This window comes from Thermobia domestica, chromosome 14, assembly GCF_964235325.1.
Source record: "Thermobia domestica chromosome 14, izTheDome1.hap1.1, whole genome shotgun sequence".
NCBI classification, from domain to species: Eukaryota; Metazoa; Arthropoda; class Insecta; order Zygentoma; family Lepismatidae; genus Thermobia; species Thermobia domestica.
The window spans coordinates 128,756,295-129,044,652 of NC_137467.1; the positions used below are offsets into that span (position 1 = coordinate 128,756,295).

The 288,358-nt window shown below is 36.5% G+C and overlaps 2 protein-coding genes across 8 annotated transcripts; one reads left to right on the forward strand and one right to left on the reverse strand.

The window, feature by feature from the left end:
• Positions 1 to 4,507: 4,507 nt before the first annotated feature.
• On the reverse strand, positions 4,508 to 85,557 carry LOC145670313 (uncharacterized). Of its 2 annotated transcripts, XM_081738801.1 has the most exons (9): positions 85,418 to 85,557; positions 73,238 to 73,366; positions 67,845 to 68,088; positions 57,758 to 57,883; positions 45,980 to 46,136; positions 40,041 to 40,203; positions 31,381 to 31,606; positions 26,097 to 26,225; positions 4,509 to 6,592 (listed from the first exon to the last, which is right to left on the reverse strand). In XM_081738801.1, the coding sequence occupies exons 1-9, from the start codon at positions 85,439 to 85,441 to the stop codon at positions 6,375 to 6,377; spliced, it is 1,416 nt and encodes a 471-aa protein (XP_081594927.1). In that variant the 5' UTR covers positions 85,442 to 85,557; the 3' UTR covers positions 4,509 to 6,374. The 2 variants fall into 2 exon arrangements, with proteins under 2 accessions (XP_081594928.1, XP_081594927.1); XM_081738802.1 differs by lacking the exon at positions 26,097 to 26,225 and having other exon boundaries at positions 4,508 to 6,592.
• Positions 85,558 to 89,729: 4,172 nt separating this feature from the next.
• LOC145670315 (putative divalent cation/proton antiporter TMEM165) lies at positions 89,730 to 240,827 on the forward strand. Of its 6 annotated transcripts, none has more exons than XM_081738805.1 (8): positions 89,730 to 89,932; positions 97,361 to 97,586; positions 178,634 to 178,847; positions 210,952 to 211,127; positions 216,041 to 216,127; positions 223,692 to 223,877; positions 229,746 to 229,851; positions 232,144 to 240,566. In XM_081738805.1, exons 2-8 carry the CDS (start codon positions 97,437 to 97,439, stop codon positions 232,215 to 232,217), a joined length of 993 nt encoding a protein of 330 aa, XP_081594931.1. In that variant the 5' UTR covers positions 89,730 to 89,932; positions 97,361 to 97,436; the 3' UTR covers positions 232,218 to 240,566. The 6 variants fall into 6 exon arrangements, 3 of the variants coding, with proteins under 3 accessions (XP_081594931.1, XP_081594929.1, XP_081594932.1); XR_014128256.1 differs by lacking the exons at positions 89,730 to 89,932; positions 97,361 to 97,586 and adding exons at positions 148,411 to 148,731; positions 240,590 to 240,827 and having other exon boundaries at positions 232,144 to 232,378; XR_014128257.1 differs by lacking the exons at positions 89,730 to 89,932; positions 97,361 to 97,586 and adding exons at positions 148,411 to 148,731; positions 240,593 to 240,827 and having other exon boundaries at positions 232,144 to 232,378.
• The last annotated feature ends 47,531 nt before the right edge of the window (positions 240,828 to 288,358 follow it).

The window sequence follows — 288,358 nt, forward strand, 5'->3', positions numbered from 1 at the left end:
GAATGGAAAGCTTCATCCTTCAGGAAAAGATTGATACCAAAATTATTTTCCTAGATTAAATAAGAGCTGAGCTATTGAGGTTTAAATGGAGTCACGTTGAGGGGAGTCCAGAATGTGACCATTTCACACCGCCAGGTAGCTCAATGGCTGTAGCTATGTAAAGATACATTACCCGACATATGGTCATATAAACTTTTTACTTGTCTACCAATAAGGAATCCATCCCTGAAATTTTGCCGTATCTTCACTTCCTGAATCATTTAAATATTTTTTAATGGTATAATAGCACTTTACAGCAAGTAGATTAAATAACGTCTTACCACGAATGGAAAAATTGGTCATAATCTTCAAGTACCTAGGAAGCTTTTATACAATCTGACGCAATTCATATACACGGTTTTACTTATATTAGCATATTTTTGATGCATCAGAAATATGTCACTACCTTGTCTTGTATTATGGCTATGAAATTTTTGTTGTTGAAGATAAAAAGACGCCTATTTTCCACAGTAAAAAGAATAGATTTATGAATGTATAAGCTGGTAAGTGTTAAAATTTTTGCTTCTATGAAAATCTTTTTACATGTCGATTTTGTGGGTAATCAAAAAAAAAAAAAAAAAAAAAAAAAAAAAATGTATTTGCTTTCTTTTTCAATCGGAAAGTGCTTCAACTATTTTCAGCAGTTCCCCAGTATATTATGCCGAAGCTAATTAGTGAATTAAACTTTATCTTAGTAAAAGCTAAGAAGTGATTCTCTAGACACAGTACTTTGAAGTTTGTATAAGGCAAAACACACGCTACTTAGCTTCTTGTTTAAAGTGGAGATATGAGCGGACAATGAAAGATCGTCATTTATGGTTACACCTAAAAACTTTGTCGTACAAGAATATTGGAGTAAGTTAGAATATATTTTTATTGTAGGTGATATACGCGATTTTCCTGGAAAATGAAAATGTAAGTGAATCGATTTATCATGATTTATAATTAATCTATTTGCTGTTAACCATTTTACTAATTTGTCCGTAAAAATGTCAGATTTCCTCCCAACTTGTATTGATTTTCCTCATATACTGATGTCATAGCATATAGAATACATTTTGCTGGATACATATATTCTAACAAGTATATCAGGAAGAGAATAGGACCCAAAATGAAACCTTGGGGAACATCTCTCTTTCCTATAAAGACGAACAAGTTGTTTGAACCCTATCTGTAGCTAATTTTGTTATTTGTACCGCTTGTTGTCTACTGGATAAATGAGAGAGAGACAGTTGTTAGCTGCTACTCTAACACCATAAGCATACAATTTGCTTAAAGGAATAGCATGATCAATTGTATCAAAAGCCTTGGATAGGCCAACAACATACTTACTGTTTTTAATTCAAGAGCTATATTGGACATATAATCAAACAAGGCTGTTTCAGTACTTTTCTTATTTTGGAAGGCATGTTGTGATGGTTATAGTAAGCTACATGACTTCAAAAAATTTCAGAGTCGTGACTTCATCACTTATTCAAAAATTTTTGATAACGCGGAAAGAATGGAGACTGGGTGATAATTTCTTATATTATTCATACTGTCCTTTTCATGGAGAAGAATTACTTTTGCCATTTTTAATACTGATGGAAAATGTCTTTCTCAAGAGAGAGGTTTACTAAATAACAGAGATAATTTACAATGAAAGGGAAACAAAATTTAATAACAGTAACTGGAACTTCATCAAAACCTGAAGATCTGGAATTAAACATCCTGCTCAATATTTTCCATAACTCCTCTACTATTGCTGGAATTTTCATCGAGTCGTCATAATTTGCTTGTATGGGGTTAAGTAATGGTACACTATCTAGAAAATAATTATTGAAGACATCTGCAATCTGTTTAGGGTTTTTAATAATCTCGTGCCCAACTTTAACACACTCAAAATCGCTCTTTTTGTTGGTTGTTCCACGATGTAAAATTTTCCACATAGTTTTAGCTTTATTATAGAATTAAGTATAGTGAAGCTTTTTGATAGTAATTTAGCTGTTTTAATTAATCTTCAAAATGTTATCCTGTACTTAAAAATATAATTGCGAATCCTGCTAGGAAGGGATGTATTATTTTGAGTAATCTATTATATCTAAATAGGTTACTTTTAGAAATTTTAATATCTTTAGTTAACCACGGATTTTACGAGTAACTTTTGGAAAAGCCACAGCGAAATTGTGTACGAAAGTTTCGAAGAAGTATTTAAACTTACATTCAGTGTTAGACATGTTATATATGCCGTTCCAAGACTCGTAAGAAAGCAAGAAATTAAAATATCTCATATACTGATTGGAGAAAATTCTCTTTTTAACTATATATACTTTAGACGTAAGAACAGTGGTATTGTTTAAACTGATTTTTAAAACAATCGCATCATGATCAGAGAACCCGGGATCAAATACTTCGCAAGGTTATAGACATTTTTTTTTTTTCTAATGATGATGAACTGATCTAGAGCACTTTTAATATGACGCGTCGATACATCCACTAGCGCTTGGAGATTGTACACATTCAATATATCGCGTATATCGGATTGTTTTTTTGTTTCCATTAACCAATTTACATTAATATCACCATAGATGATCATTTCTTCAAAGCATTTTCTTATGAAATCCAAAAGACTTTCGAGTTTCTTAAAGAAAATAGTAAATATGCCAGATGCGACCTATGCTCACCCATTGAATACCATTGAATCATCAAGATGAGCCTTAGTCCCATTTCTTCATTTAACTCCAAGAAAATATTATTTTATCCTTCTTAATGCATTTTTTTTTCTTACAGTTACTGTTTAGTTTTCAGTCAACAAGAATACTTGTAGAAGGTAATTGTTCCTATCTTTTTTTTTTTTTTTTTTTTGTTACAGAGCCCTCGTACAGATCTCCAACAAGTACTGAACAACTCTGTCTGCTGAAGTAACATTTAATTAATTTTACAGTAACGATAAGGTAGAGTGAAAAATTGATTTGGGTTTATGTATTTGTACAAACTTTCTTAGCTCTACTTAGTAAGTTGCAAGATTTGACTCTAACCAACAAACATAAAAATGTAACCTATTCAAAGTATTGTAAATATACTCTTCAGGCCAGTGCGGCTTATACGCACAATTATTTTTTTCCTGGGATTTCGGAGATTCAATCTCCGACTTCAACATTATTAAATATCCCTGCTGTTGAGTTAATTCAGTAATTCGTGCCGTTCATTTTCAAGAAAGAAAAAAAAAAAAAAAAAAAAAAGAGATGATCATGATGGCAGTGCTGTGAAATATACCAAATTCTGGCTATGTTATCAGTAATGTGTAGCACTATTTGTAGTTTTGCTGGAGCTAACCATTTTTTTTTATTTTTTATTTTTTTTTTTTATTGTAAGGATCTGAAGTATGGAGTGTCAAGTTGAAAGGAGGATTATGTTCGAAATGTATTCCTGAATACGAGTTCAACAAAGGTTCTACTGCTGCAGAGGCAACCAGACAAATCTGTGCAGTTTATGAAGAAGATGCTATTGCTAAAAGGACCACTCGGAAATTGACAGGTTCTAAAGTAAAAATTTTGACCTGAACGATGCCCTACGTTCTGTTCCACTTTGTACGGCTTGATCCACTGTGATCGACGTCGAAGCACCCGAGAATTGGCCACGGAGATGGGCAGTGGACTGGCAACTGTTGTGCGACACCTTCAACATATGGAAAAGGTTCAAAAACAGGTTCGTGGGCGCTTCAGTCACGAGTCCAGATAAGAACCAGTGTGTTGCTGTATGTGGTTCTTTTGCTTATCCATCATCGTGAATCCTGATGCCAATATGTCTTTTCTCTCATCGCCTGTAGTAAACTTTATGGAGAGGAGGGAGTAGGAATAGGAACAGAGGGGCAACACCACGTCCCAAACAGGATTTGCATCCTAAAAAGGCAATGTCTGGTGGAACATAGAAGGAATTATGCACCGTGAACTCCTACCCGGTAATCGTACCATCACTGCTGCTGTATACTGTGATCAACTCCAACGTGTTTATGCAGCAGTTTAAGAAAAAAAAGTCTGAATAATCGACACTGTAAAATCCAAATGGACAACGCTAGAACACACGTGGCTACATGAGAAGCGTTGCCATTCAGGAAATCTTTCTCATCCTGCGTATTCCCCACATGTGGCTCATACAGATTACCATATGTTCCGGTCCCTGTCGAATGTACAGCATGGGACACTTTTCAATCATTTATGACTTCTACGGATCCAAATCTCAGAGATTTTGCCGTAAATACATCTAAGAACTGCCTGAAAGTCGGGAACAGACTGAACAATGCGGGAGAAAACATCTAGTGTCTGATTAGTTCAACCATCACGCAAGAAATGTATTCATTGATTCCAAATGGTACGAATTAATAAATCGATCCAATTATTTTAGATAAGTGAGTCGGGACAATTTCTCCCTCCATCATTGCTAACGCAACTGAGCAGAAAATTACATTTAGAATGAGTGTCTAAAGCAAGTTACAAACTATGCTATAAAATAATTTTTATTTTGTTCAATTTATACACAAAATTAGGAACAACAAACGAAACAAAATTATATTTTGAATATAAAGACTATATAGTCATAATACATATAAAACTTCCAAAGGGATAATGAATATCTTTGGCATATTATGCTCCAAATATGTTAAACATTGATCATTACAGAGTTACAAGGTTTTGTAATATATTTTTATGGTTGCAATTTAAAAAAAAAATAATAAAAACTTATATTCCATCTCTCAAATGCATAGTATGACATACTGGAAGAAAGAGTAAGATTATTCAAAATGACGAAACTCGAACGCGAAGCTTGAAACAAATACTAAGGTGATCATATCTAAAATATTAACTAGCATTACCACCTCATTCTAGCTTTCACATTCTTGTATTTCACGAACATTCTCTACTTAATAACCACATACATAACAGGCTATAGATGAAGTTCACTAACTCAATGTTTCCTAATCTGAGACCTTTTGATCCTTGAGAATCAATGAAAACGTTTTCCGTAAAACTAAATAGTAAAAGGATACGTAATTATTAAATTGAGGTTCCATTTTGATTCTCCAGCTTTCCTACTTTGTTATTACTCATTGTACCAAGGAATGTTATTCTGTTGATGGATAACCACATTCAAATTATGGGTTTTAGAGTGAATTCCAAACTCTAAATCGCAATAAATACAATATTTGATAAAGGAATATATTTTCACTTTCAATACTAGATTTGGGAAATAGCAAAGAAAAGAAAAAAAAACTTTCTATTTTTCCGTTTATTTGTGATTATTTGATTTCACATGTTAATGGAATTTATTACTTCGAAAATGAAGGGGAATGGAAGCTCAATCTTTACGTTCCTTTTCCCTTGCGCAGTTTTTGTCTATGCTAGGGATGGCCAAAATTTTCCGGATTTCTGAAAAATTCCTGAATTCAGAAAAAATCCGTCATTTTTCCGAAATCGGAATTTTTTAAATTCCAGATTTTTTCCGAAATCGGATTTTTTTCGATTTTACTTTCCGAATAACCGAAAGTAAAATATCCGGAATCGGCTAGCCCTAGTCTATACCCAAAATAAACTACGAAAAAATATTACTAGGTCAAGGAAAAAGTAGAAGATATGTCATAAGTTCGTCTTTATAACTACGACATCTTGGAATGTTGTCATAAATGTATCACAAACAATAGCGCAAACAAATGAAGGCTATCAAACGCTGCTTCACAATCTTATTTCGTCCATTCTCAATTGAAATCCATATTCTTAGAGAATATCATAGAGTGACTCATATCTATGGCTTGCAGTAAAGATCTAAAAAGTTCGGGAAACATTTTACTAATGGATAAACTGGTACATTGTTGTCTGTGGTTTCACCATCTTATCAGATACATTTTTAAATATCAGAAAAAGTAACACCTACTAACAGCACAAAAAAATGTCGTAAGTAGGGTATTTTAAATATCAGAAAAGTAACACATCGTTAACAGCATAGAAGAATGTTGTAAGTAGATTATCTTCTTTGTACATTTATCGAAAATTCTTGTATAATTTTATAACACTGGGCTAGCACAATTTAGTAGCTTACTATAAGCTATCAATAGCAAAAACAACTGGCAGATCAGTAAACATTACTGACAATATAAGTTACATGTCTGTAAATCCTATTGCTGGAAGTACAAATATAACATATACGTATGTATTATATAAATACTTACACACCAGCATTTTCTCGTAAAGGTATAAAAATATCCCTTTATAATACACTTGTTAAAAAACAAACAAGAAATATAACAGTCTCCAAACACGTTTTGACATATGACCATCACAGATGTATTTTCTTGACTATTTCTACGAATTCGTTCCATTAGAAAGTATGTTAGGTGGATATAAGGAGATGAGAAATATCTCACTTCTTGTGGCTGCTACTAACGTGGGCCCATGTTCACTTTCTGTAACATCCAGGCTAATTATTGAAGAAGATGCTAAGCTATGATGCCACAAATAGTTCTTCAAATCCAATTTACTCAAATCATCCAATGTCTCCAAGTAGAATATGTAGATGGCACCTAGAAGAGTAAATTAACAAGAACTTTAGAAATAATCCAAAGACGTATCAAAGGATTGCGATCTTGGCCAATAATTAGTTTTTGGACCAGGGGCCACAAAATTTTTGAACGGTTCTAAATCGAGTTTTCGTATTTTCTACACCACATATCATCTGGAATAAGCACATCATATTGAGTTAAGTGATGGTTTGGGTTAGGCTACACTATATGTCGTTCTCTAGATATAAGGCCTACAAGAACATTTTTGTTGAAATACATTGGATCTTTTGATCCAAGGATCAAGAGCCACAAAATTTTTGAACGGCCTCTAATCGAGTTTTCGTATTTTTTACGGAATAAACACATCACGCTGAGTTAACTGATAGTTTGGGTTTGGCAACACTATATGCAGTTCTCTAAATATAAGGCCTACAAGAAAATTTTTGATTGAAATGTATTGGATCTTTATCAGGGACCACCAAATTTTTGAACGGCCCCTAGTCGAGTTTTCGTTTTTTTCTTTTGAAATAAGCACATCATACTGAGTTAACTGACAGTTTGGGTTTAGCAACACTATATGTAGTTCTCTAGATATAAGGCCTACAAGAAAATTTTTGTTGAAATATATGAAATATATTGGATCTTTTGAACCAATTGGATCAAGGGCCACAAAATTTTTGAACGGCCCCTAATCGAGTTTTCATATTTTTTACGGAATAAGCACATCATACCGAGTTAACTGATAGTTTGGGTTTGGCAACACTATATGCTGTTCTCTAGATATAAGGCGTACAAGAAAATTTTTGGTGAAATATATTGGATCTTGGATCAGGAGTCACAAAATTTTTAAACGGTACCTAAATTGAGTTTTCGTATTTTATACAGAATAAGCACATCATACTGAGCGAAGCAATAGTTTGGGTTTCGCTACACTGTATGTAGTTCTCCAGATATAAGGCGTACAAGAAAATTTTTGATTGAAATACTGGATCTTTTAATCCAAATCGAGAAAACATTCAAAATAAATAATTAGTAACACTTTACAAATTTATCCGTTCAAGTTTACAAATAGTATATGAGTCATTCTAGGAGTACGTGTGTGGCACCACTAGTGCTCGGAAATTTCGGATAAACGGGTACCCGGCCATCCGCTCATTACCCGATGCGATCAGTTTTACCCGATCGAATGCGAGCTCAGAATCGTTTGACCAATAGTGGGCCCAGACATATGGGTAACACTATCTACAATAAATTACCAAATGAAATGGAACTTGAAAACAATTACAAGTTGTTTAAGAAAAAGCTAAAAAATTACTTAATACAAAACGCGTACTATTCCATAAATGAGTTTCTGCAAGATTAAAAAATGTCAGAAACTGACAAATTAGTTTTTACTTGGCAAATCCTGGTAAATTATGTAAATTTTTAATCTTCTATTAGTTTTTATTTTGTTTTTCCTTCACTTAATACTATTTTTGTTAATGTAAACTTTTAAATATATATATATATTTTTCTTTGTAATCTAAAAGTTTTGATGGTTTTCTTCACATTAAGTATTATGTTTTATGTATGTATTCCTTTTTATAAGTATCATCTTGTGTACTGTACTGAACCCTCCAAATACCAAGTACTATGGTTTCATGGAGTGACTAAATCAAATCAAATCAAATCAAATCAAATTTGACCCGTTTGGACTGTATGACCCGTTAAAATTGATATACCTTTTGGACCCGTTACGAGAGAGACCTGTTAAAACTCCTATACCCAATAGACTTATTATGAATCCTCACATTATTATTATTATTATTATTATTATTATTATTATTATTATTATTATTATTAAGTAGTCTGTCTGTTGGCAGGTTCTGAGACTAGTGTTTTTTTTTTTTTTTTTAAAGCTTTGGCCTGGAAATGTTCCTTCCACGTTTCTCGATCTTCAGCTTACTCTTTTAATTCCCAATATTTTTTTCTATTTTTCAAATCATCGATCACTTGTGCTCTTCGTATTCCTCGCTTTTCTTCCTTCTTTCTTTCAATGACGATATGAAAAAGAAAATTTCTTCGCACGATGTGTTCAATTCAATTGACCTTCCTACGAAGAATGCTGGCTAGAAGCGTCCTCTTCTCTCCTATCCGTTTCAAAACATCCTCATCTGTCACTCTCTGTCTATCCATTTTATCTTCTCCATCTTCCTCCAGCACCACATTTTGAAGCTCTGTAAATATTTCTTCTATAACTTCCTCCTTCTCTAATCTTCACATAATTTTGTGTTATAACAATCACTTGAAACAACATTTCTTTAGATTAATGACAAAACATGTTTTCATACAAACTTCTAATATACTGTAGGATTTAATGAGAAAAGCAAAAAGACTAATACTCACCGCAAAAGATATATAGCAGAATTTTCTTCTACATGCAACAAGTAGCACTTTCGGAAGTCTCCTCCTCCTCCTTCGGCATGTTTATAATCCAAAAAGGATCCAAAACATGAAGAATTTATTTTTTAAATTTTTTAACAGAGGATTTGTTTTCGTATTTTTTAACTTCCAAATTCTCCTTCATGTTTTGGATCCTTTGAATTTTAAACAAGCCAAAGAAGGAAGACGATACTTCCGAAAGCGCTACTTGTTGCATGTAGAAGAGAACTCTACTATGTATCTTTTGCGATGAGTATTAGCTTTTTTGCTTTACTCATTAAATATCATCAACGTTCGCAATACTGTGATATACTGTAGGATTATTTCTGCACTAAAAAGAATGGAAAAAGGATGTAGAACATAACTAACTAACTAACGCTATGGCCTATGGAACCCGGAGGTTCAGTACCGCGTTCACAAAAGCTCTCCACTGACTTCTATCCTTAGCCAATTGGATCCAGTTTCTACTTTGTATTCCTATTTCTGCGAGATCCATCTTAATATTGTCCTTCCATCTGCGTCTAGGTCTTCCTAATGGTAGTTTTCCGATTGGTCTTCAGTCAAGACTTTGAAAGCGTTTCTACTTTCTTCCATTCTAGCTACATGACCTGCTCACCTAAGCCTCCTAGACTTGACGACCCTAACAATGTTGGGTAAACCGTATAAATTGCATAAAAAGATTCAAAATAAAAATTACACACCTTATTTCTCGGCAAATTTAAGCGACTTTTTAACAAATAGCGTTCCGAAGTAGAAGTGTACCTTTGTTACTAAGTAGTACATCATGTAGAAGTCATCCTGGATTTAATTTCAACTGGAGCATAAAATTTCGAATAAAGTTCCTGAATATACTTTCCCAACATACTGAATATACTTTCCTGAATATGTTTCCAACGAAACAAGAATTTAGGCCGTCTTTTTTTTACGGTGTCGTGAAACTGATGTCTTGCCTCCGAAAATGAATTTGTTTCTATTCAAAGACTTCTATTTCATCAAAAAATTCTGACTCATCTCGCCTCGCGGGCAACCCTATTCCGAAGTATTATTTTGTATACTTTAAGCAGAAGGTTCTGTCTCATACAGTCTCGGTGCTAAAAAGGAACTTTAAACCCAAAATAATCAATTTTCGAAGCATCAGGACCAGGAGTGGACTGGCCCGCCGTACACTAGGCTGAGCGACTTTTCTTTTACAGGACCTCTCTTCACACAAAATAACGAAAATAGCATGAATAAATTTCCCTGAAATAATTACATTGGAGGGGGGGGGGATAATACATAAAATAATTCGTCTACATTGTGAATCTGTTGGCACGAGGGGTGATCAGAAAGTAAGGTTACAAAGGCTGCAGTGAAACGTGTATATATTATTTCATACAACCAATACAGCCAACAGATAGTATATACACATCAGGTTATTTTTCGACAGTCTCCATATTGGTTGAGGCACTTGTCTCATTGTGGGATGAATTTGAAGATTTCCTCTTGGTAAAAATCCTATCCTTGTGTATTCAGTCACTTTGTCACAAAGTGTTTCACCTTCTTGTCTGAAGCGAAGCGACGGCTTCCTAGGTGCTTCTTCAAGTACAGGAATAGGTGAAAGTCGCTTGGAGTGAGGTCCAAGCTGTAGGGAGGGTGGTCAATGATGCCCCCGTAAAACTGCTTCAACTAGCACTGTAGGTGGCGGGTGGCTGAAACTCTGCACAGCTACCAATTTCATGTATTAAAATTACCATACTCTCCTCATTCCTCTATAACAGATGAAGCTCCAGAAATATCGGCCTTGTAACCTTAGTTTCTGATCTTCCCTCGTACAACTTTTCAAGGCGGGTGAAAGATTTGGTAACATTATATTGCCAGGTCGCCAGGACGGTCTTCTATAATCAACAAATATTAAACTACAACAGCACCTTGATGTTTTCCTAAGTTACTGTTGCGGGTGTTACGTTACGATTTCATCTGTTGGTGTTAATGTATTTAGTAGATAGATGGTTTCATGGATAGAATAATCTCAAGAAGGTAAGTTGTTTTTGATACACCTCCCTCTCTGACCAATTGGTATGGCGCCCTGTCAACATCTGTACCACTGCCCTTTAATTGGAGTTGGTCTACCACGATCCACCTCCTTATTTTCCTATATAAAATGTACAGTAAGCTCCAATTTACTATTCAAACCCCATTTTTTTTTCTTAATCGAGTGTATCATTGACGTCAAAATGGCAAACAAAAAGTATACTGAAAACTTAATTAGCATAGGTAAACAATACACGTACACTTTTATCAATAGCCTGTCCAACTGTTTTACGCTGGTTCACCCTCTGATAGCTCTTCATTTTCCGCGTATGTGCTAACTTCCAATACACTTTCCGCCCAGACTCAGATCTACTCTCAACAAAGTCAGTTTCTTTTGAGATTGAGAGACTATAGTACGCTTCTACAATATACACTTTCCTTTCACACTGATCGCCATTAAGAATGCTACACCAAGGAGACACGATAACGGAGCCGAAGTCGGCAGGCAAAGACTTATGCTACAGCTAACAAATGATAAAACATACTGCTCTGTGCGACGAGTGATAAAGGACGGTGGAGTATGCAGCGTAAAGCACCGACCAAACGTGTTCAAGAGGAGAGAGAACGGGGGAACGCACCGCCAAGAGAAGAGGAGGAAAATCGGGTTCAGCCTCGAAGTGTAGGGCAGTATGTGCAGCGTGAGGGCACGCGTTACACTAGTGAAATGTAGTCTCAGGCAGGACCTACACTACGAGGGGTGACTGAGAAGTTTTGAGCCTAAGACAGAAAATGAGAATCTAGACTAGAATATTACAATCTTTGATATTAATGTGTATCAAGCTCTTAGTTCTAAGTAATTTCTTTTGTCTTTTACAGGGTCTTGAAGTGAATGAGATGGCGGAAATTGGGAAAATGGAAAAAATAGAGTACAGGTCAGTCATCAAGTATCTGCAATTAAAAGAAATGTCGGCGTCTGAGATCCACCAGAATATGGTCAATAGGGTGAATCTGCCCCTTCATATGCCACCATCAAAAAATGGGTGCAGAAATTCAAGCGTGGTAGGCAGTGTGTTCAAGATAAGATGAGATTTGGGAGACAATCAAGTGCTACCACCACGGAAAACATTGGCCTGGTACTTGATATGATCATGGAAAAATCGCCGATTGTCAATTCGACAGATAGCAGACAGGTTGGGCATACTACAGGAGCAAGCAGATCATATTCTGAAGAATGAGTTTGGTTTATCAAAAGTTTCTGCTCGATGGGTCCTACGTCTCCTGACTCGAACAAAACAGCACTCGATACCTCCTATCCGTGGACAATTTGAAACTGTTAGAACGTGATGTGGACGATTTTCTCTTTCGAGTCATCACTATGGACGAGTGTTAGATACACCATTGCCAGCCAGAAACAAAACAACAATCCAAACAATGGAAGCTCCCCTTCTCCAAAGAAGGCAAAGGTGATCCCCTCCGCTGGCAAACTGATGGCCTCCGTTTTTTGGGATTCCCAAGGTGTGATATTCATGGATTACCTGCAAAGGGATCATACCATCACAGGGCAATACTATAGTGACCTTTTGAAAAATATCTTCGAGTGCAAATTCAAGAAAAAAGGCCACAAATAATGTCCAGAGGTCTTCTCTACCATCATGACAATGCTCCTGGTCACACATCAGCAGTTGCCATGGCTACTATTCACAAATGTGGCTTTGAACTCGTTCCTCATCCATTCTATTCTCCAGATGTGGCCTCCTCAGACTTCCACTTGTTCCCTAATCTACGAAATGCTCTAGCAGGACGAAGTTTAGCAAGCGATAATGACGTCATGACAGCCATGGAGGAGTTTCTGAGGTCACAACCTAAGGATTTTTTCCTACTGGGATAAGAGCACTACAGCACCATTGGAGCAATTGTGTAGCTGTCCAAGGGGATTATGTTGAAAAATAAAGGTATCACCAAATTTGTACTTCTTATAGCAGGTGTTTTCAAAATAGAAATGTTTCTTTCGATTCTGAAACACTAGGGAGCTGGAAGACATGTTCTTGTTCATTTCTTGAGCCATTTATTCACTAGAGTAGGGCTAGAAGTACGTACGTACGCAGGAATTTACTACGGAGAAGGATCCAAAGCATTTCGCGGCGTCCAAATTCAATATTACTATAAAATTATATTAAAATTTGTAAAATAGCTTCTAAACTTTTATTAAATTTACAGGAAAGTTGGGATTTCGGATAGAGGACCCAAACAACTCACCCTCTGCGTACGTTTCTCACTATAATTACAGGAAGCATCGAACAAACAAACAGTTACGAAGAGAACACACAGATTTTTGGGTAGTGTGTCAAATTAGGATCACAGCCAACTGTCCTGAATCAACAGTTAAATTTATTAAGAATACAATTATCCTCTTTTTTGTTTGTTTGTGTTTGTTTGAAGTATTCACTAAGTTTATACGTTCTATTCTGTCTATCAGATCTATCGGGTCGAACGATCTAAACGGATGTAATCAGTCATACTATCCTATCGGGACAATCCGTTTCATAGGATAAAAATGCAATACGGATCCAACAGGTAGGCGGGCGAGCGTGCGGTCCAGAATGTATTAAATTTTTCGAGTATTGGTCTCGACTAGAAGACAAACGACCACAGACACAATAACACTTAAGTTTTATTTACTTTACATACTAGCTGAAATGTCCGTTCTTCATACGGGGTGAATGCTGAATTTGAATTTTGCTTTTCTTTTAACCATTTTGACTCACGCGCTGACATGAATATATACTCCCATGAAGTTTTCAAGGCCGAAGGTCTACTCTTCTTTGTACCGTGTAACGAACCGTTACAGATTTGTTCATTTTATTTCAGTGTTAATGTTTCAATTGTTGGTTTATGTTTATTCATTTTATCTATATGCCGACGTTATGTCTATCTGCGCTGTTGGATTTATGTTTATTACTTGTTAATTACCTCATGTTTATGTTGTAAAATTGTCTCTCTGACATATAAATAATCTTTGATTTTTTTTTTTTTTTTTTTGTAATTAAGTTTGAAAAACAAGAAAGTGTGTACTATATAGTGTATTGTCTTAAAACAGAACTACTAAATAATTTTGAAAAATAATTTTGTGTATTTTAAACTACAAAATAATCACCTAAAGATATAAACTACAATTATTTATTCTTCTGCTTTCTATATTTTGTGAAAGAGATTTGTTGGATGGAAGTTCAAAAGAAAAAATGATGTATATGTAAACCAATCTTCCGGATTCTCCGGAATCTTACAGGTAACATTAGCTGTACAAAAATACATTGGATGTAAGATTCATTCACGTCTAAATATCCAAGTTTTCTTTCATTGGTATTTAGGTCAGTGTAAACTATGTCCACAACATTCATCAACTTTATTAGCTACATCCAATTAGGCATTTTCTTCCGAGGGCACACTGTCTTAGTTACGAACCTGTAATCTAGATCCTTCGGCCTTAGTCTACATGTTGAACAGAAGGGAGTAGCACAACCGAGAATGTTAAAAATCGGTCGAAGAATTTTTGAATGATACTGCTGAATACGAATTTTAACCCTGATCAATATCGTCTCTCTTTTGTATCTCGCACCGAAATCAATATTTACAATATTTGAATTCCCCCTCCCAAACACACATATATATTACTTTTCGTCATCCGTTTACCGCGCCAAAATCAATAGACGTAAATTCGGGTGAAAACAGTCCTAGAAGCCAATGTAATAACAATGCGAAACCTTTTGTATGACTTGTGCGGGTGAATCAGCAGACTGACCAAAATCAAAATGCAATCCAAATATATAATAGTTCTAGATGGAATATGCGAAGTAATCCCTAGTCTTACGGTAGAAATTATGTTAGAGTCCCAGATGGATCAGGGAATTGGTATGGGAGAAGACCCTTTATACGGAATCGACGAAACCAAAGAACTGCTGAGACACAAACAGATACTGCTAGCTTAGTGGTTACTCGAGAAGTTAACTTGGGTCTTTTACCTAATGAAAATATAGTGGGAAACGGATCACGCAATTCAATCTACAAAGGAAAGAGAGTTACGATGTTACAGGATTTTGCCCTTCTTTGGAAACAGAACCTAAATCATTAAACTTTGTAATCCAGGAAAATGAGATTATTTCAGCAGACAAAATTCTTGAACATTAGAAGCAAGACAGTTATTGTAAGAAATTAATTGATTTACTAGAAAATAATCGAAATTTTAATATTACTGTAGTTGAAGACTTGATTTTTGTAGGAGTTGGATCAAGAATCTCTTATTACTAAACATGAATATTGTTATCCTTCCCCTTCTATTCCTTGCACTTTAGGAACATTAAACCTTACTGCTATTATTGATTCTGGAGAGGAATTAAATTTAATCAGTGATTGAATTTGGAAGCAGGTTCAACAAAAGTTCCCATCTGCGAAACTAAAGTCATATGGACAAATCACATTGGGAGCATTTGCAGGAAAAGAAAACTTTCCAGTTAAGGGAAGACAATTATTAACTTTCAATATTAATAACTATTTATTTGAAGTTCCCGTCTTTGTAGTTAAATCGATGCGTCCAGACTTATTATTTGGTAGTCCATTTCTACGGAAATTTCATGGCGTGTTAAATATAGAGGAGCAGCATTTAAGTCTGACTGATAGCAAAGGAAATTCGATTATTCTGACGTTAAATAAATCAGCTTGTGTCTGCCTCTCTGTGATAACTGATACTAATACTATGGATAAGTTCGAAAGAAGTGAAACCATTGATAATTTATATAAAGACGTTACACCAGACAAATGGGTGACACATGGATCGTCTCATCGAAATTCCGTTCATTGTGTTCGAAAGGCGAATGGAGGAGTACGATCAGTGTTGGACTTGAGAGGATTAAATTTGAAAGTAATTTCTTTTAAAGTTTAGGTTGAACCCATTAACGATCTATTATCTCGTTTATCCGGAGCGAATTATTTTACCTCGTTTGATTGTACCTCCGGCTACTATAGTATTCGATTGCATCCCTCTTCATGTCTTTGTATCAGCTTTGTTTATTTAGGGTGACAATACTGCATGCTCGCACTTTCTATGGCTTTACGATCTGCACCGGCTGTTTCAGGAAACAATGAATCGATTCTTCGATATGTCAAAAAGAACCTATGTGATTGTGTACCTACATGATGTTTTGTGTTTTTCATCATTCTTGGGCGACCATTTTCTGCATTTAGAGGCAGTATTCAAAATATTTGAAGCAGCAAATTTCTCATTAAATTATCAAAAGTGTAAATTTTTGTTGAAAGAGGTCAATTTCTTAGGACATATAGTCAATGGGAATGAGATAAAAGTTAACCCTAAATCTAATGAACCGATTCGATGTTTTCCGATCCCTAAGACTAAGAAACATTTAAGATCCTTCCTTGGGCTCGTCGGATGGTGTCAAAAGCATATCAGATTTTTCGAAATTATCTGCTCCTCTCTTTGATTACAGAAAAACAAACCTTTTGTTATGGATGAAATAGCAATGAATGCTTTTATAAAACTATGAGTTCTCGCAAGTGATCCTTCAGCATTAGGACAGCCGGATTTTTCATTACCATTCCATCTTTTTAGTGATGCCAGTTTTGAATATTTGGCAGAATACTTGGCTCAATATAAAGAACCATCAAATGAATTAAGTCATCAGCTATGCTAGTCGCAGATTGAAATTGCACGAATTATCATTATCAGTGTTTCAATTAGAACTGTCAGCTATCTTTGTGAACATTTTGCAAGTTATCTTTTAGGACGAAGGACTATTGTTGATTGTGATAACGCTGCGGCAACCCATGCATTTACGTTGAAGCACCTAGAACCTAGAACTACCAGACTGATTTTAAAGTTACAAAGATTCGATTTAGTGTTCGAACACATTGCTGGAAAATTAATGTCATAGTGGATGTTTTGAGCCGTTACTCTCCAGAATATAATAATGAACAACCTGAGCAGTATTATATAAATCTGTGTATGTAAAAAATTGGGTTCCTGTCACCACGGCATGGCGCGTCCTCAGGTTGCGGATCGAGGAGAAGGCCTCTAGATATAGAGGTTAGCTGCGAATATACTGAATAAGCAGTCGCGGACAGCCGACTAGGAATGGTCCTCCAGCTTGGGGGTTTGGGTAGGGCTAACAACCTCATCCTGTAAAAAAAAAGCACTTGTTCAGAAATATTCACAAAAGCCTCGGACAAGGACTGATAACTTGGCACGACCTCAGCAAAAGAAAATGGACATGAGATTTGGAACATGGAATATTAGAAGTCTTTATAGGGCAGGCGCGTTAAAATCCGTAACGAGTGAATTAGAGAAATACAGAATGGACGTGGAGTTCAGGAAGTTAGGTGGGAAGGAAATGGATCTGAGAATTCCGGAAATTTTACGTTCTTTTACGGGGAAGGAAATAAAAATCACCAGTTAGGAACAGGGTGTTTCGTTCATAAACATATATTACCAGCAATTAAACGGGTTGAATTTGTCACTGGCAGACTTTCTTTTATTACTCTTAAGGGACGGAGGTGTGATATTATTGTTTTAAATGTACATGCCCCAACTGAAGATAAGGATGACGATATAAAATACAGTTTTTACGAAGAAGTGGAACGGATATTTGACCAACTCCCGCGATACCATATGAAAATTCTACTAGGGGATTTCAATGCGAAGGTAGGACGAGAGGATATTTTCAAACCGATTATAGGGAACGAAAGTCTGCATAAGGAAAGTAATGACAACGGTGTTAGACTTGTGAATTTTGCAACATCTAAAAACTTAATCGTGAAGAGTACAAAATTCCCACATCGCGACATTCATAAATACACTTAGACATCACCAGACGGGAAAACACATAATCAAATTGATCACGTTTTAGTAGATAGAAGAAGGCAATCTAGCATAATTGATGTCCGGTCGTTTAGAGGGGCTGATTGTGACACTGACCACTACCTGGTAGCAGCGATAATACGAGAGAGGTTATCGTTGAATAAAGGTAATATTCATTGTCCGAAAACGGAGAGATTCAATTTAAAGAAATTAGAAGAGAGCCAGGTAAGAGAGAAATACTAGATTGAAGTCTCGAATAGATTCTCGGCCTTAGAAGATTCGGAGTCCACTAGTGTTGAGGATACCTGGATTGAAATTAGAGATAGCATTAAAATTTCAGCAAAAGAAAAATTGGGACACGCGGAAATACGTAGGAACAAACCATGGTTCGACCAGGAATGCATAAAACTAGCAGAGAATAGAAAACAGGCAAAATTACGCTGGTTACAAAATCCGAATGAAATAACTACACAAAATTTCGCAGATATCAGGCGGGAAACTTCCAAAACTTTTAGAACAAAGAAACGCGATTTTCTGAAAGCTAAAATTAAGGAACTTGAAGATAATAGTAAAAATAAAAACATCCGGGACATGTATAAGGGAATCAACGAATTTAAGAAAGGCTATCAACCTCGTGCTTATATATTAAAGAAATCTGACGGTACAGTTCTCTATGACACGGATAGCATCTTAAATAGATGGAAAGATTTCTTTGAGGATGTGCTTAACACGCAACCGAAAACTAGTGTGGGTGGAGAAAAGGAGATACACACCGCAGAACCGTATATTCCAGAACCCAACCGAATAGAAGTAGAAACTGCTATAAAGAAATTAAAGAAACACAAATCTCCGGGTGTAGATGAAATTCCGGCTGAGTTAATTTTAGCTGGAGGCGAAAAATTGTGGAACAAGATACACAAACTCATTCTCCTTATCTGGAACAAGGAAGAATTGTCGCAAGAGTGGAAAGAATCAATCATTGTTCCAATTCACAAGAAAGGCGACAAAACTGACTGTAATAATTATCGAGGCATTTCTCTTCTGTCAACATCCTATAAAATCCTTTCAAATATTCTATTAGCAAGACTGACCCCATACGCAGATGAAATTATTGGAGATTATCAATGCGGATTTAGACGAAATCGATCAACTATCGACCAAATATTTACCATTCGCCAAATACTCGAAAAAAGCTAGGAATACAATACCCCGGTACATCAACTATTTATTGATTTTAGAAAGGCGTACGACTCGGTTAGGAGAGAAACATTATACAACGTTCTTACAGAACTTGGAATACCGAGAAAGCTAATTAGATTAATTAAAATATGTTTAAATGAATCCCAAAGTAAAGTCCGGGTAGGAACATTTTTGTCGACGAACTTTCACGTCGAAAATGGCCTGAAACAAGGAGATGCGTTGTTGCCATTATTATTTAACTTCGTTCTGGAATACGCTATAAGGAAAATCAAAGATAGCAACCAGGGCCTAGAGTTGAACGGTATTCACCAGGTTATAGCATATGCTGATGATGTAAATTTAATAGGGGATGATAGGAGAACAATAGAAAGAAATGCAGAGATCTTATTAAACGCTTGCAGGGACATGGGCTTAGAAGTAAATGCAGATAAGACTAAATACATGGAAGTGCGTCGGGACAGGCATACAGCAAATTATGGATGCGTTAAAAAATTAAATAATACTTTTGATAAAGTGGATAGTTTCAAATATCTAGGATCAATATTAACAGAGGAAAATCATATGCACGAAGAAATTAAATGTCGACTAAAAGCAGGGAATTCGTGCTACTATTCGGTTCAAAATCTCTTGTCGTCGCGAATTCTGTCGAGGAATTCGAAGCTTAAAATATACAAAACGGTAATCATGCCTGTTGTTTTGTATGGCTGCGAAACATTGACACTTACTCTGAGGGAAGAGCATAGACTGAAAGTATTTGAGAACAAGATCCTGAGACGAATATTCGGACCCAAGAGGAACGGGAATGGGGAATGGCGGAAACTTCATAACGAGGAACTACATAATTTATATGGTTTACCCAACATTGTCAGGGTCGTGAAGTCTAGGAGGCTTAGGTGGGCGGGTCATGCAGCTAGAATGGAAAAAAGTAGAAACGCTTTCAAAGTCTTGACTGGAAGACCAATCGGAAAACGACCATTAGGAAGACCTAGGCGCAGATGGGAGGACAATACTAAGATGGATCTCGCAGAGATAGGAATACAAAGTAGAAACTGGATGCAGTTAGCTAAGGATAGAAGTCAGTGGAGAACTTTTGTGAACGCGGCATTGAACCTCCGGGTTCCATAGGCCGTAGAGTTAGTTAGTTAGTTAGTTAGTGTATGTAAAAAATTGTATTTTCTTATTGTCCACTACAATTTTTTTCTGAAGCCCGTCACAACCTGTTACAGGTTTGTTCATTTTATTTCAGTGTTAATGTTTCAATGTTTGGTTTATGTTTATTCATTTTATCTATATGTCAACGTTATGTCTATCTGCGCTGTTGGGTTTATGTTTATTACTTGTTAATTACCTCATGTTTATGTTGTAAAATTCTCTCTCTGACATATAAATAATTTTTTATTTTTTTTTGTAATTAAGTTTGAAAAAGAAGAAAGTGTGTAATATATGGGTATTGTCTTAAAAGAAAACTACTAAATACTTTTGAAAAGTAATTTTGTGTATTTTAAACTACAAAATAATCACCTAAAGATATAAACTACAATTATTTATTCTTCTGCTTTCTATATTTTGTGAAAGAGATTTGTTGGATGGAAGTTCAAAAGAAAAAATGATGTATGTGTAAACCAACGTTCTCCGGAATCTTACAGGTAACATTAGCTGTACGAAAATACATTGGATGTAAGATTCATTCACGTCTGAATATCCAAATTTTCTTTCATTGGTATTTAGATCAATGTAAACTATGTCCACGATAATCATCAAATTTATTAGCTACATCCAATTAGGCACTTTCTTCCGAGGGCACACTGTCTTAGTTACGAACTTGTCATCTAGATCCTTCGGCCTTCGTCTACATGTTGAACAGAAGGGAGTAGCACAACCGAGAATGTTAAAAATCGGTCGAACAATTTTTGAATGATACTGCTGAATAATAATTTTAACCCTGATCAATAGCGTGTCTCCTTTGTATCTCGCACCGAAATCAATATTTACAATATTTGAATTCTCCCTCCCAAACACACATATATATTACTCTTCGTCATCCGTTTCCCGCGCCAAAATCAATATACTTAAATTTTCTGTTGTTGAAGGACTAACTTGGGGACAAAAGTGCTCTAAGTTAGACCGGTTTTGCGTAATGGTAGCTATAAGTTGGAATTTCAGGCTCTCTTCATTACTTGTTCCCATTTGTTCACCACAACAAAAATAAAGACATACAAAGGAACATTCTGAGGTGTAGCTCTGTGTCAAGATTAGTATATTTCAGTTTAACGTTCCACAATCATGCCCTTTAGGCTAAGGGAGTCGATAATTAAGGCAAGTGAACGATGATGGAAGAATTGGTGGAATAAAAAAAGTGGGAGGAAACAGGAGTACCTCGAGAAAGATCACGGATACAATGTTGTCCATCACAAACTTAACTGACCGGGGATCGAACCAGAGACCCCACGCATCAGAGGTAAGTGCCCTATCACTGAGCCACTGTGCTCCCCTCGCTATGATCTCAAAATTTTATTATCTCCTGTTTCTTTACAGATTTTTTAAATGTAAATCCATCCACTAATCTGTTCTTTAGATATCTTAAAATAAGGTGAGATTATTTCATCCATTTAATCTTAGAATATTTTAGTATTATTCAATGTTGACCCAGCATACCGTGTAATTGAAAAATGTCCCAAATTCGCCATATAAAAGTCCAAAATCTCGTTTTAAAAAAGATAATGTGATATAGCTTGGTTGTACCAATAATATTAGAATACAAAGTTCAAAGACGTAGGTAAGTTTTAATGTTCTTTTTCCTTTTGGGTCTTAACCGAAAAAAAAAAGAAAAAAAAAAGAAAAAAAAACTGAAGTTTCTCAGGTTGGGCAAAACACTTGGGTAAATCCTGCTACCGTATAGCCTGTGCTGTAAATAGACGCTGAGTTCGAATCAAGTTAGATTTCTTGGTTTCTAGCATTAAGCCAACATTCATGTTAAAATCTCATGTAGTATAATTTAAAATATGGTTTCATTTAGAGATGGTTGACAGTGGCAAGAAACAATAACTTTTTTTTTTACTTAAACTAATAGTCTATGACTCACTTTGTTAACGAGAGATCAGTTTTGAAACTTTTCAGTATTGATGAAAATTCTACATCTTTTAAGACTTAAAAGTCTGTTATGTATATGAAATTATGTTTGTTACTTGTTTCAGTAAAAAATTATATCTATGCTTAAAGTTAATATATCAGGCGTTCCCGGTAGTAAGGGCGAATCATTAAAGTTATGTGCTATCTCAACGCTCGGAAATTACAATTGAGGTGTTCTCGTGCCTGTATGTATAGTGTGTAGAACTTATTCCTCTTTCAGTGATAAAGTTTAAAAACAGATGAATAATTATTTTGACCGTTAAGAGTGTAGAAAATATGCCTTTGTTGAGTTCGTCCTTAGTAGCCGAAACGCTTCATATTTTGTTAATATACAGAGTGAGTCAAAAAGAACTTTACAACTTTGAAAGCATATAAAAATGTATTGAAATAATTTAGAGAATCAACATAGGTGTCAATTTGTTGTAGAACACTTCAAGTTTGACTCGCATAGTGCCGTAGTACCACATTCCGTCACCGTGAGCGCCACCGTAGTGCATTCTTAAAATGGCGACTTTGACTGGTGCGGAGCGTGCTCGGTATGTGTTGTTATTTCATGAAACAAACTCCACAGGGTAAGAAAACAAACAGGCATACAATTTACAGTTGGCACAAAAACTTTGTTAAGACTGATTGTTCTGTTCGTCATATGGAATCACCAGATCGCCCCCGTTGCTGCTAATGTTGTCGAACAGGTTAGGGATAGCTTTGCCCATAGTCCCAAGAAATTAACACAGCGTGCATCTTGCTAGACAGGTGTTCCACAGAAGACAAGTTTGGCGAGTGCTACGTAAACTTTACACTTTAAACCATACGGATTTACGATGGTACAACAATTTACTGACGTAAATAAAGTTTCTTGTGGAGAATTCTGTGTGCAAAAGTTGGATCGGATAGAGGAAGACGAGACATTCCTTAACACAGAGGCGAGAGTACATTTCATATCAGTGGCATGGTGAACACACACAACTGTAGAGTCTGGGGCAGCGAAAACTCACGTCAAATCATTGAAAACGCCCGTGACAGTGCAAAGGTAAATGGGTTTTGTGCCTTTAGCAAATTTAAAGTGTACAGTCCTTTTTTTCTTAATGGAGAATCTGTCACTGGTATCGAGTATTTTGATATGTTAGATTTTTTATAATTTCTCAGATAGATGAAGACGAATAATACCAAGACGTGACCTATTACTACCAGCAAGATGGCAAACCATTTCCTTTCCTGAAGGAAGTTTCTAATTTCCTTGATATTCGCTTCCCATGTCGGTGGATTGGCCGTGCAGATGAAATTGCATGGCTACCTTGCTCTCCAGACTAGACACCTATGGAATTCTTCCTGTGAGGTTTTGTTAAAGATGGAGTGTATATTCCGCCTACACCAGACAATCTTGCAGACCTGAGAAATCGAATCTATGCTGCCATTGCAGAAGTTACGCCCGATCACCTGGAACGACGTGTGGGAAGAAATTGAGTTCCGGTGGGATGTTTATCGCATCACTAACGGCAGTCACATCGAACCAAAATGAGACTTTGATTTTAAACTTTTTTTTTTTTACTAAATTGACATCTTTCTCGTTCCCGTAAGTAATCTCAATTAATTTCTATATGCTTTCAAATGTTGTAAAGTCCTTTTTGACTCATCCTGTACATACAAGAATATATATTGCAAGAATGCAGTTTAAACTCTGATTGTACGAAAGTGTTACTTGCAGCCTGTACATAGTTAAGATATGCACTACCATATGCTCCTGTGCAGTAACTCTAACATTTCACGCGTATCTGAACAACATATTTTCACATAAAAAACAGGTACGCAACAAGGTTTATCAACTATGTTGTACTTCTGGATAAATATTCGATTTTATTACATTGCTTGGCAATTGACACGAACGAACATATTGATCAATAACTTCCAGAATCATAATCCAGACACATCAAGTGACCGATATATGAGTTCAAACATCAATTCAGCTTTATTGTCAAAAGATATCTGTGATTTCCCGCCACAAAAAAGGGCATGAAATGGAAACTGCCATGGGTGTAGATAGTTTTGCACAGATCCTGCACTCTGATCTTATGGTCGACGCAAGTGTTCACAAGAGTATAGAGTGTTCTGAGTGGTGGCCTCCTGTGTACAATTCGTTTTCTGATATCCTAGGCATGCTCGATGGAATTAAGGTCTGGGGAATATGCTTGCAATTTATGCAGTTGTTTTCCTCACTCTCCAGTGTCTGTAACTTGAACAGTTCTACATGGGCGTGCGTTGTTATCGATGTAAAAAAAAGACAGGAACCACTCTGCCATGGGAAAGACGAACTTACCCTTTTAGGATCCAGCAGAATACAATTTCTTCCAGCAGAATACAGTAACGGATCTTGCTCAGAAGATGTGCCGCGATGTTTTTTCCCATTTTCATTATATCCACCCATACCGTTTCTCCAGAACCCCCTTATCTGTCAAACCCCATGGCTAAACGGTTAGCGTACGCGCCTTTGGCATGGGACACCCGGGTTCGATTCCCGGCGGGAACTCATGTGGTTCAGATTTCACGTCAATCAGTAGGTCCCGTCTCATATACCCTCGCTGCTGAAAGGGACGCTAAAATCAAAATTAACTTAACCCCATAACTGTCATATTTACGGATGTATCAGATATCGTGTTCTCGTTCTCTCCACATCATGTGTTCTTCAGAGTCAATTGTTGCACAGAAACAGGTTTAATCTCCCTTGGCTCTAGTTATGATGTTCCCTACAGCACTGTTATCTGGAACGACAGTGGGCGGGGGATAATGGAACACACTTCACTGACTTCCGTGCACACAATACAACATTATTCGTGAAATGATTTCCCGGAACAAATGAACACCAAAAACACCTGAAAAAGTGACCAATTTGGGATTGAGTGGTGAGTGGAAAATCGATTGTTTTTTGCCAACTGACCAATGTACAAATATTGTCAAACTGTTGTACACCTCCCACGATCTCCACTATAACACGCACAGCTCCTCTTATACCAGCGCGGCTTTCTAAAGTCGAGAAATTACACTCTTTTTTTGTATGCCCATCACGTGTAACAGCCTCTTTGACACTTCGATCTGCCTCAAGCCGACCAACAGCTGTCATGATCATAATCATTTCGATGATTTCCAACAAACTATTCACTTTGCACAGCAGTGCTGTACTGATTATGGCCTTTACATATTTGAATGTATCTCGTGACTACTACATGCTCGCTGAGTTTCGTAGTCTTTTCCTGATAACAACGTTTAGCATCACGTTTTTCACTACTGATGGGCGTAACAACTCACTATTATATTTATACAATATATTTATACAATCAATATATTTATACAATACACTGACATGGAATCATGTGAATAGAAAGACCAGAAATAAGATTTTTTTGGGGGTTTTTTCGGTATCTAAGGCCATTTTAGCTCGTCATGTATGAGGGATGACGTCTCTCAGAGAATTGGGGAAGAAAGGAAGCGGGCTGGGGCCATAATGTTAGGTACCATCCCGGCATTTGCCTGGAGTGAATGAGAAAAACCAAGGAAAAAAACACTCAAGATGGCTAGCTTTTTATGCCTTTTCGACGGAGTGCCTCCGCCGAAAATCGAAACCAGGACTGCTACCACCAAAAGCGAGAGCGTTAGTGACTACGCTACGCGGGGCCACCCTATGTGAATAGAAGTTATACGTTAATGTGTGTAGCCTAACAATTGTCAAGCAGCGTACATTCAGTTTGTATTTGCAGCTTTTTTTCCCCCTTCTTACAGCCTATTTTTTGGTTGGTTTTAATGTGCAAGCTATGTTTCGATATGATACATGGATCACAAATAATTTCGTTGTGGATATTTTAAAAATTAATGTAGTTAAAAAAAAACTGAAAAATAATTATTTCTTACCAGAATACATTCCCAAAATAAGTAAACTTGCGTACAGCAATACTGATGCTGGATGGGATTTAAGTACAGGAAAAGTATTGTACTCTGTATATTTTTCACCACCAACGGAAATGTAAAGCTTCTGTCTGTCTGTAAATATAAAGAATACAAAAATATAACAACTATTTCTGCTAGATATTTTAAAACTATCAATAACAAACAGAGCAAACATGCATGGGTCTGTAATAGTTTTATATGTGGGTAGCAGGCAGTGATGTTTCCAGAGGTGGTCAGAGATAAATCCATTCAAATAAAAAAAATCTCCGGGGGTATATATCTGATCTTATAGAATCTGATTTACCACTATTTTCCCAATACTATCTTCACCCCTTCCGTATTGAAAGTCACCCCTCCGGAATAGGGGTGAATCTTCTGAAATTACCACCGATTAGGCGTGAAAAGAATCGTCATCAGTGGATATTTACAGAAGACATTTCAACGAAATGGAAAAATCTTTAAGTTCTACGTCCCACGCATATGCCGGCTAGGCAAAGGAGACGGTGATGATGCGAAATGAATGGAATGGTGGATTGAAGGAAGTAGAAGGAAACAAAGAGAACTCCGAGAAAACCCACGCACACGATGTTTGTCCATCACAAAGTTCACTTGGCGCGAGCTGGGATCGAACCAGGGACCCCTTGCACCAGAGGTGAACGCTCTACCACTGAGCAACCGTGGTCTCATTCAACCAAATGGAACAGTGGTCTAAAATGAATTGCAAAACTAGAGAAAAAATCAAACGAGTATCAGCTTAACGGATCATAAACTTCAGTATCATTAGATCACACATAGATGCTGAAAAATTTAATATCTTTTACCTGACAATTTAAGATAGATACTATTTGTAAATATAATACAATTTTAGGTTGGTGCGAATGAAGTGTCCACTTTAAATGTGTCATTTCCAACAGCAAAAATGAAAACTACAATACCAAGTTCGTCAATGCCTGCAATGCAAGAAAGTCATCAACCGCACGTTGCACCGCCGACCATCAGGGAAAGTCTAACCTCCAAATAAGTTATCGAGATGCTGAACGAGATCGTAGACGGTGGGAAAGACGCAGGGAAGATTTATATACTGCAACTCATCGAGGGTTTGCAAGTCCTTTGAGTGACATTTTCGTGAGCATTGTCATGCAACAACCGGACTCCACGTGTTTTCACTAATTCTGGATGTTTGCGAGCTAAGCTGCAGAGCATTTCATACAAAAGGTATTTTCCTATATGCCTTGAACACTCCCCCGAAGTTCGATGGACATCCTCCCACAGAAATTCGCTCCACATACCCCTAATTTGAAACTGTAATCATTAGCATACTCAGAAGATTATGTCAAGCTTCTTTGCTTCTTCGAAAGACTACAGATTCGTACCAGCTATACGTTTAACAAAAGACCTGTTTTCTTCATTACAACTTTTTTTTTTCTTTTTTTTTAAAAAAAAGATTTGACATCTGCTACACCCATCATCTGGATTTTTTCTTCGTTCAGTTTATCTCCGAAGTGACAGACAGCTAAAGATAGAAAAATATGTGTCTTACTGATTCCTGGAAACAAACAGAAGGTAATCAATCACTGCAATGTTGAACAAGACAACCTGTAACCCCGCCAGCCGTGGTTTCTCCTCTTTTCAACGAGGGAGAAAATATAAACTATTCCACTCTAACATTTTAACTTTGGTTAACAGAGAGTCAATATACAGTACTTCCGAATGCGATTGTTTATGACTGTTTGCCGTAGTTTTCGGGATTATGAAGAGAGCACGAAATACTCTCTATCATCCTAATATCATCATACTAATATTAATGTTTAAATCTAATTAGGTAGGTAGGGTAGGATTTAGATTTCTGGGCTTCCGGCATTTAAGGCCATTTAGCCCGCCACGTTTTGAGGGATGACGTCTCTCGGCGAATACACTATCCGGGGAAAGGGGAGGAAGGAAGCGGCCTGGGACCTATAAGTTAGATACCACCCCGGCATTTGCCTGGCGTGTATGAGGAAAACCCAGGAAAAATCATTCTGGGTGGCTGGCCTGAAAAAGCGTTTTACACTTTTTCGACCGAGTGCCCCCACGGGAATCAAACCCGGGACCGCTTGTACCGAAGGCGACAGCGTTAGCGACTACGCTACGCGGGGCCACTAAATTTAATTAGGGTTACGGCCTCTGTCTTATTTTGAAATCATTACATTGAAACAATGCAGTTTTTGTTTTACAATTAAATCGTCACAATACTTTTAAATTGGCAAATCGCCTGCATGTTGAACAAAGGCGTGTCTACTAAAAATCTGCACTGTGTTTGACGTAACGTTAAGTACGCAAGGATTATGATATATCGGAAAGCAAAGGCATGTCCGCTGACAGCGTTCCAAGTAGTATACTCACACTAGGCGTGGAAATAATCGAAGTGACGAGTCAAAATGACATAAAAAAAAAAAAAAAAAAAGTACAGTTGAGAAATATGGTATAAAAACTTTATGGAGAGATCATCAAATGTGGCAAATTATTTACTATGCGACATTTTATGGACGAAAAAGTGCCTAAAGAGACTATCTACAACAGTGGTTCTCAAACTATTTGATAAGCGGACCCCCTGTTAACCTGCACTCGAAAAGTAACCTGCGGACCCTCTATGTGCAATGCCATCTGAAATTTCACATAGTATTTAAAAATATACTAATTAGAATTACCACTGACAAGTAATTTATTCTAAATATACATGAGTGTTTCCTAGCGAACGAAATTTCAATTGAAAATACAATAACTTTTAAGACTGAAGATAATTTTTTTTAAAAGGAAATTCACTTGGTAAACAGTTTTTTCAAAGGTGGGCCACTAATGAAAGGAATGAAATTCTTTGTTTTTCCATACTTGCATGAAATCTGGAATAAGTTGTGTCATTATCAATTTTAGGTCCAATTCCACATTAAGGCGATTTCGCTTTAAGGTTTTAATAGTGCAAAGAGCAGAAAAGATCTGCTCACGTAAGTAAGTGAAAGGAAAAGGCATCAAATGTTGCAATGCCCTTTTAGATAACTCTTCATACTCACAGGGCAGAAATTTAGTAAAGTAGGAAATCATTTAAATTTACACACGTGGGTATAATTTCTAATTGCTTTCTTTTTAGTAACTTAAAAAAATAATAAAAACTCCTCTTGCATAACAACTGTGTGTTCCATTTTATTACATTTCAATTTTTAGACGTCGCAGACCCCGGGTTAGGTCCCGCGGGCCCAACTTTGAGAATTACTGATCTACAACATTCTTCGATGTTTTGAGAACAATGTGTCAGCCGAACGAAGAGTGGATTCAGAAAGAAAACTGGTCAAATTAAACCAGCGACGTTTGAGTGCATTGGAAGTGCAATTTGAGAACCATTGCTTCAATTTTCATACGTCTGGCGGCCAAGAAGTTTGATATATCCAAAAGTCGATTCATGGGAAGACAAATCTAAAATTTTGGAAAAAAAAAAAAATCCAAAAAGTATACAACAGCAGATCGTTGCTGCAAAAATTAAATCTGGCCATCTTTACACGAAATTCTCGAACTATGTGTTTATGCTGGATGATAAATCTTATTTTACTTTCAGCAATAGCATAACTCCAAGCCATAAAGCATTTCAAACCAAAGTGAAGTTTGAAACAAAGGTATTGGCTTCGGTTAGTATTAGTCCAAAAGGGACACCCAGTGCATTAATTCGGAACTCTGGATTTGCTATCGATGCTTACACATACTTAAGGACTATATTCAGGCTAGATTAATTCCTTATACACAAAAAGCACTATTTGAATGACAATTATGTATTTTGATCGGATTTGGCTAGTTCATATTATGCAAAGATCGTGACTGAACATTTGTATCATCAAAAAAATCAACTTCGTAGAGAAGACAGACAATCCTGCTAATGCACTTGAAGCCGATCAAAGATTTTCGGGCTGTTTTAAAACAAGGAGTCTACGCTAATAACTGGGAAGCACATAGAACAGACCAACCCATCTCACGTATCAAGTGCTTACTCAAGTTCAACTTGATGATGTATAGCGCTTAGCAGCAAACACTATAAGCCAATGCAATAGTATTCGCTCCAAGGGTTTATTAAGTCTGTGTATGTTGTACCTTTCTTTACATATTAGGTGCTCATATTAGGGCTGTCTATTAAAATTGCAAAATGAAATTTCGTGACCTTTTTTTTTGCACCAAACCATAAAATTTCATAGCATTCAAAGACTAATAACAGTATCTATATTCTTTAGCATTTATCCTTATTTTACCTCTACTTTCAAAGGCTCTTCCCTAGAGCGATAAAAACTTGGTGTCTTCTCACAGTTGAATAAACTGGTTAGAAGAGTAGGTGGTTTCGGCAATGCGATGCGATTTGCATCGCCTCTCTCAATGATACCAGCTGAAGGATCATCTCAAGAGCGAATTTGGGTGCGAATTTTCAGGCATGCGACAGAAGCGGAAGCGTCTAAAGCCAACCATAGACATTTTTGGCGGTGAATTTTGACGTTCTATAGAACAAATTTTTCCAGTCTCTACTTATATCTGTACAGATTGAAAAAAAAAAACAACCTAAATTTCGTGACTTTTTCGTGACCGATAGACATCTTGAACGTTTCGTTCTCGATTTTTGTTTTGTAACATTTAATAAACAGATTTTTGTCAAATTTAAAATGTAGTGCTAATTTTAATTGGAGACGCCTTACATTTATTGATGTCTGGTAGAGAAGCAGCACAGCTAGCGATAACTATTTAGTGTGACCGTTAACTATTAGAAATTCTTGTGCCACACCGAAATGTTAATTCTTTTATAATAAAGGTGTAGAAGGATAAACAAATGGAATTAACTCTCATACAACTGTACGTACTTGCGATTAGGAATGGCCAAAATTTTCCGGATTCCGGAGGAATCGGAAATTTCACTTTTCGGCTTTCGGAATAATTCCGGAATTTTTCCGATTTTACTTTTCGGATTCCGGAATTGGCCATCCCTACTCGAGATCCATGCACGCACGCACGCACATGCACACACACACACACACACACACACACACAAACACAAACACACAAACCCCCCCCCCACACACACACTCACTCACTCACACTCTCTCTCTCTCTCTCTCTCACACACACACACACACACACACTCACTCACTCACTCACTCTGTGCCTTACCATAAATACCTTTTAAAATGATTATAGGAAAAACATAAGCATATACAATGTAATTCTCATACATAACTTTACATACCTGAAGTCAATGCACATACTGTGCCTTGAAATATATACGCTTTAACAATGGCTAAAGGTGGAGATGGATAAGCACATGGAATGTAACTATCAGACATCATCAACAACTCCTCAGTATCGATGTAATCTTCATACTCATATGTTATTGCTGGTTTGTCAACCAACACGTCAAATTCTTTTTCTTCATTGATTTGAAGAAGGCCAGCGCTTTTCGTTAATCCAATAACCTACAAACACATATAAAAAGATAACTTAAGAATGTATAAAATGCTAACATATGGTACATGCATATTTAAAAGTTTTTTTTTTTTCTTTCTTCTCATAATACTTCTTCTACCAGGAATTTCTGAATGAACTAACTAATAGGTTAGCTGGTTCGCTAAACTAACGTTTAGCGTCCCTTTTAGCACCGAAGCTATATGAAACGTGGGAATACAGTTTAACGTGGGATCCAAACACATGAGATACCAGGAAATTGAACGCGGGTCTCCCGCACCACTAGCAAATAGGTGTAAAAAGAAATACTTTATATACAGAGTTCAGTTTTGCCAATTAATTCACTTATACAATCTTAACATTCCCTGAGGGCCAATCTCAAGACCGAATTTGGGTGCGAATTAGGCCGAATTTTCATGCATGCGACAGAAGTGTGCTTTGCTTGCAATTTGGTAGTGTCTAAAGCCGACTATAGACATTTTCGGCGGTGAATTTTGACGTTTCATAGAACAAAATGTTCCAGTTTCTACTTATATTTGTACAGATAAAAACAAAATCTTGACCCAAAAGCTATATTTCGTGACTTTTCTTGACATTTATGACCGTTCTCTGATTTCATGACCGGAATTTTTCCAAATTCCGATTCATATGAACCTTTTTACTTAGAATTACCCATACTATCATTTCCCAAAATATTGCCCTTCCTCCTGGGACACCCTGTATAATTAGCTCACTTCATCTCTAATTCACAAGAAACATATTGTACAGAATAAAAGTTTACCTTGCTTGTTGCGTAGGCTGAAAGGAGGAAGCTGTGGCTGCAAAAACAATGATTAGTCTTTTGAAGAAGGGAATTGACTAGATTTATTACTTTTCCTAATTTATTTCGCCCACCTTTTGCTGTGGGCATCGTCATTGGAACGAAATTCCTTTGGACAAAGCTTTAGTTTCTACTATTTCACATGCTACTTTTTTAAAATTTAATTTTCTGAGCAGGATACTACGTAAGAATATATTGTAATTAAACCAAAGAACTAGTCTATCTTTGCTGAACCATTAATGTCAACAAACACAGTGATATCTTGATAAAATGTTTTACTACACTTGATGTCAGGTATCCATCAACAAATGTTGGTAACTGGTAACATTGGAATCAACAGATATTAAATTGTAAGCATATTACCAAGTTGTTCGTAGTGCCGATTTAGTATATATATATATATAATGTTTTAACAACAAATTTATATTCTACACAATTTCAAGTTCAATATAAAGAAAAAATGTATAAAACAGTTTAAAAAGACTCAGCATACAAGAGGAGTAGAAATTCAAATTTTATTCGTTCCTGGAATGATGCCCATAGCACAAAAGGTGAGAGAAATATGTTGGGAAAAGAAAACAACTACGCAACAACAAAGGTAAAGTTTTATTTAATTAGTCACACATATTTGCGGAAAAATGAAATCTGTGATAGAAATTTATTCGCAAATTATTGTGGATAAAACTTACTTGAGGAAATTCACTTTTGAACGAATTGATTTTGAGTTTAACGTCCCGTTCAGCATCGAGGCTATATGAGACGTGGACCTACTAACGTGGAATCCGAACCACATGAGCTCCCGCTGGGTGTCGAACCCCGGTCTCCCATTCCAAAGGTGCGTATGCTAACCGCTTAGCTACGAAGGAGCTCTCACTTTTGAACGAGACTATATGCAAGTTTTAATGAGCACAACAAGAATTATAAACAAACTTACCTAACGATTTTATTCATTACAATACCTTCAACAAATACAAAACATGATAAAACAAAATCTATATCTGTTTTAAGAATTTTAGTGAATGAAATTTAGAAAGTGAGCCAGATAACAACCACAAAATGATATACTTCTTATAGGTTAGAAGTTAGCAGTTTCAGAGATTTGTTAATAGATGAAAATGGTTTCAAGAACCCTTTTCCCCCTTTGATGGTTTGAATTTCGGAAAACCCCGTGTTATGTAAAGCCTAAGAGTGATGCTATTGATGCTAATGATGCTATTTGTACAAAATTTTATTTTGAAAAAAATTAAATCTTTCAGTTTTACGTCCAACGATTATGCTCTTTAACCTAAGTGAGACGAGTAATTAAGACAAGTGAATGATGATAGGAAGAAATTTAGGAGGATTTAGGAGTTAGATTTCTGGGCTTTCAGCATCTATGGCCATGGGGAAAAGGGGGAATGAAAATGCAGGAGGAAACGGAAGTATCCCGAGAAAACTCACAGCCACGATGCCGTCTGCCACAAACTTACTTGACCAGGAATCGAACCAGGGACCCTACACACTAGAGGTAAACGCTGCACCGTTGAACCACCATCCAATTTTCTCAAAATCTACACTTGAGCACTTGAGAAGTTACTTGTTCACCTGGATGTGTTCTATCAACTCATGTCTTATATTTGGACAATATTTTAGTTAAAGAGAAATTAAAATTTAAGAATTAACGATTATTTTATACTGTATGTCGTTAATCATAATATGAATTGTTGTCTTGCTAGTATCCCACTGAAGAGCTTAACGAGGGTATATTTGAGTATGTTTCATATCAATAAGTAGTATGCTTCGCGAACAGTATCAACTTTTATATTTATACACATTTTATCTCCATTTTCTCAAAAACTACGCATGAGATTTTATACTGGTACACATCATTTTATTCAGATTAATAAGATTTATCGATTGATATACGTCCCATCATTGGACATTTTTTCGTTACACGCTAATACAAGATAGCCAAAAATTTCTTGCCGTTCTAGAGAAATGATAAACAAAAAGCAATACAGTGGCTGGTATGTATCTTTAGGTTTAGAATCCATCTCTATCAGCATCCAACCAGTTTTTCCAATGTTCCTGCAGCTGGACAATACCTTGGTGGAAAAACTCGGCGGTCAAGGATGCAAAGAACTCTGTGAGTTAAGCATGTCTTTACGAAGGATCTCCCACGAAGGTGGCTGTCACGGGAATGAAACACGTGGTAACCTGCTGACACAAGGTTCGGTAAATATGGTACATGGCACGATGTCCAACTAACTTGCTGAAAGGTCTCCCGGGTCCTCTCTGCCACATGTGGCTTAGCATTGTCGTGCAGGAACAGCACATCCATTTAAACTGCTGAGAGTACAGGTCAGCAATAATGGTTTGTCCATGTGTAAGGACCTCATAATGCCGACAATTCCACCATACAGAGAACATAACCTTTCGTGGGTGCAGAGGTGGTCTTGAAGTGTGAGGAAGCAGGGTTACGTGGCGACAACCAATGTCCGGTACGCTTGGGAGTGTCATACAGGACCTACTTTCCGTCGCGATCAAACGAGTGTGTTCAGGTGCCGAGTGAGCAAGGACAAACAGGCTGTCACGTCGTTGTTTCTTGTCAGCTGCCGACAATGTGTTGGGTACCCACTTGTTTAACTTGCATGACTTCCCTATCCCATGTAGGAGCAGTCTTGACTGTTTCAGCAGAAACATGGAACCTTTCTGCAAGTTCATCACGTTAGACCATTGTCCTCATTGATGGCTGCTTTCAGGGCTTCGTCATCAAACACATGTGGTCATTCACTGCGAGGTTCATCCAAAAGGCTCCCGAACGGAACTTCTGGAACCAATGCCTGGCGGTGCGTTCGTTCAGGGCATTCTCCCCAAATGCCTGACATATGCGGCAGCTGAGAAGTCCACTTTAAATTCATGCAATAAACACACGCGAACAAGCTCTTTTCATAACTCTATTTCTCTTCGACACTGGACGAGCTATGACTGATGTATATGTGCAATGTGCCTCTATTACTGAAGATCGATGGTGAAACTAACTCCCGATCGCTTTGCAACCACATGCGTCATTTCGTTCTCTCTCCGTGAGCGCATGATTAATGAGACGTCATAAACGGTAAAAAGATTTTTGGTTACCTTATAATTGGTATAGTGGAATCTTTTGTGAGTAATTTCCCTCGCCGCCTGTCCGAATTTGAACTATACTGCTTTGGAAGTGGCAATCTGATAAACGTAATATTCAAAACACAACTGCGATTCGTAATTTTTACCATAATCTTCTATTTCACGTGTAAATTCTCTCATTATAGATATATTTATTAATTCTACAAAGTTATTAGATAATAATAATAATAATGTCACGGACGCTCATCGATATGATCGTTAAGCTTCGGCCGTGATTGTACCCTTTAGTTCAATGTTCTTCAAAGGACATTCAACGAACAGCGAAAGGAAATGATAGATATTTCAAAACTAAATTGTGATTAATTAATGAATTCTTTATCTGTAAAACTGTTATGTAATTCCGTCTTTGAAATCGTTGCCAAGCACTAAAGTCAGCTAGCTTTCACAATTCAACATGTAAGATCCATGCATTGACAAATATGATGACAAAAGTGAATTTCAGAGGTTTACGTCTTTACGTATTCCACCAAGAGTACAGGAAGTTCCATAACCTCGTCTCGAGTCGAGTAACAAAACTATTGGGCTTTTCCAAAGTCAGGCAGTAGTAGCTTCGAAGACCTATCAGGAGGAACACCTTGTTACTAGTGTGGATCATATTGTTCATCTAGACGACATCAATAAGAAAAGGTATGTACCTGTTTCATATTTGTCAATGCCTAGTCATGAGTCAGTGCTTGGGAAGTTTCAAATAGACACTACTGATCAAAATTACATACATTAAAAACATTCCCCATAGATCCTATTCTTTTATTTCAACCAAAATGATTAATGACGAATTTATTGATGTACAAACTTATAGATGTCTAGATTATTAAGAAAGTTTTGGTTATTGCTATGACACCTCTTGCATACGTCCCGTTCTATGTAGATCATAGATAACTCATAGCATAACCGCAATAATAATAATAATAATAATAATAATAATAATAATAATAATAATAATAATAATAATAATAATAATAATAATAATAATAATAATAATAATAATAAAAGTATACGGATACGACATATACCAATCAATAGATGTAATTAGGCTAAACAGGATAATATTGCTGAACGCACTCCTGGAGGAAACAGAGAAAAACTAATATCGTAGCAAACTAAGCAAGTAGTAGTAGTGCCATATGTGAACCACGTTGAAACCGGAAGTGGTAGTATATTTCTAGCACTTCCGGTTTTAGTAAAGTTAAGAATTAGGATGAAATGTATTTTGGGAACACTTAATTGATTCCAGAAAACTGCTTTATGCTATACGTTATCGTTTTTACTCTAAAACGATGAACGTTCAAACCAGAAGTGGCTGACTTCTGTCACTTCCGGTTTTAGTAAAGAGATTGGAGTGGAGACGGAATATACTCTTCGGAAGCTTAACTGATAACAGAAAACCGCTTCTCCCTATCTATTATGGCTTTTATTCTATGGCGATCAACGTGAACACTGGGTGGTTGACTTGTGACTTGCTGGTTGAATAGGAAGATAAGAAAAGATAGTACTTATTCTTAAAATGAATCGATTCCAGAACACCACTTCTCGCTACTTCTTATCGTTTTCGTGTTATCTAGAACAATACTGAAACCGGAAGTTGTAGTGGATTTCCATCATTCCCGGGTTTAGCACAGAGTTAAGGATGGATATGAAATATGTTTTTGAAACGCTTAATCGATCACAGAAAACAATTTCTTGCTATCTATTACCTTTTTCTGTTGTGGTCAACGTAAAAAAACGGAAATGATTGATTTCTACCACTTCCGGTTCGAAATCGCCTCCATCAACGAACTCTATTTTTAACTTTAGACCCTCTAACCAAATTTGATGATGATCCATCGAGTAGTTTTGAGATTCTTTTGTCTCCTCGACGGTCAGAGTAAATATATAAAAGAGTTTGGTTTACCATAAACCCGATGCCACTCCGCAAACACGCCATCTATAAAGATGAAACTGATACAGAAGTATACATGTACTCTTATCATGCTTCATGTGATGACACTATCAAGACGACAGAGCACAGTATAGTTACTGAGATACAGCCTAAAATACAGAGTAACTCTACGACTTTTATTTATTTATTTTTTGTTAACTATAATATTGTTGGGGACACCGTAGTCTAATGGTTTGAGCGTTGGACTCACGCCCACGTGGTCCCTGGTTTGATTCCCGGCCGGTGCTTCCCAATTTTCAGCGTCCACCCAGCGTCGTGAGGCAGACTGGGGACTCACGTGAATGAAAGACTGACCTGACGGCCATTAGGTCTAGAAAGCTCCCGATATGCCGATTAGTGACAGGACGACACAGCGCGCTGACCACGTGTTCGCCGCTAAGCTGGACGTAGTTCAGCCGGTCGCTGACAGATGGCGTTGGAGCGCCTCAGGTCATCAAATGGTCTGTTACGCCAAGTGGTATAATATTGTTTTACAATGAGATATGTACTCGTATATCAGCCGATAAATAATACTGAGATGAATAAAATGACAGGCTTGGGAGTATAGGCGCCAACTTTTAAGTTTGTCAATGGGTGCTCAAAGCTTCGGCACTAATGTCTCACTATATATATATATATATATATATATATATATATATATATATAATATATATAAGTAGCGTATTTAAGGGGAGCTTCAGGGCATAAGCCGCCTCTCCCGAAAAGTAAATTAAATACCTTCCAGAATTTTCACATTTCCAGGAATAAAGTTAGCAAATACCCCCCTCTCCGAAACAAAATCGTAAATACACCACTATATATATATATATACAGTTGGACTCTTTTTAATTCGAAGTCCAAGGGGACACGAAAAAACTTCGAATTATCCAAAATTCGAATTATCCAACAACATTCATTTTCACATATATTACAACGAACAAACCAAAGTACTGAGCATCAATAGCATACTCATATGGTGTAGACTTTACCTTTTAAGCACCTTACTATTTGCGTGATCGAATACCGCAAACTAACAAACGACATTGACTCCACATAATTAAAACTAATTGTACAATGGAAAATATGTTTGCGTACAACACTACAACATACATTGAATAGCCCAAACAATTAAACACCAGTAATAATTTGAATATTCTGTTCTCACTTTTAAGAAGTAAATCTCATTTGCTTTAATTTGATTGTTTTGTACGGTCAATAAATCTTGAATTTCATGTATTGCGTGGAATACGGATAAAATTCATCTTAAATTTTCAGCCAATTCTGAAACAAGATGAGATTGGCACACGTTCTCTATGTTTACTTCTTCCCCAACTCACCTTCATCTTTATAATTACATAGATTTTCTATTTATCTTTTGTTTTACTCTTCCCTATGGCTGCATCTGGATAACTGAAAACACGTTAAAACTGTATTTCTCTGTTTACATCTGTCCAACATTAAAAATTTTGAACTGTATTTACTTCGAATTATCCAAAACATAGGTTCAAAAGTTCGATTTATCCATGATTTTTTACTATTGTTTTCAATACAGTTTTTAAGGGGAATGGACTTCTGTTCGAATTATCCAATATTTCGAATTATCCAAGTTCGAATTAACGAGACTCCACTGTATATATATAGTATATTAAATAGACCAAATGGTTTCCAAATTCTTCCTGAGAGACGAGAAAGACTATCAAGATCTGCTGAAATAAAATGAACCGTGAAATTATTTTTACATTGCAAAGGCATTTTTTTTTTTTTTTTTTTTTTTTTTAGCACGATTTCCTAAACTTTATATTGAACCAAATTCCTAAACATTAAGATTTTGTCTATGAATTTCAAACGTCATTTGAGGATAATTTGAGTGAAAACAGAAAACGATTTAACTGTCTTGTAACTTACATAAAGCATTTTACATTTAAAAAGATATAAATTAACAACATCAAACACGAAATTCTTTAATGAAATAATTATACAAAATTACATCCATGGATTATTATTATTGTTGTAATGTTATATTGTTTGTTCCTCGATATGCTGTAAACCTGAAGACTTTAAAATACTGTAGGTATTGATAAATTATTATTCTACACATATGCATCCCTATCTAAAATTTAACCTAGGATCACATGCACTTAGTTTCTTGATCCCCGGAGCACACGCGTTGTCTGTGTCTAAGCTTGACGCTGAATTCTCTTTGACGGAACTTTGAATTCTGACGGAACTTTGTGAGAAAATCGAGATTAAACACACTTTTATGGAGCTAAAAGGTACATTGTTCATTGCCAGTAACATGTAACTGAGTTTTTATTCTGCTGACACATATTGTTTAGTTATTTATGTTCCGTATATGTAAAATAATACACTATTAACTACCACATTGAAAATGTGATTGTGTTCTTCTAACAATTATTTGGTAGTATTTGTATTCCTAACAGCAACGCCTATACTACTTAAAGTTAAGTTTAGGTTTCATTCAATCCAAATCTGCCCATTTTATTTGGATACACACTGTACATATTAGCTTCTATTATTGTACCTTTGTCTTCCAAATTCCCACAGACACCAAAATATCGGGGTACTGTCGCGTACGGACCAGTTCTGTCACAGTGCATTTATCAAATTGCAGTTCTGGTGGTGAAACATGCCAAATGCTAATTCTCTCATCGTGTGAAAGAGCTACAAAGAAATTTTCATATACCCTGTAATAAGAACAAATTTTCAGACAATTGCAACGGAACACATGTTTAAAGTTAAAAAATAAAATTATAATTTCATGGAACAAGGAACAGCTGCTCCTAATATATCAACTGATTACTCTACATTTAATTTTCAAGTATACAAGGGCAAAGGAAGTACATTGAAACGATGTAAGTAATTATTTTAATATCATTCCACCGTAGCGCAGAACTAAAACAGAAATTTGTATGATGGCAAAAGTTAAAAAAATACCTGTTCATGGTTGTAAAAAAATCAAACTGAGACATTTTTACGTAATGCTTTAGAACACTAACATACTAAAATATTGAATTGAATAAAATAACTTTTATCTTACATATTAAATGAATTTAAATATTCATTAGTATCGACATTTTCAATAGGAACTTCATTAGTGGTTTATATATTAATCACGTCACATGGCTTCCGTTATATAATGAGAAAGTTTTGCCGGTATGGTTAAGCTTGTCGGTAACATTCAGAAAACAAATTATTGAAACCATATCTTGGATGTCTTCATCGATAGTTTGCAAACAAATTCAAATGCTTCAAATGCACTTATGTTCCTGCTCTAATCATGTATGGCGTCAATTAATTATTTTAACGTGTGTTACAAATTGCTGTTCAGTTTAGCTTAAAGCAAAGAACTTCTCAACACTGGGCCAGAGTGTAACTTATAAGAAAACTATATCACAGCTAAAGATGACAACTTGAGTGTTGTCATCAGATAATTTCTAGGAATTAGAAACGAAATAGATTTTAGACTTATTTGAGATGCGTTTGACATCATATTACAGCCTGATAGGATCCGAATAACTCTGTCTTTTAAGGTCTGCTTGACAGTAAGGGCACAAGGTCTTAACTATTATATTTATCCTAATATTGTAAATTTAATGTAATACCCACTAGACGAATCTGCTGCAATAAATCTCTAGTTGTCTCACCTTCCCACCGCTGAGCTAATCCTTGGTATCCTCCAAGATCCCTCGTTTTCTGGGATCTATGAACTTCTTAGTTGCAACATAGAGCTTAGGACAGACCATCTTATGAAACTTCTTACTATGTACTTACTTATATGAATATATCCTCTATCTGTGGCGTGATGTCTACGTTACCTCGTTTATTTCCTTAAACAACTAAGTTGTTTACAGTTTCCGTTCCATACAATTCTCACAATAAATATACGAAATTATTGGATTTTGGGTGCTTTACAATACCGTCTTATTGTGAAATTTTTTTTACCGGTATAGTTATGCTTCTCCGTAATATGCATTAGTGTATTTGAACCTATTACATTGAACCGTAGTCAATGAGGCTACATAAATTATGTATGTATTGAAACTGAATTATTTGAAGTGTAGAACAAATTAAATATTACCATATCCTCTAATTATATTCACTAAATTCCAACATAAATATTTAACGAAAAAAAAAAAAATGTATTGAACAATGGAAACCAAGCAAACCATTATTGTGTAATGTTTGCTAATATGGTTCAAAACTGAGCATACAACGTAATTATTCGTTTATTATTCTTCAATCTGTTCAGAAAGGAAGATATCAATTGAAGTGAATAAATAATTTGTAAGCACATTCTTTTGTTATTGCATGTAATAAAAAAATGTACTATTAACAATAGCAAATAAAAGGTAACTCTTCAAACTTACCGCTATAAATCACAAAATAACATTTTCAAGGGACATATCTCTCATCCTAAGCGGACTTGAGTTTGAAAAATGTAAAAAAAGAGAAAATGAAAGGAGAAATGGTTATTTGGAGTCAACAAATCACTTCATGTCCAGATATAATGACCTGCGTGAAACACTATGAAGATACTTTTATCCTTAATCTGAACCACATGCCTTTAAATTTCAAGGCTCCCCAACTAGGAATCGAACTCGAGACCCCGTGCACCAGAGGTGCGACGCCAGCCACCAGACCAGCGGGGAAGGCTCCACTATTTGTGTTCCTGACATTACGCACCAAACACTAATTTTCTGGTAGCAAGAAACGTGCCTCTTCATGAACCAAGTGAGGATTTTTAAAATACTAGTGCATTCCTATTAACCGGGCAGGTGAAGCTACCCTTCGATCACCATAAAGTGACCAAAATTTCTCCTGTAACTACATCAGCTACCATATTTAGTACTGTACGCATTGTATCTTTGACGGGCTCTTTCAGTTGTTGAACACATGTAATAAGGCACAATCTCTGGTGCAGAAATTTCAGACTACTTCGTTCATGATATTCAAGTTGATTTATGGGAGCTGGCTCTATCAGCTGCTTAGTGTTGTGGATTTTTTCAGGTGCAAAACCTCTGCTTCTTGAGATTGGTAACAGAGCTGGTTTCACGTCATTTTACAACAGTACATTGTATATTAGTAATTTTGGGGCATAAGTTATTCTAAATATGTACTAGGCTGGCTGATTTTACGATCAGAAGAAGAAAAAGAAATGTTTTAAAAAATAATATGATTATCGATAATGTTAGATGTTCCAATATGTTTTAAATAATAAGGTTTTGGAGACGTCGTTGTCAAGACAACAGATAGAAAGATATAAATAAATGGAAGGGACTGCATAGAAGTTGTCGTCATTTTTAATGGCTTAAGTTAATAATTAAAAGGAACCAGTTATCGTTGTAATTTCATACCACACACTGCATACACTATTTAATTGGCAGACTTGTTTCTGGTTATTTATCAATGAAGGGTTCCTGCCCTTCCTTAATCAATGCGCTTCGCATGTAACTTTCCATGATCAACATTCGTTGTACAGAGAACACTATCATTCTAATATGGATTGTAGATATAGGCTAAATGATTAAGTATACTTCTATCACTTCATGTAATGTGAAACACTAATGTAGGTTCTCAGCGAACAAAACAACCCTATCTGATAATAATAACAAGGAAATGTGTATAATACGAGCGCAACAATGAGTATAAAACAATTTACTAGGAGCCCAACAACCAAGTTTGTATTTACGCATAGCCGCAGAAATGCCGGCACAGGATGACATATCAAAAAATCGAGATTGAAGCAGAAACGAGAGTCTGTGCACAAGAAAGAATTTTAAGGAAGGTTATACTGAAAACAATGTTGGTACCAGAGCGCAATCTAATTTTGTATTTGCCTGTATTTGAAACCGTTGGTTCCACCCTACATACCCTTGTCACTAAAATAAGATGGCGTCAACTTACAATAGAACGTATGTAGTTCGTGTTGCACAGGACCACTTTTTCCTCCGGTGACAAATATTTTATTTTCCACACAGATCGTTTCTACATGTTTCAAGATGCTAAAAAAAACAATTCTATGGCCTATAAAACCCGGTAGCTCAATGCCGCATTCACAAAAGCTCTCCATTGACTTCTGTTCTTAGCCAACTGGATTCAGTCTATATTTTGTACTTTTATTTCTGCGAGATCTATCTTAATATTGTCCTCCCATCTGCGCCTAGGTTTTCCTAATGCTCGTTTTTCGACTGCATTTTGAGTTAAAATTTTGAAAGCGTTCCTACTTTCTTTCATTCTAGTTACATGACCTCCTCACCTGAGCCTCCTAGGTTTAATGTTTGGTAAACGGTACAAATTATGTAGTTCCTCACTATGAAGTTTCCGCCATTCTCCATTCTCGTTCCTCTTGGGTTCGAATATTCGCCTCAGGATTCTATTCCCAAATACTTTCAGTCTGCGTTCTTATTCAGAGTAAGCAGATCATGTTTCGCAAACATACAAATACAACAAGCATGATTATTGTTCTATATATTATAAGCTTCAAATTCTTCCACAGAATTCGCGAAGACAAAAGATTTTGAACTGAATAACAACCCGAATTCCTTTCTTTCACTCGACATTTAACTTCTTCATGGACATAATTTTGGTGTGTTAATATTGACCTAGATATTTGAAAGTATCCATTTTGTCGAAAGTATTACTTGATATTTTGACGTATTCATAATTTGCAGTACTACGATCCCAGTGAATTTCCATGTATTTAGTTTGTTCTGCATTTAGTTCTAAACCGATGCCCCTGAAAGCATTTAATGGAATCTCTGCAATTCTTCCTATTGTTCTCCTATCATTCCCTATCAGATTTAAATCACCAGCACACGCCATAATTTGGTGAATACCATTCAGCCCCAGGCCCTGGTTTTTATCTTTGACTTTCCTTATAACGTACTCCGGAACGAAGTTGAATAATAATGGCACCAACGCATCTTTTTGTTTCTGGCCATTATCGACGTGAAAGCTCGTGGACAAGTATTTTCCTATTCGGACTTTACTTCGGGATTCATTTAAACACATTTTAATTAATCTAACTAGCTTTTCTGGTATTCCAAATTATGTAAGAATGTTGTACAGTTCGCGGCATAGAAAATGTTACAAAAACTTTAAGTCCAAATTACTAACAAACACTTGCGCCGTGTGCTTATGCATTCAGAAACACACGTCTCGATCGACTGACTGCCCCCTGGTATTCAACTCATCCTCCTCTCCTTGTCTAAAGCACTCTGTGTGACGTAATATACTCTTTCCATTCAGACGGAAAAAGCAGGAATCATGTTTGCAAGCTTTATAGCTCTAAAACTGTCTTCCACTCTTTTGTTCTAAATGCCTTTGTAGAATCTGAATATATACAAAAAAAAAAAAAAAAGGCTCAAAATGTTCCTATAGCTTCATAAACACCTTTATTTGCATTCTTTCCGTTCTTCAAAGACTATATATCACATAAAGCTAGGAAGATTCTCTTTGTGAAATCTATGGAAATGGTAAATCTCACCAGTAGGTCTTGTGCTTCCCAAACTCCGTAATGTGGGAGCAAAGCTCTACATTATTTATTTGTGAACGAAAAACTCTGTTCCTAGTTTATGTATTTCCTTCCCCGTGAAAGAACGTACAATTTTCGAATTGCACTGCTTCCTTGTCTTTCCATCTAACTTCCTGAACTCTTACCAAATCCATCCTATATTTCTCTAACTCACTCGTTACGGATTTGTCCTATAAAACGCACCTGTTCTATAAAGACTTCTTATAATCCATGTTCCAAATCTCATGTCCGTTTTACGTTGCTGAAGTCGTGCCAAGTTATCTATCAGTCGTGGTCTGAGGCTTCTGCGATTGTTTCTGAACTTTTTTTTTTTTTTTTTTTTTTTTTTTACAGGATAAGGTTGTTAAGCTCACATCAAATCTCCATGCTGGAGAACCATCGATTGTTGTCTGCCTGCGACTGCTTATTCAATATATTCGCAGCAAACCCCTATATCTAGAGGCCTTCTCGATCCACAACCTGAGGACGCGCCATGCCGTGGTGACAGGAAAACACGTTACATGGCGTTTCAAGATGCAAATATAATTAATACAAGGTATCGTACGGTTTCTTGGGACTTCATTGAAGCTCCTTCCTCTTCTTCTTTGGTATGGAACAGGGCTTTGCTGAAACTGATTTTACAGTGAAATGAAGGTAAGAACATTATTTTGAGTTAGGTAAAATTTTTCCAATTTCTCTGAATAAATTTTGGTTCAATAAAGGTCAGAACTCAACTTACGGAACGATACCGTGTCTTCCAATAGGCTAATCGACGAGACTGTTATTAACTGTTAGATCTTACGTTTAGTACTAAAAGTGTGGCCAAATAGAATTTCGTCTCGGAAGAAAAGAGAGAGAGAGAGAGAAATATAAAGAAAACGACTGCTTGGGTTCGTATTAATCAAACAAAAAATGTCAAAATTTGATAAAGAAAATTTTGCACTCACCTCAGCATAGCAATTCCCTCCATATGTCGTAGTACCACGTTCTTACTTTTGTTCATCATGTCTTTAGGTACAAGCGGGTTAACCTGAATGGTATGGTCATTAGAAGCAGATATGACATAATCATGTTTAATAGACCATATTGGGTGCCCTTCTGGTCCTAAAAGCGTGGAAAAGGCATATTGTTAAACCGTACTTATAATATATATATATATATATATATATATTGTAATGATTTTATAGGTAGAGGCTAAATGACGGTCCGGGCTAGTCTTTTCCCCTTCACCAATTTATTATAAAAATTGTTAATTACAAATGTCTTTGATTACAAAGAGTGAAATAGTTTCTATCTTGTTATTGACCAGATGACAGGAAATAGGTGTTTTGCACGGTGCCCCTTCTCTCAAGGCAGTCTGCAAGGCATCTACTGGTTCTGGTGAGTCTTGAAGGAAAGCCCCCTCAGCCCAAGGCAGTTTCGCGAGACTTGGTTGTAGTAAGGATCCCTAGTCCAATGCGACCTCGGATAAGGATAGGTGTGCCCCTAGTCCAATGCGACCTCAGGGCAGGTGTTGGTTAGTTAATCAGTTGGTCGACTGATGCCAGGTCCCTCGGTGGTTGGGCTTTTATTTGTCCTCTTCGGGTACTTTCGTGAGGTCCGACTTCTTTCGGCTTCCCTCGGTGTCTTCCGTGTCGGCTTCTCGTCTGCTCCACTGTTTACAATCAATAACACGTGTTGTATTGACATGTGCTTCTGTCGTGATGTGGGAATCCTTACAATATATTAGAGATGCAAGGGCTCGAAAAAAAACCGGCTTTTTTGAAAAAAAAAACTAGGATTTTCTGCTTCGCTTTTTTGCTTGGGAAATTTTGGGTTTTCAAAATTTTGCTTTAAACTGATAAAGCAGACTTTGTTTCGCTTCTCTACAACAAAAAACTCATTTGATTAGTAGTTGATGCAGACAATAATATGAAACCTCGAAAATAAACCATGAATTTCAAAAAGATTTTTAAATTTCTTAACATATTCACATTATGAATTCCAAAGGATTAACCAACCTGTGTAATAATATTTTAACCTCTTATATACATTAAGTACTTTTAAAAAATGATACACAATAACTGGCAAAATTGTATGTAGTATTTTTACTTCAAAATATCACACACCCTCTTTTTGAAGCAAAATAAAGAAAACATGAGAGAAATCTCCACAAGAGCTTCGTTTCGGGTGGTTCTGTACAGTCTTGAAATTTTTAACTTTCATATACATTGTATGAATATTTCAAACAAATTTTTTACTGATTGATCACATACGTAATAATCTGTTACCACCTATCAGGTGCTTCGAATCTGCAAAATCGGTAAAGCTCCAAATTCTCTAATGCACTGACTGTTCCTTAAGCTTGTTCAGAATCGGGAAAGTATCGAATTTTCTGTTCATGGATCATATACGTAATAGACGGTTCATCTGAGCGTATGGTTTCCTAGGCTGTAGAATATATAACCACCATCACGGTTTACCCACTCCTGAAGGTCTCTGACTATTTAACAAAAAATTCAACATATCGCTACGATTTTTTTTTTTTTTTTTTTTTACAAAAAAGAAAAACTATGGAATACATTTAAAAAGAGTGGAAGAATCAATCACTGTTCCAATTCACAAGAAAGACGACAAAATTGATTGTAATAATTATCGAGGCATTTCCCAACATTCTATTAATAAGATTGACCCCATACACAGATGAAATTATTGGAGATTATCAGTGTGGATTTAGTCGAAATCTACCAGATATTTACCATTCGATAAATACTCGAAAAGAAATGGGAATATATTACCCAGTACATCAAGTGTTTATTGATTTTAGAAATGCTTACAACTCGGTTAGGAGGGAAACATTGTAGAATTTGGATACCGAAAAAAGCTAGATTTATTAAGAGTTTAAATGAATTCCAGAGTAAAGTCCGAGTAGAAAATGCGAGCTTCTACGTCGAGATTGGCCTGAAACAAGGATATGCGTTATCGCCGTTATTATTCAGCTTTGTTCCGGAGTACGCTATAAGAAAAATCAAAGATAGGAACCAGAGCCTAGAGTTGAATGGTATTCACCAGGTTATGGTGTATGCTGATGATGTAAATATGATAGGAGAACAATCGAAAGAAATGCAGAGGCCTTATTAAACGCTTGCAGGGACATGAGTACCTGTAAATGCAGAGAAATCTAAATACAAGGAAGTTTACAAGGATCGTAATACGGCAAATTATGAATGCGTTAAAATATCAATTAATACTTTCGACACAGTGGATATTTTCAAATATCTTGGATCAGTATTACCAGACCAAAATCTATCCACAAAGAAATTAAATGTCGACTGAAATCAGGAAATTCTTGTTATTATTCATTTCAAAATATTTTGTCGTCGCGAATTCTGTCAAGGAATTTAAAGCTTAAAATATATAAAATGATAACCATGCGTATTATGCTTTATGGTTGTGAAACCTGGTCGCTTACGCTGAGAGAAGAACGCAGACTGAAATTATTTGAGAATAAAATTCTGAGACGAATATTTGTATCCAAGAGGAACGGGAATGGGGAATGGCGGAAACATCATAAGGAGAAACTACATAATTTATACGGTTCGAGTCAGAGTCATCGTTAGAGTCATCAAGTCTAGGAGGCTCAAGTGGGCAGGTCAAGTAGCCAGAATGGAAGAAAGTAGGAACGCTTTCAAAGTTTTAACTGGAAATCCAATCGGGAAACGTCCATTAGGAAATCCTAGGCCCAGATGGGAGGACAGTATTAACATGGATCTAGCAGAAATAGGATACAGAGTAGAAACTGGATTGAATTTGATAAGGACAGAAGTCAATGGAGAGCTTTTGTGGCCATAGAGAAAGAGAGAGAGAGAATACATTTAAGTTAAGCACAACTGCACAACAAACATGACTGAGTGGTTATCTTTCGCGCTTCTATCGTGAAGTCCGGGATTCAACTCCGCATTCGACCATTTTGACAAAAGTTTTATATTAATTTCATCTGTGAATGTAGAGGTAGTGAGTGTACTGTGAGTCCTGGCCGACTTCCTTTCTAATCGTTTTTAAATCTTTGTTATTACTAATTACCAGCAGTGATGGATTTGCGAAGAGGGTTAGGGTGTTAATGTCTCGGATTGAAGTCTCTACCCCGAAATTACGGAATTTCTAAAGCAAACTAAATATTAGTGTTGCCTTTACTCATAAACTTCAAGCTGTCTCCAAATAAAAAATTAGGAATTTTTAGAAAAACTAAACATTAATAAGAAAAGCCCCTCTCAAAATACTTTTCTAAATCCGCCACTGATTATCAGTATAAAATGGTCTTCACGGTTGTATCTGGAAGATTATAGCTGAATATACAAACGAAACGAAATATTTGTTATGCCTGTACTCATAAACTTAAGCTCCTCTTAAATAAAAGTAAGGAATTTTTAGAAAAACCAAGCATTATTCAGAAAACCCCTCACAAATATTTTTCTAAATCCGATACTGATTATTTCTATCAAATGGTATTCAAGGTTGTGTCCGGAAGATTATTGTTAAATAATTGCACAGCTACAGTATAACGTAAATGTGGAAGTACGCTCTGACAGATATATTGAAAAACGTACGCTCTGATGGATATATTAAAAAACATAAGTTTAATTATGTGCTAGAAGCTAGAGTACTAAGCTCTAAGAAGTGAAACACGGATGACTAAAAAGAAATGATCTACAGAAGAAAAAAATGTCGATAATTCAGAAGTTAAAATAAAGTTAAATAGCTTCTAAAATTTCCCTCAAATACTACGTACTTTATGTTTATTTTAATTCATAAAACATGTGCTCCATCTATTATGATGGTGAATTCCAGAGCGAAATATGGCATTCAGGTCATGGAATCTTATTTAACTTTAGAGTATACTATAAGAAAGCTATTTAAACAGAAAAATCATGAAAATGAAAAAAGCTAAAATTTCCAAAATTCTCGTTTTTTTCCCCCCAAAAGCCGGCTTTTTATATGCAAAAAACCATCGATTCAAAAAAGCCGGCTTTTTTGCATCTCTACAATATATATATATATATATATATATATATATATATATGTGTGTGTGTGTGTGTGTGTGGTCCAAAACAAAAACAAAAAATCAACTCGTTCAAAATAATCCTCCACAAGGATTATTTTTTTCCCCCTCGAGTCATAAGCAACTTAGCTACAAAACTTCAGCCCTATTGCTCAATATTTACAGGTCGCTCCATTTTAAACCTTTTTGTTCTTGCAGTATTACCAATGATCTAATGCTAGAATTTTTGGGAGATATACACTGGATTGTTTTGAAAATATAGCGTATGCCTACCTCCGTATATACTCATCCATTCGTAAATTTAAAGTAAATAATATATGCTGCACTATAAAAATATTAAGTGGGTAATGGGTATACGCCCCATTTCATTCCTGTATACTACATTATAGGTGTCAAGACTACAATGTAATTTAACACAGTAACTGTGCTAATAACTGGATAGATATAAGTTCGTAGCTTTCATTGTGATCACTAGATGGCGAGATAATTTTTTTTTTTTTCGAGAAGTTTGTGAATTATTAAAATAATTCGCTGTGATGATGATGTAGCTGAAAGAGGTATAAGTCTCATCCAAAAGTATAATGAAGCCTTGACAAAACACGAGGAACAAAAGCAGTTTAGTCTTCGATTGGTTGAAATCCATCATAAAAATGTTCCCGTTCCACTGAAGAAAGTGTTTTTTTATAATTGAGAATACAAATACTGACATTTTGTTTTGAAAGGTTTGACAACAACTACCAAGAATGGCAAAATGGAGCGACCTGTAAATATGACTTAATTGTACTGAAACCTGAAATTTCGTTAGTTATTTCTACACATCAGAAGGAATAAAATAAGCCTTGTGGACACCCAACCACTGTTAGTTTCGTTTTGTGCACCACCCTAATATAAATTTGTCAAGTTTTACGTCCCACTTAAGAAGATGATGGTGATGAGAAATGAACGGAATGGTGGAATGAAGAACGTGGGAGGAAACGGGAGAACCCCGAAGAAACCCATGCACACGGTGTTTGTCCACCACAAAGTTCTCTTGAGCGACCTGGGATCGAACCAAGGACCCCATACACCAGAGATGAACGCTCTACCACTGAGCCAGTGTGGCCCCGTCTAGATTTGTCCATTTTTAGGTTGAAGAAAATCGGGTGAGTGGAAGTGGATAAACACTGATTGCAAAATTATTTTCTAGATTTGTCTAGTTTTGGGTTACAGAACATCGAGTCAGAAATTAAGCAAAAATATTGATTGTAAAACTATTTTCCACATTGGTCTATTTTGAGGATGAAGTGAACTGTGTAAGTGGAATTGTGCAAAAATTGACTGTAAAATTTATTTTCTAGATTTGTATAGTTTTGATTAAAGAAAATCAGGCCAATAAAATTTGCAAAAAAATTGATTGTAAAATATCTTTATTAGATTGCCTATTTCTAGGTTAAACAGATTGCCTATTTCTAGGTTAAACATATCGAGTTGGTGAAAAAGAACAAAAATTGATTATGTATTTTTTTTCTAAATTTATCATTTTGGTTGAAAAAAAAATTCCTAGATTCGTCTATTTTGGAGTTGAAGTAAACTGTATGATGGTGAAATTCCTTTTCTAGATTTCTCTATTTTTAGATTATAAAAATCGGTTCGGTGGAAGTGGGAAAACATTGATCGTAGCTTATTTTTCTAGATTTGTCTTTTTGATTAAAGAAATTCGAGTTGGTGGGAGTGGATAAACATTGACTGCAAAATTTCTCTACATTTCCTATTTTTGGTTAAAGAAAATCTGGTTGGTGGAAGTGGACAAATATTGATTGCAATTTTTTTTCTAGATTTGTCTTTTTGATTTTTTTTTTTTTTTTTTTAAATGCGCCAATCGAATTGTGCAAATTTGATTGCCAAATTTCTTTCTATATTTGTCAACTTTTAGGTTAAAGAAAATCGGGTCGAAGAAAGTTGAAAGACATTTATTGGACTGCAATTTTTTTTCCATATTTGTCTCTTTTGGTCAAAGATAATCGTGTCGGTGTGGAACGGTACACGTAAGATTCCTATCTGAATATATTCTATAAACTTTTTTTCATAAATCCTTGAGCTCAAAACGCTTGTCCTTTTTCCAGTATTTTTGGTCATCGACCTTTCTACTCCACTGTCCTGCTATTATACTGTTTTCATAAATGCTAATAAATAGTTTAGTTCATATACTTGCTAAAAAAAACTGTAAAACCTATGAAAAGTTCCTTCCCAACTATCCTCAATCTTCAAAAAGTCTTCAGTAGCATCGCTTTCTGTTAGTCTAGCAATACCCTGTTTCTCTCTAAAACCCGCAAAATTCTAGTTATCAATCAAAATTTTCGAGAACAGCAATAGATTTTGGAATGAACCAGTCAACTTTACAAAACCTATAGAAAACAAGAAGTTTTTTTCCCCCTGAACTTTGGCTTGGGAAACAGAATAAACTTCAAAAGTGGACTGATTGGATTGATTGCGACAAGATCGTGTTTGATTAGAGAGAGCAAAACAGTTGGACAAGTCTTAAAATATGGAAATGTGTGCGGATATATCAATATACATGGCAAACAGGAGTTCAAATTACTCTACTAGTCCATAATCTTAGAACTAATGTAGTGAAATAATGATATTGGGCAAACAGCTCAGATTGAATAATCCAGTGATTATTTGTGTAAATAACTAGACGATGCAATCTCTCAACTAGGAAAAGAAGACGCGAAGCTAGAAGCAAGCAGGGTTGATATGTTTAAAACAAAATGTTTAAAACAAGTGTTTAAAACATGTTTAAAACGAGGGCTGTTGTTTTATTCAGTTTGTTTTAAACAAATTGTTTTAAACGTGTTTTTTTTTCGATGCTGGTTGGACATGTTTAAAACAACTAAAATATCAGATTGAAGAAGCTAATTTAATTTTCTAACAAACAACCCATCTTCCGCAGGATTTGTGCATGGAGTAAATTACAAGCAGAGTTATATTCTTATTATAACAGCAATTACTGAACGAAATTCTGCACATCAGTGTGCGTATAACTAAACCAACAGAAATTCAAGTGAAGTATTTCAACATTTCTTAATTTCCAAGAATAACGGAGGTTAAACACGCTATACACTATTCTAAGATCCAAATTCACAAATTCAAAACTTGGGTATTTTTTGATCACTATCATTTCCATAATAATGACAGTTCTCACGTCATAAGCTAGAAGAAATGCTCTGACAAATACAATACAACTCATAGAAAAGAGCAGTGACTAGCCTACAAGGAGCAAATGACATTTTAACTAAACAGTTTTCAAGATACATCTCTGTTTGCAACATGGTAGCTAATAACGATTAGTGTCTACGGCATAACAACACAATTAACTCTAGACACCCGCCAGGGATTTTAACAAAATGGTAGACTCTCACGTTCGGGGCTCTGGTGACCCCCCTAATTATCACAGAGTCATGAGTTATACACCATTGGAAAGCTTATAGACCTCAAATTCCAACGAGGTAACATTCGTGAAATTCCCGCCGTATTCGTAGAAAAAGAACAGACATAAAATTCATTAAAAATATGAAAATATTGACTTTGCGGGGCCCTGGCAACCCTTGCAGCCACCCTACGCTGACAAAATGATGCTAATGTGTAGGCGACATACTTGTGACAATAATATAAGAAATGGTAGCCATTGTTGCCATTGCGTAATGCATTCGTTTTGTGTAGGAAATATTAAAAAAAAATATATGCGCAGAAAAACATTCATTGAATTAGACATTCTCTCCCCTCCCCCACTATAGTACCATGTCCATATGCAAATCTTTTTTTTTTCTGTTGCGCACATCATGTATAGAAATGCTTCTAGACCACTTCAGTAAAATATATCTTGTGTTATATGGGACCGTCCCGGAAAATGTAAAGTAACCAAATTTGACCCCCTCTTTCTCTATAAACAACAAGTACACATACAGGTTACTGTCATGTAGGGTACTACTTCATTGCTTCACATACCAATTTTTATGGATGTACCACAAAGGGGAGAGGAATACGTGCCAAAACCTGATGAAAAAAAACAACTTCATCCTCCCTCTTTCGGCCGTACATACGTACCCCCTATATACATAACATGCAACTGATGGAAAGCTTTATCCCTCAAAAATACTTTGGTACCAAATCATCTTTCTAGCTTAATTAAGGACTGAGCTATTGATGTTTGTTGTAAAAATAAATGTAATTTACGTCAAAAAACTTAAACTCCAAAAATTGGCTAACTTTGCCCCCTCCCTGCTCCCCCATATAAGCAAGAAGTACAAATGCACGATATTACCATGTAGTAACCTACTTCATTGCTTCACGTAACAATTTTTATGGATCTATTCCCCAAGAGGGGGGAATGGCCCCCAAAACTGTTGAAAAAACAAAACAAAAAACACTATATTTACCCTCCTCCCACATACACAAAATGCACACCAGCAAAGCTGCATCTTTCAGGAATAAATTGGTACCAAAACCATCTTCCAGCCTTAATTTGAGGTTTAAAGCCCTGACACAGCAGTTGCGTCAATGGGAGTTTAAAGATTAAGAATGCAGTCGGCCAGTAGAACGTAACACAAAGAAACTAAACTACATATTCTGTGAACGGAGATCGGGAAAATCCAGATTTCTTTCTCCAGAATGGAACATTTAGGCGGATCGAGATTAGGGAAGTTCCCGAAATTTGATCTAGCGGTTGAATATAGATGGCAAGCAGTACCTAAGAGTGTAAAAATGTAATATATATGCCTATTTAGATTATTGTTTTAAACAAAATAAACATTTTAAACATGTTTTTTTTTGTTTAAAACAAAGTACTTTGTTTTAAACGTTAAAAACGTTTTAAACAACAAAAAAAACATGTTTTAAACATAAAAAACGTTTTTTTAACGTTTTTTTTAACCCTGGAAGCAAGTAAATAGATACAAGACATAAAATGAAAACTATGAGACAACTCAAGGTAATAACGAAACATCAACATTATACATCCTAACTTTTTAAGGGAACCAAAGATGCTTTATTTATTCAAATATATTACCCCCAAAGAGCATGTGGAATGAAACTAGTGAAAAACAAACGATAGAAATTTCCTCAACATAAGATTGCTAGGTTCAATTACATATTGTCAATTTTATTATGTTCTATTTGGTTTTCTATTTTAAGTTAAGGAATTTCAAACCTGTTCCACCCCAACTTCTCATCTCAGGTGGAAGTGAACAAACACTGACTGTAAAATTTATTTTCTAAACTTGCCTATTGTTGGGTTAATGAACACTGTGTCAATGGAATTGTGCGAAAGTTGATTGTAAAATTTCTCTTCTAAACTTGCCTATTTTTGAGTTAAAGAAAATCAGGTCGGTGGGAAAGGACAAATATTGATTGTAAAAGATCTTTTTTAGTTTTGTCTATTTTTGGTTAAAGAAAATCGGGTCAATGGAAATGAGCAAACATTAATTTTCATATTTTACCCAAAAGAAGCGATAAAGTTGAGTAAATATTTATCAATACAATTTCTTGATGTCAAAAAGTAACAGCTATATTATCATTCTCCTTGTACATGGAAATACAGTCAAACAAGCCTATATTTGCCACTACAACTGAAAAGTTGCCAACTTACTAAAATAAATGTATTCTGAAGCAAAAACTATTACACACTGTAATATAACCAAGTTTTCAAGCAGCGACGAATTACACATCCCCTCCCCTCCCCCCCCACACAAAATAAAAGTTCTGTGTATCCGACCCCAGGGTATGGATTCAATCTATTTTGTTATGGCAGAATCCAAATTTCGAAACCCCAAAACAATCGACCGTCAATTTTTTTTTTATGGGCGACAAACTTTAGCGATTTTCCATAAGGAGAATACACGTAAGACAGAATATATATCTGTGCAGTAGACCCCAAGGTATGGATTGGGTCTATTTTGGTACAAAAAATTCAAATTTCGAAACCCCAAGACGATTGACCGTGTTAATTTTTTTATGGGCGAAAAACGTATGATCTGTCTTACGTACCAAAATTCGTTGGATTTTTTTTTCTTTTTGTATGGCTATGGCACGTGTATTCTCCCTATCTAAGATCGCTTAAGTTTTTTCGCCCATTAAAAAAAAAAGACACGATCGATCGTCCTAGGTTTTCGAAATTTGGATTCTGTGTAACATAATACATCGAATCCATACCCTGGGGTCCGGTGCACAGAACTTCTATTTTTTTTGTGTGTGGCTGTATTATTATCTACGTATGTATTAAATTGTATTTTTGGAATATAAAATTACTGCATATAAGAAGTATTTATTTTGTAGTCGCACACTAAGATTTAAGTGCTGTAATTCCAAATGCTAATTCTCTACAAAGTGCTACGGCACATTCTTTATTCTTAGAGAGGTGGTCAAGTTAACAGGTTTTACTGGGGACCACTGTGGGTCAGTGATAGAGTACTCACCTCAGGTACGTGAGGTTCGTGGTTCTTAAATGGCGCCAACTGGACTTTGTGGTAGACAAACACCATGTGCGTGCGTTTTCTCTGGGTTATCCCGTTTCGTCCCATTTTCTTCATTCCACCATTATATGCATTTTCATCATTACCGTTTTCTTTAGCTTCGGTATATAATCGAGGGACGTTAAACTGGAGAAATAGGTTTTACTGTAACAACTACTTGATTTGCAAAGGATAGATATTCAATATTCAATTAAAAAGTACTTATCACAAAAGCACTCAAGATTATCTAATTGCAAATGTTCCGGCAAATGTTATTGCTTTCTTGAACATAAATATCTTTCAAGAAAACTAACATGGAACTACATTCCGTTGATTGTCTTCTTCCAAATAGTATTACTTTCTCACTTCCAATAGTTCTTCAATAGTCCTCCTTGAGAATATCTTTATTAATATCTGGTAAATCTAATTAAATACCATCATTCTTAAGTTAATTACGTTTTAAAATTACTCACATGTTATGATAAAATATGCCGAATGTTCAGCAGACACACTGTAGGTTTGGCAAAGTTTCACTTATTACATTGACATCTTAGTACAAGCGTGGAAGCTCCATAGATGTCATCAACATAATCTTGAAAGAAATATTATAAATTGAGTGAGAAAGAAATTTCAATTCTCAACTTATATTTTTTCCCATCTTTCTTTTTTTAATTAGATTTCTAATACTAAGGAACATACTGATTAAAAGGGAACTATATCTTAAATTTTAATTTTTGAGGAATGTTGATTCGATTCAAAAAAAATGTAGTGTAACATTTTACTTTGACCAATTACGATATTAGCGGAGTGAAATAAAATGTAAGTGAAAAAATTGACAATGAAAAGCAATGTTTCTTTAATTAAGCTACATAAGATAGCTCATGAAAAGGAGTATTTAGGAACGAAGGAAATTTTATGAAGGACTAGTGGGACTTAGAAAAGTAATGTTACTCGAAAGAAAATAACGAACGGGATGTAATTCCAGAGACAACGTTAATTTTCTGAAAAGTTACGTGCTGAGAAAGGCAATACTTTTTATCAAAACGTCCAAAATTTACAGTGTTATTGAGTTTAAGTACTTTTTAATGAATACAGCTTTTACTGCAATTCAGTGGAACAAAAATTCCGTCATAAATCTACTAAATCACGTTAATAATAATAAAAGAGGAAATTTTCGTCCCGATCTACAAAATACTTACCTAAGAAACTCAACAGACCGATATCCGTAATTTCTCTATCGTGTACGGCAACAGTCGCGAGCAACTGGCAAAGGTTATTCCAAACTCGAACTCCACCAAAGGAATGTCCTGATATAACGCAACTACCTGAGAAAAAATTAAAAGAATCAAGAGAACTCTTTCATTTAAATGATCTCATTGTTTCTCTCCCTATTCCAAGCATGATTGCTATTAAAAAAATGTAAATAGTTCCTTTCCTTGGTAAAACAAAGTATAACTCAATACTTACAATTTTGATCCCCTACATTTTTGTAATATTTTATTTCTTGATAAGACATCTTCACATGCATTTTTATCGCTCCTTTCAAAAACTTTTCATTATCTTCTAGTTTTACCAATAGTTTTAAGTTAAACACACACCACTAAATAATATTTAAGGGCTCGTTATGAGGACAGATCATTTCACCAATTTCAATAACTGATCACAATGTATCACTTATTTTACTTATATACCTGTTAACCAAACAAATATTAAGATGTTTTGGGAGATTGATAGAAATGAAACTTAAATCTTTTATGTTCTCAATAATGAGAGGCGGCGGGCATGATGGATTAATCTAAGGCGCAAGGTTGGCAATCGCAAAACCTAGCTGTTTCGGGTTTGAATCCAGACCAGGGCACAGGTGGCATAAACTGTACTTTCTTGAAGGACGTGGTGGCTCCGAGGTAGCGCTCACTTCATTGCGTGGAGTCACTGGTTCGATTTCAGCTCGCCCCGAGCTTTATGGTAGACAAACACCTCGTGCGTGGATTTTCTCGGAGTTCTCCCGTTTCCTCCAACTTTCCTCATTTCACCATTTCATTCTTTATCATCATCACCATAGCCAATTGAACATAAGTGTAAAACATAAAACTGAATGATTTCATTTAATTTCATTTTATCTTCTGCTCTTTCTTCAGTTACTTCAATATCACTGTTCTCCTTTAATCTTACGAAGGACGATGATATCATAGAAACTTTGCCATACTGACACTAGCTAACCTCTGTTTTGATGTAACGATTTTCTGTTTTCATACCTTTCATCAACTGGAGCCTCTGTCGCCACTTCTCCGTTTTTTCTTCTTCGTACCTTCTATCATGTCCCTCTATCATGTCTCTCTCACCCGTTCTCTTTCTAATTACATCCAATATTGTTCTTTTCCCCTCTATTATTCCCAACACTTCACCATCAGATTTCCGTTGAACCCAGCTAATTTTATCCATTCTTCTCGTTGTCCGCATTTCGAAAGTCCAGTCTTTTTTAGTCGTTGTTGCATAATGTCCACGCTTCTATTCTATGAGGTTCAGTACGCCACACAAAACATTTTACGAGTCGTCGCCTTCACTAATGGAAGACCAAAAAAATGTAATTTTATTCTAACTAAATTTCTTCTTTCCTCAATCCTATTTGTGCCTCTATTTCACATTTGCACTTAATGTCTTCACAAATACTATTACCTACGTACCGAAAACTGTAATCAACTGTTCTATTTTTCTCCCCTTCTAATAGATTAGTGCGAAGGGACACCACTTCGACATCTACTTGCCTGAATAACACCATACACGGATGGACTAAAGTAACACACATTATATATATACAGCAAACAAGCTAAGGTGCCTAGTCAGGAGAGAATTTGTTGAACACATAACTGCGGGTGATTTTTCTATATGAATTCAAACTGTGACGTTCAGCACAGCAAGCTATAAAGGACATCAACTGTGCATTTGGACCAGGCATGGCGAATAAACGTACCATTCACTGTTTGCTTACCAAATTTCGCTCCATTGCAAACGTGACGTTGCTCGATCGGCACCGAGCAACATCATGTTCGGTTAAGCTCCTCAGAAACACTGTGGGAACGGAACTTAGGAAAAGTGTTCGCGCCATTGCAGGCGATTTGGACATACATCATACCACTGTCCCTCGACAGCTCCGTGCATTATTAAGGTTGAAAATGTTGGACTCATGGGTTCCACACGGGTGAACACTACCCAAAAGGAATCTCCATTTAGAGGCGTGCAGTTCTCTGAGTGTGAGCAATAACCGAGAAAGTTTCCTACATTGGATTTTTCACTTTTAATGGAACATGGATCTGATATGATATTCGTAATCAGTCTTGATCAAATTCCAGGACGGTTTCAAAAACCCTTAGATGATGTTGCTTTGAGGTGATCTATGGTGGGATTCATCCATCACCTCTTTCTTCATCGAGGCAGAACTATCAATGCAGGTCGTTACAATGTTGAACTCGAAAATGCACCTCAAATTTACTGGCAAGCATTCAGAAATGTTCAAAAGACACGGTGTTCTTATATTGTATGACAATGTACACGCAAATGTCGTTCAAAGGACGTTACAGAATGTCTATGAGTTGCAGTATGAGTCCAAAACTTGTGATACAGCCTTTGTGACATCGTCGCGTTTTCGGAACTGCTGTTTCCGCAGGTGGTTATCCATGGTCAAAAACAGGTAATAGTCCGATTGAGAGACGTTCGAGGAATAGGGTGAATGAGGCAGAACTTTCCAGCCCAATGTTTGGATCACATCTTTAGTTGCATTTGCCGAATGAGGTTTGGCAATATCATGGAGAAGGAGAACTCCTCTTCTGGAGCAGTGCAGCTAAAACTCTTTGCAACTGTGACGAATAGACCTCGACTGCTATGGTTTTTCGCTTTCTAGATATTCATAATGGACTATGCTAACGCTGGTCCACCAAACACATAGCATTACCTTCTTTTGTTGAATGTCCGGTTTAGCAGCCAACGAGACCGAACCAGAAGTTGTCCAACAATCTTTCCTCTTTCAGTTATCATACATGATCAATTTTTCGTTATATGTTAAGATTTGGTCCAGGAACGAGGCTTTATTATGGCGCGACAGCAACGACAAGCAGATGTTTAACCGTTGAGCATGTTTCCCTCGGACAGGACATGAAGAACTTTTTTGCTTAGCTTTCATGCCAAGGTTATGAAGATATGATCGAAAGGTTTCGTCAGATACTCCAATCCTGTGTTCCAACTCCTGTAAAGTTTGATGAGGATTCTGCTGATTTCCTCCTCCAGCTGGACTTTGTAGAGGGTGGATGGACGACCAACACGATGCTTGTCTTCAAGGCTCTCGTCTCGGAAGAAAAACAGAGCTCCTTCGTGCCTAAGCGAATAGCGTACGCACCTTTGGCGTGGGAGACCGGGTTCAATTTCCGGCGGGAGTTCATTAGGGTCGGATCCACGTTAATCAGTAGGTCGCGTCTCACGTGGCCTCGCTGCTAAAAGAGACGTTAAACTCAAAATCATCTCAACTCGGAAGAAAAGCAGATGAACCACTTTTAAGCAATCCGTTTACTCACTGAAGTACCTCTAAACTCGAAGGATATTCTGCTAGCGGCCTTTGCATCTTTGTTTCCTAATTCGTGCTCGTAAAGCAAAATGGGCTCCAAAATTTCCCTTCACAGGGACACGATCTTTCGAAGATTTCGCTTCCTACAAAACCGATGGTGAAACGTGCATTGCACTGAACAATTCTATTAAATAAGGTTTGAAATGAATGTAAACATACAGTATAACGCTAAATTCGTTGTACAAAAGCAGAGGGGTGATTCCTGAGAGCAAAACAAACAAAAAGTTCCAATAAACATAGGGCGAAAAACGAGTCGTTCGCGTGTTATGAGCTGCCGAAAGCGTGGGAAAACAAATTTTAGGTTAAATATTGCACAAATTATTGATCATAGACTTGATGCGGCATGATATTGTCAAAGGATCCTAACCTGCTCTATCCAAATTGGCAGTTTTTAGATTTGTGCAATGGTGTCGAAAGGAATTTTCCAAAGAACGTTAGGGATTCCCGAACATTTTATGATGTAAATTGAGTGGATAACAGCATGTAAAGGACGTCTCACTGCCTGGAAATAATACTACTTGGCAGGTCAATACTCATACATGCAGATAAAAGATGGCGGATGAGGCAATAATTACTGTTCGTGGTTGCATACCTCCTCAAAAAGTACTAGTAAAGACGTACAAGAATTTACTGGAAACGTCACGTCTCTAGAATGTAAAAATAAGTACAACACAAGCCGATAGATAACAGAAAATAAACTCCGATTGCTGACCTCCACAAATTAATGACATCCGAATGCTATTAATGTCGATCTGTTACTACTGCTACTGTCGTTTAGTTTATTTGTATTTCGTAATGTACATACTGGTCTGTCATTGTCTTCAGTACTTTTTCAAGAAACAACGAAACTATGACAACTTGATATTTATTTGATTCTCTTGCTATCCCCTTTTATTTGTTTGTTGCACTATGCGTGCGCTGGAGTCATTACATATGAGTGAATGAGCTGGTTTGTTCGTCACTTGCGAAAGACCAGAGATCGACACTACGGACAGTTAAATAATTTTTTCTTTGATGGCTAGTTCTGCTCGTGTGTTTCTCATCAACCGTTTTATAAGGAAAAACTACGTATACCATTTCTGTTAAAGCCTGCGTTCGTTTATTTGGGTTCGTTAGAGTGCATTGCAAATCTAATTTAGATGTATTGTGTTGCGTGTGTTTCTTTAATCAGCAGAACCTCGTTTGTGACATTAAAGTGTGCCTTAGAGGAGGGCGATATGATATTTGTTAATGTGTTCGAGAAAATATGAAGGTACTACACTTGTCGTATGTACAAGTGGTGTGTGCACCTTTTTGTCTTCGGGTGTGGTATCTTCTCCGTCACGATATAGGTCTTGTACATTTGCTAATCGGTACACACAAACATCACTCTGACAGAACAGTTGCACTAAGTTGCAATCTCGCTATCTTCGATTCTGGACAGTAAACACAATGGTGAGGGAGAATCTACCATTTCCGACTTTAATTTCGCTTTATTTCATCGTCATACGGTGTGCATGTGTGATTACAGAGGTAATGGAGGAGTATACATGTGAGGAATGAGCAAACATTCATCTGGCATACGGGAAAGCGGATGGTAATGGGCATGTGGTTCAACGGCTATACAGACACCAGTTTCCTAATCTTAGAATTCCACACCACGCAACTTTTCTCCAGTGTAGATCGAAGATTACAAGAAACAGGATTGCTGGAAGCACACAGACCCAATGCTGGACGAAACCCGTCCAAGAGCACACGGCTAGTAGCTGCTGAACTTAACGCCCATCATCGGCAAGTGTGGAACATGATTCACGAAAATCAGATTTACTCTTTCCATTCCAAAAGGTGCATGCATTACATGCCGCTGTTTATCCATGTAAGCGGTAGTTTGTCCTGTGGCTACGCGAATAGCATGCTAATACACCCCGCTTCATGTCTCGTATTCTCTTCACAGATAAAGCTACGTTTTCCCGTGATGGAGTATTCAACACTCACACTCAACATTTGTGGTCTGAGGCTAATCCATATGGAATGTTAACTCGTGTCCATCAGGAACGGTTGTGTGGGCAGGAATTGTTGATAATCCTCATCAGACCGTATTTACTACCACAATGCCTGACCGGGTGGGAGTATCGGATATTTTTGGGAGAGGTTCTGCCTGAACTACTAGAGACTGTTACTTCTGGCTATTCATCGAAACATGTAGTTTATGCACGACGGTGCTCCAACACATTTCGCTGCGGAGATGCGAAATTGTCTCAACGCATACTTTTCCGAACAAATGGATCGGCAGAGAAGGACCGGTATCTTGGCCACCTCGCTTATCTGACCATAACCCCTTAGATTTCTTTTTCTGGCGCCATATGAAACAACTAATCTACGCGACGCCTGTGCAATTAGAGGAGGGGGTGTCTTCCTGTGTAAGTTGTTATGGTGAATTATGAGGGCCGAGCTACAAAGGTGAGGTAGCAAATGAATGCGTAAACCCTCTATGCCGGCCACAACCATAATGCACAGATTTTAGCACCGAATATAGAATGAAACGAAATAGCGAACCACAGAGGTAAACCCGTAAAAATATATCCCTTAAATTTATGTGGCGTATATTTAGTTTGCTGTGTTTATTGATTTTCATTGTTTTGCCTTGTGTGGTCATTGTGTCAATGTCCGCAATATTGAGAATGTTGATGAATACGCAGAGTTAAGAAATTCTTGAAAGCTGAACGAGATGTAAACAATGTTGGATAGAATGTTCGACTCTGAAAACACTGAGGAAAAAAGCGTACTGTAGTCGCATTTGTGTGATGTACTGATCGAAATGAGTGTGCTAAAACAGCTATGTGTATTATATTATTATTATTATTATTATTACGCGTTCTTTATTTGTCTTTTAATAGTAGTAGTTCTTCAATTACTGTAGGTGTAAAGATAGAGGCGTTCATCATTAATAGAGCAACCCACATTATGCTTTATTGTTAATTTCAATCATTGATTTACATTAATCGTGTATAATGTATAATATATTTACTATACATTAAATATTCTATATCTTGATCTATTTATCTAGAGAGATATGCTTTATTCGAGTCAGTTTTTTCTATCACTTGTATGCGCCTTAGAGGTGCATATATACACAAAGGGAAAGTAAAAGATGCCACCAAAATGTACAGAAAGTGCTAAAGTTCAAGAGGTACACATAACAATATAGTTTGGAGTTCTTGTGTACTATTCATTGTTGGCGGAAAGTTTTCTTCTTCTTTTCCTTTTTCTTTTCACTATATCAAAAGATTACACCGAAACGTGTACAGAAATAAAAATAGGCTTTTCATTGTTGCATTGTTATGTTCTCAATGATTTTGCATTGTAAATATTGGTTTTAAAAATTATTAATACAGTATGTTAAACTTACAGTAAAACAGAATTTTCCAAGGATTGTGTTATATATTTTAAATTATGCTTTATGCTTTATTTTCTAAAATTATGCTTTATTATGCTTTTAAAATTAGTTTTTTCTGGACCTTTAGACGAGCACAACCATGTTTAAGGTACCAACCACATGCGTAAATTGCTAATATACTTTTTATGCTTTTGGGTTGCTCTAATTATTAATATGAGCAAATCAACAATTGGAATTTCTTTATTTTCTGTTACCTATCGCCTTATGTTTTACGTATTTTTACATTCTAGCGACGTGACGTTTCCAGTAAATTCTTGTACAACGACTTGACTAGTACTTTTTGAGGAGGTATGTAACCACGAACAGCAATTTTTATCTCAACCGCCATCTTTTATCTGCGTGTATGAGTATTGATCTGCCACGTAGTATTATTTCCAGGCAGTGAGATGTCCTTTACATGCTGTTGTCCACTCAATTTACGTCATAAAATGTCAGAAAATCCCTAACACTCTTTGGGGAATCCGCTGCGCCACCATTACACAAATCTGAAAACTGTAAATTTGGACTGAGCAGGTTAGAATCCTTTGACGATATCATCCTGCATCACGTCTACGATCAGCAGTTTGTGCAATATTTAATTTTAAAGTTTATTTCTCCACACTTTCGGCAGCCTACAGCACTTAACCGACAGGCTTTTCGCCCTATGTTTACTGGAACTTTTTGGTTTGTTTTGCTCTCAGGAATCACCCCTCTGCTTTTGTACAACGAATTTAGCGCCATACTGTATAGCGTCATCAGAATCATTTTGACCACACTAACGCACTTTATCCCAAAAACAGCAAGAATTTTCTTGGTTACCTGATAATATAGCACCACGATATATTCTACATACAAGGCGTAAAGCATGCCCTTCCTCCCCAATCATTTCAAGACGAGTTTAATGTTTCATTCTAAACGTAGCTTCTCCTGGAACAGCATCCACATTTCAAGTAACTGCTCCCCCCTCCCCTTCCAGGGTATATCTCCTAAATTCCCCTATGCCGTAAAGTTGTCTTCCAACTGATATTAAGAGTTTATTCCAATTTCCAAAGCACCAGTAGAAGTACTCACACAGTACGAACCTTCAATTGCTTCAGTAATATCGAAATAATTTTAATCTGAACAAAGTTATAAAATACAGAAAAACATAACATTCAGCCTTATTATAATGTCTGGGTGGATGGTTCTTAATAATGCAAATTGCATTTCCGTTGATTTTGAATATTGAACTGAAACCGAACAAAACAGTCCTCAAAAAGGGCCCAACAATTCTTAAACTGAACAGAACCATTCTACAAATCGAAACTAACATTTTACAAACCGAACCGCACCTTTCTCAAACCGTACCGAACCGAACCGTTCCCAAACCGTACCGAAACCGGTTAACTTGTTTTTGGAACACCCCCACCTCATGATACAGTTCCTTCTGACCCAATATCTCAACCAGTTCATCTTCTTAACAATATTTAAGTGTTCTTTTCTCTCCCACTATTTCTAACACATTCTCACTCGTTTTCCGCTCGACCCAGTTAATTCTCTCCATTCTTCTCCACGCCCACATTTCGAAAACATCCAGTGGTTTTTCATCGTTTTTGTGTAACTGTCCATGTTTCTGACCCATACAGCACAATATTCCACAGGAAGCACATTATGAGTATTTTTCTCAACTCTGTTCAAGGTCTCATAAAATAGTATTTTCTTCCTCCTAAAGGCTTCTTTCACCATTCCTATTATTTCACGTTCACATTTCATATCGTTACTAATAATTCTACCCAGGTATAAAAAATTAGTCACCTGTTCTATTTTCTCCCCTCCTACTTTTATATTTGACACCGACGCCTTTCTTCCAATCACCATGGCTTTAGTCCTTCTAACATTTGTTTTCATCCCATATTCTTTCCTCAAGTTTTCTAACATCTTGATTTTCTCTTCGGATTCTGCAACAAGCTGTATCATCTGCAAAACGTATAAAACTTAATCATTCTACCTCCTACTGAAATGCCGTCCTCATTTCGTAGGCTCTTTTTCATTATGTCTTCTAGATAAATATTTAAAAATGTAGGCGAGAGAACTGTCACATGCCTGTCGAACCCCCCTTCCAATTGCACTCTGCTTTGTCATTTTCTCTCTTATTTTAACACTTACTTGTTGGTTCACTTACTCATATAGTTTCTTCTGAGTCTTCGATCTTTCCATTCCAACCCAATCTTCTTTATAACTTCTAACAATTTCCAAGTCACGCGGTCAAAATTTATTTTATCTATTTTGTTGTTAAGCATTCTGGTGGTAACACATTGAAATCGAACACGGGTCTTCGGCGCGTATGTTAACTATTTAGGTTGGATAAAAAATAGTGACAACATTTTTATGCGAAAGAGATGTATCTCAACATTACAACAGTTCCGTAGCTGATAAGAGAATGTGAGTCGATGAAGTGTGGCACGTGGTTACTACTGTGTGTTATTCAGTTAAAAGTACCAGTGCCGTAAAGTAGAGAAGGAAAGTGGAAGTGCCATCATAACAGTATGTTCCAGAAAGACGAACGACGTGAGCTCAGTGCACAACAATGTTTTCACAGACTTCGTGACGACGTCTTCGCCAAACTAAAGGAATCACTTCGCGGGAAGCAATATGACATAATAGAAGCTCATCTGCGTCATACGGCGGCCTCTGCGGGACATCGATGAAGATTGACGCGCTGACGAAATACGACGCCTTCCGCACGTGTGTCAGAAGGTAATTGAGATAGGAGGTGATTACATTGAAGGAATGTAGCAGATATTTTTCTGTGTATAAAGCCACGTACGAACTGTAACAATGTTGCCGTTACCTTTTATACAAGCCTTGTATATTGTCATGAAGGAGCTGAATAGTCAAAGAATTTCAATCAAAATTGCTACATGTAATTTCAATCAAAATTGTATTTAATTGCTACATGTAATTCAACAATACAATGAGATAGTTTAACTCTGTAATTTAGATGGTTTAGAGTGAACAATATGTTATATTGTGCTTCATTTCAGCCTCTGTGTTCAAGTGCTACTTTTATAAACAGTAAGAAACTTGAGTCAATGAATACATAAGAACCTTTATGTAGGAAACCTTTTAACTTTTCTTTATCTTTCCCTTTTCAACATTTTTTCTCTTTTAAAACGAACGGGGAGGAAGTGCCTAGATGTGAATCCTTGCCCTCCCGCCTAAACTAGTCTACCATTAGTCTAGTACATATCGGTTAAAGATTAAAAAACAGACATACCTGAAATTGTAACATTGGTAACAAATTCAGCACTAGATGGCGCTTTGTAGATGGACCTTGTTTGGTATGGCCAATCTTTAATACCTCTCCACTGCTTGTAACATTTAAACACTGCCAGCCAATCAATTCTGTCGTTGTGAGAATCTATTTTCTCTTGGCGAAATGGATACAATTTGCTGCATATTTCTGTAACCACAGCATCTGGTATCTCATGAAAGCAACAATGTTTCCATACATCTGTGCGCTATGAAAATAATAAATAAATAATAACGATAAAAAACTAAACGAACTGAGCACCGTTATATAGCTAGGCATATAACTAAAGCTATAAACGAACTCGTATTAGATGTATGTGTTTTACCATAAATGATATTTCTATTTATTTATTTATTGTACGTTAATCTGCTTTTGCTCGTTCTACTCTTCGGTTTAATCAGCCTCTTTAAAAGCGTTATCTGAGGCAGACTGAGTAAGCAAAAGAGGTCGGACGTGATTCCGAAGTCAAGAAAATGTGGAGTCTATATTTCACACACAGGTTTTGGGTATTCAGGGCCCGTCCAAAAATTGAGCGACATGTACTTTTGTTAAAAAATAAATAAATAATAAATCGAATTCGAAGAAGGTTGGAAAAAAAGGATGGAGATGGCTTACAGGATTTTTTTTTATAAACTCACGTAGTGCATAATACCGACTACACCACCGCAAATGCTAGCGACAGTTGCAAGTAGTGTTTCTTCCAGACATGTTTCCGGGAGAGCACTGCCGCCCCGGAGCCGGAGAGTGCCCCTAGAGAAAACCAAGATAACACGTCTCTAATATAATACTAATAAATAGAACAGTACCGTGTGAAAATAATACGTGCCCCTTCGTCGAATGCTAAGTGCCCTCCCCCCCCCCCCGAACATTTTTTCTGAAAGAAACACTCATTGCAAGAAAGATGGCTGCCTTCGCTGGAAGCGAGCCTTATATACTTCGGTTAGAAGAATCGACGTATGAGGGAATTGTGCAATGGAATTTTCGTACCGAGTATGGCAACTTTCCTTTCAGTAGGACTATTAAACTGTTACTCTTTTAAAAATCAGTTAAGGTAAACTCTTGCTTTAATCAATCTTACAATATCAATGCCTTTTATTAATATCTTGTGAACTTCTTTACAACTTATAACATTTCTGTTCACTACTCCTATTCAAAAACATCGTACTTTTCAGGATAGTCTTATTACACACTTCAATATTAACATCCACTTTCTCTGACTTTACTCTGTCTAAAACCATATAACATTATTCTGACTCAAAATCTAAACTAACTACAATCAACTTGAATCCCTCCAAACCACATAAACAACTTACTTGATATATTCCAAATTATATAGCAACCATTCTCACTTCTTCTTTTATCTCTCTCTTTTTTCAGTACAGTACAAACACTAAAATACTTTCCGCCCTAAAGCCTATCCTCATTTTATCTCATTTTATCTTATACCCCTAACATCCTCCCCAGGTATCATAAAAAAAGAACCGATCCTCATACATATAACTTTCTTTTCAGCACTTGCTGAAATTCTAGCCCTTGTCTTTGCCTAATCGTTGTTCCTTGTTCTTATGTCTATAATTTTGTTCTAAGTCTGCTAGTATGTGATACCACTGAAGAACCTTTTGTTGCCAAATCAATAGATGTTCTAAAAGGAACTCCTGTATCTCATGCTTCAACGACTCAATATATTCACTAACATCTATCTTATTATCTTTCAGAGTCCGACATCGCTTGTAGATTTTCCTTGACTTTCGTGACCTTTGATGCTTGTCCTCGCACTCGTCTGTTTTAGCCTTTTTAGATAAACTGTACTTCACTTGACTCGCAATTGTAATATTTTCTTCTTCAGACTCCGTCAGTAAACGGTAACTCTCAGAATCCGTTGGTATTGTTACAGATGCTTTTTTAGTTGTAGATTTCCTCTTAGTAAACTTTTTATTTCGCTTCCCTATATCCTGAAATTTAGTAACATCTGTTAAACGACTACTAACATGATCTTGCGCCTTGGACGAGGAACCTGGTAGTGATTCTGTTGATGATTGATAAAAGATAGTGTCCATTGTTAACATTTGGTACAAATCTTGGACTTGTTCTTTAACTAAAATTGAAGAACTTTTAACATTTTGATGCTGTAGTTGTTCTAGTTCTTGCTTCTTCTCCGAAACTTGGTCATTTATGTTTAACTCTTTAATATCTCCATCTAAATCCTGTAGTACACAAGCATACGCAAAATGATGTAATCCTGTACATTTGAAGCAACGTTTTCCGAAGGCAGGACACTTATTTCTTGCATGCAAACGATGACAACTTTTGCATCGTGTAACTTGTCTATCACTTCCACTTGAATAACCTGACGGTACAGAACCTGCCGATGTTTGCTTTGAACTTCTGGGTGAGGAACTAATACTAGAGGAATAATCCGACCGAGTGCCTTCCTTCATCTTTGCTCTATTAGTTTGCATGAAATAGACCGGATGTTGATTGCGCTCAGTTGTAGTACTGAATACGGATAGTTGTTGTTCAGTATTTTCAACAGCTGTTGCTATATCCATAACTTGCTGGAAATTAAGAGACTGTGAAGTTAAGATCTGTCTACGAGCAATATTATTTCTCATACCAAATACAAATTGGTCACGTAATGAATGATCCAAACAGCTTCCAAAATTACAATAGGCAGCTTGATTTTTCAAAGTCATAACAAATTGTGCCACTGTTTGATGTTCCAACTGTGTTAATTGATGGAATTTGAATCTTTCTGCCATTTCATTTGTCTTGACTCCATAGTGAAGTAACATGAGTTTCTTTAATTCGTCATGCTTTTTTTCTGCAGGCTTACTTGGAGTACACAAATTCCGTAACTCTTCGTATGCCGGAGTACCCATTACTGCTAAAAATGTAGCAACCTTTCGATCTTCGGGTAATGCGGCTGATAAAGCCACCTGTTCAAAACGTTCTATGTAGATCTGGATTCTTCCTGTTTCTACATCAAAGGGCTCGAAATTGCCAAAAGAAGCCATCTTGATTCAAAAGCGTAACTTCAAATCCTTTTCGACTGCGCCAATTGTTACTCTTTTAAATATCAGTTAAGGTAAACTCTTGCTTTAATCAATCTTACAATATCAATGCCTTTTATTAATATCTTGTGAACTTCTTTACAACTTACAACATTTCTGTTCACTACTCCTATTCAAAAACATCGTACTTTTCAGGATAGTCTTATTACACACTTCAATATTAACATCCACTTTCTCTGACTTTACTCTGTCTAAAACCATACAACATTATTCTGACTCAAAATCTAAACTAACTACAGTCAACTTGAATCCCTCCAAACCTCATAAACAACTTACTTGATATATTCCAAATTATATAGCAACCATTCTCACTTCTTCTTTTATCTCTCTCTTTTTTCGGTACAGTACAAACACTAAAATACTTTCCGCCCTAAAGCCTATCCTCATTCCGTACCCTAAGCCTCATTTTATCTCATTTTATCTTATACCCCTAACATCAACATGAATGACATAAGTGTTATGTTGAAACTGGATGTTGAGTAAGTCTTGACATGCTGCTGCGGGTTTGGCAGCAAATCGACATGCATATCCGTAAAATCAGTAATGGAAGTCATGCTGAATCTAAAGTTAAAAATCTTGATCTATTTTGCTACAAAATAACACCAAAATCACCTCTGCAAGTAGCCTGAATAAATTGATATTAGCTTACAAAGTTGCAAAGTTCTTTTGGAGCACTCTGTATATCACTGAGACAGTATGCTGTTGTGGTTCTCTAGTTCAGGATGCAAGATAGAATCTTTTTACTATTATTTTATTCTAACAAACGTTTTTAAATTAGGAATCTTTAGTTTTCACGATTGGGGAGACAAGTTAGTCAAAAACATTATCAGCACACTGGCTAGAAATATGTCGTTCAGTGTTCGATATGATATGGTTGATGGTTAATTTGCAGGGTGCTTCAAAAAAGGACTTTACAAGTTTGTAAATTTATATAAATTAATTCAAACTACTTAATTATAAGTTGATTTTGGTGTCATTTTGTAGCAAAATAAATTGAGGTTGGCTCATGTAGTGCATTGTATCAAATAGTGTCATCCCAAGCGATAGCGATAGCGGATGTTGATTGCGCTCAGTTGTAGTACTGAATACGGATAGTTGTTGTTCAGTATTTTCAGTATATCGAATAGCACTATCGCAAACGTTATGGGTAAATGGACAGAATAAGGTGGGCACTTCGCATGCAACTACATGATCATCAGGCATGGCCAGTTCGTTTACCGAATTTGATGCCTCTCGATTTTTATTTCTGAGGATTCACCAAAGAAAAAGTTTATAATCTCCTTTACTGGTTTCTCTTGCGAGAGCAAGAATCTGCGCCGCAGTTGAAGTTGATTTGGTGAAGATGACATGGTGCTGTGAATCTGGCAGGAAATCAACTTCAGATGGGATGTCTGCAAAATCACCAATGTACATCACATTGAAGCCCTCAGGTAAAAAACTTGAGCTGATTAATCTGTTTTCCTACCCACCAAAATTAGCTCTGTAATGAATAAATTTATATGAATTTACAAATAGTAAAGCCCTGTGCCCTGTATAATCATCATTGTAGGAGCAATGGGATAGATATGTGGCTTGTTATCTTAATATTTTACCTGTTTCTCAATACTACATTACAATTAATAAATCCGAATATTCTGACGAGAGGAGTGTACTGCAATAAATAAATAAATTTTAAAAAAAAAGTACTTATGTAGGAAGCAATTGGATAATGTGTTTCGCGGAGTAGGCCATATTACAGTGACAGTATCATTAATCCAGACTTATAGGTGGACGGGTGTTTACAAAAGAATATGACTGTTACCTTTCGTAAGTCATAAAGTGAAAACTCTTCTGACTTGATTTAGCGACTGCCCATTGTAAGCCAGGAGAGTTAGAGTGGTTTCAAGCCGACAACAATAATTTCGTACCCAAAACAGCCCACCTTCGTAATATATCGCAGCTCAGATTCAATGAAATATATCGGGCTCTAGTGAAACGTTTTCTGACGAAGAGTGGAAAGACTGAAGTGAAGTTGACTAACTAAATTTTACAAAATATTATGGTGCACGTGAAGCAGAAAGTTCAAGAATTCCTACAAGCAAAAACTAAAAGAAAAATCCAAATGCATTCATAATTTCTTTTGTTTCCATATTGTGTCGAATTCATTAATACAATAATTTTAGATAACTCGAAAATAACGGTTCGATGAAACACATGAAACACTGTGCATAACTTTTCTCTCTAGTCTTAAAACTCTTAAAAGTGCTGTAAACTCCTTACGAGATAGAAATCAGCTTAGACACTTACTTTGGATAGTCCTGAAATGATGTTTCTCCAAGCCTTACACACTCGTTGACTTCTCGCCAAAGAACATCCATCCAGATACCGTAAAATTCTTTCTAGGACTTCTGGGGGCAAGTCAGAAATGCACACAAGCTGAAAAATACATGAATAAAATAGCATATTATTTCGGCCCGTTCGAGCTTAAAAAACTCAATCTACGAATTTTATTAAGTGTGTTGAGATCATCACAACGATCACACACTCGTACGCTGAAAGCCATCTTAGTGAGATGAGATTCCTCGCATTGAGAAACTGTATTACAATATATTAAAGCAATCTTGACAGAAGACAACTGGGAAACCTCGATTTATTCTCACACAATGCGATATGAAATGGTTAAAAAGCACGTGGAAAAAACACTGAAAATCACGTACACACTAATTGCTGAGCAAAACCATATATTTTCATTAAAAAATAAATATGTGTTACAGTTTCACCAACTAACTGTTTGGCTTTGGGTATACGTATATATACACAACACCTGAAACCTTATATATATATATATAAGATTGTACGGTTATGCTATATCTCATAGTGTCTGATAAAGATAAAGAGTTAGTTGGTGAAACTGTAACACGTATTTATTTTATTTATTTAACAATCACCAGATACAGCTCCGGGGCCATTTTACACTGGATATCTAACAACAACAATAACAATGGAAAGGATTTGGGAAGGTATCGGCCAGGGCCTGTTTAGTAGGTACCATCCCGGCATTTGCCTGGTAGGACTGAGGAAAACCCTGGAAAACCTCAGTCAGGATGGGCGGCAGCGGGAATCGAACCCGCGACCTCTTGAATGCGAAGCCAACGCTCTACCACTTGAGCTACTTCGCTCGGTTAATATTTAATTTTTAACGAAAATATATGGTTTTGCTCAGCAAACAATTAGTGTGTATGTAATTATATATAAAGCAAAGCTTCTACTTATGGAAAATATCACTGAAAATCAGCATATGCATCTCATCAATACATATCGGAATTCATATACTAAATACTCAAGGTTCATCAATACTCATGTGCTCAAACTTAATGTATACACAACCTAGAATATAAATACACAATGATTTCGTACGTAGAACGTAATTTCATTTATTATAACAAATACCGTCGCAGTAATCTTATCATCTTTATTTACACCACTTTTTCTTTTATTTAATTTTCAATCACAGTCAAAGATTAATAGCATGTTAGCTGAACCTGCGCTCTCTACACTGCCCATCATTCACATATGAGCATGAATCTCCTTGTCATTCCTCACAACATCTGTACATGTCCCTTTACAGACACAAGTGAAAGACGCCTTGATAAAAGTCGGCAAGGGGTACCATAAAAGGGTACCATTTTCGATTATTTTTTTCAATATCTTGCCCCGTTTGCAAGATTTGAGCCTCCTTCCGGTTGGGGTTTCTAATTCATGTATGATCAGTGTTTCTTCTTGCATGTATTTATGTAATAAGCGAATATATTACATATACAATTAATTAAAATGTCAGTGATATATGGTGTTCATTGGGCAAAACACTCCAAACAAAAAAAGATACATCTTAGCCTGGAGAAAAATGGTTACCCTTCGTTTTTCATTTTTATTTGGCCATGAAACAATTGCCTGAGAGACATAAATCCCTGTATACAACTATGTTTTGTTGGAATGTATAACTCATAGGATATGATGCTTTATTTTTTTAAAATTTCAACACTTCCAGAGTCATCCTAAAAATGTAATAAAGAAATAACGGTCACGTTTTTTTTAAAAAAAATATTCAATTAGAACTGGACAATCTACACAAAATTTGACATCGACCAGCGAAAACGGCACGTTTCTAGCACTTGTGGTTTTCAAGATCTCACGGTCGAAAGGATTGGAGACAAACATATAAACACAGCATTTTAATACAGATACATTAACAGACGTAATCGCAGAATCCTTAAGTAAATATATACATTAAGTAGAAGAGTATTCATCGCTAGCTTAGTGTAGTTAGATTTCAGTTAAGCTTACACATACATCATGCAATTATGAATAACCAGATCTGCACACACCATATACGTCTTGAAGAAAGAATGATCTATTTGCAATTTTAGCTCATTCCAGCAGAAATCACAGAGGAAAAACGACTTAAGCGATTTTTTTTACAGATATATATATGATGACACTTGTCATTTTACACAACACTTACAAATTCATGTTTCGATCTATCAAAATTTTCTATATCGATTTTCAATAGTCGTTAGAAGAAAAAACTAAATCCATGGATGATAATAATATAAGGAAGAAATTTACAGGATATGGAAAAAATCATCATTTAGCCGTTTTTGAAATCTAAATTCATCAAAAACGAGTGAATTAATAAAAATACAAATTAAACGAAATAACCTGAAAAGAACGAAAACTTGTAACAATGAAATGTAGGCCGTTACACGGGGACCTAAAATATTGTATTCTTTCGTACATATTTTAATTTACTATGATGGAAGTGAACGATGATAGAAGAATGAGCAAGTGGGAGGAAACGGGAGTATCCAGGAAAACCCATGGACACGATGTTGTCCACCACAAATTTATTTGACTGGGGATCGAATCAGGGACATCACGTATCAATACGAGCTCTACCACTGAGCCACCGCGCCCCCTACAATCACAAAGAATGCGTTCTATAAATCGTTGAAAATATGTTCCAGGGATGCAAATAAGCAACAAAAGTTTACTAGCCCACATCCCATATTCCAATCATGATTTTTATAGTCTTTACTGTTTAAAAATTCGCTAGCACCGATGAACCACTCGTCCCGGGTGAGTGGTTATTTGTACTCCTGTGTTAAACCATGGATGGATTTTATTTTCCACGCCAGAGCGTTATAAAACTCGGTCCATTTATATGCGATAATTCTAGATTATAAGCGATATGGTCTAGAAATATAGGTATGAATAACACATATTTCTAAAAATGAAATTCAGCAATCAATAAAGCATTTAAAATTCAGCAGAACTAGTGGTCCAGATGAACTTCACACATATTTGTTTAAAGGCTATGCTGAACCTTTCTTAGTTTCATTATATTTGATATTCAATTTAATTTTGAAAACTCAATTCTTTCCGGATAAATGGAAGCTAAGTAAAATAACACCGATATTAAAAACAGGAAACTCTAAGAATATTGAAAATTATAGACCTATTGCCCTAATTTCATTTCCTTCAAAAATTTTCGAACAAATTTTATTTAATAGAATTTTCTCGCATGTCAAATCCTATAGTTCATCTTTTCAGCATGGTTTTTATCCAGGACGCTCAACTGTGACGCTATAAATGATGGATATTACGTTGATGTAATTTATACGGATTTTCAAAAAAGCATACAGTTTGATAAGTTAAATCATACAGTTTTAATAAGCTTCTAGCTATGGGATTTTCAACCTTTTTGATAAATATCATGATCTCTTATTTACAAGGTAGAACATAGTTTGTCAATTATAATTTTGTAAAATCTTTTATTTACGTAGCTAATTTAGGTATACCACAAGGTTCAAGGACCCACTGCTATTTTCATTATTTATTAATGATTTACCAAGTGTTTTAAAATATAGTAATTGTTTATTATATGCCGATGACATGAAAATATTTAAAGCTGTAAAAGTGAATAATGATCTGCATGAACTACAAAGAAATATTAATAGTTGTCTGCAATGGTGTATCAGGAACAAATTATATTTTAACATAAAAAATGTAATGTTATAACATTTTCAAATAAAATTAATTGTCCATCTTTTGAGTATAAAATTAATAGTGAAAAATTAAAAGAAGTATATTCTGTTAATGACTTAGGTGTATTACTAAATCATAAGTTTACATTTAAATGTCACATAGGCCTAAATAAAATTATTGCAGAGTCGTACAGGGCCCTAGGATTTTTAGTAAGGAGTACAGGAGACCTACATAATATCCAAGCTTTAAAACACCTCTTTATAGCGATGATTCGGAGTAAGTTGGAATACTGTTGTGTTCTTTGGGATCCTATTCATAAATTACAAGCAAATAACATAGAACTAGTCCAATTGAAATTTTTGAAACATCTTTATTTCAAATTGTATCGTAATATCAGCAACTAAAAATAAGATCTCTTACTCTTCTCTTTTACTTAAATTTGATTTGCACTCTCTTCACAGTAGACGTTTCCTTATTCAACAAACATATTTGTACAAGACAGTAAACTCAGTGACAGATAATTGTGATTTACTCCAATATATTAATTTCAACATGCCAAAACGATCACTGCGTAAAAATTTAGTATTTAACAAAACGAGATCACATATTACAATTCACCAGGAGTTATTCATTGTTAGAGCTTGTAAGAATTTCAATCAGCTGGTTTCATCAGATTTGGATCTTGACTTATGTTATTCTATCTCTGTATATTTGCGTATTCTCAAAAATATTTTGAAAAGACATTATGTATGGAATAACAATAAGTAAGAAGTGTTATCCGTGTAACGTGGGTTCCTGTCACCACGGCATGGCGCGTCCTCAGGTTGCGGATCGAGGAGAAGGCCTCTAGATATAGAGGTTAGCTGCGAATATACTGAATAAGCAGTCGCGGACAGACGACTAGGAGTGGTCCTCCAGCTTGGGGGTTTGGGTAAGGCTAACACCCTCATCCTGTAAAAAAAGGTACTTGTTCAGAAACATTCACAAAAGCCTCGGACAAGGACTGATAACTTGGCACGACATCAGCAAAAGAAAATGGACATGAGATTTGGAACATGGAATATTAGAAGTCTCTATAGGGCAGGCGCGTTAAAATCTGTAACGAGTGAGTTAGAGAAATACAGGATGGACTTAGTAGGAGTTCAGGAAGTCAGGTGGGAAGGAAATGGATCTGAGAATTCCGGAAATTTTACGTTCTTTTACGGGGAAGGAAATAAAAATCACCAGTTAGGAACAGGGTTTTTCGTTCACAAACGAATATTACCAGCAATTAAACGGGTTGAATTTGTTACTGACAGACTTTCTTTTATTACTCTTAAGGGACGGTGGTGTGATATTATTGTTTTAAATGTACATGCTCCAGCTGAAGATAAGGGTGACGATATAAAAGATAGTTTTTACGAAGAAGTGGAACGGATATTTGACCAACTCCCGCGATACCATATGAAGATTCTATTAGGGGATTTCAATGCGAAGGTAGGACGAGAGGATATTTTCAAACCGATTATAGGGAACGAAAGTTTGCATAAGGAAAGTAATGACAACGGTGTTAGACTCGTGAACTTTGCAACATCCAAAAACCTAATCGTGAAGAGTACAAAATTCCCACATCGCGACGTTCATAAATACACTTGGACATCACCAGACGGAAAAACACATAATCAAATTGATCACGTTTTAGTAGATAGAAGAAGACAATCTAGCATAATTGACGTCCGGTCGTTTAGAGGGGCTGATTGTGACACTGATCACTACCTGGTAGTAGCGATAATACGGGAGAGGTTATCGTTGAATAAAGGTAATATTCAATGTCCGAAAACGGAGAGATTTAATTTAAAGAAATTAGAAGAGAGCCAGGTAAGAGAGGAATACCAGATTGAGGTTTCGAATAGATTCTCGGTCTTAGAAGACTCGGAGTGCACTAGTGTCGAGAATACTTGGATTGAAATTAGAGATAGCATTAAAAGTTCAGCAATAGAAAAAATTGGGACACGCGGAAATACGTAGGAACAAACCATGGTTCGACCAAGAATGCATTAAACTAGCAGAGAAGAGAAAACAGGCAAAATTACGGTGGCTACAAAATCCGAATGAAATAACTACACAAAATTTCGCAGATAGGCGGGAAACTTCCAAAACTTTTAGAACAAAGAAACGCGATTTTTTGAAAGCTAAAATTAAGGAACTTGAAGATAATAGTATAAATAAAAATATTCGGGACATGTATAAGGGGATCAGCGAATTTAAGAAAGGCTATCAACCTCGTGCTTATATATTAAAGAAATCTGACGGAACAGTTCTCACTGATACGGATAGCCTCTTAAATAGATGGAAAGATGTCTTTGACGATTTGCTGAACACGCAGCCAAAAACTAATGTGCGTGGAGAAAAGGAGATACACACCGCAGAACCGTATATTCCAGAACCTAATCGAATAGAAGTGGAAGCCGCTATAAAGAAATTAAAGAAACAAATCTCCGGGTGTAGATGAAATTCCGGCTGAGTTAATTTTAGCTGGAGGCGAAAAATTGTGGAACAAGATACACAAACTCATTCTCCTTATCTGGAACAAGGAAGAATTGCCACAAGAGTGGAAAGAGTCAATCATTGTTCCAATTCACAAGAAAGGCGACAAAACTGACTGTAATAATTATCGAGGCATTTCTCTTCTGTCAACATCCTATAAAATCCTTTCAAATATTCTGTTAGCAAGATTGACCCCATACGCAGATGAAATTATTGGAGATTATCAGTGCGGATTTAGACGAAATCGATCAACTATCGACCAAATATTTACCATTCGCCAAATACTCGAAAAGAAGTGGGAATACAATACCCCGGTACATCAACTATTTATTGATTTTAGAAAGGCTTACGACTCGGTTAGGAGAGAAACATTATACTACGTTCTTACAGAACTTGGAATACCGAGAAAGTTAATTAGATTAATTAAGATATGTTTAAGTGAATCCCAAAGTAAAGTCCGGGTAGGAAAATTTTTGTCCACGAGCTTCCACGTCGAAAATGGCCTGAAACAAGGAGATGCGTTGTCGCCATTATTATTTAACTTCGTGCTGGAATACGCCATAAGGAAAATCAAAGATAGCAACCAGGGCCTAGAGTTGAACGGCATTCACCAGGTTATGGCATATGCTGATGATGTAAATTTAATAGGGGATGATAGAAGAACAGTAGAAATAAATGCAGAGATCTTATTAAACGCTTGCAGGGACATGGGTTTAGAAGTAAATGCAGAGAAAACTAAATACATGGAAGTGCGTCGGGACCGTAATACGGCAAATTGTGGAGGCGTTAAAATATTAAAGAATTCTTTTGATAAAGTGGATACTTTCAAATATTTAGGATCAATATTAACAGACGAAAATCATATTCACGAAGAAATTAAATGTCGACTAAAAGCAGGGAACTCGTGTTACTACTCGGTTCAAAATCTCTTGTCGTCGCGAATTCTGTCGAGGAATTTGAAGCTTAAAATATATAAAACGATAATCATGCCTGTTGTTCTGTATGGTTGCGAAACATGGTCGCTTACTCTGAGGGAAGAACATAGACTGAAAGTATTTGAGAACAGGATCCTGAGAAGAATATTCGGACCCAAGAGGAACGAGAATGGGGAATGGCGGAAGCTTCATAACGAGGAACTACATAGTTTATACGGTTTACCCAACATTGTTAGGGTCGTCAAGTCTAGGAGGCTTAGGTGGGCAGGTCATGTAGCTAGAATGGAAGAAAGTAGAAACGCTTTCAAAGTCTTAACTGGTAGACCCATAGGAAAACGACCATTAGGAAGACCTAGGCGCAGATGGGAGGATAATATTAAGATGGATCTCGCAGAGATAGGAATACAAAGTAGAAACTGGATGCAATTAGCTAAGGATAGAAGTCAGTGGAGAGCTTTTGTGAACGCGGCACTGAACCTCCGGGTTCTATAGGCCATAGAGTTAGTTAGTTAGTTAGTTAAGAAGTGTTATCTCTATGAATGTTGAACCTATACTGGAGACTATTTTTCATTTTTTTTAAAAAATTATACTACTAATATTTTTAATTTTTTTTATTATTTAACTTATATTTTTCCTTGTTTACATGTATATATTTTTCTCTTTCAATATATGGATATATGTATTTCATAAGTAATTATGTGTGTATACCTATGTTCCTCTGTAAATGGAGTTTGGCTCTGTAGATTATTATTACAAATAAATAAATAAATACATGGAGTTAAAAATTGCTTATCTTTTCACTACAGAAACACATAAAGATCAATATTGTGTTAAACAATCTGGTAGTCAACAATGTATTTGGTACATATACAGTACAATTTCTACCAGCAAAATGAAACATGTCAACTATTATTGGCAATGAACTACACACTTTTTAGCGTCAGGAAAGTTATGTTTTTTCGATTTTCTCGAAAACTACACACGAGGATTTACTCTCAAGTGCTTGATCGTGTTCAGCTCGATCGATTCATAGATTAAGTCTTACGCTTGGGTAATATTTTAGTTAGACAGAAATTAAAATGTACACTCATGTCCAAAATTATTGTCACATGTCTCTAAATACGTTGTTCTAGGAATATAATTTGATAACGAATTCGCCCGGTATTTCTTATAATGTTAGTATGTGTATAATCGGCAAAGACATACATGTGGCAAATTTCATGTCAAAAGAGCAGTAAATAAGAATAAAACGAAAATAAAACTTTCTTGTTTATTTAGCAACATTTTGTTTTACTCATTCTAATTTTCGTATTTATAATTCTTTCCCTATGAAATTTACCACAAATATACATTTCCCGATTATACACATAGCTTCAGTGTTAAAAGTACCCTGCAAAATCATTATCAAATTATATTCTTACAAGAATACAGTTATAGATATGCGACAATAATTTTGGACACGAGTGTACAAGTTAATGAAATATTTGGTTTATATATATCATATTCCATTAACATTACCGATGTCACGTCAGAACCCGGGCAAAAAGATCAGAGTCAAAACGGTCCTAGAAAAAGAAAGGAAGAAAAAAAAAGCTGTGGTTAGAACAGCTCCGCATCAGAAGGGCGGTGTTCAAAATGGCTAGTGTGTATATAAAAATAAAATAACATAAAAAAAAAAAAACACAGAGATATAAACATGTATATTAGATGAAAAATATTTTGTGCACAAAACCAGATTTATTTGTGTTGAAAGAATACAGGTTACTCAAAAATATTGCAACAGTCAAGTAGGAATGATACGCGTGTAATGAAGAAAAACAAATACTGCAAGTATGTATTAATGCGAAAACTGCGCAGAATAAGGGTGTAAACCTCATGACAGATACCTTGGATTCTGCCATACTAGATATCACTATTTTTTTTTTTTTTAATGTGAAGGGGGATCTTTGACACACCAATTTAGGTTAGAATCTTCCCACAAACAAGAATGTGAACTCATTTGTTGATCTACCGTCATTCGTTTACGCGATAGGGTGTGGTAAGTTCGACACTTGTAGGTAGTAGACAAAATATAGGGAGAAGCCAGTAATAACGAGACGCGGTGACAGAGGATAACTAAATATTGAAAGTGGGCGTTCATTCAGAAACTGCATTGAAGGATGTGTGTGGACATACATCATGGCAGCCATCTTTGATTCAGCCACATTGGACATCATACAATATTATTTAAATGAAAAGGATATGTATAACACATTGATATTGGTTAGGGTAGAGTACTTGTAAAGTGAATATGCGGGGAGGAATTCTTAAGAAACACTTTCTAAAGTAATAACAATTAATTTCCTCATAAATGAAAAAAAAAAAAATATATATATATTTTTTCTGTCTCAAAATACTGGACCTACTCTGGCAAAAGGCCTTTAAATGAAGCATTTAACGGAGACAAAAAGAAAGACATTTTTATAATTGGTTTGAACTAATAGGCGAGCATGTACTACTAAAACAGGGAACATATTCCCATTGCTTTTTGTTCCAGGTTACAGTTGAACATTAAGGAAATTTGATAGTGTGTGTGAACAAAATTCGTTATGCACGATTCCCAAACATATTTTTCTCAATGGTATTCTATTCTGGATATCTCTTTGAGATCAAAATGGATATAGTATTCATGAAGCTGCATCAGTTCCCGAAGGAGCAGGACGTTCATACTTTTAGGGATTATTCATTGAGTATGTACGAACTTACAAAGGGGGTAACAAAGCGACTTTTATTTACTTATCGACTGATACGAAAATCTGTACTTTATCTATGACTATATGTGGGCAAGGTTCTAGATTACTGGTCCTCCCCCCCATTGAGCAGTAATAAAGACAGAAAATAATGTGCCCTGCAGGGCTCTAACCCGCCTTCACTCGCTAACGCTCGCTCGGCAATACTGTGAAAATTAAATGTATAAACTTCAGTACAGAAAGAAATCAACCCAGCTACTAACTTACACGGGGGACCAGTAATCTAGAACCTTCCCCTATATGTGTGTGTGGGGGGTGGGGGGGAATTTAACGCATATCGCATGTCTTGTGCACATGAATACTTCTTACTATTGCACTACGTAGAAAATTTATGGTATTTTATGTAGAAGTGGTAATAGGACACAGAAGAAACGCAGATCAGGGGGTTCTCATGTATACTATTACCATAAAAATATACGTAAAGCCAATTCTCAAACTAGGTGTGTATTAACAAAAACGATTGAAGTAATGTACATTGTTTAGCAGGAGTCCTACTATTTTTTCTAAAAGATATTACAACTTCGGTAGTTTCTGTTCATATTAGAATAGTATAGGTTAGTATATGTTAGTGTAGGGGTTCACCATAATTTTCGAGGAAAGAATAGAATTTCGCTGATTTCTATTATTATTATTAGGTTAGTTTAGGTTATGTTAGGTCTAAGAACTTACATCTTCCTTTCTCCTAGAAATTTTTCATTTTTTACGTATTTCTGGACTCTTCTGCTAAACATTTATCGACGAAATGGTAAGTCTTTACTTTGACTCCAACTGTGACTTCAATCGGTTCTTATAGGTTCAGTTACTTCCTGGAACTGTTTGTGCGTGAGTCACTTGTTAGAACTGTTCGTGTCTTTGGTGTGACGTCTTAGTTCATATTTTTCCCACTAGGTGTGTGTGTAGTCATATGGTAGTTGGTTAGTAGTCACATGTTCTGTGTGCATGTATGTGTGTGCTGCTGTTTGTGGAATGCGGGAGCGCGTAATTGAATTGGTTGAATTGAGTTAGAGAAAACCTATCATAGTTGTGGTCTAAACTGAAGATATTTTCGACGTATTCTAAAAGTGGACGTTTATTGGTTTCTTGTTTGTAATAATAGCAAGTGTGCTCGGTTTAATAAAACGACGTGTGTGCGGAAAGGAACATTTTTCAGGAATGTTCAGTATTGTGCATGTGTTCTTGGTATCTTATTTTTTCGTGTGTGGAATCAGCAGTTATGAGTTCATTATTCACGAGATTTCTCCTATGGCGAAATGGTGAGTGTTTTCTTTTTTTAATTCATATTATTTTTATTCTTGATTTGTTTTGCATTTGAGTATTAGGCAAAGTATTTGGTTTGCTGCTGCTTGTCCTATTGTCTTGTTGAGATGTAATTTTTTTTTCTTTGTCATGCACTGATTTATGATTAGAGACGAGTGTTTTTTTTTTTTTTTAATTTTTCCCTTCTTATCTTAGCTTTATAGTAGTGGTGTGATTATTTATTATTATTTTGGATGTTTTTATGGTACTTGAGCGGGAGGGTTGGGGGGCGGTAGCCCCCATTTAGATCTCAAAATTCATAGTCACCGCTTCACCTGAATTGATGTTTAGTAACATTGTGGCCCTTGTACTTATAGTATAATTCTTAGCTTCGTATAGTAACATTGTGGCCCTTGTACTTATAGTATAATTCTTAACATCGTATAGTAACATTGTGGCCCTTGTACTTATAGTATAATTCTTAACATCGTACATTACTTTCACTGTGTTAGTAATTGTAATCGATTCATGTGATCCGGTTGAAGTCACAGTTGGAGTCAAAGTAAAAATTTGCCGAAGAAATTACTTGTGATCGCATTAAGGTTAACATTTTAATCCAAGTTTTGCAGTATAATTTAGGAGAGGGTGGAGCTGGGAAAAAATCCAACTCTGATTGAAATGCTACATGAAAAACAAATAAATAAAAAAAACAAGTAATATCCAACATCTTTTCACTAATCTATTTCTCCTGTGAATTTTTCAACCTCTGAGTAATTACACCTGGCTCACATCTGCAGAACAAAACCCAGGATGAAATTCATATTTTTAGTGCAAGTACACAGAACTAATGTACGAAAACTGAGAATCGTAGAGTTTATTTCAATATGTACAACACATATAAGCAGTAACCACTTATGAAATATTAAATTTATATTTTAAAATATTCATAAATTTACCTCTTCATTACTATTATCTGGCATTGCAAACAACAAATAAACTTCTCAACTTCTTTTAAATACCAAATAAAATAATATATATAAAAGGATAATAGCGTTTTGCCGGGTTTCGATTAACGTATTTCATTTGTTTACGCACAGCTACCAAATAAACCTTGAAATTTTGCTGTTGCGTATTCCCATTTCATCATAAATTTCCCTTTCGAAGGGATATTTAGCTCATTCGACTTGAGACCGTAAATCCTTTATCTATAACGGTATTCGTCAACATAACTCCAAATCAAATTTTAACTTGCTATAATAGTCATTACAATTGATTCTGGAACAGTAAGTATGTAGTAAGGAGGTAATTCCTTACCAGTCTTTACAAAATTCTGCGTACATCAACGGAATTCAATAAGTTCAAATAGTACTACGCCGAACATCACACACTAAATCGTACATTTTGCATTATTTTGACAGAAACCGTTACGGAATATACCTGTAATGCCCATCTTCACTGCATCCGATTCCGATCACGGTTCTCACTCAGTAGCTCAGCGTTTCTCAACCGGAGTGCCGCGGCACACTGGTGTGCTGCGAATGGACCGCCGGTGTGCCGCGAGGAAATCGAAACAAAATTATTAATTCTATAGCAACCAAATTGCGAGACATAGGAAAAAATGAATATTTTTGTATTTCACATTGCTATAAATTTCTACCATGGAAAAATTACTGTAATTGTAATATATTATTCTACATCTATTACTGTGTAGCAGACAGTATTTCAGCTCGTACACATTTCCACGGTTAGCTCCTATTTTACGCTTCATTGAGAGTCATACTAACACCGAGAAATGGAAGCACTTGTACGGTACGAGTCAAGTACGTAGAACACTTATTCGCACGTGAATGACAGAACAACACTTTGTTCAACAGCTGTGTTTTGACTTCGACGCACTGCAAGCTGTTGATTGCAATAATATGCACTGGTTTTGGTTAAAATAGCAAAATTAAAACTAGAAGACATTTGTTTGTTCGTTCGTTATTTAATGATCTTCGTTCTTAGTGAAAGGTTGGATACAGTTTTCGAAAAAGAAAATGTATTTTTAAAAAATCTGAGTCCTATATTTCATTGCAATTATTTTCTATTTTAAAATTAGAATAAAAAATAAGCATAGGGGGAAACCAGTAATCGAGGTTTCATCTCTGTGAGATGATCAGTAATCACAGAAAAAAAAAATACCATGGTATTTTATATTTGCAAATAATAATAATAATTAATAATAATAATAATAATAATAATAATAATAATAATAATAATAATAATAATAATAATAATAATAATAATAATAATAATATCTATGAGTGTGCCGCAAGAATTCAAGTTACACCTGTAGTGTGCCGCAAGTTGAAAAAGGTTGGGAAACGCTGCAGTAGCTGTTAGCAACGTAACTCAAAATTACTATTTTAGATTGCAATAATCAAGATAGAGGTTATAATTTCATATAGAATATTTTGCTTTGCGATCACCATACTTTGAAAAGGCTGTGATGAAACGAAGCTCCTAGATCAATATGAATCGACTGAGAAAACACAAATCTAAAGGCTAGGAATTGTTTTCTATTGTATGGTATTGTATTTATTTTTGTCCTTTTTTCATACATTTAGCACTTATTACAATGCATGTGAAGTGGACACGTCTTTTATATATAAAGACAAAAGTAAATATCAAACATATCTGAAGCATTAACTGATAATTTAAGAAGACTTTTAAATCATAATACAACAACATCTAAACGAATAATGCTACCGCCTCAAAAATAGTTTTATTCTGGCCACAAAGGTGAAGAAATTATCTTTGAAGTAGAACAAAAATGAAAACGTGTGATTCCTCAATGGTTAACGTACAAGCCATGATCAAAAGTTAAAAAAACATACACTACAACAAAAACATCCAGCTTCATTTTCTACTGAGTAACAATTACAGCTAGCAACTGGCAAATTTGTACTGTTGAGAAAAATAATACTATGGTTCGCGTCACCCGAATTGGCGTGTGGCGTCAGCAAAAAAGCTTTTCTACAGTTGACTGGTAGAAAACCTTCAGGGAGGAATCTAATCATTCATAGTTGTCTACACATACAAACAAAATCAATTATGAACGATTAGTTTCCTCCCTGAGTCAAACAATCAGCCTATGTATACATTACATTTTACATAGTGATAAAGGAAGTTAATTTACCAATAAGACAGTACAAAAATAAGAAAAAATGACGTACAACATACAACGACAAAGTATCCAGATGTTAAACCCAGTATCACAGGAAGATTTAATAAGACCTTGAAACATCGTATTAGGAAGTACGTACACTAACAAATAACAAAGTTCCGCTATATCGTATTGCCATGCCTGTAAAAATCATATAATGAAAGTCGACATTCCGGTATTAAATTGAAACCTACAAAGGCGTCTCAAAGCAATTTTCTCGAGGTGTACCATAACCAATACAAGAATCTTCAATGTTCAAAACATGGATTTATTAGTTACTGATACATTACATATTGGTGAAACAAAACGTATCTTTAACGGGGGCTACCGTGAGAACTCTAACTTGAATTTGAGCTTAGCCTCCCGCTCAGCAGCGAGACTATGTCAGCCGTGTATCTACAGCTTAAAGTGGAATCCTCACTACATAAAATTCCACCCGGAATCTGGTCTTCCACTTCCCGGGTGGAATCGAATTTGGTTTTCCAGTTCGGTCCAAAAGCGAGTAGGCTGCTACATAATCACCTGGGAGCTAACTTAGCCGTGTTGTTTAGACCTACTATAAGAAGAAAAAATAGGGAGAGAAAAAATTTTCTTACTCCTAGGGGCGTAAAGTACATAAATATGCCCCGACTGAATAACTGAAAACATTTTCTTCAAATGTATATTTTCTAACGCTCTCGTCTTTGATGCGAGCGGTACTGATTTCTATTCTGGTGAAAACAATAGGTCGAAAAAGCTTAAAAGCTTTTTCAGGTCAGCAATCCTGAATAAGGATTCCGTAGGCTTTCCTCATTTACACCAGGCAATACCTAGACACCTAATATAAATGGCCTCAGGTCGCTTCCTTCCTTCCTCATTCATCTCTTCATCCCAATTCCCCGGGTAGTGTGCTTACTTTGGACGCCATCCCTTATACTTGGCGGGCTAATATGGCCTTCGCGCCCTAAGGCCCAGCAGACACAGCTTATGAGGAGAAAAATGAAATGAAATCTTTGAGTTTTACGTCCCACGGACGGATATGCCGGTTAGGCTAAAGGAGACGGTGATGATGAGTAATGACTGAAATGGTGGAATGAAGAAAGTGGGAGGAAACGGGAGAACCCCGAGAAAACCCACGCACACGGTGTTTGTCCACCACAAAGTTCACTTGGCGGGGGCTGGGATCGAGCCCGGGACCCCAAGCACCATAGGTGAACGCTCTACCACTGAGCCACCGCGGCCCCAGCTTATGAGGAGAGACTTCACACCTGTAGGTAAAAGTTAAAGTTTTATCGTTTCAGACCAAGAGAAAATTATGTATTGTCTAGTATGCTAGTTTTTGTATACACAAATCATTACATTAGAGAAGTATTGTTATATTAGTTTGAAGCAAAAAAGCTGTATTTTTATCGGTGTGACTTCTCTTACGAGCCGCCTCTGAACCCAGAAAATTAATTTCTTATCCTTGAAGATGTACAAGTAATCTGGTTGTGAAATTTTATAGGGAGCCAGGAGGTAATTCCCCTACTTGATATTTTTGTAAAAATTAGTGGCAAATTAATAAAGTGACACTTTTATAATGAAAGGGAGCTACTAGATTTTTTAAAAAAAAATCAAATTTATAAAATAAAAATATCAGTAATTATTACCATATTAGGAAATTTGCAAACTGATTACAGTAACTTGTGTGTAAATTATCACTGTTTCATATGGGAATAATTCAATTAACGTGAGAACCTTTAGTTTGCATTGCCACTAGTTCACGTAGTTTAATGATTATAGATCTTCAATTGTGAACTCTATGGTCCCATTCCGTAATGATCTAGATCAATATCTCAAAATCTGTGTTTTAGTTTGTGCTGATAGGCATAGTTAAGTAGTTAAAATTTATTTCTGCAATTTTTTGCATTATTTTACTAATTCTGCGAAGGGTTGTACGGAATAAGGCCATTGTTTCTCCTCCACTTCGATTGATTTTGCGTCTTCGATTTTACTTCTTTGCAGCTGCTGCCAACAGGGCAAAAGGGAGTTTTTGTAAACCTGTGAGGGAAAAATCCTCTTACATGCAATCGATAGTAAGTTTCATTCGATATCGATAACCGCTAAAGTGACAGGTGATTAGACGTGGAAGAGTGTTTTCGTACTTATTTAGAGGTGTTTATTTTTGATACGTTTGGAATAGAGTGTACGCATTTTTATTGTGAAACATTGGTGTGAAGCACCTTATAGTAATTCATGAATTAGTGTGTTGTGAAGAATTTTACACATCGTCTCATGCTGGATGAAGGTGAGAAAAGACGTGTTATGTAGTTTAATTACTTCCTTATAAAAACAGTAATATTGTGTATTTTAATTCACATTTGGTACGTTTAAGTTGTTTCACACATACGGAAGAAGGCATCAATGATATGTTTGACGTTAGTACAAGGCCAGTTACGCAGTTGAAACCAAGAATAATAATAGCGTATGTGGAACCTCTGGTTTAGCTCTGTGATATAGTAGTAATATGTTTGAAATATCTGTTATTTGTGTCTGAGAGTCATGAATGAACCTGTTTTAGCGCTGTATTACTTTTTATTTATTGTTGTTTCCTTACCTAGAATTCTCCTTTCAGTTCCATCGAGGTTGGCGTACGCGTCTTTGAGATGCTGGTTCGATTTCCGATGGGAATTCGGAAGCCCATGGGGTTCGGACCGCACGTTAAACTGTAGGTCCACGTCTCATATAGTAGTCGGTGCTGAAAGGGACTTTAAACTTAAAATCGATTCCATCATTCTCTTTTAACTCTTAATAACAAATATTTCTTATTTTAAGCCTTTCTTTAGTCTTCACTAGCTACTTATTCATCTATATTATATTACTGCGCAAAATTAGTCCTGTGTGTTGCAAACTACGCACTACTCAAAAATAACGAATACAATGAATCCTTACATTCTCATGTTTCCAAGCACTATAACAACATCATGCTACGGTGTAACGTAAATAAACTGTTAGTGGGGGGATTGAAGGCGAAGCCCCCTATCAATTACATGTTCTTGTGACGTCAAAATTTATATCCATAAAATCTGCTAGCAGGAAATGTACTCTTACTGTCCTAGAATGTGCTTCTTAAGGGAGGAATCGCATTAATAAGTGCAGATTGATTTTAGGAGGGCTGCGTATAATTATTGCATGTGCACATGTAGCATAAAAACCGCAGTGTACAAAACACGAATTAAATTAAAATCAGAAACCAACTTGTGCTAGGTGGCCGAAAAAAAACACGAATGTTATCTAGCCGAGTCAGAGCGGGAGTGCAGCAGGGAATCCGTTCTTAAGGACAGGTGTACATATAAAAGATGCTAGTGGAAAATCATTTTATTTCATATAGCACAAAAACAGGTGCCTTGGGTTTGTTTGCTTTGTACAATGCTTTCACTTACAACCCCTGTAGCACTTCATTTCATGTCTTCCTTTAGGAGTATTATGTGGTAATGAGCACACTTTCCATTTCGAATTGCTACCTTATGCTGTACGAGGTAAGATCTCGATATGTTTTGTAGAATTCCATTGTGAAATCTGGGAACATACGGTATTTTAATTTTATACCCCCATAAAATGGGATAGCACCATTCCACCACATTTGAATTAGTTGCAACTCCCTTTTCATTAGTTTCCGCTCTACATTTATGTTTTCCACCCATTACTGCAGTATACACGTCCTAGGTTAGTTAATAAGACAGCAGATTCGAAATAATATTCGCTATTGCCTGTTTATTTAATATCGCTTCAATACGCGAACTGCTACAGTCTAGAATTTTAACTTTATTTTCCTCCCTAATTAATCACCATACATTGATAATCTTTATTACTTTTTGTTACTAATGCTGGCATTTCATCTGATTCTGTTCAATTCTTTAGTAGTAAATTTTGTATTTCGGAACCGCCATCTGCAGCAGTTAACCCGAATTCATGATTTATGTGCTGCATGCTCCTGATGCTCATAATGAATTTCGGTTTTATTACTTTCGGAAGTGTTTCTTAAGATATGAGTTGCATGACTGTGTGCACATTCACTTTACGAGAGCTTACTCGTTGTAGGTGTAAATGCAGTGTAGTGAGTTATGTCATAAAAACTACAGTGCAGAAGAACACTAAGTTGTGGTAGGTGGTCACTAAATAGCGAGAACTCTTTCAAACCGAATCAGGGCAAGAACATAGCAGGGGAACCTGCAAAGTAGCGCATCCGTAGGAAGCAGACACGTCAGCGATGGGTGGTATATGTATAGAAGAGACTAGTGAAAAACATTTCGCTTAAATTTTTTTCTCAATGATTTTCCGGCATTTCTACGTAGTTTGATGCTATAAATCGATCGGTACAGGAGCTGAGTTTTGGAGATGGTCGTATCAAAGTCTATTTGGTGTCATAGGTCAAAAAGCCCCATCATGATACGCATTTTGAGTTTCAAACTAGTCTAAATTGAGCGAGAGGCAGATCTAAAGATAAAGTAAGGGTCATCGTCCCCCTCCTCAGTAGCACAGGCACCAGTGCTGCAAAAGCTCGATGAAATAGAAGACTAACAATCTTTCCTATAACCCACCCCACTTCTAGTAGTTCGTCCTGGATTCGCTTCTGAACTGTACCGGTATTGTCAGTTGGTAGGGAATTTATCACAAAACAAGGAATTCTTGACTGAATTTTTTCCTTTAAAATAGGCTTATAACCGGATCCTCACATTTTAAACTCTACTATCTCTATCACATTTTTCACTCCTTCTCTCTCTGTCTCATTCACACATAAGAGTACTTGCTCATCTGTGTCCAGATGAAAGAAATTTGCATTCATCCAAACATGTGTCACAGGGGTTCATTACGTACTAGTCTTTGCAAAATTCTGCGCATGTAATGAATAAAGTGCTAAAAGTCATTGTAACTGCTATGGTAATTTTATGGTGCTTATTTTTCCAGTTTACAACGTTTAGATAATTTTTTTTTTTTTTGGTCATTTTTCCTAAGTTCCGGTAATTTTTTTCGTCATGTTTGTTATGTTTCGTTAATTTTTTTTGTTACTCGTCTCATTTTGTGTATGAAAACGATGCTTGTTGGAACTCTGTTTAAGGTCTGCTGAGTTCGGATATCTTTGTAAACATCTGTGACATAAGACATTACAGCTGAAGAACGTCTTTTTTTATGCTGATGTAGTGGAGTGGACTTTTTTTTTTTCTTTCTTCGCCGTCGCATCTTGATTGAACATGAGCCGTTTATAGTAGAATACAGTAGAGTGGCAGGGAAAATGTACAATGGGCTTTTAGGTATAAAGATGAAATTTTCTCAACAGATACGGATTCAGGTTTTGACTGAGAAGTTACTAGTTACGTTGTGCCTTTATTAAGTCTCTTGATGTAGCTGAGAATAAAGGCTATTTACATTTTGCAAAATATTCAGAACTGTAAATTCTTTAAGTAAATTGGGGCCAAAGAGTTTTAAAGTTTTATTTATGACTTCTGATAGTTGGGTTGTTTTTATTTGTTTCTGTAGAATATATATATATATATATATATATATATATATATATATATATATATATATATATATATATATATATATATATATATATATATATATATATAACAGTCGTTTTTAATATCAGATGTTTTTATTCATAACATGCATATAAATATGGATAAAAAACATTTAAAGACACTATTTTAAAGGGCTGGAACAGACCTATTCAATGATTGCCGAAACTTCAGTGCAATGTAAATGCAATTGAAGTCAGAAAACGTTGCCATAATTCCTTCAGTGTAAGTGCAGTTAGGAGTTCAAAAAAACAAATCACAGATTTTTCTTATAGAGGTTTGAGGTTTCTTTTCTTATTTAATTCATGCAGATGATTGTTAGAGTTTGTGAGTTAAGTTTCAGCATTATCTAAAAGTATTCTGAATTGTTTTATCTTGAACACATAAGGGTTTAGATAAAGTACATGGCAGTCGTAGTAGCCATGTCCTCTATTACAGTGAAAGTTGTATTAAACAGAGAATGGTGTTCACTGAATTAAAAACGTGACCATGCCGCAGCAGGACCAAAATGTCGCGGGTCAGTAACCCGAAATCACCTCGTATTAGGCAAAATGGTAGAAAAAGTGTGACGCCGAGGATATCCATGCACTAGAAAATTGAAGTTTAAAAAAAGCACAAAAACAACACTTGTATGAGACAAACACATACTACAAAACTGGAGCTCGAAACGGACGAACCAGCCCCGACGTCAGATTCGCCCGAACTCGACAAGGTGTTTCGTAAGAATAATCAAACAAGGTGTTGAGAGATTGTATGAAGAAATGAAAGGCATGTAACATGAATAGTGTGTATTTATGTTGATTTCGAAAATTAGCCAGAAGTGACTCAAGTTATTTATACATTGTATGTTGGATTGGAGCCATAAGTGTCTGAAGATATTGTTATGTAGATAGATGAGCTAAGAGTGGCAATTGATAATTGAGGTTTGTGGTAATTAGAAGGGAGACTGGCGAAAGTGCAAAACCTCGTAACTCATCAAAACCAAACTTTTCAGGAGATCAAAAAAACTGTTCTGCTTTTACATTATCTTATATGCGATACGAGGTTTTAAAAGTTAGTTTTTCACGTTTTTTATTGGGTTTTCGTTTACGAGCTTTTGCACACACGTAGATTCAGATATGGGGAATCGAATGCAATCAAAATCTAAAATTCTATAAAAAGTGGAGATAGGAGGTTTTGCACTTTCGCCATCTTATTGAAATAGTTTTAAGATACATGAAGGTTCCTATTAACTGGATGTCTAGAGTGGTAGGTGAATGAATTGATGTAGTAGTATAAGTCAATTAATGGTTGACAGTAAAAGAAATTGGTATCGTCATTTATTAGTAATTACTAGTAGATTTGAGAACTGAATTCAAGTAATACCTTTGCTCAAGTATACTTTGCCAAATATATCGTATGATGGAAATCTGTAAATTTCAAACTCAGGCCAGATTCCAGAAAACGGATTGTTTGTATGATCTTATTTTTCGAAATATAACAACAACTTGCCATATTAGACCCACATTATCAAAAGCAGAAGAATTTTATTTGTATACTACAACGGGACTTCTACTCACACCAAGGAAAATAGTAAGAATAGCTCACCAAAGAAATCATATAGTTGTCACAGATGAAGTGGATCACTCTCTAACTTATTTTTCCCGATATGAAGATTATGAATATATTAAAACAGAGACCCTCAGTTTATCTAGTAGACATACAGCTAACTTCACTGTAGAATATCGCACACTCCCTACCAACTATAACTTCAATTCTACTTTCAACCTACAAAACGTTCAACAAGCTGTGACACCTCTTCAAGCTTTACTTCAGCAAGAACGAAGCAATTTACCAAATCATTTTTCCGAATTACATTTACATCACTCTTTTCCATGGATTATTCTCATTATTTCTTGTATTGTATTTGTTCTTCTACATGCTATAGGAATAACTCGGCATTTCTTATATAAATGTTTGAGAAAACGCCAACACTAATAACATCTTTTGCTTTTCAGAAAAATGTTCCAGATCCTAATACCGATAATTTTCCTTTTGTTTGTTCTAATAACAACAATAATAATATATTTGTGCCTAATCTTTTATAAATCTCGTTACAAAAACAAAAACTTAACTAATCGACTACACATACCTTTACCATTAGGAAAACTCAATTCACCGGCGTCTACTACTGAAATCGAAATTCAAACAATACAGTCTACAAATCCTGTATGTGACGTCAATATAAATACCGATTTTAGTGACCAACATACTCGACCAATACCAACAATTAGTGAACTGGTATACATTTATTAATTACAGTGATGGCACTTCTACTCACTCTGAGAGAAATGATAGTGACTCCCTTGATCCTGCTTAGATGGGACGGAAACATAGTGTTATTACTACTACTTATATATCACAACAAGATTTTTTTCGTAGTGATTTTCCAGTGTATCATAGTGTTTATAGTGTCTATACAGTGTCTCCAAATGTATCAGTGTTGTGGTGCAAATAACTTTCATTAATAACAAACATGTATTTTTCTCAAAAATAATCTTGCAGATTATTTTTTCTCCAGTGTGGGGGGTGTAAGGATCCCCACATCATAACAGAAGCACATGTCAATACAACACGTGTTATTGATTACAAACAATGAAGCAGACGAGAAGTCATCACGGAAGACATCGGAGGAAGCCGAAAGGAGACGGACCTCACGAAAGGACCCGAAAAGGACACATAAAAGCGCAACCACGGTGGGACCTGGTATCAGTCGACCAACTGATCAACTAACCAACACCGGCTCCGAGGTCGCATTGGACTAGGGATCCTCACTACAACCAAGCCTCACGAAGCTGCCTTGGGCTGAGGGGGCTTTCCTTCAAGACTCGCCAGAACCTTGCAGGTGCCTTGGAGACTGCTTTGAGAGAAGGGGCACCGTGCAAAACACCAGTCTCCCTTCATCTGGTCAATAAGAAAATAGACACTACTCTTTGTAATCAAAGACATTTGTAATTAGAACTTTGTAATAAAATTGGTGAAGAGAAAAGACTCGCCCGGACCATCATTTAGTGTCTACCTATAAAATCATTGCGATATACACTAACTAATAATAATATAGAATTATTATGTTACTTGTCAAAATAAAAAGATATTATTGTGTGATATAAGCAATTGAAGTTAAGGTTTAAGTTTACCTACCATAATTACCACACGCCACCTCACTTTTATTTCTTCACATCTTCATCAGCCCGGTAATTCGAAAACTGAGAGCAGTATGTCTCGATATTAGTTCTATATTTACATTTATAATTTACATAATAAGCTGTAAATAGTCTAAATTTGTGTAACATCTCTGTAATTGTCACCTCTCATGTTATGCACAGATAATCTGTCATATCGTTGTCCATTATTAAGAGATTTTACCGTGAAAGGATTTTTGAAATGTATAGGAGTCATGTTAATTTTACGAGGGTGAGTCGGAAAATAAGTTTTGCCTCGTAGCTATGGACAGATGTGTTTATGCAGTACAAATACTATGCTGCGAAAATAAAGAACAAGGCTTATTTTGTTTTCCCACATAAGAATCAAGAACATTGATTCATTTGTCCTCCCGCCTTAACAGGTTTTAAAAGACCTTGAAGCAATGCATGGGTTGCATACTAACAAACTCCTTCACGGCTGTCTTCACTTCGTCATTGGTTCCAGAGAGCATTCTTCAGTGCCGGAAAGAGTTGAAAGTCGCTGGACGCGAGGTCATGGCTGTATAGTGGATGGACGAGACTCTTCCAATTGATGGTAGCAAGGTGAAATTTGCGTTGCGCCGCCGCTGAGTATGATTTCACATGGTTGTTCGAAAGGAGGAAGACCATGTCGCTTCCTGCGAACAGCACACTTCAGATTCGTGAGTGTCTGACAATACCATTGATTGTTCCAGTCTTCATGCTCGCCGAGCACAGAATGGACGTGTATCCGAACTTTGTGCTAGCACCGCGATAGCGCCGTAATCGTACGTAACCAAGTAATGTATAAGTGGGTCTCGCGTCAAACCGACGTTGTGTTTGCCCCATTCCTTTACGATTTCTCGGGAGAAAAAGCTATTTTTTAAACTTCGTTTCTTCTAGCAAGTGCTATAAACAGATGTAAGATAAATAACAACTTTTTTGTTTGTATTTCAGATTGTTTGACATCGAAAGGTACCTTCTCCACTGCTATAGGCAAACTAACACTCTCCGGTCTACTCATTATAAGAAGATGAAGATCAGTGAATTATTTCAAAGGACTTCAGAGAAACAACTATTAACGCATTATGTGCTGATGTCATTGCTGTTGTGTATAGTTTGTACATATAGTAATGCGGAAAAGGAACCTGTGGACGTTGACAGTATAGGGACGCCATCTATGGTAAGTTGTCTTTAAATTTTACGAATATAGGCAGTAGTATTCGCGTACAATTAGATTCAAAGAACATGCAATTGGGTGTTCTAGTGTGGTTGTTCTAATTAATGTTTTGAGTAGTTTTGCGTACGTAAGTCAAGCAGAAACTAAGATTGCTTACTGGGAGACGTATTCTAACAAACGGCAAGATTGTGGGACTGAGAGTTTATTTATCACTTAACGAAAATGTCTAAAACTTTGAGTTACAGGTGTTGCGTTCTCCTCTCTTTCCGTATTGAGGACACTTCCGTTATAAGGGCATATTTTCTCACATAGTATACAAGCACGAAGAATGAAACATACAGTGTGTTTCGGGAATAAAGGGACAAACTTCACTTACATGTTCAGGACCTCAATACAAGAATAAATAAAATTGTGTGCAACTTTGGTCGGAAACGCCTAATGACGGAGATGGGCCAATTTATGGTATTAATGAATTGGTCGTAGGGTGGCTACACTGAATAAAAGAACCGACGAACTTCGCATACGTGTTAAGAATTTCAATACAAGAAAAAGTTTATATGCCATTTCGGCCGGAAATATCTAATTGCGCAGATGAGGCCAAGTTACCCTAACTACCCTATGACCACTTCCACTAATTGAATTAAATTCTTGACCAAAGTTGCAGATAAACTGTTTTCTTGTATTGAAATTCTTAACACGTATGTAAAGTTTATCGATTTATTTCCGAATCACTCTGTATATTTTTGAATATAATTTAGAAACTAAATGTAACATTTTTTCTTTATTTTTTAACTTGTTCAATTGCTCGTCCTTCGTAAGGAAACAATAGGTTTATAAAAGAAATACAGTATTTGAAAAGTAGCTATATTTCAATACCTTCCTCATCATAGATGCGTATTTCAACCTAAATAAATTGATAAAAACCCGTTTCGACCCAATTACTTACTATGTTCAATAATTCATTTCAAACTGCAGCTATAATTATTTTTTTTATTTTATTTTATTTATATTTATTTATTTTTATTTATTAATTTTTTTGTTGCGAAAAGTGTACTTCCTCTCTTTAAGACGTGCATTTCAGTCAAAGCATGGTTCAACCCAAGTTCTAACAATGTTTGAAAAGACATTTTAAACTATTTAGCTCTTCCCTTACTTCCCCCATTTTATGAATACGATGTGACAAAATAATGTATAGAGATATATACCTTGGAAACCGAATTTTCAAAACAGACGGAACGAGTGACCCTTTGCACCAAAGATGAACATGTGCTGGTGATCCATTGTGTATTTGATGCTGACAATGCATAAACTAAATGTTAATGAAACTACATAATTAACATTAAAAGTAAGTATCGATTTTACAATTATACTCTTACGTGTATAACAAGTGAGTTGCGTTCCACAGTTGTGAAACTACGACAGACTTCCAAACTATGCGAATTCAGTATTGAAACAAATCTGTAACTTCGGGCTGTAATAGAAGGATAGATACGTAGAGAGAGAGAGAGAAACGTAGTAAATAGTAAATTTCTACCATTTCCAGCCCTAGTAGAGAGATACAGGAGTACATAGTATCCTCCCTTAAAACGTTGAGTCGATTCCAAAAAAGCATTTGTCGTTATCTATTACTGTTTTTTTCTATAGCGATCAACGTTGAAACCGGAAACGGTTGATTTTATTTCTTTCGGTTTGCTTAGGAAGTTAACGGAAGAGCTGGAACCCTTTCTTGGGATTCTGAATCGATTGCAAGAAACCGCTCTCGATATCTCTTACCGTTTTTGCCCTATGTAAATTAACATTGAAACCGGAAGTACTAAGAAATTTCAGCCACTTCCGGTTTTGGTAGTGTGTTATAAATGATTACTATGTTTTCTTGAGACGCTGAATCGATTTAAAAAAATCACTTGTCGTTCTTTGTTACCGTTTTTGATCTATAGCGATCAACGCTGAAACCAGAAACGGTAGATTTCTGTCTCTTCCGTTTTGATTAGAGAGTTAACGGATGGGATGGAACCCTTTCTTTGGGACGCTGAATTGATTACGAAAAAACAGCTTCTCGATGTCTCTTACCGTTTTTCCTCTATGTAAATTAACATGGAAACCGGAAGTACTAAGAGAGTTCAACCATTTTTAGTTTTAGTAGTGAGATACGAGTGGTTATGATGTGTTCTCTTGAAACGGTGAACCGATTAATTAATTAATTAAAAAAAAAAAAGCAGCTTGTCGCTCTCCGTTACCATTTTTCTTCTATGGCGATCAACTTAAAATTGGAAACTGTGATTAGCAGGTTAACAGAAGGAGATGGAACCTGTTGTTAGGACGCTGAATCGATTGCACAAAATGGCTTTTGATATATCATACCCTTTTTTACTCTAGTACCTGTCGAAACAGACGGACCGTCGGACATGAACACACTATAAGACTTCTGACACTTTCGCATAGCATAGTTGGAAAGTATAAAAGAATAATTAATTAATAAGGAAAGAAACTCACGTAGTTATTCCGTTGTGGTTACTAATTTTAGGTACAAAATATGTCTCTCGCAATCTTATATATATATATATATATCCATCATTTATTTAACAAGATGATTTATTTCCCACGTCTTATCTTTTGAAAAGTTTACTGTCGAGTTGTGATAAGACAGCTGTAGGTTTTCCTTTAAGTTGGAGATTATTACTCACGCAATTCTTTGTCGTGCCTGATAACTTTATCTGGAATCGCTAAGTATGCTATCACTTTCGTCAAGAATATCTGTGACCAAGCTGGTGTAGATGAACAGTTAATATTTTTGCATTGTAATTGGCAGGGCACGGGTTCGAATCTCGCATTTTCCATAGTTTTTTCGTAGTTTCACTACCTGGTTAATGGAATGGTTCCTTTAACATATAAACCTTAGCGGCTTTCTGTTAATACTTTCTCCGGTATCCGGTCAAAACAACGCAAGGACAAAAACCGCGCATGGACAAAAAACCGCACACAGAGAAAAATAGCATATGGAGAGATGTGGCGCAGACAAAACCAAAGAATGAACATAAAGAGCGCGTTCTTGATTAGTAACTTGATCTTAGGTATTTCTTAAATTATTTTCAAATGAACTTCGGCACAGGTCAATATATTTGATTGGGTTTGGTAGTGCCATCTTCCGCTGAAAACTTAAAAAATTAACTTCCTATTTATCTGTACATTATCTTACAATATTTTAACCAAACAAACTAACTTCGACACGGGTCGACGTACCTGACTAGTTGTTTCCTGGCCACTTATGGCTGTTTAGAGAAATGAACTATTTGTTTCATAAATAAGCTATTTTACACTCAGATGGATGTGCGTGGTTATTTTGACTAGACTTTATATCTAGTCTAGCCATAAATACTGTTACAAAGAAAAAACTAGACATCAATAATAAGAGAAAAGGGAATTTAATATGCATATAGTATGTCTAGCAACAGTTTGCACCAGTCATATTTCAAAGTGACCACCTTAGCACACACACAAGTTCGGAGTCTGGCGGGCCACTCGTGTATGACAGCACGCATTTTCTCCAATGGAATTGACGCCACTGCAGCCAGTAAAGAACGCTTTAAACTGGCAACTGTGGGATGGCGCTTCTTGGAGGCAATATACAGGTGTTGTGAAGCACTGTTCACAGTTCGTAATTCAGAGGATTAAGGTCAGGGCTGCTAGAAGGCCAGTCCTCAGTGGATATGAAGTCATGCACATTGTGCGGCAGCCACTTCTGGGTTGATTTTGCCTTGTGAGCAGGAACCTAGTCTTGCTGGAAAGTCGATGTGGGTGTTCGGAAGAGGGTGGTGATCAAATCCTTCAGGCACCAGGTCAGTGTTTTGGTACGCCAGGGCACTACTTTTCACTCCTTTCTCCCAAAAATGAAGACGTGTGGTGCCAGCATAATTCTCTCTCCACCACGCCATGACGGATGCGGGATGATGGGCTCTCTCGATTTTCGGAACTTCGTTGTTTCAGGCTTCCTGAGCTGATGACGCACACACCTTATCATTTTAGCGATTGAAGCACTCTTCGATAGTGAACAACATCCCACCGGTGAAAAAAATCTGTCTGTGCCGATTTGCGCGTACCGCTGAAGCAGGAGTTTACTTTACGTTTCCTTTACTCCATCAGACGCCGCGTCAGAAGGAGTCTCGTTGACTGTCGGTAGACTCGAATACCAAGATCGTCCCTGAGTGGCCTGGACATCGTTCAATTGGAGATGTTCATCTCACGGGCCATTACTGTCTGCTTCCATAAGGGATTTCTCCTCACACGCGCCGCCAGTGTTTCCACAGCTTCTGAAGTCCTTGCACTTCATACTCGGCCAGCTCTCGGGCGATCCTGAACAGACCCCAGTATTAAGGAATCGCTGGATGGTGTGGTACACAAACATGCGACTGATGTTAACCTTTTTTTGTGTGTGTGTTAAAAATTTCACTCGCTGGATTTCGAACTTAGTGTAGCGCTATCACTGCTACCCTATTTTCGTACTCACCTCATTCCTCGTGCGTATACGGGTTACGTGTATCCCTTTCTACAGCAGTACTCTCTAATTGGCACCATACGTAAGTCCCCCATTTACGTAAACTGATGCATTCAAGATATCATATTTATATATATTAACATTAAGCATTTTCCGACAGAGAACACACCCATTGTCTGTTTCGTGCAAAGGCCACAGCGGAACCGAACGGTTTGCACGTGGATCTATCACTTCCATACACTTTCTGTTTGCCAATAGCAGAATCAGTCCCCCCCCCCCCTAACCACACTTCTTATTTTGGCAACCGCACACAGAAAATTTAGTACTTTTGCTCTGAAGAAAGATTTCGATTGGCAAAAGAAGATTCATATTTGTTTGGTTTCATTTCGACTGTTAGTAGGGAGTAGCCAAGTCATTCTGAGGAAGACTACATTGAATTGTTAGTCTTAGATTTTAATATGTATTCTTCGTTTTTATACGATAATCCCTCTCCACCTGAAAAAAAAAAATGAAGAAACACTATTGTGATGCCATAATGTCTTGAGCCGTGGTAAAAATGCGAACTAAAGCTCACATCCTCACACACCCATGCGTTGAGCCAATAAGGGTTCAGCTCTTGCTAAACGAGAGAAAGCGAGTGGAATTCCTTCAGCCGATAACAGCGCTTACAACGGAAGACTAGGGATCAAGTCAGTGTGGTATATCTTTAGTATGGACTTGCTGCTCACGTTCTTGTATGTAAGTACAGGAATTACGAAAACCGAAAACACTATATGATGGGTTTCGAATAGAAAATTCTCATAATCCCAGTGCTTTCTCAAGGACCGGTACCTTCTCCCGCATGGAATAGTTGTGACACTACTAACACGTTAATCTGCATACAATTACGTATGGGCTAAAATCACGTCATATGACGCTTTCGTCCTTTCATTTTCCAGGATTTTGCTTATAGTGTTTCCTTAGAAAAGCAGCGAGCTTCCTACTTCTACCGTTTAACATATTTTATTAACGGTATTGAGTAGGCCTACTTTCCATTCTGATATTTCTTCTCCCTCCTCCTCCACCAAGTTGCTGGACAGAATTTAGATTTAAACGGCATCGGAAGTGTCACTGTTCATCTCAGGGACTCCGACAACTATGAATTGGACTCTGATATTGGTCATTTTTGACCATTTTATTTATCTCACCTCCCCCAAGTTACGGGACAGAATATGGATGTAAACGGGATCGGAAGTGACACTTCAACTCAGCGACCCCGGGAACTATGGATTCGACAGCAATATCGGTCATTTTCGATTATTTTTAAATATGTTCCCCCTACCCTAAGTTGCACCTTCAAAGTGAATAATAAAAGACACTCCCAGGCCCGAACTTCATCTATGTTGAAAATTTGACTGAGATCAGTCGGGTGGTTCAAGAGATATAAAGTCACATAGTCATTTTCAATTTTATGATATAGGCTTTAAAATTATATAAATATAACACTGAAGTAAGGGACATTGTATAGATTTGAAGAAGAAATTAGTCAAATTAAATCATTAAAATTTTAGTTCATTTCAAAGAAAACATAAAAATATGTAATGATACGAAATCTTTCAGTTTAATGTTCCACAGCTATGCTGCACAGGCTAAAGGAAAGGGTGATGATAGGAATAAATTAAATGGTAGAAGAAAGAAAGAGGAAACGGGAGAACCCTGAAAAAATCCACGCACACGGTGTTTGTCCACCACAAACAAAGCCCACCTGGCGCAAGCTGAGATCGAATCACGTATCCCGTGCACCAGAGATGAACGATCTACCACTGAGCCACGCACCCCCCATACCATGAAAATAATATCAGGTATAAACCAATAGCCTGAAAAGAAAAGTAAGTACATATTCAACATTGTTAGGTGGGTGTTGACAAAAGTTCATGACGAGGAATTTATTTTGCGTTTAGCTGAAACATGACTTCCCGTCATGCGTACATGAACACCCGAAAAAAAAAAAATGGAGAGAATGAATTAAAAGAAATACAATATAGGACTCGAGTTACATCGTTCCATTTTTTTTTTTTTTAAAGAAGACAGTGGCTAGTGATCGATATCTTTTTAAGTCTTTAAAAGTGTTTGCAAGCCGAAAGAACTTAGTTTCAGCTTATCCTTTCTTAATGTATTTATATATTTGGGTAAGTAAATAATTTGTGTGTATTTATTTTTTATTGTCATTTAATTTTTAATTTTCTACTCTTAGGACTCCCGTTTACTTGCAGATATATCGGGTGTTCTAATATATATATATATATATATATATATATATATATATGACCTTTCGAGTCATGGTCTGGAGACAAATTGCACTATGTGGCAACGTCGCAAATAAACTACCAATCTATCAAATAGTTATATCGATTCTTTCCAGGTGGCAATCAAAGTCGATATTGATTGACACTAGCATCACTTATTACTCTACCAATTGATTAAACTGCTTGTTGTAGGCGTATTCGTAGAGTAATGCTAATGGCTCCAAGTTAATCTGCGACGTTGCCACATTGTGAAATTTTGAATCGCCATAGCGGCTGAAGGGGACCCCGGAGGGCATACCATCATATGACATTTTCGCTTTATTTTGGCTTGCAGAATCGTCCTCTGTGGTCCGTGGCCGCCATTTTTAGAACACCCGATATAGTAGTGTACATTGCGTGAGAGAAAATTGGCGTAAAGCGAATTATACGCTTTTAGCTCGCAGTGTGCAAACATATGACAATCCAAAACTTAATACAAATTGAAGTTTAAATTCAATTAATAATTAGAGCTCTAAAATTGTCCGTGACATTTTTTTTTCAATTTTCTCATTTGGTTCAATTATTCTTTTTAGACATCATTGTATAAAAAGGAAGATAAGGTATGTTATTTTGTATTTAAGCACTAGTTTTAAACAAATATAATTATAACAAATTCGGCTTTTATGCCATGATCATTTTGCTAATCGCTGTCACGTTGTTTTTCGCACCTAATATTTGTTCTTATTAATGCTTGATTACTTTTTACTCACCTAATATTTGTTATTCTGGAGTAGAGAGAGACAAAGTCGGAAAAAGTAAAATTAGACGCTGTACCAAAATTGAATAAATGTACAGTGGAACTTCGGTTTACGAAACCCTCTTCTGACGAACAGATCAGTTCTCGAACAAATTTGGTTAACAACTTTTCCCTCGGCACGTGAACAATATTTGTGGGTATGAATGTGCACGCACTCCCATACTGTCAATTCTATGTACGTAAGGTCGAACCACCTCGTGTCTACCACTCTGAAAATCCTCTTATCGTAAAGCGCAAATATGTTAAAAGCTGAACTGCCTGTAATGTGGAGGACCAATAGCAAGGCATGGGTAACGCGGATTTTATTTATGAAGTGGCTGGCTGAAGTATTTGCCCAAAGTGTAAAGAAGTACCTTCAGTTATAAATACTATTTGGTCTAGGAATTAATTCGTGCGGTTTTACAAAAGATGGCGTAACTAGCTTATTGTCCCATAGTTTCGTTGATCCAAACATGCGTTGAAAACTACTGTCATTGAGCATCTTGTTTAGTATATGTCAGTTGCTTGAAGCGGAAACAACAACATTTTTTCTTCAACTGAAAATGGCGCATTTTGTGCCTGATAAAGTGTTTTTGCGGGGAGTTATTCTTCATTGCTTTAACATGAAGAAAAGTGCTACCGCAAGTCATCATACTTTAGTGGAAGTGTTTGGTGACCATGCTCTAGCTGAGCGAACGTGTCAGAAGTGGTTTGCACGGTTTAAAGGTGGTGATTTCAGCTTGGAAGACCAAAAGCAATTTGGACAGCCAAAAGAATTTGAAGATGAAGAATTGAGAGCATTGCTTGATCAGGATTCGTGTCAAACGCAGGACGAACTTGCAGAAGAATTTGGAGTTGAGCAAACAACAGTTTCCAAACGTCTCAAAGCCATAGGAATGATTCAAAAGATGTCTTATTGGGTTTCACATGAATTGAAAAGAAAGACGTTGAAAGAAGAAAAACCGTTTGCGAATTGCTGCTTCAAAGACAGAAAAGGAAGGGATTTTTGCATCGAATTGTAACTGGTGATGAGAAGTGGATTCATTACGAGAATCCTAAACGAAAAGAGGCCTGGGTGAAGCAAGGTGAACCAGGTCCTTCACAACCGAAACGAGATATTCATTGTGCAAAGGTTATGCTGTATATATGGTTGGATTTGAAACGTGTGGTGTACTATGAACTTCTGAAACTTGGTGAAACTATTAATGGACACCGCTATCGACTACAATTAATGCGTTTGAAGCAAGCTCTGGCCTGAAAACGACCAGAATGGAATAACAGGCATAATAAAATTATTTATCAAGATGATAACGCTCGACCACATGTCGCAAAACCGGTCAAAACCTATTTGGAAAATGTCGGATGGAAAGTGTTACTCCACCCGCCATATTCACCAGACACTGCTCCGTCTGACTACTACTTGATCGATTGCATGAATAACGATTTGATTGGACAGCGGTTCACTTCTTCAGAAAATATCGAAAAATGGATCTTTGATTAGATTGCGTCAAAAGATGAGGAATTCTTTCGACACGGAATCCGTAAATTGCCTGAAAGATGGGAGAAAGTAGTGGCTAGCGATGGACAATATTTTTGTTAACGTATTGATTTACTTTGTTTTTGAAATAAAGCTTCAATTTTTATTAAAAACCGCACGAATTAATTCCTAGACCAAATATGTTTATGTGGCAACAACGTGTTAATTGTATTTACAGTAATTTCAAAGGGAAAAATATCTTTTCGGTTCGCAAACAGCCTTACGAAATTGGTTAAATTCGTGACTCGAAGGTTCACTGTACATTTGAATCGTTTTACTTTATCTGTAGTACACTGGTGACAAAACAGCAAAAGGAAGTGATTACTTCTCGTGGCGGCTCGAGAGTAATAGTTTTTAATTAAAAAAAAAAAAAATCCTTCGTGTAATTTCAGAAAATTTCTTGACGATTTTCAGTATCTACGCATGTTCATTCTTAAAGTCCATTGATATATGGGACATTTTCTTCGATTTTCTTTGAAATTAACTGGAACTTTAATGGTGTGATTTTTCTGGTTTCTCCTTCGAGTCGAGTTATTCGTTTGTTTCTTTCTCAAGTGAATTTTCAGTATTACTTAAATTGAATACGGTTATAAAATATTAGCATTATATATTTAATAGTATTTAATTTCCACGAAGTCAGAGACATCTAAATAATTTGAAGAAGAAATCAGTAATGTCAAACTATAAAATTCTAGTTGAAACGAGGGCTGTCCAGAAAGTCCCAGAAGTTTTGAAATTAAAAAAAAAAGTAACAAAATGAACAAACCAAATTATACTATATACGTTTGAAAGGTACACCCTTAAGCTATTTTTCCACATAATCACCATGCAAATTAAGACATTTAACATACCATGGCAGTGTCAGTCTGCCGTCTACAATTTGAACTACTGGCTTACATCGGCACACACTTCGGCGTTAATATGAAAGCGTTGTGCAGTGAGCCATGTCTTCATCGCTGGAAAGATGTGATAATTGTTAGGGGGCCAAATCCGGACTGTGTGGTTCGGAACCCATCTAGCACAAAATTTGTGGTACCCAAGCTTTTTCACCAGAATTTCGTGCACTAAACTCCGTGAAATTTTGGGAAAATGTTCAGCAAGTTCCGCAATCGTGAAAAGACGATTTGCACGAATTTTGTCGTCGATTTGCCTCACCAGTTCATCAAACACAAGGCTATTGTGCTGCCAAAATGTCTTGAGCCGTGGCAAAAATTGCTAACTAAAGCTCACACCCTCACACACCCACGCGTTGAGCCAATAAGGGTTCAGCTGTTGCTAAGCGAGAGAAAGCGAGTGGAATTCCTTCAGCCGATATCAGCGCTTGCAACGGAAGACTAGGGATCAAGTCAATGTGGTATATCTTTAGGTCTCTCACTGCGGTCCTCTTCGAGAACATTGGAACGGCCATTTTTAAAATCAGTGCACCATTGCCCCACTCGGCCTTCACTCATTATTTTATGTCCGTACACTTCATAGAGTTGGCGATAGATTTCAATTGGCGTTGGCTTTTTGCAGACGAAAACCTAATCACAGAACACACGTCACGAGAGGCGGATTTTCTATTGCAGCACACATTGTAAGACGTCTCAGGAAGCACAGTAAGAGCATCACAGTTCTGATGCTACCACAGCTGGATGCGTACTGATCCACTGCTGCGATAGGCCAAAACGTCTGAGACTTTCTGGACAGCCTTCGTAATAATAATAATTCCGTATAAAAATCAGTATAATAATAATAATAAAAAAACAAAGATGGCCAAAGTATTCAATACCGTTAAGAATTTGTTCTTTAATTGGTCAAATAATTCCAGTGGTTCCGTATTGCTGTAAAAAGGAGTGAGTGTCGTTTATACGAGGCGTTACAGATAATAGAGGCGAACTCGGAATATCGACTTAGCATGTTGAAATTACCCACACTACTCGAAATGCTTCGTATAATTTGAATTCACCCTTATTATCCGAAACGCTTCATTTTATTGAGTTTACATTTTTTTTCTTAATTCCCAGTGCACAAAAAAAAAAAAAAAAAAAGACAGTTTCGAAAGGGTGAATTCAGGATAATATTTCCTACCCCACATACTGCATGTTTTCATTTCTACTTAGTAGTTTACTATAAGTTCTTAACATGTTGTACATTTTTACGTGCAATCTTTTCAAGTTCTGTGTTTGTAATCTTTCGATTAAACTACTGTTATTCACAGTTGCTTTTATTTATATATTAACTCAGTAGAGTTATAATAATAATAAAAAAACAACCAAACTTACACTGTAGGAACATTCGAAATATAATTTAAGAAAAAAATGAAAATGAAATGAAATCTTTTAAGTTTTACGACCCACTGTTATGCCGGTTAGGCTAAAGGAGACTGTGATGATGAGCGGTGGGAGGAAACGGGAGAACCCCGAGAAAACCCACGAGCACGATGTTTGTCCACCACAAAGTGCACACGGCGCGAGCTGAGATCGAACCAGTGACCCCAAGCACCGCAGGTGAACGCTCTACCACTGAGCCTCCGCGCCTCCCAAAATATAATTTGACACTACAGGTACATTCAATTTGAAGCGTGACGTTTTCGTTACATCCGTCTAGGATACAAAAGTTTGAGGTTTTTCATCATTAATAGATTAAAAAAAATAAAAAAAGAAAACTTTAATGTGTGTGACATTGTGTTTATATAGCTCATTTCAAAATTTACAAATTAAACCATTAAAATATTGCTATTTTTCTATGATAGCGTGTTGTTTGGCGGTTATATTTGTTAAATACATAGTGTGCCAAAAGAAATGCAACTCAAGCTTTGATCGAGTATATTTTTTGAAGACACAGACACGATTTTTGTGACAAATGTTAGCGTTGTCTAGGGAGATATTCTGAGAATAAAACCTAAGGCAAATCGTAACGTTGAATTTTAGTAATTGTTTAAATGACCAGAAGTGTAATTAAAAAAAAAAAAAATGCAAATTGCTTATAATCAATTGCGAGCAACAGAAAAGCAATTAATCGCCTTAATTCTTAATGTAAATGTTTAGTACGCATCAACGTTTATCGGATTGGACAAAAACTGCATGTTGTTTTGCACCGTTGACAGTTATCAAGCAGGCTATTGTTTACGTATTCAGAATATATATATATATATATATATATATATATATATATATATATATATATAAAGTAACACATTCTGGCATCAGTGTTCCAGCAAAAATAATATCACAGGTGTTGCAACCTCCTACATGTTGAGCAATGTGATTTATCAATAAAATAATAAATTGATTTTTTTACAATGAAAAATAATTACTCATCTGTATCTGGCGACCTCTACTGGCGGAGAGAGAAATACGTATTCCTTTATTCGCGGTAGAATTTGACTTCAGGTCAGGTACATATCGAATTTCATTGTTTATTTTGTTGTGTTGCGTTGATTATTGACATTGGTTTTGTTACAAGGCCGTGAGTACTCTAACTTATCCGTATAAAGCGGTTAGAGTATGATTTCAAGAAATCTCTCCCAACTGAATAGTTCCAGACAAAAGCAAATTATGGCGTATTGTGCGACGATTTCGTGAGACTGGTTCTGTTTGTGACAAGCCTCGCCCAGGAAGACTTACAGTACTAACTGCAGAGACCCTTCACAATGTAGAGGCACGAATGACAAATTCTCCATGGAAGTCTGTTCGAAAACTTGCAGCTCAATCTGGCTTACGTAAAACTACCGCTCACAGAGCCATGCACAAGTTAAATATGCACCCATACAGAATTCTAACTGTACAGGAAGTATAGGAGACTAATAATGAAGCATGTGTGAGGTACTGTTATTTGTTCAATTCCTTAATTAGAGATAATGGTGTAGATATATTGGATAAGGTCTTGGACAATGTTTAGCAGAAGGGGTCCAGCTATTTTTTTCTAAAAGATATTACAATTTCGGTCGTTTCTGTTCACATTAGGTTAGTTTAGGCTACTTCAGGTTAGGTTAGTTTCGATCAGGTTAGGTTAGTTTATATTAGATTATATTAGTGTAGGAGTCCAGGATAATTTTCGAAGAAAATGGTTGAATTTTGTTTATTTCTTTGTATTAATATTAAGTTAGTTCAGGATAGTTTAAGTTAGTTTAATTCAGTTTAATTTTGATTTGATTACGTTATGTTAGGTCTAAATACTTGCTTCTTCCATTTCTTCCGTAAATTTTGTATTTTTTACGTACTTCTGGACCCCTTCTGCTAAACATTTACTAAGGTCTTTACACCGACGAGGTTTGGTTTCATTTGAATGTTTACATACATAGTCAGAACCCTCGTTTTTGGTCCACCGAGAATCCACATGTGTTACATGAAGTTCCGCTTCATCCTCAGAAGATCGGTGTGTGGTGTGCGATAATGCAACGACGAGACGTATCCTAAGGTCATCTCTTTTCCAATACAACTGAGAATGGCGTTATCTATCGAGATTTAATTATGCAATTTATTTCCTTGTTAAAAGACGATGAGCGAGACTGTTGGTTCCAGCAAGATGAGGCCATGTGTCATACCTCTAATGAAACGTAATAAATGTTACAAAAGTTCTCTGGTGATCGCATAGGTTCCAAAAACTTGTGGCCTGCCCGCTCTCCAGACTTAACATCGCTTGATTTTTTTGTGAGGGTTTCTTGAAGGGAAAGATGTACGAAATCAACCCCAGAACGATAGGATAGTTGCAAAGAAACATTGAAACAGAAGTGGCAAAAATTACCAGATACCCTTCGGAAAGTTTCACGGAACATGATAGGACGTGTAAAATTGTCTCCAAGAACGTGGGAGCCACTTTGCACACTTAATGTAAAGTTCATTCTTCCTTTCTTCAAGCCAGTACGGGTTGCCAGCTGCAGGTAATTATTTTATCATATATAGGCCTATATATATATATTTGCAGAAAAACAGATTATCATTTTATTGAAAAATCACATTGCCGAACATGTGCGAGGAAATCTTACACCTATGGTAGTATTTTTGCTAGAACATTGTTGCCAGAATTTGCAGTTTTATTTTAAAAAGTTTTTTTTTTGAATGCGTAAAAAATAGCCTTTATAACTGTCAACGCTGCAAAACAACATGCGATTTTTGCCCCATCTGATAAATATTAATATATACTAAACATTTAAATTAAGAATTACCGCGATTAATTTTTTTCTGTTTCTCGCAATTGATTATATGTAATCTGTAAATTGGTTGATTACACGTCTGGTCGTTTAAACAGTTCAAAGTTACGATTTGTCTCATTGGTTTTATTCTCAAAATATCTCTATAGATCAGCGTTTCCCAACCTTTCTCAACTTGCGGCACACTGCAGGTGTAACTTGAATTCTCGCGGCACACTCATATAGATATTGTTATTATTAATATTTGTAAATATAAAATACAGTGGCAATTTTTTCTGTGATTACTGATATCCTTTTCACAGATAAGAAAGCTGGATCACTGGTTTTCCCCCGTGGTAAATCATTATGTTTATTTTTCATTCTAATTTAAAAATAGAAAACAATTGCAATGAAATAAAAAGAACTCAGGTTTTTAAAAATACACTTTATCGAAAATTGTATCCAACCTTTCACTAAGAACGAAGATCACTAAATAACGAACGAAGAAACAAATCTCTTTTACTTTTAAAGCACAAATGTAGGTAACTTGTATGCATGTTTGCTTTGCAAAAGGATTGAATGATATTTTAAAATTTCAAGTTACGAAATAGACTGCAACAATAAAAAAGCGATAATGGTCATAAAAATTATAACAAATACCTTTTTCAACATTAAAAATGTACAGAAAAGTAACACAGCATGAAACTTAAAATTGTAGATTGATAGTAGAGGTTCATAGTAATGTGAAATACAAATATACATTGTAATGCTATTATTTCTGGACTGCTTGTATTCGTTGGCTGATGATATGCCAGATAACAAAGTGATTAATTTCATCAGCTACAAGCATCGGACTGTAGACTGCAGATACGTTGCACTACGCAGGAAAGCCACGCCAGAAGAAGAAACATTGCAACATATCAGGAATACTTATGGTTGGAAATCTACAAAAGATGAAAATAAAATACTTCAACCAACTTTTAACACAACGGATCACTTTTATTTAGCTCCAATTAGGTTAAGGGCGATAACTGTTTCTGATGCGAATTATGATTAAATAATAACAGGTGAGACGCTTAAGATACACTTAAGAAAATGCGTGACATACAACTCATGTTTACTTTCGCCATTAGCCGTCAAGTGCCTAAGGAGAATCATCATTTTAAGTATTCAATATACATAATTATCATAACTATTATTTCATATCTTTATTCATTGATCCACTTCATCAAATATTTATATCTACTATAATTAATCATCATCATCGCAGAATATATCATAAATGATCTCCTCTAACAACATGAAGCTCATCACACATGAAATTACATTAATGGATCAAGTCAACGCATTATACAGAAGAATTAGCACCTGAGAATCGATGTTACAACTGTGACTGCTATCGCTATATGTTTGACCTAATACAAAATTAAATTCCTGATATGATATGAATCATACGTATATGATAATAAGAGGAAAGGATCCATTCACGGAATCCTTATGGATTCCGGACGTTTAGATTTAGCTGGACATTATTTATATTATTACAGTACGTCCAGAAACAAAATACATAAAATTACCAATTTATATGTAAACGTATGTATCATACACTTCAATCACCCATTTTATACATGCCATAACTATTCTTTTTTTTTAACATAAAAAGATCAAACTTCAACTGTCAAAGAAGAAGAATTAAAAAACAGGCATTAATTTAACTGTCAATTTTGCCAGCACTTCAATGGTGCAGATAAACTTTACGTCATCTTTTACTGTGAAGATCAGTTTGGTAAGAATAAGGGTACAAACAGAGAAATAACACAAAACGCTGTAATGGATCAAACCGGTCCATTACAACATTTTTTCCCAATGTCTTGCAATTTTATTGCTATAGAATTAATAATGTTGTTTCGATCTCCTCGCGGCACACCAGCGGCACATTCGCGGCACACCGGTTGGGAAACGCTGCTATAGACAATGCTAACTTATTTGAAAATCATGTGAAAATTATTCTTACTTCAAAAAATACACTCGATCAAAGTTTGGGTTGCATTTCTTTTGGGTCATTATCTACTGTACAATGATGTTCATTATTCAAGAAAAAAGAAATTGATTGTCATATATCAAACTCTTACATGAACTTGCTTTCAGGAACTTCTGTTGATGATCCACTTTGTGTGGAAGTCAATAAACCAATTTGTGGAGACACATTTGCTCAATGGTAGGCCGCTTACCTCTGGTGCGTGGGGTGACTGGTTTGATACCCGGTCAGGTAAATTTGTGGTGGGCAACATCGTGCTTGTGGGTTTTCTCGGGGTACTCCTGTTACCTCCCACTTTTCATTCCACTAATTCTTCCATCATTCGCTTGCTTTAATCATTGTCTCCCTTAGCCTAACGGGCATAATTATGGGACGTTAAACTCAAACATTTCTTTTCATTTGTAAATAGTAGAACACTGCTACTTGTCCTATTCAACACTCGCAGCACAATGACCGAATTCATGTTGAACTCCTTCGTGACTAAGCGGTTAGCATACACGCCTCTGGCGTGGGAGACCCGGGTTCGATTCCCGGCGGCAGCTTATGTGGTTCGGATTCCGCGTTAATCAGTAAATCCCGTCTCATATAGCTTCGCTGCTGAAAGGCACGTTAAACTCAAAATCAACTCAACGGACTCATGTACTGTTGCGTCTTGAACACAAGCACCACGTGTGTGTGTGTGAGTGTGTATAAGAGAGAGAGAGAAAGAGAGCAACGCTACGTCTAGCCCTTTGAGGATCCTGTGGTACAAATTGTACCATACGGGTGTTTCATGGTACATTGCGTTATAACTCCCCTATTTGAGCTTTTTCGTCCGGTTTTTTTTTTTTTTTGTTATTTTTTTTTTTTTTTTTTTTTTTTTTTTTGTTTTTCAAGTCTAGAGGCATTGTAGAAGACCTTACGTATGGTTTCACACTTTCGTGCGTCGAGACATAGGAGGTGATGATGTCATAATTCTAATATATATATATTTTCTTTTATTAAGCCTATGTTCATTATTTTTTGGCGGGCTTATTTTTGCACGTAGAAGATTGAAATTTTGCACAAACATTCAGTCCACCGAGTAGTATTTACCAGATTTTTTTTCAGATTTCTGAGTTAAAACAGGGGGGGATCCAGAGGGGCAAAAAGTTGAAAAAAGGGATATTTTCACCAAAAAATCCCTTTCTTCGGGATTTTCCCGCCTTAGATACATGATGGAGACATGTGAATGGTACCGCCTGAAAGGCAGTTCTATTCTGAAGATAATGTTGTGCAAACCATGATCCTAGGGTAATTAGAGATGTCACAGGGAATTTTTACAAAATATCCTTCTGTATATGGGAATATGGGACATTGTCGGTATATATATTTTTTGGCGGGCTTACTTTTGCACCTGGAAGATTGAAATTGTGCATAAATATTCAGCCCACCTGGTAGTATTTATCAGATTTTTTCAGATCTCTGCGTTAAAACAGGTGGGGTCCAGAAGGGCTAAAAGTTGAAAAAAGGGATATTTAGACCAAAAAATCCCGTTTTTCGGGATTTTCCCGCCTTAGATACATGATGGAGACACGTGAGTCGTACCGTCTGAAAGGGAGTTCTATTCTGAAGAGAAGGATGGGCGAAACATGACCCTCGGGTAATTAGGGATGTATCAGGGAATTTTTATCAAAATATACTGTATGGGGGAATATTGGACATTTTCGGTATTTTTTTTTGCGGGCTTATTTTTGCACCTAGAAGATTGAAATTGTGCACAAACATTCAGTCCACCGAGTAGTATTTAACAGATTTTTTCAGATTTCTGCGTTAAAACAGGGGGAGTCCAGAGGGGCTAAAAGTTGAAAAAAGGGATATTTAGACCAAAAAATCCCTTTTTTCGGATTTTCCCGCCTTAGATACATGCTGGAGACATGTAAATGGTATCGCCTGAAAGGCAGTTCTATTCTGAAGAGAATGATTGGCGGATTATAGTCCTAGGGTAAATAAGAGATGTCTCAGGAAATTTTACCTGAGATCATGGTGTTTTGCGGTAATTTGGGGCATTGTGGGAATTCTTGATAAAATTTCTTCCGGCCTTAGTATTCAAGATATAAACTTGAAATTTGGCACCACATTCAGTATACCAAGTACTATTTATCAGATTTTTTTGAGATCTCTACGTTCACGCAGGGCCGTTCCAGAGGGGCCCAAAGTGTGGAAAAAAATTCTCCGAAATTTTCCCTTTGACATCATTTTTCCCTCTCCTGGCATATGGTATGAGCATGCAAGTGGTACAATTTGAAGGCCAGCTCCATTCTGAAGAGAATGAGGTATGAACCATGATCCTAGGGTAAACAGTGACGATGCAGTAGCTGCTTGACTGAAAGTCTAAAAAATACCCCCAAAACCCCGGATCCCCTAAGGGCTAGACTTTATAGCCACCATGTCTAAGCTTATTGGTTTTCGATATCTACCGCTTCAAACTTACTGTTTCTACGCTTTCGGCCCTCGCTAACTCGGTCAATATTTCCAATATGCTATATGTTCATAGAACTTTCTTTCTTCCTTTCTTTCTTTTTTTTTGCTTTTTCTTTCTTTTCTTTTCTTTTCTTTTTTTCTTTTCTTTTTTTTTGTTTATCTCGGTATCAGGAATCACTTCCCGACGTTCGTTACATTAATTAGTTACATCATATACGAGGGTTACCGCAAGTCATGGCAAGTTTTATTATTATTATTTGAATGAGAACGAGGCAAGAAATTCTGAAATGTGCGAATGGAAGTTTAACACATGTGTAAACGTTACATGAGGGAAGTAAGATGAACATACATATTCCTATCAGAATATAGCACGAGAAAAATAAACAATGAATCGTTCGATTCGTATACATTTTACGTCAAACTCCAACATTACTTACCTTTACAAGTACAATTACAGTTATGTTCTGGTACTTCCCATCTCCATCGCACGAGACATTTCTGAACACACACACGCATAGTTGTAACTGTAGTTTTAATGGTTTGAAATGTAATTTGTGGTAAAAACGAATGATTCGTTATATTATTTTTTCTCGCATCTTGATGGGAATGTGCTACATGTAATGTTTACATATACAGGGTGTTTCAAAACAACACCGACAACGTTTGGAAGGTGATTCCTGACATCAAGATAAGACAAAAAAATATAGACTAACCTGGGTGCACAAATGCTTCCTTTCGGAGTTACAGGCTGTCGAAAACATTAAAAAAATGAACTTTAAAGGCACATAGCTCTAAAACTATGGGATCTACCGTAGTCAGGTCAATACTTCACTTATGAACTAGTATGCCCTATCCAAATATCATTTTTTTTTTTAAATCTTGCGGTACTTCTGCAACAATTTTTTAATAGAGGTATTTGATGAGTACTTCAAATTATATGCTCGTAGCCAAACTCCCTCTGTAAAAATTGTTGCATGAATACAGTAGGATTCTGAAACATGGATTTTTGAATAGCGCACATATTAGTTCCTAAGTGAAGTATTGACCCGACTACGGTAGATCCCATAGTTTTGGAGCAATGGACCATTAAAGTTCATTTTTTCATGTTTCCGACAGCCTATAACTCCGCAAGGAAGCATTTGTGCACCCAGATTGTTCTATACTTTTCATCTTATCTTCGTGTCAAGTAGCGTTGCCACGAGTCGTGAAGTAAACGAGACGAGACAAAACCCTTTTAGACGAGACAAAACCCTTTTAGACGAGACAGACTACTTGTCCCGTCTCGAAAACGAGACGAGACGAGACGTCTCGAAAATGAAGACGCTGGCGGGAATGACCAAGATTGAAATTGCCAGTGGTCATATAGATTGCAAAAGGAAAATCCCCTTTGTGAGAAAACATATTGAAAAGCCTTCATAGAAGAGTGTTCTCTGTCTATTGAATGAAACAATCGTGATACATGAGCTTCCATGAATATCATCCGTAATGTCTTGTCAACAATTCCCCTTGCTATAAACTGAGGAATTATCATTTTTTTCATTTCTGGCTGGAATGATGAGAAACAAAATCAAAGACAGGGAAGATTTTTACAAGGTCAAGTAACCGAACTACCAACCACCATCTATTCAATTTGAAAACTGGATAAGGTCTACACCACTCATTACAGGCTGTAGTGGAAAGTTCTGGCTGAGATGGCGGAAGAGAACAGAACAGACTACACTTGTCTTTATTCTCTGGTGGCGGTATTCTTTTTGCTATATGAACCGAAAACGGCAATTGAAGTATGTCATCTTGCAACTAATTTTTTTTCTTCTCTCTCTCTCTCTCTCACACACACACATACACATAAAAACACACTTTTACCATTTTACCAATCGCTGCTTATTATACAGTAGTCATGTAAAATTCACCTCTTCGTTTGGAAGGCGGGCGAAGGACAAAGAAAGCAAAGATGTTATCGAGGAACCCTTCAAATTGTTTGTTTTCAGCAAATTTATGATACCAACAATAACACTTTAAGTGAAGAGGTTTTACAGGGAGGCCTTCGTTTTCTTACGCGGAAATGTTTGATCTGACCAGAGTGCGAAATTGCCCTCTGCTTCTATGTTGACAGGAGGGGAATACTTTCCTTTCCTAGTGAATAATATTCAATAGGACCTAAATTATCTTCAGAAATGGTTTCTTACAGAGTGTAAAGAACATTTGGTATAATATTCATGGAACTCCGTTGAAAGCAGAAAATATCATGAGAATGATCAAAATTCGAACATTGAAGAACATAATTATCAGAAAAGAAATATGATACCCAAACCATAATTTTAAACCTGCTATAAAATGTATATCCTATATTTTTACTAATTCTTTACTCCCATGAAAGTATCCTGGGGAGGATATTCTCTCCAATTTTTCCTGACTGAAATCCTTTTATCCCGTACGATTTCGCCCCCTGACACAATACGAAAAAACAAATGCTGTTAAAATCCATACACATGACAGTTCCGGGACTCAACCCGGGGCCTTCAAGCCGATGGTCTATCGCCGCAGACTGCTCGGCTTGGTATGAAGATGTACGTTGTATGATTGCAAATAGATCACGACAATATAAGAAACCTTAATCCAAAATGGCCACCCAAAAATCAACTTCTTTTTTAGACCACTAGCTAATCTGGGTGTACTGTCATGAGTTTGTTACACAAACGGGGCAACCACCATATAGTGGCACATACCCCGCGGTTATGGGAACAGATTTGTACCATGGAGGTGAAGACTGGCCCCAAGCATTCTTTGGTCCGATGTGTCGTTCAGCTCCCATTACTATGGCACTTTAAGTAGAGCTTACTGTGCAGTAACATATAAAATTTCAATCAAATAATTTCCATTACTCAATAAAATTATTTGGTTCCCAGCTTTTTTTTATATATAAAAAAATAATTGCAACAAATCTAAACATGCTAAAATGGAAAGTATTTTTGGATTGGTATGGAAACCTAAAGGCTGAAATATATGAAATCAAAGTGAACATATATATATATATATATATATATATATATATATATATATATATATTTCCATCTCTCTTTCTTTCTCTCTCTCTCTCTCTCTCTCTCTCTCCCCCTATATATATATACATATACATATATACATATATATATAGACAGACACTATAAAGCAAGTGGGCTGATAGTATACGATAGTGTCGGGGATGGAGACACCTTTACATCGAACTTTGCTTGTCGTGTAAACATTATTTGACATTAGTGTCTTCATCTTCGACGTACCTATGAGCAATTTACTGTATATTCGTGTATTGAAACTGGTAAAACAAATTTCAATGTAAAAAAAAAAAAAAAAGCCAGGGTCGAGAAGTCTCAGACAACTAACAGCAGAGATATATTATCTTGTAAACTATTTGTTCTTGCCGTGTGAGCTTATTTGAATTTATTTTTAAGACCTTTAGGCAACTTTGGCCCACCCCGAATGGATGACGATGGGAAAATTAGTGGAATGAAGAAACAACTACGAGAAAACACACACATTCGAAAAATGAAATGAAATATTCGAGTTTTACGTCCCACGGTTATGCCGGTTAGGCTAAAGGAGACGGTGATGATGAGAAATAAATAAAATGGTGGGAGGAAACGGGAGAACCCCGAGAAAACCCACGCACACGGTGTTTGTCCACCACAAAGTTCATTTGGCGGGGGCTGGGGTCGAACCCGAGACCCCAAGCACCAGAGGTGAACGCTCTACCACAGCTACCGCGGCCCCCACACACATTCGATGTTTGTCCACCACAAAGCTCACATGGCACTAATCGAGATCGAACCGACTACCACATACACCAGAGGTGAAGGCTTCACGGTGTAGCTACCGTGACATTTCTTGTCTTGTGTGTTCTGGGTAATACTTGTAACTTAGTTGTATCTTGATTAGCATCGTGCAGCCTGCTACATTTTACTTTCGTTCCCATGGTATGCTGCTATATTTTTTACGAGACAAAACGAGAGGAGACGAGACGGGACAGAACCTCTCGAGACGAGACACGAGACGGGACGAACACATTTTTTAGAGACGAGACATGCTTTGCACGAGACGATACAGCCTGAAGTCTCGTCTCGTCTCGTGGCAACACTAGTGTCAAGAATCACCTCCCAAACGTTGTCGGTGTTGTTTTGAAACACTCCGTATACTTACCTTCCATTTGTGTTTGAAAATGTCTTGCTTCGCCCTCGTTTGCGTAAATAGAAAAAATAGTCGCCGTGGCTTTTGTAGTAACCCTTGTGCAGGGTGTCTGAAAAGTCCCTGACATAGGGTAACTATTATCAGAGTTACAATAAAATGTAAGAGGGGAAACCTTCTCCAGATATGATGTTTTCAATCTAAAGTGAAGTAATTTTTTAAATCGGATGAGCTGTTTGGACTGTACACTCTTTATGTGCGCAATGTTAAATGAAAATGCATCCTTGCCATTTACCTGAACCCACAACATAAGTGAATGAAGTTACTCTTTGAAATGGGGGCTGGCCTTCAGCATGCTAGCGAAAAAGCAGTAACTTCATTTACTTATGTTGTGGGTCCAGTTAAGTGGCAACGTTGCATTTTCATTTAACGCTGGGCGCATAAAGAGTATACAGTCTAAACGGCTCGTCCGTTTAAAAAATTCCTTCACTTTAGATTGAAAACATCATATTTGGAGACGGTTTCCCCTCTTACATTTTGTTGTAACTCATAATAAGTTACCGTATGTTAGGGACTTTTGAGACATTCTGTATATATATATATATAATATAGTGGCGGATCCAAGGAGGGCTATAGTGGGTATAGCCCCCCCCCCCCTTGACGCTCAGATATACACTGGATAAAATGGGCTTCAATCCTGCTTTACACTGTATAAAACGGCAAAATATGGTTTAGCTCCTCCCTTGATCATATCCTGGAACCGCCCCTATATATATATATATAAAACCTGATGGTCGAGCAACCTCCCGTTGGTGATTTGACATGGAATGACCCTCCTTTAAGTTATTCACTAAAATTCTGGAGTGTGGGTGAACTAGTCGGAGACCCTTAACATAATTTGTCCAAAAACAATTCTAAATGATCAGTTACGCGTATCTGTTGACAGAAGTATTTTTGAAAAATAAATTAATAAAAGCGCATTCGAAGGAAATATTTGGTCTAGGAATTAATTCGTGCGGGTGGACAAGAGATGGCGCAACGAACGGAGCGTCCCACAGTTCCGTGTATCCACGCATGTGTTGCAAACCCCTGTCATCGCGTATCGTTCGTAGTATAGGGCAGTGGATTAAAGCGTCAACAACACCAGTTTGTAGTTAAGTGAACATGGCGCAATTTGTGCCTGATAAAGTGTTTTTGCGGGGTGTCCTGCTGCATTACTTTAACATGCAGAAAAGTGCGACTGAAAGTCATCGTATTTTGGTGGAAGTGTATGGTGACCATGCTCTAGCTGAGCGAACGTGTCAGAAGTGGTTTGCACGGTTTAGAAGTGGTGATTTCGGCTTGGCAGACCAAGAGCGAGCTGGACAGCCAAAAAAATTTCAAGACGAAGAATTGACAGCATTGCTCGAGCAGGATTCGTGTCAAACGCAGGAACAACTTGCAGCAGCACTAGGCGTTGATCAAACAACAGTCTCCAAACGCTTGAAAGCCATGGGAATGATTCAAAAGATGTCACATTGGGTTCCACATGAATTGAAAGACAGAGACGTTGAAAGACGAAAAACCATTTGCGAATTGCTGCTTCAACGACAGAGCAGAAAGGGGTTTCTGCATCGAATTATTACGGGTGATGAGAAGTGGATCCATTACGAGAACCCTAAACGAAAAAAGGCCTGGGTGAAACCAGGTCAACCAGGTCCATCACAACCAAAACGAGATATTCACTGTGCAAAGGTTATGCTGTGCATATGGTGGGATATGAAAGGTGTGGTGTACTATGAGCTGTTGCAACCGGGTGAAACTATGAATGGAGAACGTTATCGACGACAATTAATGCGTTTGAAGCAAGCTCTGGCCAGAACACGACCAGAATGGGAGAACAGACATGATAAACTTATTGTTCAACATGATAACGCTCGCCCACATGTCGCAAAACCGGTCAAAACCTATTTAGAAAATGTCGGATGGGAAGTTTTACCCCACCCGCCGTATTCACCAGACGTTGCTCCTTCGGACTACTACTTGTTCGATTGCATGAACAACGTTTTGATTGGACAGCGGTTTACTTCTTCAGAAGATATCGAAACATGGGTCTCTGACTGGATCGCTTCCAAGGATGAGGACTTCTTTCGCCACGGAATCCGTACATTGCCTGACAGATGGGCGAAAGTGGTGGCTAGCGATGGACAATATTTTTCTTAAGGTCTTTATGTATTTTGTGTTTGTACTACAGCTTCAATGTGTGCGTACCAACCGCACGAATTAATTCCTAGACCAAATACAAGGGTATTGAGGAAGGTTACGTTCTTGTTGAAAATAAATAAACAGCGTAAAAAATCGGCGGCTTCGCTAACATTACATTCATAATAATCAGATAGATAAGTAAACATAAGTTCTGATAATAGTTATCTGTAAACTACTTATTTTATTTGAGAATGTTACCTGCACGTTTTCCTTCGAAGAAATGAGGGCAGTGAAGTGCCATAGATATCCGCAGTCTTTGTTGACACTTGAAACAAAAGTATGTAATCTATTTTTAAATTACAATAATCGTACAATTAGTGCGTATGAAGAAATTGTGTTTATTCAGATAGGAACATTATTCTCATGGAACTCTCCCCGCTAGTCTAATGGGTAGGATGTGAACCTTTGGTGCACCTGGTCCCTGGTTCGATTCCATATGTTCAACAAAAATTATTTTCATAGCATCATCTGTTTGCTTTAGCCAAAAGGACATACACATAGGACGTTAAACTAAAAATACAAGGGTCATTCAAGGTTGACCGGTATTTTCGTACGTAAATAATCGATAAATAATCGGATCATGATGAAACTTGCGGGTGACGTAGTGTATTCCTTCTCGAGTAACTAGCGCTCAACATGACGTATTTGGCGCATGCGCAGCAGTTGCAGCGAACGTAGCGGCAAGCAGTGTCTGTAGCTGTGGAGCAGCGGTGAGTAATCAAATTTCTTGTGAAGGAGAAAGTTAAACCAGCCGATATTTTCAGAAGATTGCAAGCACAGTATGGTGAACAATCGATGTCACAGACAAGAGTGCGCGAATGGTGTGAACAGTTTCGTGAAGGACGGGAGCTGGTGACAAATGAAGCAGATCGACACATTCGCCCGACTGTAGTGACACCAGTGAATATGGCACGTGTTGAGCAAATGATTCTTGAGAACCGGCGAGTAACTGTGGGATATTGCTGCCGACGTGAATATTAGTGTCGGGAGTGTTGAGACAATCGTTCATGACCACTTACGCTTCCGCAAAATCTGTGCAAGGTGGGTTCCGCGCCAGCTGACATTTGGTCAGAAGTAGACATGCATGGCGGTCTGTGATTTCGACTCGAGCCGAAGGTGATGAATTGTTACAATCCATCATCATGTGTGATGAAACATGGTTGCACAATTCATCCCTAGAGACAAAAGGAGCACAATCAATGCCCAGTATTACTCCACATTGTTGAGTGGTGCTGTACAAAATTCCATTCACAAGAAAAGACCTGGGATGTTGTTTGGAAATTTCATTCTTCTCCATGACAATGCCCACCCTCACATGGCCAACGTGACAACAAAAATTCTGGCCGAAATGCGCTGGGAAGTTTTGCCCCATCTCTCTACAGCCCATATTTAGCCCTCAGTGATTATCATTTGTTTGCATCCCTTAAAGACCATTTGGGAGGGAAGAAATTCATGACAGATGAAGCACTGCGGAACGATGTTCTCCAGTGGCTACGACAACAACCAAGTTCTTTCTACGCCAAATGAGTCAGGGAGGTGCCACAACGATGGCAACGGTGCCTCGACGTGCACGGAGAATACTTTGAAAAGCTGACATAGTTTGGTGCTTCTTGTGCTGTTTCCTCTGAAGAAATAAAAGTCCCGGTCAACTTTGAACGACCCTTGTATTTTCATTTTCATTGTTTTCATTTTTACTTAAATGTATATTAAATGCATGTGTGTTGTTAGGGCTTCATATTCCTGGGATAGGGGATAAGTCCCACAATAGCAAGTAAATGGTCTAGATTAGCCAATTTCAATTGATCTGTGTACGACAGGAGTGCACTTTTACAATCAGAAACAAAGCAGAGAGAACAGAATGAACAAAGGAGACGAGATAGAGGAGTGGAATAAGACAAGTGTTGGCAGTGTACAATTAGACATTATTAGGGCTCGGATTTCTATGACAAATATTTTAAGGTACATTTGCATTTATAATTAAAAATGGCAATATATGACATAAAATATTAATTAAATAACGCTGCTGATTTTTAATCGCTACTGAATCGAACCCGAGACCCCATGCACTAAAGGCGCGGGCTAGGCGCTAGACCAGCGAGGAGGGAACCTCGGTGACGAAGAATGAGACGGATGGACGCTTGACTTACATTAACCCGAAAAGAAGCCGCACGTTTAGTCCAGATTTCAACTGTGAAAAGTGAAGATATGCCATGCGCAGTCTTACAAAAATGGACTTTTACTACATTTCCTCATATGTATACTGCTTAAAATGATCTGCATACATTTCTCATTTTGAACCCTCATATCTCACATGTATACAGTGAATGTAAAATGTATTCATACACATTGAAAATTGGTAACATGTAACATCACGGTGAACGGTGAACAAACACCAATTGAACTGAACATTTTTATTTTATTTCTTCAAATGTAGGAAACAAAACACAAAAATACACTGATGTGAAGCAAATCGGGATCATAGCAATAATGAAGCTAATATTCGTACATGAAATTCAAAATGGTATTGAAAAGAAAGAAATATCAACCAACAAAAAGTATTCATACATTTTTTCACTTACTGTTTTTGTTTTCGTCATATTGGGCCATTTTAGTACTTCGTTGGATATCCTTTTGCTGCTAAAATAGCTTTAATGACATTTTGACATTGACGTTATCAAATCTTTGGTCTTCGATGAGGAAATTTCTGCCATTCCGCTTGCAGAGCATTTTGCAAGTCTTGTTTATCTGAAATCGGTCGTTTCCTAATCTGTTTGTCAAAGTGGTCCCATAGATTCTCAATCGGATTAATGTCTGGGGATTGGGGAATGTTGGCATGCACTTTGGCGTATTGTACAAGATCCAACGGCGTGTGTTTAAAGCGGAATGCTTTGGATTATTGTCCTGCATGAATATGAAGTTATGTCTAATGCCCATTTGTTCAGCAGATGAACGGAGATTCGATTTTGAAACGTTAATGTACTGATGATGGTTCTTCGTACCATGTATAAAGTGCAAGGACATTACACCAGATGCACTCATACATCCGCAAACTATATTTCACTGTGGATTTCAGGCTTTGTTGTTGAAACTCTGTATTCTTTTTCTTCAACATCATAGCCCGTCTTCCGATGTAGAAATGTTGAATTTTCTTTCATCCGTAAATATCACACGTTTCCAGAATTTTTGTGGTGTATTTCGGTGTGCTTTGGTAATGTCAACCTCTTTTTCCTATTGACTTCACTCAAATTATTTTCTTCGGGCTACCAGACCATGAAAGCCACACTTTCTCAAGTAATTGAGAATGGCAGAATGTGAGGCAATCACTTCAGTTCATTATAAAGCTCACTTGCAAACTCTGGCACACTCAGATGCGGATGCTTTTATTTATTTTTGAACTATCAATGACTGACAGCCAGTATTTAATTTCACTGGGCTACCTTTTGTATGTGTTTTTTCAAAGTTTTACTGTCCCACTCTATCAATAATACTTTGAATAGTCCCTCTAGGCCTACCAACAATGCTTGATTTCAGAAAGTGACTTAAACAAACCGCATTGCTTGTTACAGAAAATGTTGCAGCCCTGTGTTCGTTTCTTTAACTTAAGATCATTGCGTATTTGTGAGCATGCATGATGTATGTATTAACTGTTTGTTACTTCAAAGTACTAATAATTTTAACTTATGTGCAGGTAAATCTAAAAAATTAAAAAAAAAAAGTTTTGTAATAGGAAACTCTTTCATAATGGTGCAATTCCAACATTACTTGGAATTAGTTATGGTTTGTGATTTGCAGCTACTGAAATTACGCCACTGAAAGCTTAGGTTGGCCACCACTTGAGCCATCCACATTTAAATATATGGTCAGCGTATTCCAAACGTACGCACGAGCAATAAAAACGCTTTGCTAACGCTTCGAATAGTCGTCCTGACATATTAAGTAGAAAGCACAATCATGCACATCTGTTATGGGAAAAAAATGTCAATCCATTCATTGTCCTGCAAAATAGGAGAAAATTCTCGTCGTTTCTTTATAATTCCGCGAGTCGAAGCCCTTGAATCTTCCTCCATGTTGAGTCAAGGGGAAAAAGTAACCCTTTACACGAGTTGAATTTCCAGAAGTTGCTTCCATTACCGTTGTTTCAAAATCCACAACTACAGTTGCGGGGTCCTGATATCCACCAACTACATCGCACTGTTGCACCACCGCACGTATTAGTTCTTCGTACGAAGTTTGTAATGATCTTCATGCGAACCTGTGAATTAAAAAAACAAATGAAGATTTTCTTCCCTGTGGAGGAGTCTGATAATAATGTAATAATCGAAAAAAAAAAAAAATGGAAAGGGGAAGGGAAAGCACACAACTACACAGACAATTAGAGGGTTAAATTTAAACAAACATGTATAACGCGTATTGTACTATTACAGCTTATATTTTATTATGTTTTATTCCGTGTTGTTTTCTTCTATTGATTGCATTATGTTCTCTAGAAGCTGACGGTTATATCCGGTGACAAAATTACCGCGTTTTTTTTGGATCGTTATTTTTATAAGCGAGTGAGATTTTATTCATATTTCACATTTTTTTTTTTTAATTAATAACCCTACAATGCTGGATGTCATCTCTAAAAAATCTACAAAAGGTAGTTTACTCTCTCTCTCTCTCTTTTTTTTTTTTTTTTTTTTTGGTAACGATTTCCTCAAATACAGCTATTTTGTAATTTCACAAACAAACATTTCATTGATAACTGTACTATATAGCATAAGTCATTTGTCATGAAAAAAGTCCACAAGAGGTGGTTTTATTTTTAAGGGTGATTTTTTTTTTCCGGACGGATGTTTCCGAAAATGTCTTATAATTTTGTTCGTATTTTACAAAGAAATGTTTCCGTAATAACTTCAGCACAATATGAGTTAGTTTAAAAAATTAGAGTGAGAAAGTTCAGTGCTGTGGCATTCAGGTATTGCCTCCCCCCCCCCTCTTGCATTTGAATGATGCGCTTTATTTATAGGGCAATATGGTCCATTTGACAGGCGTAATTCCAAATCATGTCTCGATTTATACTTATCGTCCCTCTTGAGACAAAGGGGTGTATATCTAATTTTTTTTTTTCAATTTTTCCAAGAGATAAATTTAAAGCTTTTACCATAATTTATATATCGTGTTCTGTTAAAATTTAATTTGATCTCGCAAGTAATATACCTGAAACGAAGGAAATCAAACTAATTTTTTTTTTTAAAAAAATGATAGAATAAATAATGAGAAAAGGTTTAAAATTGTCTTCTGTAAAAGTTAAGAAATGAGATACGCCGTTTTGTCTCGAGAGGGACGTTATAATCGAGATAAAGTGTATAGTTCAGAATCATAATACAGTGATTAAAGGCTTCAAGGGTTAAGGGATGGTTGTTAGAAACAACATGGAAGAATTTAAGATGGTCGTTGTTCTCGAAAATTCTGTTAACACTGATCTAGAGAATGTAAATATGGCTGTTGTTTTAATGTTACTGATATTTTATTTCCGAGTACTGAGATTCCATGAATGATGAATCAATTCCAATCCGTTGTTAGTTGTCGTCATTTTGTTTGTACAAATAGTCGTTATCACCCAAGAGAAGGGTAAAGAGATATCTATTAACAGTGTTATTTCAAGAATTTTCTTGATAAATAATGATACATACTATACCGCATAACGTTGTCGAAGGGAAAATTAATTTTTAAAATGTTTAAAATTCGATTCTTGAGTTTGGATTGCATTTTCGAGTTTACTGTGCTATTCAGCAGAGGCTAAATGAAACAGACCTAGAACTTAATGTGGAATCCGAACCACACCTGGATGAGAGAATCGAACCTGGGTCTCCCACACCAAAGACATGTATGTTATCCACATAGCTACAATGGAGCTTTTCCGTTCGTGAAGTCAAAATAGTTTCCATGGATTTTCAGAATTGAATGAACTCGGCTCTCATAAAGACATTTCTTCACTTTTATTAATTAATTCAAGTTTGATTGCAGTCACGTATGTTCGGCACATGTATGTTTAACTTATCCTAATGTTATAGGATAACAATAAGTGTAACATTTAATTTTAAAATGTCAAGAGTTGTTTGCTTGTTTTTGTAAGCGAAGCCTGCTAGATAATAGGGTACGTTGGTGTAAGCAGTTTATCGAAAATACCGTGTTATTCAAAATATCAGGGGTGTACAAGAAGTGAAATCTTCCAGTTTTACGTCGTACGAAGTAGAACAAACGAGATGGTAATGATCAGATGAATGAAATTGTGGAATGAATAAAGTGTGAGGAGACGGGAGAGCCCCCCGAGAAAACCCACGCACACAGTGAGTGTCCACCACAAATCCTACTTGCGTCCCGGGTAGGGATGGTACCGAGACCGAGACGAGACCGAGATCGAGACGGACTTTTAAATACCGAGACGAGACCGAGACCGAGACAGACCTCTATAAATCGAGACGAGACCGAGACGAGACTTAGGTCAGTCTCGAAAGTCTCGGTCTCGTCTCGAATATTGATATTGATAGATACTAAAATTGCCTTCACTCAAAATTTGTTTCGTTGCTGTGTTAGATAATATGAGAACAGTTGACTGATGTACAGTGGCGTATTTAGGGGGTGGTTATCGGGCTCAAACCCCTCCCGAAATAAATTTGTGATATTTTTTTTTTTTTTTTTGCATTGCACGTACAACGCAAATGTTCCTTACTCGTTCCTCAAGCCTCTCCCGAAACAAAATCCACTGCTGATGCAAATAGAATCCTCTCTCTCTCTCTCTCTCTCTCTCTCTCTCTCTCTCTCTCTCTCTATATATATATATATATATATATATATATATATATATATATATATATATATATATATATCTGGTCGCGGTGCCACCCAGGTCCGCCCTGTATGGGTTCCCGGAGCCCAACTTTAATTTTAAATGGAAGCAATGGGTGAGTGGTACCTCGTTCGATAGATCTTGAAAAACTAAAAAGCGTTCTTGCAAAAGATCTTTCATATCGGGCACTGTATTCAAAATGGCCGCCAAGACATGTTGCCTCTATCAGATACAGTAAAACGTGCAATACCACTAATATGAAAACGGTTGAACCGAATATATGAATGAACCGAACAAAAACTCAAATAGAAAATGTCATGTGGCACATCTATTGATATTGTCGCGGAGACTTCCAGGGCCACCCTTCATAGGGGCCCAGGGCGCAACTTCAAAATTGTAAATGGAAACATGGGGTCAGTGATACCTAGTTCGACATATCTTTAGAAACTAAAGAGTGTTGTTGCAAAAGATTGTTCATATGGGTCACCGTTTTCAAAATGACCACCAAGACATGGTACCTGCATCAGGTAAAACTTCCACTATCACTAATATGAAAACACGAGAACCTGTATTCGAATAGGAAATCACAGAGGGTATTTATCATTCTATAGCTCTGGAATGTTACAACAGTCGAAAAGATGATTAGAGTGAAAGTGCCATAATGGAGAGGAAGAAATCTAACTCCTAGAAAATTATCGCTCTATTGCAAATAAAAGTGAGGTTCTCATTTGAGATTTTACCATTCATTCCAGCTTCACCTACTTACGGACAGAGATCGGAAAGATAATTTTCTATCATTTCCTCTTTTGCATCATGTCAATTATACTTCAATAATCTTTTTCTCCGTTGCATTATACTCGAGCCGTGGAATGATAAATACCCTGTGTGCTTTCCTATACGAGTTTTATTCTGTTCATTTATCTCCAACTATTTTCATATTAGAGATCTAGTTATACTGGACGTTTTATCTGATACAGGCACCATGTCTTGGCGGCCATTTTGAAAACGATGACCCACATGAAAAATCTTTTGCTACAACACTGTTTAGTGTTTCAAGATTTATCCAACGACGTACCCATGTTTCCACTTAAAATTTTAAAATACCTGGTACCCCATGAAAGGCGGCCCCTGGAGGCGCAGAGACAACGTGCCCCAGTGCCCCATGGCATTTCCTATTTGAGTTTTTGTTCGGTTCATTTATGTTCAACCGTTTTCGAGATATCTCCGTGGAAAGATTAAAATGGGCCATCCTGGATATATATATATATATATATATATATATATATATATATATATATATATATATATATATATATATTTGGTCTAGGAATTAATTCGTGCGGGTGGACAAGAGATGGCGCAACGAACGGAGCGTCCCACAGTTCCGTGTATCCACACATGTGTTGCAAACCCCTGTCATCGCGTATCGTTCGTAGTATAGGGCAGTGGATTAAAGCGTCAACAACACCAGTTTGTAGTTAAGTGAACATGGCGCAATTTGTGCCTGATAAAGTGTTTTTGCGGGGTGTCCTGCTGCATTACTTTAACATGCAGAAAAGTGCGACTGAAAGTCATCGTATTTTGGTGGAAGTGTATGGTGACCATGCTCTAGCTGAGCGAACGTGTCAGAAGTGGTTTGCACGGTTTAGAAGTGGTGATTTCGGCTTGGCAGACCAAGAGCGAGCTGGACAGCCAAAAAAATTTCAAGACGAAGAATTGACAGCATTGCTCGAGCAGGATTCGTGTCAAACGCAGGAACAACTTGCAGCATCATTAGGCGTTGATCAAACAACAGTCTCCAAACGCTTGAAAGCCATGGGAATGATTCAAAAGATGTCACATTGGGTTCCACATGAATTGTAAGACAGAGACGTTGAAAGACGAAAAACCATTTGCGAATTGCTGCTTCAACGACAGAGCAGAAAGGGGTTTCTGCATCGAATTATTACGGGTGATGAGAAGTGGATCCATTACGAGAACCCTAAACGAAAAAAAGGCCTGGGTGAAACCAGGTGAACCAGGTCCATCACAACCAAAACGAGATATTCACTGTGCAAAGGTTATGCTGTGCATATGGTGGGATATGAAAGGTGTGGTGTACTATGAGCTGTTGCAACCGGGTGAAACTATGAATGGAGAACGTTATCGACGACAATTAATGCGTTTAAAGCAAGCTCTGGCCAGAACACGACCAGAATGGGAGAACAGACATGATAAACTTATTGTTCAACATGATAACGCTCGCCCACATGTCGCAAAACCGGTCAAAACCTATTTAGAAAATGTCGGATGGGAAGTTTTACCCCACCCGCCGTATTCACCAGACGTTGCTCCTTCGGACTACTACTTGTTCGATTGCATGAACAACGATTTGATTGGACAGCGGTTTACTTCTTCAGAAGATATCGAAACATGGGTCTCTGACTGGATCGCTTCCAAGGATGAGGACTTCTTTTGCCACGGAATCCGTACATTGCCTGACAGATGGGCGAAAGTGGTGGCTAGCGATGGACAATATTTTTCTTAAGGTATTTATGTATTTTGTGTTTGTACTACAGCTTCAATGTGTGCGTACCAACCGCACGAATTAATTCCTAGACCAAATATATATATATATATATATATATATATATATATATATATATATATATATATATATATATAGGGTCTATATATATATATAAGGGTGTTTCAGATAATACGTCCAGTGCTTATAAATCCGAAACGACTGAGAATAAAAAGATGAAACAAAAACTGAGATAGGAAAATATCATAGGGCGCATCACATGGTGTTGTTGTGGTGACTCCCAGGGCCAGGGGGCCCAGGGGCCAACTTCTAATTTTCTAATAGGAACACGTATTGAATCATATCTCATTCAATAGTACTTGAGAAACGAAACAACTTTTGTAGGAAACAATTTTCGATTTGGGCCACCGTTTTTAAATGGCCGCAAAAAGTGGGTCCTATATCAGATAAAACGTCCAGTGCTTATAAATCCGAAATGGCTGAGAATAAAAAGATGAAACAAAAACTGAGATAGGAAAATGTTATAGGGCACATCACATGGTGTTGTTGTGGAGACCCCTAGGGCCCTCCTTCAAGGGGGCCCATGGGCCAACTTTAAATTTCCAAATGGGAACACGTATTGAATCATACTTCATTCAATAGTACTTGAAAAACGAAACAACTTTTGTAGCAAACAAATTTCGATTTGGGCCACCGTTTTCAAAATGGCCGCAAAAAGTGGGTTCTGTATCAGATAAAAAGTCCAGTGCTTATAGGCCTAAGTCAGAAACGGCTGATAATAGAGAGATGAAACAAAAACTGAGATAGAAACGATGATAAAGCATATCAAGTGGTGTTGTTGTGGTGACCCTCAGGAAACTCAGTGAAGGGGGCCTAGGTGCCAACTTCAAACTGATACAGGACTTTTTGCGGCCATTTTGAAAACGGTGGCCCAAATCGAAAATTGTTTCCTACAAAAGTTGTTTCGTATTTCAAGGACTATTGAATGAGATATGATTCAATACATGTTCCCATTTGAAAATTTAAAGTTGGCCCCTGGGCCCCCTTGAAGGAGGGCCCTGTGGGTCACCACGACAACACATGTCATGCGCCCTATGACATTTTCCTATCTCAGTTTTTGTTTCATCTTTTTATTCTCAGCCATTTCGGATTTATAAGCACTTGACGTTTTATCTGATATAGGGCCCACTTTTTGCGGCCATTTAAAAACGGTGGCCCAAATCGAAAATTGTTTCCTACAAAAGTTGTTTCGTTTCTCAAGTACTATTGAATGAGGTATGAATCAATGCATGTTCCTATTTGAAAATTAGAAGTTGGCCCCTGGGCCCCCTTGAAGGAGGGCCCTGGGGGTCACCACAACAACACCATGTGATGCGCCCTATGACATTTTCCTATCTCAGTTTTTGTTTCATCTTTTTATTTTCAGCTGTTTCGGATTTATAAGCACTGGACGTTTTATCTGAAACACCCTGTATATAGTCACGGACCAGTATATGATCAAGGGAGGGGCTAAACCATGGTTTACCGCCTTATCCAGCGTAAAGAAAGTAGGATTGAAGCCCATTTTATCCAGTGCAAACCTGAGCGTTAAGGGGGGTTATAGTCCATATAGCCCTCCCATAGGATCTGCGATATATATATATATATATATATATATATATATATATATATATATATATATATATATATATATATATATATATATATATATATATATTAAAAAAGCTGAAATTTTGTACCAAGTTGGGAAATTCTTCTTGATACTCTGCAATATCACTAGATAAGCAGGCAATGTTGCTAAAGCAAAATAAAGTTGTATTTTCTCAAATTGCGCTACGTAAAATATTACATATTTCTAATTTAATTATTTAACAAAACCACAATAGCCCATACATTATTTAGCGTAACAAAGGACAACACAGTATCACTAACATCAACATTTTGGAGATCTCTAATAACTCAAATGGCATGGACGGTGCAATGCGCATCAACTGTATCTTAGCGTCAAATACTATGATCATGGAATAGTATATTTCGAATGAATGAAGGAACAAATTTATAAGAAATGGAAAATTTAAATGTTTCTAAAGACTTTACTTCGAAAACGCGTTGACATATTACGTCTCATGCAGATGCTTCCAAAAGACTTATAACGCCATTTACAACAATTGTTATTTCAAATCGTTTCAGAGATACCAAACACATTGATAGTGATTGTTATACTGCTTAAAATGACGTATTTGTATTAAATTTTTATAATGATTATTGCTTTTCTTTGCTTCTATAACATTACAACAATAGTTTTTGGTGGTTTTAATTACAAGAAGTCGCAGTTACATTATTTTAAGCAGTATTGACCACTTAAATAAATTGCTAAATATTATTCTAAATATGTGCAATAACGTAGATAAACTGCAAAATATTTTAAAATTACTCGTAATTTGTTTCATGGTGCAAGAATGCTTTCAAGAGACGACGTTTTTCATAGTCTTTGGGCTACTTATAATGTTAATGTTTAAGTCTTCGTTCCAGCAATACATGTAAATGCAAATTGTAACTGAAATTAAATGTAACTGATACATTTTCAGTAACACTAGTTGTTTTCCCTAAGCCTTAGAGGCCTGGTGTACACTTTAGATTAATTAAAAGTTCTAATCACACCCTAATTGCATTTCACTAGCTTTAGTTTGACCACCGACCACCTCAAACTCGATCCATACCATATAGCTATATGCAATTATTCAAGGACTTACAGTTAGTAATACACAGTGTTCACTTTTGTTTTGTTTTGTTTTAGTTTAACGTGGAATCCGATCCACTTCAGTCGTTCAACTTTACCCCTACCGGAAATCGAACTCGGGACCACGCGAACTGTAATCAAGAGTGCTACCCGCTAGACCAAATGGGGTCCTCACATTGTGTTGATTTAAATCATTCAGTCAGTGTTGCCAGATCTGAAGATTAAAAAGTAGTGTGTCTGTACTCCGAAAGTAGCGAATTCGAACTATTTGTAGCCCGAATATATAGAAATGAATACTGATGGTGCTAATGAAATAATTTAATATGAGCTGGAAAGTGTGCTGTACGTATTGCAAGAAGAAATTATGATCGACGGACGAAAACAATTCTAGCCTGGATACCACGAGACAAAAACAGCCTAGGAAACATCTGCATACAAGAAGGTGTGACTAAATCAAGAACCACTGAGGAGTAACCTGGAAAAGAATTGCCCAAGTTAGATAGTTGTGGAGAAGACTTGGAAAGACCTTCATTTAGCATTGGATTGATAATGGTTGATTATGATGATGGTGATGATTTTATTATATCTGGACCTCGGAGGTAAACTAAACCAAGTCATAATTTCGTAATTTTACAGAAGCTAAAAACCGGTTCCTCAACTAAGACTAAATATATAACTTTTACTAGGTAAGGTAGGGTAAAAGTGGATCCAAAATTTAATGAAAATCATAGAGCGAAAAAAATATTTTTGACTATTCAATCCATCATGTTGCAGCAAAACTACGAAAATTAATACAAAAGAAAAATAGAAATTTAAGAATCACTTGTTTTGGCGAGTGAGAAAAAATAGATACAGATAACTCGAATTACCTATATACTTATATAATATGTATGTCCATGTTTCGCAAATAATTTTTAATCATTATAAAATTTCAACGTAATGAACGCAAGATTAGTTTTCTCGAATAAAGATTGCATGCACCGTTGAAAGCTCAAGAATAAGATTAATCTATGTTACGGAACTAGATATGTGCTTACGTAATGTAATGCATTACGACCTTATGAACTTGTATAAGAAACAACATGCATTTAAAATGAGACGCGAACTATGCGAAACATCGGACTTTGAATCTAACTTGTTTTGTGATCCAACTCGAGACCTCACATAGCAAAGATGAGTGTAGTAGCTACCACCACAAGGTTCACGACGTTCCTGTTATAAAGTGTCAATTAAACACAGAGGTGTGAAACGGTAATATAGCATTTCATCAATTAAATACATTCGTACTGCTATGTGTTGCGTTATCCGTTAGAAGGTATTGAACAATTCTGATTCAAAGGAAGGAAATAAACTACTGTATAGTACTGAAGTTAATTTAATAGAGTTTAATTGTATAGGCAGTTCTGAGGCTATATGAGACAAAGTCTATTGCTGAAAGTGAAATATGGGTTCTATTAGAGTTTTAGCGTGATATACCCACTGATCATTGAACCTGGAATATGCGCATGGAAAGCATTAGCACTAGCAAATTAGCTACGAAGAGGTACACCATATCATAATTCTAAGTCAAAATGAAAGGAAAAAATAAGCGGAAACGACAGACTGTACGAGAATAATACTTTCACTATTTTAATTTCACACTATTTATTTCGAGACTTTCGAGACGAGACCGAGATTTGGCACTCGAGACCGAGACCGAGATCGAGACAAGCATCTGTTGACCGAGACGAGACCGAGACCGAGACGGTGATTTTTTACTCGAGACGAGACCGAGACCGAGACGGTTATTTATCAACCGAGACGAGACCGAGACTGTACAAAGTCTCGTCTCGTCTCGATACCATCCCTAGTCCCGGGTTCGATCCCTGGTGGAAACACTGTCGAAAAAGTGTAAAAAGATTTTTCAAGCCAGCCATTCTGAATGAGTCTTTTCTTGGTTTTCCAGTTTCACAACAGACAAATACCGGGATGGTACACCTTGTCTCAAAAAGGTTGAGCGCATTCTTTATTGGTGTTTTGAGGCAAAAATTTTCTAAGTCCAGCTTCGGGTATCTTCGGGAAAAAGTAAGCCAGGTTCGAACCTCCAAGCCAGCCTTTGCAATCGGGAAAAAGTTTGCAGATGTGTTTTTCTTCTTTTAAATATAATAAGACTTGTTACCAAGTGTTTAAAAAAGCAACATTGATTGAAATACTTAATGATACAATATTTCGAAACCTTTTTTTTTTAATGTTAGCAAATGCTTGTTTGTCATTTAGCTCTCCATACGTAATGGAACATTTAAATACGTTAAGGAATCTTTCCATATGTAAAAGAATGCTCAAAGTTAAGAAATAGAACATAATTATCGCCTGAGTACTAAAATAAAAGTCAAAGTAGAACAGAAACGGCGTTTGTAATGGATATGAATGTCATAATTATCTTGAGATCCGTTTTACATCGCTAGAAGGTTGTGTTAGCTCATTGGTAAGCTATCGGATTTCAAATCATAAAGTTGAGGGTTCGAATCCCGTCTAGGCTAATCCTTTTTTTAAAATTATATTTTCCGCAATGCATGAAAAATTATATAAAATAATTACATTAGAATACATAAGTTGTGTATATATAACATAATCATTGCAGAACATAGTAATTATTATGTTTAAAATATAACATCTGATATAATTTTCACAGTAGGTCGGTATTATATATGAGGATGTAAATACAAGTTAGGAAAATCATTTAATAGCAATAAATAAGTTATGTAGTGTATTTATTTGCATCTATTTGTCATACAGATGTAACTTCTCAATATTCTCATTACAGCATGTCATTTACATTCGTGAAATACAATATATTCCTACGGATATAGAAAGTGTATAAACAGAGTATCCAAAGTCGTATCCTGCTTCAAGACACATAACTTTTCCCGATCCCCTTAACGTCACGGGAAGAAACACAAATTCTCTTTAGAACGGAATGTCGTTGCTTAGAGTCTCATTCGAATACGTTGAATATGCTTTTGTATATTCATCTCTCTCTCTCTCTCTCTCTCTTTCGCTTTGTTTATGTGTGTGTGTGTGTGTGTGTGTTGCGGAATATCCCAAGTTGAATACCAGAGTCTCATTTGCCAAGTATATGAGCATCATTGTCATCGAATACCAGAAATTGAAAATCGTGTTTCTTCAGATTGGGTTTGCGTGTTCATGTTAGCTCACTGGTAGAGTACGGACTTGCCAATAAAGAGGTCTTGAGTTCAAAGCCTCAGCTAATTATCATTCTTTTGTTGGTAGGATTGCACAGAAATCGGATACAAGGAGTGGTTTACTTCTAGAAATATTTTCAGAAGCGTTTAGGTAGCCCTGAAAAGGGCTTTTTTCGGGAGTTAAGGCGGGGACATTAATATTGTGTCCAAGACCCTTCTGAATTTATTACACGCTCCATTCTTCTGGGCATGGAATCTATTACATGGGCGACAAATCTATCTCCTTCCCCTACCTCCAGCCATGCTTCGGAAACAAGATGCCACAGGTCATCCTGAGTTCTTGGTGGATCTGCCTCAGGCCAACTTTCCCTTAGAGTACGCTTCACTTCTGCCCACATATTTTCCATGAGATTGAGGTCTGCTCCACGAGCGGCCAGTCGATTAAATCAATCTCAGGGTGCCCTGCGAACCATTCCTGAATCACACGGGAAGAATGTATTGGCGACTGGTATTGCTGGAACTGAATTACACCATCAGGCTGAAATACTCGTACAGATAGCACCATGATATTACTGATAATGTCTAAGAACTGAGCATTGTCCAGATGTCCTTCAATTCTATGAAGCTGTCCTGCTCCGCGACTGGAAATCCAACCCCAACATAAAATAGATACATGGCCACTGCGATTGCAAGCAGCCACATATCCATGGTCATATCGGGTGCCTCTCGGACGATACACAAAACGGCGTCCCTCCTTTGATGTTGTGAATATGGATTCATCTGAGAAAACTACGTTTTCCCAATTGAGACCCACATTCGCCTGTGCAAACGCGAGACGGTAAATTTTGTGGTCGCCTGAGAGTTTTTCCTTCACGGCAGCAACACGGCCACGTAACCCAGCATGACGAAGCCTTCGCAGAGCTGTATGCTTACTACCAGGAAAGAGAGAAACTTCCCTTAGCTGTCTAGACGTCCTTAGTGGGTCTAACCGGGCTTCGTTTACTAATCTCGCATCTTGGGCTTCGGTTGACACATGCGGACGACCAGGAGATCGTAAATTATCAGTCTGACCTGTAGCACCATATTTCCGAATCCATCGCCTTCCTGTAGAGGCCGGGACACCTACTCGCCTGCTAGCTGCAGTTGCAGAATAACCTTCCAACTCCCATAAAGTAATTACTGCTGTACGTCTATCCATGAGCTCCTTCGTGGCTAAGTGGTTAGCGTCCGCGCCTTTGACGTGGGAGGTCCGGGTTCGATTCCCGGCGGGAGCTCATGTGGTTCGGATTCCACGTTAATCAGTAGGTCCACGTCTCATATAGCCTCGCTGCTGAAAGGGACGCTAAACTAAAATCAACTCAACTCAACGTCTATCCATAGTTACCAATGTTCTGAGCTGTGAGAAGGAAGCAATAGGTAAAAGCTAGTACTTGACGTGTGATTGGTTACTTGCACGACACGCCTATTGTGGGGAACAGCGTTGCCAGATCTAGCATAATGATGCTAGATCTAGCATAATTTGCATGTCTCTAGCATCTAGCATCTTGCTTTTAGCATCCTGCCCAAATCTATCACAATTTCAGCAAGTTTATCAAAAAGCCGTAAAACCTGGAGATGAGAAAGAAGTTGGTCGTGGGAAGAAAAAGAACGGCAGAAATGTATCCTCTTCCATTGATTCATACAGTCGGTAAACCATACAGGCAGTCTTATTTTTCGAAGTAAGTTCGAAACGTCTTTGGGCTTTTTTGTGGCTCCACCCAGGGTTTTCTAATCCTTTAACTCCGACGCATGGGCGGAGCTATGGGGGCCATTCTCCCCCCAACTTTTTGACAACTTCACCATCTTTATTTCTGACTTCATGATCATATTTATTCCTGAAATGACAGCTCCGAGACCGACCAAAAATCTGCCCCCCCCCCCAGCAGACGATTCCCAACTCCGCTTATGCTGCGAAGTAATTTTCTTTCAAAATATGTAAACAAAAACTTTGCATTCATTTATACGACATATACGCCATTGAATCTGGCAACGACTGCATTAATTTAGTTGAGTTAAAATTTTGGTGCGTGAAATATTGAGTTCTATCCATGCATTCTTGCTCTCTGTGTATTTTAAGTTACGTTATCGTATCTCAACTTCGTTTTTTTTAACTCCTGAATTAGTAATTATGAGGGTCTAGCATAATTTGACCGAATCTAGCATAAGTTCGATCAGGTTTTGGAATAATTCCGAGCTGTGAGTCTGGCAACGCTGGTGGGGAACGACTTGGTCAACGACTCGCGAAAGAAATCTGAAAATGGTGCGCCGTAATAATAATATTAAAAACAGTTTTTATAAAGGAATATTAATACATACGAAAAGCTGTTTAAAGAATGAATTGTTATACTGACTTTACACGTATAAAAACATATACCATATACCAAACAGATTGAGCGATATGATGATAGCTGTTTTGAGACAAACACTTTCGAAGTCCAACTTCGGGTATCTTCGGAAAACAGTAAACTAAAGCTGCTGGTTCGAACCTCCAAAGCCAACCTTAGTAATCGGGAAAAGATGTACAGATATGTTTTTCCTTCTGTTAAATATAATAAGACATGTTGAAATGGTATTAAGTGTAGAAAAAAGTAACATTGAAATACTTAATGATACAATATTTCGAGACTATGTATTCACACTCTCGTTTCGTCATTGTGATTTCCATACGGAAAAGAGCATTTACGTATGAGCTCAGTTATATTTCAGAAGCAGCTTCCGAAATGCGGTCATATTAGCTCAGTGGTACACCACCGAGCGCTTAAATCGTGAGTTCGATACCCGTTCAGGTGAAATTCTTTTATGATATTCTACTTTCCTCAATGCATGAAAATTATGTAAAATAGTTACATTACCATTCATCAGTTGTATATATCAGTTGAATATATATATTCATATCATTTCACGACATAAGTAATTCTTATTTTTAAAATATAACATCTGAGGTATTGACAGAACGTCGGTGTGTTATGTGTGAATATTGAATACAAATTTAAAAAATCGTGTAATAGCAATAAATAAGTTATGTAATGTATTTATTTGCAGCTACTTTCATCGCAGATAACTTCTCAATATTCGCATTACAGCATTTGGGTAGAGCATATCGAAAATCGGATCGTGGTCCAAGACAAAAAACTAGCTAGCCCCAAACTGTCACGCAAGAAATTCGCGAATCGCAAAAGTAAAGTGAAGGGATTGAGAGCGGCAATTCCTTAATCGCTCTCTCTCAACTCTCTCTTATCTGCATTTATACACATAAAAGTGTATGTATGTATGTTCCAACATAACTCAGCAGGAACATATGCCTAGAGCCTACACTTGTATGCCTAGAGCAGGGTTTCTCAACCTGGGAGTCGGGGCCCCTAGGGGATCGCGAAGATAGGCGGAAGAGATAAATATAGTTAGAATCTAATACCAGAAATTATTTTTAAATATTATTTTTAATTTTGTTCTGATAAGCATACTTTTATTTTTTATACACACTGTAAAGAACAATAAAAAATAAGTCTACTGAACATTTTCAAAGGGTGTAGAATTCGTGTTACTATTCGGTTCAAAGTCTCTTGTCTTCGCGAATTCTGTCGAGAAATTTGAAGCTTAAAATATACAAAACGATAATCATGCCTGTTGTTCTGTATGGTTGCGAAACATGGTCGCTTACTCTGAGGGAAGAACATAGACTGAAAGTATTTGAGAACAAGATCCTTAGACGAATATTCGGACCCAAGAGGAACGGGAATGGGGAATGGCGGAAACTTCATAACGAGGAACTACATAATTTATACGGTTTACCCAACATTGTTAGGGTCGTCAAGTCCAGAAGGCTTAGGTGGGCAGGTCATGTAGCTAGAATGGAAGAAAGTAGAAACGCTTTCAAATTCTTGACTGGAAGACCAGTCGGAAAACGACCATTAGGAAGACCTAGGCGCAGATGGGAGGACAATATTAAGATGGATCTCGCTGAGATAAGAATACAAAGTAGAAACTGGATCCAATTGGCTAAGGATAGAAGTCAGTGTAGAGCTTTTGTGAACGCGGCATTGAACCTCCGGGTTCCATAGGCCATAGAGTTAGTTAGTTAGTAGAGTTGTTTAAAAATGAATTTAAATCAAAGAGGTATGATATAAAACTAATGAGAACTGTATATAGAAATACTAGAAAAATACACATGCAACAAAACCTGCACATTGAAATACAATTTAAAATTAAAACCTAATGAGATACCTAAGCATGGTGTAATTTCACTAGTGCAGCAATGTCCGGTTCAATCTTCATGACGAACATTATCAAACCATTTTCAACTGATAAGCGATTTCTTATCTTTGTTTTAATGTTTACCATAAAAAAACACACTTTCGCACAAGTACGATATAGCAAATGGAATTATTACTTTTAAAGCAGCAATCCCCAGACCAGGATATTCTTCTCTCCTCATCAGGCAGAATTTGTCCAAGTCTTCGTTACAAAAAACCAGTTGCAAAGACTTGTCGCATGATCATTCTATTATTTGGTCAAGAAGTTGTGGGCTTAGATCGGATACGTTAATGGCCTCTTCAATGAAGGAGTTTAACATCCATCTTGAACCAGCACCTTCGTCGTTGGGAATATAGATATTACAGTTACTGTATCCACTGTCAGTGCCGGGCGCCGAAAAAAGGGGCCACACATTTCGGAGGAAGTGTGTTACTCATGTTAGGAAAGTACATGTGCACATGTGTAAAATAGGAGGAAAAACGTAATAAAATGTGCTCAAAATTAAGGAAAGGTAGGGTTTATTTTGAAAATGTTATTGAGCTTCGTGCCAACCATGGTGGCGCTTCGTAGCTAGTCTGTCGACGTCACTCATATATACGGTGACATCGTACTATACTCTCGCCCCGGGCACTGATTTTCCATGGCACTGTTCACTATAAACAAAAAAATGGGTTCTACTATTATAGAAATAGGTATGTTAAAAATCTCACACAAGCTTATTATAAAACAAATTATAAAAGGGTCGCTGGCAAGAGCGTGTGATAAAAGGGGATCGTGATAGGAATTAGATTGAGAACCACTGGTCTAGAGTAATTTTAACCACATTTCTTATAGTTTCAAAAAGATTGCTGTCGGGTTACCTATGGTGAATGGGAGGGGGATACATATAAAAGATTGGTAGAAAATGATCGATATTAGATTCATAGTTTTCGGGGTCGCTTAGATAAATAGTGAGACTTTCAATTTCGCTTAACTCCGATTAAGCTCTCATTAGTAGGGATGGGCACGAACGACTTTTCTTTGAAACTCGACTCGACTCGAAACAGACATTTTTGAGGTCTACTCTTGGACTCGGCGCGAAAAATATCTTCCAACTCGACTCGGATTAGAGTCAAGTCGAACCAAAACGAGCCAAATCCTGTGTGTAGTCCTACCTAGACAATACATAGACAATAATTATTCTATCATCAATTATACTACTATTACTACAAATAATAATAATAATAATAATAATAATAATAATAATAATAATAATAATAATTATTATTATTATTATTATTATTATTATTATTATTATTATTATGACAACACCGTGTACAAACATGAACAATAGATGGTTAGTAAAGGAATACTAAAAGCTAGTTGACTGCCGACGTCGGTAGTCATGAACTCTACAAGGCAAAGACATCGTTCATTACTCTAAGCTGTAAGCGTCGGTGGACTACAGATGGTCAACTATTGACCTCTCGCCAGAAATTGGTGGCCCCGCAGCGACGATCCGTGGTGGCCCAAGTTCCATTTTGAAAACTTTACCACCAGCAGCAGAGACGCGATGAAACGCCAACGAACCACAAAATTACTCTCCCAAAATATGTCAAAATGCCTATATGTGTGATTTGTTTATATTTAGGTGAATCAAAAAAACACAAAACAAATACCCGGGGTGGACGCAAACTATCAATATTACGATTACTAGGCACGTGTTCTCCTGACTTCCCCACTGAAACGATCATAAAAAGCTTGGTTGTTTAAGGATAAATCATTGACGTCTTAATTTAGCCAATCAGACAAACCCCTACATCTCGAGTTCTAGAAGGTGATACCGTGAACCGTTTCAGATTTATTGCTTCCTGGTGGAGTACTATCCTGGTGGAGTACAAAAGAAAAATGGAGATCTTGAAAGTAAAATGTAGAAAAGCTCGGTGGCCCCAATAACTACATATTTCTCTACCCCTTCATCCCGAACTTAAAAATAAAACTTAATTCGAATATGGTTAATTAGTGAATTTATTACAGTTAAATTCCACTCACTACATGCTACAGCTACAACTATGTAACAAAAAATAACAACTGTGAAACATGTTCTGAATTACTATTAGATTTCTTACGCTATTATTAAACATATTAGAATAGTAAAAGAGGATTGCTCGTGAAATATTATATTTGCTCTTGATTTATAACTTTTTCATACGGAAAAATTTAAAATATTATTCAAGTTTTAAACTTTGCACTCTGCAAATATGTTGCCCTTTAGGCAATGGGACTAATGTGAAATGTGGACTAATGTGGACTAATGGGAAATGCTGCACTGTTAGCGGCGCTGAAAACTTACGATTCGATTCTAATATCGAATGATTTCGATATCTTTATGTCGCTACGTAACCACCCTGGGTGTTAATGGAAGCTTAATTGGACTTGAATTGAAAGTAGAACTATTCACCTAAGCGACCACGAAACTATAGATTCGATACTAATATCGACCCGTTTCTAGCATTTTTGATATGTATCCCAACAGTACTCTTTTTCCAGACTGTAAGAAATATAGTTAAAATTGCTCTAGATATATCAGAATTATGTTGAAATACACACATAAATCCACTTTTATATTCTGTATAAATAGAGAGTGAGCAAGCGAGCGAGCGAGCGAGAGAGGGCGACTCAAGGCATCACCACCTCCACATTGCAAAAGCATATATCAGGAATTGAATTGAAAATCTATGTAAAGACTTTCTGCTGTGGCATGCTTCGTAAGGACAATTCCAGTCTGCTCACGTGACCTTTGGGGTTCATGAATTTTTTTTTGCGAGCGTTCCGACTTTGGATTCTCTGTTTATACCTTCTGTTTATGCATCGAATAACTTTTCAAGAACATAAATGACATTCTGTATTATGAATGTTGAGAATTACCCTCTATATGACAAATAGCTGCAAATAAATACACTACATGATTTATTTATTGCTATTGAACGAGTTTCTTAACTTGTATTTACATCCTCATATATAATACCGACCTACTGTGAAAATTATCTCAGATGTTATATTTTAAACATAATAATTACTATGTTCTGCAATGATTATGTTATATATACACAACTTATGTATTCTAATGTAATTATTTTATATAATTTTTCATGCATTGCGGAAAATATAATTTAAAAAAAAAGATTAGCCTAGACGGGATTCGAACCCTCAACCTTATGATTTGAAATCCGACAGCTTACCAATGAGCTAACACAACCTTCTAGCGATATATAACGGATCTCAATATAATTATGACATTCATATCCATTACAAACGCCGTTTCTGTTCTACTTTGACTTTTATTTTAGTACTCAGGCGATAATTATGTTCTATTTCTTAACTTTGAGCATTCTTTTACATATGGAAAGATTCCTTAACGTATTTAAATGTTCCATTACGTATGGAGAGCTAAATGACAAACAAGCATTTGCTAACATTAAAAAAAAAAGGTTTCGAAATATTGTATCATTAAGTATTTCAATCAATGTTGCTTTTTTAAACACTTGGTAACAAGTCTTATTATATTTAAAAGAAGAAAAACACATCTGCAAACTTTTTCCCGATTGCAAAGGCTGGCTTGGAGGTTCGAACCTGGCTTACTTTTTCCCGAAGATACCCGAAGCTGGACTTAGAAAATTATTGCCTCAAAACACCAGTAAAGAATGCGCTCAACCTTTTTGAGACAAGGTGTACCTAATATATAGGTCCCAGGCCGCTTCCTTCCTTTCCTGTCCCCAGATAGTGTGATCGCCGAGGGACATCATTCTTCATACGTGACGGGCTAAATGCTCATAGATGCCGAAAGCCCAGAAATTTTAATCGTAAATCCTACTTGACAAAAGCTGGAAACGCACCAGGGACCCCACGCATTAAGGGTGAACGCTCTGCCAGTGGGTCACCGCAGCCTTAGGGGGTATAATAATTCGAGTCACCGTTTTATTTCGAAGCGAAGAAGTTAATCTCATTTTTTTTAAATCTTTGTTTTACGTCCCATAGTTATGCCGGCTAGACTAATGGAGACGGTGATGATGAGAAATGAATGAAATGATGGAATGAAGAAAGTGGGAGGAAACGGGAGAACCCCGAAGAAACCCAGCACACTAATCTCATAAAGGTTCAAAATCAAGAAATGTACCTCGTTAACAGACATGTGATTTTAAGTTTATATTAGTAAAGCAGAGAGATTAATACTGTGTACAGTTCCCTTTGATTGCACCATTCAAGTGATAATTAAGAAGAAAGGAAAAGTAGCCCTTCAACTTGGAATTCAGCTATTACTCTAGTGATTAACGTATCAACATTGAACAGTCAGTCGCTGTCCAAAATTGAAACCGTAAAAGAAAGAATATGGGTTTTTATCCATAACTGTACATTACACCACTTCATTTTAATTTAGAGGGCACGGTGGCTCAGTGGTAGAGCGCTTACCTCTGGTGCGTGGGGTCTCTGGTTCGATCTCCGATCTCCCACTTTCTCATTCCACCATTTTTTCCATCATTATTCACTTACTTTACTCATCGTCTCCATTATTCTGAAGGGCATGAGCGTGGGACGTTAAACTCAAAGTTTCATTTTCATCTCTTTCATGTTTGATTTTTCATGTCTACTTTAACCTACAGCGCAGCCATCGGACTAAAGCTATAACTAAAAGAAAATAAGCTTTTAAAGTTTCCCTCAGTGGGTAGAGCGTGTACCTTTGGTGTCCTATGTCCCGGGTTCGATTGTCGGTGGGGTAACATTGAATACACTGTACTGGTTCGATTACTTCTTCTTCTTTTTTTTTACTTTAATCCCTTGATTATGTACCAACGCTAGTTTTTTCCTAAGAGATTAGTCTCGTCTCGTAAATTTTGCATAAATCTCGTCTCATCTCGATTCTCGAATTATTACGTCGTTTTGATTTTCGAAAAAAATTTTGAGGTCTTGGGTTGTAAAGCGTATACCGTATACAAAATTTATGGCTTGATTTTTTTCTTCTTCCGCGTCACGAGAGGTCAAGGAAAGATGTAATGTAACAACATTTAAACCGTGTTTATTATTGGTGTATATTATATATTTCTAAACATTGATAAATGTTTTTCATTGTTCGTACAATGACAATGAATTGATAGTTTTTATAGTATGGATTACGTATTAATAAAACAGTGTTTGGGATCTAAAGTTGAATGAGGTAGTGTTGCCCACGAAACTCGAAAAGTTTCGAAAACGAGGCTAGAATTGTCATTTCTCATCTCGTCTCGAAAACTCGGCAAGAATTGTCATTTCTCGTCTCGGGGCAACAGTATCGGAGGCGAAGGGAGACGGTGATAATGAGATGAGATGATATTTTTTCACATGGTGTTTTTCTACTACCAAGCCCACCTGGCGTGAGCTGAGATCCCATTTGAAATTATACATCTTGTCTTATATAGCCTTGTTGCTGTCAGGGAACATAAATAGGAATCAGTCAACCTGTCAATGTAGAAGTGACTCAAATCATGATATTCTTTATCACTTTGTTTTAACCTTCTGTCTCTATTGGAGGCAGGGTAGCGCGATGGCTCAGTGGTAGAGAGTTCACTTCTAGTGCATGTGGTCCCTGGTTTGATCACAGCCCTCACCAAGTGGACTTTGTAGTGAGCAAACAGCTTGTCCTATGGGTTTTCTCGTGGTTCTTCCGTTTCCTCCCACTCTTCATTCCACCATTTCATTCATTTCTCATCACTGCCTCCTTTAGCCTAGCCGGTATAAACGTGGTACGTAGAACTTAAAGATTTCATTTCATTTCATTTTGAATTTTTTTCTTGTCTTTCCGACGTAAGAATAAATAGACCAACAAAATATAGAATAGTTTTGGTAAACTGAACTTCTTAACTAAATTAACTCATGATTTAAAGAAAAAATCTTTGAATTTTATTCTTCATTTGAAAATTACTTTCTTCTAGATTCTATAATGCTGAATGAGAAAGTAGTTTTTTTTTTTTAAAAAAAAAAAAAGAATATTTACGTTTTCGCAAAACAAAAGGATAATGTGTGTTTGCAGTGCACGCAATGGTCAATGTTCACAATTGCCGAAAAGAGCTGTTTGGAGTCACCGAATCTCTTTATCTTGTGTGTTTTGTTTGGAGCATTATCGTTCTGGACAATACAAACAAAATGTATCGATAAGGGTATAAGTTTTCGAACACGTTATATATTTCTGAACACTAAGAACAACGAATAGAGAAGCCCATACATCCAGAGCGCTGTCCCATCATTCACGAGGTCAGTCGCGTTGAGTTGGTGCTGGAATTACGTGTTGTGCTGTAGAGGATACATCATGGACGTATGGGACTGTACGGAGGAGCATTTGTCTTCCATAAGCACAATTACGCCCACGTGTGCGTTCGCCCTAGAAGATTGTGATGGATTTACTTTCGGGAATGCTACACTAGTCGACGATTGGTCCGAGTGTTACGCGAACGCTTCCTGTGTAAGTACAGTTAGTAATAATAATAGTTTAGGTGATACAATATGATTTTCCATTCTGTATATAAAATTTATACTATTTCTTGAAAACTAGATAGGACTCCCATGTTACTTTGACACAGAAGAATTGGGAATGTCGATAACACCTATGGTTACATACGAAGTTGAAACTTCGTGCAGTCACATTCAAAAATAATGCAAATGTGACTCACATCAATTTGAGAATCATGTATATTGATAAATTTAATAAAATTTAGTGGTGCTTGTGTTAGCCATTCAACAACTTACGTATAAGCTTTTTATATCCAGGAGCTACGACAGAGACAGAAGAGTACAGATAATTGACTGTGATTATGATATTTTTTAATCTGGACTTTACCACTATGCAGTTTCCCTCCAGAAACCATGTTTTTATTGATTGGGGACTAAAACTTAACGAATATTTTATTAAAAGATTCCAATAGAAAGGAAATAGTGGAAGACGGAATTCATATTATTTACCTCTATATAAGATAACTAGCCTTCTGCTAGCTGGGTTGAGTTAATTTTGAGTTTAACGTCCCTTTCAGCACGAGGTTATATGAGACGGAACTACTGATTAGTGGAATATGAACCACATAAGTTCCCGCTGGGAATCGAAGCCGGGTCTCCCACACCAAACGCGCATACGCTAACCGCTTAGCCACGAAGAAGTTCTCTACTATCTGCGGGCTCCACCCTCAGATCCCCACGTTTGCTCGGCCTACGGCCTCGCACCTCTTACCCATAATTTATCGAATTCCAACTACTTACAGATTTTGTAGGCTATCCTAAGATTTTTCATTTTCTTTTTACATCCCTAAAAACTAAAAATAATTATTCAGTTTTGGCAATTTCCTGTGGGTTACATTTGGAAGGATAGTCATGCCAAATTTCATTATTGTAACCCTATATGAAGTGTCTAAAGGCTTTGGGGTGTAGATGTCCTATATAAATAACATGGGCATAAATATTTCACTCCCCATAAAACCGCTTTAAAGTTGGAAATTTTATTTTTTGGTGATTTACTTAGGTAACGATAATGAAAATATACAAGCATACCGAATTTCAAGTTTTTATTCCAAGTATCGAAGAATGAGATAAAAGGTTAAAAAAAAAAAAAAAAAAAACCTCCCATTTCTCTAACATGGGGAATTTCTTCATTTTCCCTTTTAGACCCTCTTTGGCAATTTTCCTGTGGGTTCCGAAAAACTACAATCATTTCAAATTTAATCATTGTAGCTCTACAGGAAGTACCCAATAGTTTTGGTGCAGAAGATATTCCATATAAATAACATGGAAACGATTTTTCAGTTCCCATAAAACCACTCTAAAGTTTCATTTAATTTTTTTTTTTTTTTGTTTACTTAGGTAACGTTAACGAAAACGTACAAGTATACCGAATTCCAAGTTATTCCCAAGTACCTAAAATATGATATTATAAATTTTAGGAAAAAAAGGGGGGGGGGCATTTAAACATGGATAACTTCATCTTCCTTTAGACCCCTATATAGCTTTAAAATATTCACTTTTGGCAATTTTCCTGTGGATTAGTCCCGAAAAGCTGCAATCATGCCAAAATTCAACTTTCCATGTCAACCGGAAGTACTCGTTATTTTGTCAGTTCATGTAGTTTTATACATAGTTAGGATGTGAGTGTATCTCTTAACTGTGGATGTCATTATGTTAATTTAATATAAGATAAAATGGCGCATTGTTTAGTTCCTTGGTTAAATAGATTTGTGATCAATACCTGTGCAAAGCAAGTATAATCTTATTTTAACAATATGACATTCTTTCTCTATACGTAATCATGAGCTCGTTTCAGAAGTGAAAACACCGAAGTTCCTTAAAAAAAACTTTTGCATGAACTATATCGTAAGCACTTCGCTTTTTTTTTCCTCTAACTTTTTCCAGATGTTTATTGTTTGAGTATTGGTAGCAAGCTTTTGTCATTTCTTAAACCCTTCATGGTGGTTTTAATTGAAGGCTCTTGAATGGTATTTTTAATACACCATGACTTTAGTTTTCCGTAGTTTCGTTATGGGATTATTGATTACCATTAATACCATGATTGTAAAACCATTAATTTTCTGTTGGAATTAATGATTACCTGCTTGTTCAATGCAGTTGACACAGGAAACTTCTGTAGGGCCGCGGTGGCTCAGTGGTAGAGCGTTCACCTCTGGTGCTAGGGGTCCCGGGTTCGATCCCAGCCCCTGCCAAGTGAACTTTGTGGTGGACAAACACTAGTGATGAGCAAATGCAAGACCAAGACCAAGACCCGGGTGGTCTTGGTCTTGGTCTTGGTCTTGCACATGCGGTCTTGGTCTTGGTCTTGCACTGGAACCCTCGGTCTTGGTCTTGGTCTTGGTCTTGCACACCTAGTCTTGGTCTTGGTCTTGCACACCCAGTCTTGGTCTTGCTTGCAAGAGTCTTGCAAGTTTTGCTTTTAAGAAATCTATGATTTTCATAAGTAAATTTTACTCTGTATATAAGGGATAATAAATCCTACATTGCGTCAATAGTTAGGGAAATACAATGTATGTTTCTAAATGTAATACATTTTACCTTCGTGTAAGTGTGATGATACTGTACAACATAGGCAATGACCTTTACTTTTTTTTTCAATGGGTGATCAAGCTTCACTACTTATAACATAAATCACAACATTTCGTAATATTTTTATATATTTTAACAGTTCTAATACTCCACTGGTTCCCAAACTGGGGAGGCTACCCCTGACAGTGAGACGCATGAAAGAAAACCAAGACGGCACAGATTACTGAAATACCATAAATTGCAAAATTATTTTTACACTCTAAAGGCGTCAGATTTTTTTCTTTTCAACCACGATTAGCTCATCTTTGTATTGAACAAACTTCCAATTAAATATTGAAATTTTGTTTTACTGGTTCTAATATGTACTGTATGGGGCAGAAACAAGGACATTACGCAAAAACGATGAAACAATTAGACTTTCGAAATGTGGGCATGGAGAAAAAAGGAGAGAATCAGCTGGGTTGAACGGAAAACGAATGCAAAGGTTTTAGAAATAGTAGCAGTAGGGGAGAAAAGAAGAATTTTAGATGTAATTAAGAGGAGGACATTGTTATAGTTGAAGAAATATATCAAGACAGAAAATTGCTACGTTAAGACGAAGAGACTAGCTGAGGACCACAGGCATCGAAGCTTCTCGGCTGCAGCAAGTGACCTGCCAATAATGGCAGAATAGTTATTATTATGACGATGATGATATGTTTTGCAATATTGACCAAAAAAGAGAGAAAAAATTAAAATAATAATAATTAAACCTCTTAATATTTTAGAATATGAAATGAAATGAAATTTGTGAGTTTTACGTCCCACGATTATGCCGGCTAGGCTAAAGGAGACTGTGATGATGAGAAATGAGTGAAAATGGTGGAAAGAAGAAAGTGGAAGGAAACGGGAGAACCCCGAGGAACCCACGCACACGGTGTTTGTCCATCACAAAGTTCACTTGGCGGGGCTGGGATTGAACGCGGGACCCCAAACATCAGAGCTGAACGCTCTACCACTGAGCCACCGCGGCCCCAATATTTTAGAATAATTTGAGTGAAAACTGAAAACGGCTCAACTGTCTATGTCTTTTGTGTAAACTCAATTTATATATATATACTTTTGACCTACATTAGAAATACATAATAACGGCATCAAACTTCAAGTTATTTGAAATAAGTACGAAATCACTCTCAGTTGTGAATATAGATTATTTATTGTTGTATAATGTTATATCGTTGAATCCTAGATATGTCGTATACCTAAGGGGGCTATAAGTTATATTGATAAACAATTATTCAACGTATAAGCATCCACCTATGAAATCAAACTTGCGGTCACATGTGCTAAGTTCTTGTCAATGTCATGAAAATGTTATTTCAATATTAATTTTATAAGTACACATTAAAAATTTCCAACGGATGCTTGAACCTCAGAACCAAAGCCATACCCATGTAGTCGGCACCTATGGTGTACAGAATTGCCGATGTTCAATACTACATTTCTTTAGTTTTGGAAGAAGAACACCACTAATATGTTTTGAAATGAAATGAAATATCTACTTTAACGTCCTACGATTATTACACTGAGGCTAAGGGAAACAATGATGATGAGAAATGGTGGAATGAAGAAAGTATGAGGTAGGGATGGTACCGAGACCGAGACTAGTCTCGGTCTCGTCTCGAATTATCGAGACGAGACCGAGACCGAGACGGACTTTTATATACCGAGACGAGACCGAGACCGAGACGGACTTTTAAATACCGAGACGAGACCGAGATCGAGACAGACCTCTATAAATCGAGACGAGACCGAGACGAGACTTAGGTCAGTCTCGAAAGTCTCGGTCTCGTCTCGAATATTGATATTGATTGATACTAAAATTGCCTTCACTCAAAATTTTTTCGTTGCTATGTTAGATAATATGAGAACGGTTGACTGATGTACATTGGCGTATTTAGGGGGTGGTTATCGGGCTCAAACCCCTCCCGAAATAAATTTGTGATAATTTTTTGCATTGCACGTACAACCCAAATATTTCTTACTCGTTTCTCAAGCCTCTCCGGAAACAAAATCCACTGCTGATGCAAATAGAATTCTCTCTCGCTATCTGTCTGCCAATCTCTCTCTCTCTCTCTCTCTCTCTCTCTCTCTCTCTCTCTATATATATATATATATATATATATATATATATATATATATATATATATATATATATATATATATATATATTAGGGTGGTCCTTAATTACATGGCGATTTTTTTTTCGAATTTCTTTGCTCCCAACCCCTAAATTGGTTCCATGTCGGACCCAATTTATCCATGAAAAAAATGGGCTCAATCGAAGAATATTTAACCGACCCCCAAGCGACCTAAATTTGAATGCATATCTAATATGTTAATATATAGGAAAAGTCTGGAATAAACCCTTCTTACTTTAAAGCGGCTGAAGGGAAAGGGACCAAATCTTGGATACAAGGATTGGAAGTAATCCACATCTGACCTTGAGAAATAGCATGATGGCGGCCATTTCGAAGTCTGCAATTTTGTATTCGGACCCAAAATTTAAATGGAAATGATGTTTTGTGACATCGTTTTTGGGTAACTTTCATTATAAAAACATATCTTCCTATATTTTCAACTTATCTCTGGCCATTTAATTCTTTTTAGCTTTGAAATAATAGTTTATTATCTTTGAATATTGTTTTTTTTCTTTATAGGTTACTGAAATATTAATAAACTATTACATACTTGTAACAAGGAAATAAATAATTATATATGTTGTTATATAATTACGTCCCGTCGAAATACACACCACCTATATTGAAATTATTTATATGAAATGATATTACATAAATAATATAATGAATGTTTAAAATGATAATAAAAGAAAGCTGAAGGTTGTGGATAACTAGCCAAATTCTACTCCATCATTAAGCCAATTTTTGTGGCATCTGGATACTTTTTTCTGTGTTCACTGACTATCTGCTTTATGTATTGTTTCTCTTTTTCGTCCGTTGTTAAAATGTTCCCGCATTCTTGTATCAGTTTCACACCTCTCTCTGCAACATAATTCACCACCACAATGTTTTTCAATATATTCAAACAACGTTGAAAGTTCACATCTTATTTCCAAGTAGATGGCCATGTGCATTTCTTTCTTTACTTTATGGTTTAATTCAAATAAGGGAAACTATTCAACAATCTTATAGATAAATCTGCAGCCCGTACAGAGATATAAATTCACAGAATATGAAGTTTTATTACTTCGGAGCTTTTATTTTCCATAGTTGTTCATTATTACATGTTCAGAGATAAGTGGAAAATAAAGGCAGACGTCTGTTTGTCGTCAAAAGCTACCTCAAAATTATATATCATACGAGGTCATTTCTATTAAAATTCTGTGCCCGAATCCAAGATGGTGGACGTAAAGATATGCCTCATCTCGGTCACTACTCAGTATCAGGTATGGATCTACTTCTACAACCTCTATCCAAGATATGATTCCTTTTCCTCAGCCATTTTTACGTTACAAGAGTTTATTACAAACTTTTGCCATATACTATACATTGTAAATGCATTCAGATGTTTAGGTCGCTTGGGGGTCGGTTAAATATTCTTCGATTGAGCCCATTTTTTTTCACAGATTAATTTGGTCTGACATGGAACCTATTTAGGGGTTGGGAGCAAAGAAATTCGGAAATCGAAAATTAAGGATCACCCTAATATATATATATATATATGGTCGCGGTGCCACCTAGTTCCGCCCTGCATAGGTTCCCGGGGCCCAATTTTAATTTTAAATGGAAGCAAGGGGTGAGTGGTACCTCGTTCGATAGACCTTGAAAAACTAAAAAACGTTGTGGCAAAAGACCTTTCATATCGGGCACTGTATTCAAAATGGCCGACAAGACATGTTGCCTCTATCAGATAGAGTAAAACGTGCAGTACCACTAATATGAAAACGGTTGAGCATAAATGAACCAAACAAAAACTCAAATAGAAAATGTCATGTGGCACATCGATTGATATTGTCGCGGAGGCTCCCATGGTCACCCTTCATGGGGGTCCAGGGTGCAACCTCAAAATTGTAAATTGAAACATGGGGTGACTGATACCTCGTTCAACATATTTTAAAAACTAAATTGTGCTGTTGCAAAAGATTGTTCATATGGGTCACAGTTTTCAAAATGACCACCAAGACATGGTACCTGCATCAGGTAAAACGTCCAGTATCACTAACATGAAAACACCAGAACAAATATTCGAATAGAAAATCACAAAGGGTATTTATCATTCTATAGCTCGGGAATGTTGCAACAGTCGAAAAGATGATTAGAGTGAAAGTGCCATAATGGAAAGGAAGAAATCTAACTCCTATAGATTTATCCTAACCTCACTCCGTAAGTGAGTGAAGTGGGAAGGATCGGTGAAATTGCAAATCAGAGCCTTAGTTTTTGCAAATTGTATCTACGAAACAAAGTTATTTGAAATGTGTTTTTATACGAGATAAATGTCTCTGTAATGAGATAAAGTATGTAAAATTCTTGTTAAATGGTACCTTCCATTTTGATTGCGGGCAATGATTTGATGCAAAAATGAATCAACTGAAATGCGAAACCAATTTGTCGAACAATACAATTTCAGAACAAAGTTTACAAACGTTGATTTTGTTCAACAGTCGTCTGCATGATATTGGTTCGCTTCTTTTCCTTCTATGTCTTCTTGCGTGTGATAGAATATGAGTTTCACTGAGATGTCCACAGTCACATTCCGAATAACTTTCAACGGTAATTTCAGTTGTGATCCTTAGTAACGAAACGGTACATACTGATGCAGATATGTCCCAAAAATCTTGCACGCATTGCGTTAAATTATCAGGGGCGAAGGGGCGGGCAAAATGTTGTTAAACTTTAATTTTACCTTATTTTTATTCGCCTTATTTCACTTTATTTTCATTCATTATAGTACCAGTCATTTGTACACACAAGTGTTTCAGACATACCATATCTATTGCAAATAAAAGTGAGGTTCTCAATTGAGTTTACCATTCATTCCCGCTTCACCCACTTACGGACAGATCGGAAAGATAATTTTCTATCATTTCCCCTTTTGCATCATGTCAATTATACTTTAATAATCTTTTTCTCCGTTGCATTATACTCGATCCGTGGAATGATAAATACCCTCTGTACTTTCCTATACGAGTTTTATTCTGTTCATTTATCTCCAACTATTTTCATATTAGGAGTCTAGTGGTACTGGACGTTTTATCTGATACAGGTACCATGTCTTGGCGGCCATTTTGAAAACGGTGACCCATATGAAAAATCTTTTGATACAATACTGTTTAGTGTTTCAAAATGTACATATCCAACAACGTATCACTTGACCCATATTTCTGTTCAAAATTTCTAAGTTTGGCCCCCTTGAAAGGCAGCCGTGGGAGCACTGCGAGAACATTACTCAACGCGTCCCATGCCTTTCCTGTTTCACTTTCTGACTGTTCGTTATCTCCAACTGTTTTCATATTAGTGGTACTGGACGTTTTATCAGATACAGGCATAATGTCTTGGCGGCCATCTTGAATACGGTGACCAATGTGAAAAATCTTTTGCCACAACGCTTTTTACTTTTTAAAGACCTATGGAACAGGTATTATTCGCCCTATGTTTCTATTTAAAATTTTAAAGTTTGGCTCTGGTACCCCACGAAGAGCGGCCCCGGGAGGCGCCGCGACAACACCATTCGGTGTGGCCCATAGCATTTCCTATTTGAGTTTTTGTTCGGTTCATTTATGTTCAACCGTTTTCGAGATATCTTCGTGGAAAGATTAAAATGGGCCAAAATGGGCTATATATATCCGCGGACCCAGTATATGATCAAAGGAGGGGGTATGGTTTGCCGCTTTATCCAGTGTAAAGAAAGTAGGATTGAAACCCATTTTATCCAGTGTATACCTGAGCGTTAAGGGGGGCTATAGTCCATATAGCCCTCCCCTGTTATGTGATATATATATATATATATATATATATATATATATATATATATATATATATATATTAAAAATGCTGAAATTTTGTACAAAGTTGGGAAATTCTAGATACTCTGAAATATCACTAGATAAACAATGTTGCTAAAAGCAAAATAAAGTTGTATTTTCTCAAATTGCGCTACGTAAAGTATTACATATTTGTAATTTAGTTATTTAACAGAACCACAATAGCCCATACATTATTTAGTGTAACAAAGGACAACACAGTATCATTAACATCAACAATTTGGAAATCTCTAATAACTCAAATAGCATTGACGGTGCAATGCGCATGAACTGTATCTTAGCGTCAAATACTGTGATCATGGTATAATATATTTCGAATGAATGAGGGAACAAAGTTACAAGAAACGGAAAATTTAAATGTTTCTAAAGACTTTACTTCGAAAACGCGCTGACATATCACGTCTCATCATGAAGATGCTTCCAAACGACTTAAATGCTTAAAACGCCATTTACAACAATTGTTATTTCAAATCGTTTCAGAGATACCAAACACATTGGTAGTGATTGTTATACTGCTTAAAATGACGTATTTGTATTAAATTTTTATAATGATTATTGCTTTCCTTTGCTTCTATAACATTACAACAATAGTTTTTGGTGGTTTTAATTACAAGTGGCAGGTACATTATTTTAAGCAGTGTTGCCCACTTAAATAAATTGCTAAATACTATTCTAAATGTGTGCAAATAACGTAGATAAACTGCAACATATTTTAAAATTACTCGTGATTTGTTTTATGGTGCAAGAATGCTTTCAAGAGAAGACGTTTTTCATAGTCTTTGGGCTACTTATAATTTTAACGTTTAAGTCTTCGTTCCAGCAATACATATAAATGCACATTGTAACTGAAATTAAATGTAACTGATACATTTTCAGTAACACTAGTTGTTTCCCCTAAGCCTTAGGCCTGGTGTACACTTTAGATTAAGACCGTGCTTAATTAAAAGTTCTAATTACACACTAATTACATTTCACTTGCTTTAGTTTGACCACCGATCACCTCAAACTCGATCCATACCATATAGCTATATGCAATTATTCAAGGACTTACAGTTAGTAATATACAGTGTTCACTTTTGTTTTGTTTTGTTTTAGTTTAACGTCCCACAGTTATGCTAGGTCGGCTAAAGGAGACGTGGAGCTAATGATTATAGTGGAATCGGAACCACTTCGGTCGTTCAACTTTACCACTACCGGAAATCGAACTCGAGACCACGCGAACCGAAATCAAGAGTGCTAGCCGCTAGACCAAATGGGAATTCTCACAATATGTTGATTTAAATCATTCAGTCAGTGCTGCCAGATCCGAAGATTAAAAAGTAGCGTGTCTGTGCTCCGAAAGTAGCGAATTCGGACTATTTGTAGCCCAAATATATAGAATTGAATACTGATGATGCTAATGAAATAATTTAATATGAGCTGGAAAATGTACTGGACGTATTGCAAGAAGAAATTATGATCGACGGACGAAAACAATTCTAGACTGGACACCACAAGACAAAAAAGTCCTAAGAAACCTCCGCATACAAGAAGGTGTGACGAAAGCAAGAGCCACTGAGGAGTAACCTGGAAAAGAATTGCCCAAGTTAGATAGTTGTGAAGACTTGGAAAGACCTTCATCCAGCAATGAATTGACAATGGTTGATTATGATGATGATGATGATTTTATTATATCTAAACCTCGGAGGTAAACAAAACCAACTTTTACTAGGTAAGGTAGGATAAAAATGGATCCAAAATTTAATGAAAGTCATAGAGCGAAAAAAGTATTTTTGGCTATTCAATCCATCATGTTGCAGCAAAACTGCGAAAATTAATACAAAAGAAAACTAGAAAGTTAAGAATCACTTGTTTTGGCGAGTGAGAAAAAAATAGATACAGATAACTCGAATTACCTATTTACTTATCTAATATGTATGTCCATGTTTCGCAAGTAATTTTTAATCAATATAAAATTTCAACGTAATGAACGCAAGATTAGTTTTCTCGAATAAAGATTGCATGCACCGTTGAGAGCTCAGGAATAAGATTAATCTATGTTACGGCACTGGATATGTGCTTACGTAATGCATTACGACCTTATGAATTTGTATAAGCAAAAGAATGCACTTAAAATGAGACGCGAATTATGCGAAACATCGGACTTTGATTCTAACTTGTTTTGTGATCCAACTTGAGACCTCACATAGCAAAGATGAGTGTAGTTGCTCCCACCACAAGGTTCAGGACGTTCGTGTTATAAAGTGTCAATTAAACACGGAGATGTGAAATGGTATTAAAGCATTTCATCAATTTCAAACAAAATACGTATATTGTAGTAATAATTTACCCTATTAATAATCTACCCTATTTGTTAAAATAATGAAAGTTATATTCTGTTTTTAAAATGACAGTCAAAGCAGAATGTATTGAATAATAAATGAGAAATTGTAAAGTTTCAATTTCGGTACAATTAAATACACTCGTGCTGCTATGTGTTGTGTTATCCGTTAGAAGGTATTGAACAATTCTGATTCAAAGGAAGGAAATAAACTACTGCATAGTACTGGAGTTAATTTAACAGAGTTTAAATGTATAGGCAGTTCTGAGGCTATATGAGACAAAGTCTATTGCTGAAAGTGAAATATGGGTTCTATTAGGGCTTTAGGGTGATATACCCCCTGATCATTGAACTGGAATACGCGCATGGAAAGCATTACCACTAGCAAATTAACTATGAAGAGGCACACCATACCATAATTCTAAGTCAAAATGAAAGGAAAAAAATAAGCGGAAACGACAGACTGTACGAGAATAATACTTTCACTATTTTAATTTCAACTATTTATTTCGAGACTTTCGAGACTTTCGAGACGAGACCGAGACTTGGTACTCGAGACCGAGACCGAGATCGAGACAAGCATCTGTTGACCGAGACGAGACCGAGACCGAGACGGTGATTTTTTACTCGAGACGAGACCGAGACCGAGACCGTTATTTATCAATCGAGACGAGACCGAGACTGTACAAAGTCTCGTCTCGTCTCGATACCATCCCTAGTATGAGGAAACGGGAAAACCTACGCACAGGGTGTTTGTTCACCAAAGAAGCTCACGTAGCGCAAGCTGCGATCGAACCAGGGCCCCATGTACCAGAGGTGAACGCTCTGCCACTAAGCTACCGTGTCCATAACATGCCCTAGTTTATTTTTGCTTATCCTCTTCTTATGGACACAACTATTCTTCGTATGATTTCCCAAAATCCAATCATGGGCCGTCGTGAATGATCAAATGATGACCAAAGTAAATCAGACACTGAAGTTGTTATAGCTTGTAACAATTCATAGAATTATGCTGTCGGTCGTCTCGTGAACAACCGATTCAAAAAACGACATACTGTAGCTATATGTTACAGGAGCAGATCGACTCACATGGATTGCATAAACTACTGGGAATACATTTACTCCGTCTGTATTTTGACTGGAGCCAAGAAGTTCACGTGAAAGATGTAATGATTTTTCCCTTTCCTTTTTACATTCTATAAAAAGTCAAGTGGTGCCCGTACTTGTGCAAGACTCTTGCGCAAGAGTCTTGGTCTTGGTCTTGGTCTTGCAGGTATGGTCTTGGTCTTGGTCTTGGTCTTGCACCCTTTGGTCTTGGTCTTGGTCTTGCATCGGGATTCCTGGTCTTGGTCTTGGTCTTGGTCTTGGTCTTGGTCTTGCATGCAAGACTCTTGCAAAAACTGCAAGACCAAGACTCTTGCGCTCATCACTAACAAACACCGTGTGCGTGGGTTTTCTCGGGGTTCTCCCGTTTCCTCCCACTTTCTTCATTCCACCATTTCATTCATTACTCATCATCACCGTCTCCTTTAGCCTAACCGGCATAACCGTGGGACGTAAACCTCAAAGATTTCATTTCATTTCATTTTACAGGAAACTTCTAGAATGCTGATCAGCACATACAAGTGAAGGGTGGGTTAGTAGCCGGAAGAGGGTTAATTCATTTCTTTATCAAAACTCAATACTCACTTAACCCTTTTCCGAGCCGTTTTTTTTTTTTTTTTTTTTTTTTTTTTTTTTTTTTTTTTGTAGATATGATGTGTTATGCCTATTAAAATAAGAGTTCCACCAGACGAATATGAATAATTATGTTAGTGGATTCCATTTGTTCTATGTATTTCCCATAGATTATGGGGTGGGAAGTATTCTTCCCACGAGCCTAATTTAAAGCGGGGGCTTTTCCCACAGTAGAAGAATGAAGATTTTTTATTTATTATTTCGTAATATTTTCTGGTTGTAATGCATTTATTTCACTTGTAACTTAGCAACACTGTTTCAAAAACAAATTACATTGGATTGAAATGTCTCTAGCAATTGTAAGTAGAAAATAAACAATAATGGTTAGGTTAGGTTAGGGAGGGGCGGTCAAGTACCTCAAATTGCATAACATTAGGGGTATTTCAATTTCCAGGGGAAGGCAAATACCCTCTCTTGCCCTCCCCTCCCGATGCTAATGGGTATGGATCGAATTGTATGGAAACAGAAATCAATAAAAAGTGCTTACTATTTACACGCCAGATGGTGCGCACTAACGTGCGTGCTAATCACGTCAGCAGAAGCAGGCACTTGTTCTCCAAAAGAATCATTTTCGACCTGCCTTACTCCACGATAACCAAGTGGGAAATGCTATTCCCACCAACCTAAATAGTGCACTTTTGACACTATGATTTTGGGAAGATATCTTCCCACGGCCCGGAAGAGGGTTAATTCACATAGTAATGTCGGGCGAGCGGTAGCGAATGAAGGCGGGTTAGTAGTAGCCATGTAGTGTTTTCTTTATTATGACTCAATTGCTATGCGGACCAATTGTAGAATACGACCATCCAATCAAGTTACTTTTTAAAAAATGAGTAGTAGGCCACTAGCTGTAATCTAAAAATTTGATAGAATTCTCTCGTGGCTGTAAGCTATACGCACCTTCTGACAGGAGACTCACGTTCGATTTCCGGTGGATGTTGTAAGACCTTCTCATATAGCGTTGCTACTGGAAAGGAACGCTACCCCAAAAGTGAAGCTAAAGCATCAAAGTTTGACAGCTTCCTTTTAAGCATTGCTCTTTTCGGTGCATGTGTACGCTAAGGTTGCCAACAAGCCGGTACTTTTAACAGCCTCAACTATATATTTCAGCGTTTACAATACAGTTATTCTTAATCTGTTTTAAGAATTGTAATTTTATTTTTCAGAGTTCGCAACCCTATTGTTTACACACAAACTATGCTGGAATTGCGCTTTGGGATCAGAATTTCTTCCGAGCACACTTTCAGAGAGATCCTTCTCTGGTTAGCCAATCGCCCCCAAGCTAAGGATAGTCACAGGCGTGCGCAACGTGGGTGCCTTGGCACCCCCATTAGACAAACCTTTTTTTTACAAACTGAGAAAAGATTTGTAAATTATTTCCCGTCTGCATGTGTGCCGTGCATCGCCGACGCAGCGTCGGGTGCAATGACACTATCTTTTCTTAGGGAAAGGGGGGAGGACGACATTCTATATGGTGGTACTTTAGATCTGGTACCCACATTCCCAATGTCCTGTGCACGCTAGTGAGGATAGTGGAAGGAAAATAGTGACTCAGTGCATTGCTTTTTTTTTTTTTTTTGCCTTACTGGATAAAATTTTCTGCAAGAAAACCTAGTTGGCGGATCCTATTGTAACAGTAGGTGCAAGTGATACATAGTACGTAAAGCATGTCACAGATGCTCTCTTTTGGTATTCTTCTTTCCGTTGTTTTCAAAATCGTATAAATCTCACATTGTTACTCTATGTGGTAACGAATATGCATGTATAGCTTTATTTTTAATTGCATTATTTTAATGAATAAATTAATTAAAATGAAAATATATTCAATAGTACCATGGGTAGAGCCAATGGCGTATTTAGAGGGGTGGCTTCCGGGCTTAAGCCCCCCCCGAAATCTTACTTACTATAGTAAAGTATATGAAATATCTTGCAGAATTTTCACATTTTCAGGCAAAGCCCCCCCCCCCCGAAAGTTAGCAAAGCCCTCCCCGAAACAAAATTGTAAATACGCCACTGGGTAGAGCATACTGCCTTTGGATATTATAAGGTAATGTTTTTCTTTTTTTTTAAAATTTCGCAGAACTTGTTCGTCACGAGAAACAAACTTGAATATTATGTATGGGAGAAAGGTTGCGTAAATTTTCATAATATGGTCAAGATTGTAAATAGTTTCGTTTATAGTCATAGTAACCTTCGGCTAGCTGGAAACTCTCCCCCACCCCCACCCTTCAAGACTCCAATATTTGCTCAGTCTAAGGCCTGGCAACTCATATTTCAGCCTTTGCTCCTGTTCTCCGCAGGGCAAGAATACGTTTGTGACATTATTCATTTCGAAAAATTTAAACTTTCTCCCGTAGAATTCAAATTTCAATCAAAATAAGATGATGATACCCATGTCGGCTCATGTGCTGTGTTCAAAAATTAATTTGAAATGATTCACTCGTTTTCTCCCTGATGATAAGGCTGACAGCTTCGAAATCATTTTAATACCGTATATTGAGAAAAATTTGAAATTGGCCTCCTCCTCTCGTTAAAAGTGAAATATCCGGAAAAGCTGTAACATGTAGGGCTACCCACGTGCACTAAATAAAGAGTTTATATACCAAGTTTCATATGTTTGATCTTAAGAGGCCTTATCGCTGCGAAATTAAGATACCGCTAATTTTACAGTAATTATGTGATCAACTAGACAAGAGGTAATCAAAAAGTGGAACATGATCTCCCTAGACAATATTATTTTACATGAAATACCCTTATCACGACTCACTTATCTCCTTTTGATTTCCAGCCATTTAGAAAATCGGCATTTATTTTCGCGTTTCTAAATGGTTGCCAACGAAAAGCTACTATGTGACTCATTATAACGGTACCTAATACAAAATAATATTCTCTAAAGCGATCTTGTTCCATATTTTGATAATCTTTTATCTATTTAAGAATCATATAGTTACTGTAAAATTAGCGGTATTTTAATTTCACAGTGATAGGCCTCTTAAGGGATTTCGGATTATAACAATTGCATTATCTTTCTCTTTTTTTCCTTTCCACCTCACTCATTTTTAAGGGAAAAATAGCTATGAAATATATTTTTAATTATTTTAAATGAAACATCTAAATACCAAATTTTATTTTATTTTATTTATTTATTTAACGGCAGAGTTAAGGCTATATTTGCCTTTTCTTACACTCAACCAACTAAAATGTATACAAGATATACATACTACCATTATCATCTAATCCATAAAGATTACAATTACTACATTAATGCATATGTATATACACACATATATACCCCTACACACGAATATACTCCCTTACATACCCCATCCCCCCATATCCTCATACTATTTATCATAAAAACAAGAAAACTATACATACAGCATACACAGAACGATATATATATTCTTAAAAGTATATTACCTTACATTCCCCCCTCCCCCATACCTTCCCACAAACCTAGTATTATAGATACATACCTCAAGTTTCTGTTTACATTTGGTTGCTACTGCTCATCTTTGTGAAGAAAGAAAGAAAGAAAGAAAAAAAAAAAAAGAACATCATTCCCGAGATTGGTGTACATTGGCTAAGGCTATCAGATATTGCTTCAAATTTCTTTTGAATGTCGCAATTGAGGGTGAATTCCTTACATCTGGTGGAAGTCTGTTCCATTCTCTAATACCAGAGATTGTGAATGAATTAGCCATTTGATTCGTATTATGACGAGGTATCGACAACAGTGTTGATCTGCTAGAGCGAGTATCACGATTGTGGCTATCTCTAACATACTGCAGTTTATTGTAAAGATATATAGGCACACCAAATTTCAAAACTTTAAATAAAATTGTCATTGATTGGTATATGTAGCGAGCTTGGATGTTTAACCAGCCCAATTCATTAAAAAAAGGCGTCAAGTGATCAGAACGTTTGAGATTAAAAACAAACCGAACGCATGCATTCTGAACCCTCTGTAACTTTCTTAGCGCTTCTTTATTTACATTGCCATAAGCTCCAATGCAATAATCAATATGTGATAGTACGAGGCTTTGTACTATAGATGCCTTAATTGGATAAGGCAACATATTTTTCAAACGGTATAGAGAGTGCAGTGCACCAAACGCCTTTTTGCATACATGATTTATATGATCCGCCCATAGAAGATTCTGATCAAATATGAGGCCAAGATTTTTCACTTTTTCATCAAACGCTATATGTGTGCCATTTAATGTAATTTTAGGAAGCTCAGTGCTCTGCAGTCTGGAAAGGATATTTCTCGAACCAATTATGATACATTTAGATTTATTGGGATTTAGATATAAATTATTAGATTGGGCCCAGGCACTTATGCGTTCCAGGTCTAAATTTATGAGTGAGATAGTGTCATTTATGTCTCCAAGATCTGTCGAAGTATATACTTGTACATCATCTGCATATAAGTGATATTTAAGGTGACGAATTTGTTGAGACAAGTCATTTATGTATATAGAGAACAGGATCGGTGCTAAGACTGTTCCTTGACTGACTCCACAGTGCACTGTTGTCCATGAACTTTGATTGTCCATGAACTAATTTTATGTCTCTAACGTAAAGAATTTCGAGAAATGATTATCCTGTAATAACAGTTGTAACTTCAATCTTCCTGCCTTCTTTTCATCCCTTCTAGGGAAATATAAAACAACGATGAAACATGCATTTCATTATTTTAAATAAGTAAAATTATTAAATTTCGTGTCTCGCAGATATGGAGATTTTATTATAATAACTGCCACTCTTTATTTCTACCTTTCCGCGCCGAATTTCCATAAATCTTTCGTTAGTAATACGTTACGTCATTGTTAGAATTTTAAATTTCTTGCTTAAGCGGTTTTGCCTGGGCATTGATCACTCACTCAGGATTTAGAGAGAGAGAAAGATAGATTTGCGAAGAAAGTTACCCATAATAATATGTCGTAAGTAGTATGCTTGAATACATTTTGAAGGAGGTAAAGGTGCGTGTGACGTCACAATTTGCTGCTTCCCTTCTCAGTAAACCACAATGAGAGGGGAAGCAACAGGCAGGAAACTCGATAAAATACAGTGGCGACAGGCAAACAAAAACTTCGACACTGTAGTCAACGGTTTTACAGGCATTCATGGTTATGGGAACACTGCCAATACGCTGTTTATTTCATTCACTTAACCTCATCATTTCCCCCCTCCATTGCTAAACGTGTTTCTTTCATGGTTTCTCTGATTGTAAAATTGCATCATGGATCGGCCAGTTGGAAATGACTCCTAAACTCGATGCTCTCGTGTATTCACCTAGTCCTGAGTTTGATTCTCATAATCATCATCCTAAAGAGTATTCTGGTGTTAATAGTAAGTCAATTGTCGCAAACTGAAAAGCACTTACGTATTACGTTCGTGATCCACGACACAACAGACTCGGTGACTCGTACAGAACTGGAAGGGGGGGAGGGAGAAAGGAATTCGCCACTTATACAAGTTTCACGTCTATTACTAATATAGTAGTATACGTAAGGTGTCCAGAATATTAACTTTTAAAAAGGACGCATATGAATCGCGGGGGAAGATGTGTAATATTTCCATATTATATTTTGAGTGTCAGGGTTTTCAAGTTAAAAAAGAAAAATGATAATCTCGCAGCTTCTTTATAAGTAATACCCAACAGCTGCCAATTCAGGCACGACCTAAAAATTTCCAACAAATGTTGGTAGTAAACTAGCTCAATATATAGTCATCTCTCATCATTTATATTTTGAATAACAATTATGATACGCTTTGTTTGTATTTGCTCGCGTCCCGTTTGAAAATTATAAGAAACGGGACAACGGTTGAAAAATGGAGACTGTCTCGGCTAAAACTGGAGGCTTACGTTTCCCAAACGTAAGGGGACAATTTCCCTGCCCAAACGAAGCCCCTAAATCAACATCTTTTTATCTTTATGCCAAAATCCTTTTTATCTTTGTTGTTCAGTCATTTCTCGGAATGATAAGAACCTGCTCCTAAGAACTACTTGTTATTTCTTGTTATTGTAATAAAGACAACAGTGAAGGTTGTATAGTTTTATGTAATGCAAGAATAACTTGTATTCGATAAAACACTACAAGATAACAGATTGATACAAAAAAAAAAAAAAAAAAAAAAACAGCGTATTCACTCTTTCCGTAAAGCTGTTTTGGTATTTCCCCCTCCCCTTTTAATGTTTTATTTATAATGTAATATAAATTATAATTTTAGTGAAGTAATGGATTAACGAGTGTTTTCAGGGCTTACTTCCTAATACAAGCCGAGAGCGGTCCCGGGTTCGATTCCTCGGTCGAAAAGGTGTAACTGCTTTTTCAGGCCAGCTATCCTGAGTGAGGTTTTTTGGTTTTCCTCATTCACACCAGGCAGACGCTGGGATGGTACCTTCCTTCCTTCCCCATTTTTTCCTCTTCAATTCCCCGTGCAGTGTGATCACCGAAGGACGTCATCCTTCATATGTGTGATGGGTTAACATGGCCATAGATGACGAAAGCACATAAATCTATTTTGTAATCCTAATCAAGTGCAAAACTTCGTTGTTTCAGTCAAGTATGGCGTCAAAAACTGTTCCTACAGATATCTGTGTTTGCGTAAAGACGTATTATGAAGTACCATCTTACAAGCTGCAGCTTATATATTTTAGAAAATGAAAGGTCACCACTTCTAACAACCAACAGTGTTGCCAGATTGGGCTACAAGTAGCGGATTGGGCGACATTTTAAGTACGTACTCTCGCTACCAAAATTTCAAATTGGGCGGCACGCTACTTTTTGGGCTACTTTTACTTTTCTACAGGCTATATCCATACTAACATAGTAAGTGAAGTTACAATAAAAACTCCCAAAACTCATGAGTCCCAAATAAGGAATGTAGCAAATGAATCAAAGAAGTAAGAAATAATAGTGAAAAAAAAAAAAAAAAAAAAAAACGTACTGCAAATGTTGTAAAGTGTATTTCAGAGTCCACAAAATTGACTTAAGCAAACATGTCTTCTTGGAAATCGAAAGATCGTCTATTTTATACTATCACCGTCTGCCCAGTTCAATGCGCACTGCAGTTCAACTGATCCTAACGTAGTATTGAAATCGATATGACACGCCACTGATAAGTCCGAAACTGCAATCTCCGCCTAACCGTTGCCAACCCAGACATCTCAGAGATTTCCGACAAGTGTTTCCATTAAATCGATATATATATATGAGAGAGAAAGAGAGAGAGAGGGGGTCCCGAAAGTCCCTGACATAGGGTAGCTCTGTTATTATCAGAGTTACAACAAAATGTAAGAGGGGAAATAGTTTTCAAATATGTTTTCAAGCTAAAGTTAAGGATTTTTTTTTTTTTTTTTTTTTAATCGGACGAGCGCTTTGGGCTGTACACTCTTTATACGCTCAATGTTAAATAAAAATGCAACGTTACCATTTACCTATACCCACAACATAAGTGAATGAAGTTCCTGTATTTTACGCGAACGTGTCGATAGCCAACCTCCATTTCAGACATGACTCCATTCACTTTGTTGTATGTCCAAATAAATGGCAACGTTGCATTTTCATTTAACATTGGGCTCATAAAGAGTGTACAGTCCAAACGGCTCGTCTGATTTAAAAAAAGACAAAAAAACTTTAGATTGAAAACATCATATTTGGAGACTGTTTCTCCTCTTACTTTTGTTGTAACTCCAATAATAAGAGTTACCCTGTGAGGGGACTTTTAAGACATCCAGCATTATATATATATATATATATATATATATATATATATATATATATATATATATATATATATATATATGATATAAGAAAAGTGTTTAGCTGCAAAAATACCATTTTTATGTTTAAGCTATAAATATAAAGGTATCCAAGAAAGTTCTGTTGCTTTCTCACCCACCACCTTCGGCATCGACGGCCTTCTCCAACGTTCTGAAAGGCCATGGATTCCATTGCGGTAGAACTTCGTGGGCCGTGAAGCGAAGAAGGTATCAAGTGCATTTTGTACCTCTACTAGGGATTTAAACTGGCGTCCTCTCAGGTGTTTGTCCAAGGAATGGAACAAGTGATAATCGGACGGTGCAATATCCGGGGAGTATGGCGGATGCAATAGTGTTTTCTATCCAAGGCGTAGGATGGTATCCCGGGTCATCCTAGCCACGTGGGGCTTAGCGTTGTCCTGTAATAGTAGGACCCCTTTGGGATTCAGAAGTACTGGCTCCAGAGTTTTGAGTTTCTCTTGAACACGCTTTAACTGCTGACAGTACACAGTTGCATTGATGCTCTGACTAGCTAGTTGCAATTCACGATGCCGCGAACAGTCCACCAAACACACAGAAGGATCTTCTTTTGGTGCAGTGCTGGTTTCGGCTATTTTGGAACCAGTTCATGGGATGCTAACCAATGATGACGGTGCCGTGGAGCTTCGTACAAGACCCACTTACCTCATGTCAACACCCTGTCCAGAAACTGCTCCTTCCTCAGACGAGACAGCAAAGAAACACAAGTGTCTGCTCACGTTGCCTTCTAGCCTGGAGTCAAATCATGTGGGACACATCGGCCCAGCTTTGTAGTGCTTCCCAAGTAGATGGAGGTGCTGCCGAATAGTTTCTCCACTCACACTGAATTGTAGTCCCAGTTCCTCACATGTCTGGCCACTGTTCGCCTAAATTGCTGCCTGAAGATCTTCAGTTTGTACATATGTTGGTCTTCCGGCACATGGTGCGTCTTCAAGTGTTCAAGCGTCAAAGGGCTGGCGTATCTTCCGTCCCGCTGCAGCGGTTTGACCCCAGTTTGAACTCGTACAGCTTACACGTCCTTATGATGCTCTGTGGAAGTCCCATGTTCGCTCTGTCCTTAAACAAATTCACGGTGTAACTGAACTGCCACAACGAGTTAGTATGTTGGATATACCCACTCAGGGCCAATTGAACACAGACCTCCACAAAAGGCTACGGCACTTTCTTGGTTACCTTTATAGTTCAAATCTGCTGCTTTTCGAGCATAACCTTGCTACTTGTTAGTCTTGAGCTCTGGCAACACTGACAGCCAATGAAAACAAGAATCTTGTGGGTTGCCTGAAGTAATTTTTCATTTTCTGAAATATAAAAGTCGAAGCCTTAAGATTGTACTTTCTGGAGCCAATGATATATTGCCAAATTATAAAACAGATTCGTAACAACATGTGTTTGGTTTGGTCAGATTTTATTTTTACGTATTCTAGTTTTACGTAGATTCAAAACTAGAATGGACACTATTTGCATAAAAGTTGTTTGTTAATTCTTTTCTTAGCGCAAAGTTTTTGAAGGTTAGTTACACATGATAATAAACAACGTACATGCGTTAACAGATAATGGGAACGGAAACTATAATTTAGTGTGTCGTGAATAAATGACGGTACAAGATAACCACAATGATTTTCAGACAGGACGAGGAAAAATGTAATTTTAATTGTGTTCGAAGGTTATCCCTGTTGGTTTAGTTATTTGTTAAAAAAAAAAAAAAAAAAAAGTATTTTCTTTCCTTTTTGAGTTTCCTTTGGAAATTAGCGTAGCAAAAGTTAGTTCACGTTGTGACATTGAGCTGTCATTCGGCTAAAATTATATATACCTAGACCTAACAATAAGTCGTAGTAAATTCGCTTTATTTATTTATTTAGCAATTTAAAAATGAAAAGGGTTTAAAATTACATAGACCTAACAATAATAAGTCGTAGTAAATTCGCTTTATTTATATATTTAGCAATTTAAAAATGAAAAGGATTTACGGAAAACTAAAAAAAAAAGGTAACTCTTGCATAGTCGATCTCAGGATTCTCGAATAGAGGTACATAAATCATTAAATTGACAACTATTATTACATGTAGAATGCCATATTATAATTTTATTTTCCTGGATTATATTTTTAGATGGAAATCGCTGTTTACGCGTTCATGTAGCTATTAAAGTTGTTAATGGTACAGTTTACAGTAACAGAAAATATTCATAAACGATTGAGTTATTATTCCCAGTTACTCATGTAAAAGTCTGTAGCAGTATTGCCAGGGGAGTTTCGAGTCAGAAAAAGTTTATATATGTCTTATGCGTTTGTAAATTTTAGGTTTTAGTTGATAGGAGCCCGTAAGCATACACAGAATGTTTAAATATAAGAAAAAATTATTTTAGATAGACAAATCTATAATTAGGACATTTATTAATAACATTCTGCTTACATGTCTGCTCTGAATAGTCACTGTTAACTTCGATTTGTATGATCTCATACTAGCAAGCAGATTTCAAATGAAGAAAAATTAATCTTTTATACTGTTTTAAGTTTAACTTCTGACGTTTGCCCACCGAGGCGAAGAGATGTAAATTATAATGATGATGATAATGATGAATGGTGGAATGAAAAAAAAAATGGGAGGAAACGGGAGACTCAGACAAAACCCACACAACCCTGTTCTACCGTCTCAAAGTCCATTTAGTACGAGCTAACATCGAACCAGGGACGTAACGCACTTGAGATGAACACTCGACCACTGTGACACCGTGGTCTCCTTTCGAAACTGTTGTATTTGGGATTGGACTATTGATAGATTCTGTTAGGAATGTTCATAATCCTGTTTTAATGTAACACAATAGTAGAACATGTCAGATATATTTATATTTCAGGTTCTGGAATGAACAGAAATATGGATGATATAAGGTAGGCGAATTCAGGTGGTTTCAAGCAGTGGCGTAGGGAAGGGGGGAGCCCAGAGAGGTCCGACAATGTACTTTGGTACTTTGATGTTAGTAATTTTTTTTTATATATTTTTATGTTTGTATATTTTTTGTTTGTAATTTCTCTATATGTACCTATAACAGCACTTGCCCCCCCCCCCCCAAACACACATCCTGGCTACGCTACTGGTTTTAAATATTCCGTTTGAGTTTGGTCTCCCCATATGATCTAAATAAATTGAAACTCCCAAATTGAACTTCATCTTCTGTGAGAGGTTGAAGGGTAATAAAAATAGGCGCGAGTTTTTCTGCTTTACATGGAGTATCCGTGTTACATTTAATAAAATATTATAGAACTGCAGAAAAAAAATTCTGTGCCTTTTCATGTTGTAACATCTTCAAGGCAGTGTTGCGCACGAGACTAGTCGAGTCGAGAAATATGTTCTCATTACCTAAATTTTTGCAAAAATCTCATCTGGATTCTCAAATTTTTCTAGTTTGATTCGATTCTCGGAAAACTTTTTCGTCTCGGTCTTTTTTTCTTAATTTGTGAACAAAAATTTCCCCGATATTTTTTCTTAATTTGATGTAGAAGTTATCAGAATCCTCCCAAGTCATGGAGGTCCACGAAGAGTGTGATACAGGAACATTTTAATCATATTTATTATTGGAGTATATTGTGTAATGACTTGGGTATCTTTAAACGTTGATAAATACTTTTCATTATGTTCGTACAATCACATTATCAATTTATAGTTTTTCATATTGTGAAAATCGTGAAACACTAAAACAGTGTTTGAAACCAAAGACTTGCGTGAACTACTGTTAACCACTAGGCTCGAGAAATTTCTCGTCTCGTTCGGATAAAAACGTGAATTACCATTTTTCTAGTCTTGTCCCGAATTAAAAAAATCTCGTGGGCAATACTATTTCAAGGATTGATAGAGAAGGGAAGGTGACTATGCTGTTTGTAGAAGATTGTATATGATGATGATAACCTTAAAAATAAATAAATAAATAAAATAACTCAAGATTTCTGGATCTCACAGTTATTCTCTGTAGGCTAAAGAAGGCGATGGTGATGAAAATTAGTGAAAGGTGGAATCAAAAAGTAGAAAAAACTAGAGAAAAATTAAATTTAATCTTTGAGTTTTACATCCCACGATCACTGGCTCAAACCCCAGGGGGATGAGGGGGACATGTTCCCTTCAATCTTGGAACTGGGAGACCGTCCCCCCCCCCAATAATCCAATTTAAAATGTGTTTTATGATCAGAAATGTGATGATGATTTGTGTCCGATTGCCACTAAGGAAAGTGAGATGAAATTGATGTTCCCCCGAATAAGCCTCAAATCTGCCCGCCTCTCAATGTTGAATACAACTCTGCTCCGCTGATCCTCCACATCGTTATTTTTTCAACTTCATAAATATTTTGAACATCGCTTAAAAAAGATTATGGGAACGGTCTTATCCCCCCCCCCCCCAAGTTGAAGGCAGATTTGCGTCGCTGCCCACGATTATGCCGTGTGGACTGAAGAAGACGGTGATGATGACAAATAAATAAAATGATGGAATGAAGAAAGTGTGAGGAAACGGGAGAACCCCGAATAAACCCACGCACATGGAGTTTGTCCACCACAAAGCCTACTTGGACAAAAAAGTGGACAGTATGACTACGAATGGAAGTCGTTAAATTTATAAAATAATGACTTATGAGTGAAACAGTTAAAAAAAACAAAAAAAACTAATGTGTGTGTTCATTTGTAGTGTAGTATTATAATGGCCAAAACTCGTAGCACATTTCAGTAATTCTAAATATCTAACGATTTAACAAATTTTGAAAGTATGAAAGTTGGGGAAACTAATTTCTTCTTGGAAAGGGCAAAGATAAGTAAAGAAACTTAGTGTTATCACTTTAGTATACATCCTGATAAATCATCGATGGAAGTAGCATATTATATACGATACATGCCATTTTTATTTAAGGTATGCTTATTTACCTTGACCAATAATCACAATGAACTTAATATGACGTCTTCCTAAATTTGTTTCGCTCGAGGAATTGAAATAAAATCGTTGGAGTACACGTGTATCCTTGGTGTCCTCACGCGGGACGCCTGTATTTTTGAGACACTGATTATTGTGTCGGTGTATAACGTCATTAAGTGGCTAAGTAATTACTATGCGATAATCAGTGTCTACAAAAACAGATTAGTCTTCGTCTTTTTTCCTTCCCTTCTCTTTCTTGTTTAGTACTTTGTAACATTTAGACAAATATTTTGCTTATTTAAATTTCTGCGTTGTTCAATTAGCTCTTTAAGTTGAAAATTTGTGTAGTGTGCAATTCAGTTTGTCGCTGATACTTTATCTCAGGCTAGAAAATAAGAGAAGGCAGCTTTCCCTACACTGTCTACCAAGGATATCGAATATGTTGTACATGTAACGATTAGTCTATGGTTATACGAGGATGCGTTTCAGATGCCCCCCCCCCTCCGCAGCGAACGCGACCAAGATGGCTACTAGGCAATTTTACTTTCGCCAGTTATGAATCATACTGTGAGACAGTCAGGGTTTCCAGATCTTTTTTTTTATGTAACTCTATTGTGTTACGTAGATTTTTCTGTAATTAACTAATTTTTGGAATTTCCTTGTATTTTTGTGAATTTTCTTTTGCTATATACGCACATACAAGGGTTACTACGAAAGTTTTGAGATGTAAAATAACTTACATACTTAAAATCAATTTAACACTTACATTTTCTCAAAGTATTCACCATTACACTGTACATACTTTTGCATCCTCGAAAACCACTTTTGGAAGCAGTGTTGGCAGTCTTTTTCTTCAAGTGTTGAAAGTTCAATCTCGTAAGCCACTACAGCTTCTTCAGGCCTGCAAAATCTCTTCCCACGCATGTGATCTTTGATCCTGGGAAACAAAAAAAAAAAAAAAATCACGGAGCCAGATCAGGTCTATACGGCGGATGAGTCATAAGTTTGACCTCCGTAGATTCTAAAAACTGAATTGTGATGCTGGCCGTGTGTGCGGACGCGTTGTCATGATGAAGCAGGATCCCACGCAATACAGTTCTTGGACGCCGGTCCCAAAGCTTCCGGAACACTTTTGTTGGACAAACAGTGGTGTACCACTGAGCAGTAACAGTCCTTTGCTCTTCAAGTGGAACAGTTGCAACATGGCCGGATTTGGAGAAGAAAGTTGCGACCACTTTCTTCCCCACACTTCGCGGTTGCTTCACTTTCGTGGGTGGATTTTCGTCTGGAAAGATCCAAACTGTAGACTGTCGTTTATTTTCAGGGTCAAATTGATAGATCCAAGTCTCAAGATAGATCCAAGAGACGCGTCGAGAATTGCCTCCATCAAGTCTTGCAAGCATTTCTTCACACCATTCCACACGCATGCGCTTCTGCTGTTCAAAGTGTGAGGCACCCAACGATATGAAACCTTCCTGAGCCGAAGATAATCATGAAGAATTTTGTTACTGCTGGCGATCCAATGTTCACTGTAGATTCAATGTCCTTGAAAGTTGTTCGAGGATTTTCTCGAATCATTTGTTCCACAGCGGCAATATTTTCATCTGACACAACTGTTGCCGGACGTCGAGCTCTCTCTTCATCTTTAAGCGATGTCCGGCCTCTTCTGAATTCACCAAACCACCGAAAAATTGTAGCACGGGAAGGAGCAAGGTCCCCTTATGCCCTCTGCAAACGGTCAAGGTTTTGTGTCTCGTTCAAACCACTTTTGAAATCGTAAAGGATTATTGCCCGAAAATGTTCCCTTTCGAGCTCCATTCTAGACAGCCGAATACTCCTCACATCAACAAACAAGTGAAGGCGATACGGTCATGCCGATAAGCGAGGCGAGTTGAAACTTGCTTCGCTTCTTCGCTCTGGATACCACTACCGAACGCAATTGTTGGAATTCAAATACTGTGCCACATAATGCGTATCTCAAAACTTTCGTAATGGCCCTCGTACTTTATAATAGCAGAGTTCCAATACTCTGCATAAAGCATCTTCCAAGCAGCTGTTTCTTGCTAAACTCCCCTTGCTTGGCAACACGTCTTTCGTTTTTTCCCCTTCCTTTAGACATCTTTTACTAATTGCGAAACAGCAGGAGGTCTATTGTTCCGAAATGCACCAAATACGCTCGAGCCGACGTATTCTACGTGTTTTTATTACTTTCACGTTTGCAGCGGATTGTGATTAGTCATCCACATTTAAATACATGGTCAGCGTATTCCAAGCGTACGCATGAGCCATAAAAACGCGTTGCGAACGCAATGCATAGCCGTAGACTTAATTTACTTGAGTGATTCTTGTTTTACTTTCTTATGCAACATTTAATTATAATGGATGGTATGCACTACTGGCGTGAACTTCTAACCACGCCGAAACTTGAGTTCGTTCAATGCATGGCAAATTCATAGGAACAGAGCATATCCTTCTACATTCTCGTTACGAAGAGAGTTAAATTAAAAGGTCATGGTACAAGATCGTGCTTAATGAGTAGGTGTATATTCCGGAATATTTCGGAAAGAGAAGTTTCTGAAATTTGAACCTAAAAGTTGGGCTCGGAATTTTGTAATTCCGGAATCACAATACTTTGTCCGAAATTTTGGAACCTCAGAACGCTGAGAACTTGTAAGTTCAGTCCGGAATTCCAGAATGTGGGAACTTCTGTCTGGTATTTCCGAATCTTAATTTCAAAATGCCAAATGCCGTACTTGGTCCAGAATACGTGAATGTCGGAATCTTGGTCATTAAAATAGCGAAGATAAAGAACTGGAATTTTAACCTACAAAATGTCAAAATCTTAGATCCCCTCCCCCCCCACACACACACAAAAAGTTACGAAATGGATTCAATCACTGACAGCCAAGTTACTAAGTTTCTTTGTTTTATGGCAACAAAATTTTAGATGTAAAAGTGTCAGTGGTGTTACGTATATGGAAACTAAGAAGCTAACTTCATCAGAAGAAAAGCTAAGTTCTTGTTTGTAATAATTCTAGTGCTTTGATTATGAAAGCAATGACAATAGCCTAAAGTTAGAGCGAGCTTTTCTAAAAGAACATTCCTGTTACCATTCTGAACACTTTCATGGACGGCCGCATCTATATCATTTTGTTTGCTTTTTACAACGATACTTTCTTAACCAACATGGAGGCCCTTTCTGTAGGTCATTTTACATTTCTTAATATTGATTTGTTTAAGATGTTACATAAATAGAACATTATTCAATACTATTATAAACAAGTTTGATTCCAAGTAGGGTAAACTTCCCAAAACACTGATATTAGCACTGCAATACCAACACCAGATCAGTTTCATTTGCATTATCCTCATCCGTACCTACATACTTGCATACACTGACAAGCTAAATCAATATGATCACCCACTACTTTTTGAATAAAGTTGTTGGGTAAGAGAAGCAGCACCGCTCGCCAGGTGGTGACAGGGATTTCACTCGATCAGTCAATGTGATGCTTATAGAAGGCTGGCGATCTAGGAGGCAAATTGTGATGGCCAAACAGCTAGGAACTAACATATCGGAAAAAGCGCAACCTGTCTTGTGTTCGCGAGCTGCCGTGGTTAATGTCTTCTAAAGGCGAAACCAGCACCAAGCCAGAAGACATCGGACTGCCACATCTCATTAAAAATGTCGAACGTTGTAGGCTGTCGAGGTGAGTATAATAGGATAGGACACAAACTGTGACGCAGACTTTAACAGACTTGAACAGTGGACAAAGCACAATTGCGTCTGAGGATACAGTTCACCGTATGCTGTTAGATACGGGCCTCCACAGCGGACATCTACACGTTTACCAATGCTATCTCAATTGCTTGAATGGTCCCCAAGCCCACCTGATCTTAACTCAGTCGAACACATTTGGGGTGTCATTAACCGCCAGATCCGAGCCCATCACTCCCCTCCTGCGCGGAATTACACCCATTTTAAGTGACTGGTGAGCGGATGTGGTACACCATGCCCCCAGCCATCTACCAAGCTCTCATTGCTTCCATGCCAAACCGCATTGCTCCTGTCCTGTAAGCCAAAGGTGTACATATCAGATATGTAGGCGGTCGTAATGTTCTGACTTGTCAGTGTACACACCGTTACTAAATTACTTCTCTTTTGGGGCCGCGGTAGCGTGGTGGTAGAGCGCTCACCATCTGTTTGTGAGGTCCCTGGTTCGATCTCAGCCCCCACCAAGTTCGCTTCGTAATGGACAAATACTCGTGTGTGTGTGGATTTTCTCGGGTTCCCGTTCACTTTCCTACTTTCGTAATTCCATCATTATCATCCACTTCATCGTCACAGTCCCCCTTAGCTTTTATGCATGATCGTGGAACTTTAAACTTAAAACTCATGGAAGAATATATTGAAACATATTATTTGCTTTGGAAATGTTTCTGTATGTCTTGATAGAATTACTAACTATATAGCATTGATTAATACAATTATGTGTAATTCCAATGGTTTTCCTTGTTTCTTTCAGAAAAATGTGTTGGGACACGTCACACCAGCAACCGCATCGTCGAAAAGCAACTTGGGATTTATCCATGCCTTCATTGCTTCAATATCGGTCATCATTGTCTCCGAACTCGGAGACAAGACTTTCTTCATTGCAGCGATTATGGCAATGCGACATCCTCGAATCACAGTGTTCCTTGGAGCAATCACGGCGCTCGCTGTCATGACTATTCTCTCAGGCAAGTAGATACAGCAATTACTTCTTTCCTGATAATTGCACTTATTACCTTCGTGATATTTTCTGTAAAATTAGTTTTTTGAGATTCGTCTCTAAGCTTTGCAAGCGTACGAAAAGATCAAAATGCATAGAGAGTGGTTCGAAAATGTAACGCGATTTTAGTCTCTTCAATCAAGCGACTCATGTGAGTGAAATTTTGTTTGAAAGAGTCTGGAATTTAGTAATTGCTCAAGATCCCTCTCGTCACATTATTCCTCCGCAGCTTTTGTTATTTGCAAGATGATCCCATAATACAAGGCGTTTTGTGTTCTGCAGCTTAGCAAAATAAAATACGTGCTGCGTGCATGTCAGAAGCGTTTGTGTCGTGACGCCTTTTCGCGAGAAGTTTCTGTATAAATTTGCACTTCAGGCTTGAAACCACATTAGTACTTCAAAAGTGACGTCAAAATGACGTCTCACTTAATCATTTCTAGAAAAAGAAAGAAATTACTTGATGCTAGGGCCGGTGGATTTGGAGGATGGGGCAAGACTTCATATCGTAATTCCACTGTCTTTGCTATATATGCATTAGCTGAAGACCTAGTGCATTGCATGCCAGCAACAATAACTCTTTGTTGAATATTCCTCGACGTTTGATTTTCAGTTTCTTTTGTAACCGACTAACGAGATGAGAATAGTATTGACTAGTGATATTTTGACCTTTTGGCGGGTAGTCTGTAAGGTTGCCTGGAGATATGGCTGTTATTTTGATTATGGCCGGTGACCGGTACGAATTTCTTACCAGCCACTTTACGACCTGTATTTTGAAATCTGTAATCCAGAAAAAGATATCGAAATTCAACGGTGCCTTTACAATTACGAATTTCTGTTGTATTATACATTAAGCGATATATATATATATATATATATATATATATTTGGTCTAGGAATTAATTCGTGCGGTTGGTACGCACACATTGAAGCTGTAGTACAAACACAAAATACATAAATACCTTAAGAAAAATATTGTCCATCGCTAGCCACCACTTTCGCCCATCTGTCAGGCAATGTACGGATTCCGTGGCGAAAGAAGTCCTCATCCTTGGAAGCGATCCAGTCAGAGACCCATGTTTCGATATCTTCTGAAGAAGTAAACCGCTGTCCAATCAAATCGTTGTTCATGCAATCGAACAAGTAGTAGTCCGAAGGAGCAACGTCTGGTGAATACGGCGGGTGGGGTAAAACTTCCCATCCGACATTTTCTAAATAGGTTTTGACCGGTTTTGCGACATGTGGGCGAGCGTTATCATGTTGAACAATAAGTTTATCATGTCTGTTCTCCCATTCTGGTCGTGTTCTGGCCAGAGCTTGCTTCAAACGCATTAATTGTCGTCGATAACGTTCTCCATTCATAGTTTCACCCGGTTGCAGCAGCTCATAGTACACCACACCTTTCATATCCCACCATATGCACAGCATAACCTTTGCACAGTGAATATCTCGTTTTGGTTGTGATGGACCTGGTTCACCTGGTTTCACCCAGGCCTTTTTTCGTTTAGGGTTCTCGTAATGGATCCACTTCTCATCACCCGTAATAATTCGATGCAGAAACCCCTTTCTGCTCTGTCGTTGAAGCAGCAATTCGCAAATGGTTTTTCGTCTTTCAACGTCTCTGTCTTTCAATTCATGTGGAACCCAATGTGACATCTTTTGAATCATTCCCATGGCTTTCAAGCGTTTGGAGACTGTTGTTTGATCAACGCCTAATGCTGCTGCAAGTTGTTCCTGCGTTTGACACGAATCTTGCTCGAGCAATGCTGTCAATTCTTCGTCTTGAAATTTTTTTGGCTGTCCAGCTCGCTCTTGGTCTGCCAAGCCGAAATCACCACTTCTAAACCGTGCAAACCACTTCTGACACGTTCGCTCAGCTAGAGCATGGTCATCATACACTTCCACCAAAATACGATGACTTTCAGTCGCACTTTTCTGCATGTTAAAGTAATGCAGCAGTACACCCCGCAAAAACACTTTATCAGGCACAAATTGCGCCATGTTCACTTAACTACAAACTGGTGTTGTTGCCTCTTTAATCCACTGCCCTATACTACGAACGATACGCGATGACAGGGGTTTGCAACACATGTGTGGATACACGGAACTGTGGGACGCTCCGTTCGTTGCGCCATCTCTTGTCCACCCGCACGAATTAATTCCTAGACCAAATATATATATATATACCGGGTGAGGCATTTAAAACTGTTTTTTTGAATATCTGGAAAACTACAAATCGGATTTTGAAAAAGTTGTAATAAAAGTTGTTCGTCTCGAAGGGGGACATCCAATGATACCACACTCGACCCCCTGCCCCCACCCCCCGGGGGCGGGAGGGGAGGCAACTTTGAAATCTTAAATAGGAACCCCCATTTTTTATTCCATATTCTGATTCTCCGTAAAAAAATACGTAACTTTTGTATTGAACATTTTTTCGTTGCGTGATAGATGGCGCTGTAATCGGCAAAAATCAGAATGGCTCACAAACATTTGAAAAATGAGGCATTTAAAACTGTTTTTTTGAATATCTGGAAAACTACAAATCGGATTTAAAAAAAAAAAACGTAAAAAAAATTCACTCATCTCGAAGGGGAACATTCAACAATATCACACTCGACCCCTGCCCAACCTCCCGGGGGCGGGAGGGGGTCAACTTTGAAATATTATACGAGAACCTCCATTTTTTAATAAAGGTTTGGATTCTCTGCCGTAACTTTTGTATTGAACATTTTTTTCGTTTCGTGATAGGTGGCGCTGTAATCGACGAAAATTTGTTACGAACAATTGAAAAATATCCAAGAAATACGCATCAGATTAAGAAAATTAAAGTAGATAGTCTTGATATCTTTGTAAATGCTATCAAATGACACCATAGTTGACTACCGTAACGCTATCTCAGTTATTCTGAAAGGTGGTTATTCTAAAATCTTTAATGAGAAACTGTAATGTTTTAAGCAAAATACTTGATTCTCCAGAACATAATTCATTACTTTGCCCAAATTTTTGGTGTAATTTCTGTTACCGATGTAGGTGAAATTTACTTCAATTGGACTACGTGGACGTAGTATCTATTAGTTTGTTGCCTTTGGTTTGCTGATTCAATGTGAGTCCCCTTGCCTCTCACTAAGGAGGTGCTTGTTTCAGGTAAGTCCCCTTGAGTCTCATCATCGAGGTGTTTGTTTTAGTTGAGCCTCTTGCATCCTACCATTCGGGTGTTTGTTTTGGGGTTCTCTCTTTCCCTCTCACACATCTTCATTGTTTACTGAACAAACGAACAAACGTTCGAAATGGTCCCCCTTTTCTGCAATAGACTACACATTGCAAGTAGGGATAGGCGCGAGTCGAGCTTAAACTCGACTCGAGTTGAATTCGAGTCGAGTCAAAGGTAATTTTCTCGAGTCGAGTTCCAAGCCGAGTCACTGTTTTGAGCTCGAGTTTCGAGTCGAGTCGAGTTTGATAAATGGCTCGCACATTCAGCTCTTTTTAACTCGTTTTTAAATTATGGCCTGTTTAGACTGGAAAGCGAAAACCATGAGAAATGTAAGCAGTAATGTCGAATACTTTTAATATTTCTCTCGACAGAGGTACATCTGGTGGGGGTACGTTTAGTATATGTCATCTCGTCTCGAAAACGAGACAATAGATTTTTATAACGAGACAGCTTCAAATTTCGTGAGCACCAATATAAGTATATACTGTAGTTCTTACCGTCTAGGCTTAGACCTGCACGGTCGACTTTTTGAGCCCCAGAAGAAGCCCAATCCGTGCAGTGATGTCAATAGGCTCGGCTGGTTCAACTGAGCGAACAGCTCAAGCCGGCTCGGTTGGGATGGAAAGCCATCGGCTCGGTTCAATTGAACCGGCTTGGTTGGGACGAGCCAGCGACTCGGCACAATTGAACCGATGGCTCGAGCCGGTTCCATTCGGATCAGCCACCAACTCGACTCATGTGAGCCATCGGCTCGAGCCAGCTCCATTAAAAGCAGCACATCGACTCGGTTCGACTCAGCTTAACTGAGCCTATGGCTGAGCCGGCTCGCTTGGGTGAGCTGTTGGCTCACTTTTCTGTTTGGCTTGATAGTGAATAAGCTGTGAGCCGACCGCTTGAGCCGATGACAACCCTAAACCCGGACCAAGCAGTTTTGAGCATGTTTGACCGACGCCCTATAACTTTTATCAATTTTTGGCTTGCTCCTTCGGAACTCAAACCCAGAACCTCATGATCGATGTCCTTGCCTCCTAAAGACTTGTCGACTACGCAGATAGACAGTCAACTAGTTTTTAGTATTCAGATACAAACCGCCTATCTTTCGTATAATAATAATAATAATAATAATAATAATAATAATAATAATAATAAGTTGTAGTAGTGGTAGTATATTATTAGTAATATCATTGATAATTATATTATCTACGTAGGATATTTGAAAAGAGTATTTGGAACTACACACAGGATTTAGCTCGAATTGGCTCGACTCGACTCGAAACTTAACCCGAATTAGAGTAGAATTTCGAGTAGAGTTGGAGGAAGTTTTTCGAGTCGAGTCGAGTCGAGTTTCAAAGAAAACTTGCTCGAACTCGCTCGTGCCCATCCCTAATTGCAAGTGTTACACCTACAGGAAATCTAACCATGGACTGCTACGCGTGATAGCAGTTCTTGCTTCGTAGACGGTAGTTTGAATAATGCAAAATATATCGCAAATATAGTCACAATTTCGAACATTTTCTTATCACTTGTCAGCGGTGTTTACTCATTTTGATTGTTGTCTATTAGAGCGCCATCTATTAGACAGCGCCAAGAAAGACAATGTTACATAACGTACTCACAAAGTACGTTCACATGTCATTCAGGGTTATGTCGTTGTTTGTATTGGTGAGAATAACTTGTAGTTTCAAGGATTAGTTTCTTGATGAAATTCTATTGGGTGGAGTTCGATTGTGGATTTCACTTTTAATGGGATGTTAACTGAAAGAAAAGAATATGGGCAACAAGACAATAGTCCGTATCGTATGGCGAAGTTGGACGTTGCTATGTAGTTAGTCTGTTATCAATAATGATGAAAATAGTTGTTCATTAGTTACAGAAAAATTCTTATTATGGATCAATTGAAGATATCAGTAACATTAGGTGACGAAGTTAAGGAGTACTTTGAGTCAAATAGACAGTAGAAGAAGCACGTTTAAGGTATGCTAACCTGTTCCCTGATAGGAATGTTCCTTCTGCAACGACTTTTCGCAGTATTATTCAATTATTTATTGAAACTGGAAGTATTCAACCCAGACAACGAGTCCGATCACGGCCTGTGACGAACGAAAATGCCGCAGTGAATGTTTTAGCTGCAGTTGCTGCAAATCCTCACATCAGTTCTCGGCAAATCGCACGAAGTTCAGGAATGTCGCAAAGAAGTGTTCTGCGCATACTGCATGAACACAGATTCCATCCATATCACGTCTCGTTGCATCAGGAACTACATGGGGACGACTTTCAACACCGCTTGAACTTTTGCAATTGGATGCAACAGCAATTAGCAGTTAGTGATGATTTTATTTCACAGATACTTTTCTCTGATGAGGCAACTTTCACGAATACTGGTCAAGTGAATCGGCATAATATGCATTATTGGTCAGTAGATAATCCTCATTGGTTAAGGCAAGCCGAGCGTCAACGTCCATGGAGTGTGAACGTTTGGTGCGGTGTTTTAGGTACTCGAATAATTGGCCCATACTTCATAGACGGGAATTTGAATGGTCAAATGTATGCCGATTTTTTAGATAATATTTTGTCAACAGTACTGGAAGATGTCCCACTTCAAACAAGAATGAATATTTGGTTTCAACAAGACGGATGTCCAGCGCATTATTCACGGATATCTCGTGAGGTTTTGAATAGAAAATATCCTGATCGATGGGTTGGACGAGGTGGTCCTCAAAATTGGCCTGCACGATCCCCTGATTTAACTTCTTCCGACTTTTTCCTGTGGGGAACGCTAAAAGCAAAATGTTACACGGAAGAACCAACAACCCCAGAAAATATGCGTCAGCGCATAATCAATGCATGTGCAAACATTAGCGAAGAGACACTTAGAGCAGTAGAATTGTCCTTCAGAAACAGAGTTGTAATGTGTATTGCAGAAAACGGACACCATTTTGAACATTTGCTTCGGTAAAATATGGAGCTTCCGATGGTGAGAGGCAAGGGGACTCACCTTAAACAAGCACCCCAATGGTGAGAGGCAAGAGGACTCACCTAAAACAAGCACCCCGATGGTGAGAGGCAAGGGGACTCACCTAAAACAAGCACCCCGATGGTGAGAGGCAAGGGGACTCACCTAAAACAAGCACCCCGATGGTGAGAGGCAAGGGGACTCACCTAAAACAAGCACCCCGATGGTGAGAGGCAAGGGGACTCACCTAAAACAAGCACCCCGATGGTGAGAGGCAAGGGGACTCACCTAAAACAAGCACCCCCATGGTGAGAGGCAAGGGGACTCACATTAAAAAGCACCCCGAAGGGAACAAATTACTACTACGTCCACGTCGTTGTTCGTGGGTAACGCTAAAAGTAGTTTTAATTGTCGAGTTTATTTTCAAAACGGATCTTGTCCATTTTTTCTTTTTTAAATTGAGATATCAGTAGCTTGAAATCTTTGAGGTCGTATCTTTCTGTTTATGAATTGGTTTCTTGCCAAAACTGTCTTAAACATTTTTAAAAAAGTAATTTGAAAAGTAGGTTTTTGTTCATAAGTGATATTGTCCACAACAACATGGCGCACTGATAAGGAAAGGATGTTTTAATTCCAAAACGGCTCTTTTCTATAACCATTGAATGACTAGTTGCCATTTTCGGTTCAAATTGTCTTTTGTCCCAATGCTATGCATTGCATCAGCAAGCAAGATAATAGTGATAAACAATTAAATTTCACGGGATTTACATTCATTTCTCCTTCAAGAAAGAATATTGTGTTATCACCGGCTATAACTGAAAATTTGATAAGGTTTTAACGATAAGGTTGGTTTTATTTACTACGACGCCATTGTTGGAGTAGCAAAAGTAGCTTGAAGAGTGTAATGAAATCACTCTGTCCTATTAAAAAGAAGCTTTCCGGCGTAAATGTCCACGGAGATGGAAAGATTAAAAGATTTGAAAGAGGAGGATGTTATTACACCAAGTCCACCTGGAAACGGCAGGAAGAAAATGCGTAATCCTGACAAGTGGAAACGCAAAACGTAAAAATTAAAAGAGTCAACCTATTCACCCAAATGTTTGCACGAAACACTTTAAATGTAACCATGTAGGAGGAAAGACTTAGATGTACAGAAATGTGTATGCAAGATATTTGCAAATTTCACCAATGCTTCTATTTGGTTAAAAATAAAAAAATCCAAGACAATTTCATATTAAAGCATACGAAACCTTCAACACCACAACGAAAAAGACCAAAGAACAACAGGGAAGAAGCAACACAGCTTTGGATTCGATATTACGATCCGAAATGTGATAGTGACATCAAAACATTGCTGATAGTGTGTAAGAATTTTTTTTGTTGTGTGTTAGGAGTATCTGAGAAACGGTTTAAGCTAATATGTAAACGGAATTTTGAAAGTGGATAGCTGGCATCAGAAAACAGAGGAGGAGACCATAAGTCCCATATGTTTGAAGCCAAGAAGAAAACTGTTAAAACATTCATTGAAAGACCAGGCCCGTATTTAGGTAAGTGCTATTCTATGCTCGAGCACAGGGCGGCAGAATTTATTGGGCGGCAAAATTTTGGAATTTCTCTAAGATTCACAATAAAGTAATATTTAAAACTAGCAATCTGTAGAGTCCCGCGCAAGGGCGAGAAAATATGTTAAAAAAGTCATCCTTTCCCACCCCATTCCAAGCGGTGAGGATGAACTTAAAACATCATGAAAAATGATACCGTTAAACTTAGCGACCTCGAAAACTATGAATTCAACACTAATAGCTGTCGTTTTCGATTACTTTTAAAATCTCGCCCCCTTCCTGGGGAGTGGAATATGACCTTGAAGTTGAAATGTATTAAAGCTGTCGTTATACATCTCAGCGACCTCCCACCCAAATAACTGAATTCAACTATAATAATATTGGTCGTTTTTGAGGGGGCGGCAAAATTGTGCGGGGAGGCAGCAAAAGGGCACATAGGCGCACAATATTATAAAAACGGGCCTGTGAAAGACTAATTCCTGTACAGAAACATTATTGCAGACGAGAAAATGGAAAGAAGCATTAGCTGCCAAGTTATTTGTCTGTAGCAAAACTTCACCAACTGTACAATAACGATGTGGAAAACGATCTTCGGGTTCCATACTCTTATTTGTAACTGAATACAATATAAGTTTTGGAAGTCCTGCTGTAAATAAATGTTCGAAATGTATGCAGTTTGAGTTGAGACTTCAATCGGAATACCTCTTGTGAAACTGAATTTTTGATACTTAAGAGAAAGGTGAAGCCTTTCATTCCTTATTGAAAAGTAGAAACAATGATTTAATCACTTTATTATTCGACTCGCAAAAGAATCATGTTCTTCCTCGAGTTCCAGATCAAACCGCCTATTACAGCAGCACAATTTTAGTTGTTTAATTTTACGATTTACGAAGTAACGTCAACCGATAGGCAAACAAAGAACAAATTGTTTACACAGTATATTATTGGACAGAAGCACACGTAGCCAAAGGATCATCGGAAATTGCATCAGTAGTGTTTCATCGTCTGCAAAACACGTCATGTGAAGGCGTATCAGAAATTCGACACTTTGTAGATGGATATGCAAGGCAGAATAAGAACTCTGCTAAGATTTGCATCTTGTTCCATTGGCTGAATGAATGCACTATATCTAACTTCTCCAGGACACTCCTATCTCACTTCTCATCGTGTTTTATAATAGGATTGAGCTTGAGCTTAAGGGTCGTGATACAATGATACAGCCTAAAGGATATGCTAAAGTGTTCCGTAATCATAAATAGTAATCGAGATGTTTGACGAAACTGCCTTGTACAACTGGAAGTAAGTATCGTAAGAAAATATGAAGAATCCAAATGAATGGCACTTCAAATTCCACAACTGTTAAAATAAAAGTTATGTTCTTGCAACAGTACCAACTTCACCCATTGCAGTAAGGGGTTCGTATTTAAGATTTCAAAGTTGCCCTTCTCCCACCCCCGGGGGTGGAGGCAGGGGCTCGAGTGTGGTATCATTGGATGTCCCCCTTTGAGGCGAACAACTTTTATTACAACTTTTTCAAAATCCGATTTGTAGTTTTCCAGATATTCAAAAAAACCGTTTTAAATGCCTCATTTTTCAAATGTTTGTGAGCCATTTTGATTTTTGTCGATTACAGCGCCATCTATCACGCAACGAAAAAAATGTTCAATACAAAAGTTACGTATTTTTTCACGGAGAATCAGAATATGGAATAAAAAATGGGGGTTCCTATTTAAGATTTCAAAGTTGCCTCCCCTCCCGCCCCCGGGGGGTGGGGGCAGGGGGTCGAGTGTGGTATCATTGGATGTCCCCCTTCGAGACGAACAACTTTTATTACAACTTTTTCAAAATCCGATTTGTAGTTTTCCAGATATTCAAAAAAACAGTTTTAAATGCCTCACCCGGTATATATATATATATATATATATATATATATATATATATATATATATATATATATATATATATATATATATATATATATAAATCTATGGCAGTTTTTCATTTATCTTACATAAGAAATTTGATGACAATTAGATTTTATTGTGAAACATTTTCAACAACAGAGACTGAAGTGTATATTTTGTCATAATTGTGCGGCATAAATATAGCGATATAAATATATTTAAATTGTCCATTGATTGTTGGCAAATAACTCGTAGGCATTTCGTTAGTTTCAGTGTTTGTTGCAGTGGCGGATCTAGGCGGGACAGCCCCTCAGTTTTTTTGGGTGACAAGTCGCATTGTTCTGTTTCACGTCTCTAGCTGCTGCATATGACAACTTTCCTTAAATTTCCAACTTCCTTCCTTAGGACGACTTAAAGTAATTTCCTGAAGTTGAAGTATAAGTTTAAAGAGTAAATTTCATTTTGTAAATCCAAATTTTTTTTCATGCAAGGACATGGGCGCCCGAAGAAAATATTCTAGGTGGGGGCTCAAATCCCTGGTTGCTATATTACGTTCGGTATTTTTTTATTTGTATTAAGAAAATCTTAAATTTAATACATTTTCGTGAGCCAGAGGACGGGCTCGGGCCCCATCCTGCCCTTCCCTTCGGACGCCCTTGCGCAAGGATTAATATACTTTTTAAATATGTTTCGATAATTTTAAAGAAGTGGCAGTTACTGATGAATACAATAAAATAATGAATACTGACTTTAATTTCTGATTTTTAGCACAATGTATATATTAAGCTTATTAGTTACTGTACTAAGAATATGCAGAATACAGGTGCTAATGAACTTTTGTCTACGATAGTACATTTCCTTGCCATGGGTGGGTCCCAACAGATACTTCACACTAGACCTATATCATAGAGAATTTTGAGGAGGTGTCGGTAATTGTATTTTCCAAAGTTGACAACCCTAGTAGTCTGTTGTGATCATTTCACAGTCCCAGAATAGGGTGACCAGATTCTGACAAGCGAAAAGTAGGACAGAAGTATAACCAGTGGCGTATTTAAGGGGACTTCCGGGCTTCGAAATTTTATTTACTATATTAAAGTAACACTTACAGAAATATCTTACAGAATTTTCACATTTCCAGGAATAAAGTTAGCAAAGCTTTCCCAAAACAAAATCATAGCCTACTGCCTCTACAATACACATATCCTTATTTCATTTTACATTAACCTTAAGTTATTCATTCATTTTTGATTTAACAAAAAGGAAGTACAACAAACAAAAGGAGGTACAAAGGAGGTACTCAACAAAAAAATATTGAAGGAATTTAACATGACTCCAAATATTCCAAATGACAAATACAGGATTGATGAAACAATTTAAAACAATTTGATGGAGTAACATAAATGAGTTACTTCTACAAAAAAGAAAACTTCAGTATATTGAAGCATAAAATTTTAATGAAATATAATGCGTCTTAGTTATTTATCCATTACCTTCCGAACTGTTTTCAAAAATGTTAACAAATTATTTTTATTAATATGTGACATACTAACTAAACATCAGTACAGTGCTTGGTGACATATTCTTCATTGTTTTGCAAAATCATGTCAAGGAAACCACTACAGATACAATTATGGTTACGTATTGGTATTATTAGGTGTTTTAAGGGTTTTAGTTTTTAACTGAAATTTCTCGTCATTCTACAAATTATTCATTATACAAAATATCCTTTCAGTTGGAACATTTGTGGCAGGGAGGCACGTGTTGAACTCCATATTATCACATATTTGGAGATATAGAATGAATTTTTCTTCAAAATGCTTGAACAATTCATTCCGTCTTAAATATACCCTCACTTGAGAAGTGTTTCAGAAATAGCATACTTGTTAACATTTGTAATCTCATTAAATAGGTAGGAATCTTTGTTTCTTTTCCTGACAATTTATTAGTGTACTTCAAGCTGTTCTGGACATTTTCCCATTCAGTTACTGAGAAGAGTTCAATTCAAAATGTTAAATGTCTGCGAAAGGTGTGGGCCACTACTCAATATACTCCATACAAGTTGAATAAAATAAACACAGTTATTTCTTAAAATTCGATTCAGGAAAAAATAATGCTTATGATTTGAAATGTGAATAAAGAATAAAACATTAAAGTATTGCATATAAGGTAAATCAGGACATTTTTAAACAAGGACATTTCTATATTTTCTAGACGGCTTCGCAACACGCAGGACAGCTCTTACAAAAACAGTACTGTACTGCGAAAATCAGTACGTCTAGTCACTCTATCCCAGAACATGGACAACAACATTTTGGCGGGAAACTTTCGCACGTTTACTTTTTTTTTTCTTTTTAAAGGGTGGAGAAGGCTATTTCCACTGATTGCTCATTTCCTTTGTTTCTTTTCATAATGGATAAAGGTTAGGTATATTTTTGTGATCAGTAAGCCGAAACTTTTCTTTCTTACGCTCACAGCAATCCATCATTTCTCTGAAGCTTCCACTAGAATTTTCTTCTTGAAAGAGGGAATCACCCGTGGGACCCACTGTCCTGACACCTTCTGAAGATGCAGCTATTTTGAATATATACGTGATAGCCGATAACAAATGCGTCTCTTAAATTTTAATAACTTATTAATTATTTAAGAAATCTCTAATTTCTCAAAGGGGCACAGTGGCTCAGTGTGAGCGCTTAGGTCTGGTGCGTGGAGTCTGGTTCGATCTTCGACCAAGTAAGTTTGTGGTAGACAACATCGTGTTCTTGATTTTCGGGGTACTCCCGTTTTCTCCCACATTCTCATTCCGCTATTCTTCCAACATGTTCTGTCTGTATGTTTTATTACTGTTTTTTTTAAATTTATTTTTGTCTTACTGTTTTTCTGTAATTATTGTATATTCATACTTGTCATGAACTTGGTCACATTATTTGTAACATTTTATTTGTGTTCCTTTCGCCATTAAATCTATTTTGTTACACCTTTTGTATTCATCTTGGCACACTTGTGGCCACTGTCTGTGTTCAATAAATATATTACTTGCCTATCAAGTATTATTATCTTCTTGAAAATCTGATACTAGGTTGTTTCCTACAAAAGGATTGACAAAAAATAAAGCACTTACACATTATAAATTATCAAAAAAAAAAAATCGTAAATAAAAATACTTAGACGCGTACCTTCTAGATTTCTCTACGTGGACAAAGCAACAGAACCAGCTTTCTTATACTTCCTTATTTATCAGGGAGAACGCTACATACAAGTGGAGATTGACTAAATTCGTTCGGGTCAGTACTACAGTTTCTTCGACCAGAGTTGCGAATCCAAAAACTATTCTAAACCTCAATTTCGCTTCTCAAGAAATTGATAAGCGATACTCCAGACAAATAACATTGAAATAAATTACACAGTGACAAATTACTCCGTCTTCCATTCTTGTTCGGATAGGTTGATGACACACTACTGGCCACATCCAATAATTATTTGATAGGTAACGAGGAAGCTTCGAAATTTTTCTTTCCCGGGCGATTTTTCCAATCATGCTAAACCTTACCAGTACTATTTTCATCCTCCGTTTATTCAATCCTTCGGGGAAAATGACATAATCACTTCGTATGTGTGTCTAAAGATAGCAGATTTCGAATATAGGAACAGTTTGAAGGCAACAGATTAATGTACGGTATGAAGGGAAAAAATCATGCCGGTATCAAAAATACTGTAAGAGTCTCAGCTTCGTTTTGTAGTTTATTTTGTGGCCAACTCATGAGTTGAAAACGGTGTGGCGAAAATCTGGAAGGTGATCCAGTAATGCCAACAAACTTGTTTTCATATCACAAATAAAAAAAAAAAAAAAAAAATGTATTATAGGATTGCCGATTAAAGGTGTATAAAACTCAGGTATCTTAAACGAGATTTCACATTTTGATGCATAAATATACGGATTTAAAGGATGGTAAAGAAATTGGATACAAAAATACAGGGTGTCCGAGAAGTCCTTCCCTGATTACAGAAATTGATAACTCAGGCTAGAAATAAGATAGAAATATGAAACTGGTGTTGAATTGTTTACAAACTATAAAAGTTTTTGTCTGTGTTAGGTGTGTTCTGTTTTACCAAGTCTCAATTTTGTTTGTTTTAGGTTTGTAGTACGTAAGTAAGAAGCCCAAGAAGCCATGCCAACCAACCAGGAGAAGGCACAGTGTGTCCTGTGGTACCATGAGACACGATCACCAACCACGGTGCAGAGACAGTTCCAGACAACATTTGGGAGGACTCCACCTGATGTCAAGAGCATTAAAGCCTGGTATGAGAAGTTCAAGAACACAGGGTCGGTTGCTGACCTTCCGAGGTCTGGTCGACCAAGAACCTCAGCAGACACGGTGGAGGCTGTGCGGCAGTCTTTTCTGAGAAATCCTAAGAAATCGGTGCGCAGGGCCTCACGTGAATTACAGATGCCAAAAAGCTCTATCCATGACATTTTACACAAACTTTTATTGTTTCGTGCTTACAAAGCAACTCGTTCAGGCCTTGTTGCCCGACGACGGTACACGTCGATATGACTTTGCGGTCGAAATGCTATCACGTATTGCGGACGATAATGGTTATCTCAGACGAATTGCCTTTTCCGACGAAGCGACATTCTTTGTCAGTGGAGTAGTGAATCGCCATAATGTACGCATTTGGGGTTCAGAACCCCCCAGGGAGGTCAGGGAGTTCACCAGAGGCAGTCCAAAGGTGAATGTTTGGTGCGCGTTATTGCACGATCGAATTATCGGGCCATTCTTCTTCGCTGAGGATACCATCACATCTGCAGTGTACCTGGATATGTTGCAGCTGTATGCTGTTCCTCAGCTGCTTCAGTATCGCCCCGATGTCGTTTTTCAGCAAGACGGTGCACCACCTCATTGGGGTTTGGACGTCCGTGCCTATCTCGATAGGACATTTCCTGGGCGATGGATTGGTCGTGATGGACCAACAGCTTGGCCTCCACGCTCGCCTGACATAACCCCATTATACTTCTTTTTATGAGGTTATGTCAAGGATGAGGTCTATCGAACACGTGTACCAGATCTTGAAACTCTGCAGCAACGAATAACCACAGTCGTTGCATCGATCCCTCCAGTGATGTTGGCTAATGTGTGGATGGAAATTGAATATCGCCTAGATGTGCTACGTGCTACCAAGGGTGCTCATGTGGAAGTGTACTGATGTGACCAAAACTTTTATAGTTTGTAAACAATTCAACACCAGTTTCATATTTCTATCTTATTTCTAGCCTGAGTTATCAATTTCTGTAATCAGGGAAGGACTTCTCGGACACCCTGTAGTTCAGCGATTATTGACATTCGATCAAATTATAATCAGAATGCAAATCTAGGAGCAAAATTTAGTTTTCCAAAGAAACCAAATTTCTTGTTTGCCTTCATTCGTAATCACCCAATAAACATAGGTTCATTCCATCCATCATCACACCATAAACGAAATAACATAGTCAAGAGAGTGGAAACGTCAGATTCTCCACTCCCGAAAACCAGATGTGTGAAATCGATCGGAAAGCCTTTTTTCGAAAAGTACGCTGCTGATTGAGTTTTAATCTGTGAGAAAAGTAACAGGCTTTCTGTATGTAAAAATACTATTTCCTGCATTACTATTTCCTGAAAAAATACTATTATTGGCGTGCTGACTGTATGATTAATTCTGATTTTAATACAATACTGGAGAAATGTAGCACTCGCGAAAAATGACTCGTTGAATATTTCAGCCGCTGTCTTAAAACAAAATTTACACTTTACTTACAGTTTAATCCAGATAAAATCCCATAGCACAACATATCCCTTTGAGATATACGATCAAACGGTTCTCCGACGATTTCGTATGTTCCCAGTAAATTCTCTCCAGACTAAAATATCTGATGCATGTCTTCTTCTTATAACTGCTTAATGACAGAAGAAAAGTACTCTACTCATAGCACAATCATAAATGCCTTATGAACAAAACTACAAAACAATCTTCGTCTTAACCTGCCACTTGGCTGAATCACTTAGAGCAGTTGTCATTCGTCGGGCTACTCTCCACACGACCCTTTCGTGGTGGAGGTTCCGGTATTCGCTTTCCGACTCTCTCCGTGATGGAAGTTTTAAGATTCGCTGCCCGACTGATTTGCGCTTCTTCTGGTCACCGTGGGCCTCATGACTAGCAACTACGCACTTAATGTAACATTATCCACCATTGGTTGATGACCAAAAATTGTCCAATCGGGAATCAATTTAGATATAATTTGGGCAACAGGGGTGATTTGCTACTTTTTATTCCCGTGAGAATTGACGCAACAAAAGTCTCTCAGCAACTTTCGAATAAAGAGTTATGGGTGATATCAATAAAAATAAGTAACTACTCCTGAGTAGTCCTGCTCAAGAATCGGAGTAACTACACCTGGAGTAATTTCCTCCCTCAATTTCGTATCAATAAAACAAGCCACTACTCAGGTCTAGTCTGCTCCAGATTTATGAACGTTTACTCGCGCTTCCTCTGCACGTAGCACTGAGTCGTATCAATAAAAGAAGTAGTTACTCATTTCTCCCATCTGTTGGGCAGTCATTTCGTTGTGGGTAACTTCTGGCGCAGTATCCTAAACGCCATGGAAGGGACAAGTAGCAACGACAGTTTCAATTAAAGTGCATTTGTTCCAGTGGTACTTTCAAAGTCACAGTTACCAGAAAGTAAACGAAGGAAATCCCAAGCTTTGAAGGCAATTACAGTGAAATGCAGCGAAATATCAAATACATCTACAAATGAGACACAAATCCAAAACAGAATCTTTAATATCCGACCGAGCATTAAAACAAAAAAAAAAAGTAATACTGAAACCACGGGAACGAACCTCTTGGAACTGATTGATGTTGATTGGAATCCAGCAATATCAAGATTAGCACGACAAGTGCATATCACGTGTTGTCCAAGGTCTTGTTCAAGATCGTTTAGCTTTAAGAACGAAATCAGACACTTGGTCCCTTTGTTTCCTTTTTTAAATAGTCCAGCCAGTCACGTCGTAAAGCACGTCCATCTGATTGCGTTTTCCACACCAAACGTATCCCCTTTCACCTTGGCATAAATAAATATACATTCTCATGTATACACTCTTCCTATCAGCGTTGAGTTGAGTTGATTTTGAGTTTAATGTCCTTTTCAGTAGCGAGACTATATGAGACGGGACCCACTGATTAACTTGGAATCCGAACCAAATGAGCTTCCGCCGGGAATCGAACGCGGGTCTCTCATGCCAAAGGCATGTACGCTATCCGCTTAGCCACGAAGGAGTTCTTCCTATTAGCGTATTCGGCTCCAAAATACTAGGTTTCTTTATTGCCACGTGTTTATAGTCAAGTGCTCCGATAGCACCCGGAAATGTATATTGTTCTTGCCACTCTGCCTTTGCTGTTTGAATATTACACACACCTCCGGAAACAATCAATTTTCAGATTTCGCAATAATCGCATCCATTACACTTGTAGTAGTCATAGACACAGTACTTTGAGCCACAACAGAATCCCCTGACATTCAGACCTGGAATCCCGGATCACTCACGTAAAGCAAGAAAACACGCATCTTTTCATCATTACGTAGTGCATCACCCCAAATTTCCGTTGATTCTCCTAAAAAATGTTGTGCTAGCTACTCTACATTTTCTTTCATGAACCTATGTTTTTTGTAATCTCCATTTGCAACATTTCTGTGCAATTTATAAATTTTGCTACATAGCAAAACAATCATATACTCTGCCATATTTCGCACGGAGTCACCTATTTAGCTTGCTCCACAAATTTGGAGAAGTTACTAGCATCGCAGAAGGGTCTTTGATTTTTATTGATATCAAACACGGAGTAGTTACTCGGCTCGAGAATAGAGGTGTGGTTACTTCAAAAGGGCGCGGGGCTTCTTCGAGGTCAGCCGAGACGACTAGTGCTCAGTTCTCTTTTTATTGATACCAATGAGAGTAACTACTTCAAAATTGGGCGTAATGAGTAACTTCTCCGTTTTATTGATATCACCCATTGTTTTAAGCACACACACATTGAAAAGACAAAGAAGACAAAACTAATTTTGGCATCTTTGAGTGAAACTGACGATAACACTGATTGCGCTGTTGCTAATTCGTGGGAAAACTAACAAAGTGAACGTTCTATTTCTCTTGCTTTGACGAGCGTCCCGCTGTCGATAGCAATTCCAATGGCGAATGTTAATGATTTAGTATATAATTTACTGGTACCTGTGCCATATCTTAATTCGGCAAATCATTAAGCTTAAGTTTCTTTCCGAAGCTATAAAATCTTCTGGTGATCACAAATATTCAGTAGAAGAGCACCATTGATGAGTAGTTTTGAAATCTCACTGTACGATTGCATAAAAGCTTTAGAACATTATTGGGTCGTAACTATGGTGTGTTTGTCGTTAACCACTCTTAGAAAAGTCAAAGAATTGAATAGGTTAAAAAATAGTAAAGAAATGTCTGTGCGAAACTCACTGATTCATACAGACATTGTTTAGAGTAAGACATGCAAAATTTCAGCTCAATAACAGAGCCTTCCTGAGACGATCCGTTCTTCTCTCGAGAAGGTAAGACTGTTCAGGAAGCCTCTATTGTACTTATATTTTGCAATTCCTTCACAAGAAAATATGCATTCCTTTTCACATATCACAGAAAATAGCATTTCTGAAATTGTTACATTAACGTAGCAGAGTTTACACTAATCTTGAATGTCAGAGAAATGCTTCAAAATATGCCGTGTCCCGAAATCTGCTTTTTCAGATTTTTTTTTTTTTTTTTGCTTTGCTTTCTTTTTGTGCAATAAAATAAATATTTATAATAAAAACTGAATGTGCAATGGTAAGTTGACTTGTACATTTAATATTAGTGCTACTATCTTTTTAGTGGCAATTTCATGTTATATTCTATTTTACTACAGATAAGTGATTTATTTCACTTCTAGCCAATTAGTGCCAAGAGTTTTGGTTACACTGGAGATAGGTCTTGCAATTGCTTAGAAAATGTACGTAAACATAGTGCAGTTGCTCAGAGGAGAATGAAAAACTAAATTTGACAAAGTATTCAGTAAGTTCTTATTACTCAAGCGATGCTAACGAACATTAGAGCTACGCACAGAAGATGCTCATAATACCTCAAAGAATCAAGGCAGATGGAGTTAAGTTTGTTGGTTGTAATAATCTAAGTGATAGACCAAATGATATGTTGAGTATGGTACACAGGGATGATAGAGGTTTTCTAAATAGTTCGCGGTGTAACAAGTCAATGAAAGTTCTCTTAATCATGAAATCTAGGAAATCAATGTCAGAATTTCAGTGTGGATCCTGCATAACAGGTTATTCGGGTGATGAGGGCGAGTCCGGAAGATTGATAATGTGCAAAAGAAACCTTTAGCACAAAAGTCTACAGTTTTAGCAAAGTGCTGTTATCTTTGAGGAAAGTTTAACATTACAGTTCTCAGTTCCTCTGTGTAAAAGGAACTACATAACATACAATATGGTAATTATCTCAAAAATGCGAATTTTCAATAATTTTGATTTATGCTCTGCATCCCCCATATATGTCCGAGTGGAGTGCTTTATCCAGCTTCCTCAATTTCAATGCGAGGAGGATCTAAAACTGTAGGAGGAAGACCTTATTCATCACTTCACACTTACATTCTACACTATATCTTAAAATTTGGTGGAGGAAATTTTAGAAGGGAGGAGGTGTTTCTTTCCGAACATGTGTGGATAGAACATTGTTAGAGCGACCCCGAATCATCTAAAAGGGATCTGTAGTGTTACACATGTGTTTCAGAAATAAGAGATACATTATTAATAAATTGTACCCGGTTCAGAGAATCCTTCTTCACTTTTATATGATTGAAATTATTTAAAGTTAGTACAGTGAAACCTGTCTGTTGGCCACCATCGGTTCCATTGAGAAGTTGCGAACTTACAGAAAATAAATGTGATTGGTGTATTTTTAGAATATGATCTCTAGTATTACTTGATTGTAAAATTTTAATAAGCAATGACCCGACGGCTACTTTTAAACAATGTATATAGAGTAGTCATAACAATATACAGCACTAAAAGAAATTACAGTATGTTTAATAAATGTACATTTCTTTTTCTTTCTGAAATCTAGTCTGGTACAGTCCGCAGCAAAAAATCTGCAACATGAGCATGTAAATTTATTGTGAACCTACGCCTAACAGCGCAAGGAATCACCATAACGTCTAAGTGGCACGAATCACGACATAAGAAACCTCGGCGTCCTCCCCTGCACACTTATTTTGGAGCAAAATACTTCGTCGTTTCACAATAAACTTACATGCTCATGTTGCAGGTTTTTTGCTGCGGATTGTACACCTTGTCTCAAAAAGGTTGAGCGCATTCTTTATTGGTGTTTTGAGGCAAAAATTTTCTAAGTCCAGCTTCGGGTATCTTCGGGAAAAAGTAAGCCAGGTTCGAACCTCCAAGCCAGCCTTTGCAATCGGGAAAAAGTTTGCAGATGTGTTTTTCTTCTTTTAAATATAATAAGACTTGTTACCAAGTGTTTAAGAAAGCAACATTGATTGAAATACTTAATGATACAATATTTCGAAACCTTTTATTAATGTCACCATATGCTTGCTTATCATTTAGCTCTCCATACGTAATGGAACATTTAAATACGTTAAAGAATCTTTCCATATGTAAAAGAATGCTCAAAATTAAGAAATAGAACATAATTATCGCCTGAGTACTAAAATAAAAGTCAAAGTAGAACAGAAACAGCGTTTGTAATGGATATGAATGTCATAATTATCTTGAGATTCGTTATACAACGCTAGAAGCTTAGTTCTGGAAGTTCTTGTGTTAGCTCATTGGTAAGCTGTCGGATTTCAAATCATCAGGTTGTGAGTTCGATCCTCCTCTGGGTCAATACTTTTTTTTTAAATTATATTTTCCGCAATGCATGAAAAATTATATAAAATAATTACATTAAAATACATAAGTTGTTTATATATAACATAATCATTGCAGAACATAGTAATTATTATGTTTAAAATATAACATCTGAGATAATTTTCACAGTAGGTCGGTATTATATATGAGGATGTAAATACAAGTTAAGAAACTCGTTCAATAGCAATAAATAAATCATGTAGTGTATTTATCTGCAGCTATTTGGCATATAGAGAGTAATTCTCAACATTCATAATGCAGAATGTCATTTATGTTCTTGAAAAGTTATTCGATGCATAAACAGAGGGTATAAACAGAGAATCCAAAGTCGGAACGCTCGCAAAAAAATTCATGAACCCCAAAGGTCACGTGAGCAGACTGAATTGTCCTTATGAAGCATGCCACAGCAGAAAGTCTTTACATAGATTTTCAATTCAATTCCTGATATATGCTTTTGCAATGTGGAAGTAGTGATGCCTTGAGTCGCCCTCTCTCGTTCCCTCGCTCGCTCACTCTCTATTTATACAGAATATAAAAGTGGATTTATGTGTGTGTTTCAACATAATTCTGATATATCTAGAGCAATTTTAACTATATTTCTTACAGTCTGGAAAAAGAGTACTGTCGGGATACATATCAAAAATGCTAGAAACGGGTCGATATTAGTATCGAATCCATAGTTTCGTGGTCGCTTAGGTGAATAGCTCTACTTTCAATTCAAGTGCAATTAAGCTTCCATTAGCACCCAGGGTGGTTACGTAGCGACATAAAGATATCGAAATCAACCGATATTAGAATCGAATCGTAAGTTTTCAGCGCCGCTAACAGTGCAGCATTTCCCATTAGTCCACATTAGTCCCATTGCCTAGAGGGCAACATATTTGCAGAGTGCAAATTTTAAAACTTGAATAATATTTTAATTTTTTTCCGTATGAAAAAGTTAAAAATCATGAGCAAATATACTATTTCAGGAACAATCCTCTTTTACTATTCTAATATGTTTAATAATAGCGTAAGAAATGTAATAGTAATTCAGAACATGTTTCACAGTTGTTATTTTTTGTTACATAGTTGTAGCTGTAGCATGTAGTGAGTGGAATTTAGCTGTAATAAATTCACTAATTAACCATATTCGAATTAAGTTTTATTTTTAAGTTCGGAATGAAGGGGCGGAGAAATATGTAGTTATTGGGGGCACCGATCTTTTCTACATTTTACTTTCAAGATCTCCATTTTTCTTTTGTCATTTGTTCCTAATAAAAAAAGTTCAGTCACTTTTGGATTGTCATAGGATAGTAGGAGTTGGATTTTGGGATGCAGCCTGTGAGATTCTAGAGGAGCTAACTGCTTGAAAAAATATTTTTGAATCATCTGTAACATATGAAATAAGGATATGTATCATAAAAAATTGAAAGTAACTATGTCTGCGTAATCATCACGGTCAAATTGCAAAGTCAAATGAATTGACGTTTGGTATATAATCAGGCTCCAATCCCAACTGGGAAGTTATCATACGCGTGTCACTTTCATTATAATACATATCCTTAGGGGAAGTAGAAGTCCGAATTTTTGCGAAAAAGTTAGTATCTCACAAGCCATTCAACTGAGAGCTGAAATTCAGCATGTAACTCTTTATTAAAAATAAAGAGAATATGCCCTGGCATTTTTTAAAATTGTCTTTTATGAGCGGGGGGACGGGGGTGCATTTTCTATATATTGGAAATTGGTAGTGGGTTGATTTGTAAAAATAATCGAAAACGATTGATATTAGTTGAGAAAAAAATTGAGTAATGCAAACTAAAGTTCTTTTTGAATTTTATACCCACTGCTTTCTATTTATAATTGCTGAAGCTGGTGTTTAATATATGGAGCGTTCCGAGCATAAGGCAATCAAGCCATAAAGTTAGAGAAAAATGGCCATAAAATTTGTATTCTAAACTTAATTACATGGGCATTTTCAATTAGTACGGCATGCTTAATTATATAGAAAATTAGTTTCTCTCTCCCTCTCTCTCTTTTTTTTTTTTTTTTTTTTTTTTTTTTTACGTTGGTTTACTTTTCCTTGATTCGAAACTTTTAAATTTCACCCTATTTTCTACTGAAATGTGTCTGTAAGGCAACAAAGAAATAATTACATATGATAAATTTAAATTCATTTTAATTCGGAAGATGAGAAACACTTTGCCATTATATATCGTAAAGGTCAGACCCACCAGTATTTTAACAAAGAGGTGCTTGAGCCAATGACGGTAGAAATTCAAACTCCGATAAGTGATAATTTCACAGTCTTGTTTTATTACAAGTGTAATCTCTTTAGTCAATGGAGAGGAGGACGTGGGTCATCGGTCAGAGTTGATGTCGGTGGGTTTTGGTGGGTCGGAGTTGGTCGCAATGGTTCAGAGTGGTTCATAGTTGGTGGTGGGTCAGAGTGGATCACGATGGTTGATGGGTCAGAGTGGGCCAATGGGTCATTTGGGCGGTGGGTGATAGTGGGTCATGGTGGGTCGTGGATCAAATTTTCATTGACCCACAGCATCTCTGGTTAAAATTGTACTAAAGATAAGAGGCACCGAAGATGCATGTCGGCTATTATGCTCAAATTTTGCGCATGGATAGTACTCCACCAGAAAGCAATAAATCTGAAACGGTTCACGGTATCACCTCCTAGAACTCGAGATGTAGGGGTTTGTCTGATTGGCTAAATTAAGACGTCAATGATTTATCCTTCAACAACCAAGCTTTTTATGATTGTTTCCGTGGGGAAGTCAGAAGAACACGTGCCTAGTAATCGTAATATTGATAGTTCGCGTCCACCCCGGGGTATTTGTTTTGTGTTTTTTTGATTCACCTAAATATAAACAAATCACACATATAGGCATTTTAACATATTTTGGGAGAGTAATTTTGTGGTTCGTTGGCGTTTCATCGCGTCTCTGCCGCTGGTAGTAAAGTTTTCAAAATGGAACTTGGGCCATCACGGATCGTCGCTGCGGGGCCACCAATTTCTGGCGAGAGGTTAATAGTTGACCATCTGTAGTCCACCGACGCTTACAGCTTAGGGTAATGAACGATGTCCTTGCCTTGTAGACTTCATGACTACCGACGTCGGCAGTCAACTAGCTTTTAGTATTCCTTTACTAACCATCTATCGTTCATGTTTGTACACGGTGTTGTCATATTATTATTATTATTATTATTATTATTATTATTATTATTATTATTTGTAGTAACAGTAGTATAATTGATGATAGAATAATTATTGTCTATGTATTGTCTAGGTAGGACTACACACAGGATTTGGCTCCTTTTGGTTCGACTCGACTCTAATCCGAGTCGAGTTGGAAGATATTTTTCGCGCCGAGTCCAAGAGTAGACCTCAAAGATGTCTGTTTCGAGTCGAGTCGAGTTTCAAAGAAAAGTCGTTCGTGCCCATCCCTACTAATGAGAGCTTAATCGGAGTTAAGCAAAATTGAAAGTCTCACTATTTATCTAAACGACCCCGAAAACTGAATCTAATATCTATCATTTTCTAGCAATCTTTTATATGTATCCCCCTCCCATTCACCATAGGTAACCCGACAGCTTTCTTTTTGAAACTATAAGAAATGTGGTTAAAATTACTCTAGGCCAGTGGTTCTCAATCTAATTCCTATCACGATCCCCTTTTATCACACGCTCTTGCCAGCGACCCTTTTATAATTTGTTTTATAATAAGCTTGTGTGGGATTTTTAACATACCTATTTCTATAATAGTAGAATCCATTTTTTTGTTTATAATGAACAGTGCCATGGAAAATCATTGCCCGGGGCGAGAGTATAGTACGATGTCACCGTATATATGAGTGACGTCGACAGACTAGCTACGAAGCGCCACCATGGTTGGCACGAAGCTCAATAACATTTTCAAAATAAACCCTACCTTTCCTTAATTTTGAGCACATTTTATTGCGTTTTTCCTTCTATTTTCCACATGTGCACATGCACTTTCCTAACATGAGTAACACACTTCCTCCGAAATGTGGTCCCTTTTTTCGGCGCCCGGCACTGACAGTGGATACAGTAACTGTAATATCTATATTCCCAAAGACGAAGGTGCTGGTTCAAGATGGATGTTAAACTCTTCAATGATCGGAGTTTAACGTATCCGATCTAAGCCCACAACTTCTTCACCAAATAATAGAATGATCATGCGACAAGTCTTTGCAACTGGTTTTCTGTAACGAAGACTTGGACAAGTTCTGCCTGATGAGGAGAGAAGAATATCCTGGTCTGGTGATTGCTGCTTTAAAAGTAATAATTCCATTTGCTATATCGTACTTGTGCGAAAGTGTGTGTTTTTTTTTTATGGTAAACATTAAAACAAAGATAAGAAATCGCTTATCAGTTGAAAATGGCTTGATAATGTTCGTCATGAAGATTGAACCGGGCATTGCTGCACTAGTGAAATTACACCATGCTTAGGTATTTCATTAGGTTTTAATTTTAATTGTATTTCAATGTGCAGGTTTTGTTTCATGTGTATTTTTCTAGTATTTTTATATACAGTTCTCATTAGTTTTATATCATACCTCTTTGATTTAAATTCATTTTTAAACAACTCTACTAACTAACTAACTCTATGGCCTATGGAACCCGGAGGTTCAATGCCGCGTTCACAAAAGCTCTACACTGACTTCTATCCTTAGCCAATTGGATCCAGTTTCTACTTTGTATTCTTATCTCAGCGAGATCCATCTTAATATTGTCCTCCCATCTGCGCCTAGGTCTTCCTAATGGTCGTTTTCCGTTTGGTCTTCCAGTCAAGACTTTGAAAGCGTTTCTACTTTCTTCCATTCTAGCTACATGACCTGCCCACCTAAGCCTCCTAGACTTGACGACCCTAACAATGTTGGGTACCCGTATTAATTATGTAGTTCCTCGTTATGAAGTTTCCGCCATTCCCCATTCCCGTTCCTCTTGGGTCCGAATATTCGTCTAAGGATCTTGTTCTCAAATACTTTCAGTCTATGTTCTTCCCTCAGAGTAAGCGACCATGTTTCGCAACCATACAGAACAACAGGCATGATTATCGTTTTGTATATTTTAAGCTTCAAATTTCTCGACAGAATTCGCGACGACAAGAGACTTTGAACCGAATAGTAACACGAATTCTACACCCTTTGAAAATGTTTAGTAGACTTATTTTTTATTGTTCTTTACAGTGTGTATAAAAAATAAAAGTATGCCTATCAGAACAAAATTAAAAATAATATTTAAAAATAATTTCTGGTTTTAGATTATAAGTATATTTATCTCTTCCGCCTATCTTCGCGATCCCCTAGGGGCCGCGACTCCCAGGTTGAGAAACCCTGCTCTAGGCATACATGAGCTATGATGGAACATACATACATACACTTTTATATGTATAAATGCAGATAAGAGAGAGTTGAGAGAGAGCGATTAAAGAATTACCGCTCTCAATGTCTTCACTTTACTTTTGCGATTCGTGAATTTCTTACGTGACAGTTTGGGGCTAGCTAGTTTTTTGTCTTGAACCACGATCCGATTTTCGATATGCTCTATCTAAATGCTGTAATGCGAATATTGAGAAGTTATCTGCGATGAAAGTAGCTGCAAACAAATACATTACATAACTTATTTATTGCTATTACACGATTTTTTAAATTTGTATTCAATATTCACACATAACACACCGACGTTCTGTGAATACCTCAGATGTTATATTTTAAAGATAAGAATTACTTATGTCGTGAAATGATATGAATATATATATTCAACTGATATATACAACTGATGATATGAATATATATATTCAACTCATATATACAACTGATGATATGAAAATATATATACAACTGATGAATTGTAATGTAACTATTTTACATAATTTTCATGCATTGAGGAAAGTAAAATATCATAAAAGAATCTCACCTGAACGGGTATCGAACTCACGATTTAAACGCTCGGTGGTGTACCACTTTTCGGAAGCTGCTTCTGAAATATAACTGAGCTCATACGTAAATGCTCTTTTCCGTATGGAAATCACAATGACGAAACGAGAGTGTGAATACATAGTCTCGAAATATTGTATCATTAAGTATTTCAATCAATGTTACTTTTTTCTACACTTAATACCATTTCAACATGTCTTATTATATTTAACAGAAGGAAAAACATATCTGTACATCTTTTCCCGATTACTAAGGTTGGCTTTGGAGGTTCGAACCAGCAGCTTTAGTTTACTGTTTTCCGAAGATACCCGAAGTTGGACTTCGAAAGTGTTCGTCTCGAAACAGCTATCATCATATCGCTCAATCTGTTTGGTATATGGTATATGTTTTTATACGTGTAAAGTCAGTATAACAATTCATTCTTTAAACAGCTTTTCGTATGTATTAATATTCCTTTATAAAAACTATTTTTAATATTATTATTACGGCGCACCATTTTCAGATTTATTTCGCGAGTCGTTGACCAAGTCGTTCGCCACCAGCGTTGCCAGACTCACAGCTCGGAATTATTCCAAAACCTGATTGAACTTATGCTAGATTCGGTCAAATTATGCTAGATCCTCATAATTACTAATTCAGGAGTTAAAAAAAAAAAACGAAGTTGAGATACGATAACGTAACTTAAAATACACAGAGAGCAAGAATGCATGGATAGAACTCAATACTTCACGCACCAAAATTTTAACTCAACTAAATTACTGCAGTCGTTGCCAGACTCAATGGCGTATATATGGTATAAATGAATGCAAAGTTTTTGTTTATATATTTTGAAAGAAAATTACTTCGCTGCATAAGCGGAGTTGGGAATCGTCTGCTGGGGGGGGGCAGATTTTTGGTCGGTCTCGGAGCTGTCATTTCAGGTATAAATATGATCATAAAGTCAGAAATAAAGATAGTGAAGTTGTCAAAAAGTTGTAGGGAGAATGGCCCCCATAGCTCCGCCCATGCCTCGGAGTTAAAGGATTAGAAAACCCTGGGTGGAGCCACAAAAGAAAAAAAAGCCCAAAGCCGTTCCGAACTTACTTCGGAAAATAAGACTGCCTGTATGGTTTACCGAGTGTATGAATCAATGGAAGAGGATACATTTCTGGGGAACCGGTCAAAACCCCCACAGCCAAAACCCCCAAACTCAAGAAATGTCAAAACGCCCACACAAACGGTCATAACCCCCACACAAATGGACAAATCTCCCAAATACACGAACGGTCATAACCCCCACAGCCAAAACCCCCACACTGGTAGTCGGTCATAACCTCCAACGGTCATAACGCCCACATAAATGGACAAAACAGCCACACATAGCAACGGTCACAATCCCCACTAAATGGACAAAACCCCCACACAAATGGACAAAAGTCCCACATGCAGAAATAGTCACAATGCCACACAAATGGACAAAACGCCCACACAATCGGACAAATCTCCCACACTCTGAAATGATCCTGGTTGCATGTATTGCCCTTGTAGTTTTTAATAATTTTTTTTATTCCAATTAAACTGATGTTGCAACTATTCTTCTTGGGCGTCATAAAGAGCCACAACAAAGACGTGGAATGAGGATCATTTCAGAGTGTGGGGGATTTGTCCGATTTAGTGGGGGTTTTGTCCATTTGTGTGGCAGTTGTGACAATTTCTGCATGTGGGAGTTTTGACCATTTGTGTGGGAGTTTTGTCCATTTATGTGGGGATTATGACCGTTGCTATGTGTGGCTGTTTTGTCCATTTGTGTGGGGGTTATGACCTATTGTGTGGGCGTTTTGACATTTCTTGAGTGTGGGGGTTTTGGCTGTGGGGGTTTTGACCGTTCGTGCGTTTGGGAGATTTGTCCATTTGTGTGGGGGTTATGACCGATCGTGTGGGCGTTTTGACATTTCTTGAGTGTGGGGGTTTTGACCGTTCGTTCATTTGGGAGATTTGTCCATTTGTGTGGGGGTTATGACCGTTTGTGTGGGTGTTTTGACATTTCTTGAGTGTGGGGGTTTTGGCTGTGGGGGTTTTGACCTAGACCCCATTTCTGCCGTTCTTTTTCTTCCCACGACCAACTTCTTTCTCATCTCCAGGTTTTACGGCTTTTTGATAACTTGCTGAAATTGTGCTAGATTTGGGCAGGATGCTAAAAGCAAGATGCTAGATGCTAGAGACATGCAAATTATGCTAGATCTAGCATCATTATGCTAGATCTGGCAACGCTGTTCCCCACAATAGGCGTGTCGTGCAAGTAACCAATCACACGTCAGGTACTAGCTTTTACCTATTGCTTCCTTCTCACAGCTCAGAACATTGGTAACTATGGATAGACGTACAGCAGTAATTACTTTATGGGAGTTGGAAGGTTATTCTGCAACTGCAGCTAGCAGGCGAGTAGGTGTCCCGGCCTCTACAGGAAGGCGATGGATTCGGAAATATGGTGCTACAGGTCAGGCTGGTAATTTACGATCTCCTGGTCGTCCGCATGTGTCAACCGAAGCTCAAGATGCGAGATTAGTAAACTAAGCCCGGTTAGACCCACTAAGTACGTCTAGACAGCTAAGGGAAGCTTCTCTCTTTCCTGGTAGTAAGCATACAGCTCTGCGAAGGCTTCGTCATGCTGGGTTACGTGGCCGTGTTGCTGCCGTGAAGGAAAAACTCTCAGACGACCACAAAATTTACCGTCTCGCGTTTGCACAGGCGAATGTGGGTCTCAATTGGGAAAACTTAGTTTTCTCAGATGAATCCATATTCACAACATCAAAGGAGGGACGCCGTTTTGTGTATCGTCCGAGAGGCACCCGAAATGACCATGGATATGTGGCTGCTTGCAATCGCAGTGGCCATGTATCTATTTTATGTGACATTATCAGTACTATCATGGTGCCATCTGTACGAGTATTTCAGCCTGATGGTGTAATTCAGTTCCAGCAATACCAGACGCCAATACATACTTCCCATGTGGTTCAGGAATGGTTCGCAGGGCACCCTGAGATTGATTTAATCGACTGGCCGCCTCGTGGAGCAGACCTCAATCTCATGGAAAATATGTGGGCAGAAGTGAAGCGTACTCTAAGGGAAAGTTGGCCTGAGGCAGATCCACCAAGAACTCAGGATGACCTGTGGCATCTTGTTTCCGAAGCATGGCTGGAGGTAGGGGAAGGAGATAGATTTGTCACCCATGTAATAGATTCCATGCCCAGAAGAATGGAGCGTGTAATAAATTCAGAAGGGTCTTGGACACAATATTAATGCCCCCGCCTTAACTCCCGAAAACAGCCCTTTTCAGGGCTACCTAAACGCTTCTGAAAATATTTGTAGAAGTAAACCACTCCTTGTATCCGATTTCTGTGCAATCCTACTAACAAAAAAATGATAATTAGCTGTAGGCTTTGAACTCAAGACCTCTTCAGTGGCAAGTCCGTACTCTACCAGTGAGCTAACATGAACTCGCAAACCCAACCTGAAGAAACACGACTTTCAATTTCTGGTATTCGATGACAATGATGCTCATATACTTTGCAAATGTTGTATTCAACTTAAGATATTCCGCAACACACACACACACTAAACAAAGCGAAAGAGAGAGAGAGAGAGAGAGAGAGAGAGAGAGAGAGAGAGAGAGAGAGAGAGAGATGAATACACAAAAGCATATTCAACGTATTCGAATAAGACTCTAAGTAACGACATTCCGTTCTAAAGAGAATTTGTGTTTCTTCCCGTGACGTTAAGGGGATCGGGAAAAGTTATGTGTCTTGAAGCAGGATACGACTTTGGATACTCTGTTTATACATTTTCTATATCAGTAGGAATATACTGCATTTCACGAATATAAATAACATACTGTAATGAGAATATTGAGAAGTTAAATCTGTATGACAAATAGCTGCAAATAAATACACTACATAACTTATTTATTGCTATTAAACGATTTTCCTAACTTGTATTTAACATTCTCATATATAATACCGACCTACTGTGAAAATTATCTCAGATGTTATATTTTAAACATAATAATTACTATGTTCTACAATGATTATGTTATATATAAACAACTTATGTATTTTAATGTAATTATTTTATATAATTTTTCATGCATTGCGGAAAATATAATTTAAAAAAAAGTATTGACCCAGAGGGGGATCGAACTCACAACCTTATGATTTGAAATCCGACAGCTTACCAATGAGCTAACACAAGAACTTCCAGAACTAAGCTTCTAGCGTTGTATAACGAATCTCAAGATAATTATGACATTCATATCCATTACAAACGCTGTTTCTGTTCTACTTTGACTTTTATTTTAGTACTCAGGCGATAATTATGTTCTATTTCTTAATTTTGAGCATTCTTTTACATATGGAAAGATTCTTTAACGTATTTAAATGTTCCATTACGTATGGAGAGCTAAATGATAAGCAAGCATATGGTGACATTAATAAAAGGTTTCGAAATATTGTATCATTAAGTATTTCAATCAATGTTGCTTTTTTAAACACTTGGTAACAAGTCTTATTATATTTAAAAGAAGAAAAACACATCTGCAAACTTTTTCCCGATTGCAAAGGCTGGCTTGGAGGTTCGAACCTGGCTTATTTTTTCCCGAAGATACCCGAAGCTGGACTTAGAAAATTTTTGCCTCAAAACACCAATAAAGAATGCGCTCAACCTTTTTGAGACAAGGTGTACATTGAAGTGTTCGGATTGAAAACACAACACAACACAACACAACACAACCAACCATAAAATACTATACCTCTTTTTAATTAGCTAAGTGTTTCCCTCGGCTAGATGTTTTAGTTAGCTAAATGTTTTGAGAAAATCTTAAGGGAATTCATATCAAAACCTCCGCTACCTTTCGACAAGCCGTCAGGTGGCAATAGTTGAGAAGTGAGATGGTTAACTTTAACCTAGAGAATTTTTCGGAATTACTAAAGCTCCCCACTGATGAAAGGAGCCGATATAGCTAATGTTTTTACCAGAACAGATAGGGTAAACAAATACGTATAAACAACAATTTCCTGAATTCCTGTACGTGCTTTTTCTTAATCACATCTTCCTCTACCAACCCTTTTATCAGGGTAGTGTTCTGACAATTTACCTCCAAGAACAAATTGTGGGAAGCCATGCTTCTTTGTATCCAGTCACAAATACAGAACATCCGCCTCTCATATGGGAATCCGAAAGAGTTAAGAAAAATAACAAAACCGTACTTTGCGTGGTCTAGATACGCAGGTACATTTATCGTTGTCATCATAGGGTAAACATTGCTTCAATGCGGCTAATTTCCAAGATAGACAGGTGGCCAATTTACAGAGTAATAAGTAACGAATGTTTTTAGGGAAAATGCAGGTTCAAAACGAACCAGGCCAAGATGAGCAGGTGGCCAACTTGCAGTGGTGGCCAAGTTGACAGGTTTTACTGTATAATCTTTAATTGGCCAATGGAACTGTTATTTTGAATACCAGTAACTTGTATTTTTATTCTTGTTTACAGCTGTGTTTGGTTGGGCGGCGACTATTATTCCCCGGGCATATACCTATTATATTTCTACTGCTCTCTTTGCGCTTTTTGGGATAAAAATGTTGAAGGAAGGCTACTATATGTCTCCCAACGAAGGTCAAGAAGAATTTGAAGAAGTACAATCAGATCTAAGGAAAAGAGAAGACGAGGTTAGTACTAATCAAATGCATTTAACATTATCAACAGTTTAAAATCCTGTGATTTTATGTATGTAGATCTTAATATTACTATTCACTTTTCCTTCCATTATTAAAAATCCACAAAACACTGTTTTTAGTGGATGTTTTTGCTTGCCGTTTGTTATCCTAACTTTTCTATTTTTGAATATTGCTATGCTAATACTCGTACAGCGATGATATCATAACGCTTTTGTTGAACAAGGATTAATTCTTGAGCTATCACAGTTTAAATTAGTTTCTAGGCAAAACATATTGTAATTTTTATATTTTCAGTTATTCAAAACTTTTAAAGAGGATATATTGCATGTATTTAAAAATAAAACTTTGATCGGTCAAAATTAACCCTGTCTCCGTCGGGCGAGTGTTAAGCATGGAGTGAGGGTTCATTAACATTCCACGTAGCACTAATTTCAGATTTTTCTTGTGGGAGGGAAGAGATTGTTATCTGACGTTAAGTTTCACGTTTTTGTTACTATACAGTTGATTAGGAAACATGTATTACTCAAACTCAAGGGAAATGACCCCCCTGACATCAGTATATGTAGCGGTCAAAATCACGAATCAATCAAGGAATCAGAAAAAATGGAAGTCTGTAATTTAGAGTTCGAGTTCAGGAAATTTTCTTCTGTAGTGAAGACAAAGTAAATAAATGAATTAGATTCAAATTGAACAGAAGATTGAGTCAGATGTAAATTTTTAGGGTCTCAAGAGATTTTGAAAAATTTGTTAAATTAGAGAAACAAATGAAAAAGAATTTGTAGTGGTACACTTATGTCCAAAATTATTGTCGCATGTATATAAATATGCTGTTGTAGAAATATGATTTGATAACGAATTCTCCCGGTATTTCTTGTAATGTTAGTATGTGTATAATCGGCAAAGGCATGTATGTTGCAAATTGCATGTCAAGAGAGCAGTAAATAAGAACATTAATACGAAAATAAAACTTTCTTGTCCATTTAGCAACATTTTGTTTTACTCCCTCTAATTTTCGTATTTAAATTCTTTTCCTATGAAATTTACCACAAATATACAGTTTCAGATTATACACGTAATATCAGTACCCTGTAAAAGTACCCTGTAAAATCATTATCATATTATATCCTTACAAGAAGACAGTTATAGATATGCGACAATCATTTTGGACATGAGTGTACATATTCTCTTCATAGGGGGCACAGGGACAGTGGCAGGAGGTTAATGTCTGGTGCGATCCCAGGTAATATAATTTTGTAGTATTCAGGGTCGTATTTGTGTTTCTAAGGGTTCTCCAGTTTCCTCCCACATTCGCATTCTACTAATTTATCATAGTCACTCTTCCATTAGTTATCAGTGTCCTTTAGCGTATAGGACATAATTGGACGTTAAATTGGGGCCGGTGGCTCAGTGGTAGAGCGTTCATCTGTAGTGCATGGGGTCCCTGGTTCGATCCCAGCTCGCACCAAATGAACACTTTGATGGACAAACATCGTTTGCGTGAATTTCCTCGGGTTCTTCCCGTTTCCTCCCACTTTCTTCATTCCGCCTTTTCATTCATCATCGTCGTCTTCTTTAGCCTAGCCGGCATAATTGTGAGACGTAACACTCAAAACTTTCATTTAATTTCGGACGTTAAAAAAATGTAGACTACTACAAAACAGAGCATTGGAAGTGTGAGTGACATTATTAATTCTTTACGATGTCTATATTATGTTTTCAAAGCTTTATCCCTCTAGACATAGAGATTTCTTCCATCGCACAAAGTCTTCGTATTTCCGTTGAAAATGTGTTCCATTCCGATGATGAACAATGTAAAACGTAACTCACTGAATAAGACATCGCCTATTTTGCTGAAATAACGTCTGTCACATTCAGACAGAACTTCCTGAAACAAAATTTCAGTTGTCTACAAAATTTTTAACAGACTAATCTCCTATGCGTGAAACTTTCATTCCTGCTGTCAGTAACAATACACAGTATGTCGGAAAATAACGGAACTTGTTTCTTTACAGGTAACCATTAGCTCCATCTATTGAAGCAACGTATCATCGAAAAGCTGGATATTTTGTTCAACAAAACAAGACCAAAATCATAAGAACTGATTAACGGAGTGTCAAGGTATAGCAATAAAAGTGAGTTTATCTGGTATCACCTCGTCACAAAAACACGATGGAGCAAAGAGCCAATATTACATTTTGCTTCAAGCTAGATCAAACATTTACCAAATATTGAAAATAATAAGGCAAGTGTATGGTGACGAGTACTTATCTCATACACGTGTGTTAAAGTGGTATACGCGATTCCAGGACAGTCGTGAGTCCTTGGAAGACGACCAAAAGCCAGAAAAGGAAAAAAAAAAAAAAAAAAAAAAAAAAAACCGATGAGTTGGTGGAATAAGTGTGTGAAATGATCGTCCACGATGCGAATTCGACTTTGAGATGGATGATGGCGGAGGAATTAAATACGATGGAAGACATGATTCACAAAATTTTGAGAAAGGATTTAGAGAAACGGAAAGTCTGTTCTCGATTTGTTCCGCACACCTTAACTGACGACCAAAAACTTATTCGCGTTGAACATTGCAACGACCTGAGTAAAACAGCAAGATAGAACAGGACATTCTTGGGATCGATCGTAACTGATGACAGGACTTGGTTCTTCAAGTACGACCCGCAGACGAAACGCCAAAGTGCTACGTGGAAGTCTCCAGGTTCTCCGAAAGCAAAAAGATTGCGTTTTCAAAACTCACGTGAGAAGACAAGGTTGATCTGTTTTTATGATTCGAAAGTTATATTTCGAGAATTCGTTTCACAAGGTCAAACTGTTAAAGGTGAATATTATCTGGGTGTTATGGAGCGTTTGTGGAAGTGAATCGTTTGCTTAAGGCCCGAGTAACGAGCGCCAGGCAGTTGGTCTATATTGCACGACAATGCATCATGTCACGGAACTGTCGCAGTTCGTGACTTCTTGGCTAAAAAGCAAATCTGTGTGCTTCCACATCCTCCGTAATCTCCTAATGTATCGCCGTAAAACTATTTCTTATTCCCAAAATTAAAATTGGTCATGAAAGGAACATTTTATGACGACGTTACACATGTCCAGTCTGCCGTGACGAGGATCATTGAGGTGATTCCGAAAGAGGACATTAAAATCTCTAATAAAACATTGGTCAAACGTGCCGAGCGGCATATTGATACGGAAGGGATATATATTGAATAAAAAGAACTACAGTTGTTAAAATACCTAATTCGTTTTGTTCAATTTAAAAAGTTCCGTTATATTTCCAACATACTACGTGTAAATGAAATACTTTATGCCAAATTTTCAGTCGTACAGACCTCGTTTACCATTCCTATTTGGGAGCATCTCCAAGTATGAGCTGTGGAGAGTCCAAATGGATATCGATTATTTTAGTAAAGATTAAAGTCTATTACATAATCAGTAATCTTCAAATAAATTAGACTTAGTAACAACTGAAGTTTATTTTGAAGTTTGCATTCATTTTATATTATGTCTAGACATAATTGAACTAAAATTGAAAGAAAGAAAAAAATGCATTAATGGGTTAAGGGTGAACATGAAATTTATACTTAAAGAAAATACGGGATTGTGTTCCTGAAGTCCAGTAAATATCCTGTGTATCTTAATCTTGCTTTTGTGAACTTACTAGTAGTTGCTGGTTGGCCATTAACGAACATTAAATTTTCTAAAGTGGAAAAGCAGGCTTTTCAATATCTTAGTCTTGTCGTAAACTTAAGTTCCGTATTTCTGTAAATGGTATTGGAAAATCCTCTTATTAGCTGAATACTACTAAAATCTTTTCAGTCACACTAGGCAAATACTAGATACTACTTACAAAATGTTATCTTCCGTTGGATGTGTGAGAACTTTTAAATAAAATTGGTACTGACATTCCCGTTGTTTACATGATGTCTTAATTTCAGTATTCAGTTTGTGTACAGAATATCTCAATTTCAGTTTTACTTTCCATGTTTGGAAAAGATCCTCGGCTTAAATGTTCGACCTTGTTGACACCCGTGAGTTTTTAAAGTAAATAGTTAGAATCCACAAACAAGATAATCAACATACGAAATTTAAAATCTGAGCTTTCCGAGCCATGATGCGATGAATCATTTTCAGTCTAAAGTGTATGGTCGGTCCAATTATTGAGCATATGATCAAGAATACTTTTTGACTACGTCTCATAGGGCGTATTTTGAATGCAGGCCCTCTAGAAAATCCTAGTCTCTTCATTTCTTGGCCTATTTGCGATAACATTTATATGATACTCATGAGTACGACAAAATAAAGCAATTATAATAATATTTTGAATAAATGATCAATATTTTTTTTCTTTATTCTGCTTCGGAAGCAGACGGATATATTCTCCACACAAGAATGCACTGTGCTTTCAGATATGGTTTAGTAAAGTGCACATTGTCTTGAACATTAAATAATAATAATAATAATAATAATAATAATAATAATAATAATAAACTGGTAGTTTCACTCGTTCAGTGATGAAGCCAATGCTTTTAGATATTTCGACGCTTTCTTGCTCTGAGTAACTCCTAAATACGTAAAACAAGACTTAGAGCTAATTAGTTTTAAAAAGAATGGCACATTTTGTCTATTAGTATAGCTGTTTTCGAAGAGTAATGTGCATTTTGATTCATATATAGGAATCAGGAGTATTTTGAAGTATTTATTATTTAAAATACTTTTTTTTTTTTTTTTAATCTAATAAGTTTTCAATGTTTGAATTGCTACTGCTTCTTTATAGGAACATAATTAATACGTCATGTTAGTGTGCGTTTAAAGTAGTTAGTTTTTTCTTAAATTACTTTTGGAGACATTGTTACGGCAGTAGTTTTTCTTTCATAACTAACTAAATCGGCACGCAGATGTTGAAAGAAGGCTTCTATATGTCTGCAAATCAAGCTGAAGAAGAAGAAGAATTACCGGGCGGTGCAAACACGATGTCAAATAAGGTTAGTTATTAGTAGTTAGCCACGTAGAGCTGAAGAGAAACTAGATCCGCTTTTAATGTATAATTTTATGCAAGAAAATATGACATCTACTTTTCTTTCTGATAGCCTTCTAAATAATTGTTAAGTGTGATAGTTTCGCTGGAGTGCCGTCAAGTAGTTTTGTTAGAGTATTATCCTAGGAATTTTAAGAGCTGTCAGAAGTAAAAGAGGTGTTAATTTTTCTTGTTCAAAATTACGTATGTAGTATTAGGAGTTTTAAAGAACTAAGTTCACTAAAGTATTCGAGTACTCAAGTTTTCGAAATGTACCTGGATTTACGAATATGAAGTCTACAGCTTTGCTTTGTCTGTTAAGGTACGTATATCACGGAACTATATGGATTATTATAGACAGTTAGTTGATATACGCAGAAACTATGGAAAATTTTGAAGTTTCAACAACAATAATAAAAATCCATGTAATATTTGGGAATTTAATTTAGCAGACTACTTTGGTAGCTACCTATATTATCAAGAAATCCTTAATTCATGTGCTAAATTTTAAGCCGATTTTTTAAAACAAGTTTACGACAGTAAAATATTGTTCCAGATTACGAAAAACTCTTCGCATTTTGCTTTTAAAAAGCTAGCGCAGCGTAAACTGTGATAGTTCATCAAAGCATCATACTTGCGAAGATCAGGAAAGAATTTAAGTCATTATGTTTCGGATTTTTTTTTTATTTTCCTAAATACGAGTCATCCACTAGTAACACATTGAAGTACACTATTTTATGTTTTTATATTTTCCTTTTGTATGAAAAATGTTTCTTTCTACAAAGTGGACGTTGTAGCAAGTAGATTTAATTTAATATTTTTTTCCTTAGAGCATGCAAACTTCTTGTTTAGTTAGTTTTACTTTATGTAGTTATGACTCATGACACGCAGTCACATTCCTTCTCTAATATTTGTCAGGGTGCAATTTACCATTTCATTAGACCAGAAACATTTGTTTAAAAGCAAGGAACTGTACCGGACGTTATGCAAAACAATATTGTTTGTATGAAGTGGAATTTATCAGTAGTAGGGATATATCTTCTAGAGACATTAACTGACAATGTAACGTGGGGTCGAAACCACATGTGCTCCACGGAGATTAATTCTAAGCTCATTTTAAAACTTAAGATATCAAGAAAGTCCTATATAAATTAGCGTAATTCGTCATGTGTGGGAATGATAGAGTATAGAAGGTTGTAAAGTTATTGTGTGAATACATATTACTACTAATACGGCAAATTGTGGAGGCGTTAAAATATTAAATAATACTTTTGATAAAGTGGATACTTTCAAATATTTAGGATCAATATTAACAGACGAAAATCATATTCACGAAGAAATTAAATGTCGACTAAAAGCAGGGAATTCGTGTTACTATTCGGTTCAAAATCTCTTGTCGTCGCGAATTCTGTCGAGGAATTTGAAGCTTAAAATATATAAAACGATAATCATGCCTGTTGTTCTGTATGGTTGCGAAACATGGTCGCTTACTCTGAGGGAAGAACATAGACTGAAAGTATTTGAGAACAGGATCCTGAGAAGAATATTCGGACCCAAGAGGAACGAGAATGGGGAATGGCGGAAGCTTCATAACGAGGAACTACATAGTTTATACGGTTTACCCAACATTGTTAGGGTTGTCAAGTCTAGGAGGCTTAGGTGGGCAGGTCATGTAGCTAGAATGGAAGAAAGTAGAAACGCTTTCAAAGTCTTGACTGGTAGACCCATAGGAAAACGACCATTAGGAAGACCTAGGCGCAGATGGAAGGATAATATTAAGATGGATCTCACAGAGATAGGAATACAAAGTAGAAACTGGTTGCAATTAGCTAAGGATAGAAGTCAGTGGAGAGCTTTTGTGAACGCGGCACTGAACCTCCGGGTTCCATAGGCCATAGAGTTAGTTAGTTAGTTTTTATACATATTACTACTATTACTTTCTTCTTTTTATTATTACTTAATGTGCTTTCGAATTCCACATGCATATAGTTTCGGATTTGATTCGTGATGGAGCTTAAGTAACCCATTTCAACAAGACGTATGGCCTTTTACAGTCCTTGGTCGATTGCAGCATGACGGTTTTTGATTCTGATTACTAAAAATTCTATTGACATTAATTACTTCAGTTACTTTATTGATTTACTTGGGAGTAATATGTTTTTCAGAGTAATGTTGACCTTTCTTCAGCTAGCAATAATAAACCGGACACGATTCCCGGTGATAATTCGCAGTCTGGCTGTTTATTGGAAATATTTAATAAATGCTGTCTCTTAATTCGAAGTGCTTCACAAATGAAGGTACATAATTATATACTCACTTTTACTGACGATTATATATAAAGCTGAAGTAATTTACTGGCCAATATGTTGTGGTTTAAGCGTCTTTTGTTCATGAAACTTCTCAATATTGCTCAGCCGTGTTCTATGTTAATTTATGTATTTGTAGGGAAATAGAAAGCGTTGCAAGATTTTAAGCTCTTACGGAGTCTCAATTATCCAATTTTTATCCTTAAAACCGTTTGAGTATTAATTGTTACCAGTATGCCTTAGTCATGTTGCGTTTTGTGAATGAATTCCCATAATTAGTGTGCTGGTTGCCTGTTGTGCACGTGTGCAGTTTCCTGGAATGGAGCTAGTCTTACTATAGCATGTGCACGGTACAGAGGAAAATCTAACAGAGTGTGAAAAATATGAAAAAAATAATGATACTGCACGTCTTTCGTATCACAAGTATGTGATACCTGATATGTAAACTTAAGTTCCCGAAACAGTCGAATAGGCTGTTTTGATTTTCCCCTTTACTCTTCAAGTGTCTTTGGAATACTTGATTTGTTGAGGTGAATGGCTGGAATTTACACCTTCTGAAAATTTAACTCGAGATTACTCAAAATATCAATTTCCCATTCAAATTTTTACTGTAGTATACCTCTACGCGGTCGCCAGTAGTGTGGTATCTAATCGATATTCATTCTCATTCTAGTTTCTTTGCAACAAGTCCATTGTAACAGTAGCAGCAGTATTATCAATGTGGGTTTGTAAATCCGTGAGGTTATTTCCTACAGTGTAGTGAGCACATAATCATTTACGTACACAAAATGAAGTAGTTCAGTGGAGTAGGATTCGGTGAATGGGTCGTTACTACCAAGTTAATCCACCAGTCCAATCAGTGATTAAAGAATTCGGTAATAAGCGACTTTCGAACATTCGGACTCCAATATGAGATTAACCATCCTGTTAATTACATTAGGGTGCAAATCAGCTATCTTGAAAGTAAAGGTTTCAGTATATCAAGATATGTTGGACCAAACCTAGCCTCAGCAAAGAAAAATATTACCGAAGATTCCGTACTTTATTAAGTAGCATCAGACATTTCCTTATAGTTACTTTGTTCATTTTCTCTGTAGACGTATGAATTTTGTATTTCTCATCAGAGGCAGATGTAGCCCGGAGCCAAGGGGACCTAGGCCCCCCAGTTTTTGAGTGAGAAAAATACGTGAAGCTATTACGTATATATTTTTAAAGGTTTATAGTAAACTCGTGATATATACTACGTGATCAAAAGTATCCGGACACCTGGCTGAAAATGACTTACAAGTTCGTGGCGCCCTCCATCGGTACTGCTTGAATTCAATATGGTGTTAGTTCACCCTTAGCCTTAATGCCAGCTTCCACTCTCGCAGACATACTTTCAAACAGGTGCTGGAAGGTTTCTTGGGGAATGGCAGCCCATTCTTCACGGAGTGCTGAACTGAAGAGAGATATCGATGTAGGTCGGTGAGGCCTGGCACGAAGTCGGCGTTCCAAAACATCTCAAAGGTGTTCTATAGATTCAAGTCAGGACTCTCTGCAGGCCAGTCCATTACAGGGGTGTTATGGTCGTGTAGCCACTCCGCCACAGGCCGTGCAGTATGAACATGTACTCGATCGTGTTGAAAGGTGCAATCGCCATCCCCGAATTGCTCTTCAACAATGGGAACAAGAAGGTGCTTAAAACAGCAATGTAGGCCTGCGCTGTGAGAGTGCCACACAAAACAACAAGGGGTGTAAGCTCCCTCCAAGAAAAACACGACCATATCATAACACCACCACCTCCGAATTTTACTGTTGGCACTACACACGCGGACAGATGACGTTCATCGGGCATTCGCCATATCCTCACCCTGCCATCGGATCGCCACATTGTGTACCGTGATTCGTCACTCCACATAACATTTTTTCACTGTTCAATCGTCCAGTGTTTACGCTCCTTACACCAAGCGAGGCGTCGTTTGGCATTCATCGGCCTGATGTGTGTCTTATGAGCAGCCGCTCGACCATGAAATCCAAGTTTTCTCACCTCACGCCTAACTGCCATAGTACTTGGTGTGGATCCTGATGCAGTTTGGAATTCCTGTGTGATGGTCTGGATAGATGTCTGCCTATTACACTTTACGACCCTCTTCAGTTGCCGGCGGTCTGTCAGTCAACAAACGAGGTCGGCCTGTACGCTTTTGTGCTGTATGTGTTCCTTCACGTTTCCACTTCACAATCACATCAGACACAGTGGACCTACGGATGTTTAGGAGTTTCAGAAATCTCGCGTACAGACTTCTGACACAAGTGACACCCAGTCACCTGACCACATTCGAAGTCCGTGAGTTCCGCGGAGTGCCCTATTCTGCTTTCTCACGCTGTCTAATAACTACTGAGGTCGCTGATAATGAGTACCTGGCAGTAGGTGACAGCACAATGCATCTAATATGAAAAACGTTTTGGGGGGCGTCTGGATACTTTTGATCATATAGTGTACCTATCATAGTCCGGGTTCTGGTTGCCCCCCCCCCCCAGTTTTTACCTTCTAGATCCGCCTCGGTTCATCATACCCCTACCATCATCGCCACCAAAAATAACTGATTTAGCTGTATACAGAGGAAAAGGAATTAAATCTTATAACTGGATGCAGTAACTGATTTTTGTCACACTAATTCATCTATAGGTGCGACTTCAATGATATACAAAGAATGCAAAAATGCACAATTGGAACAGGGATTGAACTCGGGTCCTCAACTTACTGCTGCTACGTTGTCCACGTCCTGAATAGCCATACATTCTACATATTAGTTTTGAAGTTGGCCACTCAAACTATCTGGACTGTACAACAATTTCTGTTGTGCTTAGTGTTGGCTTGTGCACTAAGTGAGTGCGTACTATTTATTTGAGATGCGTATTCTATACGCCCATTAATAAAATCCAGTATCTACATCACAGAACACCTATGACGGTTGAATTATTGTACTTCTTGTATATCATTGAAGTCTCACGCGCGCATACAAAAATTTCTTGATATGAAAGCAGTTTTTCTTTCCATTTGTGATATAAGGGGGACGTTTTTAAAGTAAGGCAATATTTCAGGCCGTTCGACAATATCTCAGTAAAGCGCGAGCGTTCGTAATTTTACTTATGTGCACTGTGTCTCGGCGTCCTTGGAATATGAATAGACGCCATTTGGAATAGCGTCAGCAGGGTGAGTTTTGTAATGTGTGATAGAAAAGTTGAAGACCACCGAGTGGCCCTAATAAAGTCTGTAATTCTATTCCTGGCTGCAAGAACTGTGACACCGGCAGAAATTCACCGCCAAATTTGTGAGGTGTGTGGTCTAAACGCCATTAGTGATAGCAAAGTTCGCAAATCGGTGAGATTGTTTGTGAAAGAGTGGGAGAATGTTCATGATGAACCATGATCGGGCTGGCCCTCTGTAACCACTAACGATCTTGGCGTGCGGTAGAGATCAAGGTTCATAGAAACAGACAAATCATCATTTCCGTGCTGTCAGAAAATTTTCCACGAGCATTACTTCCTGTTCCCTAGAAAATTGTGTCGGAAAAAATGGACTCTCAAGCAGAAAACTCTTATGATAGGGATCTGCAAAAACTTGTCTCCTGATACGACTAATGTTTCAACATCAATGGAAATTACTTGATAAGTAGCTGTAAATGTATAGGATCTCCTAAAAGTATAATGTACTCGAAATGTTCAGTAGTTCTTTTATTATAAAACGTACCTTACTTTAAAACGTCCCTCGTATAATTGAACCGTTAGAAGTGTTCTGTAATGTAAAACTGGGTTTTCCAATTACAACAGAACATGTGGTACATTCCATGACATCTAAGTGGCTAAGCACCGACTTCAAGTGATAGAATGTATAGCTGATTGGGTTGTGGACTGGGTAGGTAGTGGTTAATGCATTGACACAGTAGGACGGAGAACCGGGTTTGAATCTGGAACCATTCGTGCATTTTCCACTCTTTGTATCTCATAGGAGCCTGTGGTTTTTAGTCTATAAAGATACACATGACAAAACATTAATAGCAAAAATATAGCTTTGCCTTAAGAGCTTAACATACTAAAAATTATAAGAAATTTACAATTTTTCTTTTGCTTGTTTTTCATAAGTGAAAGGAGATAATGAAATGTAACTTACCATAATCATAGACAATGTTGTTCTACAACAGAAAATATGAACCTTAAGAATTTTCAGTATTTCCCATCCATAGAAATTACAGTGTTGCCAAAATATTTCATCCCAAATCTAAGTTACGGTAGCAACTAGAGGAACGAACTCAACTGCATTTAATTACGTATCATATTATTTTGGAATCCTGTGAACTACTTTTTAAATAACATTATTTAATTTTAATAACTATATCGTCCTCAGAAAGCAGAAAGGTGCTAAGCGTCAGTTTCCTTGATTTACAACTAAGTGCATATCCTGACTACCCATTTATGTTTAATATTGTGTAGAAAGGAGACAAGTGGCGGGAGACGATATGAAAGGTCTGCATTAGAAGAAAACTGAATTCTAGTAGAAAGAAAGAATTGAAATTAGTGTTTCATTCGTTTTTTATGCTCTCCTGAGAAATTTGCATTTTGGCACCTAGCACCTTTCTGCTTTCTGTGGGCGATATGTTAAAACTATTTTGTTTATTGTAAACTAAATACAAGTATTATTTAAAAAGTAGTTCACAGGATTCCAGGACAACATATGTAATCAAATGCAGTTGAATTTGTTCCTTTAGTCGCTGCCTTAACTTGGATTTTGGGGGAAATGTTATTTTGGCAACACTGTAATTTCTATGGATGGCAGCACTGAAAATTCTTCAGGTTCATATTTTCTATTGTAGAATAACATTATCTATTATTAGTTAAGTTGCATTTCATTATCTCCTTTCACTTACAATAAACAAGCAAAGAAAAATCGTAAATTTCGTATTATTTTTAGTATGTCAGGCTCGTAAATATTCGAGCCTAACTAACTTTATGGCCTATGGAACCCGGAGGTTCAATGCGGAGTATTTGAACCTATACAAACATATTTTAGTCTCGTGCTTCTCATACTAGCAATACAGTATCTGATAAGTTAAAATTGTTTATCAAATGTACAGATATTTCGTTTTTACTAATTCCTTAATAAATTTATTAACGAGTGATTTTAAGAGTAAATATCCTTTTGCAAGCTGAGACATAAATTCGAATCTTCTCTCTTCTTTTTTTCAGTATGACAAGGAGGTGACAGCATCACTGACTCAGGACGTAGAGACTGGAATCATAAGAAAAATAAAAAATTCTCGAAGTGTTCTGTCCTTTATCTCACGAATATTTATTCAGGCGTTCACATTAACCTTTCTTGCGGAGTGGGGTGACAGATCTCAGCTCACAACAATCATCCTTGCTGCAAGAGAGGTAAGTAGAATTATATTTTTAAAGTATGTTATAGTTATAATTGAAGTAATATTGCAGTGCTTTCACCTAGGTAGTGACCAGTGGCTTATTTAGAAGGCTATCAGGTTCAAGTCCCTTTCGAAATAAATGTTAGTTTTTCGCATTCCACGTACAACAGTAATCCTTACGATTTCTAAGAATTTCATTGACTTTCCATTTTCTTATGCTCTTTGTTCAGAAATAATACTGTATTTGGTAAATTTCATTCCATGTACGAACTGTGTTCTTTTTTCTTGCTTTCGTCCATTCTGCTCTTGTTTCTTTTTCTTTTCTTAGTTGTTACTTTTTCGTTTCTCCTATCATGCTTTCAACTGTTGATTCAAATCGGCCGTCGTCAGTAACACCAAAATTAAGAGGACCTGATAAGCGAAACTGGTATTCCACATAAACTTGTACGGGTATCAACATTACGGGACTTAAAGAATATTTACATCGTTTAGTTATAAAGAAAGGTAAATGTTTTAATTAAAGAAAATTGAGGGGAAAATAAGTAGCCCGGGAAATTAGATAGGCCAAGAGGATGCTTCCTTTTTCTTTTATGAATTGAATGAAAGGTTAGATTTACTGCTAAATTTTTGTGTATATCATATCACATAATATTCACCAGTCTGCATTAAAACTTCAATGTATGCATAAATTAAAATATATTTAATTCCGAAACTCAGGTGGGTAATTGCCCCTCCTGCTTCCCCGTGTTGTGCATAGCCCCCTTCCGAAACAAAATCCTAAATACGCCAGTGGTAGTGACCTTTCAGAAAACAGTATATTACCTGGTGTAACTTATTTAAAATCTTTAAATCATGTAATTGCTCACACAATAAGTGTTCTTTGTAATAAACTGAAGAGGAATTCGCTCTTTTTCTAAATTATTATAGATGATTAAAAAAAAATCGAATTTTCGCTAACAGCTGTCACCACCGTCAAGGGTAAAGTAAAGAAAGAGGGATTAGGGTGTATGCAAGTTACATATTATACACATAACATACACTACATATCAACACCCAAATATAAAATTGTCCAATACTGTTATTCCATTCTCTAATATTGTGAAAAATTTGGAAGTCATACTAAATTAAAATCTCTCCTGGTCAGATCAATTGAATGTAGTTTGTAAGAGAGCATTTGGTGCTTTGCATACATTAAATTGGCTAAAAAAATTCTTACCGATATCTCTAAAGATCAAATTTGTCAAGGTACTCGTGTTTCCAAATCTTGACTATTTCGACTCAGCCTATTCTGATCTTCCCGGAAATCAAAACGCTTGCTTACAAAGAATGCAAAATGCTTGCATTAGATTTATTTTCAATTTAAATTACAGTGAACGTCTCATCATTTTATAAAAAAAAAATTGTCATGGCTGACGAGTAGAAAGAAGAAATATACATAATCTTACCCTATTGTACAAAATACTGCGTTAGAACCATCGTACCTTGCACGTTATTATTTATATTTATCAGACATTCATAATAGAAGTACAAGATCACAAGATAATTTGCTCTTCATACCCAGTCACAATTTGGATTCATACTCCAAATCCTTCACAGTGAGTACTACACGGAACAGTTTACCTCACTTAATACACAATGTTTCAACAGTTGCCAAATTTAAAAAAATCTGTAAATTCCCTTGTCTTAAGCAAAGATAAGGATAAGGAGTAGCACGTGAGGCACCTTCGTCTTAGCAGATCATTAATTACGCATGAATACGTCCAGTTAGTAACACATACCCAATTAGTAACTCACGTTAATTTGTACAGTTTATATATATATATATATATATATATATATATATATATATATATATATAGGGTGTTAATGAACTATACCGACGAACTTTAAAAGGTGATTCTCCACATCAAAATAAGAGAAAAAAGTTAATATGAACATATGGCGAAAAGTGCATAATTTCAGAGGTAGAGCTGTCCAAAATCGCGAAAAAGCCAAACTTCAAGAGGCCCTATTTCGAATTTATAGACTGTGGATGGTCCTTATCAGCATAAAGGAAGTCACGCACACGCAATCCAAAAATGCATCTTTCATTAATGTTCAATGGGTGTACAGAGTATTCCCTGCAGGGTGAATTCCGAGACATACCAGCAACCGAATTTTGAGATATGCTCTGATTTTATGATTGGTCCAAAGTAGGCAAATGATAAGTCTTGATAGCAGTGAACACGGAATCCTTTGGCGCGATGTCGGAAGTGTTAAGGGTCGTCAGCTGCACGGTTTCTCGTACTCGGGAAAACGCATGGTGCGATGTTTTCTTTCAAGCCTATAACTGAAGAAAGCGTGAAATATACCGTGACGAAATACATATCGCACGTTATTCCGAATACAAAGAAACATGGAGCTGCAGGTTCTTAACACTTCACCTTCCCTCAGAAGCATTGGATGTCCATTGTTGTCAAGGTTTACCTCCTGCCTACTTTGAGTCCTTCTTGATATCAGGGTATATCTGAAAACTCTATTGAAAACATATCTGAGAATTACACCCTGTAGGGGATATTCTGTACACCTCTTGACAATTGATGAAATATGCATTTTTGGATTGTGTATGCGTGCCTTCCTTTACGCTGATAAAAACCATCATCCACAGTTTCTGGAATTCGAAATAGGACATATTGAAATTTAGCTTTTTCGCGAGTTTGGACAGCACTAGCTCTGAAACTATGCACTTTTCGCCATAGGTCCATATGAAATTTTCTCTTATTTTGGTGTGAGTTTCGTAAGACCATTACACAGAAAATATAAACAATTACAAAAAAAAAAAAAAAAAAGTCCTGTAAAAGAAGTCATAAATAGATTAATAAGTACATCCTGAGAAACACAAAGTATAACATCAATAAAGTGAGTATGAATGACGAAGAACTTTTTGATCAAAGAGTAACAAGGATAAAGTTTTTTAAATTTATTTATTTAAACTGAGGCATCAAATTTGGACGTTGGCACTTCGGATAAAAGTTGGGATAACTTTATTATATTTACCCTTGTCAGCAACCATTGAAGAACAACAAAAATTCATGATTTGTATTCTGTGTAGAAGAAAGATATTTTTATTTATAAGTGTAAACATATTTAATTTTCCTCACCTTATCCCTATTATATACCTTTTCTTATCTAAGTCTCGATAGCGTTGACAACTGTCAGCGAAAATTTCACGTCTAATATATTTTTTTAAAAAATAATCTGTTGGATTGATGCAAATGAGAATGCCTACTCCATGTACTCGATCCAGATTCTCTTTTTTAGGTATTTTATTTTAGATAAGGAGTGGAATACCATAATCTCAAATTGCGTCAACAATAATTAAATAGCTGAATTTTGGTTACACATTTATTTATTATTTGAATAAATAATTCGTTAAATTATAAATTTTTTGGTTCACCGGATTTTCTGTGTACAAGTTTCGAGGAACTAAACTCGCATGCATGTAGGATATGGCAACATTGTATTAGTTTTGATAATTGTGCATGAGGTGGGAAAGCGAAGACTTGGTGTAGAATTGGACAAAATGTTTCATTTACCTGCAAAATTAAAGATTGTAATCGGTACAATCTTAAAGTGTTAAGTGAAAAGTTAAGTAAGGTTAATTCATAAGAAGTGAATGTTGTTTTACAGTGTGAAACTAAGATTTCCAAACTATGTGAATTGAATACTCGAACTAATACATCTATAAGTACTGGTTACAATATAGTAATAAGATCAAAAATATAACCTGTTCCTCACACGCTGAATCCGTATCAAAAAGCTATTACTCGCTATATCGTACTGTTCTTGTTCTATGACAATAAAGATTGAAACCAAAATTCGTTTATTTACAACCAAATATTGTTTGAATAGAGGTTAAAGGGAGGAGATAGAACGTATTCTTGGGACGCTGAATCGATTGAAAATATATTTATTTATTTATTTCGTATAGTTTTTGCTGTATGAAAATCTGAGACCTGAGAGATAAGAGTTGTGATGTTATATACATACTTGAGACGCTGTATCGATTGCGGAAACAGTTTGTCGCTATTATATTACCCTTTCAGTTCTATGGTGATAAATGTTGAAGCCGGAAATCGTCAATTTGAACCACTTCCGGTTTGAACAGTGTGTTAACGGAGGGTTATTGATAAGGATAAACAAAGGCGGAGAAGATGCAAAGGTTACGATCACATGTGAGGGTACAGAACTGGAATGGGTGGAAAGCTATGAGTACTTGGGAACAATCATACACAAAGAAGGGAAGATAGATCAAGAGATATTGAATAGAATAAATAAAGCAACAGATGCGTACTACCAGTTATACCCAACTGTCATCAATAAAAGGGAAGTGGGAAGAAAAACAAAACTGCAGATTTATAAGACAATATACAAACCAATTACAGAATATGGAGCAGAAAGCTAGACTATGACAGACAAGACACAAATCAAAAATACAGGCAGTAGAAATGAAATACTTAAAACGGGTTATGGGAAAGACAAAGAGGGATAAAATTAGAAATACAAAAATTAAAGAAGAATTGGAACAAACTCCTGAATAGCGATATCGAAAAGAAACAACTGAAGTGGATGGGACATGTAATTACAATGGAAGAAAACAGAATACCCAGAAGAATCTTAGAAGCCAGAACAGAAGGCCGAAGAACGAGGGGACGACCAAGAAGAATGTGGATAAATAAAATCGAGCAGATAGCAAATCAGAAGGGGAAGACGCTAAAAGAAATGAAGAAATTAGCTGCAGACAGTAAAATACAGACGATGGACGAGGACCCAACACCCTAGCGGGTACAAGGAAAGATAAAGAAGTAGTTAAGTTGAATCGATTAGCAAAAAACTTTATCTCCATATCTTTTACCGTTTCTGTTCTAGAAATCATTTTGATACCGGAAGTAATAGTATATTTGAACTACTTCCGGTTTGGTAAAAGTATTGTGGATAATCATGATCTGTTTTAGATGCTGAATCGTTTGAGAAAACTTTCTCGCTATCTATTGCCATGGTTGTTCTATAGCGATTAAAATCTAAATCGGAAATGGCTGTTTAACCATTTCCGGTTTGAATAAATCAATGGAGATGGAACCTATTCTTGGAACGCTGAATCGATTGCATAAAACCACATCTTCATAGCATTTACAGTTTTCACTCTACGGAAATCAGTATTGAAACCGGAAGTAATAGGAAATTTGAACCACTTCCGGTTTTGATAGTGTGTTGTGGATAGTCATGATATGTTGTCTTAAGACGTTGAATCGTTTGGAAAAACTGTTTCTCGTTATCTGTTAACGTTTTCGTTCTATAGCAATAAACATTGAAAGTGGATGTGGCTAATTTGAATCACTTCCGGTTTGAATATAGGATTAACGGAGATGATGAGACCTATTCTTTGGATGCTAAATTGATTGCTATAAACAGCTTCTTTATATCTTTTACCGTTATTGCTCTGATGCCTATCGACAAATGGACGGACGGACAAAGCTGTTCTCTGAGACTTGCAACACTTATGCATAGCATAGTTTAGAAATTTGAAAATAGGGGCTGTATACACTGAATATCCCCCCAAAAGTAAAGTGAGCTATCTAAAGAAATTACCAGATTAAAAATAATATACGCTTTTTAAATAAGACTATACACTGAAAACGAAGCTTTAAGCATCAGACCTTCTTTGCTTAATATGTTATAAGCATGTGCGATACCTGATAATGGTAACTCGATAAATTTCCAAAATATTGGATGTTACTTTTCTTAGGAATACTGAAAGGTCAAATTATCTGTAATATGTATTTTATTTGTTCTGTTAGTAATTGTAATGTAATAATGTGTGAAATCATTTATTTTTTTTAAGGATGTACTTGGTGTTACTATTGGTGGCATATTAGGGCATGCCATATGTACAGGCCTAGCTGTGCTAGGAGGTAGAATGATAGCTCAAAGGATATCTGTAAGAACAGGTAAATTTGTAAATTTTTTATGTAGTAGTTTATAGTCTTTCATGGTTGAAATGAAGCTAATAATGAAAGTATATTGTTTCACATTGGAAAGGTTTTGAGTTCGCAACGCATAGATTTTATTGTAATAACTACATCATTTAAAGCAAGTATTCTGCATATGGGCGTTTTAGACCTAAAAATGAGAAAGTATACGTTCATTTTTTAAAAGTTTATTCTTGAGGTTTTCACAGATCAGATATACACAAAATAGTTACTTATTAATGACCAAGTTTCACTGAATACATTTAGACGACGAATATTAAGATATATATTGGATATGTGCGTGGTGTATGTATATGTGTGTATTCCACCATAACTCTAGAACACCTGGAGGCCGCGGTGGCTCAGTGGTAGAGCGTTCACCTCTGGTGCTTGGGGACCCGGGTTCGATCCCAACCCCCACCAAGTGAACTTTATGCTGGACAAACACCGTGTGCGTGGGTTTTCTCGGGGTTCTCCCGTTTCCTCTCACTTTCTTCATTCCACCATTTCATTCATTACTCATCATCACCATCTCCTTTAGGCTAACCGGCATAATCGTGGGACGTAAAACTCAGATTTCATTTTTCTAGAACGCCTGGAACAATTTTAACCAAACTTGGTACTTAGAGTCCGGGAAAAAAAACTGTCGAAGTAAGATCCCCTAGCACACCTGGGGGGGGGGGGGGAGACATATATCACAGTGGTCGAAAATGACCTATATTAGTGTTGAATCCATGGCTTTCGTGGTCCTTAAACTTATTGGTGAGTTTTGGTGCCCTTCGAGTCGAAGTTTAGTTCCGAGTTGGGATAAGACCCTCTAGCAATCTTATGCGGAGAGAGAGGGATATATAGAATAAGGAAGACCATTATTAGTGTCGAATCCACAGTTTTCGAGGTCGGTTAGGTAAATTCTCTCTCTCCCGGTGCTATTTAAGTTCAAGTTCAGCCCCATTAGTACCCTGGGAGGATGAAATTCTGACATGGAAAAATAATTACAAATGACCGAGATTAGTATCGAATCCATAATTTTCGGAGTCTCTGAAATGAATAGTGAGGCCCCCAATGCCGTTTAAATCCAATTCACCTCCATCTGCAAAGGGTGAGGTGGGGGAGATGAAAAATAAAATGTAAAAATGACTGAGACTTGTGTCGCATTCATAGTTTCTACGCCTCATTAAGGGTAACAACAAACTTCCACCGATCACCCCAGTTCATGACGTACATACAGCTGCCTGCAGTTCCTTTTTCGCGCAGCCACTTGACACGGTTTCATGGCGTGCACACTACTCTTCTAACGGCCGTGAGGTATAAATCCCAGTGAATGGCGCGGTTGATTGTCGCCTGCGATGTGCGGCATTTGCCGACCATCGCACGCTATGTGCGGCATTTGCCGACCATCGCACGCTATGTGTGGGGATTTTCGGAGGTCGCAATACACCGAACCACATGCAATAGCGGTGAGGTCCTCTTTACGGGAGGCCGATTTTTAGCTGCTTGCTGCGAAGTGATGGGCCTAGGACTCAGTGCCGCATATTTTCGTACAATATGATTCACCGTGGCACGAACTATACGAAAATTACGCACATGACACATTTCTACGATGGCGGAGGCCGTGAACTTAACATTGGAAAGGACCACAATTGAACCTTTCTCAGAATGTGTTCAGTTTGGGCGGCATCAGACTACACTCGGCCACACTGGTCTAATGCGTGACTAACGAGATACTGTTGCTTGCCTCGTAGCAGTCTCACGGCGGTGGGTTGTGCTTGCACGGTACAGTTGCACATTGACTTCGGCCCAATATAAATGAATAAACTTCTGTATTTTAGCGACTAATTCGTCGTGTTAGTTTTTATTTTCCTCGTATGAACTTTACTTTCATGTTGGTAAAACTTATCACGTGACTTCCAATATGGCATCCAACTACTGGACTCTGTACATCAACGTGCTGTTTTCTTCATCTCCCCATCAGATGAAAAGTATAGCAAAACAGTTGGTAGTGTATTTTCTTTAGTGTAATGTAATAATGTCACTATTTTTGTGTAGTTTTGTATATAGACTTTTCCATCTGTTGAAAGTCCAGCGTCTTTAAAGAAGAGAAAGGATGATTTTTGTTTAATTATTTGTTCTTTAGAAGACAGTATTCGCAAATATTAATTAAAATTACTCCTTAAGAGTTATTTTTATTGCTAACTGGATTTCTATGCAGAAAATTTCGAACTTTCCTGTACAATGTATTTAGTTCTAATGTATTTTTGCTTTTCATTTCAGTAACGTTGATAGGTGGAGTGGTATTTCTCGTGTTTGCTATCACAGCATTGTTCTTCGATCCAAATCAAGAATAGTAAATGATTCTCATTAGTTTTTAATGGACTGGTAATTGGTTGTTGAACAACAATGCGAAGTGAGAATAAGAAGAATGTGCCCTTCCCATGAACGTTTGAAGTTGATAGTGGACTTCCAATGAGAGACAGAGTACAAAACAATGGAAGTTGTGTATTACAAGGTGAATGAATAAGGGAAGAGGTTACATACATATATTTTATTAGTTATGTACAGTAATTGTGATATTTTCTTATTTATATTTTTTGGAGGAACAAAGTTCTAATTGTTGTAGATAGTCCATCCATCCATACGTGTATATATAAAAAAAATAAGATAAAAGCTCATTAGAAAAAGACAACGTCTGGTACAATTACCAGCAAAACTAGGTAAACAAAACCATACGTGTTCTTTTGTCACTAACGTAATAAGGACTCGAACATTTTAATTCAGTTTACTTTAACGTAGAGACAACATACTGTATTTATTCGATTATAAGCCGACCCCTCAGAAATCAAAAAAAGAAAGCTAATAATATAATAATAATAGTAATAAAGCATACAATGCATAAGCAATAAATTTTCTGTCATTTAATTATTTAATGTCATCGTCATAAGATGACTCAGATTCATTACTTATTTCTGTGCCAGTCTTCGTACACAGCATTGTCTCTTTTAAACGTCAAACTCTTTCGAGCACTTTCTAAACGCACTACCCATGATTTCTCCTGAGTTTTAACAAATTCATTACAATTAGAAGATATCTAATTGTCAACGCCAACATCGAGTCTACACTATGGCGGAAACTAATTTGTGGCTTCTGGCGATATTTCTCTAATTTTTTTCTACTACGTCTGCTTTACCGGCTGAGGGGCATTATTTTAAACAAGAAACTTTTTTTTTTCTTTTTTAATAAATTGCTTATATTCGAGTAAATGTGGTAACTGTTTGTACACCGAAACCATGTTCCAGTTGGTGTACACGTTTGAAAGTTTTTGATGAAAGAACATGTTCAGTATCTACCCCATTTTTGCTTGTGGCTGTACCTAAAAAAGTATATCTGTTACAAGTTTTCGTTGCCGATAAGTGGTGCCTGTCCTTAATCTCTTGTGTGATGAAGTACTGAGTGAAGGAATGTTAAAAGTGTTATTTGTACGGAACTTTTATTTCATGTCAAAGTACGCAGTTATTATAAATTTACCCTATAATATTGCACATAGACTATATTTTCTGAGAAAATCTGTAATATTGGTAGACTTGTTTGGACAGCGGACTCAGCAAATATGGAAGAGTGCAATCTGTTGCTGAACCTTCTCGGAAAGCTGTTAGACGGTTTCAGTATATCCGATGTTCTGAAATATAGATTTTGTTAAGTTTGCTCTTCTTTTTTCGTATAAGCAGAATTTGCGAAAGTTGCAGTTTTTGCTTACAGCTATTACAGGGAAGGTGAATTGTGATTATTGTTGCAGTTTTAGGAGGCAAATTGGTGTATTTTCAGTGGGTGCCTAAATAACATAAGAGGGAGCAAGAGTGGGTTTTGGGAGGCGGCAAATTTTCTCGTACGAGTGTTTTTGATACTCTGCAACAGTGACCTCATATTGGTGTGTAATCAATTCAACCATAACTTTTATTAACTGAAATTTATATATTTTATTTATTGCATTTTTTTTCATTTTTTCCATTGTAATATAATTATTCATTTTACTGTCTTAAATTTTCTACACCGGTGTTTATTGAGGAGGCTACTTCGTTTTTAATGGCCCGAGGTAGCAAAAATGTTATATACGGCCCTGCCAGAGTATGATTTTTTTAAAAAAAAAAATTAAAAATGGCAGTACGAGGTGTGTTCAAAAAGTATCGAACTTTTGATTAGCAAAAGTACGTTTATTGATTTGGAAATCCAAAACGCTAATCTCCTTCAAATTAGTCTCCTTGGTAATGAACACATTTCTCCCAGCGCTCCCGCCATTGTTGGAAACACTTCTGGAACGCATTTTAGGATTGGTGAGCAACCATGCCGTCCCATTCTGCATAATGTCTTGACTCAAATCTAGTCCCTTTTAGTGGCATTTTCAGATTCGGAAATAACCAAAAATCACCCAGAGCCATGTCGGGTGAATAGAGAGCCTGACAACAGTGTTTGCATTGTACAGCATACCCTGTGCTATATCAAGGCGCTATTGTCTCTGCTCCATTAGTAACAGCTTCAGTGTAAATTTCGCGGACACTATCCTCATGTCCAAATTCTCGTTCAAAATTGAATGAACCGATCCGATGCTTACCCCTATATCATTCTTAATTTCTCGGGTTGTGATACGACGGTCTTACAAGACCACAGTCCGCACTTGCTCAATGACATTCCGGCAATGTGGTTCACTGTCCACTGATGTGCGGCCATCTTTGAAGCGATTGTACCAACCACTCTTTTCTGCGTGAGGTGTTCTTGTCATCGTCCCCGAAAGCCTGTTAAATCTCGCGAATGGTTTCCGTTTGGGTATCGCCAAGCTTTTGGGAAAATTTGATACAATATCGCTGCTCAGGTTTACCTATCATTTTACCAGAACTGAAATCCGACGACCGTTCACTACACGTCTTCACTTGTTGGCCGACCGCCAACGACTGACGCTTTCCGCGGGTGGGAAAAAATCCACGACTGCGCACGACTGTCTCTTCTACATTTACACTGAAGAGTCTCCCGCGCTTCATTGATTTATGCGTGAAAAAAAAATTAGGTTCGATACTTTTTGAGCACACCTCGTATAGTTTAATGTGAACAACATATACGTTAATGCAAGTGTACTGATGGAAGCTTCATGGATATATTAAGGTTGTAATCCAGTAATTTCCAACTCGTGATCGTAGGATATAGGAGCACAGTTTTATAATGAGAAAGCAGAGAGAAGTACCATGAGAAAAGGAGGGACAGAAAGAGCAAGTGTTGCCAGTGAACGTCCAGTCACAGATCCACGAGTAGTATGCTTGCAAAGTCATCGACTTCCCTGTCAGTGTTCGTATTTGCCTGGAAGTACTGTCTTTTATCAACGGTAGGTTACCTGCCAGCTCTTTTCCCTCTGAAGCAAACTGTGACGTAACAGCATTCAGTTGGAAATGACCTGTAATTTATTACATTAATAATCGTAAACTACGTAAGAAAATGAATTATTAATATAATAAATTACCTGTTTAATATGCCCATGAAGCTTCTATCGGTACAGCTGCATTAACATATCTGTCGTTTACGTTAAACTGAATTTAGTTGAACAAGCGAAGAGAATAACTACCATAAGTTGGAAAGGTGCACTACGGAACTGGAGACAACTCTCTAAGTTCAGGAGGTAAATTCTTTCAAAATGAAAGATTTAAAATAACAGCATGTAACCATCATGTGCAGTAACGAGGGATGTTAATCTTTTACCTCAGATTACTGAAAATAAAGGGATGTTTTGGGATGGTGGTTAGCACTACCGTCCAAGGATTTTCAACTGTTACTGATAACTTCGGCCCTAGGTTGTATAAATGAAAGCAGATCACTTATAAAAGATAGAAAACAGACGTGATGGTAAAGGGGTAGAAGATTTAAAGACATTAGCGTAGGGAAAGGTTATTCAAGCATAGTACTTCAATTAACAGTGATGATCCTTTCAGTGTTCTCCTTTCATGTTTCTTATTGATAGACTGAAGGCGGTATGGGCTTAGGCTAGACAGACGGCTAATGGTTTCTTGATGGAAATCACGAAAGTTCATACTTCCAGGCTAAGATAATGGTAAATAAAGGCTCGGCCCATGCTCCTACTAGACTCTATTCTTCATACTCGTATTAGAAAATTATTTGGGAGCGATGAACTTAACCAGTTGTCTTCCACAGTATCTCTCCCTAGGGTCTACGTTGTTTTGACTTTTCGACGGATCTTCGCACTTCAATCTCTCGCTGTACCACCACCATCATCACGACTTCACCGGAACTCTTGACCTTTGCTTTTCAGTCACCTAGAAGACAAATCCATAGCGCTAACAATGAGGAAAACATTCAGTGTGCTTGAATGGTTAAGAGACCTCATCGCACGTGAAAGGAACACAGTAAAAAGGACAGTAGTCTGTGGTTCATTTCTATAAGCTTACAAATTGTGAAGAATAACTTTACAAAATAACAAATCTATTTCTTTCTCTCTGTTATTAACAGCAACCAGGTATTTCTAAAATAAAACACATGATAATGTTTCGATTGAATTTCCCAATCTTTACAATCCTTCACACTGTTGTGCCAGTGTTCGCATATAACTTCATAGACTCGACATATGTAATGAAAAGTATTCGTAGGCCATATTAAATTCAAGATAATCTATTATTATTATTATTATTATTATTATTCTGCTTAAAGATTTCTGTAATTCCTGAAGTTTTAGAGTTCCAAGCTTTCGACTCTCCCCTGGAGTCTTCGGCCACGGAGGTTAAAAAAAAAGGAAAAAGAATAGAACATCAAGGAATAAAAAGAAATGAACTTACCAAGGAAGAGCTGTGTGAAAACACGTCTAGTGCGTCATTGATCTCCAGATGAGGTTGATACGAACTAAAAAGATGAAGTTGATACGAGCTGCTTTCACAAAGCTCTTCCTTGGCAAGTCCATTTCTTTTTATTCCTTGATGTTTCTATTCTTTTTCTTCCTGTTTTTAACCTCCGTGACCAAAGACTCCAGGGAAGAGTCGAAAGCTTGGAAGTAAGTAGAATGATAGAATTTTTGAGCGTGGTTTTGGAATGCCTAATCTATATTAGTTGTATCCACTCCTGCTCTCTGAATTAGCTTCCATAGTTTGCTAAAAATTGTTTGTATTCAGTTGTTGAAATCGTTCAGTGATTCTTTGAATGTTGATGTAGTGTTAGTGTTGTATTAACACAAAATTGTGGTATTTGCTACGTTCATGGGATGTATTCCTCTCGTTATCCGGTAAAAAGTTTTATTAGCTGATACAGGTATGGAATACTTATTTTTTTAAAAAAATAGTATTCACCTAATTGCATTCCTAGAAGCTGAAAAACTTTCCGATATTTCTGATGCATAAGTGAGCATTCTCTTTTGAAGATCACACAGGGATAATACATACTATGCAAAAAGTTCTTCACAACGTTTAACTTCTAAATTTCTATACGAAATGTCTTTTTTAAAAAGTCACTTCGAAAAAAAAAATATGTGGGAGATTAATAAAACTATTCATAGCCCCTTAAAATTATGCTATATGTGAAGTGCACTTACACAAGTATTCCTATTTCTAGTTATTTGTTTTAATTTTTCAGGTGAGCTTCTTCGTGGCTAACGCGCCTTTGACGTGAGAGATCCGGGTTCAATTCCCGGCGGGAGCTCATATGGTTCCGATTCCACGTTAATCAGTAGATTCACGTCTCGTATAGCTTCGCTGCTAAAAGGGACGTTAAACTCAAAATCAACTCAACTCAATATTTCAGGTGTATGTTAATATCTTTCTGGCTTGATGTGATAATGCACTCCATACTGGTTTGCTCAGGAGGCGGAATGCTACATAAAAAATGAGACATTAATACTTGCGTACGCCTGAGAAATTACAATAAATTATTGGGAATAAGTAATAGTTGTGTAAATGAACGTCACAACAGGGAGTATGAATAGTCTTGTAAATCTCCCGCATAAAAATTAGTTTCTTAAAGACGTCACTGCACAAAAATACGTTATTCTGTATAGAAATTTAAAATGTCCACTGATATTGAAATTAAAAGCATGTGAAGAACTTTTTGCATAACATGCATTAAGACGATGGTCGTTGACGTATCCGAAATATCGGATAGTTTTTCAGCTTCTAGGAACACAGTAAGGTGAGTACCATTGTGTGATAAGAATTCGTGTACAGTCATCTCTCATGCCCATTTCTTTTCTGTTCTAGTTACTCCTTTTTCGAGAATTATTTTCTAGTCATTATGCTTTTTTTACTTCTGGTTCTTAAAATAAAAGTAGTATTAATACCTAGGTATTTACCTGCGGAAGCTATTGGATCCATGTTTATTATTAGAAATATATATATATATATATATATATATATATATCTCCAACTTTGCATCCCGAACTAGAAAACACCATCATACAGTTTCAGGCGATCTTTGGAGACTTTCTTAGTGCTACTTTTACTGCTACATCGGCTACTAAAATTTTTTTTTTTTTTTTTCATCCATGAAAACTCACTCTTCAGTATAAAACCTGCCGACAAAATGTTAGTAACAAACTACAGTTATCACTACATTTTGCATCTAATTCCACTGCCACATTTGAATTACACCGAATGTAGAGTAATCTTCCACGCCACCTATCACGAGTCGGGAGAACGTTTACGCGGAAGATTGTTACTTACTGTTTATCGCAGATTTATTCTGGAAGAAACTTGAGAGCTTCCAATTGAAGAGATCTTAGTGAAACTACAGGGTGTCCAATATACAATGTAACCCGGAGTTTGGGATAGTAGAACTTTTGAACCTGAAGCGATACACAAATAATGGTTATACCAAAGTGAAGCCTTGTTCATGCATATATTTTTAAACTAGGAAGCCACGATTCAAGTACACTAGGAATCACACAGTGTTGCTAAATGTAACTGAGTTTTTTTGCGAACCATGTAAATTGACTTATAATTCATACGTATGGATTTTGTGTCGTTAATTTTCAGTTTGTTTAGTTGGAGTAGCTTGGAAACTATGGAGCAGAAAGAAGTTTTTATTTTCACCGATAACTAATCGGATGAGACCTCTGTAAGGAGGAACTAGGGAAATCGTAGTTTTCATAAATTAACACTCTGAATTGGCAACATTGCTGATCTTTCAGTACATCAAAAGGTGTGTTAAGGATCTATCTACATAATGTAATTCCTGAAAACAACGAAAAAGAAACTGAAATTATCATGATAAAACTTTTACTTACATGCACCTGGCAATAATGCTACTACCACCCAATGAGTTAGGCCTATCAGCTCTACAGCAGATGCTGGAAGTGCCCAAGGTCTATCCACAGTTTTCAAGCTACTTCAACTAAACAAACTGAAAATTAACGGCAGAACATCCATCCATGAGTCTATTTACATGGTTTGCAAAAAAATTTATTTACACCTTCGGTTACATCTGGCAACACTGTGTGGTTCCTAGTGTACTTGAATCGTGGCTTCCTAGTTTAAAAATATATGCATGAACAAGGCTTCATTTTGGTATAACCATTATTTGTGTATCGCTTCAGGTTCAAAAGTTCTACTATCTCACTCCGGGTTGCATTGTATATTGGACACCCTGTAGTTTTCACTGAGTACAGCGCCATGACACGAATCGAAAAAAAAAAAAAAAAGAAAGAAAATGTTCCGAATAAAATTTACTTACTTTTTCCTATAGAATCCGAATCTGTAATAAAAAGTGAGATCTCCATTTAACTGTTCTGGGATCCCCATCTGGACTAGTCTTATGACAGGTGAATTTCTCTATAAAAACCATAGTCAATGTTTTTGTCCACAAAGCATAACTTTTTGCAGTATGCCCGACTTCTAAATAGTGCACTTCTATGTACTTTTCCAAGTAATAAGAAAGTTAAAAATGTATTACTTTCGAGGTTAATTTTAAGTTTTTGGGGGTCAATTCTTTAGCCAAAATCCTAATTCAGTATTCCAACTTCATATATTTTTTTAAGAAGTCTACCAGTATGATAGTCTGTGTTTTTGGGAAAATTTTTTGCCAGCGTTTTGTCTGAAATGAAAGGTCACTTTTATGTCCTGAACTACAAATAATGGTTTAACAAAACATTTTTTACTGTTACAGAGGAAATTCTTTGAAAAAAAAAATAAATAAAAAGAACTGTCAAATGATACAAACTATAATATTGTACTTGAAAATTGGAGGAAACATCTTATTCTTTCTCACCTCCGTTATAGGTGTGGATTCAAAGTGAAAAACGAGCGACCGCAGTTTTCGGTTTGATGAGGTCCATTTCGCTTATTTTTACTCTGAATTGTAAAATTCTAAAATGTTATTTTTTTAAAATATCGATGCACGAGATTCAACACCGCGTAACATTTCGCCAGTTCTACAAGAGAGACAAGAAACTGTTTAAAAAATTAATTGCAGCCTCAGTACGCGGCATTACTTTGAGGGAATAACAGCCATCTGTCGTGATGTTGATGTACTATTTAACCCTTAACACACCAAGCGGGGTCCTCTACGGACCCTAGAGGGTGATATTTGGTGATACTGCTGGAGATACGTGGTGTTGAATCTCAGACGACGATATAATTCATACTTATGTATGGTAAAAGAGAATAAGTCCATTGTCTTCTATCATAAAACTAGGTTTTGTTACGAAGGTATTTTCTATTTTTTTTTTTTTTTTTTTTTTTTTTTAAAGCAGGAGATCCTGTGACCAGCTTCACTAAGATTTTTCTGTTTTTTCTTCACTCACCAGGCGAATCGGGATGGTATCTTTTTAAGTGTAAGTTTTTGTCAGAGATGTTTCCTACCCATGCGTCATTTTGTTTTCAGTGTAAGAAGCTTCAGAATTTTATCTGAAGCTTCGTTCATAAATAAATAGAGTGCTTTCCTTCTTCTGTAAAGAGAAAGTGATAAAATAAAATATATCAAAGGTTGCCGTTTTTAGTAAATGATTTTTATTAACCTCTTACCACAGGTACAATTCAGCCTATGTTGGAGAAGTTTGGTTCAACAGAATAATATTGATTGGTTCTCACTAATATTCTTAAACTCTTCTCGCATGAATTATTTCCAAGTGGACTGCATAATCTAACATAAAACCAACAGGAAGCTGGGAGAAAACGAACCGCATTGTAACCACCCAGGAGTATTAATAGCTGTTCTTGCCATCTATTGCTGTTTTCGTTCAAGAACTGAAACAGTTTCAACCATCTTTAATTTCTTCACGCTGTCATGGAAACATAAAATACAAATACGAATAGGGATGAGCACGAGTCGAGTCAAAGGTAATTTTCTTGAGTTGAGTTCCGAGCCAAGTCGCTGTTTTCGAGGTCGAGTTTCAAGTTGAGTCGAGTTTGATAATGGCTCGCTTGCTCGTTCAGCTCGTTTTAACTCGTTTTGAAATAATGGCCTGATTAGACTGGGAAGCGAAAGCCATGAGAAATGTAAGCAGTAATGTGGAATACTTTGTGTTGCTCACGACATGGGTGCATCTCGTCTCGAAATTTTAATGCAGCTCGTGGGGCAATTTTAGTGTATCTCGTCTTGTCTAGATAACGAGAGGACAAGAGTTATTATTACGAGACAGGCTCAAATGTCGTAATCACCAATATAAGTATATACTGTAGATCTTAAATTCTTGAGCCCAAGCAGAAGACCAACCCGGGTAGTGATATCAACCGGCTCGGCTCGTATCAACTGAGCGAACAGCTCGAGTCGGCTCGGTTGGGATGAGCCGTCGGCTCGGCCCAATTGAGCCGATGACCTGAGCCGGCTCAGTTGGAACGAACCATCGACTCGGCTGAATTGAGCCGATGGCTCGAGATTTCTCGGTTGGTATGGGTCACCTACTCGGCTCATGTGAACCGGTTCGAGCCAGCTAAGTTGAAATTAGTTCATCGGCACGGTTCGACTCAGCTCAACTAAGTCGATGGCTCAAATCGGTTCGGTTGGGTAAGCTGTTCGCTCGGCTCACTTCTCGGTTCGGTTCGGTGGTGAATGAGCTATAAGCCGAGCCGCTCGAGCCGTTGAGAAGCCTAAACCCGGTCCCAGCTGTTTTGAACATTTTTGGCTGAAGCCTATAACTTTTAACAATTTTTGGCTCGAGCCCGAATACTTGCCCCTTCGGAACTCAAACCCAGAATGTGACCGATGTCCTTGCCTTCTGAAGACTTCTCGACGACCGAGATTGACAGTCTATTAGCTTTTACTATTCAGATACAAACCGCATATCTCATATCTTTTAAAGATTATACACGGTGTTAATATAATAATAATATAATAATAATAATAATGGCATTAAAAGTTTTAAACTTGCCCTAAAATTTGGCAAAACTTACTTAAATTAGAGATTTCGGGGAAAGGGTTCTGTACTTTCAAGACACACTTCTGCAACTACCAAAATTTTAAACTAGAGCCTTCCACTGAAGTTTCATGTAGAAAGTATTCTACTGTATGTTTTAAGGAAAATAACTGTAATAAAAATAGCTGAATATCACGCAACAGTAAGGCATATAATATACTAATTTTTAGGATGTGCAGAGGTAAATATAAAAGCTTTGCTACAAAAATACCTACACAGACCATAATTCAATGAGCTCTTGAAATACAATGTAACGAAATAGCCTATGAGATACAGTCTACAGAGCAATTGCTAATTAAAGAATGGACATACATTATTTCGAGAATCGAGACAAGACGGGAAATGTTTACGATAATTTTCGTCTCGTCTCGATTCTCATCTCCAAAGCGAGACGAAAACTTTGAGTTAGCCTTGTCCCGTCTCGAATGTAAAAAGTTAATTCTCATGTTATTTTGTTTGTTTTAGAAACGAGATGAGAAATTCCTCTTCTCGTGGGCAACATTATACCAAACCGAAATATTCTTTCCAAATGTCACGTTTCTGCTTGTAATGGTATGACCTGAGCGATAATTAGCTCCTAGCTTTTAATCTTCTACGAGATAATAATAATAATTATTAATTTATTATTATTACTATTATTCCTGAAGATTTGATAGTTCAAGTATTGAAACATCCGAGTATTCAAATATCTGAATATAATAAAACATATGTCATCGCCGATCAATCACCATCAAAAATCCTAAAGTAAAAAAAAAAAAAAAAAAAAAAAAAAAGTGCGACGTGTATTTGAGCAAGCACTCTGACCACTGAACCGCAATCGCTACGCGGTAAACGATTCGTCTTTAGTCTGGTTACGTTAGGTTTCTTTGTCTCCGCTTGTAAAGTTGTATGTTATGTTTCTTCGATTCGAAACGTCTTTCGTATTTCTTTTGTGAATAATCTTCGCCAAACTTTATATTAATAACTTGAGCTGTTCTTAAACCTTTGGTTCACAAGTTTTTTTCTCCACACGAAACTACAGGTACACAGATTTAATTCTCATAGTTTGCATTTGTTTCAAAGCAGTAGCCATTACCTGGTCAAAGACTTATGTCCGTCACGTTACAGATTAACCAAGAGAAATTCATTTTCCGGAAGCGGAAGTTTCACTTTCCGGATTTCGGAAAATTATGGAATTCGGTATAATTCCGGAATTCAGAAACTCGGAAAGAATCCGGAATTTAGAAAATTCCAAAATTCAGAAAAATCCGGGAATTCGGAAAAATTCCGGATTTTTCCGAATTTCGGAATGTTGACAAAATCAAATTCCTAAATTCCGGATTTTTCCGAATTCCATAATTTTTGCAAAATCGGGGTTTTCCGAATTCCGGAATTTGTCCGGTTTTACTTTCGGGAGTCCGGAAAGTAAAAATTCCGGAATTGGCCATCCCTATTTTACACACAACCTTTCAGGACACTAAACTAATAGCTGTCTACAAACAAAGAAGTAATGCAAAGCATTTTGTATCCTGCAATACGTCATGTATTAAAATCCGACAGCAGTTTCAGTATCTAATCAGAAATTGGAATATATCTAGCTACTGGAAGTTTGAGGTATGAAGAATTGTATTGTCTTACCTTTTTGTATCTTATACAACCCTGCAAACCACTGAATGTCTAAACGGCTGTCGTTAAATCCAAGTTGAAGTATTCACAGTTACATCCATTTGTGTCTATATGATCGGGTTAGTAAGACTTTCTCTGCTCTCCCGTAAAGTTGTGATACGATTTACTACAGGATACAGAACGAATTATCAATTTAATCAAGTTGTTGTATTACTACACATCTGCTTCCGCCTCTGTCAACTCTGGTCGATCTCGTTGACGCGACATGTTTGGTTTCTATACCCCTTTCTTCGTTTACTGAACTAAACAGTAACTAATCTGAATTATATTACTGCGCATGCTTCGTAGATAAATATATCTGATGCCAATAGTTTCCGTTTTGTCCAAGGAATGTTCTTTTTCTTACTCCCAGAATGACCCTTTTATTACATTATATGAAGAGCATGTAGGTCTAAATACCTCATGTATTACATAGAATGTAGGTTTAACTCTTCCAGCAAAGAAGGAACATGTGATTATAGTATACAACCCACAGAAGTGATAGCTGGTACTACAGTGGTCGTAATTCCTAACGACACAGAGGGTGAGTGGTGCCCTTCACGCTGGTCTAGTGGCTAGCACGTGCGCCTTTGGTGTACGGTGCCCCGGGTTCGATTCCCGGCGGGAGAGCCTTTATGATCTTTAACTGTCCTCGATGTTTCTGCGTTCGTGTCCCTGTCGTTAAAGTTATCAGAAAAAGCAAGTTAAACGAGTAAAGCAATCAAAATTAGCAATAAGTAACTTACTGAAACACGTTCGGTGAATCAGTTAAAAAAAAACAAAAAGTGGACAAAGCACTGGCTTTTCGCGCCGTTCATGCGAGTTCGAATCTATCTTGGCTTGATTTTTTATCCATTTGTGAGAAAGGATTGTTTCTTTTCGCTACAAGTAGTCACTCTTTTCATATTTTTCGCCGTCCTTAACAGTTAAAGTAACTGGCTATTATTCTTTCTACGAATGATGGATCTTCTCTTTGGTTTCATGTCAAACATGCACACGTAATGAAAAGACGCTGTTGATAATAATAATAATAATATGAAATATTACTAGCTAACGTGTGTGTATTTCGCACAATATAATTTTATATTATCATGTGGAAATAAGTAAGGCTGGCTGGCGCCCCCCCCCCTTCCAAATTTTTTTGATGCGCCTTATGGGTCCACAGTGTCCAACGTTGGTCTCATCCCACTATCACCTCCTGTTCTCTCGATATAAGTTATCAAAATTTTGCTTAAAGAGGGCTCTGCCGTATCCCGATGACTCCCCATGACAATGGCTTTTCGTTCTTTTTGCATTGAAATCGCTTATTTTTCTGAGTACTATGAGTGCATACTGTCCAACATTGCTGCCATCACTCTACCATTTACCGTTCTCTCGATATAAATTGCTAATATTTTTTTGTAAGGGAGATATGGCGTTACAATCATTACGTTTGAAGAATTGAGGAAGATATTGCCTTGCGACAAACAACACCTATTATTATTATTATTATTATTATTATTATTATTATTATTATTATTATTATTATTATTATTATTATTATTATTAGCACTAATGTTGCCTACCACTATTTGGAATGCAGTGTGTTACTAAAAAGCAAATCAAATAACACTCTTCGCCATTCACGCTCCCGAACTCAAAATACATGATTTATAGTTCTCTGTGTTAGGGGAAAGCACATTTATTATATTATTCTTTCAAATAACGTGTTTCACAAGTTACTTCACTTTCAATGTGTAACTTCATATCCTAACTAACAATCATCCTGTTCCGGTAGAAAATATCCCGCCCCCTTGCAAAAGAAAATGCCTGACCGGAGCGAAAGGGCGTGAACCTTCCTTAGTTGATTAATAGGGTCCGATATTTCAATAAAAGAGGATAAGTCCCTGCACACAAATATTTCAGTAAAAGAGGAAAAGTTACTCAAACTTTGTGAATACCCATTTATGGGCGAAATTTGATTCCCTTGGAACTTTTTAAGAGTTTGAAGGGCCGCCATTTTGAACATTTTCATCTGATTATTCTGGTTAACGAACTCACTCAATATATTTCAACAATTAATGTTTGTGACAAGTTTCGTCTCAATCCGCTGAAAATTAGGATGGTTATGGCATTCACAAATAGCGTTATATATATATATATATATATATATATATATATATATACAGACAGACAGAGACACACAGAGGGAGAGAGAAAAGGTGTTTTGCTCCCTTCTTGCACCTGTGCTGCGTCAGAGCTAAACCGGGCCTCTTTGCAAAACGTATTGACCAGCCTAACCTAAACACAAGCCTCTTGACTAGTTAACGTAGAAACATGGTTGAGAGGTTTAAGGCATATAGTGATTGTATTTTTAATAACCATGAGTATGGGTTTCGAACCTCTCCACTTCCATGTTTTTTTTTTTTCAGTTATGTCGGAACGTTTAATTTTTATTCTTTATTAATTGCAAATGGCGTTTACATTCAAAATAAGAGGAATTTTGGTGGCATTTGTTCGGATATTTTTCTCTTTCGAAATAAAGACAAGAATAAAAGCAATACGCAAAGACAAAAAGTATTATCAGTACTAAACATTACCAATAATAATTGCTACGAAAGACTAAATAAGACCCCTTTTACCATCCCTCATGAGCTGTATGTATTATTAACAAAACAATTAAAAAATGTCCTGGCCGTGGATTTGAACTGGCGTCCTTTGCATTTGTAAGCCAGCACCTTAACCACTTCACCAAGATCATGGTTTGGTGAAGGTTGAGTTGTCGGAGTATTTGTTCTATTTGTGTTTTATGTTCCCACTTCGACAATTTTTACTCTTTTTCTCCGTTTAGCAGCTGTTTCTGGTTTTCTCTTTCGGTGTCGTCCTTTATTTACACTATGCACTATTCCTATTCATAGCTTGTGCCCCTCTGCAATGTCTTATTCAGATTAGACTTTTCTTCTTGCTCCTGAGTAAACATTTGATTGATTTAATTCTCATACTCTCCATGGATGGAGCGCAGGAATGCCAGACTCGAAGAATAGGTGTACATTTACTTTCCTGACAGATAATACATATATTAGGCCTATTCAAAATTACCTTTATATATATTCAAAAGTTTAGACTACCTTTTAGAAAATTCATTTCCGACAATTCATGAATCTTCATACTTACGCTGTGAAGGATGGAAGAAAATCAGTGAGTTGTTGCTGCCCAAATTGATACTCATTAAACACTTTTACTGATATCTCCAACAGAACAGCAAAGTGCATTAACAGTAAAGAAAATGTGAGTTAATTGTCACTTCAATATCTTTTCTCCAATGAAAATCCTGCGGTGCTGTATGGATGCGAAACATTGTGTTGTAAATAAAACCTGTGAAGTTTTATTTTCAATAATAAAAAAAAAAAAAGTTCGTTTTAGTGTTTGTTTCTCAAATGTCCAATAAAAACCATGGCCCTAGTCACCTGAACCGATAAAAGCTACTGAACACTCCGTAAATCCGCACAAGAAATTTATCGAGTTGGAAATTTACACCTGACTTTACAAGAACTTTATTTTGTAACAATCCTCTTCACAGCCGAACCAAGGATTTCTTTAAGGAGAAATCAGATACAAGAAGACTCACTAAGTCGGACATACAGTCACTTCCATAAAATCGACAACCGATCTAACCTCTAGCGACCAAACTCGGTCCATTTGAATGCGTTGAATGAAACGTGCCGACTCTAATTGCGCAATTGGTTTAAATTGGTTGGCTCGCGGCTTGTTCACCACAGAGCCGAGCTCAGAAAGACCGCTCATACATCACGTCTACCGAGCCGATGGGGCACCTCAATCGAACCGACTCGAGAGGATGGTTCATCTGAGCCGAGTCGAACAGAGCGGATAGCTCATCGCAACCTAACCGGCTCTGTGGTGCGCATTACCGAGCTTTTACTGAGTAGCTCTGCTAAAAGGATATCACCTCAGAAATCCATCTAGATATGTGTCAGTTGTTGAGGAACCGTGCAATTTCTAATGCTACTGTGAGAATTTGAGTTGCAGCTTTCTAAAAGGTCAAAGGTTCATTGTTAATGAACCTGCAGTGCACCTTCAAAAATACTGACCCAGAAAACATTGATCTTATCCATGACAGTATTGTAAAATCAAAACCTTTGGTGTGCTATAGAAATTATAGGTGTTTTGTATCAAAAGTTATATCCTCTGTTGAAGTCTTGAAGATAAAATTTGTGGCAGTTAGGGATGCATTCGAGTCGAGTCGAGTCGAGATTTAAGCCTGTCTCGAGAAAATGTTGTCTCGACTCGAAAATATGTTTCTGTCTCGACTCGAAAATATGTTTCTGTCTCGACTCGTGTCTCGACTCGACAGTCTCTGTCTCGACTCGACTCGAATTCGAGTCGAGACGTCTCGAAATTCGAGTCGAGACAAAATGTACGAGTTAAAATATACGCACACATCAGCCAGACCATCATGACCACCTACCTAATTGTCAGTATGTCGACTTTTGGCATGGATAAAAACGGCGACACCTCTTGGCATACACGCAATGATCCTTGATAGGTCGCTGGAGAGAGCTGGCACCACATGTGCTCACTCAGGTCACCTAATTCCCGTAAATTCCGGGAAGGGGGGCGATGTGTTCTGACGTCACGTTCAATCACATCCCACAAGGGACACCACTCAAATGTCCGGCTCCAATTTCAATGAAACTTTTTTTGCTGATAGAAGGCATGTATGCATCATTACTTGTGATGACAAATTTTTGCCATGATGCATGTTTTCTATTTTTTTTAAATAACTTTTAAGAATTGTGATGTGGTTATTAGAGATTACTACAGAAGTCCCTTACTACCCTTTGTAAACGGAGTGTTAATGAAGAAAAGTGAAGAAAAACCATGTGGACACATATAAGTCCTGGAGGGAAGTCGTATGGTAGATATGACCTTGATGGCAGCCATCTTGAAATCCGCCATTTTGAATTAAGGTCAAGTTTTCAAAATGGGAATAGGGTAATATGATACATAATTTCGGGCTAGAATTTAATTAGAAAAATAATGGTGAGGTTAGTTTTAAGATACACCCATTTGGGGGAAAGTTACAGGCATATTAATTGTTTTTACTTACTGTGTGCGTAAGTCCCTTCTTACTTTCGTCTCAAGACCTGTAAATCGATCGCAACGGCAGAGCCCGGTTTCGCACTAGTGTTTAGAAATCTTTAAACTCACTTGAGACAATATTTATAGATTATTGTATTGTATTTTGCCTTTAATTAAATTTGAACCCACTTCATGATCTTGTGTAAAGTATCACTAAAAGAGAATTTCTGTTTTTATGGAGAACGTAAGCATGGCAATTATAAAAGGTGAGTAAGGTGCGTATGTATTTATAAGAAAGTTTATTTTACGAGTCTTTTGTGGTTCCGCCAACCTATTCTTTAGTTGTTTTTTTTTTCAAAATACTCATATCTCATAAATAAAAGAGCTATTATAAAATCTCTTACCACTATTCTTTAATACTTATAAAATTTTATTTATTGTAAAAGCACTGGCGAGATATTTCTTATCGCCCACTAAAATTATGGTGGAGCTCCTTCGTGGCTAACGGTTAGCATACTTGCCTTTGGCGTGGGAAATCTGGGCTTGATTCCCGGTGGGAGTTCATGTGGTTCGGATTCCACGTTAATCAGTAGGTCCACGTCTCACATAGCCTCGCTGCTGAACGGGACGTTCAACTCAGAATCAATTCAACTCAAAATTATGGTTTTGACTTTATTATGATGTCATTAGTTTAAACGCCCAACTGCCCAGTAATTATAAACATTGACTACTTTATAAAATTGTAATTTGTGACGACTAAAATATCAGAAATTAAAGATTATTCTTTGGGTTTTGGAACATTTTGAACAACGTGAAAAACTGGTACTGCACCGATACAACACACCTTTTGGATTTGTCATAACATGTCTTACATAGCTTTGGTTCGATTCTCAACACGGACTGCAACTACCCGTTAAATTGTGCATCCGAAAGGCACTCTTTGTTAAACCTCGCTTATCACCGCTCATCTTAATAATATATATAACTTCACCGCGAAGCAAATGTTGCATTTCTCTCTTTCATCCTAACACAAAACAAAACTAACCACAGCTGTGACACGAAGGAGCTATTTCGAAAAGAAACAAACTGTGCTTCATAGAGATGTGTACCAAATGATAGAAGTATAAAGCATTGTTTTCTTTCCTGTTTATTGATATCAGTTGGTGTTCTTAATGAGTTTACTCATTAGCTTAGAAAGAGTATATATGGAATTTGGACATGTGTTGTACGTATTCTCCTGAGAAATTGATGAGACCAGAAAAGTTATAAGGACAGATGGAATAGGTTTAAGCTCATCTACGTGACTTTATCAAATATTTACTCTCCATAATGGTACCACGCGGAAAACTTGGTATAGGCCTACTTTTATCTTTGCCTCCCTCTGTTAGCTGTTTCGTATCATATATATCGGATGGTTTTGATATTTCTTCTGATCATTAAAACAACAATGGTACCTGTGTGCGTGCAGAAATGCAAAAGCACAAGGTAACTTCCTATTTGGTTTGGAAACAACAAACCCATTTCACGTGTGCGAGAGAAATTGAGCACAGCGAGATCGGGTGTTTACTCACGGTCAGTTCGCAGCAGGAGTCCATGGTAAAAGATTTGGCTATCTCGAAAACACTCGCAAAACCTTACAAATACAAAAGACTGCGCTTCAAAGAAAGTTTAGACACAGATGTTTCAATTTTCTTTTAGCATCTTTCTTCAGCAAAATAGTCGGTTCATTGTATTCGAAAAAGGGAAGGGAGAAAGGGTGAATTTATATTTTATGTGGGGGTAACATTGAAAGTAGTATAAACAATACATACCGCTTCCGACTCTGTACTGAAGCACTTCCTTTAGCGGTATATCACTAGATCTATCCTGACCCACATCCCACCTCAAGTTGTAAAGTAGAAAGGGACAGAAGTATTCAACATGACTGCGCACTTGAGTTTCAGTTCACAATACGAAAACCAGTGAGCAAGTAAACAGTCTTTTGTAGGATCGTGTTTTACTTCTTGAATTTATTTTTGAACATTTCTGTGAATTCAACAACAGAACGCAGTAGAAATACGGACTAGTTTTTACTCCAACCATTACTTTCGCTCCAACCCAGGGATGCCACATTTATGATTTCGTACTAGATTTAGTGATTTTACTATTGCACTAGTGATCTAGTACATACTTTGGGTAAATAGGCACATTCTAGTGATTTTTTTGCATTTTTTTCTGATGCAGACAAATGAGAAGGAAATGGTTCTTAAAATAAAAGGAAAAAGTATATTGCAGTTCAAAACAAATGTAGAAACCTTAAATTATTTTTTCTTTTCCCTCTGACTGAATGAAACCCCTGCTGTGTAACGACCTTAGGTAAACAACGGCTATCTTTGGTCCGCTACCTCCTTTTGTTAGCCGACATGAGATGGGTTACTTTTTTTTCTGGAAGAAAGTGAAGAAATAATTATCCAGTACATTTACGTTTTGTCAGTCACACAGGCGCAGTCTGTACTTGTTTCCTAACAAATTTTAGCAACATAACATAAATGAAACATATGTACCAGAAAATAGAGGCAGTACAAACGGAAATTTTCATCTGTGACACATTTGATGAGAAATATAGTTAGATGTCACGTGCAAGCACTCTAAACATGTCCTATCCTGTAATTCTATTCGTATGTTTATGTAGGTGAGACTGAGAAATCAAGAAACAATAATAACTGGTTTTCTTCCAGGGGAAAAATCTAAATGTGAAGGGGTGTTACACTGGGACTTTAATTGCGTCCTTTGTACAATATTAAGAAGTAATAGCAATTTTTTAATTTATTTTAGTTCTTGGGGAGAGGAAGATGGAAGCGAACCCTCGTAAGGACCTCTGCAAGGAAACATGAATACTATCCGCCACTGTTTGTTACATTACACAAAATAGTTTTATTAGTCAGGGTTTTCATTCTGCAGGAGAGGGGGGGATAGTAATACCTGACGAACATTTTCTATTCTCAGAGTGTTGCAATGATAGCATTTCCTCCATTATAACTTGGCCAAGCTAGTTGCATTATATGTAAGGATTAAGTTAGCCTAAAAAGCTTAAATTTCTATGGCTGTTTTACTCTGTACCCATGTTTCTCATTTTCGGTCTACGGGACTCTGTGTCCGGAAATTTTCGATGGCTTCCAAGTCGGAAAATAAGTGTATCAAAGGCATATATATTATATCTATGGTTATATGAGGCATGGATCTACAGTTTAAAGTGGGATACCGGTAACAACTTCATGAGCTTCCACCGTAAATCGAACCAGAGTCTCCCGCGATCAAGGCGTATGTGTTAACCATACAGCCACGAGGAAATTCACATAAGCACACACACATATATATTGTTGAGTTGATTTTGACTTTACCGTCTCTTTCAGCAGCGATGATATATGAAATGTAGACCTACTGATTAACGTGGAATCCGAACTACATGAGCTCGCGCCGGGAATTGAACCCGAGTCTTCCACGACAAAGACGCGTACACTAGCCACGGAGTTCACACACACACACAGAATCAGAGTTCTCACACACCAAGGGTGAAAGCTGTGCCACTGAGTCACAGCAGCCACGAGGCTAGGTCGAGTCCACTTTACGTTCATAGTTTCTTAGTACATAAATGTTACGATTATGAAATAGATTTTCCTTAATGAGCTGCATAAAAACAAAAGCTTTCGAAATGCATTAAACAATTAGCTCGATTTGAGTGTGAACTTAAAGTTATATCAGAGTGTAAATACGGATACGCACCAAAGCTCGAAAACTTAATACACTATTTCTCCTATATAGTCACCATGTATCAAGCAATCGTTCAGCTTTCATTTGAGAGGATGGAAATCGAAGGCCCCTGAACAACTATGTTACTAATGTGCGGAATGTATTTATCTTACAGTGAACTGCTTTGATGCCAAGTAGCCTAACTCCAAAATTGAAATTTTCCAGGAGTGAAAGTTGAAGTTCAATATCTCATGAACAATCCATATTTCTTTTATGTTGGGAACCAAAACTATAACTACTGTATGTAGTTCATTGTTTTATAACTTAGTGTTTACAAAAATCCTTTTAAAAAAATACCTATTCATAGAAGTGAATGGTACTTATCTGTACTAGTTCTTGGCATCGAAGCAGTCCATTTATTGTAATACTAGCTTAATATACCCATTCTTCGCATGGGGGCTGTATTTGGAAATCAACACCTGTGGAAGTATCACCATTCATTTCAGTGACCGCGAAAACTATGGATTTGACACTAGTATCAATCAATATGGGCTATTTATACATGTCTCGGTATTCCTCACCCGCTGACATCCGGCCCGCATACAGTAGTAGCTGAATTTGCAAGTCATCGCTGATGGAAGTGTCACCATTGATCTCAGCGACCGTGAAAACTATGGATTTGACACTAATGTCGATCAATTTGGATTACTTTTACTACATGTCTAGCTAAACGCCCCCCTGAGACCCCCTGGTTCCAATTTTGACACAAACGCTTCGCCTTAGACTGGGACCTGGACCAAGGTATCCGTGACCAAAATTTGGTAACTCTCGGTCAACTTGTCTGGTCCCCAGGTCGGTCTCAGTAAACGTCCCCCCCGAGACCCCTCTGGTTCGAAATTAAAAAAAGAACGCTTCGTCTTGATCTGGGGCCTGGACTAAGGTACCCGTGACCAAATTTTGGGAACTCTCGGTCCACTCGTCTGGTCCCCAGGTCGCACACAGACAGACAGACAAACACACAAACAAACTCTTTATTTTATTTATATTAGATAAGATATACTATGTAAAATAGTCTCGTATCATAATATGTGATTTACAACAAATGTTACATTATATATTATCCGTAGCTCGTGATATGCTGCAACATATTAAAGCCTCAGAATAGTTGGGCAAGCGAATAATCCAGAAGTTACGTAACCCTATTGAGTTCATGGGAACGAAAACACAATAATTATAACTATGCTAAATTACTATAGACTACCAACTGCTCATTCAGAGAATTTATGAAGTTCACTTTATCGCAATAGTTTTATACAAACTAGATTTAGACTACGGATAATAGTTTTATACAAACTAGATAATCAATTATTATTATTATTATCATTATATTTGCAGTACAACCAAATACAACGACATTAACTATTAGTTCTAATTAACTGAATTGAGCTGAAAATTAAATCTTGACCTTTAAAGATTAACTATTAATTTTATGCGTTCTGTACCTTTCTGAAGGAATAAAAGCTGGAATTGGTTTCAAGGCTGTTTCTGAGTGAATACTTTCTTCAAAATAATATTAAAAATTATAGAAAGATTATCGAGACATTCGAGTCGAGTCGAGATTTTTAAGAGCCGTCTCGACTCGACTCGTGTCTCGACTCGAAAATTCGAGTCGAGAAATACGTTTGTCTCGACTCGTCTCGAATTTTACAAAGTGTGTCTCGACTAGAATCTCGACTCGAATTCGAGTCGAGATTCGAGACATGTCTCGACTCGAGCGCATCCCTAGTGGCAGTGCATGAGGAAAATATTGACGAGGCAGGTTCCCAAATTTGAATGGTGAACACAGTCGGCAGCGAGTTGTGTTTTTTCTAGATGTATGTTTCCCTCGAAGTTGAAACATCGCTCTACGCAGGATCTAAGATATACTAAATAGTGTCCCACTATGGTCTCAACTCATTTTGATTTCAGACAAGCTTTTCTATAGGAAAATGTGAGAGAGATCTCACTTTTGAGTACATCAATTATCTTTAAAAAGATGATACAACCTGCTTTAAAAAATATTGTAATTCAATGTATGGCTTACATTCACTACTTTGAACCTGAGACAAAACCGATTTGAAAACAGTAGAGAGCACACCTCATCTCCTCTCGTAAAATACTAATGTGAGTGAGTGTGTTCGGAGTAAGGTGATGGACAATGTCTTATTAAATTGAGTGCATTCTTATAAGATAGATTCTAGCAAGTGGTGGTACTATTGAGAGCTATTAAGACTTTTAAGTGGAAACAATGTGAGATCGTTTTGAAAACCTATCTAAAAGGTTCTGATACACAAGGACAACAATAAAGTCCATACTGGAAAGAAATAAAGTGTCTCACCAAATTTAGTACCCTCAAACCTTTTTCTGTTCCGCAGTGAGGCTATATGAGAAGTAAATTTACAGCTTAATGTAGGCCTCGAACCACATGAGCTCCAGCCGGGAATCTAACCCGGGTCTTCCATGCCAAAGATGCGAATAATAATAATAATAATAATAATAATAATATATTTCAGGAGGTGAGCGCAACAGTGGTCTAACCCACATTTTTAAAATTGGAGAAAAATCAAGTTAAACACATGCAAGCACAAACGGTTGAATGTGTCATACATTGTGCATACATATATTGTATTTTAAAAAAATTGTGTTTAGCTTGATTTTTCACCATTTTTAAAAATGTGGGTTAGACCACTGTTGCGCTCACCCCCTCATTTGATTTTGAGTTTAGCGCCCCTTTCAGCAGGGAGACTATATGAGAAGTGAACCTACAGCGTAATGTAGACCCCGAACCACATGAACTCAAGCCGGGAATCGAACCCGGTCTTCCACGTCAAACACATGTATAATAATAATAATATGAATTGCGTTGTGGTAATGATGAAGGAGGTATTAGATCTGATACTCATTTCCTGAAACTAGATCTCCGGATTTATTTACAGGTTTACGAAAATTTTATAGATCGATGCAAGAAGTTATTTGCACTAAGGGGGACTCACATTGGGATATATAGGAAAGGTTCTACGCCTGTACACCTTATTTTTGGATAAATTAGAAAGTTGCCCATCACCTCCGTGTAATACATATACTCAGTGTGCGAATTAGATCATTTATATTGGGGGGGGATAAAATTAGGCCAACAAGACAAAATCTGAAGGTGCAAATTTCAAAATGAGACGATAATGCCTTATCCCCATATATATACAGGGTTTTCATAAAGTATGGACGGATTTAATTCGCTTATAATTTACATAAAAATGCTCATATTGAAATCAAATAAAGTCCAAACGGTAGCGGAAGGATTAAAGTTTTACCTCTAATCTGCACCAGCTCAGTTCATTCACCGCCACACCTCCAACTGGGCGCCATTTACGTCCACACATTCGCGTAGGCGTCCCTTACCCTGCTCACTGTTGCAGGCGATGTTGGCGGCCTCTGTGAGGTGCAGGTAGTCAGAGCCGAAACTAAGAATACCAGAAAACACCACCACAAATTAAATTAATAAATAAGGTGGAGTGGCTGGGAATATTTAGAACCAGGTTAAAATTTTACATAAAATGCAAAGTAAAGAAATCTGCATACATAATTCCCTGCTTGGAGAGAAAGGTGATCTCCTGTAGAAGCCGCCACTGCCACGGTAGAGCATATGAAATTAATTAGCTAGAACAACAGATCTCAGGGTACTCTGTATGACAGTCATGGTCTGGAAGCTACTATAGTGAGTTTTTCAATAAACAAGAGGTTAAAAGAAAAAAAATATATACCTACTTTAAGCTAACAGGTAGCAGCCTGTTTAGAAACTCACTATACTCATGACAGTATTCTTATGGTTCTATGGGCATAATTCTCCCTGGGCCCCATTCAGAGAGCTGGTCAGATGTACAAACAACAAGGGAAAATGTTTCCTTGTCTCACACTCCTGAAACAAAACATTTGAATTAGTAACAGGTACTCACCCTGCAGCAAAAACAGACCACTAGAAATACTGGGTAAAGATGGCGGTTTATTTCCGTCTTGGTAGACCATAGTATGAATGATGATACATGTTAACACTCCATTTATACTCCACTAATGAACTTTCCTTTGGTAGTGCACTACTTACACACACTATGAAGATTTAATCTTTACACCAACAATTGCCACTATAAAAAAAAAGGTAAAAGAGGATTTGTTGGGCTTATTCACAGAGATCAGTTGACCTCAGAAGAGATTGGATTTCAAATACAAATTTTTTTCTATCTCCTCACTGTTGTGAGTTCAAAGTCTCTGACTGTCTCAGAGAGGAGGATTGTAATAACACAAATCATACTATTGATACACACTTGTACGAAAATAAGATTTGAAGAAAATAAATTGAGTAAATATGTTATATATATATATTCGGTGCACTGTTCCTGTTGCAGATATCCACACACACCCACTCAGTTCCGGTTCAAAATCACCAAGTAATGTTCAACATTTCCATTCCACTGACACACAGGAAGGTTCTTGTTGAATTGATAAACAGGAACGATGAACTATAAATTGAGTTGACATATAATTGTCAGTGAAAACAAGCAATTTAACAATTGCTTGGGTCCTTGTTCGAAAGTCCAAGGAGGCACTGCCTTAAATGACTTGACAGGCCTAGAGTATCTCAAATTGAGATATCATATATTTATTTTTCTCCTTCCATACTGGAAGTATAACTGCACCACGGTGCTATGAGGAAAGTTTCTGGACAAAACTTGTCTAATTAGCTCTGCTGCTTAAAGTTACAGAAAGTACTGTGCTGTGGTAAAAAAAAAAACTTGAAGTAACTCGTCCTGATTTAACGTCATAGATAGATATGACTCATTTTAGCAAATTGTAAAAGCTAGCACTGTTCAACACTTTGGTAAATGTCACAATAAAATGTGATGAGTCAAACCACTCTTCACTACACACAATGTTTCCCGATACATGTCGTTACATGTATGTTCACAGGATTTCCACGGGAGACCGATTGCTCACACTTTCCTGGGTGACAACTTCCCGGTACTTAGGAAGTATTCGACTTCCTACCGCAATTCATTGACGTTTACTCTTCACGAGCTATGAATCAACTTCCCTTGTTCAGCCACTTGAACAAGTATATTAACTGTGCAAAACTAAGAAAAGGAAGGACTCGCTCTGTTTCGAGTCTCCCAACAAAGGTTTTTATGCCTCCGGCTATATCTACTGGGAGGTCTTCCGCAAATAACACACGGAAGCTTGATTTTTGCTGCACATTCTTCCAGCAATCCTTTAGTTGGTGCTGCCCTCATTTAAAATGGCGGCAATATTTGAAGCTTCTGATCACAACAGAAGTCCATGGAGTTTTCAAAACAACATAACTATTTTCACTTGGAACTAACACTTAGAATAATAGAAATACATGATATTATATACAGAATAAAAGGAAATTCTACATAGAATACATTTATATCATTGTCATAAACTGTCATCTCTCACAGCACTTGAAGGAAGTCCATTTTCCTGTGGCTTCCTTTCAAACCGTCTGCTACCAATCCGCATCCATGTTGGTAGGAGAGAGAGAGAGGAAAACATCTTTGGTTATTATTAATTTTGAAGATTACAAGAGCCAAATGTCTTGTACGAAAGGGGTACACGTTGACAAAAGTAGTCATGATTTTAGAACGGTATTTCCAAGAACGAGTGAGCGTAATACGTTAATATTAATATTTTACATAGAAAATGAATCAAAATAAAGTACACATTTTCAAAACTGCTGTGCATCCTGGGTAAAATTCTAGGCCCGTTCGCTGACGGAGTACTGGACATGGGTGAAGGGGGCGGAAGGGACGCTACGAGCTCGCTACCCAAGAAATCACACCTATACAAATTCAAAAACTCACATGTTGACGCTAAAATTTTTACAACATTTTCAACAATAGAAGTTGAGCGTCTGTAAGCAATGTTTCCAATTCAGCTTTGCGTCACTAAAGGAAGTGAGTAGGATCCTTCCTGTATTTAATGAATCGTATTCTCTTGCTCATTTAGTGATTTCCTGCAACTGTGAGTTGTGGTAGACCTCACATACAGTATTCCAGGCGACAAAGAGTCGCGAAAAAAAAATCTCTGTCAGCGTAGCTCCGTCTTCCAAAGTTCCAAACTTCAATGCATGAATCCATAGATTATGCCTTTATTCCTTCGTTAATTAATCCAATGTACAATAGGATAATAACTATATTCCTTCATCCCCATATATGATATATATAATACAATGTCCCAGTAATGAGATGCACGTAAAAAAATCGAATATAATTAGCCTATAAAGGAAATAACATACATGAATAAATACAATATAATACAATATTGTATTAATATTTCCGTACTACGCTCGGTGTTTAAACATTATTAATCATAATAACTAGATAATATTAAGTATGCATACTAATTTCCAAGCAAATAATTTTGTCACAAATTAATATATTTACATAATGATATGTAAATGTGCCCCTCATCTGCATTTTGATATGCAGATGAAGGAGAAGGACTTCGGCCTTCTACACCTCCCACTTCGAGGACGGTCCAAGACGCTTCCTGTCTCCAAGAACTTAGCATGCCACTTTCGGATTGCACTCTCAATCGGTGCCGGCTTTTTGAACTCTTTGGTGAACTTTCGACACACCAGAATTGGCGATTTTAGCTCTGCGTACCACAGAACACATTGCGCTTTCTCTTTCACCGACGCCATCTTTGATACGGTAAAAAAAATAGTCTTCTCAGAGGAGTTTTTCATTTATTTATTTATTTAAAAGACACACACACCAATACAGCTTACAACTTACTTTTAACAGTCAACATTGAAACAACAATGGATGGAATTTGGTAAGAAACTGACCCTTGCCCTCCCTCTCCCTCTCTCAACGTATTCACAGTTGCCAACTAAAAATTGAATCCTTCCGCTACCGTTTGCACTTTATTTGATTTCATTATGAGCATTTTTATGAAAATTATAAGCAAATTAAATCCGTCCAGACTTTATGAAAAACCTGTATATATATATATATATATATATAATAAAGAGATCTATTGATTTAATAAATCTACCGACAATAACTATGTACGTATATATTGTCTGACATATACACACCTCACTGAACTTTTCCGAACGTGTTTCAATGTTGTACTCACTCTTGTCACCGTAGCTCTCTAAGGTTTATTTAGTTAATAATTCGGCCCGAGCGATAGCCATGATCACAAGCATATGTTAATTTTTCCACTCATATTGAAATCTTCCACTTTGCATTATTACATACAGGTTGCAAAAAAAAAAAAGTCTTATGAAAACCACTAAAATTATCAGTTAAACCGGACATACTTTTTTTTAAAAAAAAATCTAGATATTAGCCTATCAAACAAGAAATGGATTGTTGCTGGTCCCGATTTCTGGCATCAAGATCAAATAGAAGGCCAAATTTTTAATATCTCGATTCAAATTTCGAGCTTGTGCTTCTACTCCCCGCTAAAGCTGCGCTCTTCACGACTTTTTTTTTTGTTGTTGAAATATCGATTCCGTGATGGGGCTCAGGAAGTCAACACTTACAATTACTTTACTGTTAGGTTACAAATGAATTGTTTCACTGTGGGCTACGTTCATAGGCGTCTCTGGCGGGGGGGACGAGGGCGTCGCGTCCCCCCAGTATTTTGAATTTCAAAATATTAAATATTTCATTCTAATCTAATTGTTTACTAACGACAGAATAACAAATAAATAATCATAATAATAATAATCATATTTATTTGGAGTATATTATTCAGGCTGTGAAACGATTATATCAGAGTTCTTGATATACCTTAGGGGATCCGTGAAGGTAAGCAGAAAGGTAACAAATGGAATCGAAGATAATAAATAGGTTGGGCTAGATAGCACCATTTTAATCACTTCGATGCCCCCCCCAAATTTTACATGCCAGAGACGCCAGTGGCTACGTTAGTGAATCAAATAAAGTAAAACATTACATTGAAGATTTTCAGAAAGTATTAGCGTGGACAGCAAACTGTGTAGCGAAAAGAAAGATGGAAAAATGAATGGTTAACTTAAAAACAAAAAAAAGTTGAAATGCTTACACAGACACGGACAATGACACGGAGAACCAGTCGTATTAACAAATGCTGAAACAAATCTTCAATTATGCGCTTATTTATCTAAAAATCACGTTCACTAACACGTCTGCTCACAGGAGCGTATCACCAACGTGTACATTAACAGTTACGAGAGAATACCAATATCTCAGATTTTGAGTAAGTTTTACAGTTTTTAAAGTTCATTTCCGTAAACTGAAAAAGGCAGTGATTACTAAGCTAATTATCACAAATTAGATGCAACTTTTGAGTTGCGTACACACAAACTACTAGGGAATGAAGACCATATGCTAACAAAGAATACACTGGAAAATGAATAACATGTTATAACAAAACTTAAAGTAAGATGATAATCGATACAAATGTAGAGAATAGTAGTGGCAGACAAACTTTTCCCCTAGTACCGTTATGTTTTATAATTAATTTAGAAAGTCCATGTCCTCCTTTAATGGGTGTGTTGGCAGACGGTCTGGTAGGTCATTAGGTGTTGATGACATGATTACGTGTGTTTGGAAAGTTCTTATGTTTCTTTTTTTAGCTGTGATGACATGTGTGTATTGTTGCAAAGTTCGTGTCCTGTTTTTCGAGTCTGTATACGTGTCTGTACAGACTCAATACTGGATATTTTTAAAAATAATAATGGAAATTTAAATTTGAATTTTAATTGGTTCCATCTGAATTAAATCTGTTGATATGATAAAATTAATAATCCGTATCAGTGATTAAATTAATAATAATATTGAATATATTTACATTATTGACAATGAGATGAAGACCCAGTTGGAATCTCATATTATACAAATGGGTTTGACTAATAGAAACTTACATTGAGAAATATATATATATATATAATTTGGAAAAATGAAATATTTGAGTCCCACCATTATGCCTGTTAGGCTAAAGGAGATGTTCGAACTTGCAGAATAAATGGTTTGCTGTGCAAACTCGTTGTTAACTTTAATTGACCGCTTGCTAAGCAAGCTCAGAACACTCACAGTGTGTAAAAAACAATATGTGAGAGAATAAAAGATATTTTCCTAATAAATCGGTTTTTATATTGCTTCGCTTTACAAAGAAAGCTCTTAAAAGTATATAGAAAGTGGGAACTTGCAAATTATTTATATTTTCCTAATAAATTAGTCGTAGCAACTTATTTGATCGCTTGCTAAGCAAGCTGAGAACACTTACAGTGTGTAAAGAACAATATGTGAGAGAATAAAAGATATTCTCCTAATAAATTAGTCGTAGCAACTTATTTGATCGCTTGCTAAGCAAGCTGAGAACACTTACAGTGTGTAAAAGTTTATGTGGTACATACTGAGAATGAACCCAGGACCCCAAAGCTCCGGAGGTGAACGTTGTATGATGGGAGGGAAATATTTATTCATGCGGGACTTTTTAATTTGACGGATAGTATGCATAGCATACTCGGTGAGCGTGGTAAAAGTTCGTGTACGGAATACACTATGCTGGTACATATACAGAGCGTGGTTTCCGTACGTCTTTTGCTGGTGAACTTAAGACATGAACTGAACTTTTCGCGCGCTTTTGGAAAACCGGTCGGGTAGGAGTGATGATGTGTGATTGCAGGGGGTTGCTAAAACTTGAATTCAAATACAAAGGAAGATCGTTGACACGTTTGGTAAACATCACAAATTGGGGACAGACTAATAGAAATAACTTTGGTGCCGCGGTAGGTAAACAAAAGATATTGTCGGCGAAAACATAAAAGAAAGATTGGGGACGTGGTAGGTGAGCATGTTGAAACATGTCCATATGGTATTTAAGAATAGAAAAGAACTTTAATGTTGGGAATGCTGAACACGTGATTACCTTGCGGTTATGAAAATACTTTAAATACAGGTTATAAGAGACAAAATATATAAAGATACATCATGCAGTCGTATGAGAAGAAGGATCTTTGCAGTAGCAATATTGAAGCAATATCTGATGCTGAAACAGAAATATACGAATCATCGTCAGATGAAGAATTTGATTTTGACGCAATAGATTCACCAGCGCTAACAGTTTCACCAATACCACCGTCATCTCCAGTTGTATTATCAAGAACATCACGATTTTGGGCTTTAGATTGTTGTTGTAATAGTGAAAAAGTGGATCGCGAATGTATAAAGGAGGCTATTGAAAAATGGAATTTTAATGAAACACTAATATGTGAGGGATGTACGACAGGATCTAATCATGATTTTGCTCATGATTGTATGACTATGCGTCCAGAATTAGAGATTTTCATAAGAAAAGACAAACGGAAAACGAATATTTCAGATTGAAAAAAATGTATTCGAATAGTGCTAGTGTTTCATGCGTGGTATGTACTGGTGAAAACATTAATGTGAACTGTGTATTAAAAACTATAAAAGTATACTTACACAACAATAATCCAATGGAATGCGTGGAATGCAAGTTAAATCTTCCTCATGAATGTAGACATTTTCATAATACTGGATCATTTGCAGTGAAGTATTTATCTCTTGACAAAACTTACTGAACTCTTTGAAGTGTTTGAACAAGACCGTAGTGAAATCTCATTTCTATGCTTTATGCATAAAACTTGTGATCTTTTACAAAATACAGAATTTGTTGGACAGATAATTCCGTTTTTTATTTTTCATACCAATGAAATTTCACCATGTGTAAATCAGTATATTATCGATATTCAAGGTTTTAAAATGTTTGATAACGAATTTATTATTTGTGAGTTTTGTTTAACTGCATGCGATGATACAGTAAATTTCCATTGCTTGGTAAAATGACCATTAGAATATAATTTATTATCACTAGGATGTCAAAAACAAATTGACTGGTTAACATTAAATTTGCATGGATTGAAATGGAATAGCAAAACTGGATATATTGTATCATGCATACGAAACCTTGTATATCAATTATGCGCAAAGAATTCAACCTTTTATTGTAAAGGTTTAGAGAAATCTCTTTGGATTAAAAGAATATTTGCATTAGATAATGTCATTGATTTAGAAACAAAACATTGTCCTTCATGAAATGAATTATGTGGAAATACATTTAATGAATATTGTTCCTTTCACACAAGTATTGTAAAGAAGTCAGGATGTGCATATCGTAATGCACAACAGTTGAATTATTGGTGGAAATATGAAAGATCAACAGCATTAACTAATGCATTATCAAGATTGTAATGAGGAATTGTAAATAAAATGCATGGGTGTAAGTTTTAAAAAAATATTGTAAATTAAAAATGTAAATTAAAAATATATAATAAAAATAAAAAATAAAAAAATATTTGTTTCCTTTTTAAAAATTTGTTTACATGTTTATAAACAATATCATCATTCTTTTTCAAATTTTTTCTTGTTAAACAATTTTAAACACTTTTCAAATGATTGAGTGCGAATAATATGATGCAGAAAATATAAGACAAAATAGCCACATAACACAGAATTATCATGTTGATATTGTTGATTATTTGTAAAGTACATTTTAGTATTTTTCGAGAAAAAGTTTTTTATTTCCTTGGGAATGTCCATAGCAAGACTATCAAAGTAGTACCCATGTTTTTTCTTATTGATGTACACTGCAACCCAGTGGGAACCAGCAGAATCAGATGTATCAAGATTAATCACAAGTGCTGCAGGAGGTTTTACTGTTACAAGAAGTTTGTCAATAGGGTAAATTCCAGTAACACTTGCACCAGTCACTTTATCAGTTAGTAACACTTTTAATAATTCGTCACTATACATGATGAAGATTATTATTATTATTTTTAATTGTAGTAGGTATGTAATTATCACTGTTATTCACATGTAACACATAATCATACACTTTCACATATTCAATATACAGTAATGCTTCATGAATAGTACACCTATATTGTCCGAAACAATGCTTGTTATGTGCACATCGATGAACGTGAAAACTTAATGCAGTATACTTTGGACAGTTTATTTCTTCCAAATTTGTAACTTCTCTTTGAAGAATTTCTTGAAGAAAACACTCTATTTATTCCGTATGTGTATATGGTTGTAGTATTTGAACAATATGTTTGAAGTATTTCCTTAAGATGTGAATATTCTACATCCCCTTCGTGCCAGGTAATGCCATACACATTCTCACCTAGATATTTGTTTGTACTTACGATTGGCTCAGATAACTTATTTAAAGGAAATGGTGGTTTAAAAACCCAATTTTGAAAAAAGGGAACGTCAGGATTTACAATGGCTAGCTCTTTTATAATAAAGTCATCTTCGTTATCATGATACGCCGAGAAGTGAACAACAACCCGCATTGTACTCAACTAAATAAATTAGAAAGTGTTATCAGTATAAATATTTCTGTCTTTGTCTACTTGTGCTAAAGAATCGAATTGTGCGTACACAATGCATGTAACAGGTTCAGTTAAAGTTTCTGAAAATGATACTTTTAAATTTACAGGGGAATCACGTACTACATCCCACGTGTTATCATCTAAAGTTCCTGTGGGAGATAGAATAAATGCATACAGAGCATATCCGTTTGGATACTCATCAAGAGTAACAGTATGTGAATAATTTTGATAATATATACCAGTACCTGAAATCAAAGTATAGTAACTTAGAAGGTATAAATTATTATTAAAATCAGGAGTGAGAGGGTTGGGAGGAAATGATTTTGAAACGACTTGTAATTGCAGTTTGTAAACGTTAAAGTTTCGAAATTCAAAGGGATTAAGATGTGATTTCCCATTGAAGGCTGTGTTGGAGATGAAACCAATAATCAGGCCTTTAGGAACATTACCCAGGAAAAGATTATCAATGCTGTAAGACTTTACTTGTGCAGGTATAGTATAAGATCTTGTTTCCACTCTTGTCAGAGGTAACTTGGCTGTTTCCGAACCCATTCGTGTATTTGATTGCATAGCTAAATCTGCAACTACATCAATACGTCGTACATGAAGAATAATTTCCTCAAGTGCAACTTTATAACTTGTATTTTCAGCAGACATTAAGCAAAAATTATCTTTACTATGATGTAGTTTTACACCCAAACTTACTTTGTTAGGAAGCATACGATCTAAACTTACAATATCAGTATGAAGACGTCCATACATTTCAAAAGATTTACTATTTTTCACCATATTAGCACGTTTTTGAAAACCAGCATTTGTATTATCTAATTTATTAAAATTTTTTGCAGTATCTTTATGCCACATGGCACATGCTAAATGTGTTTGAGAAGCATCATAAGAATAATTTAATAATGTTTCAATGTATGCACGATAAGGATAAGGTCCTGATGAAGAACTAATTAATTTATCATTTAACGAAATATCAATTTGACTAAATAAAGAATGTAAGAAATTATTTACGGGTGCGACAATATCATCATTAGCTAAAGTTGTACCATCAGCTTTAGTAATTTTACAACGTACATAAAGATATAGATATGCAGGATGAATAAATTCACCTGTTTCTCCCGGAATAACAAATTCAATAGGTCCTTCTAAGGTTAATGTGGAAATAGGACGATATTCAGCATTTGTAGTTGCTTCAATAGCTGTTTGTGTCATTGGTATAGAAAAGAAATCAAATTCATTGGTACAACATTCAAAACTGTTCGAATTTAGGAACGCCATTATGAAAAGATGTCCTGTATATGTTTACGTTTTGTTGGTGGTCCAAACTTTAAAATTGCAGGAGCTTTCCTCTTGCGTGACCGTCTCTTGCCGTTACCAGTTAGCAATTCTCCAACTTTATTAATTGCTTTTGTCTTTAAACTATTACCAGCTTCTTTTACACGTGCACGAACCGATTCTTTAAATGGTCGATTTTCTAATACATCACCCGCAACTTGCATACCGGTTTGTAATGCTTGACGTCCTACAGTTTTTGCACCTTGTTTAAGAAATGGTAAAGCAAAACGAAATAATCCTTTAAAGAAACTACCTATACCATGTCTCCTTTGATATACAGGTCCTGAAAAATATGGTATACCGCGCCCACGATGATAAGTAACACGTCTTGCTCTCATTTTTATTATTATTATTATTATTTAGAAGATGCCGGAGAGCGTTTAAAATGTAGTGTTACGGTCAGTGTCCCAGAGCGGAATTGCAAATTTCGCCCTGCATGATGTTTTAATAGTATTTCAATAGTGTTAAAACAAAATTTTGCAAGTGGCATATAATGAATATCTTCAAATGTAATTGTTTGAACTTTTCCATATTTAATATCAGAGATTGTTGCTATACGTAATAATGGTGCTTTTGTATCACCTAAAAATTGATATTGTATAATATCTGTATAAATAAAAATTTGATGTGGATATCCGATATCTATGTATGGTTGTTTGAATCCGTGAGATTGTTTTACAAGATCTGATTTTTCAGAAAAACCTAACTGTAAAGCTAATGTAGGCGACAATGTAACTGATTCTACATGTTCATCACATTCAACATGTACAACATTTGAAAAACTAAATCTTATAAAACTCGATATTGCGTTTACTTCTTCTAGTAAATGATGAATGGATGGATAATATCCAACAAGAATTTTACTTTTCATAGATTCTGCATTTTTAAATTTGTACCATATAACGTTTTCACCAGCGGTAACATTATAACATGTTAATGGAATATGTACTTCACTTAATCCTACATGCCAATCGGATTCTGGTAAACGAATATTATTTTTTAATTGATTAAAAAAATGTGTTGGACTATTTGTAGGATATACATCTGCACTAGCATTTGAAACTAATGTAATGTAAAAACTATCATCAATACTTTTAGAAATCATTTTCGTTTATAGTGAAGTGTTAGGTTTGAAGTTCCAAAACGAAATGGTAATTTTAACCCGTGTTCATCTTTTAAGTTTACTTCTATTGTATCAAAATATTTCTTTTCAACTTTAACATAATGTGTGTGAAACACAAAAGATTTTACATGACCGTGTTGTACATTATATACACTAAGTTTTCGAACTAATGGACCTATATTTTGTTGTTGTTTTACAATATCAATGCAAACATTAATTGTATTGGGAATATTATAATCTAAATCACATGGAAATTTTCCACATGCTAATATTAAATCAACATTTTTAACTTTTGTGTATATAACATTTTTAACATCAAGCGTATTTTCATTAATAAATCCAAAAATCTGTTGTAATCCTGGTGTAACACCAATCATACATTGATCTAATTTTAAAGAATGTTTAATAACAACTTGATTTTTATTTTGTAAATAGTGTAACATACGAACATTTTCAGGAATTAATTGTAGAATCGATTCAATTGATGAATAATATCCAGGTGTTATTGGAACATAGTAGCGTTCAACTTTATCATCGATAACACTAGTAATTATAATTTCTTGATTTTCACCATTGTAAAAACTCCACGGAATATTAATTTGTGTTAATGCAACAGCCCATTCCCCATCACTTAAATCAATATGTTGTGCCAATTTAACTCGAAATAATGATGTTGTATTATTATCAAAAAGATTGCTACTTGCATTTGAAGGAAGAGTAACGTAAAATTCGTGTGTAAAGTTCGAATTCATTTTGCAGACTGAATAGAATCTGATCTAATCCACGAATTCATACTTGATGGATATCCTAACCATTTTACATACATCCACCCTTTTTTACGTTTTAAAACTTTTTCAATGAGATATGTTTTCTTTGAATTTATAATTACTTTTTCTAATTCTTGTGCATAAAATATTCCTTTAATTTCTTCACCCGTTCCAATCTTTTAATTTGTAAGTGACAGGATCTGACTTATTACATTTGTCAACAATAAATATTTCTTGTGACCATTTAGGTAAATATCCTTTTTCTAATACATGTTTATACTTACTAACACGTACATAATCACCCGGATTAAATTTACATGTTATATTCTTTTTATTCTTTTTATTCCCGTATGTTTCCCACACTTGATTCACATTGGAATCATTTACTTGTGCAGGTGCCATTTTAATACTTGAATGGTATGAATGATTATAATTTTTTACAATTTGATCTAATACATTAAAATAACGATAAGTATTCTTTGCAGTAAAATAACGATACAATCTTTCTTTTAATGTATGTATAAAACGTTCTGCTAACGCGCATTTAATTTCGGAATGAACACTATAATGATTAATTTCATATTCTTTAAACAATTGTTTTACATGCCGATTATAAAATTCATCGCCTAAATCTGTTTGTACGTTTAACACGGGTAACTTGAAATTTTTAAAAATTTTTGTTATTGCTTTTACCATTTCAGGACCTTTCTTTGTTTTTAACGGAACACAATATGCATATCGTGAAAAAATATCAATAAACATAATATATATTTATAATTATTATTATACTTTGCAATATTTTGCATATCTGCTAAATCCATTTGTAATGTTTCATTTGGTGCACTAACATAATACTTTTTACGTTCAAAAACTTTACGAGCTGGTGCATGTAATGTATAAGCATCTTGAGAAGCTAACCAATTTTTAATTTTCTTTTTAGATAACTTTGTTTTGCGTTGTAATGTTTGTATACTTGATAAAAAATCAGGATTTGAATAATCATAATATATTTTTGATAATTTTGTCATTTTTACATACTATATTCTTTCCACTGTTTAAATAAATTAACAACTACTGCAGGGCTAGTAGATTTTCTTACTTTACGAATACGTTGTCTACTACTACTACTATTCACTGTTGATGCTGGTGTGCTAATAGGTGTACCAATAAATTCTTTAGGAACATTAAGATCTAATAAATTTTTAAATTCATGAATACCTAAAGGATTTCTTGGATATTTTCTTGTACGAACAACATCATTTACTAAATCTATATTATTTGAACCTGGTATTGTTTTTCCTTGAATACGTACAATGCCAGACTTATCCCACTGAATTTTATCAGAACTTGTCAACTGTTTTAATAATAGATCTGTTTTCCTACGAAGTGTTTTCGGTACTGATTGTAAAATGTCTTATAGAAATGGTAAAACAGAAGTATTGTTATCTTGTTTGGAACTTGATGATAATTTTTCTTCTTCTTGAATGATAGGTAAAGTAATAGGTTTATGTGAAGAAGAAGATGTATACTGTAAATATCGATGCAAAGCTTGTTGATATAATTTCCACTTTTGTTGTACACTAAGATCACGACGTTTTAAGATATTCATTTCTTCATCTAAACGTGACTGATGTGAATCTATGGATTTAAGATTTGATTGAATTTCATGTACAGCACTTTCAGGAACTAAAATCATTTTACGTAATTCTGACATATTTAACGACTGAAAATACTACTTCCTACTGCTGCAAGAAGTGGTTCCAAGATAACGGTAAAAGCGGTAAAAGCGCACCACCTATTTGTAGTAACAACTTCTTTTTATTCAATGAAGTACGCTGCTGAGATAGAGCACGTAAGATTTTTTGTCTACCGTTGCTTCTGACGAGAATTTAAAGGAATGTTCCCTTTTATTGTGTTTTTAGCTACTTGAGATATTGTTCTTATTAAATCCCCTGAAGCATTTTGTAAAATTTGTTTTCGTTTTGCATTTTTGCATTTGCACAGAGCACGGAGCGTGCTGTAGTGTTGTTTCACCTTCAACATCTTGATGCAGACTAAACAAAAATTTCTGTATGCATGTCTTTTACGTTAGCGTACACATGCATGATTTCATTCGGAAAAATATTTGTACGTATTCGCAATGCATCGTTTGTTTTTTGTGTCAAGTCAAAAAATAAATAAGTGTGAGGCTCCCGTGTTACTTCTTGGAACACACTCACGACTTCTTTACTATACCGAGGTATAATTTGCCTTGCTAAATATTGTATTTGTAATTTATCACGTGGATTTTTAAATACTATAATATAATGTGCATTTAAACTAATATCACGTGCATGTTTTCCTTTTGGAAATAAATTTTGAATAATAAATATTACAGTTAACTTTTTATGATGTGTACTTGTAAATAAATTAGCAACATCGCCATTAGTTTCCGACATTAAATCATCAAGTATTAATAATGAATTTTCTTTAATTTCAAAATTATTCATGTCAGGTATTCCCTCTACAAAACGTATTTTTGCATTTGCATCTAATTTTGGTATTACTGCACCATAACACCAAACAATATCATTAAATCTTATACTAAACATTTGATCACATTCATTAAGTAAACGATTTACAAAACAAGTTTTACCAGCCCTTGAAGGACCAGCAATTCAAATAGTAGAGGGATGTTGAAACTTTAACATCTTGTAATCAAATGAATGCATACAATAGAGACTCTGCTTTATATACACACTCACACTCATACATTCACATATTTTTCGAACATGTTATACATGTGAGGAAATAAAAGATATAATTAAAGCTTGAAATGACTAGATTATATATTGTTTGCACAGCAAACGAACAAATAAAATGATCACAGCGTAGCTGCTCTTAGGAGTATGCTCTGGCATACGAACCAATAAAAAAAAGAATCACTGGGATATAAAATTAAAGCTTGAAATGAAAAAAATAAATTAGGATTTAATTAAAATAAATTAGGAATAAATTAAAATAAATTAGAAATAAATTAAAAAATAAATATTTTTACAATTGATTTTAAGAACGAGTATGGTATGCATACGATACGGTTTAAAAAAAGAGACATTCATACAACTCACATTCACTCATTCGTGGGTCTATAACCGTAAGGTACACTTGCACGTTTTTGTATTGGGTCATCGTCAGTTATGTCAGGTTCGTCAATAGGTTTTCGTTTGTTGTTGACCTCACGGTGTCTTTGTCTCTCTACAGGTAAAGATACGGAATCCCGGTCTACGAACGATGCTATTTGGGTTTTCTATTACTGTGGACTCTAATTGTCCAGACACTAATTTATAGAAACTCTCAAAGTTAATTTTTGAGAGGTTCTATCATTTAGTGTTATCCCCCTTATTTTGAATATATCTCGAACATCCCCTTGGGTGTTTGTTAGCCGCATGACATAATGTTTACAGCCTAGACCAATAAAGGTTGTAAACTCCCAACCTTCAGGAATTTCATTTGTCAGATCACCTAAATAGTTTCCGAGCGTTAACAAGGGTTCCTCATCTTTTTTCTGTAGGTACATGATACTGTCAGTGTCACAGTAGATTACTCTGTCAGGTCCTACAGTCGTCAGTAGTTCGTAAAGTCTAAGTCTAGCCCACGAAGTAATAAATGCGGCTAGTATCACATTGGAAAACGCTAACGGAACGTTTTCGTTTTCAATGTCTCTGTATGTGAGAATGAGATGGTCATCATCAATTGGTACCACACTTTGAATCTCATACCTTGCCGTAGTTAAATACCTAAGAAATGTGACCTCATCACTAACGATTATACTCTGTGACATGTCTGTGCGTTGACCCCACTTTCCATACAATGAATTGAGGTATAGTTTCGCACATTGCCTCAATCCCGGGTTCGTCCTAATATTATCATAATTTAATCGTATGCCTTCATGGGCATAATATTCATCGATATATTTATGTTTGTCTTCTTCAGTGGTACAGTAAGCAGGAAAACCAGAGGCTTCCTGCTTCATCTGAAGGAAGGAATTCACATTTGTCCCGAACAGCCCACCTGAATTCCCCTCTTCAGGATCTAAGAGTTCAAATTCCCATATCTCATGTATATCGATTATTTTGTAACCTTTTTTAAGAGCAAGGTGTAACTCTGGAGTGCAAAATGTTCCTGTGAGAGCACACTCAGCGTCACTATGGGTACATTCATTAGTGTTTTCTTCTTCCATACATGTGCGGCAAAGGCCGAAAAGTAATCGACCTCCCGCAACGTATGGTAAGATCGGCAAATAGAGGTCCTTTGCAGGGACAATTGTGCATTTGACTACACCGTGAATACTTTCCACATTTGGAAAGTCCGGTCCCGTGTGAATCTTAGGTGATTTAACCGGCATAGGTTTACGCGCCATTACCCATGGGTAAAGGCTAGTTACATCGGCATAAGAAATACGTTCATCACTCGCACAATTGATGTAAGAACGAAAGACCTCCGTGCGACCACCGTTGTAACAGTTCTTAGGAATAAGAAAATCAGGTAGATTAGTACAACATTCTTGAACAAACTTTTGCACTTCCTTGTCCGTCTTTACCTTATTATCCCAAGAACATTCCCATATTTCATATAGGTTTACACCTATACTTTTCAGGTACTTACGGCGACGCATGGTTTGCTCATATCGTTTCTCCATCGTATTGTACGAGTCTTGTGCATCGTGCAAAACCGCGTCACGGTTAAAGGGAAAACAAAAGCGACAGGCGTGGAAATAGCACCCGTAATAGTCGAAGGCAGCGTTGAGTCCTTCGTGTCATCCATCGACCTTGTACCTACCAATATACTTTTCCCCACCTCTCCTAGCATGCTGGATTTCTATCCCTAATTGGTCTTCCATATACATAAGCCATTGCATAGCTTTTGTACTATACTTGGTCTTATGATGAAATCCCAACGCGGGAATGATAGGAATAGTATTTTCCGGTAAGTGCAAGGTACGATATGTACGCATTGCAAGACTTGCAATGGTTGATGATGTTATGAAACATTGCAAACCCTCCGTTTTCTCTTCAATAATATCACTAAACTTAATGACCGCTTCTGTTAGAATTCTAACATCATTTTTACAATAAGCCAACATATCCTTCTGCAGGTTAAACTCCTCGCCACTTTCCGCACGTTCTTGGTGCCAGGCTTCCAGTTGTTTTCTTTCTTCTGTGCTTCGCCCCTCAGGGTCATAGTACTTATGCGGAGGGTAGGGACCGACATAATTTTGATTCTCTTCAGTATTAAACAAATATGGGAAATCTCCCTTCTTTAAATTTTGACTAAGGCCTAAAGTTTTCGTTAATTTAGATAATTTCACACCAATAAAAAGGAAAGAGTCGCGAAAAAAGATACGGTTACCTATGTTAATATTAAAAATCTTTTGACCCTGGATAAGAACACTAGGTACAATATGCTGGTCTTCTATTAGAGTTCTAAGACAGAAGAGGCCATCGTATCTGGATGCATTATGAGCGATCGCCACGATCTTCTGAAAGACAGGACGTTCTACTAACACGTGGTTAATGAAATCCGTCATTGTCTTAAAAGAAAACGATTTCCAATATTGTCACCGCACGTTTTACAAGTCTCATCGAATCCTTTCCTTATACAGACGTGACATACATGATGACAACACACCAGTACAACTTCATGTTCCCTTTCACCGCGCTCATTCGGTGCCTTCAACATTGTCTCTACATCATAGGTGATGTACATAAACCTTTTCGTATGAACAGGTTGCTGTCTCTGAACAAAACATGTATGATTTGTATCAACATACGCACGGCACGTTGAACAAAAATGTTCACCACACATGTGTTCAGATTTTCGCTCCCTCTTATCAAAGATGATACCACAGTCGATGCAGAGCTTTACATTATCACATACGGATTTAGCCGCTTTATTACATGCCACATGGTTGTTAAAACATATACCCTCAGCAAACTCTCTATTGCATGCATTACATTTAATTTTGTTTGCAGTATAGTCCCGTTCGTGAGTATGTTCGCAAAAAGTACAACGAGTTTTACACTTGTGTGCCAGATATCTTTCATCATAACCTTCCAAACAATAATAACAATACTTCCGTTTGCCAAGAAAACTTGTAATATTACGAATGGGTTCGAAATGACCAATAGTGTTACCTCTTTGATATAGGATAAAAATCTTATTTTCTGCGTGTTCTCCCGGGTAACGTACTATATATTCCCGATTATTCTTTTCAACCTCCTCATAAACTACGATTTGATACTCCCCTTTCAAATATGCTTGAAAGAGGTCCAAATCAGAGAAGTCACAACCTTGCTTACTTTGAACGTTAACTCCTGCCATCTCGCAGAGAACTTCTGCTTTAAAAAGCCACTTATTATAATCTTTTGTTTTTAAATTATATAAAACTTTACTACTTGAGGTATGCTTTGTTATTCCATATATCATGGCCATGAGGATGCAGTACATATTCTTGTTTTCAATGCGAATTAATCGCTTTTCCAAGTAATCTTGGTATTTGTAATATTTTTGGACAGCACTCATGGCATTAGGTCTTCCTTGTCCGTGCAAATTCTCAGCTATATGGAATCGAAACAATACTTCTTCCCCTAAAAGGAACACTTCATTCGAATTTAGTACTCGTTCGATTGAAGTGAGGACTGTTCTAGCAGTGAAATTGTCTTTTCTTCTAAACGGCACATACACTGGTTTGTTATTAGTACTATTACTACTTTCAACGTATAAACCAATGTAGTCCATGGGGCGTGCATTGGAGATCACATGTTCCAACGCAAAATCGATTAAACTTTCGATATAGGCCTCTGGGTTATTAATATTCCTTTCATCACCCACAGGTCTGACGACAATTTCATGGCCCGTAAGATGAAACTTACGAAACCTTTGTCTGCTTTGTCTTACAACTTCGAAATTACTATTTCTTTGATTATCCCCGCCATTACTATTATCACTACTACTACCACTTGTACTACCACTATTATGACTACCAGTAGTACTACTTGTACTATTCTTGTTTATGTTGCCACGTCCAACCATTGGTGGGACACTAGCACATGACGGTCCAGGCTGAGGAGAAAAAATCATTTGGTTCCCATAGTCGTGATTATCCTGTACACAATATTGAGTTGGATTGTACACAGGATTTTCTCCCTGGACCTGTTGCGTGGGAATAACCACAGCATTGTCCTCATTTTCAACCAATCTCCTCATTTCTTCTTCAATTGGTATTTCAACGGAATTTAGATTGCCAATCCCATCTGCTTTATCATTTAGAAAAGCTAAATCTTAATTCGTTAACAAATGTAAATTATTAGAACTCAAGTTATGAGTTTCTTGAGGGGGCATGACTATGGCATTATTATTTTCAGATGGGATTAAGCATGGTTCCAAAACAAATCGCGAGCCAAAATAAAAAAACTCAGATAACTCTGTATCATTTATCCTATCTACCTGACCTTCCCCACAAGCTAATAAATACATAACTTTATCTAGAGCCAATTCATACGATTCTTTAGTACGGAAAAACCCGTACACAAACAAACCCAGTACGTCAGCACTGCTTACGCAGTGCTGGAGAAGTAGTGTATCATTACCTTCAAAGACACGAAGGGTCCGCAATATGGCTTCGCATCTCACCGATCCCCTATGGCCAAGTCTGTTTAATTCCATAATGGCTTTCCAGGTACTAAAAAACCTAGGGTACTCGTTGAGACCGCGCTAGACCTCTTGCAGGTAGATTTCATCTATCATGTTTAATTTTTCAGCCGGGCAGAAGAAATCCATCTAAAAAATAAAACAAAGAAAAACTATTTTGAGTAATCAACTCCACTTTAATAAAAAGATCAAATAAATACTTCTTTTTAAGCAACGCTCACATGATAATATCATATAAAAGAAAAAAATTAATCATCTTTAGTTAATTATTGATATGTAAGTAGAAATCAATCAAGTTACTTTATGAAAAATCAGTAAATATATTCACTTATATTGAATTGTAAACTATTATATTAAAAATAGCCCACACACAGAGAGAGAGAGAGAGAAAGAGAGAGAAAAAAGTCTCTGTTCATTAATATTGGTTAAATACAAGTCAAGTACAATTAAAACTATATAATTTCTTTCTTTAAAAACATCACAATAACCATAAGAAATACATATCTTTCAAGGCTTAGTTCTTCGTTCACAAATTCAGAAAAAAAGAAGAAGAAAACAACTCTGCGTTGGTCAGTACTTTTAATGTAATTGCTAGCACCACACAACGATTAGCACAGCTTCAATGTCTGTAATAAAACAGGCTTCAATAACTATAGTGATAATCCAATATACTTTATTTAATACTATTAAAATAGGTTTAATAATCAGGAAAGCTTTCTCTGTTATCTTTAACGCACGCCGACGTAAGAAAAAATGATAAGCGTACACATCAAATACATGTTATATCATGTTCTATCAAGTGTTCTCCCACCACCACCACCACTAACAGTGACACCTAGCGGAAAAATTTTAAATTAACCTTAGTTTAGTTTAGCCCCGTGTGTCGTGTTGACGTATTTTGTCGATGGTCCCGAATATATATCTATATTTTAAAGGTAAAGTATGATGTATATTTCTTTTTATCCGTTCAATACTACTGATAGCATTAAATAAGTACCAAGAACCCTTCTCGCAATTGTGTTCTGTTAATAAAACATAGTTTGTGAGGGCATAGTTGCTTCTTCTATCAGTAAACCACCAAACGTTCATTATATTACAAATCCCTAAGGGGGACGCACCAACACATAGGCCCCTTCAGTTGAACATAATTATCATCATGTTATTACCTATTCAGAAAAACCCGCAATTATAGGTACTCTAACTAATGGAAAACACGGCATCAGTTTGTAAAAACATGATAGAAATAGCCGAACATAATTTCCTTTTGCTATAATATAATACTGTTAAAATCTATGGTAATCTATTTGGGAGGCAAAAGCCCCCGTCAGTTATAGGAGCATGCTAGGAATACCCATACATCATTTCAATTCGGTTCATTGTAATACAATACTGCTAAAATCTAGGGGAACCCGTAACTAAGGGGGAAGGGCCCCCGCCAGTTATAGGGTTATACTACAAATAGCCGTACATAATTTCCTTTTGCTATAATACTGCTAAAATCTATTTGGTCTATCTAGTGAACAAGAGCCGCACAATTATAGGGATATGCTACGGATAGCCATACATAATTTCAATTTGCTTTATTGTAATACAATACTGCTAAAATCTAGGCAATCTATCTGGCAGGCAAAAGCCCCCGTCAGTTATAGGGATATGCTAGGAATAGCCGTACATAATTTCCTTTTGCTATAATATAATACTGTTAAAATCTAGGGGAATCCGTAACTAAGGGGGAAGGGCCCCCCGCCAGTTATAGGGCTATACTACAAATATCCGTACGTAATTTCCTTTTGCTATAATACTGTTAAAATCTATTTGGTCTATCTAGTGAACAAGAGCCGCACAATTGTAGGGATATGCTACGAATAGCCATACATAATTTTCATTTTGCTTCCTTGTAATACAATACTGTTTAAATCTATGGGTGTCTATCTGGTAGGCAAAAGCCCGTCAGTTATAGGGATATGCTACGAATAGTCGTACATCATTTCCTTTTGCTTTATTGTAATACAATACTGCTAAAATCTGGGGGAACCCGTAACTAAGGGGAAAGCCCCCCGCTAGTTGTAGGGATATACTACGAATAGCCGTACATAATTTCAATTCTCTTTATTGTAATACTGTTAAAATCTAGGTAATCTATCTGGCAGGCAAGAACCAGTTAGTTGGAGGGACATGGTACAAATAAGACCACATAATTCTCTTTCACTTCGAGAATACACAACAAGTTTTCAAAATCAAAAGACAGTGTTCAATAACCAATGTATTTAGGGGGCCCGTAAAATTTTCATCACTCCTTTCTTTCTTAACATTAAAGCTATTGTTTGCGCTATGTGGCTACCATCCCCGCAAATAACTAACATTCAGTAATATATACTATTAAAACACGAAAGTTTAAATTATAATGTGGGGCAAAGCGCTACCTTCCCAAGCTGAAACTTTTTTCTTTCTTTCTTTCTACAAATACTAGTCTTAGTACATGAATAAATGTGTTCCTAAAAGATTATCAACTATGGTACCAAAGTGTACTTGTATGACATCTATTGGCAAAATGATCTTACTTAAGCAGTTCAAGTCACATCTGTACAGCGTACATATATATTAGGTATAACTGATTTTAAAGTGATCATGTTTCAGTACACAATCGGTGTAACAGTTAAAAAATCGTAACAAATGAATCAAACATATTGTAATTAAGCACACTATAATTAAGCAAATAAAACTCTACAAGTAAATGATACATCTTTAGCCCTTGGTAAATCATAATGGCCGTTCTTAAGGGAAACATAGGCGTATATTCATTTTTACAACAAGCTTATTTTATTACACTCACATATTGTTCGAACATGATATACATGTGAGAGAATAATAATAATAATAATAATAATAATAATAACTTTAGTAATAGAAAATCGCAATTACATTTCAAGTGTTTGCAGTCTATCACAAATACTATCCCTCTTGCCTGATTACAAAATGGTCGTAGGTTTATTTCCCGACAATGTAATTAGTCCCAAGTTCAATTTCTCAAAAGCAACTCGCGTAGTTTACCAATAATTATTTAAAAAACTTCCATTATAATTAAGTGAATAATACAAGTCAGTTTAGCATTTAAAAAAGTTCTCACCTTAAAAAATCAAACTTCCTTCTGTTAAAATCAACGACGAAAACGAAAAACGACGAAAAACGATAAAAACACAAGAATAAAGTTTTTTCAATATGCACTATTGTACTATGTAAATAACAATAATAATAAACTTTTATTTCGACAGTATTTATAAGGATTTCAATGTGTCCCTCCCCCAACCATCATCTTTTCACCAGGTTTTCAAAACCGTTTTTTCATTAATTATAAATAAAGTCATCATGTTTAAAACTCGATAGCATCAAATTATTCATTGCTCCACCAGGAAATTTCTTATTTACATGTTCATCAACCGGTGTAGAAATCTTAACAGTAAATGACCTTTCAAGGTAAAGCTACCATTTTTTCCTCATTCACGACAGGTTATCGACATTGGCCCCCTGTAGCAATGTACGGTTCTCAACTAATTAAGGAAATGCTTACAAGTAAAACTTTCACATTGCCAAAATCAGATCTTGCCACAAAAATACATTTATGTGTTTGTCCAAAACATCTTGTAAAATTGAAGAAACATTAAATTTCTATCTGTCTTCTTCATCACTGCAGATAACTATCGCAGTGACAATCATAGTTAATGGAAAATATTTCAGTATGTCGCCAGTCAGACTTCTCACGGGCAAGGGGAAATCGTCTAAGGATATTTCAGTACATATTGACAAGCGGAAATAAAATTAAAAAGTACATTGACACTATGTGTGTCACCACTCAAAGTTCTAACGTAAGCAAGAGAAAGCACGTATAAGTCAATTACCCGGAAGTGAAGCCATTTACAAAAATAAAACTGTGTTCATTCTAAGCTAGCCTTCTGTGAGAGACGGAAGAACAATTCAGTCAGTCCGTATTTCAAACTTAGAAACACGGCTGTAAACACGGAAGTAGTGAAAAAATGATCGATCTGGCTCAGCGTTTGCCAACTCACAAGCCCCTGGGAAAATGACCACCGTGCACCGTGAGCCCACGGCCTTTTACGACCTCCATTTAGGGGTGAATTCGTTCTCTTTTAGGAGTGAACTCGTTCTCTTTTACGACCTCCATTTTAAGAAGGTGTACTCGTTCCCTACGAACACAGCAGATAACACATAACATTACGTAACACACAGCAGAACAGATAACACATAAGAGTACGTAACATAACAAGGGTGTATTCATTCTCTTTTATGAACATATTTTTCAACCCCTATTTTAACATAGGAGATAACACATAAGATTACGAACACATAGAAGAGAAGATAACACACAGCACAACAGATAATACATGGCGTATTTTCCAACCCCTATTTTAAGATAACAGAAATTACGAACACATACAAGAGCAGATAACACATAACATATCAGATAACACATAACATAGCAGGGGTGAATTCGTTCCCTTTTATGATTACTTTTTCAACCCCTATTTGAACCTGGGTTCTATAGTTTATGTGGCATACGCCCTTTCTATGACAATTTTAACCGATTTGGATGAAACTCGGTATATGAGGGTTTTCGACCATGCTGATTACAAATATCATACTTATTTTTATCTATGACACCTAAAACCTAATAACTCAAAAACGAAGCCACATATTGAGATGTTTCCAAATCTAGTAACTGGTCATCAACTACTACAAGTTCCAAAATACTGATCACCGAGGTCAAAGGTTAACATACTTAAAACCTAATAACACGAAAACTGAGCCACATATTGAGGTGCTGTTTCCAAATCTAGTAATTGGTCATCAGGTACTACAAGTTCCAAAATACTGATCATCGAGGTCAAAGGTCAACATACTTAAAACCTAATAACACGAAAACTGAGTCACATATTGAGATGTTGTTTCCAAATCTAGTAACTGGTCATCAACTACTACAAGTTCCAAAATACTGATCATCAAGGTCAAAGGTTAACATACTTAAAAACTAATAACACGAAAACTGAGCCTCATATTGAGGTGCTGTTTCCACCAACTACTACAAGTTCCAAAATACTGATCATCGAGGTCAAAGGTCAACATACTTAAAACCCAATCACTCGTAAACGAAGCAACATATTGAGGTGGTGTTTCCACATTTAGCAATTGGTCATCAACTACTACAAGTTCCAAAATAATGTCCATCGAGGTCAAAGGTCAACATACTTAAAACCTAATAACTCGAAAACGGAGCCAAATATCGAAGTGGTGTTTCCACATTTAGTAATTGGTCATCAACTACTACAAGTTCCAAAATACTAATCATCGAGGTCAAAGGTCAACATACTTAAAACCTAATCACTCGTAAACGAAGCAACATATTGAGGTGGTGTTTCCACATTTAGTAATTGGTCATCAGGTACTACATGTCCCAAAATTAGTGGCCATCGAGGTCAAAGGTCAACATACTTAAAACCAAATAACTCTTAAATGGAGCCACATACTCAGGTGCTGTTTCCAAATCTAGTAATAGATCATCAACTACTACTACAAGTTCCAAAATAATGATCATCGAGGTCAAAGGTCAAAGTACTTAAAACCTAATAACACGAAAACTGACCCACATATTGAGGTGCTGTTTCCACATTTAGTAATAATATTGCTGAGATTCGGATATTATATTAAATCGCTCCATTTTGTTTTTGCTGTTTATCTAACTTTTAGAATATTGTAAAATCGTTAATGCTTGCTGTTTTATCTTAATTGCTGTCTTCCAACTATAGAACACCAATTAGTGTTTTTTCTAATAACCTATTATTCTTAACGTTCAACAATTATTAACTGTAAAGCAATGCTTATAGAATTCTTTTCTCGGAAAAAGCAGCTGTTTGCATGAAAAAGTAATTGGGATTGTTCCAACTATAGAACACCAATTAGTGTTTTTTCTAATAACCTATTATTCTTAACGATCAACATTTATTCACTGTAACGCTATATTGAAAGCAAAATTCTTCTCGGAAAAAATCAGGTGTTTGCAAGAAAAAGTAATTGGGACTGTTCCAACTACAGAACACCAATTAGTGTTTTTTCTAATAACCTATTATTCTTAACGATCAACAATTATTCACTGTAACGCTATATTGAAAGCAAAATTCTTCTCGGAAAAAATCAGGTGTTTGCAAGAAAAAGTAATTGGGACTGTTCCAACTATAAAACACCAATTAGTGTTTTTTCTAATAACCTATTATTCTTAACGATCAACAATTATTCACTGTAACGCTATATTGAAAGCAAAATTCTTCTCGGAAAAAATCAGGTGTTTGCAAGAAAAAGTAATTGGGACTGTTCCAACTATAGAACACCAATTAGTGTTTTTTCTAATAACCTATTATTCTTAACGATCAACAATTATTCACTGTAACGCTATATTGAAAGCAAAATTCTTCTCGGAAAAAATCAGGTGTTTGCAAGAAAAAGTAATTGGGGCTGTTCCCACTATAGATCACCAAAAGTGTTTTTCCCAATAACGTATTCTTTCGAAAGCTGTAAATAGAAAAAAACGGAATTTTACTTTGCAAAATCCGCACCGAAAATTTTGAACCGAAAGATATGCCGTATTAACTAGCTATGTATTATTTAAGCAAAACGAAGGGCTAAATTTGAGAAAGCGAACATGGACCATTTTACTCAAATTTGGATGGAGTATTTATCTTTGTATGAACCAGAAAAAAAAACAATGAAGAAGATCCGTTTTAACTAGTTCCATATTTCTGTACAATTTTGTACTACTCAAATAAACGAAATTTTATTTTTTGTACCAATCACAAGAAAATCAAAGAAGGATCATTTTATACCTTTATGTGCTATTTAAATAAACGAAGGAATAAATTTGAGTGATCTATTCAATTTTATACCAATCAGAAGAAAAGCAAAGATATACCATTTTAACTATTTAAACAAATGAAAAGATAAATTTGAATGACCTATTCAATTTTGCACCAACGAGAATTGCCATTTTGTACTACTTCAATAAACAAAAAAACCGAAGAAGGTTCATTTTAACTAACTCAGACTTTTATACCATTTTGTACTACTCCAATAAACGAAGGAATGCCAACCAGAAAAAAAAGAAGTGAAGATTAGGTGGATTATTTTCTTTTGTATCAACTAGAAAAGAGAAGAAGAGCTACTTTAACTTGCTCATTATGTACTGTTTAAACAAACGAAAATTGACCATTATGTAACTTTTGAAATTACTGAAATGTTCTATTTTTGTATCAATCAGAAAAACCCGAAGAAGGATCATGTTAAGAAGTTCATAATTTCAATGTTCTACTTTTTATACCAACGAGAAAAAAATGAACTAGCTGAATATACGAAAGAATAAATTTAAGTGACCTATTCAATTTTGTACCAATGAGAAATGTCATTTTTAACTGGTTCAGAATTTTACTACTCAAATAAACAATGGAATATTGTACCATTTTGGAGTTTTATAATTTGTGTCAACTTCAACAAACAAAAGGAAAAAGCAAAAAAAAAAGGATCATTTTAACTAGTCTAATAAACGAAGGCATAAATATGAGTGAGCTATTTAATTTTGTAGTAACCAAAGGATTTTCACGAAAGAACAAAATTGTACTAATCAGAAAAAGCAAAGAAGACCCATTTTAACTAACTGAGAATTTCTGTACCTTTTTGTACTATTTAAACAAACGATGGGATAAATTTCAGTGACCTGTTTTTTGTACTAACCAGAAAAATCGAAGTAGGTATCTTTATAATAGCTCAATGAACGAAAGAACAAATTTGGGTGTTCTACTTTTTTATACCAAACAAGGAAGAACCATTTTAACTTGCTGAGTATTTTATACCATTTTGTACTACTCAAATAAACGAAAGAAAAGCAAAAAAAGTCCTTTTTAACTAGCGCAGAATTTATGTAAGAATAATTTCGATGTTCTACTTTTTTATACCAAACAAAGAAGAACCAATTTAACTTGCTGAGTATTTTATACCATTTGGTACTACTCAAATATACGAAAGAAAAGCAAAAAAAGACCTTTTTAACTAGCGCAGAATTTCTGTAACGCAAAAATTAATTTGGATGGAGTAACAAGAAAGAAAGCAAAGATATGTCATATTAACTATTTAAATAAACGAAGGGATAAATTTAAGTGATCTATTCCATTTTGTACCAAGGAGAAATGCCATTTTTATCTAGCTTAGAATTTCTAGTGCATGTTGTATTATTTAAACAAAACGAAGGGCTAAATTTGAGAAAGCGAACATGAACCATTTTACTCAAAATTGACCATTATGTAACTTTTGAACTTACTGAAATGTTCTATTTTTGTATCAATCAGAAAAACCCGAAGAAGGATCATTTTAAGAAGTTCATAATTTCGATCTTCTACTTTTTATACCAACGAGAAAAAATGAAGTAGCTGAATATATGAAATAATAAATTTAAGTGACCTATTCAATTTTATACCAATGAGAAATGGCAAAAGAAGTAATGCATTTGAGTGAGCTATTTAATTTGAAAAACCGAAGTTGAGTATTTTATAGCATTTTGTATTATTTCAACAAACAAAGGAATAAGCAAAAAAAGGATCATTTTATATCATTTTAAACTAGTCTAATAAACGAAGGCATAAATATGAGTGAGCTATTTAATTTTGTAGCTGAGTATTTTAACGAAAGAACAAAATTGTACTAACCAGGAAAAACCGAAGAAGACCCATTTTAACTAACTGAGAATTTCTGTACCTTTTGTACTATTTAAACAAACGATGGGATAAATTTGAGTGACCTGTTTTTTGTACTAACCAGGAAAATCGAAGAAGGTATCTTTATAATAGCTCAATGAACGAAAGAACAAATTTGGGTGTTCTACTTTTTTATACCAAACAAGGAAGAACCATTTTAACTTGCTGAGTATTTTATACCATTTTGTACTACTCAAATAAACGAAAGAAAAGCAAAAAAAGTCCTTTTTAACTAGCGCAGAATTTATGTAAGAATAATTTCGATGTTCTACTTTTTTATACCAAACAAAGAACCATTTTAACTTGCTGAGTATTTTATACCATTTTGTACTACTCAAATATACGAAAGAAAAGCAAAAAAAGACCTTTTTAACTAGCGCAGAATTTCTGTAACGCAAAAATTAATTTGGATGGAGTAACAAGAAAGAAAGCAAAGATATGTCATATTAACTATTTAAATAAACGAAGGGATAAATTTAAGTGATCTATTCCATTTTGTACCAAGGAGAAATGCCATTTTTATCTAGCTTAGAATTTCTAGTGCATGTTGTATTATTTAAACAAAACGAAGGGCTAAATTTGAGAAAGCGAACATGAACCATTTTATTCAAAATTGACCATTATGTAACTTTTGAACTTACTGAAATGTTCTATTTTTGTATCAATCAGAAAAACCCGAAGAAGGATCATTTTAAGAAGTTCATAATTTCGATCTTCTACTTTTTATACCAACGAGAAAAAATGAAGTAGCTGAATATATGAAATAATAAATTTAAGTGACCTATTCAATTTTATACCAATGAGAAATGGCAAACGAAGTAATGCATTTGAGTGAGCTATTTAATTTGAAAAACCGAAGTTGAGTATTTTATAGCATTTTGTATTATTTCAACAAACAAAGGAATAAGCAAAAAAAGGATCATTTTTTATCATTTTAAACTAGTCTAATAAACGAAGGCATAAATATGAGTGAGCTATTTAATTTTGTAGCTGAGTATTTTAACGAAAGAACAAAATTGTACTAACCAGAAAAAACCGAAGAAGACCCATTTTAACTAACTGAGAATTTCTGTACCTTTTGTACTATTTAAACAAACGATGGGATAAATTTGAGTGACCTGTTTTTTGTACTAACCAGGAAAATCGAAGAAGGTACCTTTGTACTAGCCCAATGAACGAAAGAGCAAATTTGGGTGTTCTATTTCTTTTTTTACCAACGAGAACCATTTTTAACTGACTTAGAATTTTATACCTTTTTGAAAAAAACAAGGAAATAGCTCAGCATGTTACAGCTTTTTGTGTTTTTGGTCTACCCAATTTAAACAAACAAAGGAATAAATTTGTGTGAGCTATTCACTTTTATAGCAAGCAGAAAAAGGAAAGAATAAATTTGAGTGGCTTAATCAAAGAAGGTCAATGGTAACTAATCTTTTTGTGCTATTAAATTTGAGTGATCTATTGAAGAATGAATAAATTTTGTTTGCAATTAAAAAAAACGAAGGTCTATTTTATGTACATTTTGTACTATTCAAATAAACAAAGAAATACCATATTCTGCTACTCAAACAAACGACGGAATAAGCTCAGAATTTCTATACCTTTTTGTGTTATTCAAATAAACGAAGGAATAAATTTGTGTGACTTATACCAACCATGAAGGTTCATTATATCATTTTGTATTACTCTATTTCATTTTTGTAACAATCAGAAGAAGAAGACAGCTCAGAATTTTATACCTTTGTGGTGTTACATTTTGTATATTTTTGTGTCATCCAGAGAACAATTTAAATTGACTCTCCCTGACAATTCAGTTGCCAGAGTCCAATGTTAGTTATCTATTAAATTCTTAATATTACAGTACTACAAATTGATCCAGTTAACAGTTCAAGTTCTTCTATTCTTACACAATCAAATGCATATGCTACAGTGGGCTCAGTGTTCATTTACAGAATTAAATAATTGTTTATCTTTCTCTAAAAACATTTCTACTATTTTGTTGATATAATAATCACACTCTGTAATGTATTCATATACCAGATTAAATTTTTTCTCCAAAGTATAAGAGTTCTTAATATTACAACTTTAAAAATGGTTCTCGATATAAAGTTTATAGATTTTTTCTCTCATTTCACGTTTAATTAAGATCGTCCACACCTTTTGCAATAATTCGTAATCATACTGCAGCAAACAGTTGTGATCTTTTTCATTCTCATTATGTTTAGAACATGCTTCACATAATAATACTGAATTTGGTGTATACTCATTAAATAATTGTATAACGCATGTATCACTAATAGTTTCACTAGTACAGTCACACTCATTAGCTTCCAGTTCAAAACAGGTAATAGGCCTATTTGAAACACTGTCATCATCACTTTCCGGGAGTATTTCATCATTATATCTATTATAGCGTCTAAAATAATACACTTCTTCTATTTCTTGTGTTGGATATATGATTCTCACTTTATCACGTAATTCATCTGGCAAATCGGGGTCAGACGGCTGGATTAACAGTATAGGTTTCTCGTTTTCACGCTGCATTTCTTTTTCTCCAGGTGAAACATAAACAATCTCCATGCTAGTCATTTTTCTGCTCTTCAGTAAAAACAAATCAAATAAATAGTTTTCTCAGGTGTTCTATGCATTCTCCGTGTTTAATAATATGTTTCAAGGCAATATAACATCATGATGTATGTTCTATTATTTTCCAAATATACTCCATAAACTTATATTCCATTATAATAAAATACATAAATGCAAAAATATATATTTGAAGTTTCATATACTTTACCTTAGACGAGGAAAAAAGTTTTAAAAAATAATTGAATCGATGAGCAATACGCAGTACCTTGGGACCCTAACTATACTAGCAGTACAAATGTTAAATATCTGCAGCAACATGGAACTTTGAAAACTTCTGCTGTGATCAAAAATGGCCATGCATGATGTTACGCAAATTACTATGGAGTCTGTTCTACACAATTATGACGCAATTCTGGTTTGTTAAATCTTACGTTGAAATATTTTATAAGCCTTTCTTAGTGACGGGAGAGTCAATTTAAATTGTTCTCTGGATGACACAAAAATATACAAAATGTAACACCACAAAGGTATAAAATTCTGAGCTGTCTTCTTCTTCTGATTGTTACAAAAATGAAATAGAGTAATACAAAATGATATAATGAACCTTCATGGTTGGTATAAGTCACACAAATTTATTCCTTCGTTTATTTGAATAAAACAAAAAGGTATAGAAATTCTGAGCTTATTCCGTCGTTTGTTTGAGTAGCAGAATATGGTATTTCTTTGTTTATTTGAATAGTACAAAATGTACATAAAATAGACCTCCGTTTTTTTTAATTGCAAACAAAATTTATTCATTCTTCAATAGATCACTCAAATTTAATAGCACAAAAAGATTAGTTACCATTGACCTTCTTTGCTTAAGCCACTCAA

Bases quoted from the DNA above. Each gene is read 5' to 3' on its own strand.
- LOC145670313 (XM_081738801.1), bottom strand. From the start codon at position 85,441: ATGCCAGATAATAGTAATGAAGAG. The intron at 68,089-73,237 runs GTAAGTGTCTAA...TTATTTTCATAG, and splicing joins TCATTTCAGGACTATCCAAA to CGCACAGATGTATGGAAACA. The intron at 40,204-45,979 runs GTGAGTGCAAAA...TTCTTATTACAG, and splicing joins GAGGGAATTGCTATGCTGAG to GGTATATGAAAATTTCTTTG.
- LOC145670315 (XM_081738803.1), top strand. From the start codon at position 148,579: ATGGACGTATGGGACTGTACGGAGGAGCATTTGTCTTCCATAAGCACA. The intron at 178,848-210,951 runs GCAAGTAGATAC...TCTTGTTTACAG, and splicing joins TGTCATGACTATTCTCTCAG to CTGTGTTTGGTTGGGCGGCG. The intron at 211,128-216,040 runs GTTAGTACTAAT...ATCGGCACGCAG, and splicing joins TAAGGAAAAGAGAAGACGAG to ATGTTGAAAGAAGGCTTCTA.